This window comes from Dermacentor andersoni, chromosome 8 (assembly GCF_023375885.2).
Source record: "Dermacentor andersoni chromosome 8, qqDerAnde1_hic_scaffold, whole genome shotgun sequence".
In the NCBI taxonomy this organism is placed as follows: domain Eukaryota; kingdom Metazoa; phylum Arthropoda; class Arachnida; order Ixodida; family Ixodidae; genus Dermacentor; species Dermacentor andersoni.
In genome coordinates, this window is record NC_092821.1 from 75094960 (window position 1) to 75326941 (window position 231982).

Sequence of the window (231982 nt, forward strand, 5' to 3'; positions counted from 1 at the left end):
CGCCCTTTACTGCCATCGGTGAGTAAAGCGGCGCCCGGTAGACGGCGCTACGGTTTCCTGCGCAAAACGCAAGCGCGCGGCCATAGAGATACCGAGCCAAGACAGAGCGTTGGATTCACTGCTGCACCGGCTCTTGGTCAAGTCGCGTGGAGCGTCCAGAAATCCTGCGACATGACATCAACGCGGCATTCCCTGCTACTTGCAATTTTTCTCTGTTTCGCGAGCCAACAAAAGCAGCGCAGCGCTGCGGGATAACGATACTGAAACGCGAAAGCGCTGTTCGCGATAATATTGACGCCTTACACGTTCTCGAGCACTAATGTATCACTTTAGCTTGACTTAATATTTGCCTTTAGCGCGCTTTTAAAGGGACAAACACTAGACAAACATAAAAAAGACTTCCCACTTAATTATTTCGGCGGCGTCGACGTCGTCGCCGACATCACCACCGGCGGTTTGCCGAGCAGATGCAAAAAAAAAAAAAGAAAACCTGTACCACGCATTGGGTGCACCTTAAAGGGACACTAAAGCGAAAGAATAAATCAGTTTAGACTAATGAAGCATTGTTTGAGAACCCTGCAGGCAGTCATTTCAAAAAAATAATTTGATTATTTGATGAGAAAATGAAGGTCCATTTGAATTTCGCGCCGAAACCCCAGCGCCGGTACGTCAGCGTGACGACAGGGATTCCAAAGTATGTTTTCGCATTTCGACCGCGTTGGCTGAATAAAGGTTTCCGAAACTTGCCATGCTTAATATTTGGTTCCGTTAGAACACAATGTAGTCCTCGTTTTGTTATTTGTCCTTGTTTTGTTTGTGTTTTGTTAGTCCTCGTTAGAACACAAAGGTCCTCGTTTTGTTACAGGCAGCCTTTATCACCGCTTCGATGATGCAATGATCGCTGTCGAGGTCCATGGCTGTGTTGGTCCACTTGACGTTTTCCAGGTTCTTGACAAAAGTAAGATCCGGAGTCGTATCTCGGCACACCGAGTTCCCTCTCCTGGTTGGGAAGTCTTTATTGGTTATCAGCGTAAGATCTTCCTCCGTTGCCGCGTCCCATATGTCTCTACCCTTCTTGGTATTGGTACAATAGCCCCACGCCTGATGCTGAGCATTAAAATCCCCCATGACGACTAGAGGCTGACAGCCGGCCAAATGCACGGCCTTCTTGAGAATACCACCAGGCCTGGCTCTGTGAACGCTGGGTCTGCAGTAAACATTCAGTATGAAGATACTGTTTCTTCTTAAGCGCTGCGTAGGGGGGTCGACAAGGAGTTCGGCCATAAAGTACTCGATCCCATTGTCCGCAGGACCAAGGTCTCGCTGAAGGCACGTGAACTTTTTACAGACCAGGATAGCGACCCCCCTTCCTCCTTCAGTGGAAGCCACCGTAAGGAAACCGGGGAGCTTGATAGGTGATGATGTGAGCGTTTCTTGCAAGGCGATTACTTGGGGTTTCTCTTTTACGCTTTTTAGGTATTGTCGCAGGGTCGCCCGTTTGCTGACGAACCCTGCGCAATTCCACTGCCACATTGTTATGACGTTAGTTCTGTTATCCATGTTTGGGCTTGGGAATGGATTGCGAAAGTGCCGCATTCATAATGGCACCCTCCGGGGGTGAGGCAATGACGCTGTGCAACTTTGGGACTTGTGCTGTAGATGTGCTTGGCAAAGATGCGTGGCTGGTCCCCTCCAGCCTAAGTATTCTAGCGCTGAGGGCGACCAGGCCCAGCTGAGGGTGCGCGATCATTTCTTGTACGTGAGAGAGACCTGTCTGTATGTTGGAGATGGCGTTCTTGAGATCAGACAGGAGTTCTACCATTTCGTCTCCCCTTGAGTCATCCAGGGCACGCCGCTTCACTGCAACCGTCTTGGGAGGGGCCTCCACTGTGTCCATGGCCGAAGAACGTGCGGCAGGCTGAGAAGCTGGCTGTGTGAGCGCCAATCTTCGTATTTCCGCCATCTCGGCGGCTAGCCGACTGATTTCCTGCTTGAACAGAGCGTTTTCCTTCCTGAGACTATCATTGGCACGCCTAAGTTCTTCGAGCTCATTCGTGAGACGCAGGTCGTGCGAGTCTTGAGAGTTGAACGCCTGCGTTTGGTTGCCACGGGCCCTATCGGCCCACGTTAGAGAGGACTTGCCTTTACCGCCGTTGGGGGTCTTCGGACGGGAGCTGTTGGATGAGTCGCTCTCAGTACGGGACTTGGAGCAGCTTCTGGAGCTGGAGCGCGCTGGAGAAGGCGATGTGAGTCGCGATCTCGAGGTAGAGCGACTTCTGGAGCCCCGTCGGCTTGTAGAGCGGCTTCTCGAGCGCAAGCGTCTTCTGCCCCTAAGGTTGGTGCTGGATGAGGCTTGGGGATCGGAGGATCGAACGATCGACGGCGTGGGGAGCTGCTCTTGCTGCCTGGCACGCTCGAAGCGTCGTCGGCGAACAATGTATGGCGTCTTGAATCTATGCGCACACTCTTTGCCGGCTGTAAGGTGCGGACCGCCGCATATCTTGCATTTTGGTGTGCATTGATGCTGCTGATCTGGATTTGGCAGGCTGCATCCCCGACAGATGACGTCGCTCGGTGTTGGACATACATCGGCGCGATGCCCGAGTCTTCCGCAGACGTGGCATACGTCCACTTGCTTTCGATATAGGGAACATTTCATCAGGAGCGTTCCGTACCTGACAAAATTCGGTACCCGCTGCCCGTCAAAGGCGATGATGATGGTCCCAGTCTGAGCGATTCTCTTGGCTGCTAGTGCAAGAGGATTGTTCTGGTTAACAATCTTGCCATCCACCGTCGCTGGGTCGTCTTGTAACGGTATGCCACGAATGACCCCCTTGCACGTGGAGTGCGGGGCTGTCTCGTACGCGCAGAGTTCGTAGACCTTGCCTGTGATTCGGATTTGCTTGATGCGGGCATATCGATCGGCATTCTCTCGTCTGGGAGTGCTGGCCACCATGATGTTTTGCTGTAAGTTCGGGCACAGAGTGTCTTGCGTGAGCTCGTGCTGGCTGATGCCGGAGGCTGCAAGTATTGCGTCAGCCACCGTGGCCGCTCCAATTTTGGAAATATTCAGCCCACCTCTTGGTCTAATAACGATCTTCGTATCTTCTTTGGGAAGAACAGGCATTCGGCTTGCCCTAATAATCTTGGTCTTCAGCGCTGCGCCGCTAGACTTGTAGCTGTGGGGAGCCAAAGGCGTCGCCATGGCGTTCGGGTTAGCTTCCCGCGATTTGGCGCCAGCTCTTCTAACACCTGCTGTTTGCCATCCCTGCTCTTGAGTGACTTCCTCCGGGAGAATATTTTCTCCCTCTACTTGATATTCCATGATGGTAGCGGACGAGTGGCACTGAGCCGCCCCGGAGGCCAAGGCGTGGTCTCCGAAGTGCTCGTTTGACGCCGCCAACGGATGCACAGGAATGTCCGTAAAATGGTGAAAAGTCACTCACTGTGGCAAAAAGGGTATCCACGTGGTCCTTACAACTTTACGGAAAAGATATGCACAAATAAACATTGGCTCGCGACGATGAAATACAAGAAAAGCTGGGGAAATGCGGGAACCGAAGAACGCGTCTAGACTCGCCGCCTTCTTCTTCTTCCTCTTCGTGACGTCAATGACGGAACACCTGTTCAGTCTGCGCGCGCCGCATGTTCCCCTCTCCACCCGCCGTTCACTGTGGACAAGGTCACGTGGGTATTTTTGTGCCACTCGACTAGACGCCGCATTTTTTTCAAGACCAAAGCGCAACGAGCCACTTTAGGCTTTCGCCTTAATGGTTCACCACGTGTAATTTATAATCCGGCCTATAATATGTTCATTATAAAAAAATGCCGCAGAAATCTCACGATGAGTGCCGACTATAATCAATATAGCTGAACACCATATTACCACCGTTGAAACGTTTATCAGGCATGTACTGTAGCGGGGCTCTTCTGCTCAAGAACGGATATCTTCTCTGCCGCTTCTTTGTCGACACGCTGCGCCGATGAGTGGCACTGCCGAGATGTCTGCTACTTGCCTTCGACACGTGAAACGTGGCATGCCGGTTACTGCGAATGCTCATAGATAGAATAAACTTTATTGTCCAATGGATAAGGTGATCTTCACAACCCCCGACACGCAGGTCAGGGGGCGAGTGCCGCCTGCTCAGATGCAGGCTGGGAGGTCTTGGGTCCCAGCAGCCTCTTCAGCCAGTTGGACGAGCCGGAGCTGGGCAGCTCGGAGTCCGAGCTGCCCAGCAGGGTCTCCCAGGTGTCTCTACTGCCTATTTTGTGCGTTCCCCCGGGAGAGTACGGACATTCTCATATTATGTGGTCGAGGGTCTGCGAATGCTGAGAATTATTTCCTCGCTTGCCGCACGCTCAGTGGCCCATACTCAGTCACTCAAGTTGACGAGACGTTCATTGGAGACCAGCACATACCCAGCGCATTCATGGCACAGCTTGCTAAAGCGTTGGCCTGAAAGGCGTTCCTAGAAAAGGGCACATGCCTAGTGCATTTGTGGCGCAGCCTGCTAATGCGTCGGGTTGCTGTCCTTGAGGAAACCTTATGACGTGGGATCGATTCCTCTCGTGATCATAGAAATGAAGGGACATTTTCGTCATTCCAGCACGGTACATTCCCAGTGGCGCATACTCAGTTACCTAAGTTGACGTCAAAGACGTTCATTGAAGAACGGCACACACCTACTAGCACATGCGCAGTGACCAAGTTGCCATCAAGTAGGTTCATCGGAGGCCAGCACAGATTCAGTGGCACAAACCCCAGTGCTCGAAGTCGGCATAAAAGAGTTTCTTCAAACAGCGGCATCTACGCAGTCCCGTATCTTACAGTGACCCACTCCGGAGTGAAAGAGGTTTGTAGAAGGACGGCACGTATGTACACATTGCCATATATTCAGTGGCCCAAGTTGGTTGGCTTCAAACCCTCTTACTTCAGCACGGCAACCCAATGTGCCAACCATTCGATTATCTCCTACCCAGTGACCCATGTAGGCGGGATAACGCTTAGACCCACATACATACATACATACGTACATACATACATACATACATACATACATACATACATACATATCCCCCGGAAAGTGCGCGAAGTGCCCAAAGACTGCGAGGACATTAAAACTGTCACTGAAGCATTTTCAGCCTTTTTCTCTTAATGCAATAGTAGCTATATATAGTAAAAGTGATTTTCACAACTTCGCGGTAATCCATGCTTTATTGTTGAAAGTTTCGAGCTGAATCATTACCTGGATACCACGATCCGACCTCTGAGTAATCCAAATCGTGTTGTCCGCGTAGATAGCGTGACGACAATCCGGTACACTATCGAGCTGTGGGGAGAGTCCTGAGAGCGTGATGTCAGAGCTAGAATACCGGACCTTCGAGGATATCGCGACACGTTAAGCGCATTCTATTTTTGTAGTGAGGACATACCCAATCCTGGCGGCACGACCGCATGGGAAGGCGCTGACGTAGTCGCACACCCATGTCCCGTAACGCAAAAGGCAAGATTGCTGAACATTGCTGTCAAACGCCTCCTTCAGGCCTAAGTCGAGCACTGCTGCCGCTTAGTTGCAAGATGGAGGGCCACTAACATCCTCCTTTAGCTGAAGTGCCACCTACTGCATGGGTAAATCAGTGCGAAAGTTGAATTGCGCGTCCGCAAAGAACGACTGGTGTTCGAGGAACGGCTACTGTAGGCGGCGGAGGATGCCAGACTCGATCAGTTTCGCGATGCGCAAGGTTCTCGATTTTCCTCTTTATTGGCTTTAGAATCAGGGAAATTTCGGAAGGGACGACGCTTGTAGTAACGTCCCCTGCCGCCGATGCTCTTTAAAAATGTTCATTTTGTGAGCGAATTTCGATCCTTTGAGGTTGCGCATGCAAGGTGCTGAATCGCATACGATCAGCACCCGCTGTCGTATCATGGAATGGGTGCTGAGGACCGACCTAAGCTCGCGGTAGTGCGAATCGTCGGCATAGGATACTCCGGATACTAAGGTGGGGGTCCGTCGGGTTGAAGCACGCCTCGCGCACTCCCAGGTGTTGGGCGTAGCTACTCCCTACAGAATACACACGACAAGACACCCTTCTGCACTATATAGGACAGTGAGGCTTTGTCTTCGGTAGGTGCACGGCCATGAGCAGCACCTGTCGCCGTGGTAATGACATTACTGCCTGAACCGGCAAAGTGCAAGCACTAGAAAGCTTGTTTACTCACTTTACGTCGCTAGCGGCTTCCGCAACAAGACGCGCTGCGCATACTCGAACTCCAGGGGAAGGAGGGAAAACAAGAGGTGAAGGGCAGAGAGCTTAACCAGAGTAAGTGTCCGGTTGTCTACTCTGCTCAGGGGGGCTGGGTAAGGAAGGAAGGAAAAAGTGGAGAAGGAAGGCAGGGAGGTTAACCAGTTTAGCCTAACCGGTTTGCTACCCTACACATGGGAGCGGGATGGGGGGGGGGGATGAAAGATGGGTAGAAGAGATAGAGAGCACATAACACGGCACACACATCGTTGGTTACAGTCTGTCGCTCTTGCGCGGTACGTGACATCACTGTCACAGCCGCTTGTCCAAGCCCGTCTCCTTCATAAACCGAAGTAGTCCCTTCGTCGCCTTCAGCTGCGATGTCTTCTGTCGGCGATATGTGAAAATGGTTGCAACTGACAATGGTCTATTGTCGAGGTGCGCTAGAACGGACGCCATGGACTATCTCTGAACGTTATATTCAGGACAGTCGCACAGAATGTGTTCCAACGTTTCCTCGCAAAGACAGGCATTGCAGAGAGCGTTGTCGGCCATTCCAATGCGAAACGAGGAAGATTTCGTGAAGGCCACCCCTAGCCATAAGCGATAAAGCAGGGTGGCCTCACTTCGGCGGAGTCCAGTTGGCATACAGAGGTGTATCAAGGAGGGCAGGTCGTGTTGACGATTGCTCTGGTTGGTCTGGCTGCTTGGTGTGCACCATAGAGAGCGCGTGATCTCCCGCGCAAGTACTTGAAGTCTGCTGGCTGCTTCGGACCGTGAAAGTGGTATGGCCTCTTCCTGTGTGTCTTCAAGAGCTGTCCGAGCGGCTTTATCGACGTCTTCATTTCCTATGACGCCGCAGTGGCTTGCCAGGCACTGAAAAGTCACGTTATCTCCTTTCTCATGTGATGTATGGAGTAGGCATCTCATATCGAGCACGAGCTGTTCGAATGGCCCGCGACGCAGAGCTGATAGCACAGATTGTAGGGCAGCCTTTGAGTCACTGAAAATTGACCATTGTCGAGGTGGTTCCCGACTGACGAAACAAAGTGCAGTGCGAAGACCAGCTAGTTCCGCAGATGTAGATGTCGTTGGGTGGTCAGTCCTAAAGCTGGTGGTAATACCTCTTGCTGGGACGACCACAGCACCGGACGGACACTGGATGTTTGTCGAACCATCAGTATAAATATGTGCGCTGTCCGCTTACCTCTCGTGCAGAAGAAGCAGAGACAGTTGTTTCAGCACACGCAACGACAGCTCAGACTTTTTCCCGATTCCTGGTAGGCTGAGATGGACTGTGGGGCTGACAAGGCATCCAGGGGGTATCGATGGTTTAGATGCAGCGGTGAAGCCCGAGGGAAGTTTGTCGTTGTACTTGACTATAGTTTTAGAGAAGGACGCTTGGTGCCTGTCTGAAGGTAGTGTTGCAAGGTGGTGATAGGGGGCACGGGCAAAATGTCTGATACGCGTTCTCAGGGCTTCTACCGTGATGTGAGTTTGCATTGGATGGTCCCGAGCAATCGCAACAGTTGCCTCAGTTGACGTGCATCTGGGCAAACGAAGACAAACTCTGAGTGCTTGAGCTTGTGCTGCCTGCAGAACACGAATATTTGTCTTTTAGGTGTAGTTCAGTACAGGCAGACTGTATCTTAAAAAACCGAGAAAGAGAGCTCTGTAGAGTCTCAGCATTGCGTCTACTGACATCCCCCACGTCTTTCCTGTCAAGTATTTAAACAACTGGGAACTTACTGTCAGGCGCCGTTTCATGTAGGTCACGTGCGGGCTCCAACAGAGGTCTCCGTCGATAATTACGCCAAGAAATCTGTGGGTTCTGTCATAGGAACTGGTCCACCCATTGATTGAGATGACATAAGGCGTCATGGGTGGGGTAAGAATCTTGCTGGAGCCATATGGGGAAAACGAAGCAGCTAGTGCGTACAGCGAACTTACTTGGCTGCGATGAAGTGCGTTTGCTCGGATGCGATGATGTCTCGCCTTGGCTCATGACGATTGCACCCAGCTTGCACCACGTGGGTTGCACGTCGTCACGGCGTAGGAGCGTCCATTCTGTCGGCTAGAGAGAAGGCCGCTGGGCATACGGCGTGCCGTGTACCCTTCTGCATTTCATTAGGCTTTTGGCTTCTAAACCGCTTCTAAAGCTTAAAATGCTGTCAATAATATCAAGCTCTACCAATGGCTGTACAATTTTAAATGGCCATTGTCATCAACCCGAATTACACTTCGTTTTGCCGCTTAGCACCACGCCGCCATAACGCCGTTGCAGTGGTACTCGGCGAGGCAATGTGAACTAGGTCCAAGTGCCACTAAATCTGCCCGTCTGACTTGGGTATTAGTCACAATAGTGCTTATAAAAGCTAGTCACAGGAAAACCTACATATTTGTTTGGCCTTCGTCGCTTAAGACTAGGCTATAATCTTGGGATGAGAGAGAGAGAGAGGAATATAAGAAGGCAGGGATGTTAACTATAGTCAAGGGTCTGGTTGGTTACACCACGCTGGGGGAAGGGAGAAGGGGAAGAGAGAAAAGGGAGAGAGAAGGTGTAACTACAAGAAAATAGGCGCAATACCCGCGGCGTTGGGACAAGCACGATTGTGCAGAATTCAAGGATCTCCTAGTAGTTAAACCGGACACGTAGCCAGAGGGGGGGGGGCGCCCCCCCCTCCCCGAAATTAAGCGGCATACCCCCTCCCCGCCTACGCCACCACTCCTCACACACATTCCTAAAGCGCCGCCAAATCAATATTGAGACTTCACAACTATTTGGAGGTCAACGTTTTGCTGCCTTTTTCACGCCTTTTCGATGGCTGTAGTTATCGGCATCTCCTGGGGTGTTAAGGCCAGTTTTCTCATAGATTCGGTGGCCGCGCGATTAACTCGATATGCGTTCAGTTGTCACCACCTATTCTACGCTCTCGCACATTGCTGTTGCTTTGTTAGTTCAACCTTCTTTGTTTAGACTGATCGAGGGACCAGGAAAGGGATTCGGTTCGTAGTCAGTTGGTCTGTATGCACGAGAAACGAGTTGCGGCCGGACAAAACGCCAGTTGCGTTTTTCTCCTTTTGCTTCATTATTTCCTCGAGTGACGGCTCGCCGCGGTGGTGGCAGATCCTCGGAACCATATACCCGCGATATCGATTAGATAACTCGAAAATAAAATAATGCGAAATAGCGTCCATCATCAAACCCTGCAATAACCCTTAAGAGGAAGCTTTAGCTCGGGCCCAACTCCAACGCTGCCTATTCAAATACATGTAACACGTAAAAACGCTTCTTTGACACAACCCCTGGACCGATTTTAATTAAATTTGTTGCATTTGAGAGAGAAAGTTAAATTCTAGTGACTGCTGCAAGGTAAATCTCGATTTACGGCCTGAATTTTCTGAAAGAGATTTCCAGAAATTCGGAAGTTCGTAAAAAGAATAGACTCACGAAGTTTATAAATGAATAGCTCTGCATGAAAACCAGATACCGCGGTTCTGTAAACGGCGTGCATTAGATTATTCAACGCGGACAAATTAGATACGTCAATTTATTTCTTACGTGAATTCGTTGCGTTGTGTACAAGAGTTCAGGAAAAGCTTTATCTCAATATTTCAAAATCTTTCTAGCTTCATGTGTTACATGTAAGTGTTGTCGCCTTTAGATGTAACATCAGATGCGACTCACAGAATTGCAAGATTATTTTTCCTTGCTGAGTTAGAGAGTTCTAAACCTGATAATCTCGTTTACTGAAATTTTTTTATTTTTTGCCAATTATTTAATAAAAAATTGACGACATCAATAAAAAAATTGGAAACCAACAGTCACTATATTTTAAGTTTCTCTTTTAAATGAAACAACCCTCGTCTAATTTGGTGCCGTGGTTGCCGAGAAAAATGAATTCTCCTTTTACATGTGTTTAGATAGGAGCACCCGAGATAAAGCTTCCTAAAACTGTCACCCCTTACCTCGTCTGGTTTTTCCCTAATTGTACAGAACTTTTCGTGCAAAATTGGCAACAGAAAACAAGAGTACTAAGGAGTTAAGAAATTAAGCGATCTATTAAGGGAGATACAAACCAACAGCCAGAGACAACCGCCAAACAAGAAGAAAAAGCGAATATTAACAAATTTAACCGTTGTTTATGAAAATATTCATCGATCAACATCTGTTTATTTAAAAAGGAAGTAGAGGAAGCGCCGCCGGAAGTGGAGAAGAATTTCGTGTGTTTTGAATGACGCTTCTGCAGTTATCAGTCGAGCGGCCTGACGTAGCCACTTCTCTTCTGTGCTCATGTATACGTGTTTTCGCAACCTTCCGCGGTGGGCGCAGTACGTCAATAACTGCAGCGTCCTGTGCTATGCCGGCTTATACGGGACTGGAGGTCACGCAAGGTTACGCGACTTCCCAAATGACAATACGAGTTGGTTGTAGCGCTTAACTTGCTAGAGCAGTAAACGAGGGATCCAAAAGAATTGTTATTGTTCCGCAAGTCCATATTCCTCTATAATTCTTCCAGAGCTAATTCAAAAAAACGTTGCTATAGTCGGATACAATTCAAGTCTACAGTGAAGCCCCCCCCGCACACGCTCTCATAACCGCCAGCCACTGTTCCTCCGCGAGGCTGCAAATAATTCATACTTCAAACTTTTCCCCTTACCAAATCAAGCGGTAACCACAATAATAATAATAATAATATTTGGGGTTTTACGTGCCACTTTCTCATTATGAGGCACGCCGTAGTGGAGGACTCCGGAAATTTTGACCACCTGGGGTTCTTTAACGTGCACCTAAATCTAAGCACACGGGTGTTTTCGCATTTCGCCCCCATCGAAATGCGGCCGCCGTGGCCGGGATTCGATCCCGCGACCTCGTGCTCAGCAGCCCAACACCATAGCCACTGAGCAACCACGGCGGGTCGGTAACCACAACAATAACATTACTAGCGCGTAAATTTATACGTTTTCCCTCGCCTAATATAGTGGAATGGCGAATGCTTAATTCTTTATTGAACTGAAATAAAATGCTTGCTTCGCTGCAACTGTGCAGTATATTGTCACGTTGCACTTCAGGTGGCAGTGACGTTTCATGACTAAAATGGGCTCAGCAGTGAAATGAATTGTACCGCAGACTTTTGAAGCTTCAAATAATTGATTATGGAGTTTTGCGTGCCCGAACCATGAGGCATGCCGTAGTGGGGGAATCCGGACCACCTGGCGTTCTCTAACGTGCATCTAAGTGCATGGATGTTTTCGCATTTCGGCTCAATCGAAAATGCGGCCGCCGTGGCCGGGATTCGAACCCGCGACCTCGCGCTTCGCAGCCCAACATCATAGCCACTAAGCAACGATGGCAGGTAGACTTTCGAAGAGTGAAATGCTCAGGCTCAACACACTTTGTCCATGTCTGTTGCGCACCTCATTGCTTCCGTAGATTAAAAGACTTCAAGAACAGCAGAGGCTCCGGAGGTAACAAGTATGATGCCATATTGAAAAGACCGCATGACGATGATCTTGTTTGCTTCTGTGATTGGCGGGCGTAGTAACACAACCCCGTGTGGCCCGTATGCCTTGGTTGTTAACTGCTGTTGCTTTTTTTTAAATTGTATGCTACCATATAAATCTTTATTTTACACATTCGCTTTTTTAAATGTTCTTGGCAGTGTTCTTCCTACGGCACTTTCCTGCGCAAGTCCATTTGATGTGGTTCCTTGTTTGACTAGTAAAGGAGAGGTGTACCTCACAGGCGTACCAGTGGAATACACCTTATTTCATGTGCCTGTTGCACGAAGACGAGTTTTTATGGCGAATGGTAGGTGTTATTCATATTTATAATAGCGAAGGTAGACCCCCCCCCCCCCCCCCCGCTATTTGCATAGAAAAGTTACCTTGGGTTGCCACCCCCCCCCCCCCCCCGGCTGAAAAAAATATCCTAGGTACGTGCATGAGTAGAACTACCGTTATCCAAATTAACGAATTCCCTTAAGTTGCCGTCATTGAAAGAAAAAAAAAATTTTTTTCTGCAGTGGGATGCCACCCCGCCCACCAGTTCCTATTATCTCGCGGACACCCAACTTCCGGTCGCTGGTTTTGGTTGCAACCATCCGGCACTCCCAGCTGGGGGAGACCGGTCTGGCTTGAGACGGCACACTTAGAAGCCAGTCATAGCCCAGCCATAGTATATAGTGCGCCGTCACCCCACCGGCTGGTGGACTCGAACTCTGGGGAGAACCTTGAGAATGTGATCAGTACACCTCCTCCAGGTTCCGGCAAATCTCGTCAGGGTTCGAGCCCACTGCCTACCAGGGTGCGATCGAGCGCCTCGAGTCGCTAGGCCACAGCCCTGGCTGTGCGTTCATGACTCAATGTGGTCTATATGTGTGGACTATCTACGTAAATGACTTGGTAGGAATGGTTAGTGAACCACGAGGTGTGCATGCCAGTCTCTCTCATTCATGTGAGCTTCCGTTTTGTGGGTACTTTTCAGTGTGCAGCGGTGTTGCATACAGTGTTGTGAGCACAACATCGTGAGACCGACTGGTTCGCTACCTGTCCGTCCTTGAGCCCCTTTAGCCCTACGTGGGCATGTTTAATGTATTTATTTCTGACTTTAAAAACGGTAACTTTCTTCCTTCAGCCAGGTGAACGGCCTATGGGTCTCTGTGTTCGTCGCCGCATAAATTCAGGAGCAAGCTCGCGAAGAACTCACCTTGGATTTCTGCGTCAGGTGGAGGATGCAGTCCCAATCTGAGTTCTGTGGTTCTCGGAGTCACTGGCAGCGTGCTCAGAGCGTGGTATCGTGAGCGACGCTGTGACAGCAGAGATTTCAAGCCAGTTTTCATCGACTATAATTGCTCATCGAACCACTTTCGCCGTAGTTGTGTCAGCTTCACCAGGGCTGATTTTCACGCAAGGCTAGAAGAGCACGTGTCACCATTCAATCAATCGGGATCACAGAGAGTACACCTAAATCAATATATGTGAATGGCAGTTTGACTTCAGAGAGCAAACGACTGCTCCTCAAGGCACTTGCGCCGAAGAAAAAATAGGCTGGACTTTCCTGTGAGGACTGAAAGCTGTACAATCAGGTTAAGAAAAATTGACAGCAGTTGCGTTTTCTGGATGTTTCGCATGAATAATGAGACGGTTTTCATGTAGCGCTTTCCTTTCCTTTTTTAATCATTTAGCCATCAGCACGTTTTCTTTTTAATAGGCTTTACTATGTATAACGTCATCATTACTATTACTGATTCATATTACCATATGCAGCCTTCGCAAGCGTCGCGATGACCTTGTTTTGTTTTCTAGGTTATTCACTCGTTTTCATTTATCTGTTTATCAGAACTTTGGCTTTCGCACAGTGGTGAAAACTTGCATGGGCCATTAGGTTGCACTTCGTAATACTGCAATCGAGATGGGGAACGCAGTGGTGGATTTGCACTTTTCGCTAGGTCGTTACTCATTTATAAGCGCCGCAGGGATCTTTCATATTGAAATCTACTAATTCGAATCTGTTTGGTTGGAATTTCATCACAAAGTATTTTCGGCTAAACATTCGTAATACAATAGTACCTTTTATTTATCGTTCTCCATCATAATCTCATTCAGATTTTTGTTCGCAGTTAATTATAAGCGAGAAACATTCACAGTGACTTAAGCTTAGGCTAAAGAAGGCGAAAGCCTCCACGCTCGTGGAACATTCATTATATTATTTCACATTGGCTTTCGAACTCGTTGTAACTTGATATTACTTGTTTTCTCCTATACGAAATGTCGCGGGTTCGATTACCTTAATTAACTTTACTTTAACTCCACCCTCATTAACACCAAAGGTCGTGGCTTCGACTCCCCCCAATGTTCGAGCGTGCGAGTGCCTTACTTACATATACATTAACTCCACCCTAAATAACACCTAAGGTCGAGGGTTCGACCTCCACTTAAAGTCGAGCGTTCGGCTTCCATCAGAGGTCGTGGTTTCGAGTGCCTTCATTAACTATTTCCTAATTAACTGAGTTTTATTTACCTCCACCCTAAATAACACCGAAGGTCGCGGGTTTGATTCCCACCGAAGGTCGAGGGTTCGAGTGCCTTGATGAACAATTTACTAATTAAGTGTATATTAATTAACTCCACCATAATGAACACCAGAGGTCCAGGCTAGAGCTCCCACCAAAGGTCGTGGGTTAGATTGCCTCAACAATAAGATCCACTTCCCGACTTAAAGCCGATTATCTGTAGTGTGGCTTGATCCGGAATTCCTCTATTTTCCCTCTTACCGATTACTCATTGATCGGCTTCTTCTGTACCATTTTCTTCCGTTCCCTGCTCAACTCTAGGCTAATTCGAGTTCTTACCATCCTATGGTCACTGCAGCTCACCTTCCCGAGCACTTCCACATTTTGTATGATGCCATGGTTAGCGCAGAGTATGAGGTCTATTTCATTTCTAGTATCGCCATTCGGGCTCCTCCACGTCAACTTTCGTTTATCCCGCTTGCGGTAAAAGGTATTCGTTATCCGCACATTATTCTGTTCTGCAAACTCTACTAATAACTCTCCCCTGCTATTCGTAGAGCTTATGCCCTATTCCTTCATTGACTTGTCTCCAGCCTGCTTCTTGCTTACCTTGGCATTGAAGTCGCCGATCAGTATAGTGTATTTTTACTTTACCCATCGCCGATTCCACGTCCTCATCGAAGCTTTCGACTTCCTGGTCATCATGACTGGATGTAAGGGCGTAGACCTGTGCGACCAGCTACATCCTTATTAATCAGGAATCCGACTCCTAGATCTCGTCTGTCCGCTTAGCCCCGGTAGCGCAGGACGTGCCCGCTTTTTAGTACTGTATATGCTTCTTCTTTCCTCGTAACCTCACTGAGCCCTATTATATCCCATTTACTGTCCGCTAATTCCTCGAACAACACTGCTAGACTCGCCTCACAAGATAACGTGCTAGCGTTAAAGGTTGCCAGGTTCAGATGCCAATGGTGGCCTGTCCGGACCCAGAGATTCGTAACGCCTTCTCCTGCGTCACAGGTGTGATCACCGCCGTGGTCAGTTGCTTCGCGGCTGCTGGGGACTGAGGGCCGGGGTTCGATTGTTGTATTCATATAGGAGGTCGTGGCCAAGTACTGCACCAGGGTGGCCAATCCTGCTCTGGTGAGGGAGTGCATTACCTGTTCTGGTCACCGAGATCAGGCCGCACTCCAGCCCTCTTTATGCAATTTAATCAACGCTCGAATTTTTTTAAAATCCGGCGGAAAATTACGCGGCACCGGGATTCGAACAATGGTCCTCTTGCATGCGAGGCATCGCATGCATCGCTTGCACGCCAGGCATCGGATTTTTCGACCCATGAGCCATCTAATTCTTTCACGTCAATAAGAGCCTAATCATTGCAGTGCTCTTACTATTGCAAACATTCTTGTCTTTATTAAACGTTCATGCTCTGGCTACATTATCTGCTTAGTTATGTCTTCTTCATTAATTATAACCCTCAATATGTGCGACTCAACCGGCACAAAAGATATAATTTAATACAATTTTTTTCTTCTATTACAACTCATCATACAGTGGGTGTAATTGATGTCACGTTCACTGACTATCACCAAATATTCATTTGTGTAGACTGTATCAGAATACAACGTTCCACGATGCGTACGAAACCTTTATTCAAGGTAGTTACTGATTCTACTAACGAGGGTATATTTCACACAGAGGCAACTCAGTGGTGTGCACGGTCCCGCGTCGGGCCATAAACAACGGGTATTCGCGAGATGACGGCATATATGTACAGTGAGCTGACGAATTCAATCATGCGCAGATTATGCAGGAGCGAGTGACATCATGCTGACTCAGCACTGCTACATCTTCCCCTTTATGGAAAAAACAGAGTTTAGCGTCGCTTGGGTGGGGGTACCGACAGGGCTGGCGTCGTTGCCTTGTGCTTCGGCGTAGTTTTTGGGCGGGCTCCTTGCAAGGGCCTTCTCGAGGGGCGGGACTGGTCTCAGGTCGCGGACCGGTCAGTCACAGGTGTTCTCGAATGCGTCGAATACCGCTGCCGCCTTCAGTTTTGACGATCGCCGAGTTTTGACGTTCGTTGTAGCTGGCCTGAGAAAGACCGCTTGAGACCAGGTCCGCTTGATTGTATCATACACGCTCACCTCCTGGCCTGGTGTCGCAGGTGGCCAGTACCTGCTGCCATGGTTGTAGTAGGTCCTTTGGCGTAGGTGTATCTCCCGAGGACGGCTTCGGACCACGTTGCTGGTTATCGCCTGTGGCTCCAAGTGGCTGGTAGGCACTGGGAGAGGAGTTAGAACGCGGGTTAGAACGCGGGTGGTAGGAGCTCGACGCGGCGTGGGCGATTCCTTAGGCGTTGAGAAAGTCCTTAAACTTCCGTCTGTTAATGGGTGGTCCATTATCACTGCACTACTTCACAGGGAAGCCATGAACAGAAAAGATTTCGACACACCAGGCGTTCAGCGAGGCTGCTGTGGCGGTGCGAAGTTCCCGAATCTCGAAAAAGAACGAGCAAAATTCGACGATGATGGCCAATTCGCGACCTTCGTAAAAGAACAAGTCAATGCCAACCACTTGCCTGGGTAGGATGGGAACATCGTGGCTTAAGGGGAAGCTTTAGCTCGGTCCCAACTCCGACGCGGGCTATTCAAATACCTGTAAAAAGCAGAAACGTTCTTCTGAGATAAGCCCTGCACCGATTTTAATGACATTTGCTGTATTTAAGGGAGAAAGTTAAATTTTAGTGACTGTGGGAAGCGGAAATTTGAATTAGGTTCCGAATATTTTTAAAAAGATTTTCAAATATTCGTAAGTTTGAAAAATATAGAAAAACGAAGTTTATGTATTCATAGCTCTACATCAAGAACAGATATCGCGGTTCTGTAATTGGCCCCCATTAGAACATTTAAGGCGGACAAATTACGTGAATCTTACGTGAATTTGTTACGTTGTGTACAAGGGTTCTCAAAAGCTGTATTTTCATATTACTATTCCTTTTAGATTCATTTGTAACATATCAATTTTGTCAGCTTTAGATGTGCCATTATATGCACTTCACAGAATTGTGATTTCGTTTTTCATTGACGAGTTACAGTTGTAAACTCTATAGTTTCGTTTTCTGAAAATGTTTGATCTTTGCCAAGTTATTATAAAATATTGACGACCTAAATCGAAAATTCGAAACCAACAGTCACTAGATTTTGTGTTTTTCTTTTAAATGCAACAAACCTCGCCAAATTTGGTGCCGTGGTTGCCGAGAAAACGAATTCTCCCTTTACATGTATTTAGATAGAAGCACCCGAGCTAAAGCTTCCTCTTATGAGGTGCATTTTGGCGTTTCGCGGCCCGAGTCTTTAGGCACACCTTGGAGCGTTTGCAGAACTGCTGAATGTCACCTGTTACACCTGTTACAGCATGCGCCGCGTGAAGGAGGCCAGTCATTTCGCATGTTTTTGACTCGGGTGTGATTACCTTGTTGCTGCGAAATACGAGGCCATGGTGCGCGCGTATCTGCTCTCGGTACGCCCAGCAGGTCCGAAGTTGCTCTGGGAATTCGAGCCTGTGAAGAGGCCATGCTCTCTCTGCGCATTCACGCAGCTTTGTCAGGTTGCTGCCATCACTGGTTGCTGCACGCAGGTCTTTCAGGCAGCGCTTTCAGGCTGAAACAAAATCAAGAACATTAACTTGAAATTGCTCAAGTTCTTCCAGGTGTGCTTTACCGGAGAAAACGAGACAAAGCATCTGCGAGGAGCAGTTCTTTGCCGGGTTTACGCGTCACAATGATGGGATAACGTTGCAGGGTGAGTCGCATGTGTTGCAAGCGTAGCTGGCACTGGTGAAGTGGTTTATTGAATATGGCCTCCAATGGCCGATGATCTGTCTCAACTGTTACTGCATACTGTGCAAATATATAGTCATGAAATTTGGTGCAGTCGCGCACCATCGCTAGAGTTTCCTTTTCTATCTGAGCATATCTTTGCTGCGCATCTTTGAGTGACCGCGACGAAAACGCAATGTGGTGCGCACTCTGCATCAGAACGGCGCCTACCCCGAACTGACATGCGTCAACTTATAACGTAACTGTTTTCTTGGAGCCAAAATAAGAGAGAATGGGGGTTGTTATTAGAGCGTCGCGAGACTTTTCTCAGCTTTCTTGCTGCTTTTCTGTCCATACCCATGCATTTCTTTGCGCAACAAAGATCGAAGAGGGGCGGTCACCTCCGACATGTTAGGGATGAGACGTTGCAGAAAGTTTAACGTGCCCAGAAAAACTTGCAGCTCCTTACTATTCTTAGATGCTGACAATAGAAGAGTATGTTGCCCGCGTTGTGGGTCAACTCGCACGCCTTCTACAGTGAGCACGTGTCCCATGGTAGATTGCTTCGGGCTGGAAAAACGAACATTTATTCAGGTTTCGTTTCAGGTTGTAGTCACGACAGCGTGTTAAAAGAAGCTGCAAGTGGTAGTCGTGCTCTTCTTTAGTCTTGCGCCATAAGAGGATGTCATCCATTACTACTGCGACATTTGGCGAACCTTGTAACACGCGATGCATTGCTGCCTGAAACGCTTCCGAGGCTGAGGCAATGCGGAAAGGCATGCGCAAGAACCGATAGCGTCTGCACGGTGTGCTAATTGTGCAGAGGTTCGAGCTCGTGTCAGCTAGTTTTATTTGCCAGAATTCTGATGCTGCCTTTAGAGTTCTAAAAAAAAATCTAGGCTCCGGCAAGTCTAGTCACTACATATTCCAGAGTCGGCGTGGGCTAATTCTCCCGTATCGAAGCTTTGTTTAGTGCTGTGGGGTCTAGGCAGATACGTATTTTTCTTTCTTAACTACAGTGACCATGTGACTGGAGCATTCTGTTGGCTCATTTAACTTGGATGTGACGCCTTGGTCTTCCATGCGCTGGAGTTCCTCCAAGTTTTCTCGAAGGGCCAACGGAACACTCCTCGCCGGCACGACAACTTCCACGGCTTCGGGCTTTAGCTTCATGGTGTAGTCGACGCCTTTTAACTGTCCCTGTCCACTGAAAACATCTGCACACGATTGTGCTGCTGGGTACAGCTGGTCGACTTGGATATAAAACCTAGGCGTTCATCTACTAATCCAGTGAGATTTACGGGCACGTTTTGATCAACGACAAAAAAAAAATGTCTTCATTCACTTTGTTGTTTGCAAACAAATACAGTCGAATTTTTGTTTTGGTCACAGTTCTGTGGCCGAAGGACGCCGTTAAAGTTACACGACAATCTTGCTGAGGCTTGCTCGGAAGCTTGCCGACATCCTGGCTCGAAACTACTCGGCAGTTAGCTCTTGCGTCCAGCTTACATGCGAATGGGCTTCAATGTCAACTGTTGCGCTCCAGTGGTCTGAGGCTAGCGCACCGACGGTTAAAGTTTGCAAAGAGTAATCACCGTCGTCCTCGCTTTGCAGACCGCGCACTTCTTTTTCCAAGCTTCTGTTCTGATGGTGCGCCGATGCTTTCCATGCTCGTGCGAAGTGATTGCGCCCACCGCACTTTGTGCACACCTTCCCTAGAGCCGGGCACGTTTCGCCACAGTGGGCGAAATAACCGCAACGAGTACAAGGTCGCGTTTGCTGGGCGACTGCATGGACTACTGTGTTGCCTGCTGCTACGGTGCCTTCGATGATTTCCTTAAATTGCTCCTTGCCTTGTTCGTGGCCTCGGCATATTGCGACTGTCTTCTGATGCGACGGGTTTTCGGCTATAAGCTTTTGCTGTAAACATTTGTACTGCATTCCCAGGATAATGCGGCTGCGGAGCAAGCGGTCTTCCAAGTCTCCGAACTCGCAGTTCTTCGCTAGGAGCCTTAGGTCTGTGAACCAGTCGTTAAAAGTTTCCCGTTGTTTTCGGTCTCTTGATCCGAAGCGGAACTCATGAAATGTCAAATTCGTCGATGGCTTGTAGAATTCTTCCTACTTTGCAAGCAAAACGTCGACGTTGTTCTTGTCCTCGTCATTCTCGAATTTGAAAGTGCTATAATTTTTCCTGCAGTCTTCTCCAATTGTTACAAGTAACGTTGCTGCTTGCACTTCTTTAGGCTGTTTACTTAACTCAGTGGCCGTAGAAAACAGCAAGAACTCACTTTTCCACATTTTCCACGCAATCCATGCGTGTTTAGAGGCATCCAATGGTTTCGGACTCGGGAACAGCGAAGACGGGGTGGACATAGTGAACGGGCACCGCTGCCACTATGTGCACGGTCCCGCGTCGGGCAATGAACGTTTATTCCCGATACGACGCCATATATACACAGTGCGCTGACGTATTGGGTCATGCGCAGATTATGCGGAACTGAAGTGACATCAGACTGACTCAGCTCTGCTTCAACTGGTTCCACAAACCAAGAAATCCTCGGATTACTACTGCCCCGAAGAGGTATACTGAGAAGAAAAATCGACTCCACAAGAAGTTCAAGAGTCAGCCATCTAACGTTGAATTTAAGTATTAGTTTTTAAAAAATCAATGTGCTTTCTCATATCTTTAAGCGTGCCAAATGCGATTTCTACGAACGCCAAACCGAGAAAAAAATTTGGCTGGAAGAACCGAAAGAAATTCATAGTTTCTTAATAATAGCACGTCTGTACCATGCTTGCGTGAAGTCATTCAAAGTGGTAACTGTTGTAATAATTCAACTGATGTTAGCCAATGCTTTTAGTGACTATTTTAGTGCTTTAATGGATGTTCGAGCCGTACCCAACTTGCCTAGTCTTGCACTTTGCTTTCGCTCATTTCACCATTTTCCAACGTCAGCCAACGAGGTCCATCAAGGAATATCCTCCGTAAAGACAACCGGACCGAGCTTTTACGTGATACGCCCCGCGACGGTGAAACTTGTGTCAAGTCAGTTGTCACCGGTCCTGTCAGATATCATAAATAAGTGATGGAGTCCGGTATTTTTCTAAAGTGCTTCGGAATCGGAAAGCAATTCACGCACAAAAAAATAGGTGACGAAGGTCCTGTTAACCATTGCTGTCTGATCAGCCTACTTGCTTTCTTTTGTAATGTCACCAAAAAAGAACACTCGGTGCCATCCAGTGTCGCCGCCGCGAAGCCTGCGCGTGGCCTACAAAATGCATGACGCGCCGGTGCGTGCGAGCGCTTAGGAACGCGGCAAGCGCCAACCGGGCTCCTCTCTCACGATTCTTTCTGGACATGTTGCGCCATCTAGTGCCGCCGCCGAGAAGTCCACGCGTGGCCTCCGAGACGACAAGCTATTTCTATAAATTTTGCCACTTGTTCCTTTCTGTTCTCGTTTCAGTTCTAGAAGAAAAAAAGTCACTGCGATTACCCGTACTTATTCTTTATTCAACAATCAACGAACATCACCATCAACAGACAATATCCAACAAACCCTTTGCAATCGCTTCCTTGCTAGATCATTTGTACCAGAGTTACAACCGCACCAAAGCTAGCTCGGCAGTTGCCACGTGCACATAACCGAGACGCCATTGTGCACACGTCAATGCAAGTGCGCACAGCTGTATGCTCGGAGTGCGCTCGGACGAAACTATACAGTCTTGCTTGCAAGTTACAAATGACAATAGCGCGTTCGGCCGATATCAAATATCTGCTGCGGTTATCACTCGTTTGAACATCTTTCGAGGCCGATAGGAAACGCCCGAACGGAATGCCAAATCTCGGAAACGTTGAACGCAAGACTGTTTAGTTTGGTTCTGCAACACAGCCGTACAACCTTTCGCTCTCCAACAACCTCGATCGATAGATCGCTCGCACTCCACGACGAAATTTCCTGGCAACGTTTCAACAAACAAGATTCATGGCTGAAAGAAATTTACACGTGGACGACGAACTTTCCCATCAACGAGGCACATGTACTTGATCCAGAAGTACCACAAAAAGTAATTTGGTAGTAATTGAAAAAAAAGTACCTACAGTAGAGCATAACGCTGGTTTAAGAGAAATGCGTAGGAAGGCATGCGACTTTCTTCTAGTAACAAAAAGTCTTATTGCCAGGATAGTTACAACTGCCACCCACAACTGGCCCTTCAGTTGCGCGATTACCTTGCAGCACGCATTTTGTACAGTCGCTGAATCGACGGGCAATAAGTCATCCCCTTTGAAATTGGGCGGCCGCCGATCCTGCCACGCTATTTATTTTTGCTTTCGCGTTTGTCGGCTCTTAGGACGCGTAGTTTCTGGTAACAAACAATTAAAGTTCGTATAACTTTATTGCCTCAAATATATTCACGTTTCCGGGTCATCGATGTCAACTATCGATGTGAAAATGTTTAGCAATTATATTGTCACCTGTTTGGCTACTTATTGTTATAATCGTCCTTCTGTTATATATGTGTATGCTTGTACACTTGGCCTACTGAAGTCAGCACGTTTGCGGGGAAGTGTCCACGCAAACGTAGAAGTGGCGAGAAGTGTCTATAGCAAACCGGATTCACCGCACCTCAATCACTGTCTTCATGCAAATCGTCGGTGTTGCTATTCTGCATTTTGTGCGTACAGTGCGTCTGTCCGAATGACGCGTGACAGACGGGCGCTGGCTGGTCCTCAAGCTGCGGAAAGCAGGTTTTTGCGCAGGCTCCGCTCTTTGTGATTTCAAACTCTGTAGCATGAACAGAAATAAATCTGTAATGTATTGTAATGTTCCAGCCGTCTCTCAGTATTTTCCGCAGCAGATTCATTACCTCCCCCTCCCCTTTTCTGTATAATCTCTAAACTACGAGGCATCGCGTGGAGTTATTGCGTTCTGATTTAGACTTGCGTGGATACTGAAAACATGCAAACGCAATAAGCCCGATAATTTCAGCTTTAATTCTGGACTTTATTTACGCATGTACAGTCGTCATCGGCGTATTTTCTCGCATAACACCATTATCTCGCTTCAAACGGCAGTACCCTGTTAGCCTTGAATTATCGTGAAATATTTGTTTTGTAGCACTGTCAACTTGTGATAAGTGTAGTAACGATTCTGGCATTGGTTCTTTCAACGTTCCCACGCAATTCTGTGCATCTTTTAGTCAATAGCATCCTACAAGTGTCTATATCTTTGGTTAGTGATGTTTTTCATTTTTTGGTATACTTCAGGCCACACTTTGGACGAAGAAACAATTATGTACATCGACATTTTAACAAAGTTAGCCCAGTATGGCTCGTGCGGTTAGACAGAATTCTAAGAACAGTTCGCCGCTTACTTGTCATGCAGGATGGAGGAGCGAGTTAGCCCATGCGCACGTTTTCTTTAAAAAAAACATGCGTAGTCCGTATAACTTCTTGCGTGACATCGCTGATCGCTGCTATTCTTTTCGAGCGATTCTTGTGCCTCCATCGCAGGGTGACAGCATTTCACCTCCTTACTTGTACTGCGCAGTCAAACGACACGTTAATTATTCTCGTATGAAAAAAAAATGATGCCACCAAAATTAATCTATCTCTACAAATGACTAAGAGGTGACCCTAAAACAGCGAGAAACTTGGGGATGTAAACTGGCAATCTAAAACCGTTTAACGAAATACATTAGCCTAAAATCTATTTGATCATGGATCTATTTGACTGAGTCTGTGTTTGTTTGTTTCTTGCTTGTTTCTTTCAGGATCACACGTATGCTTTGTACACAGATGCGCTATGGTCTATGCTGCTTATAGAATGTCCATCGGAAAACATCCTGTTGTACTGAATATCGCATTTGCCAGAGAGGGACAAAAGAACAAGGGAGCACGGCTTCGTGTCGTCGATAGCGGTTACCTTTGATGTAACCAGGTCTAGCTCCACAAGAAGCTGGCATAAAACACAAAGCATTTCACAGACAAACCACACGGATAAAGCTTTGGTCCTTTCATACAAGTATACATGCAGATTTAGTGGCAACAAGTAAAGGTAAGAGAGATCAATTCACAGCCACAATCACAGGCAGGTCGTCCTACAGACACGAGCTGTGGCACCGACCCCTGTATGCTCAACGTGCAGGCCCGGCTGCAGTATTTTATTTTTACAATACCCCACCGTAGATCTATGTATATATGTTTGCTCAACCATGCGTAATACATTGTGCAAAAAAAGTCTTTCCTATTAATTCCTTTATCGATTTTTATCTGCTCTACACAGTTATGCCCGAAAATACGCCATAAGACGCGCAGCATTTTGCAAACAGTTATTTTTAAAGTTAGAAGAACTTTAATACGCTATCTCGCCTGCATGTGCCACTCTTCAGCTCAGCAATATTTCAACAGCTGCGCAGCTGTAAGCGTGAACAAGAAAAGTTTATGCCGCACCATAGTCGCTTCTCCACAACGCCGTGTTAGTGCTATGTAAGCATCCTTACAAGGCAATTCTCGGTGTGCGGTTTCTACTGGATGGGCAGAACACAAAACATAACAATAAAATAAATAGAAGCTTACCCGTACATTTGGAAAGCATATTTAGAGCCAGCGAGCAAGGACAGGAAGGTTAGAGCATTGTGGTGTCGTCTCTCTTGTGTCCTTGTTCGCTGCTGCTAAATATGCTTTCCAAGTCAGTTTACCAACACGCCCAACAAATGACAATTACCCGTACAGTCGCGGTTACCGTGGTAGTATTCTATAGGCGCTGCCAAGCGGGCAATAGTTTGGCCAAGGCTGTCCGCAAATAGTTTTACAATTACGGTACTGTCAGACGCTCTAAAAAATACACTAAGGTCAATTCGCATAAAGATTCGAGTGAAAAGACTTGCGACACCCGGGTCTCTTGCACACTATGTCGCTAACGCAACCGCCCATGAATATCAGTTCAAACCATTTTAGCAGCACGTTTACAAACAAATATAACAAGAAGAAATGCCCAAAGGTGTACCAAACAATCCCCTTGCCGAGGTTCTGTTATCTGCGATGCGGTTTTTTGGCGCCATCTAGCATGCAGTCGGTGAATTACACATGTTCTACGATGTTTTTATGGACACATTTGTGCACTTATTCCTATTATGTCGTGTATTTTTTTTCGGTACTAAGCACAAATAAAGCGTCATACAATATGACAAAAACCAAAGCATGCAAGTAAAATTTTGCCTGGTCACGCATCTCAAAGGTACATATGACGCGATGAGGCTTCATACAAGACGCTTCGCAAACTGCCCCAACAGTAAGCATAACCTGCTATCTAACTCGAGAAAGAAGAACAATATACAGACACTCTCTCAGAGTTGCTCGCACTACCTTGTTTTTAGAGAGTGCGCCAAAGGTGCAATGAGTTGTTAGCGGGCGTGTTGTCAAAATGTGTGTCATGTCGTTACTCTTGCGTAGCGCGAATCCCGATAAGTCGCTCGCGAACAGTGTTGGCCAACGTGTTGCCCTGCAGGCACGGCCTCCGTCACAGGCTTGCAAAGAGTATAACATGTATGACGGGCCACATCAACACATGCTGCTCAAAATTGGCAGGGTCCTGAGCATGAACCATTATTGGTAGGTCTAATCAACTGATGCAAGAAGAATATTGCGCAAACAACAGCTGACGTTTCCGCAGTCAACGTCAGCAGGCTTACACGGATTGTATACGTTGCATTCGTCTGCTGACAGACATCGTCAGCTTCGCAATGGGCGTCAAAAGCGTACACTTATGCTTAGAGGCACTTGGAAGAGTGGAGAGGTTCTTAGCAGGAAGGAAGGCAAACAGGTCACGACGTGAATACCAGAGTAAGTGAACATTCGCTTGTAATTAAAATCAGCCCTTCGTATCTCCCCTAGCACTAAGAACAAACGCGAATATCGCACACAACAGACGTAAACAGATGCGTGACAAGGAAGGTAGGCATGGTTGATTTCGGAATGTTCTCGTGGAACCGAGTAAGACTTGAAGCGAGGCGCGTGCGTACACATACACAATCTACGCCACCCGTACAAAATATAAGCGGTTTACGACGTCAACAGTTGAGGATTCTCGTAAGTTACTGTTCGGGCGAGCATTTTGCCAAGCACGGCCGGTGTCGCTATACATGAAACATAAATGTACACAAGTACTTTTACACACTAAGAGGCTTCAGCTCATGCGTCCGCGCTGCCCTACTAGGAGCCCTAGGCTGGTTCTGCGCAACGAGGAAATCTCGCGAGACACCACGAGACGCGAAAATTACCACCTGGGGGCTTGCCGAACGCCGGTGAACTCTCCGTTCGTTGGAGATGAGGAAGGGCGCGCTAAGCGCGACACGGTCATCTGCGCGCCGCGGCAGTGACGGAAAGGCGTGCGGCAACGCCGGCTTGTAGTCGAGACGGTTAACGCAGTGGGCCGAGCCACTCGCCTCCCGTCTTTCCGCCTCACTCCTTCTTCTTCTTGGGTCCGTCCTCGAGGCCGTCCTCGGTGCCGTCCTCGAAGGGCGGCAGTCCGAACTGCTCGGGCTTGAAGTCGAGGAGCGAGGCGATGCATAGCGTTGCGCGACGCCGGTTCTCTTCGTCCATGCGAGCGTCGGGTATCATGATGACCTGCATACCGGCGGCGAGGGCGGCGGTGACGCCCTTCGGCGCGTCTTCGAACACCAGAACCTGCGACCAAGAGAAGTCATATACATTTACAATAAGGGGGGAAAAAAGGCTAAGAGGCCGGCCTGCACTACTCGGTTCGAACGAGAATGAGCCACGAGGGAAGCCGGGATAATTTATTTGTTATTGCCACACCAATTATATGGACATTGCGTAGGCATGCTTGCCGCCGCCGTCACCATTGCCATGATGTTCGGTACAAAGACCAAGGGCGATAAGACCGTCGCCGCGCGTCGTATGCTTTTGGCGGCGAGGTCTTACGGAGTCACTGCCTCCCGGAAGCGCCTCGCTTGAGTAGTACGAGGGATAACGCGGCGCGCTCCTCATCGGTTTTGTTGTGGTCGCTCAATAAAAACACCACGCGGAAGCCCTGCTGGTCACTTCTGTAAGTGCTGTCGAAACGACAGAAGTTTTTTAATTGTAGAAACAATAACCTTGGGCAAACGGAAAGCACAGGATGCGCACAGTGAATGCCCACTGCGCGCGGTCGCCGCGATGGAGTACCCCGAACCGGTTGCTTGCGCGTGAAAGGTAAGGAGTCGCTTAGACCAAGCTATGTGAAATATGTTCTTATAGTGGGCTGTCCGTATAACTAAATAGAGCAGAATAGAATGAAGCCTCAGTGGAGCGATCGCGCGGGTTCGCGGTAACCGCGAGTGCGCGCCTGCATCCATGTCCGCGCACAACATTTCGCGTTCGCTGCGACCATGTTTTGGCACCGTGCCGTGCGCTTCAGGCCGCAGCATATGAGTATTTGACCGTGCACAAGCAACAATACACATAGCAACTAAAAAAATTTTTTTTCTATGTTCTTGGAGATTTCAATATCATTATTTCTCAGGTTGCATCGCACTAACTTTATCGGTCTTCCCAACAAGCAATTTCCCGCTGCTTTTTTTGTTGATTCATTGTTTAGTGCTAACAGAAATATGACCCTATGCCATGCCTTCCTTTAATGTGCTTCTTGCGGCTCCCTTTCCATTCCAGTGATCTCGCCAGTATCTAGCATCAACAAGATCCCAGACCAAAGCGTCATGACATTATCCGGGCACCGCAAGCGGACGAACCTCTCATTGCGCGCTTTACATCGCAACCCCGACGCCGTAGGACAAATCTTCCCCGCGGAAGTGCTTGCTGCACACCCGATCTGTAGCCGGCGGCTGCTTGTCGGTTCTAGGTTTCGCGAGCCATGCTTCTTGCCCTGTCCATGGGTACGTGTGAAGGTTGACACCGGGCTCCGCTGCGTACCTCCGACACTGCGGCACCGAGCAGTAGCCTACCATGTTGGACACCTTCAAAGGCAGCCAATACCTATTATAGTGCTTTTCAGTGTTCTCAAGAAGACACCCGAAGCGGGAAACCCCCCCCCCCCCCCCACTTAACCAGAACGGCAGCGCAGGGGGACCTTTAAAGTTTCGTTTTTATCTTGCTTTTGAGCGTCTGAAGCAACCGACGCGGCCGCTGTGCCCACTAGTATCCACGTGATCCCTCATGCCACGTCACGGCGACGGCAGCGCCAGCTTTTCCACTGGTGGAGCTCGCCCCCAATATGTGCGAGCAAAATCACGCGAGGCAAGCAGACGATCACGGCTCAATCTGGCGCGTGCGAAGGAAGAAAGCGGAGAGCAAACGCGCCGTCTTCTGTCGCGCGAAAGGCAGGGGGGGGGGGATTGGTGGGACAGAGGGAGGGGTGGGTGGCGCCATGCTGCGGCAGCAATTGCGCATTTCGCGACCGGGCGTAAGGGGAGCTTGCGACTCAATCTCGCGTGCGGGGAGGCAGGAAAGCGGGAAGGCAGCGCGGTAGAGAGGGGATGGGGTGGTTTCTACTCCGCAACAAGTGCGTACTTTGCACGGCCGCGCGCGGTTGCACGCGCCATATCTTGAAAGTGATCAGCAGACGGCTCATATCTTTGTGCGCGCGGTTTCCTCGCCGCTTTTGCGTTGAAGGGATAGATCGCGCGAAGGTTACTTCGCTCGCTGCTGCTGCCGCACTTGCTCACACCGGCGTTTTCACAGCGAGTGTCCGCGCTCATCGAGTGTGATGTGTTCATATATGCTTGTGCACGCTCACACCATGCTTAGCGAATGTTTAGTTAGCGATTGTTTACAAGTTTATACGGCCAATAAAACTATCCTTAGTTCGTGTATGTCTCCTAATTTGCTATCGCAATCGATGCTTCGCCTTTCGGCGAAACTGCAGCGGACGGTAACTGTTCTTTTTTTTTTTTTCCTATGTAGAAATAATAAGGAAATGGAGCGATCAACGTTGGAATAAGGAGGAATGGGAACGAAGGGAGAGGGCCAAAGTGAAGACGGTGACAATAAAGGGAGAAACTTATGTGGCCGAAAAAAAGGCGCTTCACACAGGTAATTAGTAAAGATGAATATGTGGATTTTGAAGCTCAGCTAATCTCTGCGGAGAACCGCGCTGAAATCGCATTTTAAGGCGAAAGCCTTAGATCTCTATGTTTCAAGGTCACGTTGTGAGGTACAGAAAATCGGAGCGGTCATGTCTTTGCTCGCGCGTTCGTCGTCGTCTTTCACATCGATGCCGCTAATCATGCCAAAACAAGGCACAGTTAAATAATATAGAGTTAATTAAGGCACTCGAACCCACAACCTTTAGTGGGATTAGAACCCACGACCTTTAATAGGAGAAAACAATAAGAAGTAACAGCGCATTCGAATGATAATATCAAGAAATTTATAATATAAAGTTAAATAATTTTGAGCGCGGAGGCTTTCGCCTTCACCCACTTTGGCGTATGCTAAGGTGACCGTCAATTTTTTTTTTTTTTTTTTAGACAACCGCATTGCGATGACGCCAGCCACAAGCGTTCACCATGACTGCAAGATAAATAAAGTGGACACACCATCACGTCAAGTTCCACGTTTGTATGCCGAACCGAGGCACGTACAAGGGGTGAGGGGGGAGGGTCCGGGGGGTCACACCAGGGCCCTCGATTCTCCATTAACTCGGCTCGTCGCGGTCGCCGCGCGGCCACCGCTCCTGCCGTTGGGGGAAGCCACTAAGTGCGAAACCACTAAGTTTAATAACATGTCTAACTACAAGCGAAGCCTAAGAGCAGCCGGGGGTCTGTAGCGATCGCTACTCGACTAGGTTTACCCAGAGCTAAACCACAGCCAATCTTCTTTTAAATTGTATTCTACTATAGAAATCTTTATTTTAAACTTTCGCTTGTTTACTTCTTGGCAGTGTTCTTCCTGCGCGAGTCCATTTGATGTGGTTCCTTGTTTGCCAAGTAAAGGAGAGGTGTATCTCGCAGGCCTACCTGTAAGATACACCTTATTTGATTTCTCTTTTGCGGGTTTACGCGTCTTTATGGCGAATGGTGGACGTTATTCTTATTTGTACTAGTAAAGGTACTCATTTGCATAGAAAATTTAGCCTGGCTTGGGTCCCCCCCCCCCCCCCGCCGTCCCGAAAAGATATCATGGGTACGTGCCTGTCCGAACCAATTATGGTGCACCCTCCCATGTTCACCGTTTGCCCATTGGCTGCTCTCTCCGCCCCATTCTCACAAATTTGGCACACTGCCACTTTGTGACGTTGCAGCAACCGAACAGAACGCGTATCGAACAAAGATCTCCGATCGCGCCCCAGAATACTGCCAAATAAAGTAACAATTCATTTAAGGTAATTCTGGCTTATTAAAAACAGAAAATCTAATATCATCTTCTATTTTACAATGTCATAGTTGAATCTAGTTGATCCTTACCGAGTAGCGCTTCTGGCGCAACAAATAGCCGGCCTGTTCAGGCCTCTATGACGTGCGGAATGGCGTTGCTCATTTTATAAAATAAGAAAAGAGCGCCAACGTGACCGAGAAACGTATCGACGCTGTGGTTTTGGCGCGAAATTAAACAAAAATTGTCGTAATATACCAATTACTGTTACTTACGCGGAAATAATCAGGCATATATTTTTTTCCTTTTCTGTACTACTAACATAATATTCCGAGAGGGATTAAGCAGGGTTATATTTTTTTTTCCTTTTCTGTGTTGCTAACATAATTTTCCAAGAGGGAATAAGCAGGGTTTTTTTTTTCCTTTTCTGTATTGCTAACATAATCTTCCAATATCACCCGTGGCATCTACTGAATTCTGCTTCTTGATCTAGGTTAGTTCTCAGAGGCAGGCATTATTTGCAGAAGAAATCAAAGCGAATGGGTAGCAGATTAACAAAAGTTTAGCTAATAACCTTTTAGACAAGTTACGGTGCTTATTGCAAATTGTAGCCGATAAATTCGAAGGTCATAGCCACTTGGAAGGAAGCCCGAACATGACACCGGTTACGAGATACGCGTTCCCAAAGTTTGCGACGAAATGGGTGAATTCCAGTAATTCTTGGGCTTCATTGCAGGAAAAAGCGGTTTGCCAAAGGCGCAAGCGGAACAACGGTGTATTTTAAGGCAATTTTCACAGCGCTTATCGCAAAACTGGTGCTAGTTTCGAAAGCCTAAGTAGGTGTGCCTTGTAAAACCACTGCATTCAGTTTGCGCATTGTAACATGTGCGCCAAAAGTAATTAGTTAAAAAAACTTGATTAGTGAAACTTCGTTCATTAGTCAATTACGCATTTTGATTTCTAGTGTAAGTAACGTCAGCCTCTTCGAATAAGGCAGCTCAATGATTTGCGTTATAATGCACAGGTGCGTGCGTGTGTGCGTGCGTGCGTGTGTGTGTGCGTGCGTGCGTGCGTGCGTGCGTGCGTGTGTGCGTGCGTGCGTGCGTGCGTGTGTGTGTGTGTGCGCGTGTGCGCGTGTGTGCGTGTGTGCGTGTGTGCGTGTGTGTGTGTGTGTGTGTGTGTGTGTGTGTGTGTGTGTGTGTGTGTGTGTGTGTGTGTGTGTGTGTGTGTGTGTGTGTGCGCGCGCGCGTGTGTGCGTGCGTGCGTGTGTTCCATTAAAGTTAATAAAAACGACCGGTACAGTTTTGTAAGAGTACTTATCCAATTCATACTAATTTAGCATTTCTCTCTAGTGTCCCCCTTAATTCCTTAGAAATTCGGTCACTACTAGGCTCCTTTAGCTTTCTATTAAGGGCAGTACACTCGATGACGAACTGCACCTTCTCGGGGGGCGGCTTCTCGTCGAACTTCGAGGCGGCGACCAGGAAGACGTCCGGGTGCGGCTTTCCGTGCTTCACTTCAGGGTTGCTGCCCGACATGACGACGTGGTGGAAGAGGGAGACCAGTTCGCGGTGCTTCGTCGTCTTCAGCTCGAACGAGGTCGGCTTCGAGCTGGTGGCGATCGCCATGGGCACGCCGTGCTTGCGCAGGTGGCGCACCAGTCGCTCCACACCTGCGCGCAGCAAAACGTGGTGGTCGGGATTGGAATTGGTTCATTGGTTCGGTTATTTAAAACATGCTGGAATACAGGTCAAAGACGTGTGTGTGAAGCTTAGAGTCCCCTTGCAGGGTAGCGTTCAGGGAAACCTCCTCTGTTAAACAAGGTAGGCAGCTAAGGTTAAAAATGACACTAAAGGCAAATATTAAGTCGGCATGGGCTGTTAAAATACCATTCCCGAAACCTCGCAGCGCTTGTTTCGTGCGAAGAAAAGAAAGTTTAAGAGGAAATTGCTTCCGAAGAGTCCGCATACCATTAGCCTTATTCAAGTCCGCCGCCCCTGAGAGCGGGAGTTGTGACGTCGGACACGCGCCCTTTACTGCCATCGGTGAGTAAAGCGGCGCCCGGTAGACGGCGCTACGGTTTCCTGCGCAAAACGCAAGCGCGCGGCCATAGAGATACCGAGCCAAGACAGAGCGTTGGATTCACTGCTGCACCGGCTCTTGGTCAAGTCGCGTGGAGCGTCCAGAAATCCTGCGACATGACATCAACGCGGCATTCCCTGCTACTTGCAATTTTTCTCTGTTTCGCGAGCCAACAAAAGCAGCGCAGCGCTGCGGGATAACGATACTGAAACGCGAAAGCGCTGTTCGCGATAATATTGACGCCTTACACGTTCTCGAGCACTAATGTATGACTTCAGCTTGACTTAATATTTGCCTTTAGCGCGCTTTTAAAGGGACAAACACTAGACAAACATAAAAAAGACTTCCCACTTAATTATTCCGGCGGCGTCGACGTCGTCGCCGACATCACCACCGGCGGTTTGCCGAGCAGATGCAAAAAAAAAAAAAAGAAAACCTGTACCACGCATTGGGTGCACCTTAAAGGGACACTAAAGCGAAAGAATAAATCAGTTTAGACTAATGAAGCATTGTTTGAGAACCCTGCAGGCAGTCATTTCAAAAAAATAATTTGATTATTTGATGAGAAAATGAAGGTCCATTTGAATTTCGCGCCGAAACCCCAGCGCCGGTACGTCAGCGTGACGACAGGGATTCCAAAGTATGTTTTCGCATTTCGACCGCGTTGGCTGAATAAAGGTTTCCGAAACTTGCCATGCTTAATATTTGGTTCCGTTAGAACACAATGTAGTCAATCTGTACCGCTATATATAATTAGTAGGCCCTAGAAGATGCCATCAAAATCCAAGACGCCACCCGTATTTCGTTCTTGCGCTTTTTCTGGCTTACCAAAGGTCTTATCGTTGTAAGAGTGGTGTTTTTGGTGTTGTAGAACGGTAATTTACTGATGCAGAAGAAATCATTTTTCACTTTAGTGCCCCTTTAAGGAACCCCAAGTGGTCAAAATTGATCTGGAGTCACCCACTATGGCGTGCCTTATAATCAGATCGCGGTTCTGGCGCGTAAAATCGCAGAATTTTATTTAAATTCCAAGCAGAATACAGCTGCTGTGAAGGCTATGTCCACATTCACTGTACTCAATTCCTACCCCTACAGTGCCGCACGCAAAACGCCGTCTGTAACACGTCGATCGTGACTGATGCGTCTACGCATTGGAAAGAGTACATGTAGTGCAGCTCAATGCGTTTCAATGAACTTGTTCGTAGCGCTCGTGAGGTGTTGTGCGTGTCTGTTTTTTGTGGCTGTGCCCTTACACTAGATGATGTCATTCAGTAAGCACCAACCAGCCCAGCAACATGTCCTTCTGCAGTACAATCATTTCGTGCGTAGGAGATCCAAAAGTAGCCTCGCCGATTGTCAGCACAGAGGATCGTGTGATTCCTTCGGACAACTACCCGTGCGAAGGACTACATAATTCAGCCTGTTTTATTATTTTTTTTCACGCATGTGTTGTGCTCTACCTGATGGTCTTGCACTCTTTCTTTCCCTTCGTTTATCTTTTATCCTGCATTTTAATTGCGATAGCAACTACATGGACACTCAAGCGAATTTCTGCCCTCGCCGTCACCGTGACGTTCCCTATATAGTTCGGTATATGCATGCTATATGACATGCGATGATACATGACACGCGGTATATGTGGGTTATATTGCCACACCATTCTATCGCTAAGGTAGCTCATACCATGTTTTTGCATTCTCGACACAATTATTCCTGACAATTCCGAGAATGGCAGCCCACAAACAAACGTCACGAAACAAAACACCGACAGCGCACGCCTTTTATTTTCAATCTTCTCAAGACTTATAACCGCTGTCACACGAGCACGCAAAATCACTTTTACGCAAGCGATTTTTTACAGAGTTGAAAGACTCTTTATTGAAGAGGTGTTGCGCAGCGTACCCACGGTACCGGCGATCTCTTTTCAGCGTTTCCTTCTGGACACGCTACCGAAAGCGTGGTGCTAGCGTTCGAAACAAAATCGGCCAACTGATAAAGTGAAAACTTATTGTATTGCATGTTTTTCAAATAAATTTAACTACGCTAGACGAGACCCGTTCGACCTGTTTACGAGGGTACAGAAGAAAGCTAGCATTACTGGGGTTTATACCTTCTGCGAGACATTTTTTTTTTCTTTTTTTACGGTGAGCCTAGGTGAGAGGAAAATACGCATTTGCTTAGTTTCGTTTTTAACTTATGACGATTGCTGGCGCCCGCTGGTTCCGAGTCTACTCCTTTTCGGCGGTAAAAGAGATCGACGAACTCCGCTTCCTGGAAAGACCACTTCTGAAAAAGAGATCGCTCCCTGTCCTTTGTCTGCGAGCACACGCGTTTTCGGTAGAGGTCTTTTTCGCTCCGAAGTCTTTCGAGTGCCCGTGTGACAGGGGTACTGAAGATTAAAAGTGCGAAACAACAACAGAGCTCGAACCTGAAAATGATGCAGTTTCATTGGCGCAGCAGTGGACTACCTCCATGATCGATCCAGGAAAGAGGTTTCAAACATGCCCGATACGGTAAAGTGGTGGTAAAGTGGCTAAGAAGGACGTTGGCTTTAAGTAGTAAAGATATAAATGAAGTGGTCCGATGGCAGGATTAAAAAAGAGCACCCCTACAGCACAGCAGGGGCGCGATCGGAGATATTTTGTTCGATACGCGTTCTGTTCAGTTTCTGCAACGTCACAAAGTTGCAGTATGCAAAATTTGTGACAGCGGGGCGGAGAGAGCAGCCAATCAGGAAGCGGTGACCTCCCCGGAAGTTTACTTCCGTCGTTTGTCGTCTGCTTGCAGACAATATACTACAAAACGAAAATTTTCTCGTCTTCCAAATGAATGAAATCTTTATCTAAAAAAAATGTATTTCTTTTCTCGAGCCCAAACACGTTTTCAAATAGTAGTACGTGGGACTACTGCAATTTATAAATATTAGTTTCTTTGCGTCGTCCCTAGGTGGTGTCGCGCACAGCAAGAAGATAAAAGAAAAAAAAAAACGACGGGAAGAGTGGCGCACTTTTCAAGAGGCAGCTACAACATTCCAGTGGCTCGCTGGCACCGATGATGGCGTCGATTTCTCTGTACAACCAACGAATTATTTGTTTCGAGAAACAAAAGAGACGCCGGCATTCACTTTCTGCCATTTCTTCAAACGCGTTTCGCACCGCCACCCGCTCTCCTCCTTCCTCTAGAAACGCCAGCGCAACAACCAAAGTTCCCAACGGAAGCGCCATTGCCGCAGCCCTGTTGGATCCAATCCAATCCACCAAACGCGCCATGCGAAGCCGTATGATCGCTCCAAACTTCCCAGCTCCCGTCGGTTTCGGCGCCTAGCAGACGAAATGCTCGGTGGGAGGATGATTGACAGGAGCGTGTGGTCATTTTGACGTCACCAAAAACGTGGCCGCGCCCCGTGGCTGGCGACGTCGGCGCGGAGTTGGCCAATCGCGCGCGCCGGTAACCGAACGAACGCGCCGAACAACCATCTCCGATCGCACCCCAGCTCGTTTTTACTACTTACGTTTACTTCATTTCATAGTGCCACTACAGCTACGAGTCTTGCACTTCGTATAATATTCCAACACGTTGCTATCGTATTCATTGCTACGCCCTTATGGCGAAAGGGTGATAATTTTCCCTTCACCAGCGCGATCGGATATTGCGTTCCCACATACTGCAATTGGTTAATTTTTCTGTGTTTGCCTTTATTCCTCTCTTTACAAAACATTTTGAACTGATTATTTCCGAAATCTGTTTTCGTTAGCATCGCGGTAAGATAAATTATAACTAGATGAGAAAATGACCGCCAATATTTTTTTTTTAATTTTACCCTTTGAATTTCATTTCAGTTAATTTTTTTCCGACTGCTACTGCAACCAAATTTCCGTTGGCTAAATTGGTATTAAACGAATAGCACTAACTGCCGAAGCAATCTGGGCAGAGCTTATTATTAAGCCTTGACATAGCACCAAAGCGAACGACGTGTATACCTGGCGATTAGCGGATATGATGTAACTCCCAGCAAGTCGCCTCCGAGATTTTGCAGCGTGCCGCGGACGGCGCCCAATCTTGGAGTCGAGGTCATGCCGAGGGGTTATAGAGGCAGGAAAGCTATGGAAGCTGGAAAGGGCTATAGAGTCTGGAAAGCAGTTCTAGCCTGTCTAGAGGGGCGGTTCCGAGTCAGCTGTTACTTGCGACGTGCGCTAATGGCGGCGTTTCTTTCTTTCTTTTTTTCTCAGAGTCCGTATCGAAAACGTCCACTTTTACGAGCCTTTCGTGAGGCGTCCGCTCGTATTTCAAACGTAACATTTTGCCCGAAGGCTGCTCCGTATTTACAGTTTGTGAAACTATATGTCTCTTATGCGGCATACATGCATACGGTTTGAATAATGACATGACTTCACGCATACATGAGAGTCATGTATGCATGATTTCACGCATGCACGCACATTCCGCGGCGGTCCCCCTTCCCGCTTACCGGGCATGAGTTCGGCGCTGGGGAACATTTCGGCGTAGAGGCGATCCATCTCCTCGAGGTACTCCTCGGTGGCCAGCGGCAGGCCGAGGCCGTCGATGACCAGGCGCGCCGCATCCTTTCCCGGGATGCCCATGGCCCGCTGCTTGAGCTCCCACGTGTACTGCTTGCCATACCGGGCGGCCACGGTCTGCACCGCCTTCGTGTACAACTTCTCCGTGTCTGCGCGAGAGGTGTACACGAGGTGAACAAAGTACGACAACGACGCTCGGTTGCGCACAACAGACGGCGGTATATATGATTTCTTGTTTGTCTATTTGTTCGCCCACGAAGTTGGTTGCTGTTGCATATTACTGTTACATCATACTACGCTGCTGTAGCAAAAAGTGCATTTCAGTTATGTTATATACCGCTACAATAGTGTTTCAAAAAAGCAGATGTCAACTACGCTACCGTTACCTTACATTACTGTAACAGAAAGTGCATTACAATTATATTAGCATCCCGTACAAGTAAGAGCTCTGCGCGCGATTTAGCTAATCCATACCGGCCCTATAGCTGCCAGGTGATCGAGTAGGCGTGCACACAAGGTAGTAAGTAATAAGTGGTGTGTCACGGCACTAGAACACACTAGCCGTATTTTAGCGCTGCCGTTAAACATTTTGTGCTGCCGGCTAGTTACCCGAGTGCAATCGAGTGAGCTATTGGTGATTTTTGCAGCGTGTGCGCGAGTTAAGGCGCGGTAACGGTAACGGCTGGCTGCGGGGACGCTACAATCAACCTTCCTGTTATAACTGTGAACAGGCAGGCAGGTTCGTGAGAAAACATGCGGCGGTCCTTAGTCAGAACTGAGAGGTGGGAATTAAAATACGCTCCTCTCCCTCTTTCCTAAAAAAAAGAGAATTAAAAATCCGCGTTGACTCAAAAAATTGATGCACGGGACCTTGGAAGTCGACCTATCAAGAATTTCAAAATAAAAAGGGCACGCTAAAGCTACAGAAATGCTGCTTTCACAGTTGGCTTATGGGCTAAGGCGGACAGGTAGAGTCTGCAAATACATACATATAAAAAAAATACACATAATCCACTTTTATGTAATTTCGACAGTATCACGTACATTAAATATCCTATTCGGGGACAACTTGTTTGCCTATGTTTGGCACTTTGATTTGTACTTGTTTCTGTCGTCTGTCACTCTGTTCTATGTCTGCACGTGCAGCCGAAGAGCGCCGATTCCCGACACGCCGAAATTGGTGACGTCTTCAAACAAGAGCGCCAACGTGGTGTCTGGTGCTGACGTACGGCCAGTCCACGCGTCTTCTGGAAAAGTACGCGGCGAGGAGGCGAGAACGCCTGTGAGAAGGGCAGCGAGGGCGAGTGGGAAAGCGCCCGCTCGCCTTTAAAGAATCGCGCGCTTTTAAAGAATCGACAGCAAAGCTAAAGACATAGAACGGAAAGCAAGAGGTCAAAGACTGAAAAGGTAGAATAAAATTGACATGACCTAAACGACAACATAAATAAGAATCAAGGAAAGTAATGAAATGGGTGAGAGAGAGAGAGAGAGAGAGAGAGAGAGAGGGAGAGAGAGAGAGGGAGAGGGAGAGGGGAAGAGAGAAAACGAAGATAAACAAACAGTCGTTAACGAGGCTGGACGTCGAAGAACGAGGACAGCTATGAGGATATCGATCTCGCCGCTTAAATGCACGGCGCGCTTCGGGATTCGGTCTTTTCCGATGTTTGCGCACAGTAGACACGCATCGAGCACAAAATAAGAAGCAGAAAAAAACGTAAAACGTAGCGTCCCCCTGGGCACGCTCCGAATAACGACGTTTCGCGCGCGGACCGAAGCGATGGCCCGGGTTCTTCGCGCTCTGCTATACGAGGATGCGCATGCTTTCTATCTTTCGGAAATCTTGCGCGACGCACGCCAGGCCTCAGCGGAGCAGCTCGACTTTCCGCGGCGTTGTGATCCCCGTAGGAATACGCATAACCTCGACGGTATACCGCGCGTTGGGACAAGACTGGCCGCATTTTTTGCGCGCTGTAGACTTGCGCTCGTTTCAGTTACTCGGGCGTATACGCGGGTCCTCGTATAGGAACGTAAAATGAAAAAAAAAAAGAAAGAAGGAACGTAGCCGACTTAAGGTACGCGAGCGATCTGCTCTAGTTGCAGGCGTACGCACCAGAAGACAGGTCGAGCTTCGCTCTTCATTGGCAATATTGCACAGAATGCGTGAAACGTGGCATTCAAGGCGCGACCGGCAAGTACGCGCGTTATTAAGAGTCATCTCGGTTCGCAATTAAACTGTCACTTAGCGGAAGTAGGCCATCGGAAAAAAAAATGGAATAAGCTTAACAAAATGCGAGTGCTTCGCAAACTGCCCGCCTTAATTTGCCTTCGCATGCATGATCGTGCTTTGCGTTCGTGTCATTATAAGATAGGAAAGGCGATACTGCCCTGATTTTTGTAGTATTCTTGTTCAGACTTTTTAAATAATTAAATTACGGAGTTCTGCGTGCCAGAACAACGATATGATTATGAGGCACGCCGTAAGTCGGGGTCGTGTACGCGGAGAGCGAGATCTTCCGTGAGAACTCGCGGCGTGCGCGAATGCGGGTTGGAGTAAGAAGGGCCTGCTGTCTGTGCCCATGCATGTGACGGTGTCGTTCTGTTGGAGTGTGTTGTACGGGTGTGTAGGACAGGAAAGAGGCGGCCCGATCGTCCGTTATACCTCGAGAGAAGGTCAGGCTGGTCTGGACAGATCCGGGGATGACAGGAAGCCGCGCGGAAGAGTGTCTCGGGCGAGAAGGTTAGCCCCTTAATTAGCCAGCGTACTCATCACGGTGACATGGATCCAGAGGATTTGACGCAGGTAGGGGAAACGCGCACACAGCTGATAAGGGACAGTATAGTTGAGGCTGGGACGAAGATGCAGACTTGTGCAGGACCTGAAATGCGAACGACAGGTAACCGACAGACTTCCAAAGTAACACAACATAAAGGTGGACGCAGTCGAAGCGGGCGGCAGAGTGCTGGTATTAGCAAATTTTCGCGCGTACGTATACGACGCAGTCGGCTGGCTTGCGACTGGAAAACTGGAGGTCGTTGGAGGAAGCCTTTATTCGGCAGTCGTATATAAACAAAAACTTATTATTAGTAATACTATTAGTACCAGTACTCACCTACGGGGCAGAAACCTGGAGGCTTGCGCAAAGGGTTCTACTTAAATTGAGGACGGCGCAACCAGCCATGGGAAGAAGAACGATGGGTGTAACCTTAAGGGGGATAAGAAGAGAGCACATTGGGTGAGGGAGCAAACGCGAGTTAATGACATCTTAGTTGAAACCAAGAAAAAGAAATGGGCATGGGCAGGACATGTAATGAGGAGGGACGATAACCAATGGTCATTAAGGGTTACGGATTGGATTCCAAGGGAAGCGTAGCAGGGGGCGGCGGAAAGTTAGGTGGGCGCATGAGATAAGAAGTTTGCACGGACAACATGGCCACAATTAGCACATGCGCGGGGTAGTTGGAGAAGTATGGGAGAGGCCTTTACCCTGCAGTGGGCGTAACCAGGCTGCTGCTGATGATGATGATTATTATTAATAGTAGTAGTAGTAGTATTAGACCCGATATTTCAATGTACAAGCTCAAGATGGCAATAAAATGATTGTTGCTGTTGTTGTTGAATATCGCGAACCACCCGCGAGGGTGTGGCGTCCTGCTGCTCAACTCCATGGTATCTCGCGGTTGCCATTCCCGCGCCGTCCAGCAGTCAAAATATAAATCCCGAACCCTTCGGTAATAGGCGTGCTTGCAGCCCTAACATCGCCTTGAGACGCCGAACACGCGAATGAAACAAATACTATCGCCGTCAGTTAGACAGCAGTCCCCACGAATCAGCAACCGCGCACGCCTTGAATCTGTTATCCGTGCAAACACGGCCCCTTTCCGGTTAACGCGAATACACTACTTTCGTGTAAACTTTCACGCTCTCTCTCTCTCTCTCTCGTTCCTTTGCTTAGTCTCGCGCTATCTTTAACACAGTTGACTCGCAGGGCGTACGCGATCGCCAGCACGCATCGACTATCTGCCGAGGCGGGCGTCACCATGCCTCGACCTTCTTCCTCGTTTTCGAGCAGGCGGAGTCCCACCTAGATAATAAATAAAACGGCGCCTTTCATTTACTCCTCTCACATTTTCGAGCCTCTGCGCTTCTTGAGATGAAAATTAAATTCTGGGAGGCTTTACGTGCCAAAGCCACGACATGATTACGATGCACGCCGTAGTGGGTGAGTCCGGATTAATTTCGACCGCCTGGGGTTCTTTAACGTGCACCCATCCAATGCACGGTACATGGGCACTTCTGCATTTTGCCCCCTTCCATCGTCGAAATGCGGCCGGTATTCGATGCTTGCTGCGCCTCCGGGCTTAGCAGCGCAACTCCAAAGCCACTCCACGGCGGGTCCTTCCTCCTACAGCACACAAGCGGCCACGCGGAAGCTTGAGGAAGGAACAGCAGATTATTGCGACACGATGTTCGAGTTTGTGTTCCGCGAGCGGGCATGCATATGCTGCACCGAAACGACGACGCCGGGTTGCCTATTCTGTGTTTGACGCTTATACAATAGCATCTCCACACGACGTTCGCTAATCAGCTTGGAACACACGCAGTACAAAAAACAAAAAGAAAACGCCCTTTCCGTTGCATTCGTGTCGTCCATTTACCTCTCCTTGTGTCCGTGAAAGGGGGTTAACCGAGGGGCCCGATTTTTATTAGCCATATGATGAGAAGCCAACAAACACTGACACCAAGGACAACATAGGGGAAATTACTTGTTCTTAATAAATCAAAATAAAGAAACGATAAACTAATGGAAATTAAAGTGGATGAAAAAACAGGTTGACGCAGGTGGGAACCGAACCCACAACCTTCGCATTTCGCGTGCGATGCTCTACCAATTAAGCTACCGCGTCGCCGTTTCCCCATGTGTTCGTGTGTGTGCGCGCGCTTATGTATGTATGTGTGATAGAGAGCGAGAGGGAGAGCTCGTGCGTGTAGGTGAGTGCGTGGCTGCATGTTCGTGTTTGTTTGATTGCGTAAAATGAAGATCCGAGCCTTCTAAAACCTAGAAAAAGATATTGACAAGCCATCATAGTAGCCTGAATAATTTGCTAATGTACAGTCGAACCCGGATAAATCGAATCTGAAAGAGATTACAAGAAAGTTCGATATATAGGTAATTCGATATATGAAATCTTCATACAAAATTTTCATGACGATTTTAGAGCCGTTCGATGTACACAATAATTCGTTATATGTGGTTTCTTTATGCACTAATTCGACTGTACTTCTTCTTGCGAATCAGTTTCGGTTTCTGTACCCAGGAGAGCTGAATGCGCCTGCGCATTGGCATGCGCACTGGCGTGAAAGGACGCGCATGCGCAAAGCCATGTCCCGACACTGCAGGCGCTTGCTTCGTCCAAGAGCGCAAGAATGGAGTTTGCCACGCTCGAAGGTCGCGCAAAAGTTTGCTCCCACCAGTACGTTAAGCACCAGTGTGCTCAGTGATACACATATACGGGGGCCATAGGCAATCTCACGAGTTGACTCACTCAAACTGACTCGCGAGCCTGCGTCTGAGTCCGGCTGAGTAGGATACTGATGAGCCCGATAGCAAGTGATCCCCAAGCAAAAAAAAAAAAAAAGGAACTATATTTTGTGAGTGAGACTGAGTGCGTTCGGTTCATTTTGCCTATCTATGGACGTCAGACTCTGGAGTTTTGCAAGACACATAGCGCCACCTGCCGGTGCAAAGAGAGAGTAATTGAGTAGTGCGAAGCCCGACTCCCTTGCTAAGTTGCCTATGCCGCTAGCGACTGCGAAACAACGATTTAACTAGATTTTGGTCCATATGACGAGTGTTTTGCGCATTTGACAACCAGACAGAGAGCTATGAATTTCTACTCTAGTCGGACGCGCCGCCGAACTGCCATAAAGCGCTTGCTCGCTCACTCATCAGACTGATGACGGCAACCGCGATAGCTCCGCGCGCTACGAAGAAACGCCGCAATCGACGCTACTGTTGTGTTGTAAATTGCCATGAACGTGAAGGACGGAATAACAACGTTCAGTTTTACCGATTGCCACCGCGATCGCAGGAAGGGGAAAGGCGAGAGCGCTGGATACGGGCCGTTCAACCTGTTGGGTAATCGGATTATTTGCATTCCCCACAACACATCGGCTCGCATGAGAAAGTGCGACAATTTTGTTCTTCTGTAATTGTGTTGCGTAGCCCTGACGGACGACTGTGGTAACCAAGCGAAAACTCAAGAATCTGCAGCCGCCACTTCGTTGGTAACAGAAAACAGCGCCTTTTAACAGACGTCCGCCTCCGCTTGACTCAACAAGTGGGACGGAGAGATTTGGCAGGTCAGCTTAACCAAACATTTTGGTTCGTTTATGAATTCAAAATCCTGTTCTGGAGCATCGTTGTATCGCGAGCTCATTTCTACTTTCGGTATTTTGTAGGTCCTGTGCCGATACAACAAGCACGCTTCGCAATGTGCTGAGCCTGCTCGACTGCGTTTTTCAAATGTGAGCAATAAAGTTGCTGTAGGAGCACTGGATGAGTAATTGCGAAATAACGCACGTGTGTAAAGAAAAAAATTTAGCGTTTATTTATATTTATGTGTGCGCGCTTGCTGCTCGAAGCGTCTGCAAAAAGTTCAAATTAAGGCACTGAGTGATGCTGTAGCTCCTGCGAGAAAGAAAGATGCAGCGCGTAGGCACTGTAGGAAGCTTACTTTCGTTATGATCGCACGCTATTTGCTGCCTTGGAAAACGTTTTCTGTTTGCTGCCCTGGAAAAGGCTATGAAAGGATTTACTCTCTGTTAATAATTACGAGACAAAACATTACGATAAAATACATAAAAATATAGGAGATACTTAATAAGTCTTGTATTCAGGACATATTCAATTGAACCAATTTGAAATGCTTAGATTTTTATGCTGATATGCCTATAGATAAACCTGATACTCTCTGTACTTGCGAGTTGCAGCACGCCGAAATAACACTTGAGACTTTATTTTATATTGTACACGTACTTCGCCCTGGTGAGCTTCCTTTCCGAAGCGTGGATGGGCGGAAGAAGCTTTCCAGGTCCTTGATTTTTAGGAAACCGCGCCACAACACAAACGAAAGAGAAGGGTCCATTGTGGTCTATGCACCTTCGCTTGCGGACAGCTCTCCTTGCACTACTCAGTTCGCGCCAAGGCTCCGATGGGGGCGCTGGTGACGGGTTTTTTCGCAGCGCCGCCTGGGCAGAGCCTGAGGTCTATGCTCGGGGCACCGACAGATTTCGAAACTATAGGCTCAGAATTCCTTCTGAGCGACCGCGATCGTCTTCGATCGTGGGATCAACAAAATTAAAGAACAAACAACACCAGATGCAGCACTGCATGGCAAACGAACATGTTTCGTGTAGAAAGAAATTAATGCCCTAGCAAAACGAGGCAGCTAAGAACAACGCCAAAAGCGTGTTGGTCCACTTTCGTTCTCTGTAGGTGACATTGCAGCATTGTTCAGTTGTGGGCTCTAGGCAGCTGCCCTTGTCCGAGAAACACAAAAGGTAACACACAAAGCCATTATTTCGCATTCGCCGCGTGGTATTCAATGTCGCGATATGCCCTTGTCTATAGCGACTCTATGCGCACGCGTGTGCAACGGAGAAATTGTCCGCCATATGTAAGCACCCGAAATGTGAATGTTTTGCGCGTAACCTTCGTCAAAAAAAAAAAGATTAATATACACAAATATTATTTTTCTTCTTAACCCTAACATTCCGATAAACTCTCTTGCAAGGCCGAAATTTTGCAAGACGAGAACGGGAACAAAAGTTGCCGATAACACGCACGCTGGCTTTGATATAACTTTTCAGGGGAAAAAAACACGATAGGGAAAAGCTGCGTCAACAATATCTTTCGCAGTGCAGAGGCTTCTGTGTGGAAGATCCGTTGACAGTGTCACGTACGCAAGGTCGCCCAGGAGGGTGCGACGGCCGTCGAGACGGCACGTTGGCTCGCACGCGCGCTGTGACCCGCACGATTGACCTAGATGCAGACTTCGTCATTCCAGCTGACGCCAACGACAGAACGAACGAACAAAGGAAACGTGATTACGGCGACTTCGACGCGTAAGGGCTGCGCGCATAATCGGAAGACATTACGCGGCTTCCCACAAACCGGCTGGGCTTGCTATATGGTCCCTTCCCGCAAACCTCTGTTATACACGGCGTTGCCGCTTGCCACGCGCTTTTTGGAAACGTCCTCGGAAACATATGTGTTACTACTTGTGAGCGCGTCTTCTCTCGTATACGAACACAGTAAATTATACAGGGTGTCCCAACTGTCGTGCACCGAGACTTAAAAAAATATGCAAATGCCACGTGGCTGGACAGAACCGAGGTAACGCTTGCCGCCACTTGGAGGTATACTCGGATGATTTCTTGCGTTCCGCCTAATTACAGAGTCAGACAGAATTAGAATTATTCAGATTCTCAAAGAGAAGTTCCAGTGAGAAAATTGTAGAGCAATGTGAAAAAACCCTCGGTACAGCTTTCTGTTGCTCAGTACGTGCTACATAAAAGTGTTTTTCCGAACGTGAAAGCAGCCCCCGAATACACGCAAAATACACGCAAACACGGCGGCAATCTTCCGTGAATTCGCGGGCTTCTTTCACGCTGGGTAAGACACCTTTATGTAGCACGCATTGAGCAACAGAATGAGGATTTTTCATGTTGCTGTACAATATTCTCATTGAAATATTTAATCTAATTATACCATTTTAGACGTTGATCAACTAATTAAGACTAATTACGTAATAAGGCGGAATGCAAGAAATAATCTGAGTGTCTCCAACCGACGGCAAACAACATGAACTCGGTTCTGTCGAGCTACGTTGCATTTGCATATTTCTAAACCTTGGTGCATGATAGTTGGGACACCCTGCATACTTAGGATAAACGAAAACGCTTCATGTACAGTAAGCAATTCTACAGTCCGAACTCGGCGGTTCTAATTTATTTCCGACAGTGTGTTATGCGAGTAATGCATCGTAATTAGCGATGCAACATGTTATCGCGCATCAGCAATTTCAAAGTACATATATATATATATATATATAGATGATGTCAGCTCAATTCCAACGTTAATTCAACACCTTTCAATCATTTTTACTTTTAATCTGAATCGTACACGCACCGATTTTTTGCTATGAAATGATTCTGCATCATGTTCAGTAGCGGACTTCATTCGACATACGAAAATAGCAACCCGCAGAATGTTTACCCAAGAGCAGGTTAAGACCTAGCTAGCATTATTAACGATTCCAATTAGATACCCCCCCCTTCAGAACATCGTTCGTGCGCCACCGACGAAACGGCGTTATTTACGAAACAACGACGCTGCTTGTGCGCAGCGCAACTGTTGACGAGTTGAGTGAACGCACCAGCTGTGTCGAAATAGCGACTCTCGTGTGGAAACAGCCTCAAGCTAGAGGCCGCGAGAGACAGCCAGTTGTGCAAGCCGCATCCGCTAGTTTTCGTCTTCTGGCCGTCTGCTCCAGCCCGTTTGCTGCCATGATCGAAAGACACCGAACAGATGGGTACCAAAGTATTAGACCGTCAGCTAGCTCAGCTTTGAGCAAAACAGCAACAGGAGCTTCGAATCGAAATCACCGTCTGCGTAGCCACTAGCAGCCTCTAACCACTGTCTCATCTCTCCTACTAGTGCCTGTAAAATTGCCGCAGGAGCAGTGACCACTTGGAAACAGCCCCGACCGCTAGTGTACCTGAACGAAACCGCGGTGATACAACGCTAGGAGTAGGAAGCTATGTCCGCATCGCGATCCGAATCCGATAGCCTCCGCTTCGGAACGTGCGCTTGCGTTCGTCAGTGACAGTTCAGAAACGGCCACTGGCTACAACCACTAAACACGCACCGCGCTCGACAGTCGGCAGCATTTGACGCGCCCAAAACTCCCGCAAGTTCTGGTTTCGAGTGAAACAGTCCACCGGCGCTCCCATAAAGTCGGAGCAGCTTCACCCCCTCCCGCCGATCGGCTGCATCGGGCGTCGTCTGCTAGAGCAGAGACGCATCGTAGACGTTGCCTAAGGTTACGGTTACGTTAGAGGCTGTAGGGGGTAGAGAGTGAAAGCTGACTCACCCAAAATCACGCCGTCCAAGTCGAAAAGCACGTGTGTTACCGGCTTGAAGGTCGCTGCCATGGCCCCCACCCCGAGCGCACCCTGCCGACTTCGCGTCTTCCTCGTCAACAGACGAGTGGCAGACGACGCTCCGCCGCGGAGGTGGGTTTCACTTTCGATAAGTGACGTGTAAGCGACGCATAATTGTTTCGTCATGATGATTTATCTTTGTATCCAAACTTCCCGTTATTTTGTAGGCACACTTTATTAGTGTAAAGTAAAATTCAGTTTATCATAAGAACGAGGGGATGGTTACGAAGTACATTATAACTAGTATCCATAAAGAAGCACTACATAAGGAAGTAAATATAGCGTTCATTGCAATAAAAATTATTTTCTAAATAATGATTTCTGTAGTTTGTTAGAAAAAATAATGGGAAGAGTTTTGAAGTTGTGATTGCCCACGAGAGGGAAAAAACAAGGGGGTGGGGGGGCAGTGGTTGTGGCGGAAGAAGGTTTTGTTGGCCACAACAATCTTTGGGTTTTCAGAAATACCTCATAGATGGCGCCACCTAATCGCTCTTTTTCGAAAAGGATTGTTTAAGTGGTGCAGGTATTTTTATGCCATGAGAAAACAAATGTGAATCTCTCGCATCTTATTCCATATGCCCGTATGCCTCTCTGGTAATTTTGATGTATCCAGTTATTTCCCAATAGTCCTACCTCTTCACCGAGTGTTTACAGCCGCAACGGGATGTGTCAGTGCGAAGAGTGCAAGCTATGACAGACGTTGTGACTTGCGTTGCATGGCCTGTGCAGGTGCTCCGAAGGTTCCGAATCGGGGCGTCAGTGAAGCTGAACATTGTTAAAGGAATGTATTATTGCGAAAAGAAAAAGAAAACAAAATCAGGGTCAAAATATTGGCACTACAGACTGGCTTGCTTAGCGCACGCCACGCTAAGTCGGGAGCATCCTCTCTGCCGTAGTATAAACTGCGAAATCCTCTTTTTGATTAGAATAAAAGTGATTAGAAGATGCGATTCGAATATTAGTGCAGAAGGTTTGTAATAAGTATATCTGAAAAAAAATTAAACGTGTAAAGACATTTGCTAAAGAAAAAGATGCGCAGTCGACAGGATTCGAACCTGTGCGGGGAGACCCCAATGGATTTCTAGTCCATCGCCTTAACCACTCGGCCACGACTGCGAGACATTTGAAGAATACCAAAATATCCTGGTATTACGTGAACTAAAATTTTACTTTTTGCGCTTTTTGTTTTTGTATTTGACTCAGGTAATGGGGGATTTCGCTCTAAATCAGGGCTTCCCAACTGATAACCAACGAAGTCTATAACTGACCTCACTGGCAATCACACGGGCCGCACTTTCGGGTGAATATACAGGGCTGGGCAAAGATACTATGCAATTGTATCGAGATACGATACAAGATACTCGGACAAGTATTTGAGATACAGAGGTCTTGGGCTCCTAAGCACGAGGTCGCAGAATCGAATCCCGGCCACGGCGGCCGCATTTCGATGGGGGCGAAATGCGAAAACACCCGTGTGCTTAGATTTAGGTGCACGTTAAAGAAACCCAGGTGGTCGAAATTTCCGGAGTCCTCCACTACGGCGTGCCTCATAATCAGAAAGTGGTTTTGGCACGTAGATACAACATACTACCGCAATTATTGTATGCGATACGATACTTTCCATTTGCATCTCAATTAAGATACCTGGATACATTCGCAAATTTCGTATTATAGATCTACATAATGCAGCAGCAAATGCGTATGCACAAAAATGTTTGCTTGGAAATTTCTTAGCCCCGAGTAATTGTTTATGTCTTTCAGTCTGTTATGAACGAGAAGCAAGGGGGTTAACCGAGGGGCCCGTTTTTTGTTAATTATATCATAAGAAGCCAACAAACAAAGACACCAAGGACAACACAGGGAAAATTACTTGTACTGACTAACTGAAATAAACAAATTGAGCACGTAGGATCGTTCCCCACCTGCGGCAAGTTAATTGTTTCTTCCTCAACTTTCAATTCCATTAATTTAACATTTCTTTATTTCAATTAGTCGGTACAAGTAATTTCCCCTGTGTTGTCCTCGGTGTCATTGTTTGTTGGCTTCTTATGATATGTCAGTCTGTTAGTATTTCAAAATGTTTGTCTTTTTTGCTGAAAGTATAATATTTTCATTCCGAAACAAATTATTGGGATTGCTCTGGCTGCTTAACATGAAAGCTCTTCACACGCTGCATTGTCGGAGGTTCTTGCTCGTCGCTTTTGTAACTGATGGGAGTCACTGTCTTTCCGACCAGCTAGCGAATCCCCAGTCAATTACAAAAAACGTCAATAAGAAGCCCCTGCACGATGGCGCAAATACCGCTGTGGAGTTTTACCTTGACTGTAAACGTACTAGCGACATTTCCTCTTTTTTTTTTTTTTTTTCGCGACGCATCGTGCGTACAGAGAGCACATAAAGCTGCAATGATCTTTCATATCCTACTCATCTGCTGGCGTAAGGTTAGCGACATATTCGCGCGGCACGCATTGACGTACGCAGCGCAGTACGGCTGCTACGAGCAAGTGTCATGGCAACAAGGCAACTAAAAGCAAGAGAACAAAAGGTCGGCTGCGCGCGACGTTCGCGCTTGTTTTTTTGTCGAGACAGCGCGCCACCACGTGACTCTGCTCCACCAACCGGGACGCGCAGACCTCATCGCCTGCCCTCGCTGGAGGGTTCTGGCGGAAAGATAAAAGAATGGCGCTGCCTTTAGCTTGATTCAGGTTAGCGGCAGCGGTTTCAGCTTGAGAAGCGGAGTTCAGTCAACGTTTATAGTTTCGCAGGGTGTCGTTGCGATAGCAGTGTCTTGTATCTTAAGATACAAGACACTGCTGTATCTGAAAGTATCTGGTATCTTAATCTACACGGTACATTCTTTCATGTATACACTACTCATACAGAAACACAGATATTGATACACGTCTTGCCAAGGGCATCATGGTGCAGATACAAGATGCCCAAAGAGTGTCTAAGATACATGTATCTTCGATACTGTAGCCCAGCAATGGTGAGAAACGTTGCAGCTCTAAGCGGTCATTGTGGTGTCGTCGAAGAAAACGTATCTTTTTTTTTCTGTGTGTGTGTGTGTATGTGGACACTGCAGAGTTGGACGCTCTTGCTATGTGCCCTTTAAAAGTTTGGCTCCAGCTAGCGCTGCACGCTCACAAGCCTTGTTGCAGTCTTCCGGCAGTACCGACAAATGTTCGCGAAATTGGTGGTCGATCAGTTCGACATCTTCGAATTAGGCATGGTCGATTATTATCTTTTTTTCACCTAAAAATCATTCATCTTTATAGCCACCATTAATCTATTAATCGCTTTCGATGCAGGTTCTTTTTCATCAATTATTTGATTAATCGAAGCTGTTGCAGGGTACCTTAAGAGTATTTAAATACTGTGGGCATTTATAAGCTATTCTTTGTCATCTGTACATGATCATCATCATGTGGGGTTCACATGGGGTTCTTCTTCATCATCGCTTGTGTGGCTTTCTCTGGACTGTGATCCGTGCTGTGGGCGTGGTCGGTTCGCCGCATCTTCGACGCGTAATACACGTCGTGATAACCGCTTCGTCACAAGTGGTGGAGGTGCGGGGTATCGATCCCCGTACCTCTCGCTTTTGTAGAGCTTTACACTTTTGCAGAACCCTATTCTAATGTTTGAGAGGTGGGACCAAGTTTGAAACACAAGTGCATAAACGTTTGCTAAAGGATAATATTTAACCCCTTAAAGACTAAATACACCTGGCACTACTGGCTTTTGAAAAGATAAACAACATATATTAGATATCATAAGAAGCCAACAAACCAGAAGGCAAAAATTGAGCCCCTCGGTTAACCCCCTTTCTTCTCGTTTATATCGTATAAAATGGCACTTAGTGGAGAATTGAATAAGGTGCATGGCACTAGTTAATCCCTGTATAGTACAGTTAAATAAGAAATAAGAAAAATGGCAAAAGTGAAAGCTGAAGAGCAACTGAAATGCTCAAGAAATTGCAATATATACACAGAGGACACGAATACTACTGGTTTAAGATATTAAAGCACATGCTCTTTTCTGCAGAGCGAAATAATGTCAATTGGCTGGGATGTTTGGGTGAAACGGAAATCTTCTTTGAATGGCCACACGACGAGCACGCGAGAATAAACGATCGGACGCTATAGGTTTGCTGGAATCGACATGAACTCCACCGCTTTGTCGAACACATACACCAAACCGGCGCGCACGCTGCGCCACGTCTTTAGTGCACTGGAACTGGCACGACGATCAAGGACTGCGTTGCTATTATAGTGTGCCTTGAATTGCGAGGGCATTTCAAGCCTCCGGTCGTGTGGCGTGGTGGAAGATAGGGGAAGTGCTCGGCTCGGCATCATACGGGACTCGGGAAAAGCAGTCGACAGACGCTCTACCAGAGCCGCACAGTCACTGCTCGCGCGCCGCCATTCCAGTACGATTTCAAAATTTTCGCGCCACTCTTGTAGAAACCTCGAAAACAATTAATCGAACAGTCCTAATCGATTAGGTCGATTAAATGAAAGGTGGGTGAGTCGAACTTCTGCTGACGGGTCGCTGGTTTTAGACACGAGCAAGTAGTGGGGTACGGCTTAGGAGGTGAGGAAGAGGAGTTATAGAAGATGGAGTACATCAAGTTCCCATGTTTTGAGGCAGCAACAACAACAGATCATGTTAAGGGACGTACAAATAAACCCCCTGTGCTCTTAACTGTGTTTGGTGGTTCCACAGTTACTGGTGACCCGGACTACGAACGCAACCTTCAATGTATCAAACCAAGATTCCAGACGGCCTCAACTCCGCTCCTGTACTACCTCTGCAACCGGCCAGGTACCTTCTACGAGTGTTATAGGAGCTACAGCGACCATTACGCCACCACAGCTATGGCTCGCCGATCCCACGTTATGGTTCATACAAGCTGAGAACAAGTGCCGCAGTCGTCGCGGCGCGTCGAAGTTTCGCAAATATGAACTGCTTGAAGCTTTGCCGCTACAGGCCATGGCCGAGATACGCGACATCCTCGTCCAACCACATCAAGAAACGCCATATATACATAAATCTAAGAGTCTCTTCTTCGCCGCCTCGTCCCGCCTGCGCATCTGCGTATTAAACAGCCCCCGAACAACGAAGAGCTCGGTGACCGACGGCCGACTCAACTTCCACGTCACCTGCAACACCTCTCATTGGGTACCAGCTTGACTCCTTGAACTCGGCCATATTACCTGAGTTGTTTCTACAACGTCTTCCAGCCAATGTACGCATGGCTCTCGTCACAGCTAAGCACAAGCCCTTGTCGGAACTCGCCAAACTGGCCTACGATGTGATGGGCGTCGCTCCGGCAGTCATAAATGCTGTCCGTAGCTCTCCATTTCCTCAGGTAGATTCCCTTCGGGAAACAGCAAAGAGTTCGCATCTGAAGTCGCCGATTTGCGTCAGCAATTGCGCAACCCGCGTCGCTTTAATGACCGACCCTATCCAACTCATCAGCCTCTCAAGCCACTTTATGTACAACGGTCGTTTCAACAACCTGAGCGCAGTTTTTCATCACAGGGCCTGTGCTACTACCGCCGACGTTCTCGCACCGCGGCTCGTCGATGTGTGTCACCCTGTTCGTGGCACACGGGAAACGCTCAGGCCGGTCGTCGATAACAGCGGTGGGCGATCATGGCCATACGTCAAGCCGCCTTTTCCGTATAACCTACTGAACCACAGGGCTCCGTTTGTTGGCAGATAGTGGTGCGGAAGTCGGTATAATTCCTGCGTCCAAAGCTGACCGGCGTCCCCGCGCCAGATCAACTCCCTCCCCCCCTTACAACCTATCAACTCCTCCGTCATTGCAACTTACGGATATAAGTCTTCTACCCACGATCTCAGTCTTAAGAGTAGGTATCCGTGGCTATTTAGCATAGCAGCTAGACGTCCGCTATGCCTTCTTAGGGGCTGATTTCCTGAGCCATGTTCATCTTCTCGTGAACATGAGCCGCATCTACCGGTGGATAAAATCACGGATCTTTTAGTCAACTGTTTTCTGTTGCACGCTACTTCTCTCAACCATACATTCATCAAACTGCATACGTCACCGTATGCAGCTCTTTTTAACGACTTTCCGGAGATTATTACACAGTCTCCGATGGATAAAACCCCTGAACACACTGTGATGCATTGATTTGTTATCACAGGCCCGCCCGTCCACTGCCACCCCCGCCGACTCGGTCCTGATGAACTTCGATTTGCTCGCAATGAATTCGAGCATATGTTACGACTAAAAATCATTCATCCGCCATCAAGCTCGTGTCCGTCAGCACTACACATGGCGACTAAGAAGGACAATGAATGGCGGCCCTGTGGTGATTATCGCGCACTGAATGCGCGCACTGTTCCCGACCGATACCCGCTGCACAATATTCAGGGTTGGACTGCATTTTTAACCGGCACGACAATATATGCCAAAATCGATCTTGTGAAAGCTTATCACCAGATCTCCGTTGAACCAGCCGTCATTTCAATAACTGCTATAACTACCCCATTTGACATTTTTCAGCATTTAAGCATGCCCTTCTGTTTGCGCAACGCAACTCAAACCGTTCAGCGTTTTATAGACGAAGCCACCAGAGGCTTACCGTTTTGTTTAGTCGTCGCCAGCAGCGATACTGAAACCCACAAAGCACATCTACGTCAACTTTTCCCTCGACTTCATGATTACGTTCTCGTCATCAATGTTAACAAATGTCAGTTTGGGGTTCTGGAGATCGATTTTCTCGGACATCACATCACCAATCGTGGCATCACTCTGTTGTTTGACGAGGTTCAGGCCGTCATCGACTACCCGCCACCAAAGTCCACACGTAGCGTGCGACGCTTTCCCGGACTCCTCAATTTTTTATCGCCGTTTCTTCCCTGCATACTCTATGTTGGTGCAGCGTCTTGAAGCATTGCTTTCCATTTCGAAACCTGAGTGTACCGCAATTCCTTGGGACGTGGTCGTTGATCAAGGTTTCGCCGCCGTTAAGACCGCACTTTCACAAGCCGCCCTCTTACACCACCCTTCCCAGACCGCTCCCACTAGCCTTATGGCGGACGCTCCTTCGGAAGCCGTGGGAGTCACTCTTCATCGGTGGATTAATGGTTCATGGGCCCCCATCTCCTTTTTCCTTTCGGACGACAGCTCCTCGCGGCCTACCTCGCAGTGAAGCATTTCAGGTAAGTACTTCCTTGAAGGGCTACGATTTATAATTCGCTACCATAAACCACTTGTTTCGGCTTTACGTTCCTGCAGTGCCATCCGTACTCCTAGAGAGCTCCGGCATCTTGCTTTTACAGCCTCAGCAGGGCAGCGGATACGCTCAGTCGTATTACCATCAACGCCACGACAAGTTCTGTCCACCTCTCCTTGTTTTCACTCGCGGCGGCTCAAGCATCCGACAATGAACTTCTACGGTTCCAGTCTTCGACATACCTCCGCTTGGAGCAAGTCAACTTTCACGACCACGACGACACACTCTGCTCCGACGTTTCACTTCGCAATACCCGCATGTATGTTCCTGCTCTTCTTCGTCGTGCTGTTTTTGATAAACGGAACTTAATCTGCCATCCAGGCGTACGTGCCACGCAACACCTTATCACCGAACGTTACGTTTGGCCGCGCATACGCGCTGATATACGAGGCTGGGTCCGCACTTGTACAGCGTGTCAACGTACAAGGTTCAACGACACACCAAGCCTCCATTGGGCAAATTCTCTCTCCCCGATGCACGTCTCGACACCATTCATTTGGACATCCTTAGACCTTTGCCACCACGCCAAGGTTATACGTATTTGCTTGCGCGTATTGACAGGTGCACACGATGGCGTGAAGCAGCTCCAATGCCTAACATAACGGCAAAGACAGTTGCTCATACTATGCTGTCTATCTGGATTAGCCGTTTTGGTGTAGCATCAACGGTGACCACTGATCGAGGCAGACAGTTTCAGTCGAAATTTTTCACGTCTATAACAACCCTTCCGGGTTGTGCGCCCATGCGCACAGCTGCTTACCATCCTCCATATTCAACGGAATCGTCGAGAGGCTGCATCGACACTTGAAAGCTGCACTCGCCACTCAGCCTCATGAGTACAGAAAACGCCATACCCAATCCTACGCGTGCACGCGGAGGATTGGGTATCGCGCTTTCCAATCGTGCTGTTCGGCCTTCGGTCAACACTCCTTTACTAAAGCGTTTCATAGTTTGCGTGTTGGCACATGCGCAATTTTGACGTCGTCGTACCTGCGCATGATAAGGACGATGGTCTCGTTTGTGCCAGGGACATACGGAATGGCAGCTCGCTTTTTCGGAGACGACGTAGAACGCTGTCTTGCTGGGAGCGACGCTTTTTTCCATACCGAAGACAAAAAGGACCGGGCCGTTGACCGCAGGTTTTCAAATCTTCACAGATTCTCTCAATATCACGCGCGTAATCTCCCTGTCTACAAAACAGTGTTTGCCATACAGGACGGCATACCTGCATTTTTTTTTTTAAGTTCAGTTCAGTTTATTTCCAACAAAATGTTGGGGGTCCTCCAGGCAAAAAGTTGTCATAGACAACTTGAGGGCGCCTGGGGACCGTACAGACAGCAGGCAAAGTGATACATTTACAAAAGAACAGTTTGAAAGACTTTACATCACAGGGTATTTTCAAATAGTGAAAACAATATACAATCAAGAAAAAAAGATCAAATACAGATATGTCTACTACGAACATACAATGAAAACATAAAAACATGAAAAAATAAATATGCACTTGTGGTAAAGGGTTCTTCACTCATACAACAAAAAACGTCTTATTTGAGACTTGAATTTGTAGAGTTTCATGCTGAAATTTATTTGGGAATTCACACACTTTATTAATGCAGGTATTTGATAAGCGAGCACAGCCCTTCCAAAATTTGTACTCGGTACATCCGCATTCACACAAAAGGTCTGCTCCTGCTGCGCTGTTCCAGCGAGCAAAATACTGTTTGCACAAGACAGGAGGATTGCGCTCGTGGTATTGAGAGCATCTGTAAAGATATAACAATCTGTGAAACAATTAATCGAACAGGTCTAATCGTTTAAGTCGATTAAATGAAAGGTGGACATCAATGAAGAGTAATCGTTTTGCGGAATACGTTTAATCGATTGATCATTTTTCGATATTACCAGCCCTACCTCGAATGACTCAATACTGGACATGTACGTTCTGAAAAAATAATGGTTCTGTGTTTTCTTCTCCTCGTGAATGAATCGTACTTCTTTGAATAGAAAAACATAATCTAATATAAATTATTGGTGGAGAAGCAGTACCCATCAGCATCGTTAGGTCAGGTATAGCAGCCATGTGACGAGGCCGGACTCCTCGAGGAAGTCAAGTGGGCCTCATTTATCTATCACGCCCATGCGCGTGGTAGCAGCGCAGGAAGTGGATATGACTGCAATCACATACCGATATTGTGAGCCGATCGAGCCAACAGCGTATCAGGAAATCGACCTGTCACGCTATAGGTCACTTTATCATCAGATTTTCTTTAAATGTTAGGAAATAACTGTAATGCGCAAAATCCAACACAAAGGCGTAGTAAAAGACACGGACCAGCGTTGGTTCGTGTTTTTTACTACGTCCTTCTGTTGAATTTTGCGCATGACATTTATTTCCTCACAGTATGAACCAACTGGCCCAACAACAAGTTTTATTGAACCACATTTCAAAGAATGTCTACAAACTGAAGCAGAGTACTACGTCATGTGTTCTAGCGTAACTATAGGGTCAAATAATCTTGATTGGCACGTACTGAAGTCTCATGATGTGTGGATATGCGGGGAACTATTTGGGAAGAGGAAACACGCCAAAGAATAAAAAAGAAACAGATTCGCAGGTTCTGCTGCCTGCTACGATCACTTAGTCGAAACATGGTGGGAAAGTGCGCGGTCGCTTCAATTAAGGACGTTGCGCCAGTAAGGCGATGTTTCTCTATATGGGTATATCTTTACAGTGCTATTAATGCATCACTTAGCTCAGAAATTAATATATGTTGATGAAGTTTTTTTTCATTAGAATGAGAATGATATCTGTTATACCGAGTGCGCAAAGGTATTTCACGACACAAAGATCGAATCACCATAGACATTAACACTGTTATTTGGTCTAAGCGCTTAACCTCGCCTTCACAAACTTCCTTTGTCGCCTATTAGGTATGGTGACACCTAACTATAGCATGGTTTACCGAATACGTTCAGTGTCGCGTGCCTTCTTTATCCATTCTGAACAAAATTAAAGATCCTACATACCTCCTACACTTTTTTTCGTTTAATTAATTTATTTTATTTTCGCAATACTTACATCGCCAAAAAGGCGTACGCAGGGGGGACAAGGAAAAAGTGTAGTTGCAGTGAATACATGTTTTTTTTTCAAGCTTACATGTTTAAAGCATATACATCACATATCCAGACACCACCACAATGGTCTGTCAAAAAGTACATATACATAAGGTAAATACTCAATATATACTCAAGAGATACAGCATACAAAATTATTCAAGAGATACTCGAGAGATACAGCATACACAAGCACAGGAAAAAAGGGGGGGGGTTAACCGAGGAGCCCGGTTTTTATTAATCATATAGCATCGCCCGCGTAATGTGATGACGTGGGATCGTTCCCCACCTGCGGCAAGTTCATCCACTTTCACTTCATACACTTTCATTGCCATTAATTTATCATTTCTTTAATTCAACTAGTAAGTAGAAGTAATTTCCCCTATATTGTCCTCGGTGTTTTTGTTTGTTGGCTTCTTATGATAGCATACACAATCAGTAATTCAAGAGTAAGTTCACGGCTCAGAAAAAAATAATTATTTGATATATTTGCGCAACCATTTGAAAGCGGTTTCTTTCTCTTATTGTTTTCGTGAAGGAGAAGTAGTGGAAAGAGTTTGTTCTGCAAATTTGTATTCTGAAAATTTCTATTGTTATCACAGCGAGTCTATGTGTACACTGGTTGTGAAATATAATTATTACGATTAATACCATGCAACCGCAGTGCGACGCGTGAATTAAACGTTTGTGCGTGCTGCAGATGGTGTATTGTCACTTAGTGTACAGAAATGACGTAACCAAATTCACACAAGTTACATTTATTCACACATTAGAAAGGTTACATCTCAAACTTGTAATACCGCTAATGGGAGTCTCACTGTTTAACTATGCAGACGTGCTCACTCCCATTTCGAATGGGTCCCTCTTCTTTTCCAGAGAGTGTTCGGGCTCAAGGGTAAAGAAGGGGTCCCGCTGGCCCTTATACTGTGGTTGACGCCCGAGGTAGATTCGAGCCTCTCGAGCCCGCCGTATTGGTAGATAGTTGGCACTCCTGCGTGTGCCTCAATTCTCCTGCGCATGCGCTCCCTATATGGAGGCGGACACGTCCCGCCGTGGACATTAGGGTTGGATATCCCTCTGTCTTGCTGCCAGAGATCCCTAAGGCCACTTCTGAACGATATGTGTCGCACGCAGAGGTGCCATAGCCGAGCAAGCGTGAAATTTCTCCAACAAATTGCACCACTCTTAGGCCTTACATAAATCTTGACGAGCACAGGCTTGAGTTTGATGGACCATACCTTCTATGGCTGAGTGAGCTCTCTCGGACGCGACCACTCCCTCTCCGATGGACTAACGTACTGTCGAGCTTTGCCTCTGAATGCCGAGCGATGGGCAAAATTTAGCTTCGATTGCGTCATGCGCGGCGCGACAATAGCGCCATCTGCGCACGTGACACATGCATGGTCAACTAAACGCTTCTTGCTTCTCCGCAACAGTATCGAAGTAAGACGCGTAGGTAGTACAGCTGCAAAGATGTAAGCGATAACGCTATAACATGTTTTCGTCACACACGGTCTGCAAGCGCGACCCCCTTTGACTGATTTCCAAGACGTTTCACGTCAAAGTAATTTGTTCATTATGAGATTTCATGCAGATCCAGACACATATGCCTTCGCAAGTCTTGCCGAAGAAAGAGCTCTATAGCTAACCTACGCTGGGCTATGGATGCGTTTAATAATCCACCATCACTTCCTTCCCCGCTTCTGGAACTGCCATAACCTCCTTGCGCTGTGTACGTGTATATATTACACATGCGTGTGTGTGCTCGCGACGCACATGTGTTTCATCTTTTTCCCACTCCCTCCTGACGATGCTTCACGCTTTTATAATCAAGAAATAAATAGCTTCTGTTCCTTCAAAGATGTATATACGTCATGCAGTACATTCACGGGGCGTGTCTTGGATGCGCGTTTCTGAAAAGGACAGCCCGAACACGTAATTGCCCAGCCGTATATGCCGCATATACTCGAGCCTACCGGGGTCGTACACACTGCGATAGATTCCTCCACACCTTGAGCTCAGTGCGTCCCCCTCTGGGCGCCATTATTAGTTCATTACCCGCGCCTACTCCACGGACGGCGCTTTCATTTCACACGGTGTGCGTATAGTTCACCGTCGACCGTTGTCCCGTGCCGGAGGTCGAGATGAGAGTTTCTGCGCGTAGCTCGCCGAAGATATATGTGGGAGTGTCAGTATAGGGCGCGGAAGGGAAGGAAGGCTGAACCATTTATACAGCTGTAAATGGCAAGCGTACAAGAACGCGAGCTGATAAACAAATGTAAGTGGACTTAAATAAAATAATGTAGCTTAACAACATATAAACTAACACATTCTATACCTAACTATATTATAGCGCCTTTTTTTTTGCGTACTGCCCTCTGTTTAACCTCTCGTCATCGGAATGCGGCCACTGGGGCCCAGCAAAGTTGGCCCTTCCACTAGCTTTCCGTGACTTTTTTATCTTCACTCTGTCTGTCTGTCTGTCTGTCTGTCTGTCTGTCTGTCTGTCTGTCTGTCTGTCTGTCTGTCTGTCTGTCTGTCTGTCTGTCTGTCTGTCTGTCTGTCTGTCTGTCTGTCTGTCTGTCTGTGTCTGTCTGTGTCTGTCTGTCTGTCTGTGTCTGTCTGTCTGTCTGTCTGTCTGTCTGTCTGTCTGTCTGTCTGTCTGTCTGTCTGTCTGTCTGTCCGTGTCTGTCTGTCTGTCTGTCTGTCTGTCTGTCTGTCTGTCTGTCTGTCTGTCTGTCTGTCTGTCTGTCTGTCTGTCTCTCTCTCTCTCTCTCTCTTTTCTACGTGAGCGATGGACAGGCAGACAAAATAGTTACGAATCACGTGAGCCTGGACAAATCCATACGTGAAGTTGCTTACCAGAAAATAACAAATAAAGATAAATTGTTGGTCGCATTCAGTCCCTTTCAGTTATGCCTAATACTGCATATACAGGTGAATGTTATAGCGTCCTAAAGCAACACCGGGCCTGTGAAAGACTTCGTACGGTGAGGGGTACGGATAATTGTGGCCAGCTGCGTCCACGCAAAAGCACGGTCGGCACACGAAAACTATTGCAAGCCGTCCCCGCCGGAATGCGGCCGCCCCGCAGCTGGACACAGAGGGGATATTTCATGCTTCAGTCATAGATATAAACAGAACGTCCAAGTAAACTTACCGTGGAAGTTAGTTAGCGGCTTCGTAGAAAATTACTACGCGCCTCTAACAGACGGGGACGAGACGGGGAAACGCGCCCGCAGCTGTCATGATAGGCTGAGGCCCGATCGATGTCTGTGTGCTGAATATAGCTGGCATCCGCTCCTTCGTGTTCCAGCGTGTCAGCCTTCCAGTTACACAACGAAGTACAATCAAGAAGAAAAAAAACGTGTGCTAGTTTACCACCTCTTATGCAGAACCAGCCTATATATAATAAATTAGCAGACAACGTCAAAAATGGCGCATGCACATCGAAAAATATCGTCAGTGTTGTAGTGGTGCGCATGTCTAAAAAACCGTTAGATACGTAGATAAATGCTCGGTCTCAGAAAAGTGCTTGAAGTACCCTAAGAACGACAACACGTTAAACTTGCGGCCGAAATCATATCACGACGAATGTCGAGGTTAATGCGATTAGCAATGTCGCAAAGTGGCGACACATCGTATTACCAAAGCAGAAACGCGTCATGTTTGAGGCACATATATGCAGCCGGGCTCCGCTCTCGCGCTTCCGCCTGGACACGCTGGGTAATTCAGTGGGGCACCCAATTCGTCGCTCTTACATATAATCTATCCGGTTACTTACACCAATGCTACCTGCCGCGATTGTGGAGAAATAGCCACGTTAGACCACATGCTCTGGCGGTGTGCCCGGTGACGGTCTATCATCGATAACAGCTCGGCCAGATGGGAGGTGGTTCTCCGCAGCCCTCTTCTGGCTGACCAACTCTGGGCTGTCCAGCAGGCCCATGATGCGGCCTTCCGGTTCCCACGTGGGAGCGGCCCACTTCGTGAATACTCACGATCTGCAGGACTTCAATAAAGTTTGCCATACCATACCATACCGCGAATCCCGCGCTTGGCACTTGTGTGGTTATACATTCAGAGAAGTTTGTGTGAATATATAAATGGCGTGGGTTCGCTTCCATTCAAGCAGTAGAGAAATCTTAAGTGAATCAATTTTTCGCCCTTGAAGAGGAGCACATACTAGGTGGCACATAGTTGCCCAATTGGGCGCCAAAGAGGTTCCAACGAAGAGTGGCGCATGCTCAATGAATCAAGTTGGCATCAACAGGGGTCATTGAATGGCGGTGCATAACCAGTGGCACTTACCGAGTGACCCAAGTTGGCATCAAAGAGTTTCATTGACGAGTGGCTACCCAATTTCATGTGAAAGAGGTTCCTTGAAGAACGGCACATATTCAGTGTTACATATTGACACGGGTACCTGTTTATCTTTCTCCGGTTATCGCTTTTCGCCGCATGACAGATGTTAAACGTTATCGCTCGGCGCAGGACGCGCCTCCATCTATCGGAAGTTTCTCAAAGCTTATCGAAGGTTCTATCCGTTTTCTGTTGTCACCTAACCTCGCGTAATCTGATCGCATGCGTGACGCGATCTGTGCAGTACTTTCTGGAATGGATGTGGGCAGCAGCGATTACGCTGGAACCTTCAACGAATCAGTAAAATCTTTATGGAAAATAAATAAAAGAAGGAGCGATGGTTGGGGCCTCTATTCCAGGGCCCCAGTGGCACGAGCCGCTCGCTGGGCTTGGTCCAGAGGCTCTCCCGACCCTCGTCCGCAAGCCATGCCTCCCACTGCCTATTCCTCATTAGTGGATGTTGGTGTACTATGGGGCTGTGTATGAGCGGAGGCCTCTTGGGGCAGTCCCACATGATGTGCTTTAGTATGGGTGCGCCTGTGCACTACGGGCACTCGTCAGTGAAGCTCGTGGGGTGTCTTCTGTGTAGTTTGGGGTATACATTCGTCTGAATACGACGCCAGTCCCTCTCCTGTTGACTGTTTAAATCGGAGTGAGGATGTCCAAACCGTCTCCGCTCCTCTCTTTGCTATAAGAGGATGTCACGAGAATTCGGTGGAAGCTCGTCGCTTGGCCATGCCGTCGCTCGAATGTTTAAACCTCGAGAAATACTGTCTGCCCTCCCGTTTCTTGCCAGTCCCTCGCGTGCCGGACACCATATGATAGTGTGTTGCCCTTCTGGTTGATCGCCTAAAATTTTGATTATTTATGTGGGTGCCGTTCCATTTAAAAACAGGTGACAAGCCGCTTGTGAGTCGGATAATATGGCAGCCAAAATGTTTTGGCGCTCGGCGTCCTGAATGGCCAAGGCGATGGCTGCAGCCTCTGCCCCGCATGCAGAGGTGGTTTTGAAAGATGCTATTATTGTGTTGTTCTGACACGCGGATACTATGGTGAAAGTGTCTGAGCTGGTTCCACTAGCATCCATGTGATACACTCCCGGTCCCGTGCCAAAACGCTTGTGAAGAGTCTTTACCTTTGCTCTTCGACGAGTCATGTATATAAGGCGACCCTCTTGACCCGCTGATCAGATTTCGACGATCGCCGACTGTGCTCGCCGCTATCGTGCTTCGAGTGTCACTTGCCTTTGTGGGCACATGTAGGTTCGCCCAATAAATAGTTTGCTTCGTGATTTACAGTTTTTCTACTGTGTTTAAGCTTCACCGTCACTGCAACTTGACAATATCCGATGACCAAAGATGGTCCGATGGTTGATTTCTAACCCGGTTCCCTTCGCACGACAGTCTGATAACCCATTAGACCGTCGACTACCCAGTGACCCAAGTTGGCGTAAAACGGTTAGGCACTGCAAAACGGCCAAACAGACAGACAGACATACCTCAACGTGGGTAAGGTTCCCAAAGGAAACTAATCGCGTTAATATTGTGTTCTTGCGTGTGTGTGTGCACATGCACGCGCGAAATCCGTAGCGGATGGTTTCAGCACCATTTACTAACCCACTGAAACAACCAGAGGGCCTCCTGGCCACCGCTGGTTCTCTGTACTAACATTTGACTTTGTACTTCGTGCTCATTGTGTGACGTATTCCCCTTCAGCCACGCATTCGGCTGGACTGTCGAAAAATGCGCCAACATCACATAATGGTCCATAACAAGAGACTCATGGGGGTAGGATAATGCTTTGTGCATTTTCTTGGGAGGTCTGGTACTTACGCAGTAATTAATTATATATATTTAATGTGAAGCCCGTCCGTTGTTTTTTCCTTAAAGACGAAATGAATCAATGGCTCGAGGCACGTACGCATGTTAATAATTAGCAGCAAGCATTACTAAAAGAAAATTTGTTTAAACAATGCTGCTAGAACGGGACACATGATACTTCCCGTCAAATATGTCAGTGCCTTCAGCAACGTGGTCGCCTGTAGGAATACCCAGTACGCGCTACAATTGGAATGGAGACACATTTCATGGGCAGGTGGTTCCATTGACCAGCCCCTCAATGTCCATGCCTTTTTTATAGCTTTTCTTTGTCACCGGTGGGCAGAACGAGAAAAGGAAGTAGCGTACACAATTTAGAATACCGTGACTGGCGGGCGAGGGAGGGGGGGGATATACGTATTTCCAGCGAGACCGAAAATCTACTGTGAGAAAAGCGTGTTCCAATGCCTTATATGGCAGTCATTGCGTCAAACGTCTTTTTTTTTTTTTTTAACGACTAGAAGCGGCGCCGCGAACATTGAACTTCCTGCTTTTTCGACGTCCGGTTCTTCGCATAGCCAAGCAAACAGACGAATGCGAATAAGCAAAATAACACTCAGCGCGGTATTCTTGAAGTCACGCTATACGTTCCTTCGCTGCTTCCTCAGGTCTGGTGGTTCCCGAATCTGCCGGCATGCGTGGTACCAAGCAAGGTCGGGAATGAGACAACAATGGTCGGCCCCTAGCAGTCGCTGCCAATTCTGTTCCTGCCGCACAAGGCCGTCGCATTGTCTCACTCTCGCGCGAATACAACGGCAGGACGGCATCCAATCGTCGCGATTGTTTGTCGCCTGCTACTTCGCCTGGCTGCAACCCGTGCTCGAAGAGCGCGCGTTCCGTTTCGGCTCGAACTGGGCACCGGCCGTTGACCCCTGCACACTCTCTAGGAAAATTTGCATCGCCTCTTGATGATGTGTTTCCCCATGGCCGTGCCGTGCAAAATGGAAGCGCGTTGCAGATTTATCGGCATCGTCATCGCTCTTTGATGCACTGAACATCGTGTCGCTTGTTTCTGTTCGTGACGTTAAAATTTACCATTATAGCGCACAGAAGTACACAACGCAAACATACCTTTTAACTGATCATATTACGTTGCACACCAACCGAGCACAAGAAAGCTCAACCGAAGAAACTCAGTTTCCCAATAGTTAATAATAACTATGGTCGCCGAATAGTCTCTCGCACTGGTGTCAAAATATGAAGTGAACATGAAGACACCTAGAAAGACTGTAGTTCGCTTGAGAAAGTACCTTATAGGTGAAATTTACACGTTGTAACATTAAGTACCAGGCGTATGCGTACTTAACAGTGTGCTTGTACAAACATACCTATATTTTTCAGTGGATCATATCGTATAAAGTATCTATTCTATGGATCCGCAACAACGTCCAATGGCTATAAATTCAGATGCGTCTGTCATCACTTAATACTGGTTTTTCATCATTAATTATCAGTTTTATAATAAATATTCTTGCGTGATTGAAAGCTCGACAAGCTATATGAAGGATTCTCCCAACTTGATGTGCCGGCTTAACCGCCCAGTTGTTCGGTGAACAGGCTGGGCTCCGGGTACACCATTGTCAGATGAGAAGGGGACGCAGCACTAGAGGTGCCGTGTCCCAAAACATAGACATCTTATCAATGTATCAACCAGTACTTTTCCCTCTTCCCATGGTCACTGGCTGAGGGACTATGTTTTGGAGCAACAGTCCTACCAGGACAAGGTGCCCGTCGCTCTGAGCGGCGAGACATAAGTTTCTGTCGTCAGGGCTAGCTGAGAGCCCACGAGTCCTTCGCGTTGCCCGAAAACAATGAGGATTAAGACAAGCAGCAGTAGAGACCACAGAAACCGTCTCCGTGGTTCCACGACCGAAGTCGAGCGCACATCGCTCAGTTCTGGCTCTTGGTTCCACTAAAGCAAACACAGAAACAAACAGAAACGCGTGAATCGACTGGTGCGTACGGCCGAGTCGGAGTGCCTCGATTGCGTGCATCGTAGCTGAATAGAAAGCTCCCCTTCTGGCTCCCTGAAAGTCACAGCAGGGCGACTCCGCACTTCGAGGAACTTCTGCTCGCCTAAGCAGTGCCGCTTCCGAGGAGATGAGACCACAGCTCCTTCCGCACTTTCTCAAGCACTTCGCGAAGGTTCGAACGCCCGGCCTGCGGAAACTGTACCACAGCGCGCTAACCAAATTGGGTTACTCGACGAGGAGAAGCGCGAACTGCTTGGTCGCATGCGAAGGCAACGGGTGCAGAAAGCGAACTGAGGGATAAGGGACGCGTGGTAACCCAACAAGCTAGCTATCCGTTGCAGAAGCGCTGCTGGTTGAAGGCACTGAAAGAAAGTGTGGACCGCATACTCGTTGCTGTTGCAGAAAGGACACAGCCGTCGAATTTGAATAGGCTAGAGACGCGCACGCCGAATGGGGAAAACACTGTGCCAAACGATACATAAAAGTAGTGCGTCTACAGCGTCCACAAAGCTGGCAGTGATACGGTGTCACCTTGGCCTGTGGAAAAAAAGAAAAAGGTCGTACCTGTTACAGCATGGCGCGAAGCTCCGCGTTAGAAAGTAGACTATAGCTCTGTGATTGTAGCAGAAATTACGCCGATTTCTGGATGGACTTCGCGAAGATGTGCCAGTGAACGGAAGCTTCGGTCCGCATAGGTTAAAAAGTGCGTTACATCTGCATAACTTTTTATGATCTTGTTATTCGCTATTTTCATCTTGTTTCCTCGTTCCTTTTTTCTTCCGAGTTGTGTACCCTTGGAAAAGCCAGTTCTAGAGAGGCCTACCGTCACATTTATTTTCAATTAATACATAATAAATCGTAATGATTTCAAAGAAAGATCCTTATGCATCATATTTGCTACCTGCTTCTTTATTCCGAGGAGATGTTAGGAAAATCGCCTCTGGAGCTCAACGCAATAGACCCTATATATACTCAAGTAGATAACTGGATAAGGGGGACATTAATAGAACGAATGGCAATAATTTTCACTTAGCTACGCGTAATAAAAAAATCAGTTCCTGCATAAAGCCCGAACGTAGAATGTTGGCTCATAGGTTTTTCTTCAGCACGTCGACCTCTTAACAGAACAGCGCATATTATTCTATGTATTCCTTGGTTTAAATTTTCGTTAATTTAACCGTTCTCTGTGTGCGAGTATGTGTGAACCCATTCTTAAGCGATTCTCAAGTATGGAAATCTGCTGCAGTGACACAAAAGGTACATAATCCTTATGTGTAGGAAGACATCTGCCATATTTCTCAGCGTATGCGCCTGTCATCGCCATTCTTATCTCAACAGGTGTCATACATACATCACCTTTGTCCTCTTGACATCGCTGCGTGCAAGTCTCACACTTTGCATGGGCCTGATTTGGTGTTTGGATCTCGCCACACCCTATACAGCCGGATGACGAAGGAATGACGGCCATGACGTCACGACGAAAGCGAGTTTCTCACACGTGCGCTTCCTTAGATTATCTTCCGCTCCGGGCCACCTCGCTTTGCACCTACACTGTAAAATAATTTACACCCTAAAAAGTGAAAAAGGGTGTAAATGTATCTATAAATCACACCCTTAGGGTGCTATCTATATAATGGACACCCTAAGGGTGTGAGTTATAGACACATTTACACCGTTTTTTCACTTTTTAGGATGTACATTATTTTACAGTGTATTTCTGGTACCACTCTGCAGTGGAGCCGAGTCAGATATCATGCCGGGAGAGCAGCCGCAAGCCAGCAGCGCTGAGCCGCCTCTCTTTGCGCTATATCCGGTACTGGTTTGCACTATACCCGGAAGATGAAGGAATGACGGTGACGGCGTGACTATACCCGCGGGACAGGAATCACGCAAAATAGAGGCCAGCAGCGAGACGTTAGCAGCGTGACGACATGACGATGACAGTGCCTTCGTGTTGTAGCTCACGTCTGCGATTTTGTAGATCACGTGCCTCCCTTGGCCACCTCGCTCCGCACCAAATATAGCGCAGTTTGGCACTATAGCCGAGACGGCAATCGCGCAATAGAACAGTCAGCACACAGCACCCGACAAATGGCCCATACGCAGTGACTCAGGTTGCATAATCTACAAGTCAGGAGCAGCCAGCGATCAGAAAATTGGGAGGAAATGGCTAAGAGAGTTTCGCTTTGTAATAATAAAGTCTAGGCTCAACAGGACAGCATATATTTGCCCATGTCCACGAAGTTATTAGCCAGAACTATGATCGAATTCTTCGACTGGGGTGGTAGGTGGGAGAAAAGAAATACGAGCCTTACTTGTGAAGAAGGGCGATGTGGCAAATCAAAAACATTTGTTTACCCCTGTGACGATAGCTGCTTCATCCACGGCTCACGCATCCAGCCGTTTGTGAGGTAGTTAAACCCTTCTAATGAATTCACAACTTCAGCTGATTGATCGCCACGAAGCTTGCCCTCAGAACAAGTAATCTGTAAGGCGTCGACGCCGCACCATTTGTTCGTAGCGCAGTCGCCTGCGCGCAGCACGAGAAGGTCGGCACCGCATAACATTATTTGCTCCTCATATAACGCCATGTCACTGTCACTGAGCGTCGTCATGTAGTCGGAAGGACCTGTAGTTGTAGCAGCATTCTTTGCCACCAGCGCCGGACTCCATGTGTTGAATGAGTAACGAGCAAGGCGCAATAGACCAGGACAGAAGAAGAACACGAACGACAGGACAGGCGCCACTCACAACTTTGTTTCCGCATCAAGCCTGCCTTATGCAGGTCAACCAAGCCGAATCCTGGTCTATTGCGCTTTGCACTTTACTCATTCAAGCATGAACAAACTAGCCCAAGCAAGAAGGGTGTGATTCGGCTTGGTTGACCTACATAAGGGGAGCTTGACGCGGAAATAAACTTAGTTGTGGGTGCCGCCGGTCCTGTCGTTTGTGTTCTTCTGTCCTGGTCCATTGCGCCTTGCTCTTTCCTCATTCAAGCATGAACCACCAACTAGCCAAAGCAAGAGTTTTACTTGTCCATGTGTTGCGAAGGAGCTCAGTCGGGATTGCAGTCAGCGAAAAGTTCCGACGCGCTGCCTACAACAGAAAAAGCTTAAATTTGAGGGTTTTACCTGCCAGAACAACGATATGAATGAGTCAAGCGGTACAGGGGAACTCCGGGTTAATTTTCACCATCTGGGGTTCTTTAACACGCACACAATGCATGGTACACAAGTGTTCCTGCTCTTCGCCCCCGGCCACCGCGGCCGGGATTTGATCCCACGACCTCGGCCTTAGCAACGCAGCACCAAAGCCACTACGCCACCATGGCTTGTGGCCTAATGCTACAGAAATTCTGAGAATTGTCTACAAATACATAAGCATTCCTTGGTTCGGCTGCTACTTCGCTTTTGCTTACTTGCCTTTCCTAGATTATGTATGTCTACACATCGCTTTTCCGGTGCCAAAGAATGCTTAAAGCAATAGCAGACAATTCTCAGAACTTCTGCAACATTTTCGTTCTGTGGCATGTCTATCCTGCTTAGATCGTATAACGTTCCAAATACAATTCCATTCGCTATATTCACGGGATTAGTCTTCTTTTATTGCTGCGTTCAGTGCAACTTTTTATATGTGTTTGAGTGTTTGTTTGAATCAGACAACCTGCATGTCTTCTGTGGAGGCTGGAAACCTTCTCCTCCTCCGCTTTTGAATGTCTCGCTGTTCCTGTGTCGCCGTAGCTGCTTGTTCTTCGTCTCCGTCGTCTTCCTCATTTGTCTTCTATGCTGGTTCGAGTACACAGAGCACTGGTCGCCGCTTGTCCGTTTGACCAACCTTACATCTTCTTGGTGGTATTGAAAGGGCACATTCGCTTCCATTGAATGAGCCAATCGTGTCAACTAGCCGCAACGCAGTCACACCGGTTTTCTTTTTGCCGCACCACAGCAATGAATATTCTTTTGTTTTATTTTTGTTTTACAATGTGAGCGCGGTGACTTCATGATTTCTTTTCCTTTTTTAAGTCTACCACTCACCTACTATTAGACTATTATAACGTCTACCAATCAGCTATTCTATAATTTTTTATATATACTCCGCCGTTGCAAAGCAGGCTTCTTTGCACGCTAACCAGTAACGCGGAAAAGTAAGCTTTCAGGCGTGCATGACAAGAACGGTTCTCTTTTAAATTTCTTTTTTCACTTTCCATTCTTTTCTTATCGATTATAAAGCGACCAATTATCTACATTTACGCTATTATAGCTATTAAATGTGTTAACTTTCCCAAATATGCATTTATTTTGCAGACAAAAGGCGTGGCACTTTTCACGTTACGGACAGATATTGCTGAGTCACTCGCCAAAGCATGCTTACACATAAAAAACGTAGGAAAGTGGAGCCTCGCTTACATGCCCCGTTTCCAAATTAATGACTGTGCAGCAGCATACGCAAGCTAAAGGTCATACTCGCGCTAACTTCACGTCCGCACAAACTGCCCCACCTCGGAAACCATACGGAAAAGTGCGCATGACCATGATCCGGCACGTTTCCACGCGACAAGTAGGCACAGTAAAATATCTGATGGTTCACTTACCCGATGCTGAGAACGCATTCTGTACTTGTAAGGATTCACAGCTAGTCTATGCACGTTGGTAGGACAGATCCATCGCGTCGTCACCTTTGGGAGAGTTCCTTGGTCTTATCGCACACGTGTGTGCTCCATCTTGGGAATTCTAATGAAAAAAAGAAAGCATATTCACCGATCTGTCTTTAGCTGATCTTGTTTTACTGCGGAACGGCTGCATCAACATACGACAGCGCATGACAGCATTTATTCGACGTGCAACTGGGGTGTGCAGTGCATCAGCGTGACACGCTGCCCACATCTGCAGACCACGTGACTAATTCCAGTTTCATATTAGGCAAATATCACTTTTTGCACACCACAATGATGAACACAACTGTCAGCTATGTTCTGCTACATCGATGGCTTTTACAGTACAGTTGATCGACGCTTTTTATGCGTTGCATATTGCAATCACTCAGTTCAGCCCTTGGGCGCGGCCGGGCAGCCACCATTGACCTTTAGCGCAACCACGTGAAGTGACGTCACGACAGCCGGAGGAAAAGCTGGGCCCCAACTCGCGCGGTCGCGCGCGGCCGCAGCCACCACCTGACTCCATGGGTGCCAAGAACGCCGTTGTAGCCGGTGCTGGAGCTGCGTTTGTACATTCTGCATTAGCTTCACCGGCAACCACGTATATAGCCGCTACAGCACTTCTCGCCTCACTACTGGTACTTGCACACAGAATGACCAAGAATTCAAATAGCTAAACCAAGTATTACCGAGTAAATCCAAGTATAACCAAGTATTGCCGAGAAAATCGAGTGCCGCCAAGCAATACCTCGCCCTCAAAAAAAAAAAAAGACCGCGCAATATGCAACGCATTCTTGGTTTAACCAAGCTAAGCCTGGCCATTTTTAATCACCTACGCAGCGAAGGCACCAGAAATCCTAATTACGAAGAGAGAGAGAGGGGGGTGGGGGTGGGGGTGAGAATTGCTTGAAGGCAGAGTCTCACACTATCTCACACTAGAAGGAAAAAGAGTGTTGGTTGTTGCAGTCAGGCTTTGATCTGGCCAGACGTAACCCTGGAACAAGCAAGACGAAGTGAAGTTTTCACTCTCTTCCCTGGCTTTTCCTTCTCGTCGTGCTTCCGAAGCTCCTCGCCTGAGTAAGGCATTTGACAGGGAAAGAAAGAAAGAAAGAAAGAGAAAAAGAAAGAAATAAGGAAAGGAAGAAAGAAAGGAAAAGAAAGAAAGAAAGAAAGAAAGAAAGAAAGAAAGAAAGAAAGAAAGAAAGAAAGAAAGAAAGAAAGAAAGAAAGAAAGCGTTACAATGTATGACAGCTGGTCGCTTGGGAACTTGGGATGCACCCGCGCTCCTGTTGTCCGCTGTGACGGTTGGGGAGCGGACGATTCCGGCCTCATAGCTCCGCGGTATAGTTCAGTGCAGGTAACTAATCGTTGGGAACGCGGATTGAAGCAGGCACGAACACCAACCCTATAGCACCTGGTAATAGGTGCTGTTATTTTTTTCTTTTGCGTCGCTATGAGAAGGAGTAATATAATTAGAGAAATGTTTCGTTTCACTCGGGATGTCCCCGATAAACGCACACATTGCGTCGCACTTGGCATAGAGTTTGTCACAAAAATTACAAGAGGCAACTATGTCGCCCTAGCCTCCATGGGACTTGCAAGAAGGGCAGTTCAGACAGCATGGGAATGATTTGTAGTGACATGAATTTCGCCCAAACTTCGTTCTTCTGGCTTTCAAACGGCTTTCTGACTTCGCAAATTTGTCACTTTTGAAAAAGTATGAAGTTATAAATGCAATAATGCACAATGATTACGCATGCGCTGAGAAACTTGTAGAAAAAATACGACTGCATGAAAATTTAGAAGGATAAAGCGTAATACGTCCCACCGCAAAAAAAAAATCGAACAAATAAAATTAGAATAATACATGTATTATATATATCCATCAAGTTTTCGTGGTAGCGCCAGAATTTCTTCTAAGAGTTATTGTTATAGGTGATTGAATAATGTATCGGTGTCACGCGCACGGTTATCACTTCCTCACTTTGAACTCGGAAATGGGTCATCTCGGTGCACCCACGAAGACAGCTAACGGATTCTTTCGCACTTAGACACCATGCAATGCTTCAAACCGCAGATCTTCATTAGTGCGTAACTTACTGAAATTTACCCAGTCATAAGCAAACGGTCTCTTCTGCAACATCGTGAACTCCGTATATGTATATGCCGTGTACTGAAAAACAAAGTGTTTAATATTTAGTACAATAAACTTTTGAAGTCTGAGCCTCGTGAAGTCTCCGTCCAGCACACGTTAATTTCCTGATGGGATCGACCCGGGATTCGCGACTATCCCTATAACGCTGCGGACGTTTCCGCAAAATCTGCCATTCGGATCGCTTTACCATAAGCGGTACAACGGAGCCCACACATAGTGGACTTGCCTCGCGGCGCGCATGCATGCAGGATCGGCTGCACATAACGCGCATCACCTTCTTCACTGCACACAACTAACGACCGCCGACGCAGAGATGAGGGACGGGGATGTGCGGGAGAGGCGGCTCGTTTCCAATGGGACAAAAAGCGGAGCGCCACGATAGCGAGTTCGTTGCGGATGACACTGCTGAAAGCGGCGCGACCCATTCGCCGTGCCGAGCGCAGGCACGCGGCTGACACGACGTTCGTAGTGAAAGCGTTGCGTGAACACGACCGCCGCGCTCTTCACCAGATGGCAGCAGCTGGCGCGCCTTCTCACGCTGCCTTTCGTCCGCCATTGCCCTTTGTTGTTCGTTTGTGTGTTGTCGCTCTGCTTGTTAAGTATAGGTCCAGATGATGGGACGCTGCGCTGCATGAAAGAACGCCATGTATACTCGCCCGGCTTGCATTGTACAGTCTTCGTCAATTGCACGCGGGCCGGAGCGCGTGATTTTTAGCGTAGTAACTACAATGCAGCTGCGCACTTTTTCACGTTTTAAGCTAACATTCGGCGTAGGGTAAATAATGGTTACCGGCGGCAGCAGCAGCGACGCACCTCGGTGGTTATGACAAGCTGCCGTTGAGGTCGCGGGTTTGTTGACTTGTAATTACAGCGCGAAGAAAGCAATAGCGCGCACGGAAGTAGCAGAGACTCTAGTATTGTGCCTATACTTCCATTCCAATTTCGATCAGAGCATTCAATAAGGTGCCCAACGGCAAAAGCTTGCACTATGTGTGTGCCAGCGGGGTGTGATTACGCAATAATTCACCGGTCGGCTTGAAAGCGAAATTTTCTCTCCCAGTTTTCTTTTCCTAAATAAAGTTTACCCCAGGGTTTAGTGTTCGTCGTCAATTTCTTCGCCGGATAGATAGATAGATAGATAGATAGATAGATAGATAGATAGATAGATAGATAACCTCCGTCTCTGGTTATATGTGCTGGCTGCTATCTCACCCAGCAGGCAACTTGATCACGGAGTTGTTCGACCGGATATGCGCCGACTTTCACGGCCAATTTCTCAGAATAAATGTGTCACTGTGGCACAACGAATACGAAGCCTTAAATGTATTTAGATATGCGTCGTGCTTCTCTGGGTGCATGTACCTCCCGTCAACATTGTTCCCTCGTCAAACATGCACCATACATCGCCTTCGTGTTTGTTATGCCGACTGCTATCAGCAGGCTGTTCCTGTTGTTCGCAACTGCTACCTCGCAAACAAGCTTTGCTTCCGAATTTAGATCTCAACTTTGCTCCCCAAGCTCTTCGCATCCTCTGCCAGGCACCACACTCTAAAGACAGCATAATCTCCCTAACATGGATCCCGGCCCATGCCGGCCCTGTCCACCCACACCTCCCCAATCTCAACGAGGTCACCCACTCCATTGCGCGAGGCCTAGTCAACCGCGCCGGAGTCACTGGAGATGAGTTGGGCACCAGGGACAGTATGACAACTTATAACGATCTCGTGAAGGCATTTTACCTCAGTCGCCGAATCTTCCCCCCGCCTCACCCAAAGTTCAGCCGGGCGCAGGCTACCACCCTGCGTCTATTACAAACAAACACGTACCCTTCACCCGCCCGCCTCAACCTTATATTTCCGGACGTCTACACTACCCCCAACTGCCGGTGCTGTGGAACTCACCCGGCTACACTTGCGCATATGCTATGGGAGTGCCCAGCACAGTACACCCAGACTAACACCACGACTCTCTCGTCGAGGTTGCATGAGGCTCTGCGGAGCTCCGCCCTCGACGACCAAACCTGGGCTACCCAGCACGCCCGCGAGGCGGCGGCGAGGCAAGCCCTCGACGTCCCTTCGTGGGAGGCTTAGGCCCGGCCATCATAAAGTGCTGGTTCTACAATAAAAGTTTATTCCTCCTCCTCCTTGCTCCGCATCTCCGTGTTTTATATTAGCCACTTAACGAAGGCTACGCTTAGCACTGATTATAACAATTAGATTGGATCTGCAGAGCTTTTTTTGTTGTTGTTTAGATAGCGTGATGGGTAGAAACAAACAAACGGGCAATTTTCGCACACGAAAAAAAAAAAAAAAAGAAACTAGCTGCCCATTTCTTGAAATTACAGAAGAAAAGAACACGACGCGTTGAAGTGCCGGTTCAGTTCCCGGAAAAGATAGTAAGGCAAAACTAAAGCAGATGAAAAGATGCCCTGCCGCAGGTGGGCACCAGATCAAGATATCCGCAATATACGCTTGCGGTTTTGTACGTGTTAAGCTACTGCGGCCCGCCATCCATCAGGCCACTTTCTTGGGCGATGGCGCACGAGATTAGCCCTGGGAGTATTAGCCAGCGCCATTCGCGGCCCAGGCGGGGGCCGTGGAAGGCCCTTTCTCGGACCACGGCCTCCGAGATCCACCGTGGCGGAGGCCATGCTCGGGCTTCCATTGCCCGTAGCCGAGAGGCTGTTCCTTTGCTGACGCGACGTCGGGGTTGCAGTCAGCCGACTGTGACCGCCTTCTGAACGCAACAGTACCGCGGCCATCCGATTCGCCGGGAACCAGTCTGCGGCACTATACTATACGAGGTGCTTCAGCTAAGTAGGGCCAAACTTTTAAAAAAATCCGCGTGCGAGTTGCGCGAATGCAACTGACTTTGTATTTGTTCGCTGTCCTTGTTCGCTGTCCTTGTTCGCCGAGGTGGCTTAAAGGCTGTTGTTGCGCTGCTAAGCACGAGGTCGCGGGATCGAATACCGGCCGCGGCGGCCGCATTTATATGGGCTCGAAATGCATAAGCTCCCGTGTGCCGTGCATTGGGAGCACGATAAAGATGCCCTGGTGGTCAAAATCAATCCCGAGTCCCCCACTACGGCCTGCATCATAATGAACTCGTGTTTTTTTACACCTAAAATCCCAAAATTCAATTCCTCTTGACCAACTCAAAATATTTTTGCTAGGAGCTTAATTAGGTAACTAGTTAACAATAAATATTTAAGCAACTTTGAAAGTACTAATTTAAGCGTAAGATCTTCAACGTAGAAGTTGTGAGCATACTGAGAAATGTTCAAATAATTCCTTTTTCGTGATGAAAACTGCTGCGCTTTTAATTTTTCCCGGCTGTAAATAAAGCGAGCGAGATTTCAGAACGTGCCCCATGAATAGGCACTTACGGGCAGCGACGTTAGCGCGCTCAAATATGCTACGAAATAAATGATCGATCCTGCACGCATACCCAAGGCTCGAACAGGCCTTGTGCAACTGAGATGGATCGAATACAATGGCCTTAGCTTACACTTTTGCCAAGAGATGTTGTCGGTTGAAGCAATGGGATGTGCGATGAACATCACACGACAGATTTCGAATCTCTGCCAGTGTTTTCGCTGTTGCCATCGAAAAGGGTGAGGAGGTTTTCGCGGCGGATGGCGATGTATCGGAGACGACGGGTGTGGCCGCCGCCTATCATTCTTTAGAGCGCAGCCTTCAGGCGCCCGTTCCTACATTGAGCATCAGAGTCCCTCGAAACCGAGCGAACGAGCACAGCGAAGAATCAAAGAGCGAACGTGGAGCGCAGCGGGAGGGGTGAAAGACGGCAATGGCGAAGAGAGCGCGAAGAAGAAAGCGGAAGAGGAAGGTATGGCGAAAGCGTGAGAAGAAAAGTATAGTGCCACGCAAGACGTGTTCTGCGGTTACCCTCGCTACGAGTTGGTGCCACAGGAGCCCGCGTCGTCTGCTCAGCGATGACGCTATATATAAGGCATGCTGTGAGCGCGTCCACCGATATCGTATATGGAAACAAAGCGCTGCATGAGCGGAGGTCTGTTTGCGGCGGCCGCTGTGAATCGCGCCCACACACGACTCACGCGCTGACTCTCGCGATATCCCGATTAGCCAGGCAGTCGCGCCAAACTTCGCTCTGTTTGCGATGTGCCGCACGAGACGGATTGTCCGCGCCAGTCAATATATCGCGAAAATGAAAACATGTATAGAGCGGCGCTCTAATTTCGCATTAGGGAGTACCGTAATCGTCTGTGAATATTTTTTTTCCTGTGGCCTATCCATGCCTCCGATGTGCGCGTAGCGTCAATCCTTCGCAGGCAGAATATTTGAGGGCACTAAGGTCGCTGCGCGTAAGCGTGTAGTCACGTGGTCCGTTTTTAAATATGACGCGCTCTCTTTACAGTACTATGATAAAAACGACAGCAGCTATCAGCACGGAAATAAATTATTTGGATATTTCTCAATAGCCTCTACAACTTCTACATTAAATATTTTGCGTTTAAATTAATGCATTCATGGTTTGTTAATTAATCATTCTTAATTAATTACCAACGGTCATAGTAAAGAAGTACTTTGAGTTGCTCAAGAGGACAGCGAACAGTACTAGCCTGGTTGCATCCAGGTAACTCACACGTGCATTATTTTTTAATTTGGCCCGACTTAGCTAAAACACCCTGTAGAACATGTTAATGTGACGAGCTTACACCGTGTATCTGTCTCAGATTTCGTCAAGCCCGTCTTCGACACCTCAGTGCGAGAGGAACCGACCTCAAATGCGGCATCAATGAACCCCACTAACGTTCGCTATACTAATTTCCTGCGCGAAACAAATCTATTCGCCTACTCGCAAAACTATATTTGTATACTACGCCTATAGACAGCCTTCCAAAGTAAAAAATAAAGTCTTTGCAAATGTATGCCAATCCGAGCAACTCGTACATCAATGAAAGCAAAGTTGTATTATGGAGTTATCGTAACCTTCGAATGTAAAAGAGTGCTTTTTGGGGGCGGAAGAATCGGCGCCATCTCTGCAGCTCACCCGGGAGGGCCACAGGGGGGCCCCCAGAAAGGGTCATGGACGCTGATGAGGAGCTGGTTGCCCGGGAGCACGGGCGATCAGATACTTCGTATGCCGCCCAAACTGACAGTTTACTGCGCATGGCGCTAATTTTGTGTATACGCAATGTCAGGGACAGAAATGGAACACTGCCCTTTTTTGCCTGCTTTTTTTGGTTTAGAAAAAGTTTATTTCAACAAAAGTCACAATCACGGCACTATCGCACCAGGACGATAACATATACAAAGTACGAATCATTGTAGGCATGGCGCGTTTTGAAAAAAGTGTCCGAGTCCACACTCACTAGCACATAACCATATCGACCCACGGAAACGCACAGTTACGCATAAACTAATTGTCACATTACACAAAATGATGTTCAATATATACAGCGTACACAATTGTTATGTACATTGATGATGCAACTTTACGTAGCTTTATAGCGATGCTATGAGATTGTATATACAAAGATGATCATACATACGAGAGCACACAGAAATCACGGGCATCTACATACACGTATATTCAGCGAATACTTTTGATGGCCTGGGTACGAACCAGGCTGGTCGAAAATTAAGCCATACGCGTCCATCAGCCACCGACAGGAAACGGCATGACCATTGTCGAAAAAACTCTTCTTCCCCAAGAAAGAACAACTCATCTGACAGAAACGACAGCAGCTCTGAGTGGAGCCTCTCCAGAAGTAGAAACAGAGCGCGGCGAAGATGTCCCGCGGCAACTGCCTCGCACCGGTTACGCCAGAGACAAAAGGCCCCCGCAGCAATTCGATGTCACGCAACGCGGCCACGTGAGCAGCGAGCACGTGTAATACAGCGGTTAACTCCAGGGCAACGTGAACCAGCATGCACGGCCCTCTAAAATACCTTAGCAACGACGCATTGCAGCAGCGCACGCTTGTCGGATTCTTGAAGGGGGCAGTTGGGACACAGTGAAGATGAGACTATGCCCGGCCGCTCTAGTCTGTCACGCGTTGGGAGCATTTGCAACCTTAGATGACACACGAAGTCGCGTGTAGGTGGCCAGGCACGACACGGCACATTATCGGAGGAAGCGCGGCGAGAGGAGAACTACAGGAATCAGTAACGCTGACGTTGTATCCACAACACAGCTTTCGAGAACGTCTGCATCAGTACATACCTGTTGAACGTGGCGACAGAACGCTACTTGGACACATTTTACGGGCACAACAGCACGTAAGCGCATGCAGATTTTGAGCCCATCCTGTATACAGCTGACCTCGAAAGAAAAGCCGGTTAAATGCGACTTGAGAACAAGAATTACATATTACTCGCTAAAACCAACATGCAAGAAACTTGTGTTTCACTATACTAATGCATACAAAATGTAACCTTTATTATAAATGTTGCTAATTGCGTCTAAAAACTCATTTGTGGCTCCAATATGCAGGCTGCGTCGGTGTCCCCTATAGACTGACACGCCGAGCGCCGTCGCGCGAAGACGACCGTGCAAGCTCCTAAATAGCCTCGCTCTAGAATTGTCGGTTACGCATACCTAGGTTTCGATCGAAGGCAAAGCTGAAGGCGCCTGCAGCCAGTGGTATTGAAAGGTTCGCCCATGGTCGTCGCTTTCATGGTGCACCACAGCGAGCCTTAAAGGGATACTGAACAAATCTTCTGCCGCCGAGATTTTTAGCCCAAATGAAGGATTGAGTGCTGAAAGTTGTTGACACAACCTTGTTTTCAAGCAGAAGCTATCGGAAAATAATGAATTTAATGCATTTTTTCACAACACACCGCGTCTAGCGGCCGCGCGCCATGAACTATAGAGGAAGTGACGTTCCTGTGACGTTGTGTATAACGGATACTGGTGTGCCAGCCATCGTTCGCGTCTCTCCACCCGCATAGACGGGGCCGGACGGCAGCGAACGGCATCTGAACTGCGCAGCTGCTCGCGGCCGCAAACTTGTTTTCGTACGCGGAGTTTGTGCCCGTCTTCAAAGTCGCCGTTTGCGTCATGTGACGCATTTGGAACAACGCAGGAGAATGCCTCGATGCTGCAGCGCGCAAGGGTGTGAGAAAAGTATCGTCGGGCGAGAGAAGCCGTGTAATACCTTTCCGACAGAGCCGAAGCTTCGAAGGATATGGATTCGCGCTGCGCGCCCATCGCAGCCAACATGGTCATCGTCAAAGCGTGGCTTTCTGTGCTCCGAACACTTCGAAGGCAGTGACTATCAGACCAGCTCTGTCTGTATCTCCTTACCCCTTTCCCCGTGCAGGGTAGCAAACTGGATATTTGTCTTCCAGTTATCCTCCCTGCCTTTCGCACTTCATTATATATATATATATATATATATATATATATATATATATATATATATATATATATATATATATATATATATATATATATCTCCGTGGCATTAAACGAAATGCGGTTTTCGTCATCGTCATGGAATCGAAGTCGTCATACCGCCGTCAAAGTCATTGTGCCGTCGTCATTCCCTCGTCATCGTTGCCATCATTGTTGTGCCTTGACATCATGATTGCGCACAGTTTGCCCTGGTTTGCAGGAGCTTTGCACAAAGTTGGGTGATGTTGGGAGGCAGAGCTGTGGCATGTCGCCTAAAGGGCGCTGTGGAATCGTAGTAGCACGGCCCTTCAATACTTTTCATCTGGTCAGTTAGATAGTTCTCTAAAGAAGGAAAAGAAGCTTGATTCTGAAACCCCTGAGGGAGCGCGGCCGTATAATCACGAAGCTTCCGCGTAACACTATGGGAGAGCTTTATATAGCGTCCGCAGTGGACGCACCACAGCGCTGGCGCAAATGGAAGGTGCAATGGGGCAGACGACGAACAGACGCCACAGGTGTGCTATGCGTACGCTCGCTATTGCCCAACGATCGACTGCCTGTATCGGCGTGTGAATATTGTCGACGCACAACGTGCAACTCGCCACCCTCTTTCTGTACGGTGTTCAGAAGCTTAAGCGCGAACGATTTCGAAACGACTTCAACTGTTTATTGCAACGGCGCCTGCTGCTGCTGCTCAAAGCCGACACACATGACGTCACGGCGGTTGTCGCGCATCCCCGCGCATAACGACGTGCAGACGCCGGGCGCCCACAATCCTCCAAAAATACAGCCATCCGCTGCAAAATATGTGAAATACGCACTGCGTATCGTAGCAGTCGCGTCTTCCGAGTCGAATTTCGGTGTTTCCCTCATTGCTTCAGATTTTTGTTCAGCATCCCTTAAATTCCTACCGCCAGACTGTATACGTTCCATATAACACGATATGAGTCCGAAGGAAAAACCGTTGGCCGTTTCGCGGCGTTCGAAACACAGGATTATACGTAAACTTAGCTTGACGTTCATTGCACGTTTCGCTCGGACGAGTGCACGCATCACAGCAAGTCTGTGGCATGTGGCGTGCTTCTCGTCCAAGCCTTGGGGTGTCGCCACCACCTAAACGACCACAGCGCACCGCCGGCAGCGGTAAACGAAGCGGCAGCCAAGCCTTGTGTTGCTTTATTGCTAAGCTTTATTTGTAACGCTTCAAGTCTACAGTAAAACGTGGCACATTTAATCTTTAAAGCTTTCGAAGCAAATTTGGCTTGAACGCTGAAAAGTGGTGTGTCATGACACACTTGAATGGGCAACGGCGAGAGATACAGGAGGCAGTCTGGACAGCATGTACCAGAAGACGAACTGTCGTGACAGAATTCTCGGTTGTGAAACTTACGAAGTTATGCTCAAATTGAGCTGCAGTTTGCTGCATATTGTAAGCGAAGTGGTGTGAGATCTTCAGCTACAAAAGTGCAGGCACTTTAGCACCATACCATGCCTGCGACGACTCTATGCTGTTGGATGTATCTCTTCGTTCAGCAGCGGACAGCTTGTGTTCACCGACATGTGTGGTGGGACTGTACGTAGTATCTTTTTGCATATAAAGACTTATGCATGTTATGCACCGCTATATCTTCTGAAACGCCAGCTCGTAGTAGTGCATGAAACTGACACAAAAAATGTCATATGCTTGATTTACGTCGCTTTGCATCATTATCGGTTCCCAGTTTGTCTTCTCGATAAGAGAGCGGAAAATTAAGTGCTAAACAATTTGGGCTGAAATCCCGATATGAACTTCTACCCATTTTTATACTTTTATCTTTAATAATCGGTAAGAAACAAAACGTAGGTAGTGGATCACCTAAGTCCAGTGTTGGCAACATCTAACAACGTCGCACTATCCACCGTAATAAGAGTGGCTAAATTGATAGGATTTTCACAGGCATAAGTATTTATTAGGTTTTTAAGTTCTCGAGCATTATTTCCTTACATGTTAATGTTCAGGTCACCTATTACAAGAAACATTGAACCAGTGTTATTTAAGTAATTTAGTTGTTCATCTATGAATTCGAAAAATGAAGTCTTATTACCACAAGGAGGCCTCTATTCTACAAATACGTAAAACGACTTCAAAGATACAGTAAGGCTTTGTACATGCTCATTAGTAATGATAAGATTTGAAATGACCTCGTACAGGCGATGTTTTCGAAGATAGATAGCGACGCCACCACCACGCCCACTAATTCGTGTTGTGCCTTGGTATATGTACTCATCAAATTAGGGTGGATTTTCACACTGCGTTAGCGATATGCCTCAGTAAAAAGCAACATATCGAATTTAGACTTCAATATTCCAAGCAATTCATGTAGTTCATCGTGTCTGTTTTTAATATTGCGTATGGTTAAATGCATAATTAACAGAAGGTTATTAAAATTGAAATTAGTAACGGAATAATTAAACGAATCATAATCGTGATATGCACGAGAGCTGTACCCGGGGCTAGCCATGCGTGGTGGTTTTCGTACACGCACTTGTGTTCATGAAGGAACGAGGCATTCGTTCGACCATTTAATCAACATCGCCTGGTATGCGTGAACGACCTTACCATGGCCGCACGTACAGGCCCAGTTCAACGCGCTAGGCCCACGCATACGCGCTATATACTGTTCGGCACCGCGCGGAGTAAGAAATTAAAATAAATTGCGGGGTTTTACGTGCCACAAACGTGATCTGATTCTAAGGCACGCCGTAGCGGGGGGACTACGGAAATTTTGACCACCTGGGGTTCTTTAAAGCACACCTACATCTAAGTACACAGGTGTTTTCGCATTTCGCCCCGTCAACGTGCGGCCGCCGTGGCCGGGATTCGATCCCGCGACCTCGTGCTTGGCAGCCCAACATCATAGCCCCTGAGTGACCACGGCGAGTACCGCGCGGAGTATACCGCACAACTTTGTTTCCGTGAAGCTTCACTTGCCGCGAGAACAACATATATACCGCGGCCGCCATGACTGCGGCCGTGTTTCGCTGTATCGGAAGACTAGCGTATAAGGTATCGTTCACACTAGCGATTGCGGAACGCGAAATCGCGCGAAGCAGTCGTAAGCGATGATGAGAGAGGGAGAGAGAAAGTCAATACCGCAGGCCGCAGTCGCTGTATTTAAACGCGTAACGACGTTCCCCTCTGCTGGCCTGTTCGCCGGCGCGCCTGTGGCTCGTCCCGTCTTCGCGGTGCGCCCGCCCGCCGGAAACTTGTTCGATAAAGCAAATCAATTCGCACAAATCCACCGACCAGCACGCGTGTCTCTTCTCACAAACTGCGGACGGGCTAGCCACGTAGGTCGTGATGCGCGTAATATGTGTGCTGCCGGTCATCGCATGCGCATTCTTGCATGTGCAGTGAGAATGCGCGGATGTATCTTCAGAAAAGCCGCCAGAAGTAGCGGCGAACCGGCATCAAAGTCCAACTTGCGGAGTTCATTACGAACTACTTTCTAACCTAGAGCTCAATACTCGGACGAAATGACTTGGGCAAACGGTATATCGCGATTCCATATACACCGCGACTGGATCCGTTTGTCGGGTCCCTGCGGCGCGTGGCACGTCCGAGCAGCCCGGTGTCCTTGCACGCCGAAGGCAAAAAATGCAAACGAGAGAGGAGAATCTGCCCGACAAGATGGCGGAGTAAAGCCGAATTCCGGCGTTACTATATTACGGAATAAAGCGTCCAGAAAAGAGTGAGGAGGCAGGCTTCTGTTGGAAAGAGAGCGTTTGAAAGATATATGCGTGACTTCGCGCTCCGCTGGCGAGCTTCCACACGCAGCGCAGGACTGCCAAATTTGGCTCAGATGTTCGCAGCAGCGTGTGCTATCGGCGTACTGTGTCCTTTCACCAAGCCCGAGAGGTGGTTCAGGACCACTTTAACCATCCACGCGTACGCTTTCGATAGCAGGACAGCACAACGGTGCCGACAGTGACGCCAACTGCGCCTCGAGCGTCCGTATAATTGCTGTCGCAATAAAGTAGCATCCGCCAACAACTGTGTCTTTCCGTTAGCTAAGTCGGTGACAACTTACGAATTGAGCACAAGCTCCAACAACAAAGAAATCTGCCGTGGCGGCGTAGTGACTAAAACATTGCGCTTAATAAGCCGACAGGGCGCGGGATCGATTTCCGGCAGCGGCGGCCGCATTTCGATGAAGGTGAAATGCAAAAAAAAAAAAAAAAAAGGAGATATGCCGGCAGATCCCACGCCCTGTGGGAATCGGTGTTATGCGGAGCAGTGTGCGGCGAGCCTACCAATTTAACCAAACGATTATGATAGCACCAAGCCGCAAGCGGCTCTTTCATGACCTATGCATGACACGCATGTCATGACCTATCACTTATGTTCGTCATACACCCTTGCCATAATATGTCAATTTTTGTACATACCAATATGCAGGCGGCTGTTTCATGACCTACATGGCACGCATGTCGTGACATTCATGTCATGACCGATCGTTTACGTTCGTCATACACTCTTGTCATAATGTGCCGATTTTGGTACATACAAATATTAACGAAACCACCGTGAGAGCACCAAGACGTACGTAGCTAGATACTGGCAAAGTGGCAAATGTTCGCCAAGAAATGCATCGCATTTAAAACGCCCGTGTACTGTGCATTGGGTGCACGTTAAAGCAGCACAGGCGGTCAAAACTAATTCTGAATCCCTCACTATGGCGCACTTCATAATCAGATCGTTGTTTGGCACGTAAAACCCCAGACTATATTTTTTTACACTCGCAAAAACGCAGTGCTCCTGCGTTTCACCTTTGCAGGAGAGCCCAGCCAGCTGGAATCCGTTCACAGTTTAATGATCTTGCTCTGCTAATACGCGTATCAATGCTAGGCTAATTGAAAAATAGAAGCTTGTTGTTTCAAATACCAACTTTGGATGGGCACAAATGCCAAGATTAGCCACAAAATTTGCCAGGACGCTCACGCTTCATCCTAACACCAGCGACACAAAGGCAGATCTATCTGTACGAAGAAAACGTCCCGGAATGACATCAACGCCTTGTTCCACAAGGCCATCGAAACCTCTGTAGCGCGACATTGGGACAACCCCGAACATCGGCAAGAGCGCCTCCATATAGACTTGACGCCGGTTTGCGATTCCGGCTTCCACTTCGGTTACGGAGAAGCCAGGAAACACTCATGCATCTATTACTGCTTGGTGTGGCGTACACTCACCGATACCTTCACAAGATTGGACAAGAACGGGACCCTGACTGTAGCTCCCGAGACAATAGCTCACGTAATTTGTGTGTGCCCTCAATATGCGGCCGTGCGAAGAACACTTCAGCCCTAGTGTTGACTGTCTTGGACTCCCGCCCCTTGTCAGAAGATTTTAGGTGCGTGGAGAAGAGTTGACTATGCCCAACGTACCGTAAAGTCGCTCTTGAACTTTCTACGTGAAGCTGGCTTAGGCGACCACCTCTAATACCTGTGAGACGTGCAGACAGTGCGAATGTGTTAGATCGATGACTTTTTCTCTGGGCCAGACTGCTCCTGCGTACGTGTATTGTGTCTACAGCGCGCATCTGCGTATTGGACAACGTGCATATAGCAGCTCATCGTACCATAACATAATCGCCTGCCACCTACATTTGCGTGTATCTCCCACTTGCCTTTACCCCAGTGAGGAGTAGCAGGCTAGAGACACGCTCTCCAGGCCGCCCCTCCTCCTTTCGCGTCATTAAGATCTAATTCTCCCGTCTCCTCTCCTCCATTTCGAAACATGCAAGAGCCTGATTGGCTGGCACATGCTTTTGTTTGAGTCGGACAGCGTACGTATTACCTCGTTGTTCTCGGGCTGTCACCGACCTTCATCATCATCATCATCATCATCATCATCATCATCAGCCTGGTTAAGCCCACTGCAGGGCAAAGGCCTCTCCCATACTTCTCCAACTACCCCGGTCCTGTACTAATTGTGGCCCTGTTGTCTCTGCAAACTTCTTAATCTCATCCGCCCACCTAACTTCTGCCGCCCTCTACTACGCTTTCCTTCCCTTGGAATCCATTCCGTAACTCTTAATGACCATCGGTTATCTTCCCTCCTCATTACGTGTCCTGCCCATGCCCATTTCTTTTTCTTGATTTCAACTAAGATATCATTAACTCGCGTTTGTTCCCTCACCCAATCTGTTCCCTCACCCAAGTTGTGCACTCACCGACCTTGTGAGTGCACAACTCACGGTCTGATCGAAGTCGGTTCCCTCGATACGGCAATGCAAAGTTCGCGTGTACGGCGAATCGGATAGACAGAAAAAAAAAGAAAAGAAACGCGCTTAGAAAATCGCTTCGCGTGCAGCGTTCGCACACCAGCAGCTGGCGCGCTCACTGGTTTGCCGTCCACGGTTGCGTCTATTCGGCGATTTTTATTGGTGCGCCGCGGCAGCCGGATGAGTCAGCTGCGGCCGTGTGCGGGACAGCCGACGCGTGCGGCCGGGGGCGGTGGGCCACCCGTGGCGGTTTAAACACCGCACTCGCCCGCGTGTAGCCTTGTGCTGCACGCGTCGTACACTGCTATAAACTGAGCAGAGTGGAGCGGTTGGGAAGAGGTTGCGTACAGCGCGGCGGCGCATGTCATATGCGTGGGTCGAGTGCGCGTCAAATCGGTCGACGCGCCGGAGAAACGCGTCTGCGGGCATCGTGTACCGCTGCGGACGCTGTATACGGAGGATCGGTTTAAAAAAAGAACATAAATTTAAACGCGAACAGGTCTGAAAGTACTGACCCACCCCCTGTCTTCTATTTGTAATGGTTTCTGTTGCGGGATTTGTTTTCAGGAGGGCATGGGAGGGGAGGGGCGCCACGACGTTGAGCGATGGAGTATACGAAGAGGTACAACAGGCGTACATTCGAGTTATAACCGCGTGAGGCGTTTTCTGGTCTGCGTTCGTTTCCTCTTCGCGTTTCAATTTATGGTGACGACACGATGGCGCACACGCGCTGAAGTGCACGTACGCGCGTCGCACCTGCTCCAGTGTATGCGCTCGATCCACTCCTTTCGGGGTACACTTTTCTGTGACGTGACGTCAACCGTGACGTCCCTTCAGAGCGGCGGGAGTTTATCCTGTGGCTTAAACTAACGCGCACTTAAAGTGACATCGCCGGAATTTATACGCGGAACAGAGATACATACATACATACATACATACATACATACATACATACATACATACATACATACATACATACATACATACATGTCGTCGTCGTCGTCTGCCTATCCTATGTCGAGCGCAATACGAAGGCTTCTTCTCATCGATCTTCAATATTGTCTGGCCTGTCAAGCTCTGGTAACAAGAATCGAGCAAACAATTAGATCTTCTAGTAGCATTGCCAATCACGAGTTCTTGTCGTCTTGCCAGGCTATTAAACATCACGTTGGTCGTCTGCTTGTTGTAGTTCAAACATATACTCTTAACCTTTGTCGGATAATGCTCTCAACCATTAGTCAAAGATCATCTCCAGGAGGACAATGTTATTCGCTAACCGCAGCTGAGAAGATATTATCAACTAATCTTATGAATTTGGTGCCAGAGATAAACGCCGGCTTCCCTGAAATTTCGCAGATGTTCACTGTGTCGCAGCACGCCGAGGTTCTACTTATTCGCGATACATTTGGAACATAAAGCACATCACTTCCCTTTCGTGGCACAAAAGTGGCATTCAAATATTTCGTGGCCATTCTTTCCAGTGGTAAGACAAAGAGTTATGACGTTCCAAGTACCATACTGGGCATTCGGCAACGTCTTTTGTTAACATTTCGTGAGAAAAACCTTTAAAATATGCTGCCAAAAACTGCATTGAGAATTCTTGCCTTTATTTCTGCCGGTATTCTTTCATTCAGAAACACGAAATACGCATTTTTTTTCAGTTCAGTAATAAAATTTGGACCAGAAAGGCCTAAAGGTTAAGCAAACCCCCGAGTGAGTCGTCAAGGAACCAGTTTCCAAGCAGCTTTAAGAACTTGCACCTCGCTGACGGTGTCATCGCTGAACAATATATCTGACTATAATATAGTCCTTGGTTGTTGTTTCCGAATGAACTCAATGCTGGATAGTATATCTGGCCAACCTTTGGTTGCTTACGAATGAACTGGTCGGTAGACTTCAGCCCCACAAATGCTAAGTGGATGCAAAATGAAATGATTGATGCCAAAATATACCGGCAGAACATGGTGCCTCGTTCGCCTTCCATGACTTGTGCGTTGCGTGTCGGCGTCTCTGTTAGTGCAAGGGCCACCGCTGTAAACTTGCTCTTTCAATATTTTTTTTTTATATTTCCATCAATTCTTGCTAAATAGGTGTTTGATTGGCATCATGCTGGCCCCTAGCAGTGACCTTTCTACATTTTTTAAAGCACGACTGACGTTATTCATATCGTTTTATTGTGTGCCTAATTACAATATATCTGCATTTCGCTCCCATTCGAATAAGTAAAACGACGTTACTTCGTCCTGAACTTAACTAAATAAACAGCAGCCGCGAGAATAACTTTAAAATAATTATGGGGTTTTGAGTGCCAAAACCACTACGCCGTAGTGGGGGACTTGAGAAATTTGGACCACCTGGGGTTCTTTAACTTGCACCTAAATCTAAGTAACACGTGTGTTTTTGCATTTCGCCCCCACCGAAATGCGGCCGTAGTTGCCGGGATTCGATCCCGCGACCTCGTGCTTCGCAGCCCTATACACCACAGCCACTAAGCAACCGCGGCGGGTGAGAATAATTCAGTGCTACATCGGCGTATATAACACATGTTAAAAGCTATATACAACGCCAATTTGGCATTTAAATTGACCCATCGCCCGAGATGGCAACACCGCTGGCCTCCGTCGCTTAGCGTGCACGCATGCGGCATCTTGGAGTTTCTCGTTTATTGAGCTGCATCGCTGCATCTTCCTACAAATATCACTTTCCGCCCGCGCCACAGCGTGGGCGATTGCAGAGATGGCCGGCCGTGTTCCTGCATAACAATGAGTGGCCGTACGACTTTATCAACCGCCAGGCAGGCGACGCAACGTCTGGCTGAGAAATTGCTTCTACGGCAAGTTTGAATCTGACCCCCGGCGAACGTGGTCGGTCGGGCGAGTATCCGGGCGCAGTATGTTTGACCGTGACGCCATTAGCGGCCGGAGCGTTGTGCAAAAGACACAACGCGCCGTATGTCCGGACGCCCACGACCGGAAAAAAGGCTTGTCTGCGACGAACGGAATGTGCCTGACCTGTGGCCTCCAAGAGCCACGCGCTTATCTCAGACGCGCCGCCCCGTCTCGGAGGCTACGCCTGATCGCGCCGCTCGTCCAGAGCTATCGCACTGCGTATCGCGCCTTGTTCGATTTGCAATACTTGTCCGACAGCCACGGGTAAAAAAAATACAATAATAAGAAAATTTAAATCACAGTTTCACACAAAGTTTAGATCACTGACAGCGACTCTGGAGACACGAAACTTGAGAGTAGCGAGTCCTCCTTTAGCAGAGAGAGAAAGAAAGAGATAAACGGGTTGGGAAAGGCAATAAGGTTAACCGGAGAAGAGTCTGGTATGCTATACTCTGCACTGGGGGAAGGGCAAGGGGAACTGAAAGAGGGAAATAATAGCGGGGGAAAAGCAAAGGTAAGAAAAATAAATAGAGGAGGTCGGTAACGTCCGTGAGAACTGCGTATCTCTAATAGGCCACTCGAACGAAAAAATTTCAAGAGTGCCTTGACTCTCTTGTGGTGTGACGACTGTATTGTTCGGCATTCTAGGAATGTCTGCTCCGAAAGCTGCCGCTCATAAAGACGCGCAAGCACGGTCGCGAGGGACTGCCTGTGTGCGCTGTGTCGGGGACAGTGGCAGAGAAAGTGTTCGACATTTCCCTCGTTACCGCAGTTGTCACGCGCAGCACTATCTACCCTTTTGATGCGGAAAGCAAAGGATTTTGTAATAGCGACACCAGGCCACATTCGGTAAAGAGTCGTTGCCTCGGGTCGAGATAGTCCAGATGGAGGACGAAGTTGGACAGCGGTCCAGTCGATGAACACGTGTGTGCTGGAAACTAGGTGTGTTCCACAGCGATTGTGCGGCGTCATTTGCAAGCACTCGAAGTTTCGCTGCAGCATCTGCTCTTGACAGCGGGATTGGTTCCTGCACGCCGTCTTCGTGAGCACATTGAGCAGCTTCATCGGCACGTTCGTTGCTCATTACGCCCCAGTGACTAGGGAGCCACTGAAATTTGTCGTCGTGTCCTTGCTCGACGAGTCGGTGAAGGAGCTCTCGGATTTATAGAACTAGTTGTTCGTAAGGTCCGCGGCGTAAGGCAGAAAGCAAGCAATGAAGAGCTGCCTTGGAGTCGCTGAAGACGCTCCATTTTTGAGGTAGTTCCTGTCGAATTTTGCGAAGTGCACTACGAGGAGCAGCAAGCTCCGCGGCTGTCGATGTCGTCTGGTGTGATGTCTTGAACTTCAAGCTGGTGGCTTTCGCAGGAAAAATCACTGATGCTGCAGGAGCGTCCACGGTGGTTGAACCATCATGTGTATAGATGGGTATGATTGCTGTATTTTCGTGCAGAAAGAGCAGCGAAAGTTGCTTGAGAGCTGGTGGAGAGTTGCGCTTTCGTTCGAATTCCTGGTACTGTGAGTTGAACCTGTCGCTGAACCAAGTACCAAGGGGAAAACAGAACTCTAGCTACAGCTGTATCTGATGGAAGGTGTACACAGTAAGTAAGGCAGTATCATCTGACAAAAAGAGGCGCGTGGTCAGTCTTCTGGCAGTGAGGCGAGATAGGGGAAGGGGGCGCGAGCAAGGTGCCTGGCATGTGCTCTGAGTGCTTCCATAACAATGTGAATCTTGGCTGGGTATTCATGCGCGATTTCAATGGTTTCTGATGTTGACGTACATCATGACAAACCTAGACAAACTCTAAGCGCCTGGGCTTGAGCACTTTCGAGTGTACGGATGTTAGTCCTGCACGTGTTGGTCAGCACTGCCACGCTGTACGTCAGATGCCCGAGAAACAGCGTCCTGTACAGTTGCATCACCATGTGTACGGAAGTACCCCAGGTCTTTTCCTCCAAGAAACTTGAAAAAGTGAGAGAGGGCTGTCAGACGCTCTTTAGGTAGGCCACATGAGGACTCCAGAAGAGGTGACGGTCAATGATTACCCATAAAAACATGTACGTCCTGGCAAAAAATACATTTTGTCCACCGATGGATATGGCGTATGAAGTCATTTGTTTCTGGCTAAACGCGACTAATGCCCATTTTCCTGAGGAAATATTGAGGCCTCGTTCGCTGAGGCACGTCGTTGTCAACGTCGCAGATTTTTGGAGCCTTGCACGCACTTGAGGGCGCGTCACACCAGATGCCCAGACGCGGATGTCATCGTCATAGATTGACATGTGAAGTTACAACTTCACCGTATTCGGTAGGCATTCTACGAGACCAATGATAACAAGGTTGAAGAGTGTGGGGCTCAAGACACCACACTGCGGAACTCCATGGTGGGTGCAGTGTGGAGAAGTTGGGCCGTCTATGTATATGTAAATAATATGTCCGGCATATGTAAATAACTGCGCGTCCAGCGATAGAGTCGGCTCGCGACATCAACCATTTCCAGAGCCTCAGGCAGAACAATGTCATATGCTCCTTTGATAACGAGGAACATGGCGACAGATAATCGCTTACACGTCTTTTGATGTTGAACGTATGTAACCAAATTCGATGACGCTGTCAATGGAGCATCGATGACGTCGAAAGCCAGCCATCGCGTCTGAGTAAACTTCGTAGCCTTCCAGGTACCACTCAAGTCTGGCGAAGATCATTCGTTCCATCACCTTCCCTGTGCAACTAGCCAGCGCGATTGGACGGCATGAAGCAATCTGTAGAGGAGACTTGCCAATTTTGATAAGCGGTACCAGACGACTGATCGTCCATTATTGAGAAACGTTTCCATCCTGCCAGGACTCATTGAAGATGTGAAGCAGTGCACTTCGCGCCTGTTCACCGAGGCGGCAGAATATTCGGTAAGATACCATCTGTGCCAGGTGATGCCGACTGATTACATAAGGCAAGTGCCGCATCGAGCCCTAAAGTGGTTAAAGGCAGATCCAGGCGTAAATCACGTGTCCGGAACGTAGTAAAAGGTAAGTGAACTTGTGCCGGTTGACCGGCCTGTAATCATAGCACAGAAATCTTATGCGTTCCGTCGACGCTATTATATTTTAATTTTCCACTTTTGTGCCTAACCTTGCCCAGTCTTGTTTATCCCCAACGCCCAGTTCTTGAGCTATTGAGTACGTAAGTAGGTACATGGCATGATTTAGGGCACTTAGATTACAGGTCTTCTTGCGGAATACAAGATACTGGGACCGCAGCCTTTTGCGTCTGTGATGCGTAAAATCACAACAGCGCTACTGGTTTTCTTGAAGTGCCCCAGCCTGTTTGGCCGTACGAACTGAACAATGAGCGCTTTATTGCGTGCGTACTGCTCATCTTTCAGTCGCAGTTACCCCTTTTCGATGCAGAGCAGGGTAGCCAATCGCGTTCAGCCTGGTTCACCTCCCTACCCTTTTTTTTTTTCCTTGTCACTTCTCTCTTTCACACAAACAGGTGCCATATTTAAAGCTCGATAATTTCGTTTGTGTCATCTTCGATTAAGTTATCGTTCATTATCGAAAGTGTCGTTAACGCGCGCTACATTTTTACAACACCGGGCTGTCCTTGAGTGTAACTATTCACTTGGATAAAGAAAAAAAAGGAACTCCATTACACTGCGAAGCTGTTCATGCATCAAGTATCAACACTTTTGTCATAACGAACAAAAATCAACCAGAGGGGACACTCGGCGAAAACTGGCAGCAGAAACACGTCACGGCTAGTGTTAATCCCATCCGTTAGTTGAGGCGAGCATCGAAAAAAAAGGATGAAATGAATTTACAGACATTTTATTTCTTTTTATTGTTTCGATCCCGCTAAAACTAAAAAGTTTTGGGTGTGAATTAATTTATGCTTTGCGACTGATTTTTCTTGCGTCACCTAGCAACAAGGTAACGGCACGCCGGCGCGCCAGATGCATGCGTCATGCGCCAGACCCGCCACCGAAGCATATATATATATATATATATATCGAAGCCAGTGAGGCCGGTTGCTCATAGAAGTTCGCCTGTTCGACGGCCCGTCTCTTTTGGATGTAGCGTGTTTGTTGGGCTCCCGGCGTATTCTTGCGTTCCTTCTGCACTTCGACAAGGCACCACTGGACTATTGGACTACGGAAAGGTGAGAAATTTTGTATGAAAGTCTGCGACGCATTTCAAACAACTTTGGCTTTTACGGCACGGAACCAAAACTTGTGGCGCAGTTAGCGAAAAACAGCTCGGTCGTGCTGGCGTAGTTAAGTTGAGTTAATGACTGCTACTGGGAGATGTTTGCGACGCTTTCTACGATCCCCAACATTGTTATAACTTATTTCGGTGGTTTTGGGGCACGCTCGCCGCAGCCGGCTTTCTGACGCAGTTAGCGAAAAGCACTTCGGCCGTGTGACGCCGTCTCGCGTGTACTGAATCTCACCGGGACAAGTTTTGGCGCTTCCTCTGAGCCACAGCATTATTGCGACTAATTTCGTTACTTTTTGGGGTACTTTTCATGCACAGTGGCCGCGCCCGGCGTTGTGACGCAGTTAGCGAAAAGCAACCCGTCCGTGTGCTGCAGTTTCGTGTGTACTGAATCTTACTGGTACGAGTTCATCACGCATTCTATGACTCCCCAAAGTATTGTAATTTTGTTACATTGGGGATACTTTTGGGGCGCACTCTCCACGCCTGGGGTGGTGAAGCAGCAGAGATTACAGGGTCTCTTAAGATCTCTCTTAAGAGGTGAACGGTGAAAGCCTACTCTTCCTTCTCTTATAATTCGCCTCTTTCTCATTGCCTATTGCTCTTCTTTCTTTTAGTTTAGTAATTACTGTTCTCTGCTAAGCATTTTTAGTCATCTGTAATCAATTGTGGTCATTATAAGCCGTCGTTAGACATGTTGCTCATTTCGTAGTCATTAGTAATCATTACAAGTCATTAGTAGTCATTATTAGTCGTTATACTAGTCATTGTTAACCTCTACCAATTTCTATTATAACGTTATCGTTCACTAACTGTCACTATCAATCATTTTTCATTCTTTAATCTGCCTTCATATGGCGTGATGACGCTGATCGGCGGATACTCTGGCGGTCAAGTCTGCTGACACAAACTTCACCATGAGCCTAGAAATGCTTTCGCCTTAATTAAAAACCAAGAACTCGGAAATTATGCCTTCTGAACTACTGAAAACAGGCTTTGCACCCGTGCTAGTAGAAGGCATTCTGCGAGCGTCTAGCATGGTCTCGCTGCGACCCTGTGTTGTGGCCACCTCTGTGTATATGTAGCGTGCTATCGCGTCCCCATAGGCCAAGTTGTTTTGGAAACGCGCAGTCGCCCGTGCATTTGTGCTTTTAAAGAGCAGGAAAGCATGGCCGGGAAACGGGAATAGGGGAATGCTTGGAAATCGGATGTTTTCTTCATAACTTATAGTACGGCTTGGGCTGAGTCGGGTATTTTCGATCACATGTATGTAAAAGCGAATTGCTTTTGTTTGTAATGCAGCCCATCCACCCCACTTTCGCACGTTTCCCCTCTACACGCAGTATTCCTAAAGGTCTAAATACCAAAATGACACATGCTTGTAATTTACTTTTTTTCAGCTGATGCCGTCCGGTGGAGCTTCGTACGGGAACTACTGCTGCTTACCTGGTGCCACGACGTTGGATGAACGCACAAAAAGCCCGGAACGAGCATTTACGTGGAGCGAAATAAACATTTCCTCATTTACAAAGCGTTTTGTGTCTACTTCATGAAATTGTACGTGTCACATATTCTATGGAGGATTGTAAAGATCGTTCGCAATTGTTTCAATTAAGTAAACGATTGCGCACTAAGACCGCGCGTGATTGAGCAGCAGAATAAAATAATAATAATAATAATAATAATAATAAAGGCGCCGAGTAGCGCAGCCGGCGTAGCGCGTGCTAGCTAGCGTTCAAAACGTGCGCGCCCGAAACCGAAACCGGAAGGAGTTAATCCCATTCGCTTGTTGCGCTGCACTCAATTCGGCCGCTAGGCTATAGAGAAAGAAAAAAAAGTTAAGAGCGGCTCCCATACACCTCCAGCGGCCCAATCGACCCTAGCGCGCCTGGCGGTTGGTGAGAGCAACTGGCCTGCACTTCCTGTTTCGGTTTGGCTGGCGCGAAATTTGGATCACCCCCGCGTAACTGACGTTACGCTGTAGCGGAAGCTCGTCATTTCAGACCACTTTTCGTCACCCAATTGGCAACGCTTTTATTTGTCGTTTTGGTTTAGCGATTCCATATTTTGTCGAGTTCAATATTTGGTGTGAATTGAGGTCATGACGCAATTTTTATTTCGATGAGGTTATAACAGATGGAGATAGAGGTTATCGTAATTCACTACGGCTTTATCCATCGCGCTTGTCTTCCGTGGTTTGGTGCAAGCGGTCATATATATCAAAGAGGCAGAGTTTCTGCAATGTCTTTATTCCAAGGCAAGATAGGCTTCTTCTGGGTTCTGCCGTTGTTAAAGCACCACGACACACAGCAGTAGCTGCCGTAGCTTGGATCGCCGGACAGCATGGCATCAGCACGGTCTGAAAATGTCAATAAGTGCACGCTTCGTTAATTACCCAAAACATATGTACACGTCGCAACTGAACCAAGAAACCGCTTTGAATGAATAGCGAACCGATGCACAATATAAAACCACTGACACATTCTGACCTCTGACCCATAAAACTCGGACTTACAACGATAAAGGTTAAGACCCCGTACAGGGGTGTTTAAATGTTCCCAGGCCGCCATCCTATTTAAACCCATGGCATCGCGACCTGTGAACTTTTGGACACCCCTGTACGTACTCAGTATAAGGGGCACATTGGTAGGCAAAATAGCAGTTCACATAGGCGTAGTAAAGATAAATTCGAAACGTCCAAATACGAGGCCTTTGTTCAAATGTGCGCCACTCCACGCCTACGCGACAATACGTTGAGCAATGTATTGCGCCACGAAAAAATGGTAAGCAACCGAAAGTTACTAGAATGCGCAGTACTTCCCAACACGGCCGCCGCAATAAGTACATGCAGTAGTCATTGGGGACTTTTCCCCACCGCTACCTTTCTGTGTAAACAAACCGCACGGACGTATGCACCACCGTCCGTCCGTGCGCCGTAGATACACACCTCGCTGCAGTACAAAACGCAATAAGCTACGCTCGCTGTTTATGTCACACGCCATTGTTTGCAAGCAATATTATTAAAATATTCCGGAGCCCTTAGTCTATAGGGGAGACGCGCAAGCAAAGCTTGGCTATATCGTGCCTAACGTCCTGCTCTTCTCTATTTAGGTAGCGCCCGTCCCCGGAACGCCGCTTTCGGTCTGAATCGGCGTGGCGTCTTTTACGTTCTTTCCAGCGTTCGTCAGCCTCTAGAACGGCCCAATGAAAGGACCGTCATTCATCACGCGATCATGTAAACGCGGGTTAGGAATTCAATTTTCTCGAAACCGGAATTTTCCTGAAATGTGCAATTCCTGATATTGACCTTAAGCGTTGTCCAGCAGATCGTTTTTAGTTCCCCAACACGAACTATTTCAATGAAACGCCGATACCGTGGTTATCGCAAACAGCGCTGGACAAGAACGGTTTACCCTCTCAAACCGAGACGCAGCGTCTCGATGGCGTCTGACAAGCTGCGAGTCGCAGCGCAGTGCACAGCTGTGAACCGGTGCAAGTTAATGGCAGTTTCGCGTTGCTTCCCGATTTTCTTGGAACGCAACCAACAAATATTATTCCGTTCTCGGTGGGGCTAGCAAGAAAGTACATGGTACAGCCCTCTCATTACGCGTTCCTTGAGTGGGCATGCTTTTCGCATTGTTCGCGTCTAGCCGCCTCATATAGAGCCGCGAACTGTTTTTTTTTAGCGAACCTCGTCGCACTCACAAGCCAGTTACTCGAAGCTTCGCTTGAAAACGTGACTCACCTGTCTCACACACGAAAACACCGCCGCAGCCGACTTCACGAAAGCTTCCCGCTGACACGCCGCTGGTACACGAATCGTTGATTTCTTCTCAATGGACGAATGTAGATTGGTGTTGATGGCAGTACGGATGAAGAACAAAAATCACGGAAGTTGTCTTGGATAAATTCTGTTTTTATGTATAAGAAACGCGCCAAATTGGGGCGTATAATTATTATTTTGTAGAACGATTGAGCAGAACTCATTAAAACTTTTTTTTTTTTTTTTGCGCCTGCGTCCTCTGGCGTTTGGTGAGAGCACTAGTTCGTTACGTAACCGTGACGTAGTTCCTGAGGCCAGATTTCTCGGAGTGTCCGCTCTTAGTCTTTTTCTTTCTCTATGGCTAGGCTCTATGGGAGTGTCCGCTCTTGTTGAATATCTCTATGGTTAGGCTCTATGGGAGTGCCCGCTCTTGTCGAATGCCATTCTTTATGTTATTTATTGTACACAGTATCTAACAGCGCGACGAGGTGTAACGTTGCGAGGCACCAAATAGGAAAACCTCGACAGTTGTTCTGGTTAACAGCTTTGCTCTCTACCGAATTATGTAATCTAAGAAGATAGCTGCCTCATTTTCTTCTCAGTGACAAACACATATCGCCAAGCGCGTTATTTCTTTAATGAAGCGAACAGCTTCCTATAAGCGTTCGTCTATTGCTTCACACTGACAATCATCGTAAGTGGTTTCTTCTGAACAATCTTTTCTGCACATTTTCGACGATTTCTTTAAAGCATGAGTTGAACAAAGTTTTGCCATACCATCGCTTTCCACAGTGTGTAGAATTAAGCTTTCTGTCCTAAGAGAAAGCCTTAGCCCGTGCGCTCCTATGTAAATGCGTGGGAAAGGAGAAATCTGGTGACTTAGAATCTTAAAATCTGGTGACTCTGGATAGGGAATTATTTATATTGGGCCGTCAACTTCTTAATAAAAGATTGTTAAAATCGCAAATTTTCAGGAAATGAAATTATCAAGTTTACAACTGTGCAACTCTGCAATGAAAAACGATATCAAATCTGTAAATTGTATTTGGTAGTGCACCTAAAGCGGATGAAATTGATGTTTTATAAATTGCTATGAACTATACCACTAATATGTAAATAGGACTTTTTCAAAACCATTCAACAATGTAACGCATTGACGTAGGATATAAATTGATATACTAGATTTGTCCGCTTTTGGTGCTCTAATGAAGTGCGGTTTACACAACTGTGATAAATGTTCTTGGTGCAGAGCTACGAATTTGTAAACATCGTGCTTATGTTTCTTTTAACTTATAAATTCTTGCAAATTTCGTTAAAAAATGCATGCCCTGAATTCAAATTCCTCTTCCAACGGTCACTAGAATTTAACTTTCTTTCTCAAATGCAACACATTTTATTAACATTGACCCAATGGTTATCTCAGGGAAGCGTTTCTGCGTTTTACACTTATTCGAATAGGTGGCATCGGAGTTGGGTCCTAACTAAAGCTTCCTCTTAACACTTACGCGTGCTGCTACTTCCAAAGAACAATTAAGTAATGGAATAAACTGCCAACGCCAGTTTAATAAAGCACTAGCGCAGAACTGTCTGAACACATGATGAAAGTACTGTGAAACCTATGCATATGAGTATGTATGTGGTACAGCATGATATTTTAACGCGCTGTATTTATTCATTTTGCATATGTAATGGATTACCTTGTGTATACACCTTGCTTTCTCTTGTGCTGTTATGCCTTAAGTTGGCGTTCTTGCTATCTTATGTTGTAAACTTCATGTAATGTCGTATTGATGCAGAACTGCTACGTCTGACCCACCCCTTAACAGCCGACATGGGCCAACGGTATTTACTTATTCACAATCTTCACAGGCGCTGACGTTGGAGTATTACGTCAAGCAGGGGAGGTATATATATATTGTACGATTGTGGACGAGCTCTCAAAATTGGTGCTATAAGCAAAGTATTTCTGTTAAGTGAACGTGGCTGTATTACTCCGCGGGGTCGGGTCCACTTTAATGGGACTTGCGCCCCTTCGTAGTTTGCTCCTTTCCTATTACGATCTCGTTGCGTGCATGACAACTTGCCGGAGAAGGAGTTGAACACAGCATTACCAGAGATGTCTATAGTTGGGCAACCCGTGATGATATGTGATGCAGAAACGGAACAAGAAATGTTCTAGATAATTCGAATGCATACGCTGGGGGCACCTAGGTTGCGGGTACGAGAAATAGCTTCGGAATTTACGGCGCAAACGTGGAACCCACGGACATCCGCTTGCACCAAGAATATCGTCCGTTAACCTCCGGACCACTATTTCTAAAGCTTCTGCCAGACGACGCTTCGAGAAAAATCTCCGCCGTGTGTTTCACGGCGACTTGTGTTCTCACATATCTTGGCCGTACGCTGAACCAGATCAAGATAGCACGCGACGATTCATCGCCCTGCAAGCACCGGAACGCGCTTTCCCGTTCTTGTAGCTCAACTCGACTCAATGTTATCATTTTTGATGTGCCTCTTCCTCTCCGCCCCGGGAGCTGAACGCAACACGGACGGTCCGAAGCAAGCACCCGTAAGCCGATCCTTGGTCTCCGCGTCTCTGTGCCGCTGTCAAAGAGCATAGCCAAGCCACTTGTCCAGTCGCCCGCCGAGTGCCGTCTGCGACGAATTTAGCAGACGACGGCGAGCTTTCGAGACTGACGGCCCGGCATGCATCGTTCCAACCGTGCCGGCTTCGCTTTCCTCCGGGTGCACGGTTTGTTCTTCCCAGAAATGCCGCTCGTTTTCCCGTCAGCTGTGCCGCCTTCCGCCCAGCGACCCCTTCCTTCCTTTGCTCAACCCCCTCCCACGCATTCTCCCCTCTCAGAGACTCTGAACACGGCCGCGTGCCAAAGAGAATTCGTGGGCGGCCCTAAGAATGCTCGCCGTGCAATTGTCTCTGCCAGCTGCGAGAGAAAAAAAGGCAAGTTCGACGGCCCTCTCGGCGGGTGGCTATGGCGCCCGCTTGTGTACTGTCATCGCCAACGGTGCTTATTTTGAGGTTGGTCCACACCGTCACCGTGCATTGTGCTAACGCGAGCCTGTGCTGGAACTCCACCGAAAAACGATTAAACGAACCGCGACGCTCGCGGGTACAGATGGCTCGTTTCCCGCATAACGTCTCCTACATGACTCTGTCCTAAGAGCGATAGCACGTCGCACTCAGACTTAAGTTATAGGAGCGCTTTAAAGCGAAACGCTAAATTAGCTCATTGATAAAGCAGGCCTTCAATACTCTTGCTTTTTTTTTAATTTCGAGGTGTGTTTGACTATATGAAAAAAAAGAAACCTTACGTATTCTTGCTTTTCTTTTCTTTTTTTAATTTCACGCGGTTACTCCGGTGCCCGTACGTCAATTTGACGTCACGGATTTCAAAGAAATTTTCCGTGTTCGGGTGCGCTAAGTGCAAGTGTGAAGAGACCATCAGTCACCTTCTGTGCCACTGTTCTCGCTTCGATAATCAACGTGAGACTCTCCAGTGTGCCTTGAATAGACTGGATGGCAGGCCATTTACGGAAGCGAAGATCTTGGGAGCCTGGCCTCACAGTTCATTAGCGCAGAAAGCAGTTCGAGCGCTTTTTCACTACCTGAGGGCAACAGACTTGAGTGCCCGACTATAGACATCCTACACGTAAGTTTTCTCTCTCTCTCTTTTACTCCCCATTCCCCTCCCCACGTGTAGGGTAGCAAACTGGACTCAGTCTGGTTACCCTCCCTGCCTTTACTTCTTCCCTTTTCTCTCTCTCTCTCTATCTCTACGTGTTCGGGTAAAGGTTCCAGAAATTTGCAAAGTTGAGTGTATATGGCTCTTCTCGAATGCAATTTAGTCCATTTCTAGCAATAAACAATTAAATTTACCCATTCGCAGACGCCGTCAAAATCCACTACCTCACGAGTATTGCTGGGTCGTCTTGTTGGGGCGTCTTGCACTTCAAGGCGGTCGCCACCCGTCTATTTTTTTTTTTTTTTGCCCTTTCTTGCTTACCAAGCATTTTGCGGCTTTTTTCAGTATTGTAGAACGGTGTGAATTGCTAGCAGAAGTAAATATAGTTTTTTCCTTAGTGTCGCTTTATGTTTTGAGGTTGAGCGTTCTGAAGCAACTCACGGGCGTTCGGCGTATACGCCGTAACTTAAAGGAGCCGGATTAATTTCAAACAACCTGAGGTTGTTTAACGAGCGCTTTCTTTTTCTTCTTTCTTTCTTTTTTTGCGTTCCGCCCCCGTCGCAAAAGCGACCGTACGAGGCCGGACATCGAACCCGCGACCGGTTGCCGAGCGGCCACGTAGCCCCTTAGCTATACCACGCCGGTTCACTCCGTCCTTAACCAACGCGACGGTCAGATATGGTAATCCACGTGTAACCGCGTGTCTGGGAATTTCCGCGAGGCGCCACGACTGTTTAGGGGTGCGATTGCGGAAATGTCTCGCTGCCTGTCGCTTCAACGGTATCTCTGGGCGAAGCAATATATTTCCCCGAGGGACAGTGGCGTAGCAACGGGGGGTGCCGGGGGGCCGTGGGCCCCGGGTGCAAGGGGCCAGTGGGAGGGGGGGGGGGGTGTCATATACGTCTGAAGACACCCGGAAATTGTCGATATCCTCGCCTTCCTCGACTACACCCGGTGGGGGGGGGGGGGGGGAGGGGAGGTGACAGAAGGCCTATGGGCCCCGGGTGCCAGATGACCTAGCTACGCCACTGCCGAGGGAACTCGAACGCGCGCAACGTTCGAGCTCAGACGCCCAAAACGCGTGCGCTGTGGTTTGTCTTCACGGGCAGGTGAGTAGAGGTTACGCAGATGACGGTCATAGGGCGCCACGCGAGAGAAATTGTTGAGCGGTGCCAAATTACGGACGGATCCTACGCGTCTGCAGACTACAAGCTGGTAAATCTAGACGTGCTCCCCCATCAGCTTGGGCAGCTGCGTTTCACGAGAAGAAAGTCCTGCTCGCATTTATTGAACTACTATAACGTGTACTGTGCAACCTTGAAAGAGATTGGAAGAGCTGGAGATTGTGAGACCTGCAAAATTTCAACTTCATGCGATGAGTTATCGGAAAAAATATGTATGGCTGTCTGTAACGTTACGCCGAAGTGTAGCCGCCTGAGTTCCCCATTTAAATCGTTCCTGCGGATACAGTGAAAGACATCCGGCGACCCTAAGATCGGATTTACAAAACGTCCACGTCGTGAATTAAGAAGCGTGGCCATAATCTGCCTGTACAAATGAGCTAATTCACGAGTGAAGGGACGGCGGGAAGCAGATGGCGAGGTGGAACGCCCGCAGGCAGGTGACTGTAGATCTAACAAAATACGTACGTTGCGGAGATAGTTGGTGATGCAATATTTTTCTTTCTTACGAAAGTAATCCAGCGCTACTTTTTTAAGACAAGGACACAGAAAATAATTGACGGGGACGGGCGCCAGTCCGGTCAAGTCTTTCTGTCTCCTCGTGTTAAAAAAGTAGCGCTGGATCACGTTCGTAAGAAAGCCGAAAAATAATGACACGAGAACGGAGATATAGTTTTGCTCGGGATATTCTCCTCTGTATTTGATGAATATTAGCTATAGTCGGTGACAACTGACTATAACAAATCTATACATATAGACCTCTATTACGTGTCCGGCATCGTACACATGTGTACACTTCTTTTTTTTTTTTTCACTTTGGCACTCCTGAGGCTAGAAAACAATGCAACAAATAAATATGATAAACAGCGACACAACGAGCAAAAATGCAGCAATAACACACAATTGAGAAAAAGACGAAGCACATGTACGGAAGGAGAGATAAACTGTGAGAAGATGGCAGAGGTTTGCAGCTAGTAACAAGGCTCATGAGATAGGGCGAAGCTCGAAACTCAAAGAAACAACAACACGTTTTGGAACATATCAAGATGGAGAAAATGACGATTGTAAAGACTTTGCATTCTGTGGAGAGGTGAATGCCTGCTGAAAGTGGCAGGGACGTGGAAGAGCGAGCCTGTGTTCCTTGGTAGTCTTCTGTGGAACCCGCTGTAAGACATAAGCTAACAACAACAATAATAATAATAATAATAATAATTTAATTGTAACTTCATTTCCATCCGGAAAGTAATGAGGGAACGAGAGTCATTGACCTAAACCGTCAATTTCTTTTTAATTCTTGAGAATTGCAAAATGGAAAATAATTACATTAAATCGTGGGGTATTACGTGCCAAAACCGAGATTTATTATCAGGCACGCCGTAGTGCGGGACTCCGAATTAATTTTGACCACCTGGGGTTCTTTAGAGCGCACCTAAGCCTAAGTACACGGGTGTTCTTGCATTTCGCCCCCATCGAAATGCGACCCCGCGGCCTCGTCCTTACCAGCAAACACCACGGCAACTAAGCAACCACGGCGGTCATAACATTGAAAATAAAAACTAAAAGAATAAAGTTTACTACTCTGTAACACAGCAATAAAAAGAGGTTTAACACTTTTGTAAACTGCACCTAAGAATGCATCTAAAGCGAACAAAATTGATGTACGGTTATACACCGCTCTGAACACCTACCTATTTGTGAGCAAGTCCTATCTAAAACCCTCGTAAACACTAACAAATGCGTGACAGCTGGAAGAGCATATATCAAGTTTGTCCGCTTTACATGCTCCAACGGATGCAGAACTTCGATATCGGTCTTGGCGCCGAGTTTCGGATCTGTACGGATTTGTGAACTTGGTCGCACATTTTTTTTTTTTTTTTTTTTTAGAAAACTGTCCTGCTTTCAAGAAGTCTTGTAAAAATACCTACGCCCTAAATCAAAATTGCGCTTGCTGCAGTCTCTATAATGTAACCTTTTTTCTCAAATATAACAAACTCCATTAAAATCAGCCAAACGGCGAACCTGTCAAGAGTGCTCCACTTGCATCTGGCCTCAAACAACCTCCGTGGTTGCAAGGGATATAACTCATATATCTACCAGAACATATACGTTTGTCTGTATATGTCTGTCAAATATAATAATAAGCAGTTCAAAGCGGTAATTACGTTTCATGTGCCAACTGCACCACTTTGTACCCTCTTTTTTTCTCTTCTTGCTTTTTCTGTTTTCCTGCTTTCTCTCTCTCTTTCTTTTATATTTTATTTGTACTGCACATGATAGAACAGTACAACCCGTGACATGAGGGCGGGAGTACAGTGGGATTAATGGTTGCGGTGAGGAGCCCTAGAAGACGTCTCGACTTGGTGCCTAACAACTACTTGTATCCGTGCCGAAATAGCTCAGTTGGGAGAGCGTTAGACTGAAGATCTAAAGGTCCCTGGTTCGATCCCGGGTTTCGGCAGTGACTTTTTTTATTTTCTTTTTTTCTTTTTTCACCTTACGCTGATTTTTCAGAGCTGAAATTCAACTACAGTTTTATTGACATCATCCGCTTACAAGTCAAGTAGAGATGCACCATCCCTACGAACCTACATTGTTCATGTCGCCGATGCGATAACATTACGTTGTAGCTCGCCTTAATGTGTACCGCTGCTGAAATATCTAGTTCTTTGTCGAGTTGCGCCTGCGTTGGCTCAAAGCAAAGGTCACGGTGTCTGAATGTGCCGCTTTCCACCTATCGCAAGACTTTTCCGAAGTATACCTGACCCACGAGCACAGGGAATGCTCATTTCCTCCAGTTCCCGTGCTTGTTACACTCATTACAAGGCAGTAAGAAGCAATCTGTCGTTTATCAACAAGGAAATGCTAAAAGTTCTCATAATGGAACTCGCGAAATACTTCCAACGGCATCCACCATCGGGGCTTGCGACGCGAGTTGCTCCAGAGAAGTGCAGCTTGCGCCGAGAAAGACGCCGTGGAGGTCGCCAAATTGCCAGTTAGCTGGCACTCAATAGAATAAGACCACCGATACGGGTCGGCCGAGCTAGCTTTCGGCGTGACAACTCGGCAGAACATCGCCGAACAACGCAAACTAAAACACTGGAGAGCCGCACTTTTGCGGCCTCCAAAGCCTAGACATTCAGTCATAACGACAGCGAGACCGCCCGGTCGGGTAGCCGTGATCGTATAGTGGTTAGTACCTTGCGTTGTGGCCGCAATAACCCAGGTTCGAATCCTGGTCACGGCACTTTTCTTTTTTCTTCGGCTATTTTTTTTTAACAAGGGCGTTTATAGTATGCATAAGCAACAGCACCGCAACATCAGTCCTTTTTTTATTTCTTTTTCAAATAAAAACACTATCGTCACACCTGCTTCCGACGCGCGTTTTACGCTGCGTTCAGCACCAACTTCTTGTCTTTACAGGTGTTTGCTGTGTACTTATGCACATTACGTCGTTGCATTCTGTGAACTGTGCTACAAAAAAAAAAAAAAAAAAAAGATAGATAATGACGGTGGCCGTTGACGTTGATCGGAGTATTCAAAATGAAGTTGTCTGCCGTGCATCTGCATGATGAGCTTTTAAAGTGAGGTCGCTTTCATACTTTAAACTGGTATTGAACGCGTCTTTACATGGTCTGAGTTAAATCGAACATTTTTTTTTTTAGCAAAACGTAAACAATTAAATCTACTTTGCTTCCACAGTACACGCGACAGAATGAAATGTTTAGTTGCCCGTATCAGTCACTTAATTTGCCAGCTACTGTGAAAATTACTCTCGCACTCCTGTGACATAACTAAAGTGTCAAATAAATGTCCTGGAACTTTGAGAGACAAAGCCCTGAGGTAATGTCCTGTGGCAATGTCCTAGAAAACCGTCAGTGCATACTTACTTACGTTGCAATCTTCGTATAGGAGCAGTGCTTGTTCATTAAATAAATAAATAAATAAATAAATAAATAAATAAATAAATAAATAAATAAATAAATAAATAAATAAATAAATAAATAAATAAATAAATAAATTGTATATGCGTCTACGGTGTATCCAAGCTAACATTAGTCATGCTGTTGGAATGCTAGAAAGGAAAATTATTTCACCTGTGCGGCATGCCCGAAAACCGCAAAATCGAAATTCCGGTGGCGACGCGGCCTTGAAGTTCCCGCACCAGCTCTGTGTGACGTCATAGATTGTGACGGCGTCTTTATTGGGTCTAGTTAATTATTTATCGGTAAGCACTGTCTTTTAAAAGAGCATAAGACTGAACATTACAAGTTCCGGGAAGTTTTACTAAGCCAAGGAAACCCAAACAGACAAACACACGCACACACACACACACACACAATATTTTGAAATCCATGACGTCACGTTGAAGTAACGGTGCCGAAGTACCGGCGCGAAATTCGAAAAATTGACCTTCAACCTTCATTTTCCCCTTTAATAATCACCTGTTATCGGGAAATTAACGAAAATTTTGAAAATTCGTTATCAGTCTAAAGTTATTCAGTACGTCAGTGATTAACACTTTACAGTCCCTCGAAAAAAGGCAGCCGCAAGATACAATTATCCCACCTACGGTGTTGCGTCATCACGTAGATACTGGCTACGCTTACATGAACTCGATCAGTAGGAGTGCGTCGAGTCAAAATAGCCTGACTCGACAGCGTTTATATACACTCGTATTTGACGGGTCGAGATTGCAGCGACAGCCTGCGTCGTGACCAGAGATAAGACAGCGTCTCGTTAATCACTGCTGGCTGGTAACCATCGACCTGACCTGTCCGCATTTGCATGTGCGCTCCAAATGGGTCGGACTGGGCTGGCTGGGTAACCTAGGGTGCCTCAATGCGCACTTCGTCCCGACGCGAGGAGGTTATCGAGGCACCCTAAGTCAACCTATCCCGTGCAGTCGGGCTGGTTCAGCCAACCGCTAGCTGACAGCTCAGACGCTACTCAAACCCCTTCTCCATCGCTCGTCGGCCCGCAAGGCAGTGAAAGCCCTGCTTCTTGAGGTCGAGTGGACTGTGTAAAGTGCCTTCGACTGCGTGGTGCAGTGCGAGCGCCCAACGCCTCTCTCTCGTCCTTCCATACCCCTTTTCCCTTCCCCCAGCGTAGGGTAGCTGACCAGTGCCTTCACACTTTCTTTTCATCTCCTCTAAGAAGACGGAAACATACAATACGCATTCTCCAAGGGACTGATTGGATTTTCATCTTCTCATATTTATTTCATTTTCTTTTTTACATTTTTGTAATAGCGCGACCTGCGATGACATTTTTTACAGCGAAGCTGCATGTCACTGGCATCCCGGGATATCTTGGTCTCCGTCGACAGACAGTTCCACCAATCACAGAGGAAGGTGCGCGCCGCGTGCGCCCCTGGGTTCCTTGCAGGGTCACCAGATGGCGCTGGCATCCGCGTCAGCGACAGTACCGGCCGTGCGGGGGGCAAGAAAAAAAGGAACCAGAAAGCTCACCTTCGCGCATAGCGTTCGCCGCAAGCGCTTCCCGGTAAAGATCACTGTTGCGTAAGTTGCAGTTGCCGGGAAGCGGCAACTGTAGCACACGAAGCAGGGAGTGACGTCAGTACACTTTCATATGTAAAAGGAGAACCCGCCTAGCAATTGATTTCATTTGTGTTGTGATAGCGCTATGGAAAGGCCACGAATAGTTAGGACTCTCGAAGAGCAGTATGAACACGATGAGCGAGGAAAGCAAGAGCAACGTCAATATGCACAACGGCGTCGGGCTCAGGCTCGGCAGGACCCAGTTCATGGCTACGTCACATTGCTCTATCGGACCAGGTAATAATACCGCTTCGCTGGCCAATCGCCTACACAGTGTGGACTGGAGCTCAATTTTTTCTGGTGCTACTGCCGTAATCTCTTTTTGCCATTGCTCTTTCTTTTTGAGATCTTTTGATTTCTTTTTTTTATTCTTGTTTCCATTCTACAGATCTTCCGTTTTTATGTTTCTGCCCCCTCCTCCCTGAAGAGTAGGCAGGCGTGCCGTTTCCAGTCTCGGTTTGCTAGCTTGCTCCTTGCTTTCTTTGCCTCTCCTTCACTTGTATATATGTTTTCAACCTATATAATAAAGATATCAATAATTGATCGGTCGACCTCTCATATGAAGGAAGTTACGGTAATTAAGGAAAGTGCGCAGATGACGCGTCTGAGATGCAAAACATTTTTTTTTCAGGGACGCAAAATTGCGGCGGGGGAGGGGTGAAGGGAGTGGAGACGGTAAAGTATTTAGGTGCCCTTAGAAGTGGAATGACATGCGAGTCAGACTGAAGGCTATGGCGTTCTGGTGCAAAGCGCGAGGTCGTGGGTTGAATTCCTGACCGTGGCGGAATGCAAGAAACTCATCCAGAGTCCTCCATTCCGGTGTTCCTCACAGCCCATGTACTGTGCAGCTTGAGGAGGTTAAACAGTTTTTTTTTTCTTGGAACACCCTTGATGCACAGCTAACCTGGAAGTTTACTTTCTTTCATTATTATTATATGGTTGTTATTGTTGAGCTCATAGTCCGACGCAACCTTGCTTCGGACATTTCCTCCTATTTCCACCCACAAGTCGGTTATCCGGCGTCGGCGCCGCGCGTCTTGCGTCGGACGTCGCCAAAATTAGTCAACCAAATTCCGAACCCCGCATAACCAACCACTCTTCTACCACTAAAGTTGGTCATACCTTGTATTTTATTATTTACAAAGTTATTCCTCCGGATTGTGAAGACGGCATCCCACGAACAAATGTAATGGGAAAATAAAACACCGACAGAGCATATATCCTTTGTTAGCTCTTCTCAGACTGAAATATTAAAATTGCAAAACAATAAGAGGACATCGACTCATGCAAGAGGCCACGTTTCTACCAGAAAGCTTGCCTTCATGCACATCGCTTCGCGTTAAACATTTCGGTTACACAAGCTGCAGTTGCCGGGAAGCATGAAAATCAGTAAGGGGTATATGAATTCTATAGCGTTCCACTCTTAAAGGCGAAGCTTAAGCGTTCTCGAATTCTTTTTTCTCGGGGTTTCGATTCTGTCATCATCGTTCGGAAAATAGTCACCGCTAGTAACTGCAAAGGCGCCAATTGCAATGTGCGCGCCGCAGAGACGTAGCCGACAGTAAAGCGAGGAGTTGCAACGGCAGCCGAATGAGTGTCCCGCGCGGGGATGGACAAATTAGGATGCGACAAACGTGGGAGCAGTGAAAACGAACGAAAAAGGAAACATTAAAAAAAAGGACAAAGAGGCAGACGAAGACAGACACGCTTTCCGGGAAGAACCGGCCCGTCAAAGCTCGACCTGAACGATGTTGCTAACAAATTATCCCAGCATTCAGCGGAACAGAAGGGCGCCGCTAAACCACGTTCTGGTCCTACGCGCGCTGTAAAGGAATAAAATCACATGGAAGACGCGAACGAGGAACAAGATGGTAGAAATTTACGACGCCTGCCGGACGCACGCAGTTCGCACTCTTATCAGAAAGCTTAAACGGCGCCTTCGTCGAGAAGAAGAAGCCGCGTTTTGTCCCTCTCCCGTTCAGCATCTTTCTTTCTTGCCGCAGGCCTCGGCTATTCTGGAAGTCTCGAGGGCCGCGTTGATCACAAAAACATTTTCCAGCCGTGGCTGTTCGCTCGCGACCACGTTAAAGCCCACGGCTAAACACGTGACGGTAAAAGAGATAGCGCAGCTAAAGAATCGTAAGTGAAGCAAAACAAAAATTAGGTGCCGGAACGGAGGAGGGCTGCTTGGAAGCAAAGCGAGGCACGAGGAGATCCCGTGCTGTCGGCAGATCCTCAAAGGCCGTGCAGCAGACGACAAAGATGCCGCCGCGGCAAAGCAGACGATCAGCCTTTTGCCCTTCTGCTGCTACTTCTGCCACTCCCCTCACCCTCCCGCGCAGTGCGCCGTCTTTACAACAGCACCACGCACAACAATCTCGGCTTGGGAGAATTAGAAAGAAGGAGGGCGGCGAGGAAAAAGAATATACAAGAAAGATCGCGCTCAACAAAACCGCAAGACAAGGCCGCCGCGTGCGAGATCCGTGCCCGCGGCATCCCTCTTTCTGTTTCGTTCTTTTGTGATTTCGCAGCGACGACTGCGCCCGCTTCACTCGCCCGCCATCTGAAGAACTACGGAGGCGGAGCCATATTTTTTTTTCCCCGATAATTAAAGCAGACGTATCCAGATGGCGCCTCTACCGCTCCGAGGAGGCGTCGTCTGCTAGCCGTCTGCGAGCAGACAACGTGCGTGCCCCATTAGCAGTAGGCCGTAGTTTACTCTTCGAGGCTCTTCTAAATTGCAGCGAGCACGTCGACAGCGGCGACAACAGATAAAGGCGCTCAAGCATTTTGTTGGCAGCGGCCGCGATAACGCGAGCCTCGTCGGTTCCACGTATGCCGCAAACGACGGCGTTACATCACACCGAGATAAAGAGCTGCGCTCCACTTATTTAGGCTCGAGTGCCGTGGCCGAGTTTCATTGTGCTAAGCGGGGTTAGATAAGAACTATCGGTGGGATGGGCCAGCTGCCTGCGTGCGCTACGGGATCTCTCCGGTTGTATACATGGAGGCCTCTAGCGGCAGGCGTTCTCTTATCGTCATTTAGAACCGTACCAGTAGGGAGGGCCTATAGCGAGTTCACTGTAACAGCAGACGATAAAAAAGCGCTAGATATGCTGTCTACAAGAGAGCTGACGCTGATGTGTGCTACATTGCCCAGCTGTACCCAGAACATAGTGCGTCAACAGGGTGCAGAGCTGCTGAAGACGCAAACAAAAAAGAAATGTAATGAATGTATTTTTGTTGTTGACGGTCACTGAATACATTGATTCATTCGGATGTCAGTATTCTTAAAATGCGCGCGTTTCGAATTCGGAAATATATTTATACAGAAAGAACGGTGTTGACTTCTAAGCAGATGACTCCACCATGGAGATTGTCGCTTCTGCACTTGCAAATGGTATTTGTACTACCTGTGTTTTGCCGGTGTGGTTTGGTCATGTACGGCGCCATTTGCACTGATTATAATATAATGGTAATAAGCGCCAGTTAGGTAGCGCAGTTCTCAAGTATCGCAACCGTGTAAGACGCAGGAAGATGTACCTCTGTTCTTCCCCGAGCAGTGGATAAACACGACACATAAGCCTGCCATTTTTGAAGCTTTTGCTGTTGCAATCGCAAGTTCATATCAACAATTATTTTTAAGGAGACTGACGTACTTCCTCTTAAGCCTCATGCATTAGTGTAGAAGCCTTAATTTTCTGATATTTAAAGAAATAGTGAAAAAGGAAAGAAAAGGAGAGAAAAAAATCCGACATGATGCCTTCTCAATCTCCGGTAACCTGCAGCGAGTTAATGGAAGCTGCAGCAATAGGAAGTAACGCCTAGTAGTAACAAACGCCGACCTTGCGCCGCTAACAACTGCAAGCGCGGAAGCAGAAGCACAATGTACAGGCAGAGATTCCTCGCTTTAATTTATTAATTGTGTCGCAGCTACCTTGGGTCGCAACAGCTTGCGAGCCGCAGGGCTTAACCAGAGACTAACTTTGTTCAAGAATACCAGATGGCGCCACACGTGGTGCGAGTGGCTCCGCCCTCTCTCGCCTCGCACCGCACGCGGACGTCCCACGCGCGACGTTCGAAAGCGGACCGGACCCGCAACCGGTAGCAGACGGCTTTCGCGGGCCACCGGAGCAGACGGCGCGTAGGATCGCCGCAACCTCTCGCGGTCACGGTCACGTGTCTCGAACGATGATACGGCACCTCTCTCGCTAGGGTCACAGGAGAGAGGTCATTCCTAGCGGAACGACCAACGGACAATCTGGCTGCCGCTTGATGACGAAGAAGCTTCAGGACAAGCAAAGGCTGCGAGTGACAGTGTCGGTCGATCCACAGTTTTTCACTTCTGAGAGTTCTACAGAGGAACGCAGATGACGCTGACAACAAAAGCTGGCTTAAATCACGTCAAGAAGGCGTCGATATCCGAAGGTAGTAGATGTCTTCGACTATCGACAGGACGTACTTCGGCTGTCCCTGTTGGCGATGGGAGATACAGTTAAACTGCGTTGAAATGGCCAACTGTGCGTGTTACTGCAACAATTCTCTGGAGTTGGAAAGTGTAACTCTGCCGCAGTGTTGCGTGAATCCAAATGCAAATTAAGTTTACGAAGATCGTCGCACTTATTGCTGACCGCAGGGAACTTCAGATCCTCAACTACACCCCCCCTCCCCCCCCTTTTTTTTGCTCTTAAAGATCATCCATGTGCACCTCTAACCGACCACGCGTGTGCGCTACCCAATGACTCCTGCTTGAGCGCTACGTAGGTTAAGAACCAACTCAAAGGAACTCCTTCAATGTCGTCGTACCATTCCTGCCAGGGTCCAAGACGTACATCGCTTCTAGAAGCCAACGGCTCCAAACAAACCAGAGGTCCAAGAGTGTCGGCCTAGCTGGCTTCGCTTCAGATGACGGACAGTTTGAAGTTGAACTTGGCAGACTTTATAGAGGAGCCATTCTCAGCGGGCTGTAAATAAAAGACCCCGCACGCCAGCGTCCGGTCATAGGCAGTCCTGGAGCCACACCTGGCGCGACCTCGGCTTTTTGGATAGGTGACATGATGTCTGCATTTCCGTAGTGTGTGCTTGTTGTTTCGCCGAGAAGCGTGGACTGTGCGACGTAGTCCAAGGTCGTCGGAAGTGCTCGTCGTGGACCGCGATAAACCTTCGAGGATTAAAGTCAAGCTCAAGATCGACACAACAGCCAGTGGTGATTCCTTTGTCATCAGAGTGGATTTCTAATCGCCCCGGCCAGTTCGGCAGACATGTTCTTCTATCGCCAACGCTTCGCAGGTAAGTTTATGTGAAGAATCTGCAACGGTAATCCCATTTGGCCCGTGGCGTAGCCCGAAGTTGTTTTCGGGGGAGGGGAATGGAGAGGGTAGCAGGGCAGGATGCATATTAACACAAAAATTTCGGAGGAGGGGGAGCGGATTGGCACGTGCCCGGTGCGCGAACCCCTGGCTATGCAACTGCATTTGGAGGAAGTTGAGCGTATCGAAAGACGCACGAGAATGGTTTTCGATTTCTGAGTTGGACGCAGAAGTGTTTGCTTGCTGTTGAGCGAATGTAAAGGTACGTATATGGACGATATCACTTGCACACGGTTAAACTAGGGCGAAGGATGTCGGAAGATAAACAAAACTCTGCTTGAGAATGTATGTGTCTAAGAAGCGTACAAATTGTTCCAACATTTTCACAGTGACCTTCGTGAACAAGCTTCTTGCCGATAAATCTTGCATTTTCTTTTCTTTTTCTTCTACTTCTTTTTATTTCGTATGTCGTTTCCTCTAAGTTCTCGTTCCTTACATGGCCAGTGCAAACCAGCATGTAGAAAAGAATTACGCGCGGGCATATATATATATATATATATATATATATATATATATATATATATATATATATATATATATATATATATATATATATATATATATATATATATGCATGAACGAAGAACTGCAGGCGCAACTATCCAGTGCCTAAAAGGCATTGATTAAATAAAGTGGCAACATTAGACAGGTGTCGATAATTTTGTCTGTCTCAGTAACTACGTCCACGATTGGTTCCAGTATATGTACCGCACTGATTTCCTACACATATGAATTGACGCACCGACTAACTTATTCGACTATTTATTCGGTGTACTCGAGTGAAGCGACATTTCTAAATTCGATCGAATGCAAATATTCCAGAAGAAACGAGAAAAAAAAACGACATCCAATTATTCACTCGAATATCGAATATTTACTCATTTCTAAACAAAGCGAAATATTAAAGTTGTGTTGAGTTCGCTTGGTAAAAAATAAATAAATAAGAGGAGTAGCCGCCACCGTTATAAAGTGACTACATCTCTTTCTATTATTTTCATTTCAATAAGGAAAAAAATATAAGGCTTATCTCCTTAATGTTATACATTCGGTTAAAGATGTACGAGCCAAAACCACGATCTGATCATGAGACACGCCGTAATGGGCAAATCCGTGTAACTTATGACCACCTGGCGTTCTTCAACGTTCACCAAATGCACGACATGCACGAGAGTTTTTTCGCATTCTGACCCCGTCGGGACTGCTCGGCCGGTACTGAACCTGTGACCTCAACATCGCAATGCCATTAGCCACTGGGGATATATACGAGTATATATATATAACGGCGCTCAGAACAGGACAGGGGAAAAACTAATGCTACATCGGCGCCGCATTGCCGAAAAAAAAAAAAAAAGATGAAGACGTGGAAAATTGCTTTGCGTAAATCGAGTAAACAAATTTGTAAGCCGCGTTAAGGGGGAGCGCATCCTTATTGAACGACTGGAAATTATTGAACATGAAGTCAGCCACACGCCGTGCGCTTGATCGGAAATTGCAGTGCTCAGCAACCGCGGCTGGACTGCAACACAATCATTCGGAACATGCCGGCATTCGAACCTTAATTGGTCTCGCCCTCTGTATAGACACCGGCGGGTGTTCTTATCCCTTGTACGTATATCAGAACAGATGTGATCAAACATATTGAATTGCGGATTCTCGAATCAAGTACGAATGGAATAAAGAAAAGACTATTCGATCCGCAACCGAAATTTCTAATATTCCCCAGGCCCCTACACTGTCTCTCAGATGCACTTAGTTGCGTGTCGCATAAAACTGTATGTACAAGGACAAGCGGTGTTTCCGGGGGACTAAATATCGCATCTAAATTTTGCATGGATAGGAAATGAGAAATCGTTTTTCCTCGCGGTCAGCCCTGCCTATATAGTTTGATGAATTTTGATGATGACCTAAAAGGAGGGAGACGCAGTCGCGTATGGTGACCACCTCACGAAACTCCCTCGTGCAAGCTATAGCAGTTTGTGAGACGCCTGGCACATTAACCACGTCTCATATAGAAGCAATTATAAAAAGCCAGCGTGCGCATCTTCTAGCTGACGATGAAGGTATAAAAAAAGAATTGGAGGACGCTTAAGATTCGCCTTTAAGAGGGAAACGCGATACTATAGCATTCAAAGATCCCTGACTGCTCCTTACGCTTCCCGGCAACTGCAGGTTATGTAACCGTAATGATTACCGGGAAACGCTGGGGGCGAACGCTGTGCACGGAGGCGAGGTATACGGCGCTCCAAATAAGACAGACCTCAAACGGCCGCTGGAATATACGGGTTTGTGTCATGGGTTTCCGCGTAACAGAATCATGTTTTCTCGTATATTCAAATTACAGTCCGACGCTATCGTGTCTGCAGGATGTGTGCAAGTCGTACTCTATGAATTTTCCGCCGAATTTTACTTTGAGGAATTCGATTATTTCAGTAACGCCTCTGCGCCATGCGAAGGACCTGCATGCGTGGATCGGGATGATTTTTCTGTAACGGATAACGCCGACGCCGTCGCCTGGTATTCCGCGACATGGCTATCGCGTTAAAGCAATATCACTCTAAAACAAGATTACACCCTTTGGGTTGTATCTTACCTCGCAACGATAAACGTCCCCTGTCTTGTCCGCGTTTCCTTTCTTTAACGCCGCGAGCCCGGTACTTCCCAGTAACGAACGGCATGCGTGTTATCAGCATGACATAGCGTTCCCGGCAGGAAAGTATAGCGGGCGCGGCGTTTTCAAGAAAGGAAACGCTAGCAAGGCAGATGGCGACTACTGCTGTGTGGCAGATACACACCGCAAAAGGTGTAAACTTTACCTAAGAGTGCGGGCACGTCGTTTTGTGCGGTTATTTCGGCCCGTTTCAGTGCCGAATAAAACTTCCGCTTGCACTGCATTTACATGTTGGTTCGGGTACAATTCGCTGCGCGTCAGCTGCGGCGCAGCCGTATACTGTACAAATCTGTAAATAAAAAAGACGGCGCACATTGTATATATACAATGTGTTGTGTTTCGATGCGCCGCGTTCTCGAAAACTAGGGAAGTTTCGCTAGCATGGACAGACATCGGGGATGTGGTCTACACGATTTTTGTTTTACACACGACAGATTCAACGTGTATTTAGAAAAAAAAAAGGTATGTTACTAAATGAACGATTAAAATCCAATAACAGTTCAATTCACTCTATACACCACGCTCACGAAAGCGTCTCCCGTGCACCTTCCACAACAGTCGCAAAACGGTTGTTAAATTTGACTCGCGTAGTCAATACCATTGATAAAACACGTAGTGCATAACGGGCAATAACTACAATTCCATTGCATTTACTTTCAGACGAGCAAGCGCAGCGTTATGTGTATGCCACTTCAGGTGACCTTATAGTTGTGGTTCGGGCATTGCATCTTGACAGCGCTACTATAACTTTCTGGAGCTCTGGGAAAATTACCCCATGAAAGAGCGACCGCACACAAGCTCGCTTGTAGCGTACGCATTCTAATTAAAGCCTTCAACGTGTGCCCGCTACCAAATTCTAAACGCCACTTCCTTGCTCCTAATCGACAGCCTAACCATTGTGGCAACCTCTCTCATGCATACCTCTTTCATTTCGTTGTATTTGTGGATTTAAAGGATGAGCTATTACAAATTACGCTTAGTTTTCGCGATACATACGCGGAAATAGGCGATGAATCAACGCATTGAAACAACATCACGGCGTATAACAATATACACACTGTGACAAAATGGATACTCTACTAGTTTCAAGAGGAGATTTACGGAAGCCTGTATATTCCAAATAAGGGCAACATGTTCATAGCTCAGCAACGTAACTCATAATTCAGGAAATAACGATGAGTCTATTTAGCATGAAGAATACAAAAAGAGAAATTTGTGTTTTCCGAAATGGATATTTCAGAATGGCGTTCTGACGATAATATTGAATTCGTGCAAGAACGAGTACCAGCCCAAGGCTACCGGCTTTTGCAACGAAAATGTTTTTGCATTCGCCCGCAGCAGAAACGAGCGAGTTAAGTACCTCCGTTTTATGCTGGAAATAACTTAGCTGCGTATATATTGGAGTGCATCCCGCAAACAACGGCACAGAAGCGCGCTAAAAACGCGCCTATAAAGCAAGACTTCCGGCACCTGCTCCCCTCCACTCCCGACATAGCTTCAAGGCATAGAACTTGTTCCCTGCGTTGTGTTCGGGTTGCAAAAATTCCAGCTCGCACAGGCTCCAACTATATATACGGCGTAATCCAGTTTAAGTTGTCCGGTAATTTTAAAGATTGCCTGTTGCAGCTAACATAACTCTCGTCCTTGAGCCGGATTATATTCAGAGAGGCGGACATTACTGGCACGAGAAATCGAAACACACATTCGTCAAGGTAAAGAAAATTCAATAATTAACTTCTTAATGAATTACATTACGGCCCATACTGCAATTAACAAATTGTAGCCGGTGAGTTTGCAAGGCGTATCCACTTGGAAATGAATTCCCAAAATGACACCAGTTTGGAGATATCCGCCGCCAAACTTGCCGTAAATATGCACCCTTGTTCCACTTACTTATTTAACAGAACGCTCTTTTATGCATTGAAGCACGAAAGTAAATGCAACGCCCATGTACTTCGTCCCACGCTTTGACAAATAATACCTCGAAACTGGTCTCATCCTGGAAATTCATTCCTAGTGGATACATCTTGCAATCTCACCGGCTACAATTCGTAAATTGCAATATGTGCCATGAAGTAATTAATTAAGAAATTAATTAGCGTATTTTCCATTAAGTACTCCTATATGTGTTTCAATTTTTCGTGCTCGTGATGCCCGCGTCTTCGAATAATCCAGCTCACGGACGACAATTACGCTATCAGCCACAGACGAGTTTTAAAAATTCCGTAAAACTTAAAAATGCTTACCCCGTATGCATCATCGCCGTGACCCCTCTGTCGCTTGTGACAGTGGACTCCGTGATCGCGTGCACCATCGAAGTACACCTCCTAGCTTACGAATCTCTGAGGACAAAGGGATCTTAATACGTCTCCCGGAGAGCTTGCGTACACTGAGGCCTGGTAAACAGGATCTAGCCTTTGTGTCGGGCCTGGAGCGTTCTTCGACTGCTTCTGTTCGCCAGGTGAAATTTCGTGTGCCACAGCGCGGTTCCATGAGGCTGGACTCCCACTGTCAGCACAAGATCTGCAGGTATGAGCTATGGTTTGGCAAAGAATAAAGAAGTTGACCTCTAACTACAGATGAATCGCAGCTTTTCCTTTCAAGGGGACAAGGTAACCGAAGGAGGGAGGAGGAAGGAAAACAAGTGTGATAGGCAGAGAGGTTAACCAGATTAAGTGACCGGTTGGCTTCTCTGCACTGGGGGAGGGGGTAAGGGCAGGAAAGATAAGAAAACGAGAGAAGAATTAAACAATAAGGAACGCCTCAGATCGTACATTTTATAGTTTTTAATTGAGTCCCGTTTTTTTTTTAAGCACACTAGCGCGTTTAAAGCACTTCGGGCCGACGTCGGCTGGGACCAGGGTACAAGAATTCTGGTTCCCGTAAGGGGACGGTTGTCACTCTTGTCGAACGTGGGGCTGAGGACTTTTCTACAGTCACACAGAAGGTGCGCTATCGTCTCTTTGCACCTACAAACTTCACCATCTGGACTTGCGGCCATTCCGATTAGGTAGGAATACGCGTTAGTGGAAGGCAGAGCTTCAGATGAGGAGCCAGGCAACAGAGGCGCTGGTTTTTAGAGTCTGCCGAATTTCATTGAGCCAATGTAAGCTCGCGAGCAAGCGTACAGAGCTTTCCTGCTGCGTCTGTTCTTGGCAGCGGGATAGCGACGCAATCACCCCTGTCATGTGATGATCGAATGGCTGTGTCTGCTTGCTCGTATTCAAGGATATCACAATGACATGGCAACCATTGGAATGCGATGTCATCTCCTCTCTCAACTGCCCGATGCTAAATTTCTCGTGTTGTGCTCGTGATTGTCAATGCTCACGAAGTAGTTGACTCGGCTTTTGACTCACTAAAGTTGTTTTATCTCTTTCATCTTGCTTTACCAAGACTGTCTGTAACATATATATACCTTCGTAATCATCGATTTGAGATATGTGTCCTTACGATGCACTCTATAGCGATAGCTCAATGTGTCACTGTACCAAACATACAATTATATTATCCGTTCTGGACGAATGCACTGGACGAGCAGTCACAACGGCGCTTTTAGTTCAGAGAATCACAAGATAAGCACGGAATACGACAAACTGACATCGTTCGCTCTTCTCAGTGAGCTCACGATGCGTCATCTGACGTTGAAACATTCAAGTATTTCTTTCGTTGAATTAATTACACCTCCAAAACCGACTGCCTTTTAATTTAGGTGCTTTTTTTTTTCTTTCGCTTACAGGTACAGCGGTTCCTGCGAACCGACAGCCGAAATATGCCCACGTCCACGCCGGCACGTGTCGGTGACGTCAGCGCAGTTGGCCAGGCTGCGATGAGCCAATGGGACAGCCGCGATGAGTCCCGCCTACAGGACATCCGTGCGGCGCCTGGTGGTCTACACGGCCGCTCTCTGCATCCTCATCGGGTACGCCTTCTTCGCGCCAGACCTGACGCTAGTGTCGGGACCCCATTACGAACAATCCCTGCCCCGCCAAGTCATTCTCAACGAGCAAAACCGCGCGGCGAGCGAACCGATCGCCGTAGGAGCTTTGGCAGAAGAGGACGTCGTCGGAGCCAGCGCCACGTCTGGAGATATCCGGAAGGGACGCGGCAAGGAACGTCGTGATGTTGACGTCGTGCTTCCGGGCGGACACGTCGATCTGGAAACGAGCTTCGGTAGGCGGCAAGGCAGCGGCAGTGCCGAAAAGGTTCGACTACTGCGTCGAAGAGCTTCGAGCCCTCCTGGCCGACTTACCCTGGCTCTGAAGACGACGCCGTCCCCGAAGATAGCGAAGATATCCCGCGTACCGGAAGCCATTAATGGCAGTAGAAGGCGGGACACTGGGGTAACTCGGAATAGTAAGCCGAAGATTCGTCCGGAGTGGACAAGCCAGGCGTTCGGCGCAGCTGACGATATCGACGCGTTTAACGAAGTACTCGATGGCGAGAAGAATACTTCCGATGAACAGGCATCAAAGTTCGCCAAAGGTGAAGTGATCAGTGATTACGTGTACTCGGTGACCACGGATTCTGTGAATGGTGTGAACAGCCTCGAATCTGGGCGTGGAGGGAACGTCACCAGGTCCAATAAGCCTCGCGCACATCTCGGTGTGCGGGCCGCCGCAGCGTCCGACGTGGATGTGGCGGAGCGTCCCGAACGGCGCCTTCCGCAGGCAATCATCATCGGAGTGAAGAAGGGTGGCACCAGGGCTGTGCTGGAGTACCTGAGACTGCACCCGCAGGTGAGGGCCGCGGGACCCGAGCCACACTTCTTCGACAAGCACTACCACCGCGGATTCGACTGGTACCGGTGAGTGCGTCAGCACTGTTCTATTCGGCTCTTGCATCTATCTGCACAGCTCACAGCGTGTCACCACGTGACCAACTGGCCAGGGCAGGGCGGGCCAGTTCTGCATTCATAAGCAGATAGTGGCTCTCTCTTTTGTGGCTGTATAGAATCGGGGGCCCAATTCACGGAGCGTTTCGTTCGTGAGGGCTCTTTGCCACTGGTCGGTCATCTTCGCTAATATTATGTACAGCATCGGGACCCTTATTGACAATAGGTTGATCTTACACGCCAGTGAAGTTCGTAAGGAAGAAGACCCGCCCAACAGTGACGCCGAGGATATTATTAGCGAAGGCCCGGACGAATCAGAAGAAAGTATATTGCAAACAAGAACCTTTGTGAATTCGGCCCCAGCTATTGCCGGGGCATTTGCTGTTATGAACAGTGCTAGCGCAAGAGCATTTTTGTGAATACAAGCCCACAACCCTTATTCAGAAAGCTGGAACAGAATAAGTTAGAACAACTTGTTTGAATCCGCATTTCTCATAACTGGAGTATCCTATAGTATGCAACTGGTCCGCGAGTTGTCACAGTGGCACGTTGTGCGGCGCATTAGAGTTCGACAAGATGTCGAATTCCGCGAGCGAGTGGTCGACCGACTATACCGCGTAGAGCGACGTCTCCAAATCCTATAGATTGGAACACAAGTCCTGGCGCCAGAGCAAGGATGCGCTCGCGCGCACCGTGCAACCGGGTACATAGCTGCCCAGCATGCCTTGCGTGTTGTTTCGTGTGCATCTCCGCCCGCCAGCAACGACCTCTCCGTTGTGCATCGTGTAGCGCACACGACAGTACAGAGACGTAGAGACAGGCGGCAATAGAAGCACCGACCAACAATGGAAGATGTAATTCTTAACAGGCAGGGCACAAGCAAACGAACAAACAAAACGTACCCAGAAAATAAATAAGAGCCATTCCACTCTGAGAAGGCGGATGACCAGCGAAGGTGATTAGCACACGAAACGCAGGTAACACAGGAGGAGGAGGAGGAGGAGGAGGAGGAGGAGGAAATAAAGAGAGAAGGCAGGGATGTTAACCAGAAACGCGTCCGGTTGGCTACCCTACTCTGGGGGACGGGAAAGAGGGAACAGAAAGATGGGGTAGAGGGAGGGGAATTTTGAACATAGGTACGGACTCATTTACCGTGATCTTTATGTACATTCGCGTGGACGACGGGACCGCCGCCACGAGAGAACGGAAGGAAAGGAAAGTAGACACGCAAGTGCTTGGAACGCCGACAAAGAGAGGGCGGTGCAAACGCAGACATGGCTGACGCAGGTCAACGTGTATATTATCGGTTCTTATTAGCTTGATATCTGATACGGGTTCTATTTGGACCCATAACATTAAAGTTATTTTTACAAGTTGACGGAGTACCTGAAGCCTGCTTCACCTCCGCCGAGGGTCAGCCCGGTATTGCACTATCTCCGAGATCGGCCCACGATTTTTGCACACGAAGAACAAAAGTGTACACAACTCTAGCCATAAATAGCTTCGCTTTAAGAATTCTGGGGACACCTAAGCACTTCGTATATGAGTCAATTGTGAATGCTGAAGCATTAATGTCAAATTTTACGCCGCTGAGCGGTCCTTCCAAGTTTGCGCTACGAGTAATGTTTGCCTTAATGCTTGTTCCGCCCGCCGTCTGTTGGAAGAGCTGACGACGACGGTGGATTTCGCTGCCTTTCTCTTCGCTCGTTTTGCTGCGTTCTTGCGCTCCCTTACTTCGTCTACGGTGCACTGGCGTGGACGGCCACGTTTCGCTACTGCCGAGGTTGCAGTCGCCGACGACGTAGATGCTTCAGACTCCATAGCGGTTTGTGCTGCCCGAGCCAGCAAGCGCGAGCAAGTGTCACGAGTATAGTGTACTAGAATACTTGTGACGTGGTGTCGCAGCCAATGAGTAATTAGGTGCCGTTCTTTCGCTGGCATACAGATACCGCCTGCGCTTTCGCTCAGTGGGCCATTTTTTGACGCTTTCGCATCAAGATCTTTTACAAATTGCGGACTTCTGCCTTGTGGCTTCGTTATATACGGTTGTCGGCGGCCGTGGAGAAAATGAAACACTCTCGAAGATATCGTGTAGATGGACAATTCTAGCCACGAAGTATACGTAAAGCCTCATGAGATACACAAGGGGACGGGGCAAAAGAAATACACCCAGAGGTGAACGGGAGACAAAGCTAATGCGACACGTATGGTGACGACACCGTTGTGCACAGTGTCGAGTGCCCGAATTCTAAAAAGCTACAGGGCACTGTCGAACTCGAACATCGGTACGAGGCGAATCCTCCCTCTCTCTGTAGCAGAAAGCACGGCTCTCACGCAGCAGACACGACTTTGCAGTAGAGGCGCGCGGAGAGATGCGGCAGACTTCTTCCCAGTCACTTATCGTCATGACTACGCTTCAGCCATTATAACTAGGATATGGTTTTAGTATTTGTAGCCTACTAGACTGTATCGCAACAATGTTCGTTTCCACGACCGCCCTGCAGATGGATCAACAATTAGCCTTGTAATAACGTTAATGGTGAGCGGGTCCAGTTAACACCGGTCGCGGTGAGCAATGTTTGGTTCTCGTATGCGTACTATTATTCCGACATCACGGCGAGTACCTTGCGTGATAGCCTCTTAGGATGATGTGCTATACTTATAGTCCGCTGTCCTCAAGCCAATATATCCTTACAAGTCACGCGCAGCCGCTCGGCAAGTAGCAGCAAATGACGTGCTCGACGTAGTCGACTACTGTTGGTCTTCTTGGCAGAAAGGCTAAACATGACTTGGAAAGCTTGCTCCAAAGCGGTCACTTCAGCGTCGCGGTCAGGTGCATCCCAACGCTATTCGAACTTAAACTGTCACATTCAGAGCTGCGGCCCTCAATCAGCGTGAGAAAAAGCGCACGACGCGATATAGCGGCGTCCATCGCACGCCGTAGATATTTGCATAAGCACAGGCTGAGAAGCATGTTTCGAAGAAACGGAAAATAAATATACAGCAGCCAAGATTTGCGGTTCGCTCCGCCGATTATAGAAGAGCAGTTTGCGGTTGGCTCTGCGCGGAGTGATCTCGCCTGCGCGAGTGCTCTCAATCTGCCATTGGAACAACCTTGCTCCAGAAAAGAGGAGAGACTGTTGCTCCACACACCGGAAGTGCTCCGAATCTTCGCTGTTGCTGCAGCGCCTGCAACAGCACAGCAGCAACTATACACCAACGCCTCAGAGCCCATACTTTACGCCGAACCCTCCCCCGGCGCATTGTCGTCGTTCCTCCGAACAGCTTTTTTTTTTTTTTTTTTTTCTTTTTTTAACGCGGAGACCGAGCATCTCCCGTTCGACTCGTGCTCGCGCCGGCGCTGTCGGGCCCCGCCCCTTTGCTTTGCAGCCACCGCCTCCTCGCATCACGTGCATTCAAACGCGTCGGTCGCGCGCGCTTCAAACGGACGACCCTCTCTGTTTTCTTTGCGTGCCGCCCACAAGAAGGGAGAGAGATCCCCGAGCACAACGAGGTGCTTGCTCAGTGCGCGATGCGTGGGGCGCGCAGTTGTCTCTAATTTGGGAACAACTCCGCGAGTTAAACCGACAGCGGAGAAGCCATGCGGTCGTAATTTTCGTGCGATCTTGGAGCCGAAAGCGACTGCGGTGCCGCTCCACGAAGCGAACGAACGAGGCTTCAAGGCACACCAAAGGCGAACATAGGATAGAAAAACCTTGCTGCTCGTAGGTGCTGCTTGCCATTGGCCAACCGTCTTACTTGATAGCGCTTTCACAAAAACTTTCACATGTTTTTTTTTCATTCGAAGGTCAGGCGTCCCCCAGGGCCTTCGCGCAATCGAAAATTCCGAACCCCCGTTGGCGTTCCTTTGCACAACCGGCCCTCAACGTCCATATGCAGCTCCCACATTTCGATATCTCCGTATTCAATCATTATTCTGGCATGTTATAGAACACCGGACCACACCTATAGGCTTGTTGCTCACCAGGGGCGGAATTCGCAAAACTTCACATTAAGTTTCACCTTATAGCTATAGCGCAGGGTCTTTGTGGACAAACGAAAGGTGTGACTGCAGACTGTTCGCCATCGTGCATCTGGACGCTGCCGCATTTGACGTGCTGTGTCCCACCGGTTGAAAAAAAAAAAAAGAAGAAGGCGAATAAAAAAGTAGGGTGGCGACAGCCGTAGGAGGGGTCCCTTCACTGGCGTGACACGGAACCAAGGAGGAGCAAGAGCTATCGCCATTCGTGTATCTTCATTTAAGTTAATGAATGTTTTATCCTCCTTCCACGCGGTAAAATAATTTATGCCTAAAATGCTGCAAGGGTGTGAGTTATAGACTGATTTACACCCTTGTTCACTTTTAAGAGGTGAATTCTTTTACGGTGTACGCGAACAAACGCTGCTCGCGATTTGTTCACTCTCCTGGGCGCAATTTCTGAGCACAGCACAGGCAGCAAAACTGATAAGTCAAAATGCTTTCAAGTCGACATTATATGGTGTGAGGCTGTATTGTTCCCTGACAGATGCTGTAATGAGTATGTTATGGCAGCCAATAATTTTGAGTGTTTCGTAATTACGCAAATTAAGTGTGGCGTACGCATTGTTATATTGTGAGCTGTGTTACTGCCATGCTACTAGCTTTCCATCTACTGAAACATAAACATTTTGTTCTGTGGTCTCTGCTGAGTGTATAGTATATGTAGGAGCATAAAACTGCTTAAACAGGCCTGGCGAAACCCTGAGGGCACCATTGTATGACCCCACCATATTCCACAGTTCACGGGAACGTACGCGTAAAGGGGGCTTAAAGACACGCTCGCTTGTACAAGCAAGCTGTACAAGGCGAACTGCAAGTTTATATAGAGAAAGAAAAAAATAACGCTTCCCGAAAGGGGCCGAAATATCGAGCGCTCTAAAGAAATTGAGAAATTTGCGACGCGGAGCAAGAAATTTCGATGTCCTCGTAGTGGTGGACAGAGGTCCCCACGACGTATACAGTATGTGGCAACTGTGAGAACACGCCGCCATTCTTAAAGCCAATATCATTATTTGTCTGTTTTCGCCCGTGTTGCTGGTCGGAGGCCGCACTTTCTCAGCCGATGCAAAGGGCGCAAGCCCTCGCGTATAACAGATCGAGTTGCAGGGGCCGTTGGCCGCCGAGCGACAAATGTGCACAGCCGGTGATCGACACCTTGAGAATTGAGAACGAGCTCCGCCCACAAAGCCGTAGGGCACTCGCTTTTAATTCACCTCTGTAAGAGAGTCGATTCAGGTAGAGTTCGCTCACAACTTAACGAGTTTGCTCTGCTGATGCAAAGTGCTAATTGGAAAATGAAAGTTGGTTGTTTCGAGCTAATATGTTACGTCCGGCTGAAAAGAGACGCCATGATCACCCATAAAACGGAACCTGAACGTTAGGGTTCCGTCCTGGAAGCAGTGACACAAAGGCTGATCTGCATAGAAAAAAGTAATTGTTTTAAACACTCGAAACCGTTTCACGTCTGGTAGGATTATTAATCGCAAATAAGCGAACCTTGTTGACTCTTCAACGCTGGTCTATACGCGGTGCTTAACCGGCTCTCGAGGCGAGGTTTTCGTGCAGCCAGAATGTCGTCGTCGCCCGCACTGTCACGCTGTCTGTCAAAACGTGTAGACCATACATAATGACGCAATCATCAAAAGCCGTTATCTATACGTCAGCCGTATACTTAAAAAGTATAGTGCTGTAGTATACTGTCCATTTCTGACGGTTGGCATAAGATATATTTGGTTGTTTCCACAATAATCTTGGACGATTTCTGTAACAATCTTTTTGTCCAACTGAATCATTAATTTCTCCATCGCATATATGTTGTAACGTGGAGAACATGGCCTGTGCAATGATGCCTTGCACAGTGTGATTTCGTCTACCTTATTTGTGCACACATATTTCCCTTCCCACTAGCTGCATTTCGCAGTTCACTGAAGCATCGATATTACCCGCCGTGACAATCGAGGTTTAGAAACATTTAGTAGCAAAGGGTGCTCCATGGTCATTTCAGTTTGGAAGCACTTGATCGCGTGGACATTTTTTTTCAAAGGCACACTAAAGACATAAATAATTTCAGTTGTGTTTAGTAAATTAGGTTGCTACGAGATACCAGGAAAGTCACTATTTACCGCGTGCAAGAGGCTTAATAACATAGAAGTTCTCAGAATGTCACCTACAGAGTGAATGACTGGCCCTGCGACGCTGTTGTATGCGTGGGCATGGTGCTATAGAATGCCTGGATGTGGTGGTTTCGGGTTGGAATCATTCTCGCAGACACCTTGAAGGCGCGACTTGCTATAGCACCATCCCGGCTGCCACATCGCTTTGTCTATATCAAAACAGCATGTAAAAAGTATTTTTACGTATAATACTACATAAAAACTTATTTTATTCAATTATGAGGACATGCGCTTGTGTGTACGATTATTTGAAGCGTAAGAAAGTATAGGTGGGCCGCTAAATTTGGAGGCCAGAGGACAAGGTCCAGCTTTGCGACAGTTTGTCGTCTGTTCTTGCTTTTCCTCGCTTGATTACGCACTGCAGGTGAGTAAACTGCATTGAAAGATGCAGTAACGGTGAATGAAAACCCGTTATTAAGATTTTATCTCAGGAACGCACTATCCGTGCAGCCATATCCAAGTTTTAGGCCATGCCTCGCTCAACACAAGCCTCGATAGCACACCGATATACCGTCATTCCTATGGCAGCACAATGCCCGTTAGGCAACTCCCATAGACGGTGGTGCCAGACTTTTCTGCAGGTAATATTTTGAGATACTCTATGCTATGTACATGACATCCGAGATGTGGAGGCGAGCACCTGCCGCCAGGTCTCGGAGGTAATGCTTGGTAAGCCAGGAAAAGCTCAAGAACCAAAGCTGCCGCACCAGCTTGGCTTGACGTCGCGGATTCGGACAGCCTTCTCTGGCTACAGTTAAATTCTTTCTTTTTCTTGAACATAAGTGTTTAATTTATTTGGTCATCGGTAAGTACGAACTGCATTATGTTCAAAAAGCCCCAGAGACTGAACTTCACAAGTTTCAAGCATGTTTACTGAGCCCGCAGCAACCCATCGAGGAGAAATGTTTTGAAATTCGTGGCGTCACATTGACGTCCTTTCCTGAGTTCTAGCGCGATATTTAAAAAGAAAATGAAACATTGATCCTATTTTTCAATTGCATTATCGGCCTCTCAGGACTAGATTTACAAAAATACAGTGCTGCATAACTTGAGGCAAAGGCGCAAAAAAAGAAGGAAAACGTGAGGACAAGACAAAATGCAGTCCTTAATCGATACTTTATGAGCCTTTAGGCTGACTTACTGTTTCCCTTTATCGATCTCTTTAAGGGTGGCCACATCGACGCTTCCTCCAAACCGCACAGAGCGACGATGACGTAAAGGGCAGCTTGTACCGAAGTTACACACTGAGGAATGGAAGCGAAACGAAGGCACGACAGGCATGGCCGCTCTGTCGATGAGGTCCTCCGCCGTATCGTGTTTCGCCATAATTACCTCCCCCCCTCCCCGTCCACCACCATACCCCCCGTAAACATCCCCACGGGCTGGGTCAAAGAGGGTGGACGGCGACCGGGGAAGGGCGAGCCGGTTCAGCCATTTGATCCCGCCGCCAGGGGGTCAAAAATGTTCGAAGACTCAAACGTCGGAGAGGCGACGCAAGGGGGCGCGCAGGAGCCACGATACATATATATATATATATATATATACGAACTCGTAACGAAAAAGTAAGAAGCTCGATCACGCGCGAAACAGCGAGGCGTGAAAGTGATGAGCCGTTTGGGCAGCAGCTTCAGTACAGGAAAGTGAGGAGCGCGCACAGAAGCAATCATCATCACGTAGGCGCGCAGATAACAGATAAATGAAAACGAGAGATCAAAAAAAAAAGGCAGGAAGAAAGAAGCGCGGCGATTGGCTCGTATTACGTAGCCGTGGGAAGCGCGAGGCGTCGTCCATTAGCTGCCACGCTTGGACGTGTTGGCCGGTGCGCGTCGATAATTTTATAACGCCGCCGCCGAAACTGCGCGGGTATATATGTGCCCCCCCGCACGCAGCTCCCCCCAAATTGGCCCCGCGGCTAAGTGTCCGAGTTAGGAGTGGTCCGCCCCTTTTTGGCGCCCTCCGAAGGGGGCAGCGAGCGACCGAGGTCGCGACCTCCCGCTTGGCTATCCACGCATCTATCTAAACGTTTCGTGAAGGAAGCCACCTCGTTCGGTTCGGGCGGCTGGCCGAGATACATCCACCTCGGGCGTGCTTTTTTTTTTTTTTTTTTTTATTGGAAAGTGGCGGGGGGGAGAGAGGGGAATCCCCTCTCAGTAATGGGCAGCCAGCGCTGAAACTTCGCGTGCCGACAGCAGTACTGACGCAGCGCAAAACTATACATATACATACCGGGCGGAGGGAACAGTGCTCAGTAGCACATGCTGCGGTTTTATGCGTCCGCAAATTCACCTTTTCGTCTTCAAGCATACGTGTGACAAGCTCCTGACATCAGTGAGCAGCTGGGGTTCCTTAATTTTGACGACGTACCTGCGTTTTCCTATACGTAGGCCTAAATATGGGCGCACTATATAATCGATAATGTCATCCTTCAATGCGACCAACTGAAACGCATGTTAGGTGCAGCGCGGATTCGGGGTATCTTTTCTGATGACTACACACGCCATCTGTGTGACACAACTCAAGATATACATGCGCTAGCGTTACTCAAGATGTAAGAGCAGTCGAAACACAGTAGCTCGTTCGCCGAAAGAGTTATCACAGCACATGCTTGGGTGCGGCGCATGGGGATGTGCTTTCGGTCGGGGATTAGGGGCCCTATAACGTAGAACTATTCCAATATGTTTTTATTTCAATCTCCTGACCTCAAATTTACGTAATCACCGACGCAAGAATCGGGCGGTAACCCGCAGCGTCGTTTGAAAAGCCTACGCGCTCCTCATTTGTAGAGGGTCACTTTTTTTGCTTTCAAAGCGAGTGGCATTGCCTACATTGAGCAGGTTTTCTTATCGATTTGGCGGACAAGAGGCGAGGAGCACGCTCAAATGGAGAGGGCTTCAATAGGGTCAAGCCAGCGCAGTGAAAGTAGATAACCGGATTAGGAGGTTGGTGCCGGCGTTTGCGATTGGTCCGCTTCCCCTTACTTAGCTTGCGGTGGCTGGTCGAAAGTCGCGGCGGCATGGAACGGGACGTTAAGAATGCCACAAGAACGGATCCTCAACAAAGAATAGTGGGCAAAGCGATGTCGCACACGTGCCGAAAAAGCTCGATAACGCTATACTACCACGTAAGAATGTTTATTATACACAAATAAATCAACGCACCCCAGCCGCTCCAAGTAGCTATCAGAGCAATCCGACGGCAGCCGTCTTCTATTTCATTCAAAATGGTGCAGCCTCCGGCTATTCAGAAAAAAAAATCTGTTTTGTTCGGCATATTAATGCGTCTTACCGCGTACACGTCACTATGACGTGGTGAGTTTTCGCAGTTCGAAAAGGTTTGATCAATGGCAGAGTATTATGGGGATAAAGGTGTGGAATCAAAAATAATAGTTTTTCGTTCGGTCGAATCACGCATAATCAGAGTGCACACATCATATCAGATGGGGCATTTTCACCGTTTTCGTGACATAGCGTGAGAGACAGGCAAAGTGGGAGTGGCGCGAAAATTTTTTTACCAATCATGGAGAGCTTATTGCAAGAATGGAAAAGAAAAGTTTGGAATAGCCTTACGTTATAGCGCCCCAGCGCTGTAGCATTCACGAACGCTTCGTTAATTGTACAAAAAAAAAAAAAGGCCGCGTATTTGAACTTTTAAACGACCGTGACGTAGCGCCAGGGGCACAACCAAGCTCAAAAAGACACAGCATCATTTGTGGTGAAGAAATAAGAACTGAAAAAAAATGAAGGAATAATCAAAGAAAGAAAGGTCGGAATGTTATTCAACCTTTCAGGTGGAATCGATCAGGGACAACACCTACCCGAGCCAGTTGAGGGTGAGAATACCGTGAACACGCTATCGCGTCACCCCCCGCGTGAGTGGAGTGTAAAAAAAAAAACGGCGCGGACTGCTTCAATATTTTGACGGCACACTCTTCGGGATCGGACCGCATTTCCATACTGTACTATCCTCGGTATCGGCTCGCATTTTGACGAGTATTGTTATGTTCAATATCTTTCAAGATTTCTGGGGTTTTGCATGGCGAAAACTACAATTTGATTATGAGTAACGCCGTAGTCGGGGAAAAGCGTCGGCGGTGTAAATGTCACAGTATAAGGCTTCTGTGCTAGAAGTTCTCTGTTCGAAGATCTATATATATATATATATATATGATGCATCACTCATGGCGACAGGCGGCCCCAGGGGGACATACCCAGTAGCACTTACCGGCCTACATTTTTACATGGCACTATGTTCGGGATCGGTTCACTAAAAAAGGCGAGAAACATATCCGATGCGGAAATACGTGGGTAACTCGCAAACAAAGACATTGCCTTAAAAAATAATGTTATACCCGCGCACGTAGGCAGTCCGGATTGCCGAGAGAGAGAGAAAAAAAAAGATTGGCTATAGTTTCGTTTTCGTCGTTCCTTCCCGCTATGGTGAGCTCGTTGCAGCAAGTCGGTCATGCACGAGGAAAACGCGCCCGCTCACCATGCAGTGCTCGCACAAATTCAACCACACTTGTTTTCCACCGCTGCTGTGCACAGTTAAAGGGAAGCGAAATAAAAACTATGGACTTAGGACGAAAAAACTGGCTCACCTTCCTAACGATCGGGTTGACGCGTGAATGAGCCCGCCGCAAACAATGCGCGAACTATTCTGTTTGCGTTATGTCGTTAATAATATTACATATGGACACGCGTGAATGAAAAGCAGTAAGAAAGAGGAATGGAACAAGGCAGACAACATGCTGTCGGGACTCATGCGAACGTCCTTTGTCTTGTAGTTATTTGTTTCAGGAGCACTCGCTTCTGTGGAAACCTGCTATTGACGTCGATTTAAGCTCGCGTCATGCATCCGTGCATGTAGTATACCAAATGTGGCCCTGGGAATGTTAGCCGGCGCCGAACTCAGCAGCGAAGCCACGGCCTCCGAGATCCTGCCCAATCTCGGAGGCTATGGTATAGCGCAAATGTTGTTTCGGCTCCCAACCTTTTTTTCCTCCACTTCCATCTACCTTTTCGTTAATATTTCGACAGTCGAACGCCCCCCCCCCCCCCCTCCCACACAAAGAAAGAAGAAAGAACAGTTAGGTTTCCGCCCACGCTCTCCCTGGCTTCATTCTGTGTTTTCGTTCACACGATAAAAACACGTACACCCCCACGGAAGCACAAAATATTGTGCGCAAAGCATCGTTCGCGGCATCCTGCGCGGTTGAGTGGACGGTTCGTCGGGTCGCACGCAGCCGCGCCGCCGGCGATCGGCTATAGCTGGACCCAGGGCTGCATGCCAAACTGCGCACGCTCGAATCATTCGCTGCGCAGCGTTCCCGAACCGGGGTTTGAGTGAGGAAGCGTGGCCTGACGCGCGACGTCGGTGCAGAACGGGCCGTCCCGAACGGGTGTCGTATGTGCATACTACGCCAACGGGGTTACACAGCCGTCAGCGGCGAACGGCAGCCGCGCCCCCGCTGCCTTTCCCGTCGACCGAGTTCACCTGCTTGCAACGCGCTTGTTGCGCGAGTTTTGCGACAAACGTTGGCGCGCTTCGTTTCACCGCCACGGCAGCCGACGGAAAAGGATTGCTAACGAAGGGAGTTTGGGAAAGTATACAACGTTGCTAGATGCAGCCCTCATCCTCGCACCTCCCCCCCCCTTTACCCCCCAACACCACTGCCTCGCAGCAGCTGGCGACGTGAGAGAGAAACATAGTTGTATCGAATTGAATTGTTTATTACTGCGCCCCGAAAACAGCGTACTTTCCTTCTAACTTGGGTACATCGATAAAGAAAGAAAACGAGAAGCGTGCACGAGAAATAGAGCAAGGAAAAGCGCACATAAGTCTTAGGAGTAATTACTTTCAGAAAACGAATCTACCGAATGCTAAAGTGTCAACATCGACATCATCACTCACAGTGTTAAACAGTGCGATCGAATTACGGGAGCTATAGCAAATTTTATTAAATATCAACGCACGATTACGCTGAAATCGCATTTTGTGGAAACGAAAACAAATAGATTGAAGCAAATTTCGAGATTGAACAGAATTCTGAATACACCTATGCAAAAAAATGACAGAGAATGGAAGGAACGCAGCCCGGTTTGCTTTTAGACTTGGGTAAGCGGAAAGGAGTAAAAAATAAAAGAATTAAGTAAGACAGAGTCAGTGAGCGCACAGCCACGGAGGAATGTTCACTGACACAGTCAGAGGCGGTTATGCGTTCCGCGTCCCATAAAACAAGCGCAAAAGGGCTTTATTGGCCTTGCGAAAGCCAGCGTATGGGCTTAGGACAAGGTCTACCAGGAATTAAGTGCAGTGGAACAGAGGTTTCGTCAAATTTGCAAGAATTGCACTGCGACAATCTATTCCGGGGACGCGCTAGCAAACGTCTAATACATGATGCCAGCATCAGTTAAAGGGACACCAAAGTGAAAAATGATTTCTTCTGCATCAGTAAATTACCGTTCTACAACACCAAAAACACCACTCTTACAACGATAAGACGTTTGGTAAGCCAGAAAACGCGCAAGAACGAAATACGGGTGGCGACGCCTACTTAAGTTCCCGCACCTGGGGGCTGTGACGTCTTGGATTTTGATGGCATCTTCTAGGGCCTACTAATTATATATAGCGGTGCAGATTGACTACATTGTGTTCTAAAGGAACCAAATATTAAACATGGCAAGTTTCGGGAACTTTTATTCAGCCAACGCAGCCCAAATGCTAAAAGATACTTTGGAATCCCCGACGTCACGCTGACGTACCGGGGCTGGGGTTTCGGCGCGAAATTCAAATACTAATACTTGGACCTTCAGTTTCTTATCTAATAATCAAACTATTTTTTTTTTTGAAATGACTGCCCGCAGGGTCCTCAAACAATGCTTCATTAGTCTAAACTGATTTATTGTTTCGCTTTAGTGCCTCTTTAGGCATGAAGGAGCTTTAGATGTTGTGTACACGCAAACGGTTGTGGGTACCCGAAAGAGCCTTTGCGCGTACCCCAAGCGCCACAGCCTGCTTGCCTTCTTTTGTAAAGCTTCGGGGTTCTTTTGAGCGCCGTTTCGCGTTCTTCAATACGCCCGGCGGTTTGCGACCCTTAACATTGGGTATGCGTGAAATCTCAAACTCCTCAAGAGAGAGAACAGAATACAGAGAAAGAAAGGGAGGTTAACCAGAGGCAGTACCGGTTGGCTACCCTGCATGGGGGGAAGGGTTAAGAGGGATAAAAAGAGAAAGAGAATGCAAGGGGAAGATAGAGAGAAAGCGACACGAGCACTAACAAAGAGCGTACACTACAGAGCAGTAGGCGGCGGCGTTATTAAAGTCTATCGTGAAGCCCCGTAGACCGCAGGAACCTTAATAACGCGAGTAAGGTCTTCAACGCGGATGAAACTAATCAAAATCTAACGTATAGTTTCAAGCTGCTATGCGGAACTGCCAGCTGCTATAATGACTGGCAACGTTTACGCTATTTCTTGCAGTTCTTAGTCTGTTTGTGTTTTAATTATGCGTGTTTGCTTCTCGGACTGTATTACGACTAGTACGCCGCCGTCACGCTTTACTTAGGGGACAAAAGAAGATAACAGATATATGGACTCCACAGTGGTGCGGATTTCCCCAGAAAGCCAGGTTAATAGACAGGGTACAAATAGTCAAAGGTTACTTGGCAGACATTGTCGATCGGAGCGGTGAAGAGCAATGGGGAAAGAAGTGCCTTCATAGTCGTTCACTCCTTTCGCGTACACTCTTCTCATTAGTTTTTCTAACACGGAACTCGTCTACAGTCCTACTTCAGGGTGTATTTCTCCTGCCTAATGGCGTGTGCGCGTTGCCACCGTTCGATCGCTACGCTTGCTCCAGTTTATCCCTATACCGCGTGTCCGCACGGGGGCGCTGCCTGCACCCTAGCGCGGGGCTTTAGTGCGGCTTTAGAGCGGCAGCGGAGGTCACGACGCCACGCGGCAGGTTTCTCCGGTACGGGGGTGTGCACGGGGCGAGGTTGGTGGGGGTGCCGGGCGACTGTTGGGGGTACGTACGGCTGGTGGGGGCACCCCGCTGTTCTGGCGTAATTGGCGGCTCTCGTTACAGGGCGACCCCCCCCCCCCCCGCACTCTAGGAAGCGTCACCCCACGGTGGTGCCCGCCGCCAATTACACGCCCGTGAAACTGAGAACGGCCGAAATGAACTCTGCAGCGCAGCATTCGGGTGGCGGAGGGTCGCGCGCGCGTGGGCCAAGACGCCGCTAAAACAAAAATAAGAGAGAGAGAGAGAGAGAGAGAGAGAGAGGGAGAGAGAGAGAGAGAGCGGGGGGAGAGAGAGGGGGAGAGAGAGAGACCCTAATGCTAGCGGCGTGACGATGGGTATCGAGCTCATTCTCGCGGGCTCTTCTGCCAGAAGAGGTTGGGCGGGGTGGCTGCGTGACGGCCGGAGTGTATACGGTCTCGAAATTAGACGCCCGCTCGGCGTCCCCCTGTCGCCTCTCCCCTAATTTCTCTTTAAAAAAAAAGGAAAACTGTACGTTCTCCTCGTGCCTTTGCGTTTTCTTTAATTTTCCCACTTTGTCCCTCTTCGACGTTGCTCGACAGAAAGCACGCGATACGCTGGCGACCTAATTCGGGGTCAAACACGTTGAACGGTAATTTGCAGCTCCCGCTTTCGTGCTATAAACCGTTTCGGTTTCGTCATGTATAGGTATACACACGCACGAACTCTGCTACGTTGAAAATTCTAGGGTGTTTCCTTACGCTGAAGTATCGTTTTACTCGCTCGCTTTCTTCAACGTCAACTACGAATTCTACACGACCTCTGAAAACAATTTAGACAGACTGTACAGACAGAAATAGATTGGGTCATTTACGACAGCCTGGCAAGCAGGAAAGAAAAAAAAAACAATGAGTCGCTTCAGCGTATGAAAGCTCGGCACAAGCAAATTTATCTATATGCCAAGCAGCCGTAGAACATCCGTATCGCGAGAAGGAAATCTCCAGGCGTTTAGAGAAAGAAAACCGGGTGAAAGCCTTTATGCTACGCACTCTAAAGTAGTGGAAGGCTGTTGAAAGAAAAAATAATACAGAATTGGTGTATTTCTACTTGTACTTGTATGTGGGGCTGTTATTCGGAAGGTATAGCATAGAAGCCAGATAAGTTAAGGACCGCGCAACGAGAGACAGAACGAAAAGTGATAGACGTGATTAACGTTAGAGAGACCATAAAGAGCAAACTAATTTGACCCGTAATAATGAGTTACCCTTCTGCGATACAAACGAGTCACTGTTTTGTGTGAAAAAAGCTCGATAAGACAGAAAAGCCGCAAATACTAGTGGAGGCGCCTCGACGCCGTCAAAATCCACGTAAGGTCGTGGAATTTTCACGGCATCTTCTAGAGCCGCGTTAATTTTTTCTACAGCTAAACATTGACTACGCTGATTTTCGTAAAGGAGCTCGAGACTTTGCAACTTTCAGTAACATTCAGTGAGCCACAACGGCCCGAATACGATGAAGATAGTTTGGAATTGGTGACGCCACACTGACGTAACGGCGTTGTATAGTTCCGAAATTAGAAAAAAGCAAGCAAGAAAGAAAGAAGCAGATTGACGTTTGGACTTTATTTGGTCCTCTGGTAATCTACTTGTAGCCACGAAGTTAACGGAAATGGAGTTTTGAAGGAATGCTATAATCAAACTGATGTAGTGTTCCTTTATATAGCATCCCTCCGAGAGACAGGAATATAGAGGTCTCGACTGGAGAGCAGACGAATGGGGCATGGTTATTGCTCATATTCTTGTCAACATCGGAAGGTAGCCGTTCAATTGGGCACGTCATCTATAGTGTATAGAACAGATAACCGGTGGTGTAGTAATACCAGAAAATGAGTGCTGTTACGTTTCGCCTACAACACGCGGTAATGCCGGCGCGGGTGCAACGGACGCCGGGGCTTTGTTCAAAGCGGCGGACATTTTGGCCCGTCCGACGCCGTCGCGACGCCTACCCGCCAAGCGTGCCCAGGCGTGTTTCAGTGCCACGTGTCTTCGTGTGTGCGTGTGTGTGTGTGTGCCCTCGCTTGTCAAAGCGCGGCAGCTGGGGAGCGGAGTTCCCCGAATGAGGAGCCTGGAGGTCTCTCGGCTCAACAGTTCGCGCCGTCGTGGGCTCCTGCTGCGCCGTCCCGTGACCTTCATCCCGTGACCTTCCCTCCTTCCCTTTTGGACCGCGACGCCGAGGGTATAAGAGCAGCTGCCCCCGGACGCCAGAGAGAGGCTCCGATTTGTACTGTTGAGTTACGTGCTCTCCCGTCTCTCCACTTCGGTCGACCTGACCGGCCGCTCTTTTGCTATGTTAGAATAAACAAGTTGTTCTGTTACCAGTCTTCTCATGCTTTGCCGGGACCTTCGGATGCTTCCAGTGCCCCAGGCCGCCAGGCCAACGCTACCCTTGGGGCTTGCGACCCATTGGCAATAACGGGCGTCAGCACCGAGACCCCAACAACTCGGGCCAGCGGTGCGATTACAACATCTGGTTGCCAGCGGTGAGATCGCGACAACGGAGGCCAGCAGCAAAGAGATGCGGTTGACTGTATGCTGAGCAGCTCAACGACCATCCGGGAGCAGTGCAACGAGCCCTGTGTGATGACTGGTTGCCTGCAGCGGAACGACTGCGCTGAAGTCTTGGCTGCGAGGTTTGGTGAGTGCGGGACTTTCTTCTTCTGAGTTTTGCCAGGCTTTTGTTAGTGTTAGAAACTGAGCTGGTAATTGTGGTTGTCGTTGCTGCCGGGTTAGTTTGCGGCAAGACAATAGTAGGCAGTAGAGAAAGCAGCATTCAGAGCAGCCATGGATTTGAAGTCGTTGCGCAAACCGAAATTGCTGGAGCTTGCAAGAGAGTTGGGTCTGGATGTCTCAGACAAACTCAGAAAACCAGAACTGCTAAGGGCTATTCTTGAGTTAGAAGCTGAGGATGACGAGCTGTCGGAATGCCTTGAGACCATTGAGGAGAGGGAGACGGTAAAAAGACAGGAGCGTGAAATTAAAGAACAGAAAGAGAAAAATGAGCGTGAACGAAAAGAACAGAAAGAAAAAGAAGAGCGCGAACACGCTTTGGAAATGAAGCGTCTCGAGTTAGAGATGGAACGCGCTCGTAATGGAAGTCAGGCACACGGTGCAGGAGAACGAGTATTGTTCAAAATGACTGACCTGATGCGGCCGTTTAAGCTTGGAGAGGACATTGGTTTGTTCCTGGTTAACTTTGAGCGAACGTGCGAGAAGCAGGGGTTCTCTCGGGAAACGTGGCCACAGCGCTTGCTCACTTTGCTACCCGGCGAGGCGGCCGACGTAGTCGCTCGCTTGGAGAGAGAGGAGGCAGAGGATTTCGACAAAGTGAAATCGAGTCTGCTAAAAAAGTACCGGCTGTCAGCGGAGGCGTTCCGTCGGAAGTTTCGGGAAAATGAGAAAGGCAGAAGTGAGTCATATACAGAGTTTGCGTACAGGCTTATGTCAAACATGCAGGAGTGGCTCAAAGAAGAGAAAGCGTTTGGTGACCACGAGAAAGTTCTGCAGTGTTTCGGGCTAGAACAGTTTTATAGTCGGTTACCTGAGAACGTGCGGTACTGGGTCTTGGATAGGCCAGACGTTAGTACGGTGGCTAGAGCCGCTGAGTTAGCCGAGGAGTTTGTGACGCGTCGGGCTCGTGGAGCTAAGGACGGTCAAAAGGGTGAATTTGGCTCCAAGTTTGAGAGGCCGAAGTTCACGCCCATGAGAGCAAAGGGGGACACACGTAGTTCGGATGCGAGTGAAAGCAGTCCGACCGAACGTAAGGAGACGGCGGCAACCGAAGCCGAACGCAGAAAGCGGTTCGAGACGAGGCAAGCGCGCGTTTGTTATACGTGCCAGAAGCCGGGTCACTTTTCGGCGCAGTGTCCAGAAACAAAAACACAAGTCGTGTTTTTGTCTATATGCAGCACTGACGAGAACATGAAGCTTCTCGAGCCTTACATGCGAGACCTCCTCGTGAACGGGAAAGAGTGCCGAGTGCTTCGCGATTCCGCAGCTACAATGGATGTAGTTCACCCCTCTTACGTAGAACCCGAAATGTTCACGGGCGAGTGCGCATGGATCAAGCAAGCAGTGGAAGCTCATAGCGTGTGTCTGCCGGTAGCAAAAGTGCTTATTGAAGGACCTTTCGGAGCACTTGAGACGGAGGCCGCAGTGTCATCTATGCTGCCCCCCCAGTACCCGTACTTATTTTCGAACAGGTCCGATCACCTCCTGCGCGAGAAGGGGCTTTTGTTTGGTGAGGCTAGCGTTCAGGCCTTAACCAGATCGAAGGTTCGGGAGCTCGCTGCAAAGGCGGCAGTTGCGGGGCCGACGTTGTTGAATGATGAGAAAGGGTCAGAGGCGCAGCAAGCTGGTATTCAGGGCACGCCCGAACGGGATAAAATTGAGCCTGTAGCGTTAAAGGCACCAGATACTGGAGAGGAAATTCCCGACACGGGAAAGTTAGAAGAGCTTCCGGTCGAGCTTCCGGGACTAGGCTCAGTGACAAACAGGAAAGACGCCGATCAAGTCATTAGTGACTTAATAAGTAAAGCATCGCTGTCGCCTGAGCAGAAAACCGAACTACACCAGCTCTTACAAGAGTTTCAAGGTCTGTTCTCTGAGAGGCCTGGTAGGACTTCTGTCCTTACTCATGACATAGAACTTACCTCCCCAGAGCCAGTACGATCCAAGGCGTACCGGGTGTCACCCCGCCAGAGCGATATTATGGAGGCTGAGGTAAAGAAAATGCTACAGCTCGGTGTTATTGAAGCGGGTGAGAGTGATTATACCTCCCCTTTGATTTTAGTTGAGGTACCGGGCAAGGAACCTCGTCCTTGCGTCGACTACCGCAGGCTTAATTCCATCACTAAGGATCAAATTTATCCGATCCCTAACATCGAGGAGCGCCTTGAGAGAGTGAGTAGCGCTCAGTTTTTTTCCACCCTAGATCTTGTCAGGGGTTATTGGCAGGTTCCACTTACAGAAGAGGCTAGTAGGTATGCGGCGTTCATTTCACCAATGGGGACATTCCGTCCTAAAGTTTTGAGTTTTGGTTTGAAGAACGCGCCATACTGCTTTTCAAGCCTCATGGATAAAGTGTTGCGGGGACAGCAAGAATTCGCTTTACCGTATCTAGACGACGTAGCGATATTCTCCGCATCCTGGCCTGAACATATGGCGCACTTGCGGGCAGTGCTAACCCGCCTGCGCGATGCGGGCTTGACAGTCAAGGCTCCCAAGTGCCAGTTAGCACAGGCCGAGGTTGTCTACCTCGGACACGTGATTGGTCGGGGTCGTCGCCGCCCCTCTGAAATAAAGGTGGCCGCTGTGCGAGACTTCCCGCAACCGCGCACGAAGACCGATATTCGGTCGTTCTTAGGTGTCGCCGGCTACTATCAGAGGTACATCCCCAGGTACTCTGATATCGCGGCTCCCTTGACGGATGCTCTAAGAAAGACAGAGCCGCAAACAGTCGTCTGGGATGAGACGAAGGAAAGAGCTTTTAGCGCCCTAAAGAGCGCCCTAACAAGCCAGCCTGTGCTACGATCGCCCGACTACACAAAAGGGTTCGTTGTTCAGTGTGATGCTAGTGAGCGAGGCATGGGCGTTGTACTGTGCCAACGGGAAAATGGAGAAGTAGAACACCCCGTCCTGTATGCTAGTCGTAAGCTGACGAGTCGTGAGCAGGCGTATAGCGCCACCGAGAAAGAGTGTGCGTGTATCGTGTGGGCCGTTCAGAAATTGTCATGTTACCTAGCCGGCTCGAGGTTTATCATTGAAACGGATCACTGCCCTCTCCAATGGCTGCAGACCATCTCTCCCAAAAATGGCCGCCTCCTGCGCTGGAGCCTCGCTTTGCAACAATATTCCTTTGAGGTGCGTTACAAAAAGGGGAGTCTCAACGGTAACGCCGATGGCTTAAGTCGAAGCCCCTAACGTGGGAATCAGCCTCAAAATTGCTTGTTACTGATGTTTTTCTTCCTGAGGCAGGATTTTTTTTTAACTTATTGCTTTTGTGTAGTGTTTCAAAGTGATGATGTGCTTTTTAGTGCAATTTTTCCGATTTATGGACGCGTTCTGAGTGCTGCTAAACTACTGTAAGGAACTAGGCAGCAGTATAAAAGGGGAAAGAGCCTGGCAGGGCTTAGTGAGGGTTGTGCCGTGCTTGCTGACTGAGCGGTTGACTTTCAGGCGTGGTTCTAACGCTTGCCGGAAACGAGAACAAAAATGTCAACTCTCCCGAAGTCACTTTGCAGTGTCCTGTGTGCACCTGAACGTGAGAACGAGGCCTTCTCTGTGCACTGCGCTCAAGAAACGCCAAAGGACGCCCGACTTCGGTTATGGGCATCATCGAGCGACATCCCTCCGGACAGCGGATGCAGTCCCCTGACCATCGGGATCTCCTTCCCCCGGCGGGGCGGTCTGTTACGTTTCGCCTACAACACGCGGTAATGCCGGCGCGGATGCAACGGACGCCGGGGCTTTGTTCAAAGCGGCGGACATTTTGGCCCGTCCGACGCCGTCGCGACGCCTACCCGCCAAGCGTGCCCAGGCGTGTTTCAGTGCCACGTGTCTTCGTGTGTGCGTGTGTGTGTGTGTGCCCTCGCTTGTCAAAGCGCGGCAGCCGGGGAGCGGAGTTCCCCGAATGAGGAGCCTGGAGGTCTCTCGGCTCAACAGTTCGCGCCGTCGTGGGCTCCTGCTGCGCCGTCCCGTGACCTTCATCCCGTGACCTTCCCTCCTTCCCTTTTGGACCGCGACGCCGAGGGTATAAGAGCAGCTGCCCCCGGACGCCAGAGAGAGGCTCCGATTTGTACTGTTGAGTTACGTGCTCTCCCGTCTCTCCACTTCGGTCGACCTGACCGGCCGCTCTTTTGCTATGTTAGAATAAACAAGTTGTTCTGTTACCAGTCTTCTCATGCTTTGCCGGGACCTTCGGATGCTTCCAGTGCCCCAGGCCGCCAGGCCAACGCTACCCTTGGGGCTTGCGACCCATTGGCAATAACGGGCGTCAGCACCGAGACCCCAACAACTCGGGCCAGCGGTGCGATTACAACAGTGCCCAGTAAAAGAGACAGAGATTAACTGTATTTTCCTTTCCCACCTTCTTCGTCGCGGCCATTTTATTTATTTATTTATTTATTTATTTATTTATTTATTTATTTATTTATACTCCTGGCGCACCCTTCCCCACTTAGGCAAATGAGTCATCTTTCAATGTAATGACCCATTCATTCATTGTCCAAACGGCTCTCTGCCCGAGCCGTCGTCACTGGTGAAACGTCAGGTGTCGCTTTAAGATATATGGATAGACAAACGCAGTCGAGGATGGCAGATGATGATTAGCTGGTGCGATCAAATCCAGGAAGTTTGCTGGCGTATAAGGATGGAGTCAGATGGAGGTCGCCGGAAGAGACCTTAATGCCTCAGTGGTTGTAAAAGGTGATGCTGATGTACGGGGAGCCCTGCGTGCTTGCGAATTGGTGGCAGCGGCTTCGTGGCGACAAATATGTGCTGACACCTGCGGTCACACCTGTAGGCACACCACAACCAAAACTGTCAGACCATTCTTTTCTAATAAAGTTTATCGTCTTCGAATATTTCGAAGCGGGGCGAGTGCCACGCATTACTCGTTCGGAGAGTGCAGGTGAAATGCGTTCGTATTCATAAGTTTGTTTAGTGCCCGCAGTATGCCATGTGCGAACAAAATCGACGCGATAATTAAAGAGAACAATAATAATACATAGTAACCAGAAAGATTAACGTCAGAAAAAGAAAGAAAGCGACTGCCGAAACCCGGGATCGAACCAGGGACCTTTAGATCTTCAGTCTAACGCTCTCCCAACTGAGCTATTTTGGCACGACCAGCGACGCGCTCGTCTGTGTGTTCCGTGCCTTCGCACAGCGAACGCGACGTTGTACTATTTGCTTGCTTTTCTTTGCAGCGCGACAAAGAATAAGAAGACGAAGAAAACCCAAGACCTGCAAAATAGCGCGCTAGACACGCGTGGAAACCTGACAGCCGTCAAAACTATAAACGACGAGCAGTGCGTCTATACCCAATGCATGCGGCTCGAACTGAACATGGCTTTATCCATGTTTTATTACTTTTCTGTTCTTGTTCCCTGCGGACAACGTACTAAACGATGTTGTACTCCTGCTTGTTCCACATCCTAGCCTGCAGTATCTTTCAAATAAAGAAAAAGAAAGACACTTTGACTGCTGCTCGAATCGAACTGTTAAAGAAAGGTCTTCTAGCGTTATAGACTTACAATGCTAACTGACACGCATATTTATAGACGAATATTGATGTACGGGTTCGTTAAGTTACCTGAATTAACCTGGTCCTCGGAATGGAAAGCGCAGCGCAGTGTGCAAGCAAATTACACAATCGGTATGAAATGAGAGTGAAAGGAATTAAATTCAAACGGGTGGTTCTAAAATGCCGTTCCTTGGAACACCGAGTAGTCATCACCTTCACCTGCATGAATTTATTTTCCTCCTCTTTTTCTTTATTTTTTCGTTTCCTTTTTCCTTTTTTTGTCACGGTCGTTTGACAGACGCAGCGGCTAACTGCGGAGTCAGCTCCGGAACCAAGACATGCCAGCTTGAGCCTAGCATGACAAACCCTGTCTACGAGGCCCCACTCCGTTCGGTGCGTTCAGTGAAACAAAAGTGCGTGAGCGATTGTGTGAACCCTGGCCCTCAAAGGCGGGTCCTTCGACGACTTTGAACGCTCCGATTGGACGAAGGTTGGACGGCATGGAGGACAGATGGGGTCCGTTTTCCGCTGCCGCGTGGGCTTCGTTTTCAGTCATGCTAGACGTGCTAGACCTTCTCCACCCTTCGTGTGGATGTTGTAAATAAATCCCGTATTCCTCGTTCTCGGTGAGAACAAGTTCCTCTTTTCAACGACGTCCTTAGCGTGGACGAGTCGGACGACGGCATGGGCCAGCTACTCCGTATTACATGCCCTACCCCAACTCTTACGGACAACGTTTGTACACTTGGTAAAACTATGTTTGAATAGTATATAAGCACTATACATACTATTTCGTTTCCTAATATTTTCTTTTTCGTTCAGACTGTAAAAAAAGAAAAATGGTGGGAAGGGGGGAGTAAAGGGAAGGTATAGCTGACTAGATTTTTCAGTAAAGGACACTATCTTCTATCTTTTTTCTTCGTTTTTTCATGGCGAATCGACCGACCCAAGAAGAATGCTTGTCAAGTATTGAAACATTGGCAAAATCAAGGAGGACTGCGTAATTATATTTAACTTTTGATGGCATTGTGACAGTGACCCGCTTTGCGCATAAGTACAAATCCGGCCTGCGAGCTGTAAAAAAAATGACAGGGTCTCTTAAGTTTTCTCTTAGGAGGTGAACGGCGATAGCCTACTCTTCCTCCTCTTATCATTCGCCTCTTTCTCTTCGCCCCTTCTTTCTATCAGTCATTACTGCTCACTACTAAGCATTTTTAGTCATTTGTAATCAATTGTGGCCCTTACAAGCCGTCGTAAGACCTGTTGGTCATATCGTAGTCATTAGCAGTCATTACAAGTCATTTCAGTCAATACCGGTCATTACTAGGCATTTTTAGTTATTTCTTATGAATTGTAGTCGTTACAAGTTGTCGCTAGACATATTGGTCATTTCGTAGTCATTACTAATCATTTCACTCACTATTAGTCATTACTGCTCACTACAAAGCATTTTTAGCCATTTGTAATCTATTGTGGTCATTACAAGCCGTCGTTAGACATGTTGGTCATACATAGTCATAAGTAGTTATTACAAGTCATTTCAGTCATTATTAGTCATTACTGGTTATTACTAAGCATTTTTAGTCATTTCCAATCAGTTGTAGTCGTTACAAGTTGTCGTTAGACATATTGGTCATTTCACAGTCATTACTACTCATTTCTAACCCTTTCTGACCAATTGTGGTCATTACAAGCCGTCGTCAGACATATTGGTCATTTCGGAGTCATTAGTAGTCATTAGTCAACACTAGTCATTGTTAACCTCTACCAATCTCTATTATAACGTTATCATTGACTAACTCTCACTATCAATCATTTTTCATTCTTTAATCTGTCTTCATATAGCATGATGACGCTTCGGTGAACACTCCAGCAGTCAGGTCTGCATGCTGACAGAAAACTTCACCGTGAGCCTAGAAAGGCTTTCGTCTTCAAATACGCGAGAGCGAAAGGTTGGTGCAGTGGCAATCTTTAAACTTCCCGCGCCATTTTTTGCGTGACGTAATGGATTCTGATAGCGCCGCCTGTTCTCTAGTGATTTTTTTTTTTTCGGGAAGGAAGGAATACATCGCATTCCAAGTGAACTAGACTGGACGTAGGAGGTTTGAATAACTTGCTGCGCCAGAATACGAGAAAATAAAGATTAGTATCATTACTGACGTTAAACTGACGCACCGATGCTGCGGTTCGGGCGCGAAATTCAAAGATGTGGAAGGTTGGCCTTTTCTTCTTTCTTTGTTATTGGTATTTACAAACGCCGATGCCTCAGGTTAGAGACATGGCAGGAGTGAATAAGCATAAACTAATACAACATACAATCAACATCTCACACGTATAAAGGCAAGTTTCCTTAAAGAACCCTCATGTCGCGATTCTCGTAGACGAGTATATGTAGGTTGTTCCACAATTCAATGGTAAAAATGGTAAAAAAGACAATTTTGAAGTATCTAAGTAATATCTAAAGAAAACAATATACGTAGTATAAGTTCGATCGTGTACTATCCGCTGAAGAGCACAAATGTCAGAGGTACATGAACGGAAACGTAAGAATGCGCAATTGTGTGCAAAATTACAGTGCTTTCACACATGCGTCTACGTGCCAAAGACTCAAGTGACGAAAGGCCAGTATGCAGGGAAAGGGATAAATTGCGACCAAGTCGATTAAAATTCGATTTGATATCCTCTACTAATCAATGTTCTTCTGCGCCAAACAAATGAACATTCCAGAGAATATCTCACCAGACAACAGTAGTTTAGAGTTTAAAAGACGTGGTCAGAATGGTAACACCCTTCGGCACAATGTGGACATACGTCGGGGCATGTGTGGTTTTGTTCTTGCGTACGCGTTTAATCCCCCATTACCCGCATCACACCTTTCACAACGAGGCTAGGGTCATTGTAGCAAAGCAGTCAAGTTCACCGAGTATACTTGCACGATTCATTTCACTCTGAAAGACCCTTTGTGTCTGCGCGAGCAACACATTATTTATGCGTCGTGCCCAAAGCCCCGGTCCGCACGCCGACCGACATCCACGGTCGCGCCGGTGGTCAACTCCTCAAGGGCATTGTGACGTCACGAACGACGCGACGAAAAAACACGTGTTCGCTCGACTCCGTTCTGTGCCGGCATGGCTACAGCGCTTACAAGGCCTCCCTCCCGCTCGGCCGAAATAGCTCAGTTGGGAGAGCGTTAGACTGAAGATCTAAAGGTCCCTGGTTCGATCCCGGGTTTCGGCACGGCTTCTTTTTTCTATGGCTATATATATATATATATATATATTTGCGATTCATAGACCGTACTTTGCAATAACTCAATCTTCCGTTACCCGACGTGGTTGCTCAGTGGCTATGGTGTTGGGCTGCTGAGCACGAGGTCGCGGGATCGAATCCCGGCCACGGCAGCCGCATTTCGATGGGGGCGAAATGCGCCACTACGGCGTGCCTCATAATCAGAAAGTGGTTTTGGCACGTAAAACCCCATAATTTAATCTTCCGTTCTTGTTGGCCGCGCCGACCGGCTGATATGGGCGATAAATGCGTTTGGATCAGGAAATTTCAAGTTGCAATATCCTGATCGCGACTTGTAATAGACTGCACACATTTCAGGACCACCCGGCCGGCACCAGTATTGCTAAGCAGTTAGAACGTTCTTTGGTAAGTGAATTTTGCTCCCAAGTGTGTGAGAAAGTGGCGCAAGAAATATCATCGCATGTGGCGTATTTCTTGCATCTGAACGCACCAACAACTTTTGTCAACAGTCAAACACGAGAAAGAAGAAATGCTTTTTTTTTTTTTGTTCCTCCTTGACAGCTTTTAGAGGCGGGGTGATTGGAAGTTTGCTCGCATCATCAACACGGTGCTGCCACAGCGCTTATAAAAGGGCGTGCATAATTGTGTGTGGTTTACACATCTTTACCATAACTCTCTTGTTGTTTATCCTCACACCTACAGAGCGACAGCTGGAATGCCTAGCATGTCTGCGCGAAGGTGTTATGGTAATGTGCTGCATGTAATACAGGTTTCTTCATAGTTACAAGTTTACAATACAAGTTTCTTCCTGTTTTATTCCTACAATAATATATCGAACGCGCTTCTCGTGCATTTTATTTGTGTACCAAACGCTTTCAGTGGTTTCATAATGCACTTTTACGCGATATGACGAAAAGTCAGTTGCTCGGTCGCATTTTGTGCGCGGATAAAGTATTTCAAGCACTTCGAGAGTGAGCCCTGGCTGCTTTACGCTTGAACTCATAACCATGTTGAAGTTTTGTAAGCTATACACAAATATGACGTCTTACAAAAGAAAGAAAAAAAAAATGAAGGAAAAATAGAACGCAAAAGATAAAGCCTCCGAAATCATGTGCCAATTGCACTGTGCATCATGCACACGGGCTTCAAACAACATCGCAAAAATAACTCGCCCGAGTTGTCTTGAAGTACGCGCGAATAGATTAACAAAACGTTCGCCGTTTTTTCTACGATTCATTTTCTTTCCTCCTTTCTTTTGTTCTTTTTTATTTAATTTTTTTTTTCGTTAGGCGCAGATTTCCTCGTTTCGCCAATCCTCTCACCTTTCAGAAACGACTTCCGCACGCGGCCTCGCAATATTAGTGGAAAGATTGCACCGGGTCCCAAGTGACCTGCAGGATTTGCCAGCCGCCTCGAACGGGAAGGAACGGGGATCTTTGCGACTGGAGGACAGGTTTCTCAAACTATGAATGAGAGAGAGAGAGAGAGAGAGAGAGGAGCCGATGCAATGTCCGTGTTTGATGTCCTTCCGGGTGTCGGCTCTGGGTTGTTTTAGGTTGGAGTCGGCGTCGGTTGGGTTGGGTCGTGCGGAAGTGATCATCTCGTCACGACTGCGCGACCGCGACATTGGCTGCATGCCTGTCAATCACCTCTGTCTCGCGCGACCTCTCTACTCCTGAAACCCTCCCCCTCCGTACGTGTATACGTAGGCGTCGCATTGTTCTGTTCTTGCGTCCTCTGTCTTCGGCCTGTTGTTCCTTGCCACCCATTTAGCTTCTCGATCATCCGCGGCCGCTGTTCCGCTGCGACGGGACGCAATTCGTTGTCGCTTGAATAGGTGGCTTTAATGGAGGTGCCGATTGCTTTTTGCGACTCCCGCCATCCTCCGGCGATACTTTTTAAGTGTTCTCAAGCTTTTCTCTTTTTTTCTTTTCTTCAAAGAATCTATTGTTAACACATGACACTGCGCGATGCTGTGCCAGCATCAACTACGGCGCCCATGGGCAAGAAGGGTGGGGAGCGGCAAAAGTAGCAAGAGTAGTTTTGCATATAGTGGCACGAGCATCAAGTGACACTCGTGTTCTTTTCTTCTTTCTTTTTTTTTTTTTGCGCAGCACTTCCGGTTCACCTCCTGCGACGACCGGGGAGGAAATTCAAGATAAATCAGAAAAAAAAATGGCAAAAAAATAGTACACTACAGAATTCATGGGTTTGCTTATAGATATGATATCAGATCATGTTTAGTTACAAGTTGAGTTACTGAAGTGTCTGGAATAATTACAATTAATTAGAAGTCACTGATTACCGCACACCAAAGCATAGGATCGTAGACCTTAGAGACCCAGCACGTGAGCACGACTTTGGCGAAATTACTGGAAACCCGGAAGTACAAAGCGGAAGTAATGACGTCACACACAAAAAGGTGTCATTATATTTAACCGCCTAATTAATGGAAAACTGTTGCCTCCGAGTTCGGTTCGTATGTTGCGTTCACCTAAAGTAAACAGAAAGAACACCAACAGTAAGGTGCGAGTGCCACTAAGAGACACCTAAGTAAAGGGTCGCTCACCATTTTTTTTTTAATTCGCGTATTTCGTCGCACATTCCAATGCACTATGCACTTTTCATGTTTACTTCCTCTGGGACGCAATGTGCTTAATTCTCCCGCCATTTCATCCACTGGTGGTTCTTTACCACTTAAAAATTAAATAGGCCCCACGCCAGAACCGCCTGTATCGCACAAGACCCGTGCACCCTGCTTTATGACTTCATGCAACTAAGCCCGAAATTTCCATTGCCAAGCCCGGCGTGACGAATGAGCTGACGACAGAATCACCGCCGCTTACTAGGGAACATCCCCATTATACCCCTGACACACGGGCACTCTAAAGTCCTTTAGGTAAGGGGACATCTACCGGAAAGGCGTTCAAGTGCAGTGACACACGACAAAGGAGTATCTCCTTTACAGCAAAGTTCCTTTTCGGGAAAGGAGATCGCGCAACTACTTTTCGAGCGGAAAAGGAGTTACTCTCGCACACAGTGTGCACAACTCGTCAATAGAAGGAAACCTGCCACACAACTGCGGTGCCCATAGGTATTTTTTTACCTTGCGAAAATGTTTTAATTGTTAGCGGTAATACAATTTGTCGAATAGTGAAGATTTCCTCTAGCTATACCCTCAAACGTTCGCATAACGTCGCTAGTGCCGCCATGTTGAATTCCGGCAGTGTCGTCGTTGTTTGCTGCGCGCATGTGGTGTGTTCACGTCGCGAGATGGAGACTGCGCAATCAGCGCCCGCAGGAAATACCCAGAAGAAACCACAGTTGTTGGAATAACATATTGAATAAAACGCGTTACGCCTGCGCGCACAAAGGAAGGGACCACAAAGACGTGAAAAAGGACGACAGAAACGTGGGCATCACCAGAATAAACAGCACGCACAGCAAAACACCGGCTGCACATAGTTGCTGGACCAAGTTAAATGGCTGCTAGCAATGCAAAATCGCGATTAAAATAAACGACCATAAGCATTATTAGCCATCAGCAATGAAAGAAATATATTTTTAGGTTCTACAGTAGCTAAGTGTAATTAAATACCCAGCTTTTTGAGAATGTTTTCTCTCTTGTGGCTTTAACAGCCAGCGCTATTTTTCTTGCGGCGTTCATCTGAGGAACTACCTAAAGAAGTTCAGTGCGGTGCCGTGTGTCATCGGCGCAACTCCTTTCTGCAAAGGGTCCTTCAGAGTAGCAAAAGGGGTTTACTGGAAAGGACTTTAGTTTTGCCCGTGTGTCAGGGGTAAGATTCCATGGCAGTGGGGGCAGGCAAAATGACGTCATGGATCGTCAGGAAGGCGTTGCCCGAGCGGATGCCGTCGAAATCTGTGACGTCACGACGAGCTTCAAGGCGGCGTCGCCACCAGTCTTTCGTTTCTGCGTTCCCTTCTGGCTTACCGACCGACCCGCTTCTCACGCCGTAACGGATGGATTTTCGGTGCTATACAAGAATAATTTACTAACACACATCAAATAAATTTGTCCGCTTACCGTCCCGCTTAGTTCTCGTTTCACCTTAGGCGATAAGATGTCGTGGGGGGACGAAGTTACGTGGGTGTACAAAGGGTGAGGCAAATTAAGACGGCGTTGTCTCTTTTTTTTTTTTTTTGTCGAGAAGTGCGGCACGCTCAGTGGTGCACATGTCGTTCGCCTGAGTTCCGAAGATTGGGACGCTTTATTCCAGCTATACATCGCGCGACCGCTTGACCACCTAACGTAAAAAGAAAAGGAAATGCTGACTGACTGCCTGATCTTCTATTCTCTATTTCTTCTCTATTACTTTCTATTTTCTTCGCAGCCAGTCTCTTCGTGATCATCTTATTATTCACGATGCCACTTCCTTAGCCTTCGGGCTCAATGCGATTTCAGTGCGGCGGCTTTCGCTCCCACTCCGCTGCCACCCGTCGCAGCGCGACAACAGCCGGGACTCTTCTACTGGGCTCCAGCGGTCCACCGCGACGACTTCGCCGAAGAGCCGCTGAGGCGCCGACAGCGGGCCTCTTCAGGGAACGGCGGCGGCGGGGCACAAAAGCGAGCAAGCAGCCCTGCGCAGCGGCGGCGGCCCTGCACCTCTCCCCGAAAAAGAGCGCGTCTCCGAGGTGTCACGCGTGTGGCCGTTGATGCGGAATGCGTTCAGCGAGACGAATTTCGATTAGCGCGGCCTGGGGGCGCGGCCATACTGAGGCACCTAAATACGGCAGTTAATGGAGAGCTTTAGATAAGGAGACGCAAGCGCCTTGCGTACGCCAGAACCCTAGTTCGCAAGGCGCTTTGCGGTACTGCGCATGCGCAGCTTCCTGCGTCTAAGTGCGCGCATGCGCAGTACCGTCGCCCCTATAGTTCTTGCGTGCGCAAGCCGCTTTTGTCCCCGAACCTAAAGCTCTCTAAGAAGTCGCCAGAAATTACTTGTCGCGTAAATGGCCCGGAAGGCCCCGCCCCGTATTCACGAAATTAGGTAAGAGATTGCATCGATGAAACAATAAGTGGCGCCTCAAGAAATAACGATGTCAGAAGTGTATAAAGTGCACCAACCAAGACATCTAAAGCGGACTCATGCGCTGGGCACGTGAAAGCGCTTTGATGCCGTTTGATGTATAGTTAAGAGGAAGCTTTAGCTCGGGTGCTCCTATCTAACTACATGTAAAAAGAGAATTCGTCTTTCTCGGTAACCACTGCACCAAATTTGACGAGGTTTGTTGCATTTAAAAGAAAAACTTAAAATCTAGTGATTGTTGGTTTCGAATTTTTCAGTTAGGTCAATTCCTTGTTAAAAATTGGCGAAAATCCAAAATTTTCAAAAAACAAAACTATCAAGTTTACGACTCCGCAACTCCTAAACAAAAAACAATAATACAATTCTGTGAAATGCATCTAATAGTGCATCCAAAGCGGACAAAATTGATATATTACACAGGAATCTCAAAAAATTTAGTAACATGTAAATACAGCTTTTGCAGAACCCTTGTAAACAACGTAACGAATTCACGTAAGATGTAAAATGACACATCGAATTTGTCCCATAATGGATGCCATTCACAGAACCGCGATATCTGTTCTTGATGCAGAGCTATGCATACTTAAAAATCGTGCTTCTATTTTTTTCAAAAATTCAAGCCCTAAATCGAAATTTCGCTTCCAACGGTCACTAGAATTTAATTTTCTCTCGCAAATGCAACAAATTTCGTTATAGTCGGTCCAGGGGTTATCTCAGAAAAATGTTTTTGCGTTTTACATGTATTTGAATAGGCCGCGTCGGAGTTGAGCCCAAGCTAAAGCTTCCTCTTAATGTGATTGTAGGTCATGATTAACCGTGCGTACTTATATTCGGACACTTTTTACTGGAAATAATTATCGAATGAAAAAGACAGAGCGGCGGTCTTGCTGTACCTACATGTGTTGAAGTACACGTCCACAGTGTTGTGGATATTTTTTTTTTTTTCACTTATCAAGTAGCTCAATAAAACGGTTGCATCTGTGAGCGTATACTACTTGTGCTTTGGAAACGCATATTCTTGTTTCTGCGCCTTCCCGCTGTTCCGAGTTTTGCGTTTCTTATCTCTGACTCATGAGATACATCCTTGAGGTACATGAAAATACTTCGGAACACTGAGAATTCTCGCCTACGGCGACAACACTTTTACAGCGAAACTGTTTTGCGGACCTGGTGCCGTCGTTGTCGGACTTCGCTAAAAAGTGGCCACGTGACCTAGCGGGACAGGAAAAGAACACAGGGAAAAGGGTTAGAGTGACCCCTTTCCCCCTGTGAGAGTGCTACCTTATGCGTAAATCTTATACGGTTGTCACACGGTGCATTTTCGGCGATCGAACCAGAACGGCATCGAATTTATCCACGATCGGTTCCACTTTGCCGCGAAAGAAACAAAGGTTATGCTGGCGGTTTGAGGCCAACAAAGAGTGCCCAGCGATTGAAACGCGATCTGCCGGCACTCCTTACACCAGCAAGATGGGCCGGCAGCCACGTCAATCGTCAAACCAATTTGGTTTTATTAGTTTTGATACTTGTCAACTGCTATTTATGCTGCTCCAGCGAGGTAGAGGCCTTATCAGGAGATTTACGCCCTGCTTTTGCCTTACCTTGCTGGCAAACCTTGTATTTGTTTTGCCTAAACAAAGAAGTAAAGAAAAGAAAAAGAAAGGCTCACCAATCATCAAAACGATCGCAGCGCCCGCATCTTCAGTGGTGGGCCTTGCACCCCATATATACGGAGCTTTGGATTAGTGGATTTGCACGTTTCATCCCAGCTACCTCTATGGGAAGACCGCGAGTATATAGTGCGTACTCCTGAGGAAGAAGCTGCCTCGAGAAGTTGGCTCGTGAACGGGCTCGTCGTCGTAGGGCATGCTCACTACGCGAAAGAGAAAATGACGTGAAAGAATGGTGAAACATACATATAGACTGCTTGCGAAGTTGGACTTGCATGATTTAAAACTCGGTGTAACTAACACAGCTTTCGCTGTTCGACCATCCTCACGGGGTGGAGATGGCGGTGGTCTCTGAGGATGCTGAAATTAAGCTGTACCTGACGTAATAGTTCTGCGGAAACCCGCAAGGTGGAGAGAAGCAATTAATTAAGGGAAAATGAGACGTCCATCCAATCGTAGCAATTGCCACAAAGGAAACCCATACGGGCTCCTCGAAAGAAAAGCCTCGCAATTGAAGAAAAATTCGTCCTGGTCCGGTACTCGAACCAGGGACCACCGCCTTTCCGGGGCAGCCGCTTAACCATCTGAGCTAACCAGGCGGCTAGCAGATAACCGGGCGAAGTCGAATTTGTCAACAGCTCGAAGCAAAGGAAAAAGTTTCACCTAATAGTTCTGCGGAAATAGTTCTGTAGTTTCCCCAGAACTATTACATCAATCAAAAGGCCAGTATGCAGCGAAGGGGATAAATTGCGATCAGGTCGATTAAAATTCGATATGATATCCTCTACTAATCAATGTTCTTTTGCGCCAAACAAATGAACATTCCCGAGAATATCTCACCAGACAACAGTAGTTTAGAACAGTGGGCACGGCGGGAGCGCTGCGGGCAAGGTGCTCAAAATGCTACGTCTTTTCCTGGTACAGGTCCTGCTGTTGTCAAGTGCGCATGCATCTTCGCAGACTATCACCGAGCTTCATCAAGTTTCAACAGAAGAATTCGTCACCAAAGATAGCACATCTGGCAGCGCCGTCACCGTGGGGACGCCACAGGTACATGGATATCGGACGTCATCGACCGTGACGTCATCAGCCCTTGGCCCTATAAATTCGGCACCACACCCGTGCGTCTTCAGTGGGCACGGCGGGAGCGCTGCGGGCAAGGTGCTCAAAATGCTACGTCTTTTCCTGGTACAGGTCCTGCTGTTGTCAAGTGCGCATGCATCTTCGCAGACTATCACCGAGCTTCATCAAGTTTCAACAGAAGAATTCGTCACCAAAGATAGCACATCTGGCAGCGCCGTCACCGTGGGGACGCCACAGGTACATGGATATCGGACGTCATCGACCGTGACGTCATCAGCCCTTGGCCCTATAAATTCGGCACCACACCCGTGCGTCTTCAGTGGGCACGGCGGGAGCGCTGCGGGCAAGGTGCTCAAAATGCTACGTCTTTTCCTGGTACAGGTCCTGCTGTTGTCAAGTGCGCATGCATCTTCGCAGACTATCACCGAGCTTCATCAAGTTTCAACAGAAGAATTCGTCACCAAAGATAGCACATCTGGCAGCGCCGTCACCGTGGGGACGCCACAGGTACATGGATATCGGACGTCATCGACCGTGACGTCATCAGCCCTTGGCCCTATAAATTCGGCACCACACCCGTGCGTCTTCAGTGGGCACGGCGGGAGCGCTGCGGGCAAGGTGCTCAAAATGCTACGTCTTTTCCTGGTACAGGTTAGTTATGTGTGCACCATACGATCTGACGATAGGTTTCTTGTTCTCCTGCCGTGCCCACGCACATGTCTAGGCTGTGCCTATAGCTGCTATTGTTCATGTATGCTGCTTGTTTGTGGAGATATAGAAATGAATCCAGGCCCAACAGTTGACGAAATGTTTCAGAGACTCATTGAGGGGCAGAAAGACATTAGGTCTCGTTTAGAGGCAACGGAAAGGGCACTGGGGAACTTTGGTGATCGCTTGAATAAGATAGAGGCAAACATAAAAGATCTACAGATGAAAACAGATGGGATTGACCACATAAGCAAAGCTTTAAATGGTGTGCAGGATGCACTTACACGGCATCAAGACAGACTCGATGATTTGGAAGATAGAAGTCGGAGGTCAAATTTAATTGTTTTTGGCGTAAAGGAAGATCCTATTGAATCAGAGTCAGACTTGCGCAGAAAAGTTATCGATGATCTCTTTTCTGCTAAATTGGGAGTGCAGTGTTCATCTGTAGCTCGAATCCATAGACTGGGGAAAAGTTCTTCTAATCGCCCTGTCATAATGTACTTTCAGGACTATAGAGAAAAGCAAGCGGTCTGGAGCAATGTATCCAAACTAAAGGGAAAAAACATTAGAATCGATAATGACTACTGCGCGGAAACGTTGTGCAAACGAAAGCATCTTTGGCAAAGTGCAAAACTTGAAAAAAAGGCTGGAAGTAAGATTTCCTTGGTTTATGACAAGTTGAAGATCGATGGGCGGTACTATAAATGGGATGCTGCTCTAAACTCTAGAACATTGATAGAGCGCAACACCAGATCCTTATTTGAAAGCTAACGGCCAGATACGTCCGATGTGCGGTTAGTTTCTTTCAATGCAAGAAGCATTGTGAACAAAAAAGATAAACTGGAAGATTGTTTGCACTCTTTGGATCCGCACGTGTGTGTCATAACTGAAACCTGGCTACACGACCAAATAAGTGACGATGACATAGTCTCACCAGGTTATCGGTTATATCGGCGGGACCGAGGATCTAGAGGGGGTGGTGTTGCTGTGGTTGTTAAATCCTTTGTCGATGTTGACGTAGAAAGCCAGATTGCTGAGCATGAAAGCCTTTTTTTGAAAATCAAAGTGAAGGAAACGGCGTTTTATTTGTGTGCAGTTTATCGTGCTCCAGACACTGATGACAGCTTTTTGAGTAAATTGTATGACCGTTTGTTGTTGTTACGAAATAAGAATGTTATTGTAACGGGTGACTTTAATTTGCCTTTAATAAATTGGAACAATTTGTCTTTTGGATTATCGCATACGAGCGATAGAATCCTTGATGTTATGCTTGCTCTTGGTCTTGACCAAATAGTTACTGAATGTACTCGCGGAACATCAATTCTTGACCTGCTGTTCATTAGTGAAGGATTTAGACAAGGAACTGTTACAATTGAACCTGGCATATCTGACCATAAGTTAATTTCTTTTTCCTGGAAGGTCGAAAAATCAAAAACACGTGCGCTTGATGTCGCTACAGTTAAGGAATTTAGTAGAGCTGACGATGTGGCGATTATTGACTACATTGAAGAAAATGTTGGGATTACATGTGATGATGTGGAAAGCTCTTGGCAAAGGTTCGCTAATGTGCTTAGGCATTGCATTAAAAAATACGTTCCAAACAGAAAAATACTTCAAAAGCGGAAACATCCATGGATTACTCGTGAAATTATACACATTAAGCGTAGACTTAAGAGATATCGTAAGAAGCAGGGGACGTCAACGCCACTGTTTATAGAAATCAAACGTGAGCTATTATCAAAGGTGAGCTGCGCCAGGACTAAATATTTTACACACACATTAGCAGAGTTTCTAAAGACTGATCCGCAGAAATTTTGGCAGCATTTGAGTAAACCCAAAGATGCACTTACTAAAATAAAAGTTAGGGACAAGATTATCACTGATGCTGCCGAAATAGCTGAGAATTTTAATCGGTATTTCTACGAGGTGTTTTCAGAATTAGATGAATATGAAATAAAAGCAGTGGCTGCACCAGAGGATGGCATTGAGATAACTCGTGAGGGTGTTCTGGCGATGCTCTTGAAACTGGACACTAAAAAATCCGTTGGACCCGATGGTCTTCCAAATGTATTTTTGAGGCGTTACGCAGAACAAATATCAGGCTGCCTCACAGACATCTTTAAACTCTCATTAGCAAACGGAAAAATTCCTTCACAATGGAAAATAGCACGGGTGGTTCCCGTATATAAGAAAAGTGATCGATTGTCTGTTTCAAATTATCGGCCTGTTTCCATAACATCCAGTTGCTGTAAGATGTTGGAGCATATTGTAGCCGGTTACCTGCTCAAGTTCCTGAGCGATCATAATCTTTTGTCGGATAATCAGCACGGGTTTCGGCAGGGGTTATCCACAGTTACTCAGACTGTTTTGTCTGTACATGAATTTGCGCGGGTGCTTGATATGTCCGGGCAAACGGACGTGGTTTTCTTTGATTTTAGCAAGGCCTTCGATAAGGTGCCACATGGCAAACTTCTCTATAAGATGGAATGTATGGGTATACCATTTTTTATTATTCGATGGATTCAAGACTACCTTACAGACAGACGGCAATATGTGGAAATTAATAAGACCGCTTCTAGTGTTGTTAATGTTCATTCAGGAGTTCCTCAGGGAAGTGTGCTAGGACCTTTGTTATTTTTAATATATGTAAATGATTTAGTTGCGGTTGTTCCTAAAGATGTCTCTGTTAAGTTGTTTGCAGACGACTGTGTTGTGTTTAAACAAATTTCATCTGAACATGACCACATCTCTGTTCAAAAAGCAGTTTTTGCTATTGAAGAATGGTGTCTGAAATGGGCTATGGAACTTAATAGTGAAAAAACTGTTCTCTTACGTATAACTAGAAAGAAGTCTCCCATTTTGCTTCCTTACTTTCTTCGCGGCAACCTGATTTTGGAAGTTGACAAATATAAATATTTAGGCATAACACTCGACAATAAGTTAAAATGGTCGGCTCACATTACTAATATTTCTACATCTGCATTTCGAAAGCTATGGGTTTTACGAAGAAAGCTAAAAACTGCCCCTGCACACATAAAAAAATTGGCTTACGAAACTTGTGTGCGGTCTTTACTTGAATATGCTTCAGTAGTGTGGGACCCATACACAAAAAAAGATATAATGACCCTTGAAAAAGTCAATAGGAAAGCGGTTAGGTTTATATACGGAAAATACAAAAGGGAAGACTCTCCTTCGCAGTTAATGATCTCAAATAACATTCATACACTAGAAACCCGCAGAAAGATTAATAGATTGGTATTCTTGAACAATAGTTTAACAGGAAAAAATAAGCTCCAGCTTCCAGAGTGCATTAAGCGTCCTCTAGTGAGAAGGACTCGGAGCGTTCATGAGCATTCACTTGCTCCCATCTTCGCCAAAACTAACAGCTTTAAGTACAGTTTTTTCCCAAGAACAGTAGAAGATTGGAATTCGTTACCGGCATCTGTTTTTTCCTCACAAAATTTTTCTGATGCGTTACATCGTCTCCTTACCTGATATGTATGTTTTGTATCCTTGTGCTGCTAATATTGTATAATTTTATTCTTTTGGTATCCGTATGCTGCTAATATTGTACAATTTTATTCTTTTGGTTTATTCTTTTGATATATGTGTGCTGCTAACATTGTATAAATTTTATTCTTTTGGTTATGTAACAATGTAAATTCATTCCTGCTTGGGCCAAGCAATGGCCTGCAGTATTCTGAAATAAATAAATAAATAAATAAAAAGACGTGGTCAGAATGTAACACCCTTCGGCACAATGTGGACATACGTCGGGGTACGTGTAATTTTGTTCTTGCGTAGGCGTTTAATTATTCACCGCATGACACCTCTCACAACGAGGCGAGGGTCATTGTAGCAAAGCAGTCAAGTTCACCGAGCATACTTGCACGATTCATTTCACTCTGAAGGAACCCTAGTGTCTGCACGAGCAACACATTACTTATGCGTCGTGCCCAAAGCCACGCTCTTCCCGCCGACCGACATACGCGGTCGCGCCGGTGGTCAACTCCTCAAGGGCATTGTGACGTCACGAACGACGCGACGAGGAAACACGTGTTCGCTCGACTCCGTTCTGTGCCGACGCCTTGCAATTCCATGGTTAGCGTGCTTACAGAGACTCCCTCCCGTTCGGCCGAAATAGCTCAGTTGGGAGAGCGTTAGACTGAAGATCTAAAGGTCCCTGGTTCGATCCCGGTTTTCGGCACGTGTTTTTTGTTTCTATGCCTATATTATTATTATTTTTTTGCGATTCATAGACCGTACATTGCAATGACTCGCTTAATTTTCCATTCTTATTGGTCACACCGACAGGCTGATATGGACAGTAAGTCGTAATATCCCGATCGCGAGTTGTAATAGAGGACCACACATTTCAGGACCATCCAGGACCAAACATTTCAGGACCATCCGGCCGGCACCAATATTGCTAGGCAGTTAGAACCCTCTTTGGTAAGTGAATTTTGCTGCTAAGTGCGTGAGAAAGTTCCGTACGATATATCATCACATGTGGCGTCTTTCTTGCATCTGAACGCACCAATAACTTGTGTCAACAGTCAAACAGGAGAAAGAAAAAAAGATTTTTCTTTCCCCCTTGGCATCTTTCAGTGCCATAGACGGGGTGACCGGAAGTTTGCTGGCGTCATCAACACAGTGCTGCCACAGCACTCATAAAAGGCCGTACATAATTGTGTGTGTGGTTTACACATCTTAAGCATAATTCTCTTGTCGTTTATCCTCACACCTACAGTGCGACAGCTGGAATGCCTACCACGGAAGCGCGAAGGTGTAATGGTAATGTGCTGCATGTAACACAAGTTTCTTCATATTTTATTCCTATAATAATATATTGAACGTGTTTCTCGTGTACCTTACTTGTGTGCCCCTTTCCGGGGCAGCCGCTCTGCCATCTGAGCGAACCATGGAACCATGGAAATAATTATGCAGTTTCCGCAGAACTATTACGTCAAACTCTTTCCTTTTTTGCTTCGAGTTGTTGACAAATTCGACTTCACCCTGCCATCTGCTAGCCGCCTGGTTAGCTCAGATGGTAGAGCGGCTGCCCCGGAAAGGCGGTGTCCCGGGTTCGAGACCTGGGTTCGAGTCGCGGACCAGGATGAATTTTTCTTCAACTGCGAGGCTTTTCTTTCGACGAAGGCGTATGGGTTTCCCTTGTAGCAAGAGCTACGATTGCCATGGATGTCTCACTTTCCCTTAATTCAGCTGTACCGATATACACTGCCCGCGGCTGCAGCTCCGGTCACTTGAGCGACGGTCTACAAGATTCCGCAAGGAACTGTAAAAGAAAGGAGTACTCGAAGGCCAACCTGTCCTTCACCCTTTCTGGCCACATCCCCCTTTTCACAGGTCTGCGCGTATAGGCAACCGCGTGACACCTTGAATGGCATCCCTCGCACGCACTCGTCAAAGCCACACGCATCTACCCCGGCCTCCTCGTTCACGCCTCACGGAAAGCCCGCGACGTCGGTGTTACAGGTCTTCGTGTCACTCCGTGTAAGCACGTCGCGTGGAAAACACTCTGAGACGACGTGGGCAACGTTGGAGAGTCCGACTCGCCGCCTACCTGTAAACACGCGTTCGCTAGGGACAGGGACCATGCTTGTGTACACACACGGCGGAAGACGTCGCGTATGCTAAAAACAGCGGTGTCACCCCCCGTGCACCGGCTGTCAAGAAGGAAAGGAACGACTTGTTTTTTTTTTCTTCTTCTTCCGAGGCGTCGCAGAACTTCGTGCCTGCTAGTGAGACACACGGGACGAAACTACCGTACGTGTGTGTGTGTGCTTTTTTTGGGGGGGGGGAGGGGGGGAGGCGGCAAGCGATGACACCTCGAGCGCCGAATGAGTCACGGCTGCCTGGTTTTGGGCCAGTTGGCAAGGCGCGGCCGAGCTGGCGGAACGTCGAGGAAGTGGCAGTTGGAAGACGCGGCGCCGGCGGCTGCCGGTTGATGTCGGAGACTCTGAGGCGATGCACCCGGAACAGTGCACGCGCACGTCAACGTTCGCATCTGCACCGCGTGACGTGTACATCAGCAATCTGGCTGAGGAGCCCGGTCTTGGCGCTTTATGACCCAAAGCAAAAATCTCCTATAAGAGAGAGAGCGGTTTATTTTTAAAGGAAATTGCGGAGAGGTCGGCCTGAGGCTGACTCCTCCTGCAGCCAGCTACGTACACTTTGCGTCGGCATAAAATTGGAAGGGAAGAGAAATTGTGCGACGAATGGCCGACGACGTGGACAGAAAGGTGTGAATAAATAGCCTTTCGTAAGTATCGCTCACAGCAGCGAGTCAAGGCAGGCGTGCTTTGCAAAAATGCGAGTCGTATACAGGAATTGCTCTGCAAAAAAGGGCTTGTGATCTGGCTCCAGGGTCTCAATAGTATTTCTTCACTAAGTGGTCGATTACCGATTTTGGATAGAGAACGAGCGAGCGTTCAGCCAGCGAGCCAGCCAGATAGAGTTCAGGGCTGCTGTGGAACGCTTGTTTTATTTTTTATTCCCTCACGAACGCCAGAATCTTAACACGGAGGTGTTCCTCCATTCTTGTGTTCCTCCATGCGAGCAAAATAAACAAGGCTTGCATGTAGGCGCACTATCCTCCATGATCAGAATGCGGCTACCAGAACCGAGGACTGAACCCACGGCCATGTGCTCAAGAGCACAGCGCCGTAGTCACCGGACCACAGTGAACGGGTATTGATGCCGATGTACAGTCGCGTTAAATATTACCTGCGCCACCGATGCCCGTCCGCGGTCGAAGGGACTACAGGATTGAATGGCGGCTCTCACGCATAATAAATGTTTGTTCAATAAATAGTAGTCATTGGAACTGTGTTTGCAAGTTATTGTGTGTCGGTGCCACCATCAAGTCTCGGAGGCCTTTCAATCATGTCCCGATCGGTGTTGCAGCTCACACTGAACTCGACTAGCTGCACGCCGTGGTCAGTGTCGCCTGCAGACCATGAAGTATTCCTTCTTTTCTTTCTTTCTCTTTCTTTTCTTTTTTTTCTTTCTTGCGTCGCTGGTTGTTGAGGGTACGTAGCAATGATTCGTCGACGAAAAGAGTAATAAAATAAAACTTCATTTCGCCCCACAAAACGAAAACCGATTCGAAATCCGTTTATAATAAAGCCTCGTGAACATCATTTGTGCTTACCTATTCTGCTGAGTTCCTGGTCCATGAGAATATCCCCTTCTGGTTAACCTTCCTCACTTTCCCCTATCTTATGCCTCTCTCTAAGTCTGGTGCGTGAACTGCCAAGGCGCCATTGCGATCGTTATCTTCCTCGTGGACCCTCGACTGACACCTCCGTGCATCTTCCTATCACCTCCCATACCACAACCTGACGCTCTCTCAGACCAACCGTATAAACACAATTATTAAAAGAGCCGTTCAACAAGCACTCGGAATTCCTGTATATGCTTCCACTGAACGACTACTTGCTCTCGGGGTACACAATACCATCGAGGAACACATCGAAGCACACAGAATGGCACAACTCGAGCGATTGAGACTGACCCCTACAGGCAGGCATTTGCTCTCACGGCTGGGCTACCCACAGCATTCACCCTCCACGCGAGAGCATGTCCCAGTCCCATGAAACATCCGAACCTTACTCACCATAGCGCCCATACCGTGCAATATGCATCCAGAGCATCATAATGGTCGCCGGGATGCACGTGTTAGATACCTTCCGAAAACTCCTCAACGCCCAGCCGGAGGGCACCGTCTATTATACCGACGCTGCCCACTATGCTCTTGCGATCAGAAACAAAGAAAGACAAGTGTCGGTGGTGGCGGACGATCAGGGTAATATCATCACCTCGTGTAACGTCCAAACCGAGGCTACGCTCACAGGAGAGACGTTGGCCATAGCACTCGCCTTCAACCAGATCGTCGGTCACATGAAAAGATCACCAAAACACGACCATATCATCATTACAGACTCACAAGACGCATGTCGAGCCTACCTCAGGGGTGAAATGGCGACTGTCCCTTGCTCGTCCGCCCCTTTCAGTTCATCCGCCGACGTGCTCAAAGCGCCCGAGCTTGTGGATGCGTAGAAAAAAAAAAAAAAAAATTCCAGGTTGAATGGCCTCACGCCTAACGTACAGAGGCAGGCGTAAACAGTCGCCACGTTAACGGGCAGCAGCAGTGGAAGTATAACCTAGCAAAGGGCACCGATTTCATGTCCAAAGATTTTACACATTAATTTCGCAATGGTGTCTGCTCAGAAATGTACGCAGGCGACGCATCAGCTTGCAGCGTGACAGTTCGACGAAGCCCGGCAAAGACAATCGATGCCATCGACGTCATGGTTCGAAGCTCAGGCCAGAGTTCATGTGACATGGAGGCACGCAGAAAACGTGAATGGCAGTCTACACGTCTGCGCACAATGTTCGGCAACCTGTCCAACTTTCGCATTCGTCTCAAGGAGCAGGTATACGTAAGTAGACGCACCTCGTACAGCTGCATTTCGCGGGATAAAACTAACCTCAAAAATACATATATATAAATAATTGCAAATGCGAGGTCATACGACACGGAATGCAAAGAGTAACAAGAAGGATATATACCTTGACTTTTTTTGTGTGTGCACAAGGAAGTATAAACAAGATACTTTTTGAAGCGGGATCAACGTAATCCACACAATTTGCAGTTACGCAGTGGCGCAGGCTACCCACACCACCTAATCAAGCTCTCCACTCTTGACAGCTGCGCAGGTGGTCCTTCTCTATAGCTCCCTAACGTGTTCCGACGGGGGCAGCCAGCCTATCTCCAGCCCGGGAAGCGCAGCGCTTTGAAAGCATTCGTGCGCACTTCCCTCTAGCGTAAGTAACTAAGCGTTTTAACCCCAGACAGACTGCCCTCCCGAAGACATCTGCCGCAATCTCAGCCCTCGGACTTCGGCTCAGCCTAAGGGTGGGCACCGCCTTCCACGGCAGCGCCAAACAACAAAGCCGACTACGTATACCGCTATTCCTTCCCTCCGCGAGTCGCGAGCAGGCCAATTGATGCTAACCAGACCGGACCGCGCTAAGATCACGACCCCGTCGTACACTCGGAACACGCCAACTCGCGAGCAAAAGAAGCGAGCCCTCTCCACGAGGAGCGACAACGGGAAGCATGTCGGCGCACAATGGGAGAGCTCCAAAGGAGTCTCGACCTGGTGTCGGCCCTCCCGCGGACCAACATTCGTTTTTTCTTCGTCGGCGAGACGCATGCCGCCTCCTTTTCGGCCGTTCCGCCATACAACACGCGGGGCGGGATCAGTCACACGCGGATGCGCTCAGCGCAGGACCCAGTGCGCGCCGTATCTCTGCCGGCCATCGGGAAAAAAAAATGGGGGACACCCCGAGTCTGCAGCATCTGCGGACAGCTGTGCGTTGCACGGGCTCGGACGCCCACAGTTGGTGACGGCGGGCGCTGGCCACCTGCCGTCTGCACGGTCTTGCACTGACTTTGTCTCCTTTAAAGGTAGTACCCCGACACTATATTCCAGACATCTTTTTTTTTTCCTTCTCTGTTTCCTTTTCGTCTTCGTCATCGTTTCTCCTTTTTCTTGTGTGTTATGTGAAGGTTTTGGACTTCGAAAACCGAAAACTTACCTGCAAGCCTCAGCGCGCCCTAAATAATTTACAACATAAAAGCTATTCTACGAGCCAGTTTCGGTTTCGTTTCCAGGCAGCTGTATGCGTGTTAATTATGTCGTCATGACGCATATGCTGGTTCACGTGGAAGCGGAACGTTTTGTTAACGAAAGCAAGCAAACATGCTTTTTGCCAATGTGAGCTCCTTATTTCTAAACGACGTGCATGACATAACTACATAAGATACTGGTTGAAATTTACATATATATATATATATATATATATATATATATATATATATATATATATATATATATATATATATATATATATATATATATATATATATATATATATATATATATACCGGGTAACTAGAAATTCTTCAGGCTACTTTTTAAGCGTAAAGAACTCGAGTGATGCTACACGGTAAACAGAACAAGTACCTCATTCCGGTCGAAACTGTTGAAATTAGGTGCTTATTCTGTTTAGCGTGTACATCGCTCTAGTCGTGTTCTTGCCTTGTTCTCAGCATCAGATCTCCATGGCCACTGCAGCAGCTAAAACCTCTCTTAACAATGAAATGAACAAAAAAAAAAAAGAAAACAGGACAAATACAGTATCTGGAGATTCGCACTCGGCGCGAAGCAAGCGACTGCCAAGTAAGCTTCTACTCGAGAATCCTTCCGACTCTTGCTCTTTGTTCTCAGAGTGCACAGATGAGCGCTCTCAGACAATGCATTTGTCGGTGGCTCTCTGCCCTCGCGCACAGGCCCGTTAACAGCTGTGTTTTACGAAGCCCGAGAAGTTGACTTGCGTAAAGGCACAAGCAGTGGAGAGCGTCGTCTACTTGTTCTTGCTACGGACAAACATAGCGATCGAGAAAAAAAAAAGAAGCGAGAGAGGTTGTAGTCACAAAAGACTTTAGCCTAGCAGCCGAGTGACAAACTATCTCAAGGAAGTCACTCCAGAAGTGAGCTGTGAATACGTGTTTACGCAGCCTATCTGTGGTGTATATGTAACTAGTTCTCTTCTTTACTCTGTCCTGTCTGATATCCTCTCTCCCTGTCCTTTTACTACCTTAACCTCCCTCCCCTCTCTGCTGACCGCTGTTCGGGTGTCAGCAGACTGCGCCAGGCAGTTGTCACGTCCTTCAATTCCTTTTTTTTTTTTTGCTCAAATAACTGTTTATGTAAACAACCAACTCATTACTACTGCTGGCAGCCGTTGCCGAAAGGGACGCGTTGCCTTCTTGAAAAGAAACGATGTAGCGTCGTAGCTCGCTGCCGAGTGATATCAGCTCGCTCGTCTGTTATCAGTTGGCGCTTTTTTTTTTTTTTTTTTTTGCAGGCGAACGAAAGCACTCTTCCGGAACTGCCCGCCCTCGTGTACTTTGATCCCCATGAAACGTCCGAGCAGTTTCTTCGAGCAGCCAACCTTTAATGCGCGAGTCAGCGAGCAAGCGAGCGACGAGTTAGTGGAACTGAGTGGAAGAGGGCTCGTTATAACCCAGCGATGCATGTTTCCCAATTCGATCCCTCTTTCGAAGAGTATTCTCTTCAGCAGAGCACTTCGCTGGACGAGCACCACATCACAGTCTTGAGGCTCAACAGTTCCGCGATGTTTTGCTCGGTGGGGCGCTACGAGCTTCTTTGCTCTGCATCAAGGCGGCTGTTCCAGCATTCGCCTGTGAGACCACCGCACGTTTGCCCCGTAATCTTCCCTTCCAAAAACAAACGCGCGATTACATCTGACCACGTTGCAAGAAGCAACGAGAGCACCGTTCTGAGCGATACAAGTCCTCGACGCACTCCTTGAAGTGTATATATAGCTAGGTAGGCTTCCGGTGAAAGTAGCCAGCCGACAGGACCCGTATTGTCCGCCGAAGAAGGCCTTCCCGCCAGCACGTCAAGGACTTTACACAGATTTCGTCGATCGCACAATAAACGAGGCTGCTGGGGCGTGAGAGCAGGTGGGGGTTGAACATTATTTTTTTTTTCATTCGCTCGTATTCCTTCACAATTTGAGGGAGTCACGTAAAGAAGAACGCAGCACTCAAATAATATGCGCGATATATTAGAATAAAAATTGAAAGGAAGAAGTGAACAAACGAACAGGCCGGAACACAGACGTGGCAGCTTCCTCTTGGGAGAGAGACCAGTGTTCCCGTGGAAGCCAAGTGGCCCTACATATATATAAGCCATTGGACAAGCCCACTTCACCCGCCTCGAGTGGTGGGGGAAAGGGGGAGCACACAGAGCACGTGCAACTCTGCCTCTCTCTCGTTTTCTTTATTTATTTTTTTCGCGTAGATAAGCTGGGAAGTACCTATATAAACGGGAAAGGAGGAATCTGGGAGCAGTTGAATGCCAAGAGGCTTCCCTCAACATCATTGTCACCCTCCTCTTCTCCTCTCCATGCCCTCCCGCAGTCCTTCTGTGGCCTGTCGTTTCTGCGAGTACCGTATCCAGGTGATACTATGGGCCCAGTGCCATTATTTCAGCATGCTTTAGTAACTTACCCGACCGAGAAAGTGAGGAAGTGTATCTCGGAGATTGATCACGACAAATACTAAGTAAGGTTTACGAGGAAACGAAAGTAGTAGTAGTTGGTCTACGTGTATAATTCAGCGCAGGAGTTTGTTTATACTGAGTAAGGATTAGATGGACAGAGCGAGTACCCGCCGAGCAGTTGTCTGCGACAACATAAGCACGGTTAAAGAGAAACTCCTGGCCAATAACGAAGTTATATAACCCTAACATTTATTCGAACTTTGTCGGAAATAGGTGGCTGATATAATCAACTGGGCGTTCACTTATGCTTCACGTAATTTCTCTGTTGGCCCTTGTGGCATATTTCAGCCGCTTATCAATGACAAAATCTTTAATGCGTGCTCCGTTTAATAGAGCACGGTGCTGTTCATCCATCCACTCGGTATGGCACCACTTAATTTTCGAACATCTGTCGCATTACGCTGTCATGCTCCGAAGTACCTTTCCCTCCATTCACTGCTCAGCCCCCAATCTTCGCCTTATCACTTTAGAAAGCCCACGACTGTAGGCTTCAAGAAGCTTTGGTTGTCAGACCGCGTTCAGCGTGTAAATCGAAAATGACCGCCTAGTTTTCTTTTTTTTTTTCTAACTATGCTCAAGCTCTTCACCGATTACAAAATTGGTCGTCGTCCTGGCGGACATTCTCCCCGGCCAACAGTCACTCGGCGCGTCCCACGCATTGCGTTGGCGGTCAGGCACGCCAAAGTGGCCAGGACAAAAGGCATGAGAGAAGGCCCCTTGGAATCGCGTAAACACGGTATGCGAGCCCCTGGATGCCAGGATTTCAATGCAAGCGCGCGCACCCCGCTCGGAACCCATCACAATGGCGCCCCGCTGGGTCGAGCCATATGGCCGCACTATAGATCCCCACTGAACCTGCGCGGCTTCGCGCGCTCGCTGACAGGGGCCGCTCGGCTCGTTTCCGGCATGCGCGCTTCCCCATTGGTTCGTTTCCTATTTCGCGGCGACGTTTCGGACAATCGCGTCGCTCTCCGTATAGTGTGCATTGCCGTCCGATGCATAGTGTCCCGCTGTCACGCTGAAGACCACGCGCACCTGGTCGTTATGTCGCGCGTTCTTCGCAGCCGTGTGTACTGCATGCTGTCGAGCATGTCACGTGTCTACTACGTGTTCTGCGTGCGAGGCCAAAAAAAAAAAAGTCTGTATGTACACACGACAATGAGGTCGTTTGTCAGGGAGAACGTGTAGAAACGACTGCTTCCTGAAAGCTCGTCAAATGCTTGCTTGTGGAAAAGTAGCCATCCCGCGCTTGCCCGGTTAGGCCTTTCAATCGATTCAGGCCTTCATTGAACTGATCTCTTATTTGATTGCGTTTTCGAAAAGATGATACGCTACTGCTATCGCTACTGCTAGTACTAATAATAGCAGCAGTATTACTGCTATTGTTGCTACTTGTATTCCCTACTACTGCTGCCGATGTTCTTCCTCTCTCTGCTACTCCAATTGCCACGTATACTATCCTACTCTTCCTACTTGTATTACTAGTACTATTGGAACAACCACCGCCCCACTACATTTTCACCAAAATAAAGGTCCCTGACACATTTGGTTCACAGCACGCAGTATTAGTGAATGATGCTGAAGCTGTGCTAGAGAGTCTTTGCTCGGCTTCGTGCAGTAGCTATTCAAACTAAGACACAAATATAGCCGGGTATGGTGCAGTTTGCGAGTGGTACTCGGTTTGGGAACCACGGCTCGGAAATTCGATTCCAGTGCACCTAAATGTCACTGGCGAAATACATCGCGCGCCCCATTTTCGAAATAAATGCTCTTTCGTCGGACGCGCCATCGCGTAAATCTGAGTGGTGTAATCGACGCCGTTCGTTTCTTTTCCACTGCACCAAGAGCAAAGAGATAGTAAGCTGGAAATGTCTGAGCTCACGCACATTACGCAAAGTGCGCGTGCCGATTCCCCCGTTTGTATATTATAGTTGCCGCGCAAGCCTTGAATATGCATATGTGTATGGAATCAGTAATGATAAAGACAAGCTTGACGTCACTGAGTGCAGTCATACAAGGCAATTAAAACATCGGTCTCTTCGACAGGATTTCAACTATAGGATTACTCCTCTCGGAAGGACGTTCGTAGCCAGCCACCCATTGACTATGACCGAGACACTCACTGCGTGCGTTGGCATCATCATCAGCCTTTTCTTTTTAAATGTCCCCTGCCAGGACGGAGGCCTCTCCCAGCCCTGTCTTGCGCTGGCTGGTTGCAAGTTGCGCCAGCAAAATTCACTAAATTCATCGCCTCACCTAATGCGTGCCTTGGGCCTATGCGGTCATAAACAAAGTTGTCATATAAACATCGCACAAAGCGGCTCTCTTTGCCCCCAGATAGGTGTGGTCATTTAACAGATTCACCCATCGAATGCCATTGGTTTCCACTGTGTACATTTTCTGTGTCGTTAATAATTTCTCGCCTGTTTTTTTTTTTTTTTCCGTCGCCTCGTACTCTTTCAACCGGAAACCATTATTCGCGAGTTTCTCCCGCATTTATTGATCTTCCTGAAGAATACAAAAGGGTTAGCCGCCACTTGAACGCACGACCACGACAATGTTTCGCCCGCTATTTATTTACACCCCCCACCCCCCAACCGGGATAAGTAAGCAAGCTAAACAACCCTCACAAAAAGGGGTGGAGGGAAGACGTGTAATCTCGCCGAATGAAAAAAAAAAAACCCGCACATCGATCAAAGTTATGAGCGTCTTCACGCACAAAACACACATAAAGGACGTGTGCCACCCTGCACCGTAGCCCATCACGCGGCATACGGGAACAGTGTCTGCCGTCTCACGCACACACACACACATGCAGGGCCACTTTATTCTATTGTGCGATGCGCGTCTATGGGTCGTTCGATTGTTGGCGCTTCCTCGGGTGCCGAGGCGTCGGACGACCGGCGGCGGGGGGCTGTTGCTTCGCATTGTGCGCGACCGAAGCTCGGCCCCAAGCGCTGTTGCTCTGCGGCCACAGCAGTCAATGACACGCGACTCCCCTCCGCAATCCCACCGACCCACACTCTCTCCTTTTGCAAGGACGGCCATAAATTTATGACCCTAATGGGACAGAGCGTTGAGCGGGGTGCCAGTGGGGACAGGGCCATGCGTTCACCCCGACCACAGAATATCAAACACATTCAATGCACTTTCGGGGGAGGTAAAAAAAGAAAAAGAAAGCAGGAAACGGTGGCAACTCCCAAGCTCCCGTTTGTGCCCTTCGTAGGGAGTGGGGAGAGTGTGGGAAGACGCCCTCTTCCGCAAAGGATAAGCAGTCCGTAGCGAACTCCCGTCGTCCAGTGTTTGTATGCGCGCCGAATGCCGTTCATGTATCATTACGTATGCTCTCGTTTCTGTTTGAGAGCCCCTTAGTTTTTCTTGCCCTTTAGTGGGGCCGTCGTCGTTTCCTTGGCAGCGGCGCAGCTCACGTGTCCATCGACAGGTCGCAGCCCCTTATATGTTGGACCGGTGAGGCAGTTACGGTGCTCGCGGGCTGTTCTCATCTATTCCTGCTCTTTGAACAACAAAATAAAACAAGAACAAATAAAGGTTTAGTGTTGACGCGCATGCACAACACTTCCCCCCTTGTCGGTCGCTCGCCCCCATTTGTGAGTGTTTGGAGTGTCCCTGAAAATTGTGTGGTTTTAGTGTCCCATGTGTTGGGGAACTTATACGCAGAGATATCACGTGGTTTATCCTGAAGAGACGATGAACCCAATGGTGAAAGTAACATTGCGCCTTTGTCTGTCTAAGCTAATCTCCTAATACAAGAGGATTACACATCATACAGTAGCAGCCAATGAAATATGCAAGCAAATAAAGATTTTGCTGACCTCGATGCTGTCGAAGTGCGGGTCTTCTGGATTCGGAATCCAATGTGTAGAAGGAGTAAGGACATGAAACGCGTTATTAGGAAACCGTGGACACCGTTAGCTGCCTAAAAAAAGTAAATAAAACAAATGAATAATCGCGACACGGTACATTGCTGTGTTCCGTGTAAGGTATATATCTATCGATTGCCTAATTACGGAGCCAACGACTACCTCATATAGCGCGGCTAAAGTCACCGCGCAGCAAAGTCCAAACGGCGCAGTTTTCTTTTATTTATCTATATTTAGAAGACTGAGGCTCGTCTTGAACCTTCTCGCCTAAACGAAGCCTCGGGCAGCTTTCTTTCTTGCTTTCCTTCCCTCTTTCTTCTCTTCTTCAAGAGAATAGCAATTCACGCAACAAGGAGCTACAGCGTGCTCCAGGAGCGCCGACGCCTCGAACCTACCGAAGCAAGACCTCCTATATGTCTATAGCAACAAAGACCTACGCAGAAGACCTAGCGAGTCACTGCACCCTCGTGGCATCGACTTTCGCGGACACCCCATAAACCCGCCGGCGCCGACTTGCCCCCTTTGCTATGCGCTCAGTTGCCCGCTCGGCGCGCTCCATTGCTCACGGCCCGCGGACCGACCCGCGGATGCCGCGCAATTCCCACGAAAAAAGCTACAAAGTTGACAAACGTCGCGGCCGGCAAATAAACAGTTGCGGGCACGACCACGTACACACACACGCGGCCTCTCCGCGGGCTCCAGAATTAATCGACTGCGGTTGTGCCGAACGCGCATACATAGAAGCCACGTCGGCTCCGCAACCAAACGCGCCGCGGCGTGCACGTGGCTGTTTACCTTGCGCCGAGTATGCGTGCAAGTATGTATTACATGCGGGTAGAAGCACTGCACCGATATGCACGCTGCGAAAGTGCTCCCGTCGCCGTGCGCCCGAAGGAGATTAGGCAACGACGCTCCTCGCGACTGCATAGTTGCGTGCAGAGCAAGGTGTAAGATCGTCCTAGATAATCGCCAGCGGGCACGACATGCTGCCTATAATGCGACCTTGTAACTGCGATAACATTGAATGCTATCGATTATTATCGCATTTAATGATGCGCATTCAGTCAATCGCATAATCGTCGACAGCGTTTAATGTGATATCATTGTTTTTAATAGTCGCACTCGCTTAATTTCTTTCTCGTTCCGAATAGCTTTTTTTGCCTCAGCAGTCAGACGAACACGATGGTATCGATATAGATGTGTGCAAATCTAGCACTCTACGCCTGCAACGCCGCTGCATCGACGCTTCTCACAGCGCCAGCGTTGTGAGACGCCTGGTAGCTGCCAGGGCGCTGTTCCTTCTGCACTGCGGGAGTCGTGTGCTGCGATGGCGCCATGTGGCACCGTCGAACACCGTCCGAGGAGTTATAGGCGCAACGCGAAACCTCGATGTCGCTGTCAATGCTTCGTCCGAAACTGCCAGTTGTTATATTTCAATGCGTTATAGCTGCACAACGTTAGCATACTTCGCTGCCTCATCACGTCGCGACAACCTCGCCGGCGCCATGTCCAGCAGTCGTCATCATCATCATTTATTTACCCTTAAGGACATTCTACAAGGCATAAACAAGGCGACGGGGTGAGGGGGACAGCATTGAAGTTACATGCAATGGAGCGAATGCTCTTTTCAACAAAGAACCAACTACGATACAAGTACACAGCGCACAAGACAAAACAAGAATATGTTCGCCAGTAACGGAATACGGTAACGGATATGTAGCGGAAAACACAAGGAAAGAAGGGTAAAACACAAGTATGGGAAGGAGCAAATAATTATGAAGAAGATAACGAACGAAGAGATACTTTATAATAAGAGGTTGACACTTAGCCGGACATAGAAACACGACGCAAAGTATAGTGTACAGAGCATAATTTAAAGCAATACGTTCTACTGGATACAACACCAAAATCATCAAAAAGGTGCAAGAAAAAAAAATGCGTTGTTCAAGTTATTTAACAAAGAGCGTAGTTAAAGACTGCCTGAATTTTTTTTGGATTTCATCAATAGCAACTGCTTCGGAAAGGCAATTCCAGTTTTCAGTGGCAGCGGGAACAAATGGTTTATTAAATGCAAGAGTCGGAACCTGAAGGCGTCGAACACTGCTGGTGTTGAACAGGCGGCGAGAAGTTCCTGCGGGTTGGAGTAAGAGTGTACCACGCAGGTGATAAAGGTTGCGATATAATTTAGTGAGGCATAGATTCAACGTCGAATTGAAAGATATGTTGTTCTACCTTCATTCCTGCTGCCATCCTTTTACGTGCGTGCTGCTATATAACTTTCTACGACTACATAGGCCATATGGCTACCAAGCTCAGCATCGGAATACGCGAAGTCAACGCAGCAAGTGAGAAACCGCGAGCGTAATGTCTCGGCATTGTTGGAGGCGTAACGAGGGGCGGCATTCGATAATACTGAGCGCAAATAAATTTTACCATGACATTTGTTTGCGTGCCTCAGAGCGACTAATTTAAAAGAAACACGCCGGCTCTTACATGCAGTAAAATCGCCTAATTATTTTTCAGATTATCAAAAGGCTAGAAGAATTGCTGTACCAATATAAACTCTCATATTTGGAGAACTTAATGAGGTTTATTCAGAATGAATTCTAACGGCTGGCTTTCAGCCACCCGTTTTACCGCAAAATTAACCTTGGATTATAGCGCTTGCATCCATAGCGCTCATTTCAATCGGATAAGACTGGCGTGCGATTAGCCACAGCAGCAATTACGCAGAATATTCCGGTCCACGATATAAAAGTCTGAGGCACGCGGAACTGTGTCAGAATGGTTCAGGCGCATTAATGCTGTCAGCTTTTGTGAAAATTCTCGCCAGTTCTGTCTAGACCGCAGTGTCGTTACAGACACCGAAATGCAGCCACGAAGTATAGTGCTTTCCGACTACGGTCATTTGACGCGAGAATAGAGTGTGTCCAATCAGCACGCCAACGCGCTACGCGATGTTAGATCTTCATCTCAATGCTTTGGCTAGTAAAAACGTTTCTTTTTTTTTTGTATGACGAAGTCATGAGGAGACGGTCACTTTTTCAATTTACACGGAGATGCCGTTTTCGGCATCTAACCGGGGCATTAAACCAAAAAATATTTTCCTTTAAAAGCCAAGTTCTTTCTCTGCGAACCTCGCCGGGTTTTGTGACCGTGGCTGCTTCCTGGCTGTTACCGAATAGGCCAGCCAATCAGAGCGGAGCAGGCTCGCCGCGCGCGGCGCTGGGTTCCTTGCAGCACCACCAGATGACGCTCGAATCCGCGGTAGCGGCGGCGCAGGCCGTGCGGGGGAAAGCACAATAAAGAACCAGAAAGCTCGCCTTCACACATCCGCGCCTGCACGGTAATGACGAAATAAAGGCTTCTTGCGATTAGAATGGATTCGAATTGCGCTACGTATACGTATGAGCATGCTGCCTCTGAAACCATGATGCGTTCAAGGCGTCCGTCGTATTCGCTAGTAGCCAGCAACTTAACAAAAGGCTCGGCATAATTTGTCTGCGCCCGCGCTTGTGTGTGCGCGTGCGCGTGTTGGTGTGTGCGTGAGTGTACTCGTGTTTCGATTGTTTGCGCACTCACACAAAGCTTCGCTGTATATAAATTCCAACGCGTTGGATCTGCAGCTTTTCTTTTTCCATGTTGGTAATATACCAATCGTCAATAAGAACCGGATTGAAAAGCAGTTAGGCCCCTGAATGTGCCACGGGTCTTAGGAGGTTAAGCGTTTGGAGCACAACCATGACAAGCGTAGTATACTGTTTCTTGTCAGACAGACCTTGTTAGAATACTATAAGTACAGCTTGTCAAATAATTTATCTAGAAAATTAGCATGAAGTCGTTACTAGTATGTATGTAACCGTATTCTGTTAACGTATTTTTATATAAATAAAGCTTCCACATTTATTATCAATTAAAAGGTGGCGTGCGCCCCTAGGTAGCCCTCAGGTGACTCAGTGCTGTGTGTCTGCCGGAAAAAGCAAAAAAATAAAAAAATTGGTGGTGCATTCTTTTTTGAGAGATACGAGTATTCCATAATGACTCCCCATTTCCTTCTGATTTCCTGTTTTTTTTTTTTTTATCCGTCTCTTGCTCTTTGGAGCAACAGGCCAGAGACACGCTCCTCTGGCCAACTTCTTTGATTTTGCTCTCAGTGAACCTTCTTTTCTCTCTCAGCTGGAAGTGGCATTTAGACGAAGTTACGTGTAGGTAATGTAACGTGCTAAGCCTTCAGACTGTGATATCTGAGTTTATGGAAGATCGCCAGAGTCTGACTGATGCTCTTGCGCCCGTCTCTTGCCCATTGTTAGAGGATGTTAAAGGATGTTGGAGGATGCTCGGCGTGGCTGCAGATCTAGTCTTGGGTCCATCCAGGCGTTACTTGACTTCGTTAAAAAGTACGACCCTGGAATCTACGCTTTGAGTATAGACTTGCCGGCCTATGTGTTTTGTCGCTTCCCTCTCTAGTCATTTTCACCCATCTTGTTCCTTTTCTTTCCCTCTTCCTCCCCCCCCCCCCCCACGAAGTTTAGCTAGCTATGGGAATGCAGCACAACCTCCTCAAAATTTCGTATCCTTAAGATTTTCTTTCTCTTTCATGAAAATGTTAGCTTTTTGCTGCAGATGACTTGTCTAAGAGTGGTTGTGTACAAGGCACTCGGCTATAATAGGAAACAAATTCATTATTATTAAAGTGCTCATGGCAGGTAACAGTTCGTGCGAAGGCCTCGATACTAATCACTTGTTAGTAAAAAGTACCGTTAGGCGTCATATTGGTAACATTTTTCATAGAATAGAAGCGTGCAATTTGTTATGCTACATTGAATGCTAATCATGTGTTTCGTTCAAGCGCGCACGTCGCCTGTGTATAAAAAGCATCGGAAAGATTAAACAAAGGCGACCAAACTGCAGCCGAGAGCTGCACTTTTCATAGCAGCTACGCCACTTTAAGAAATCATGCTATCGCTCAAATGCGCAAAATACATCCGCAAATAGCAGAAAAGCCGCGCCTGAAGGCGGGGTGATGCGTAACGAGGGCCGGTTTTCCCTCTCCCACCGCTAGGTCGATCAGGTGCTCAGGCTTCCAACGTATACAATGCACGCAACAGAAAGGGAGTTCACGCACCCCTGCTCTTCCTCGTCTCCGTCACTGATCGTCCATTACACATACACGCGTGGTTGGTGCTACGGCAGGCCGCCACTCTTAGCCGAGGTTTCGCTCATATGGCTGAAGTTGCGCTGTTTGCTCGGCACCGAGGCGCTTATCGCTCGCTACTCCGCAAGGGGTCTCCGCACTCTCTCCCCTCTCTCTCTCTCTCTCTCTCTCTCGGACGCACGCGTTCTATTTGCCCTCGGTGTGCGCATGGCAGCGCCGCCTGGCGTGAGAAATGAGCTGGCGCAGTCGACAGGACGCGCAACTTCGGTTCATTCGCGGTTCCGTCTTCATCGCCAGTATGCGGTGCATCGCCACTCGGCACGAACCGGTCATTGGTTGGCCTCAAGCTTGGGGAAGAAGCTTACGTCGGGATTCCGCATGCTCGGAAGGCACAAAGCGCAGAAATCCGTGGGAAGTCACAGTGTACCGAGGCCTCTTTTAGTTCGATCTCGATGCTTTTCGAAGCTTATGGGACCCACCGAGTTGCAGATCCATTCGATAACATCAGCACCATGCAGCCGCGGTGGTCAGTGGCCATGCCGTTCCGGTGCTGTGCACGACGGTCACAGATTCGATTCTCGATTGTAGCGGTCGAATTCAAACAAGGGTGGAATGTAAGACAGTTCCTTTCAAGGAAGCTGTGAATACGAGCTGAAGAATGTCCTGAGTTCAAAAATTTGAAGGACCCTTAAGCTTCGCCTTTAAGAGTGGAATCCGATAGGATTCAAAGATCCCTCACTGCTTCTCACGCTTCCCGGCAACTGCAGCTTATGTAACCGTAAAATTTGCCGGGAGACGCTGGCGGTGAACGCCATGCACGAAGGCGACGTTTCTGGTTGAAACGCGGCCTCACGCGTGGGCCGATACCAGAGGTAGTGCACCGCGGCGCGCCCAAAAAATTTCATCATTTTTAAGTTTCTGTTGTTTCGCACTTTCAATATTTAAGTCTGAGAAGATTTAACATAAAAGACATGCGCTGTCGGTGTTTTCTTTCATGACACGTATTTGTGGGCTGTCGTTCTCAAAATTCCGAGAAATAAATTCGTCAAGAAGGTAAGACAAGGTATGAGCAACTTTAGTGATAGAATGATGTGGCAATATAACCCGCATATGCCACACGCCACATAGCAAGGCGTGGCATATACCTCTACCTAAATATAAACAAAAGTTTTCGCTCACGGACAACTCCGCCGGCACCGCCACCAGGTTTTCTGCGACACGTGGCTCTTAACGCTGTCTCGTAAAAATCACTCCGAAGCGCGCCACCTTTCATAACTCGTACATTGCTTTGGGTCGTTAAGCACCATATATCGTACCATCACAATGGGGATTCAACGCGTGCCAGTCGATCACGAACGGGCAAATCAATGGAAGAAAAAAAGAAGATGTTTTCTTTATGTGGACACCGTACCACTAGCCCCGTCACTGGTGTCGCGAAAGCGCTCAGCTCAAAACGAATGCGCTTTCCAACTTTTGCCCGCGATCGCACTTAATACGTGACGGTATAACGAGGCACAACGAACGGGGCAGAAATTAATGTTCAATGATATTCGCATTAGCGGTATATACTGACAACATTTTTGGGGGGTGTAATGTTAATCACTATATACCGTGGTCGATGAGGCATATTAGTGGCGCCCTTTCCGCTGACAGCACCGTTTTTCGAAGCAGTATTTCAGACATTACCGCACGAGAAAAACGCATTTCAATGCGCGGAATACTTCAAGGGTGGCCGTGGACATATGGCGCTAAAAGGTGGGCCCAGTCGATCTGCCTGACACGCACTGGCTGAAATATGAAAATTTTCACTCATTCTAAATTTCCACTGTATGAGGCACGCGGTCGGAGCATCTCTTCTTTATGCTTCTCTCACTTTCTTTATAAGGTGCGCATACCAGGGCGCCAGACCCGTTGTTGTGGCTCAGCTGCAGGCATGCGGAGTTCTGCGCAGCGGAGACTGAGGTGGCGGGCTCTTTTCCAGGCCGCGGCAACCGCATTCCACTGTGGGTTCAACGCAAAGAAAGAAAGAAAGAAAGAAAGAAAGAAAGAAAGAAAGAAAGAAAGAAACTCTCGTGTGGCTTAGATTTAGGCGCGCGTTGAAGAACCCAGCTCTAAATCAATGCCTCCGCTATATAGGGCGTTTTGCATATAGTCCGGTCCAGGCGTTCCTTTACGCCGTAAAACGCAATAATTTCGGGTCATCGTAATTTACGAAGGTGCCCGGTATATGTGGCGGTATATACACGCTATCCCCTTTGAACTTGCGCAGCCTTCAGCGAAGAACCGAAAATTGAACGCTGCGCGCAAACATTTCGTCAGAGGTCGTGCTCCAGTGCTCGCCAGCTGAATAGACGGCCAAACACATAGCTGCCATCGAAGTATCGTTCCAGGTCTGACAAAGCCGGCAAAACAGACAGCTGTGCGAAAAACAACATCGAAGTAGAAAACCATGCAAGTAACGTGGCGGTTCAAACAAAATTTCTGCTGAGCAGAACGACTGGAAACTCCAATAGATACCGCCTGTGCTCAAGAAAGCGTAGTCACAATTTCTTGTGCGTTTGATGTAAGCTCTAGCATTCCTGGTAAGATTGCGCACGAAAAACGCTTGCAAATTACAGTAATATGTGCTTCTTCTTAGCTTTTTCTTGTCGACGCGAGGAGGCGTTAGGTCGCATAGACGTCTTCCAGACGCGTTCTACATTACTGGGGCTCGAACCCATCTTCTTATAGCACTCAACGTATACTTTTCTTCAATGCTGACCAGAATGGGAACATACCGAAAGTCCAGATGTCTTATACCAGAGTCCTTGTCATAGTAAGAGCCTCATGTTGTGTATACAGCTCTTAAAGTATGGCTCAGCTTTCTCTCGAAACGCATTACTCATCTCGCGTTCGCATACGGCGAAGTTATTTGTAACGTTGCCAGCGAGCGTCGTGACAACTATTCGACAATTTGCATACATGGGCTCGACATACGTGCACCACGTGTATGACTACGTCACACAAAGCCGGTGTCGCCACTCGAGAGCGATGTCCCACGGATGCTTTATTTTTTTTCTCTCCCTTCTGCGTCCCCGGCATTTACAACGTAGCATAGTTGCGGGCCAATCTTGCCCTCAGCATCACAACCCACGCATACATATGTAGGGAGAGTTTTGTAATAATATCACTAGTCAGAAATCTGGAGCTACGATCCTTAGGACACCGTGAAAACCTTGGGTAAGGATGTTTCTACACGATATATCACAGTCGTTGACGAAGTATACGTTACGGAGTTCTTTCGTGTTCTTCGTCATTCAAATCTATACACTGCGCTTCAGCTTCACAGCGTTCCCTTACAGCAGTTGTGTCTTAGACGTTTACAACTAATTCATTTTTTATTGCGTAATTGCCAGCGCATCGATAAATCACGACACTTTCGCATGCGTCTGTCGCTAAATGTTGATTATCATTCGGTAACGCCAAGCGTGATTATCGTACATATTTTATAAAGCTATCCTTTTTTCCAGATCTTTTGAAACATCGTGTAGTGGCAGAAATTACAGAATAAGTGAGTATAACTACTGGGGCACAACCATTCAGCAGGGGAAAATTGAGTTTGAGAAGGTATAGCACAAGAATACACGGGATGGTTGGAAGACAAAATGACGAAGTTTAGGCAAACATACTCGTATGTCTGTATATACGTTTAAACAATATTTCATGCTGGCTGCGCAGTCTTACTAGCGGCGCGCGGAGACACTATATATCGCCTAGTATTTCTCTTCAATAGTATTAGTACGAAATCTTACTATAAGCCTCCTTATAGACTCCGAGATTGGGCAGCGCGCGAGAACTCAGCGCGACGCTTCGTCTCGGAGTCCATTGTCACAACCTTCAGCCATAAGGCCTTATACAAAAATTACTAGAGGGAAATCATCTGGCGCTATAGCGGGAGCTGCATAAAAGACGGTTACCTCAGGCAGCACGGTAACGTTGGTTAGGCCATTTAAGGTTAAGCCTGAACTTCTGGCTTCGAACCACTTTGTGACTTTGAAAATGGATAATTTGCGACAGTGTATTCGGGTACTTTTGCGGTGTCGCGCATAGCTGAACGATCGCAGCACCAGGGCTTGCTCCAGTGATCTACGCAGGAAACTCTGTACGCCTTCGGCAGCTTTCAAGTCGCGACAGAATCGACTATGGCAGGCTTAATTTTTGATGTTTAATAACTGCGACAGCATGGGAAGTTAGGCAACTGCAAAAGCCCGCTATACGAAAACCACTGCTGAAATAGATACGCGCAAATATTCAACAGAGCTGTGGGTCGGGCACACACTAGCGGGGACAAAATTAACACTGCAGACTGGGACGTAAATTGACACACGCGTGTCAAGTCGTGTCTCCGCTCCCAGGAAGCGTTAATCTCGTCCCCGTTCGCGCGTGCCGTACGTAACGCACGGACAACGGACGTGCCCGTACACACGGACACGCACATACGCGCATGCAAACACATACACACGCACACACGCTCGTGTATACATCGACCTCCGCGTTCGCGCGCAATCTCGGAGGCCACAGTCGAAAGGACACGCTCGCATAAACATTGACCTAAACGCCCTTCGTCGCCGGCAATCGCTCTGAGCGTGCACGATTGCGGGTTCCCGGGTTCGCAGATATCGCTCGTGCAATCAGCTGGGCATATATCGCTCGTGCGCACTCGTTAACGGGGTCAGGCAGACAGGAAGCGGGCTGAGCGATACGCGCCTTTGACGTGGGAGGCGCGTGCATCTACACGCCCATGCAATCGGGGACGGGCGGCGCGTGTACAATCGTTGCCGCAGGTATACATGTATAAGTCGATGCCTATCGCGCACCGCGAGCGCGCCTTGTTCGCTTTGTTCTGCTATCGAGTGCCACGGCGCTCCGCGGCGGGCCGCAACGGTTATAGTGCGTAGGTGCCTGCTTTGAAGCCCCGTGAGTGCGGAGTCTGCGTCCAGACTTCGCTGAGAACCGATGAGGTATACGTGCAGGGAACGGCAAATATACCCACGTCATCCTTCCCCAAGCTGATGGCATCTCGGCTTTCAATGTAGTATATATATATATATATATGCTCTCCGACACAGTTGGAGAAGTATGGGAGAGGCCTTTGCCCTGCAGTGGGCATAACCAGGCTGATGATGATATATATATATATATATATATATATATATATATATATATATATATATATATATATATATATATATATATATATATATATATATATATATGTATATATATATATATATATAGCTTTGCGGCGGTGCATGGCGTTCTGCTTGGCACGAAGTCGCGGGTTCGGCATCCGCCATCGCCAGCCGCTTTCCCGTGGCGGCAGATCGGATGCGGAGGCACCTCTGCATTGACATTTTGTTATGGAAAACCACATGCAGGAGAGAAAATGAAAAGACAAGAATTAATCCATATATCTCTCTACAACGGTGTCCCTCGTCTGCCCGACGGACTGGCCGCGTGCTCCTCAACTGAGGTGCGACACAGTGCGCTCAAGAAAGACGCAGGACGGTCATGCTGTCTTTTTCTTTTTTTAATCTTTGATGTTCACCGCATTCAAGTCATTTTGCCAAGTGACCTCCGAAAATTTTTCTGCGTATAGAATTTCTCTATTTCCCGAGAACATCCTCGCCATCAGAGTTTGTCAACATTGCCTATCAGCCTGCACAGAATGTGACGGCAGCGCCTTTGTGGCGTCACCTTCAGCAGCTTGCCTGTACACCGCTTGGCCCCGTTTCTTGTCGACTTTCGCGATCGTTCTCGTCTTGCACTCGCAGTGTCCTTCACAGTCCAAGTATATATAGCCTCGGGGCGCTGTTGTCATTCTTTTTTCGTCTATGGGGGCATAGAGAGAAGGCTCCGAAGAGAGGGCAAAATTGGAAGGACGAGAAATACCGTCAGGCAACAAGCACGACCCACTCGATGCATGTTTCTTTCATTCGCCTATAGATGCTTCGTTCGCGAATGTTAAGCCTGGGTTTCAGAGTTCTAAATCACAATACGGGGACGGGTCCCGGAAATGGCACACTGTATTCTGCCCAGCCGACCCCTTTCCTTCCGTGTGATTTTGATTAGCCGCTCACTCCTAGAAAGATATAGCTCCTCCCTTGATATTCACAGCGCTGGAAGAAACGGACAAGAGCGACACGACAAGGACGAGCGCTCGTCCTTGTTGTCTCGCTCTCGTCCGTGCCTTCCCGCGCTATGACCCCCCATTGCTGCATCTATTACCAACTAGCCCAAACAACCATACTTCTAGACCAAATATAGGTATACCACACGCAGTCGAGAATTGGACGTTCACGATCGTTCGAGGCCCGGCCTACATATACTGCGAAATCAATTACATCGCACGACCGCTCGAACCCACAACGGAACCGCTAGCTCTGCGACTGGCATACTTAACACAGAAGCTCCGGTCACTTCGAGCTCTCGCTCGCTCGCTCGCACTGGTGGCTTGCTGCACAGAATCTCGGCGACATTGAGGCGAGTGTCTCAGAAGGGAATGGATGTACTACACCCGTGGCGCTATTAATGAATCGCTTGTCGCCGTAGCGAATATATATGTGCGCGTACGCGCTACCGGGCATCGATCGATCGCGCACCCGGCGCGGTGCTTTGCGCATAGCCGCAAATGTTTGCTCACGCCGGGAGCCATATCTGACCGCCGCTCGCGCAGCAACCCCCCGCTGTGTCTGTATAGCGTTTCGCTGTTACAGCGAAAGTCGCCCGGCAGGTTCGGGATCGCGCGCGCTCAGGATTGTTTACCATATGCGCCTCTCAACGGAAATAAGAGCCGCACTTAATCTTTGCTGCTTCCGTTGGTCGGTGCCATGCCGCTACCACGATAAAATGCTCTTCAAAGGGCACCGCGCGGTGGACGCTTCGGCATATAAACGATCCCGCGGCGTTTCGGCGACGATCGGCTGTCGCGAACGATTAAGCACGAGCCGGATTTCGGGTTATACGAGGTGAAAAATTTGTCGTGCCGTCAAGATTGATGGCGTTGCGGGCGAGAGTCAGGAATCGCGGAATAATATACAATGAGCTCTCCGTCTTATCTTAATTTGCACCGGCCCGCCTCCCCGAATTAGCTAATAAAGAACGTCGGTGGGCACGTTGCAGCTGCGAAAAAGAATCGAGGCACGCGAATTTGCGGGCATTTGCTTAAGTGTTTCGCAGGTATACACTTACACATCCGGAACGCTTATGGCCGCGATAACAACTTCCCTGCAAATCAAAGAAAGAAAGAGAGAGAGAGAATGCATTATGTTACGTTATGAACCTCAGACCGAGAAATCGAACTTGGGTCACGATCACGCGTCGCTAGCGAGATGTGCTAACATGAGTCTTTTTTTTTTTTTCAATTCCTATTACCCTTCAGCGTGATGAGTATCACCGAGTTACCTACAAAAGCTACTACAGGGATCACAGCGTAATTTGTAATGGTGCTGAGATCGTCCAGCTCCCGTGGGAGTGATCGGTACTAGAACATAATTTATCTAATCTTATACTATATATAGTGCTTGCTGCTTGAGGTGCTCTTCTGACGTTATTTCTTATGCTTTATCTTTCTAACTTTCCGGGCAAAAAAAAAAAATTTTTTTCTAACCACACGAAGGCAATATATAAGTGTCCGCACCCACCCACATATAGCCTTTGCAAATTGTTGCCTTTGTAACGCGATACTTGATTTTATCGAAAATGGTCGGTTTACAAAGCCACAAAGCCGTTTTAAAGCCACAAACACGAAGCTTAGGCAAATCCACGTCCTATACCCACAATCCCACGCTCCCGCAGACACGCACTCACCCGCCGTGGTTGCTTAGTGGCTATGGAGTTGGGCTGCTAAGCACGAGGTGGCGGGTTCGAATCCCGGCCACGGCGGCCGCATGTCGCTGGGACCCCAGGTGGTCTAAATTTCCGGAGCCCCCCACTATACGGCGTGCCTCATAATCGGAAAGTGGTTTTGGCACGTAAAACGCCATAATTTAATTCAACGCACTCGATCCAGAGTTCCCTGTAAGCAATTTTTTAAGGAGAAGGAAAGAGAGAGGAAGAAAGGTATCAGTCTGAGTGACCCAGCTGGCTTGCACTGACGTCATCCTATTGGCGCCATTATTGGTGAGCCAGCACGGTGAGACGCTGCGTCCGTTGGCGTCTCGCGCCGCTCCAACACAGCCGGTGTAGCAGGGAGGGGCCTTTCCTTCCTCCATGGAAGCAGGTTACCCGCGGCAGTGAATGTGATACGCTGACGTCATCCTAGGCGCTACGTCGGAGGACCATCGCGGTGAGAAGTGATGCACGTAACGTTACGTACAAGTCACCTGCAGTCAACGCTGGGGAAGAGGTCAAGCGAGAACTTCGGATATATAAGTTCATGTAGGTTGATTACGCTGGTTACGCTCGATGCAATCAAGGTGGTTCCAGAGATGATGACGATAATAATAATAATTTTAATAATAATAATAACCTTTATTACATGCACTCACATCACAGTCACGTATCCAGCCGGCATAAGCAACATTGTTTGGCGGCGAGGCTGGGCAGTCGGCAGTTATATAGTACTAATATGTGTACACACCGAGTTAATAAAACCATAAAAAGAATTAGAAAGCATAACAAAATAACAGTGCAACATTAAAGAAAGGATTGGTTATTGCGATATTGAATAGGCATGTACATACTGTGTCTACGTAAGGGAAGTGTTCAAGATTCAAGTTTATACTCGGCGCATTTACCAGCTAACTGGGCAAGAGGCTCTGGGGAACAACAGAGACGAGACGTGAAGAGGACGGAGCGTGGTAGTGCTGAGACCACGGTATGCGTCCCTGTAATCTGAGCAGACCGCGGTCCGACCCGAGAATGCCTCGTTCCTGAAAGCACACGGCCTAAATACGAGTCTCTTGGAGATTCTCGGCAACGATTAGTGCTGGCATCGTCGTATACAAACCTCGGGGATACGAGAACCGCGGGGGGTGGGGGTGGAGGGGGTGGATTAGCAGGACGCGACGCGAGAGGGTCTCGTTCTCGTCTGGTGGCTTCCAGCGAAAGCGAGCGCACAAGCTCGAAATACGGTGGCGCACAAAAAAAAAAAAAATGCACCGTCTCGTATCGCATCGTACACGCATCGAGCGTCACAACTGCGTCACGGTCCGCCATATATAGTCCGCCTATTATATGCGCAGTTGCGTGCAGCACGCGCACAGGCTGTCGGCTAGCCTGCGCGGTCCCTGCGCGCTGCGATGTGGTGCCCCCGCGGTCATGTCCATCCTTGCTTCTTCTTTAAAAGCAAAGCTTTACTGGCCGCGAACTTGCGATTTCGCCGTGGCGGTGCTCCGAGGAGGCACATGACGTCACACGAGTTCCTCGTCGTTGCACTCGCCTCCGCTCGCTTCGCCAGCTGCGTCGCATGCCTGAGAACGTGTCGGAGGATTGAAAGGGGGAGCTCGCGTGCGCCGCAACCACAGCTGAGGCGCACGGCGACAATTCTGATAAGCAGGAGGAGGCCTGGAATCGACATCGGAACGAAATGAATAGCCCAGGAAACAGACGAACAGCGCGCAGAACGACTGGCTAAACGCCGCAACATAGCTATGACAACCAGACTAACCTGGGCTTGCAATCAAGATTAATCAAGGCTAACCATGATATGCCTTAGCTTTCGCTACTTATACCCTGGCACAGCCGAGCTAAGCCACTGCCATTTTTTTTTGTACCTAAACAACTGTTATTTATATTGCAAACAGACCCGTATCACTGACTTCGAATGTCAAAAAGACGACGCCGGTTTGAGGCACGCCCTCCACAGTATGCAGACCAATAGCGTTGCGCTGCTGATCTCGAGGTCGCGGGTTCGATGCAGGTCGCGGCAGCCGCATTTCGATGCAAGCGAAATGCAAAAAAAAAGGAAAGAAAGAAATCTTCGATGTAGCTGAGCGTTAAAGAATCCCAGGTGGTCAAAATTAAGCCGGACTTCGCAGCTACGGCGTGCCTCATAGTTCAGACAGTAACAGCCGGACAGTAATCCAAGGTTACGTAGGGCGGTCTAAGAAACGCATCTCGCTTGTATCCGCAATGCTTTGGAAGTGTGACTCGTACAGTTGCGCTGCACTTCGTCACGATGAAATGTGCGCCTCTGCAGGCCCACGCACTGCACCATTCTCTATATTCTGCTAAAAAATTATGACTGCTCGAAAACGACCCATTATCGGCCACTTTGGTGTGCGAATTTGGCACAAGGCTGCACGAATCATTAGAAGGCTTTGGCATATATATACGACATTCAAAATAGGCTTAGAATCGAGGACCCACAGTGCGCATGCGCTCTATATCTCGTTCCTTAAGCAAGCCTTTTGCATATGTTGTGCCGAGACTGTTCTAATGAGCTTTCGTAAACTGCGAATGAGATCCAAGAATAGCGTCAAAAACTGCTACCGCCGCAGCCTGTATATGTAGTTCATTGAACACGTAAGTAGCCGTCTGTGTATTGCGGAACACTTCGTACGATGTTTCCTTGCGTCTTCCAAGACGGGACTCTGCAGACGGCAGAGCAAACATAATTTCGGGGCTCATAGATCCACACGAAGTGCAAAGGATCAATCGAATTCTTAATATGCTATGCTTAGATTGTTTGGGAGCGATGAAGGCAGGTAGAGTGTAAAATTCATTTGAAATCCTGTCTCATTTTTCTTGCAAAGTTTAGCGACTCCTAGTGGAGCCTGTAAATTCGACAGCTTACACAAGGATAACAGCCGATGATTGGACAAAGGCCACAGCTCCCCCCCCCCCCCCCCCCCCACCATCCCCTTCAAAGAACTGAGACCTGCGGGAATGTATTGCACCATCAAAACAATTTCCTTTGCGTTTGTCCTTTTGAGCGACCTTCAAGCGACGTTATTCTTTAAAGAAATAACGTCCTTAAAACTTTACAGGTGGCAACACTGGCGTTTAAATTGAAATGAAGAGTAGTCAACTATCAGTGCTAATAACACATCTCCTTTTGCTTTTGCTACCAATGTAGGAAAAGCTCAGGATAACTTATGATAAAAAGAAAACTGGGTACTACCCCCCCCCCCCCCCCCCCCCCCCCCCATAGCGGGCTTGTTACTACTCTACATGCGATGAACCTAAGAAAGCTCACCATCTTGCTTTAGGAAATGCCCAAAACACGTAAGTTCGTGCGCACCGCAAATTCGCCACAAATGCTCCATGTGTCCTCTATAAGTTCAGAGACGCGCGCGCGGTATGGGGGAAAAAAAAAGAAAGAAAGAAGATCTATTTTGATGTCTTATCGGAGGAGCAGCGGAATTAGAGTACACGCACAACTGCCAGGCGGAGCGGTGCAGCTTTCAGATCTGCAGGGACCGCCATTCTGGATGCAACGTCCAAAGTCTCAAGGGTCCGGTGGCGCTGCACCGAACTACGCGTACACCGCAGCTGCGCGACGCGCCAGCCGCGGGGGCCCGAGCTACATAGGCGTTGAAAACAACGCTGCCCCATTGTGCGAGGGAAGCGACGCTGCTGTGCTGGTGGCGGTGCTGCCACGTACATGATAGACTGCGTCGCTCGCGATCCTTCTCCCCCTCCTCGAAAAGGAGTGCGCGCAAGCGCAGGCGTCACGCGCTGTGTAAACGCGTCTTTAGCGGCCCGTCAACGACCGCGCTTGTTCAGGGGCAATGAGTCGTGTCGGCGAGCGGGACACAGTGGACCCCCCCTTGCCCCCCCCCCCCCCTCGCTCTTCCCTCCTTCCTTACAGCTCCTTTCTGCTTCCACTCCTTCCGACTATGCCGGAGCGGGCATTCAAGTACCCGAATTGCCTGCATATAATAGACTCTGGGCGAATACACGCGGGCATCACAGCACACGTCTGTCGCGCACCAGTTGTCCACATTATTCAGTCGAAACTACTGCTGAATCGGTTATCGACTTAGGTAGGGGTGTCGTAAGAAACAGCGAAGGAAGGGTTCCCGGGACATCGCGCAACCGTGATTTGTAAAACTTGTATCTATCCATACTACAGCTACCGTTGTGCTGGTCGGCGGCTTTGTTCATTACCGAACTATGTAACGTAGAGACGAAATCTACCTGACTGCCTTCACTGTGATAAATATACATCGTCAAGCACATCATTCCTTTAATGAAGCGAATAGCTTGCTATAAGTGTACGATTATTGGCTTACGTTGACAATCATCGTAAATGGTTTCTATTGTACATTTGCGGCTATTTTTCTGACACGAAAGCTCCGGACGGCTTCCGATTTTGCCCACTGACGTAGCCCGCTAAATTGAGCGAGCAAGAAAGAAAGGTAATGGCGGCAATTATCGAGCAGCAGGAGTTCGGTTAAACAGAAGCCCGCAGATTTTCAACACTCTTCCTCGGTACATATAACAATTTTACAAATCAAGGTTGCCGTAAGTTATACGAAAAATTGAGGCATTAGTCTTGAGGCTTAGAGGCAAATGTTTCGTTTTATACGAAAACATAAAAATAGACTTTCCGCACATCTTGACTCGAAAACACGCTTTGTGTCCCGGCGCAGTGGATGGATAAGGCACGTGACCGTAAGCTTCTTGGGGCCGCGCACGCTCGCTGCTGTCGTCACGCGCCCGTGAAACTCTATAAATCAAGCTATGCTTTCTACATTCGCTAGAATTTAGCTTTCTGTCCCAGGTGCAACAAATTGCAATTCAAATGGGCGCACAGTTAACGTTGCCCTTGAACTGCCCGAACAACGTTATGACTGCACCTGGGTGCCATATACGGAATTCGTGCGGCGCGCTGCAGCACGCAAGGAAACTATACCACTGGGCAGAAGAAACATCACCCCGGCAGCCATACCAAGCGTCTCAGAATGCTGGCGTCATGAGGAGCGCCGCCATTGGCGTTGCATGGCGTCGCGCGCCTCGACGGTGCGACGACGATGAGACAGACGGGGAACCGTCGGCGTTAATCCGCGTGCAGTGAAATATTAGAGAGTTTTAGCTTGAGCGTTTTTACGGCCAGCGGGGCGGAGCGGGCGAGCGGATACACCAGCGGAGAGGCGCGCGTGAAAATAGTTTTAGCCGGGCGGATCGCCCGTCTTCTCGAGCGGAGTAGAGTCACTTGCTCTGCTGCTCCACCTATTGGTCACAATTCGAGTTAGAGTGAAAAGAATATCAATTAAACCTGCTGATAATGCGCTGAAACTGTTTAGTAAAGGTAGGTTCTTTGTTTTTAGTTAGTTATTTGGTAGGTGTTATGTTTTAGATGTACAAAAGAGCAGTCTGTTAAACAGAATATGTTCGCCAGAGCTGGCCAAGTCAAGTCGAAACAAAAGAAGTAAGCTGTTTCCGCGCGCATTCGCGAATTGTCGGCTGCTACTGCTGTTTGCATCATGCCGAAGAGCATACTACAGGACCCGCTGCTGCTGTCGCAACTGACCTGGACCGAGATTGGAGATGTGCTGTGCCTGGAGGTATTTGGAGAGACACGACGTGAGCCACTTTCAGTGCACGGACTTTTGAACATTGATGCTATGGACGATGGCGTCTTTAGGACGTATTTTCGTTTCGAGAAGGAGCATATAGGCAGACTTCAGCGTGCCTTGCGCATACCCAATAAAGTCGTAACTGCGCAAAGGGTTGCGGTTCCCGGAGATGAAGCCCTCTGCATTACCCTACGACGGCTGGCATATCCCAACCGGCTGTGTGATCTTGAAGATCTTTTCGGGCGGCACAGTTCAACGTTGTCATCACTGACGAACGAAGTTTTGCGCCACATCGACGAGCGGTTTTTTCATTTGCTCGACGATGTAAATAACCATTCCTGGCTCAATCTCGACACGCTGGAGGAATTCTCGCAGGTAAGTTGCAATTACAGCAGAATCAATGTCAAGGTTGTCAAAATTTGCAATTACAAATTCCCACTCAAAATGGCACTTAAAATTTTCAGGCCGTTCACGCAAAAGGTGCCCCGCTGACAAACTGTTGGGGGTTCATCGACGGTACAGCAAGGGCAATATGCCGGCCAACAAGAAATCAGAAACTTTACTTTAGTGGGCACAAGCGGTTTCATGCCTTGAAATACCAATCCATAATGTGCCCCAATGGAATCATTTGCCAATTGGATGGATCATACCCGGGCAGCAAGCATGACGCTGGTGAGTAATAACGAACACTTGAAATCAAGGAAGAGTGTTAAGTGCAATAATGCGATGTCGCACATTGTTTTCTCCTCCCATACCAGCTGTTTCAAAACGGGTGCTGATCATTTATAATTTCCTTCTACTTTCAGGTAACTTCGGGATTAGCAACGTATATTCGAAGCTAGAAAGGCTCGTTCAAGGGCGTAACTTCTGCATTTATGGAGACCCCGCCTATCCACTGCGACCTCTTTTGCTGAAGCCATATGGTGGTGTGTCCATCACACCGGAACAGTGCGCGTTCAACAAAGCTATGAGCAGTGTAAGGCAAGCCGTGGAGTGGGGATTTGGAAAAATTGCTGGGCTGTTTGCCTTTGTTGACTTTAAGAAAAATCAAAAGCTGTACCGCCAGAACGTGCCGCGTATCTATAAAGCTAGTGCGCTTTTGGCAAACTGTCATACATGTCTGTATGGTGCCCAGGTTTCGCACTACTTCGGCCTCGATCCACCAGATCTTGAAACTTACCTTACTCCTCGGTAGTTTTGCCATTCACACATCTTTCTGAAATGTGTTTTATTCAAGCACAAGATGTACAACACCTTTGCAGGACAGTTTTCTGGCTATTCATGTCATGCGCGATTTGCGCTCAAGAAATCAAAAATCGCTTTAGTCTGTTCGCTTAACATCATCTCTACCTTCTCAAGCAGTTTCTCATGTTCTCTGTCATACCGTCTCACTTCAAGCTCATGTTTTTTCTCCTCTAAGTCCAATCTGCGCTCCTCTAGAGCGAGATGCCGCACTTCATTTTCAATTTTTTGTTTCTCAATTTCATGCGCTTTTATGCGTAACTCGTAGTCATGTTTTTCTCGCATAGTTAACAGCTGCAGGCCGATGCTCTGTAACCCTCGGGTTCCTGCAAAAACAGACAAGCAGTTTTTTATCAACCTTAAATTCAGTTGAGCTTCTCCACTGGAGCAAAATAGTCACACATGTTTCTACCAGACGTAGTCAGTTGACATGTGACATTCGCGGGTAACCGGGACTCTGTATACAGAACGGGTACCACAATATGTATACGTTGTATCAAAAATAAAAAGGACTGTTGCGAGGACAGTAAACAGTTTATAACCCCTGTGTTTCTGCTTGTGTGCCATTTTTGTTTTGTACGTCTAGCAGAGTTCCTCTTGCAATGTAGCCTGTGTACTAACTGGCAGAATAACAATGAATACATCATTTGGTTCGGTGGGTTTTTGGGGTCCTATACACACCAGATTGCAAAGTACATGCGGAAAGAGAAATTTCTTGACCGTGTGAAAAACAATGACGATTGCGTTTTTTTTTTATCCACAATTCATGTCAAGACCACAATGGGGCAGGAAAAAGACAAACGCGCGTTCGGCGATCGGTGGTATGTTAGAGTAATGTGACTTCTAAAAAAGTATAGTGAATATGTTCAATCTGAGCGACACAAAGATTTTTGTGCCGATGGCGCACTGAATAAAAAATTCACGGATGGTGTTTAATTATGATTAAATATATCCTGCGATACCATCATCAGACATGCTAGGTTGTAGCTGCCCTGGCAATACATAATTAGCCTTAATAGTCAATTCAATAGCCTATTTAGCCTACATAATTAATTATATCCTCACTAATTATATTATAACTAATTATATGGTATATTACAGATTAATGAAGCGCTGCATAGGAGTCATCATACAACTCCTGGTACAGTGGTACATTGCGACCAATAAATAATTCGGCCGCCACCTGCCAAGGTGATCTACACTTGTCAAGTTCTGGTACAACCGCACATCAAACTATCATACAACGGCGTTTCAACTCAGCGAATCCTTAGTCTTTGCACAGTTAAAATATTCCTTCAAATACTACCTCTAGTGGTGACGGGAAGAACTTGTCTCCTAGCTGCAGGCTGGCGCTCTCCTCCTTGGTCCGTTCCAATAGTGGGCTGGGGCTGTGTTCGCCCGGCGGGGATGGGTTGCTGCTCTGGACTGACATTTGCAGAGTGCTGGCTATGCACTTGTCTGTGCACATGTTGCTCAGAACGGTCGCCACTAGTAGCAGCAGCTCCAGCAGCCGAGGTCTCTGGAGAATCCGGCTCGTACATATCGAGGAGCAGCTGAGCAGCCGGGGATTCTGGTTCTTACGTGTAAAGAAAGGTAGACACAAAAATGTAGCAGCCTTCCTAGGAGCCGCTTTTCATGCGCACAGATAAGTAATGTATATCGTCTGTTAATTTTTACAAACCTCAGCATTTGCACAATTAAGTGAGCCCACATTAAAATCAGCGTTATTATGGTTGGCAATCGTCACGCTTCGCTTTGCGAACTCATGACGTTGTGGTTTACTTTCAGTTATTAAGCATGCTAAGTTCCCTTCAATGGAACCCACGGAACTAAATTTTTTATCGGGTTTAAGTCCTACGCTGAAGCCTGGCCCGGATCTAAGTGTTCAAGGCCAAGCCCGTCCCGGGCGCGTCTTCACAGTAAGGTATCAGGCAAATCGATCATATGACCAAATAGATCTCTTTCATGTCAATCAAGAACTCCCGCCAAAGAGCTCCAGCCGCAGTAACGCTTGGAGAATTTTAATGCAAAATGAGGTGATGAGGTGTGTTCACTGGGTCGAATTTTTGAACAGCTATCTAGCGGGCGCTCACACATAACCTATAATCGGTAAAATTTCCTTGCAGCCAGTGGTATACCTTTTTTTAATGAACACAATTTAACTGATCAAGTGCACAGCTGAACTCAGCGCCTTTCAATAGAGACTAAAAATAAAAAGGGAATCGACCTCGGCTGCATCAGCAAGGAGCAACACGTGAGTGCGGCTTTTCATTCCTGCTGCTGCATCACGAGAAATGTGTTTTTTTTTTTTATCACTCATCCGAGGCCGGCCGCGCGGCACTGACGGTGATCGACTCGGTTTAGAAAGACTGCATAAGCTTTCTCTCATTTAGCATCAATTGCATTTCGATGTGTGTGCTGTTTTATTTATGAGCCATTCTCGACAGTAAGCGAGCTGAAAAATTCAATGCAGTTTGATTTGCCAATTATTGCGCGGGTTATGTTCGGAGGCTAACAGCCAAAGCAACAAAACAATAAGAACATTCACAGTAATGATCACTGAAGTGAGCTCTAAAGACTTTGAATATGACAGGCTGAGGCACTCGACTGCTCTGACTCATCGGACTTATTTACAGTGCATAGAATACCCGCAACAATTACCACTCATAAGCGCTTTTATATTGCAGCAGAGAAAATCAAAAGCTACAACATGCAAGGTTAGAGGCACACATGGTAATACTTACCATGCCTTGATTCCGTTTCGCAACTTCGGTCGGCAGCCCCGCTCGGATTACTGCTGCAGCCGGTCGCTTCCTGCATCAACATCGCATCTTCCCGTGGATCCGTCAGGGACACGGAAGCTGAACACTCGGCTGTTGCGGGCCGTTTTCTCTTCATAATGCCCCCACTTCTTGGGGTTATCCTCGGCTCATAATTTATTGTCCGCACGTAGTCCGAGAGGTCTTGAAGAATTTGTTCCTTCTCCGCGTATTGCTCTTCTGTGCCAGACCTGATTAATGTGAAAAGAGCATGCACGTCAATTAACGGCTGCCTATCATGTGCCCGGTGCTTTAGTTGTGCAGAAATAAAACTCACCTTTTAAGGTTCTTGGCGTCCTGCTGTCGCCAGTATCCGATTAGCAAATCCACGCGGTCTTTTGCTCCGCGCAGCGTAAGTTGGCGGCCCACCGCGTGGTTCACGATGCGCACAACTTCAATCCATTTATGGTCATCCCCAAACGGTCTCGTCGCTGCCACCTCACGTAAAAGGCACAAGTCTTCCTCAGCTGTGAAACACCTCCGGGCTTTCTTGACTTCTAAACGGGCCTGAGCTGCGGTCGCCGTCGACAACGCAGCAGCGCCGGCGCTTGTGTTGACGGCTGCCATCTTGAATACCCATACACGCCCGCGCGCTTTTACGCACGCTCGCGCGCTGTCTATCGCTCCGCTGGAGAGGGCTTCCCAGCGGGCGTAAGCTGCGCTCCGTAAAAACGCTGGCCGGCTCAGCGACGTGCGCATGCGCAGTGGCGTCTCCGCTCGCCCGCTCCGCTCCGCTGGCCGTAAACCCGCTGGGCTAAAACTCTCTATTATATAGATAACGTTAGCTCGACATTCACTGCCCGTTCCACCTATAAAGACCATGCATACATGCAGCAGCTCGGCAACACTCTATTGTGTGCTTACAGTGTTCGTGCGCACAACGCGCCATGCCAGGAGCGGAACGCTGCCGCATGACTCCGCCACCGAGGCGATTGGGCGCATAGCGTTTCAACGCTGCGTTCACGTCGCCTCGTGTTTCTTTTTGGCAGCCAACCGCACTGCGCGTTTCTGGATCGAGACGCTCTAACCAACCGCGAGCGAGCGAGCTGCGCCTGCGCCGTCGATAGCGGGGCAACGGCGGCGGCGGCTTTGACTAGCGTCGACTAAAACCCCTTAAACTTCGTAAAGTAGTGACACGCTTTGAAGAATGCCGGCTCCTCCTCGCGCACTCTGGCCGAGGCCGACGCTGCATCGCTATTGGCCTAATAGCATCACGTGGGCCCTCGCGCCGTGCATCAGCGCCATTTTTGCTCGAGAAGCGACCACGGAGTGGCGAGGAGCGCATGTTGGCGCCGTTGCTACGCTCGAGCAGTGTAGGCGGCGCCACGGTCGAGGAGGGAGCGTTAAAGAGAGGAGAAACGAGGAGGAGTGAAGGCGGAGGAGGAGAGTGTCACTACTTTACGAAGTTTAAAGGGCTTTAGTTTATGCCGGTGCGATAAAGTTTCATAACATTGATAATGCCACCGGGCTAGCTGCGTGGAGATGAGCAAGTGGCACAGTACTTCCGCATACTTAGACAGCTCCAAGAAGAGCTTCTGCGTGAATTTTTTTCAGAAAGGAAGCATATGGGGAAGTTTATTGAATCCCGTAACATATTAACGACTACTTGCTTTGTAGTTCAGGAAGGTTTACAACTTCTCAGACCATTACAGTCGGGCTTTAGGACATAAATTGCACGGACACCAGACAAAGCCTTTCTTGCAATGCTAATTACGTGCTCTTAAAAAAAAAGATATATATATATATATAGACAGGATGGGAAAGACAGGTAGGCTAACCGGATGAGATTCTGGTTTGCTGCCCTGCACTGGGGGAAGGGTAAGGGGAAATGAAAGACGGAAAGAACAGGCGGAGAGAAAAAGCAAATTAACGGGGGAAAATGTAGGGAAGGTCGTGAACGTCCATGACAATTACAGTCTCTCCCATAGGCCACTCGAACGTAAAAATTTCAATAGTTCCTTCACTGCCTTCCGGTATGACGACTGTTTAGGTCGGCGTTCCAGGACTGTCTGCTCCGAAAACGGCCAGTCGTCAAAACGCGCCAGCGCGGTCGCGATTGACTTCCTGTGTGCACTGTGTCGGGGACAATGACAAAGAACGTGGTCGATAGTTTCCACGTCGCCGCAGTGGTCATACGCAGCACTATCCTTCCATCCGATGTGGAAAGCAGACGACTTCGTAAATGCGACGCCAAGCCACAATCGGTAAAGTACCGTTGTCTCGGGTCGGGATAGTCCAAGTGGAGGCTGAAGGTTCAGACGGTGTAGACGTCACTTTTCAGTGGCTCTCTAGCGACTGTGGCATAATGGGTAGCGAACAGGCCGATGAAGCTGCTCGATCTGCTCATGAAGGCGGCGGGCAGGAGCCAATCCCGCTTTCAAGAACAGATGCAGCAGGGCAACTTCGATTGCTTGCATATGGTGCCTTGCAATCGTTGTGGAACACACCTAGTTCCCTGCTCTTAATAACCATCTGTAGCGTCTCTGTCATGCAAATACCTTTTCTTCCTTACTATTTCACCGATATTTCTAATATACGGAAAACATCAAAGCCGGCAAGAAAGAATTCCACTCGTGGCGTGAATTAAATCTTTAACCTGACACCTGGATCGATAAAAAAAAGAAAAAAAATATAGCTCATTTCAGCTCAATCATATACGCTGTGCAAGCTCGAATCGATCAGTTCCTAACGAGACAACTGTCGCGTTCGCAGTAGCGGAGGTCGGCGAGTTTATTCCGTTCGACACACGACATCCGATATATATGATATTCTTTGTTTTGGCTCAGAGGGTAAAGAACGATCGACGTCGCTAAATATCTCAGCTTACTGTTACAAGTACTAGAAGACCGCCGCGTGACCGCGCCGCTTCTATTGCGGTGGCAATTACTCGCGCGCCCGCGGGGAGCGTTTTCGCCGTCGTCGCCGCCACGCGTGCTGTTACAGCATCGACGGCTGCAAGCGCGTACGTGGAGGTATGTCTGCAGGTATACCCTAGAGACGCGCAGTGCATTTGGCTGCAAAAACAACAAAGCCATTGGTGGTCGCACCCTTACGTTCCACCAAGTCAGCCGCGCAGCGAAGCCGGGGCCAGCGCTCTGCCATCCGTTACTACGAGACGTTCATTTGAGGGATCGTCAGTCGTTTGTGCGCAGGCGCGAGTAAGAGTGGGCGCGACAGAGAAAATCTGGGGGCTTTTGCTCCTTGGATATATGACTGGCCACCCTGTATACGCAATGCCTCATAACCTCGAGCGTACCGGAATCTTGGAAGAACGCTAACATAATCCTAATCCATAAGAAAGGGGACGCCAAAGACTTGAAAAATTATAGACCGATCAGCTTACTGTCCGTTGCCTACAAAGTATTTACTAAGGTAATCGCAAATAGAATCAGGAACACCTTAGACTTCTGTCAACCAAAGGACCAGGCAGGATTCCGTAAAGGCTACTCAACAATAGACCATATTCACACTATCAATCAAGTGATAGAGAAATGTGCAGAATATAACCAACCCTTATATATAGCTTTCATTGATTACGAGAAAGCGTTTGATTCAGTCGAAACCTCAGCAGTCATGGAGGCATTACGGAATCAGGGTGTAGATGAGCCATATGTAAAAATACTGGAAGATATCTATAGCGGCTCCACAGCCACCGTAGTCCTCCACAAAGAAAGCAACAAAATCCCTATAAAGAAAGGCGTCAGACAGCGAGATACGATATCTCCAATGCTATTCACAGCATGTTTACAGGAGGTATTCAGAGGCCTGGAGTGGGAAGAATTGGGGATAAAAGTTGATGGAGAATACCTTAGCAACTTGCGATTCGCTGATGATATTGCCTTGCTTAGTAACTCAGGAGACCAATTGCAATGCATGCTCACTGACCTGGAGAGGCAAAGCAGAAGGGTGGGTCTGAAAATTAATCTGCAGAAAACTAAAGTACTGTTTAACAGTCTCGGAAGAGAACAGCAGTTTACGATAGGTAGCGAAACACTGGAAGTGGTAAGGGAATACATCTACTTAGGGCAGGTAGTGACCACGGATCCGGATCATGAGACTGAAATAACCAGAAGAATACGAATGGGTTGGGGTGCGTTTGGCAGGCATTCTCAAATCATGAACAGTAGGTTGCCACTATCCCTCAAAAGGAAAGTGTACAACAGCTGTGTGTTACCAGTACTCACATATGGGGCAGAAACCTGGAGGCTTACGAAAAGGGTTCTGCTCAAATTGAGAACGACGCAACGAGCTATGGAAAGAAGAATGATGGGTGTAACGTTAAGGGATAAGAAAAGAGCAGATTGGGTGAGGCAACAAACGCGGGTAAACGACATCTTAGTTGAAATCAAGAAAAAGAAATGGGCATGGGCCGGACATGTAATGAGGAGGGAAGATAACCGATGGTCACTAAGAGCTACGGACTGGATTCCAAGAGAAGGGAAGCGTAGCAGGGGGCGGCAGAAAGTTAGGTGGGCAGATGACATTAAGACGTTTGCAGGGACAACATGGCCACAATTACTACATGACCGGGGTAGTTGGAGAAGTATGGGAGAGGCCTTTGCCCTGCAGTGGGCGTAACTAGGCTGATGATGATATGTACTACGGAGCATAGAGTTTCACACAATAATTCTACGGAGGAGGTTTCTTAGCGCGTGTTATCGGCGCACTGGCATTGGGAAGTGGGGTCGAGTTTGTATACGCTTGGACGCTGGCTGCCGGCGCGGTAAAGTAGGTGAAGCAGCGGGCACTGGGGCCCGATTTGGTGACTGCTGTGTCGGACAGACTGTCCCGCAACTGCGGCGCTCGTGCTAAGTCAGTCGTGCCGGATCATAGCTTGCGACTGTAGTAGTGCCCGGGGCCGCATATATTGAAAATCTAGCGCCTTAGAAACCGCGGTTGAACGCAAGTGGGTGAAAGGCCGCCGGTGACGATGACTGATTCAGCACCAGCGCCGCAGGCCCGAGAAAGTCTGTCCAACGTACGTTCAGAGGCAAAGTTCTGACTGGTGTTACAGAAGTCGCGGAGTGCGGTATATAGCGCTGAACTTATCGTCACATGTTGGCGCCTAGACGTAATTATATTTATTTGATCGTGTTTTTACTAATTGTAACAACGTGTCACTATTTCGCATTATTGGCGGCACCTTCAGGACACCAAAGCTAGAACCCGGACTGGTCCGTGGGTTGGGGCGCGCCGTGGCCTACGCGTTACAAGGATGTATAACATCGGCTGTCTGCTAACGCAGACAGCCAATTTTTTATGCGAACACCCCTGACACGATTCGGCCTATACGTGGCCCCAGCCCACGGGCCGCCCTGCTTCCAGCTTTTATCCCCCCGCTAGTAACTCAGGAGACCAATTGCAATGCATGCTCACTGACCTGGAGAGGCAAAGCAGAAGGGTGGGTCTGAAAATTAATCTACAGAAAACTAAAGTAATGTTTACCAGTCTCGGAAGAGAACAGCAGTTTACAATAGGTAGTGAGGCATTGGAAGTGGTAAGGGAATACATCTACTTAGGGCAGGTAGTGACCACGGATCCGGATCATGAGACTGAAATAACCAGAAGAATAAGAATGGGCTGGGGTGCGTTTGGCAGGCATTCTCAAATCATGAACAGCAGGTTGCCACTATCCCTCAAGAGGAAAGTGTATAACAGCTGTGTCTTGCCAGTACTCACGTATGGGGCAGAAACCTGGAGGCTTACGAAAAGGGTTCTGCTGAAATTGAGGACGACGCAACGAGCTATGGAAAGAAGAATGATAGGTGTAACGTTAAGGGATAAGAAAAGGGAAGATTGGGTGAGGGAACAAACGCGGGTAAATGACATCTTAGTTGAAATCAAGAAAAAGAAATGGGCATGGGCCGGACATGTAATGAGGAGGGAAGATAACCGATGGTCATTAAGGGTTACGGACTGGATTCCAAGGGAAGGGAAGCGTAGTAGGGGGCGGCAGAAAGTTAGGTGGGCGGATGACATTAAGACGTTTCATGGCCACAATTAGTACATGACCGGGGTAGTTGGAGAAGTATGGGAGAGGCCTTTGCCCTGCAGTGGGCGTAACTAGGCTGATGATGATGATACCTCTTGGGTGCCCTGGAGATGCTGCGCCGCCTGCTTTATTATAAACTCAGCTGCTCTCCTGAGGCCTCCTTTTGCCGGTTACATGTGCCTTCCTGGAGCAGTGCATGCAAAAAATGCAATCTATCGTGGCGACGAAAAAAGCGACCCGCGACTTATACAACGCCAGTCAGAACCTTGCCCCCTGTCAGACACAGTGACTACAAAATGGGGCGCCCGTGCCCCCAGCCCCACCGCGCGGGCAGCCAGCGGCAGAGCAACAAACTCGACCGCAATCCGCAATGCCGGCATGTCTAGGGGACAAACGCATACAACACCGGCTAAGAAACCTCCACCGTAGTGCCCAGGCAGAGTCACATATTCAGGGAGCAAAAGCGCCCAGATTTTTTCTTTCGCACCCACTCTTACTCGCGCCTGCGCACAAACGGCTGGCGATCCCTCAAATGAACGTCTCGTTCCGTTGCTTGCATCATAGCGTCCGTGTCAATCAAGTGAGCACGGCCTCCACCAATCACGGCTGTGAATTACAGTGCACGTCGGGAGAAGGACAGGAAAGCGTGCGCTGGAACTCACCGAACATGGAACTCATTCATACAATCCGTGGAACACCGACCACAGCCCGCGGTCTCGAACCTTGTTGCAGTCCACCCACAAAACCGCAGCGGCCCTCTGCCCTCCGTGAACCCGCTCTCGGAGAGAGGTGAAGCCATCACCTGTCGCGACTTCATCTCTGCAAGAGAGCCGGGCATGCTGTAGCTGGGGTTCGGTCACAGCTCTGGTGGTATATATACTCAGTGTAAACGCTATAGGCTGATGGGAAAAGAAAAGCGCGTCAATCGTTTCCAGCTAAACAAATTTATTGGCGGAGCCTTTGGTATATATCGCGATATCCTCAAACAAAACTTGCCAACACTCTCATGTTTCATCCTAAATAAAACTAGGGCCACAAAGTTATAGATTTGTATGGGCCAAATTAGCCGTCCTCAACACGCGCAGGAACAGAAAGCGTCTGACATCACGGAAATTGGCGAATGTGATTGGAAGGGGCATTTACACAAATTTTCTTTGAGTTTGGCACTGCGCTACATACTTGCCGTTGCATTCTTAAGTTGTCAGTGACTGTATAGTCTTCCTGCTGTGAAACTGGGGACCTCCATGATGCATACGGTGGTCAAACGCTGACGATTTCCCTTCGGTCTCATCTATAGTGCACCCCCGAGATGCGATGCCTGCAACGCCGGTGTCGAAGTTTCTCATGACGCCAGCGAGATGTCCCTGTATATGCTCCCCAATACAGCAACTATACACGCAAGCGTTATGAGACGCCTGGTTGCTGCCAGGGCACTGTTTCTGCTGCGCGGCACAATATGCGTCGCGTGTCGCGCCATTATTACAGTGAACTAGAGCATATAAAAGAAAAAGGTTCTAGTACACTCTACCAATATGTCGCCCCTGTATATTCTTAGAAAACCACCCAATGGAGGAGCTTCAGCGGAACGCTAAGCCTTGATATCGCTTTCCATGGTTCGCTTATAGCTTGAAATTACCCATTTTGTTTGCAAAGCACGATCACCGAATCGTACAAAACATGGCACGCGTCGTGTAATAGTAATTCGTCACAACGTGCGTAGTCGCAGCAAAGAGCCGCCATCGCAAGATCGCAACATTGCGGGATGGTGCAAGTGCCTGTCGCCTATACCAAGTATACCAATTGCAGGAGTGAGAGCACTTAAGTGCGATTGCATGCCTTAATTGTGCCGGTCTGTGACTCTTTCGCCACGACCATATTGTTAAGCTTTCCTCTTTCTCTCTCGTTCGTTACGTTTCTCCTCCTTTTCTGAAGGAAAAGAGTGGAGTAGCCGGAGACGTGCTTTCTCAACATATTTGTGGGAGGTGGCGCGAAGAGGTGAACGCCGCAGCCGCGGTTTATATTAGGCCGGCCAGCCATGGTGGAGCGGGATTCCGGGAGCGGACGACACCGCCGCCGCTCATGTCGAGCGCGCTGTCGCGCTCTGTCCTCGCGTTACCTGCACGTGAGCCCGTATTCTCCTTCGCCTGCTTAGATGTGATAGTCACGCCGCTACATATTCATTCAACATCCAGCATATTCAAACCTTATGTGCAGAATTTCGCAAGAATTGTCGGAGCATGAAATTCACCAAAAAAGTTACATTTACTCGCCTCTGGAGAGTCTTTGTTTGTTTGTTTGTTTTTGTTAAGGATACTAGAGGTAGTCGTTTTAAGAGGCGTAATTTGCACCTTTCGGTATACGAGTCGGATGCATTAATTGGCTGCGGCGAAATTTCGTTTCTCCCATAGAATGTAACATACTGCGATGGTGTCTCGCGCTTGGAGGCACACACACCTATTAAACTTGGATTTCCCCTGCATAAACAACGCCGTCAGGCGACGCCACGAACCCACCGCGGTATCCCAGATGTAATGGCGTCCCGCTATACTGAGAACGAGGTCGCTTGTTCGATCCCGGCTGCGGTGGCCGCATTTCTTTGGGGGCAAAAAAGCGCTAGTGTACTTAGATTTAGGTCAGAACTAATCCGTAGTCACCCACTACGGCGTACCTCAAATCACATCGTGGTTTTAGCACGTAAACTCCCAGAATTTAATAAGTTATAACAACGCCAAGGGCTCCTTATTCATGGCCCATTCGCACCTTCCACAGCACCCCAAGAAAAAATGTGCGTCCTTTGCGGCTTATCTTGTCATCAAACGATAATCGCGCCATTTATCTCTCCCGCCTCTGTTTTGTCTAAAGCTGTATGCCCATTACTTCGCGTCACTCACGGCATGCGCATATCAGCGTGACATGGTGTACCTGACAGGAAGTGCTGAACGCGCAGTGCTAAAGAAAGGAAGTGCGCGCAAGGTAGATGAAGGTTATTTCTTTGGGTTACCACGATAAGCGCAAAAGGGCGCAAATTTTTGTCAAACTGCTTGGCACTGGCTGTAAGCCGGAAAAGAGGGGTTCATATTGATGCGTGCCTTCTCGTTGCGCCACAATTCTCCAACATTCCGGCCCCGATGACGTCAGCACAAACCATCTATACAGTCTGACTACGTCCGTATACATGCCGGTAGCTGACTGTCGATGTCCAGATGGCAGCGATTCCGAGTCACCGGAACGAAGACATGCGTTCCTTGCATGCATATGGCACGTCCATTAGGCCATCGCCCTTCGTCCGGCAGCTGCATTTAAAAGCGAGTCTTTCTTCTAACCGAAGGTCGCGGAGTCCACGTGTACACAGCATGGCGAAAGCGCCGACTGTGGAAGCCCATGCAACCACATACCTTGTGCATTCTTGGCGCGGTTCCTTCCGCTGACGTGGTGTGGATGACGCTATATCTATACGCCGAAGGCAAAACAGCAAGAAAAACGTTCCCCGCCCTTTACCAGGTATTCGTGCAACGAGCAGTTAAGGCAGAAGAGACATGGCGGGCCGAATAAATGACTAGCACATTCCCATGCCGCGATAGTGAGCGGCAAGACAATGCGACTTCATTCACAAGCCGTGACGTGGTTTGCCTCGCGGTACGGCACGCGACTCGGGGGGACCGCGTGTCGTTGCTTTGCAGCGAGTCCGCGCCTTTCTGCGACATCTGCGCATTGCTGCGGCTCGAAGCGCCCGTGCACAAAGAACAAAGCTTGCCACGCGCCCGCGCTTACACTGTATACGTGGGCAAGGCCGGAAGTTGAGCTTCCCGTAAACGAGGTTGTGGTTGGTCGGTGCCCGCGGTGGTGTACGGCTGCGGCGATGCGGTTTTGCTGCCGCGAGCGTGGCACGCGACACAGCGGAAACGGAAGAGCTGACACCGCGCGCTTCCGGTGTGGGAGGCACGTGACCCGGGTTGGGGTGCCCTACCCGCGTTTCTCATCTAACGATGTCTCGTGGGGAGGGGGGGGTGCAGCTGGGGTGATGTGGAATACCAGCACACCTTTTGTTTTGTTTGTTTTTTCATTCCTATTCAATAATAGCCTTCTTGTTATGTACTGTGCAATGAATTGTCGATCACCACCGCAGCGTAAATTAGTGGACGAGGCAACGGGTGGCGGAGACTGGGACACCCCCCCCCCCCCCGCCCTCCCCCAACTGCCTTTCCGGACACCCCCCTTATATCGTTCGTGCCTGGATCCGCCAACGAAAAGAAGGTTCATGCAACGTGGATTCGTTTGTGAATCTGACATATATATAGTATGGCTTGAATATAACTTTCTTGGGCGATCGAAGTGGTGTTTACTGAAAGACATGTTTCTTGTAGCGCTAAAAAATTCAGAAAAGTAAAATCCAGTGAAAGAAAAGCGCCTCTCTTTATGTCTGCTGTTCCCGATCGCTGGTTCTTTCGTTTCGGAACTTTTTGCAATACAAAAATTCTCACAGTAAGACTTATTTCGTGTGCAACACTGCGTGAGAAATAAATCTCTTCTTGAAGATGCCATCAGCGGTAAATGAATGCTCTCTCTCTCTCTCTCTCTCTCTCTCTCTCGCTCTGCGTAATATCAATCGACCATATGAGTTCAAACAATGCAGCCGCGATCAAATATCTGCGAGGCTTAATTATCCGCGAAGGCTGCATATGCATCTGCCAGTATACGCTTGAGGAACGAAATCGAAGCAAACAGATTCCTTCCGTATGGCTTCATGCATGCTATGGTGGACGACAATTATTGGATGACGATTATGATGTGGTTGACAATTATTCTCTTTAATGAAACTCCCTCCACCTGGCGGATTTCCGCAGGACTGATCCAGTGACACAATACGGCTAGTGACGCATCCCGAAATCTCTTGCGGCCGGGGGAATCCCGAAGGGTCGAATTGATTTCGAAAGTTCCTACTTTGGCTTAGGCTTCTCTAATACTGACCAAATGAACGCTACTATGAATCGCACCACTCTTCCACGCTTTTCAGCTCCGCGAGAGCCCCACATAACATTCGCATCAATAGCGGCTTCTGCTTTCGTACTGCTAAAGTCTCTCACTCTTTCCTTGCTCCTCCTCCTCCTCATATACTGCTAAAGTGTGAGCGGGTAAGATATTAAAATAGTTGTTGCAGTATATAGCCTACGAGTCGGAGGGAATTGCCGGTCTTGCGGTGTTTTCAGTACGGCAGTTGTGCACGACCTACCGGTTTTACGTATCTTGCCTGCAACACATATAGCGAGCGCTCGTTGAATGGAACGAGGGAGCGGTATTTCGACGATGCGATTCAAACTCGATCATCCCAAGCATGTAGGACGTTCTTTTCTCTCACACTCACTCCATTCCCCATCCCCCCTGCGCACGCACAATCATACCGGATGAAACAAAATAACTAAAACGAACGAAAAACAAATTTACAGAGAGGACGGTCGTGGCACCTTCCGACGTCTCGTCTTTCCTGTTTACGCTGAGTCATTCGCGCTTTCAAGTGGCGCTGCGGCGGCGGCGCCGCCACGTACGTAGACGCCTCGTTTTATTACAATCGGCACGGCGCAGTTTGACGTCGTCAGCACGTTTCTCACGCGGGCATCCGCGCTACCGACCGCACGCCTCTCCCAGCGCTTACAGTCCACTTTCTCCTCGGGGCTTGTCCCTCCAGATCTTTGCGGGCGGCGCCCCAGTTCTGCCTACCGCGCGCAGACGTCACCGCAATAAGCCAATTTGCTCAATCACTTTAGCGTCCTGCTGCGCGCTCTCGACAGACCCTGCACGCAACCGCGTCTCGGGGGCCGGCGTGCGCAGCTCCGTGCGACCGAATCTGTCGGCGTCGTGTATTGATTCAATGACTCTTGTCTCCTCGAGCGCTCGCGAGCGCCGCAGAGATTAAAAGGTAATATGCGAGTCCGTACTGCGTAAGATCTGAAATGCGCTGACGGGGTCCTTTTGCTCCCGTCGAGTTTGCCGCGTAGCCGAGCTGTGATTTGATGGAATTATACCGCGTGTCGAACTCCCGCATGTATCGATTCTTTCTTTCTTTCTTTCTTTCTTTCTTTCTTTCTTTCTTTCTTTCAGCCACGTTTCGGAGGATGCCATTTTCCCGTGATTTTTTGCTCACACCGATGAAAAATCTGAGAGCGATTTGTTCGCTCGGCTTTCAATAGACGCGGTTCGGACGTCCCTCTATAACGCAGTTGTCTCTAAGTGCGTTCTCAGAACGCGATTATTCTGTGCCGGCATTACGCTAGCACCCGCAATCTCTTAATTCTGCGGATAACTGTTCGCATTTTAGGCGTTACATAGTCTTTCCTTTTTTTGATTTTGCTAACTCCAACGAAGTTCCGACGTCGACGTATACTCGATCGTCTTGAACGATGTGTATAGCCGGGTCACAGCTATAAACACGGCGAAGAACACCGTATACGCACGCACTATATGTAACATGACCGGGGTGGTCGGAGAAGTATGGGAGAGGCCTTTGCCCTGCAGTGGGCGTAACCAGGATGATGATGATATGTAACATCGATATGCAGTACTTATTTCACACCGATACTGACGGTGCACAGTGCAATCCTTGAGCATATGTGCTCAAGCGGTATTCTTAGTGAAGCTTTCGTTCTTTTTTTCTGCAGCGAAAGCTGTATATGTCTAACCGATTTGCCCGTCCCTCTGTCGCCTATACGCCGAAAACTACTCCGACACAACCCCGTGCGCATGCGCGAAAGGAAAAAAAGATATAAAGAGAAAGAGAGGCGCGCGATTGCTTCCGTCAGTAGTGACGTCGTTGCTCTCCGTCGCAGCCAAGCGCGCGCGCAGCAGTTTCTCTCCAGCTCCGAAATGGGTGGGCCACGCGTTAAACGTACTCCTGGGGAGCAGGCAGCTTTCGATCAGCAACGCCGCGAGCGTGGCAGAACCGGGAACGAGCCCGTCCAAGCCGTGCCGATGCTGCAACCCGGGCAGAACAGGCTCGTGCAGCCTAGCGCAAGCAGCAACTGCATACACAGGATTCGGCAGCCTACCAAGCCGCCGTTTAATGAATAATCGGGATTAACCCAGTGTTAAACAGCGGAGCCGCACGTTTCAGCTTCGCTGCTTAGCCGTCTGCAAGAGTGCTTCGGCGGTGGTATTTTTTTTTTACAATTTTAAGTATTGCCGCTTTGATAACTAACCGAATCGTTTCGTCCTTGCGCCTCGACATCGCAAATAATTTCTGTCGTTGTCCCTGGAATAACTCTCATCTTGAGTTTTCTTATGCGTTCGCATAGAAAGTGTGTGTCAGCGCGAAGCTTTAAGAAACTTGAAATGGGTGACGTTCCACCGTTGATGACGAAATATTTAGGCGCTTAAAGTTTGGCATACCGCCATGCCATCATCATGTATACATACATGTATGTAAGTGTAAGTTGCCAATTTAGCTTGTCTTTATTTCCTCTCTGATGTATCCGTAAAGGGACACTCAGAAATAATATATGGAGCCGAGCTAGACTGAAAGTACGAAACTTCTGTCATAAACGAATTCGTCATTCGTAGCGAGAAGTCAGTTTCTAAGCTAGAAATGGATGAAAATTAAGAAATATATATAAAACAGAGTGGCGACGCTTATTTTGGAATATGATCCCCTCACGTGATATAAGCTTCAGAAGAACTTCAGTTTGGCCTAGTTGGCATTGTTATTCGCGGTCAATATGATAGGCTATCCCGTGATGTCAGCATGTTCCCGCTGATTCACAGAGAAAGCGACTGAAAGTATAGGGTCACGTCGAGATTACGTCAACTCATCCGTTTTGGCGCGGGCGATTCAAATTGAGGGGCAACCACTCGAGCTTCGGTGGGGATTTTCTGCGCCACAAAGTCATGTACTGGCACACAGAAAACGATGCTAAACTTATGGACGAATAGACCATCGATATAACTCGGCTGAATATTTTGCTTAGCCCCTCTTTAAGTTAACACGTGGCAGCTGTCTGCAAAGATCCATTTAGAATAATATTACGATTAAAACAACTAGATTAGTTTCAGAGAGAAATGTCCCAATCATGAGACTTCGGCACGCCTCGATGCCCACGTGCAGGCCTCTGGCTGCACGGAGTCTTCAAGCTGCCGCTACGGGGCGTCCCTTCTATGTAGAAGTGCGTGACCGAACGACGAGCTCAGCGGCGATTGCCCCTCGCGGAGCACGCCGGAGGCGTCGAAGGAGCCTCGGCTCGTGATAGCGAGATGGGGTTTCACTCGACACGAGTTCTTTTTTTACAGCCTGCGGTATAATGTACCCGCCACCCGAACCGCCCGCAGCTGTGCTGAGTGACGCCACCACCAGGAGTCCGATAACGCGTGCGCGGTCCCACGCCCGGATGTGGACTCTAGCCAGCGCGCCGCAAAACGTCGTTGTCGCGGCAATGACTCGCAGCGCCATCTGCTGCAAACGGAGGCTGACGGTGGCATGCGTGTCAATAAACATTGCTCGTGCGCGGCCGTCGTCGACGTTGGGAGAAAAGACGCTGAAGATTTCCTATTTTCTTTCTTTCTTTCTTTCTTTCTTTCTTTCTTTTTCTTTATTATTTCGTGTCGCAAATGGACGGGGCGAATTGTTGACAGTGACGACGGACGAAGTGCGGCAACCCCTAGACCGCCGATGGACGTCGTAAGGAACGCAATGGCGGTATCTGCGCGCGATGCGTGCTTTTACCGTAAACGCGAATGGATCTGAGGCCTCGAGGTCTGCAGACCTCGACCCTAACTCTGTAGAGAATGGCAAAAACGCGATGCTTTGCGACACAGTGTGGGAGCTCGTCTTACGTTCGAAAGACTTCTCTTGGACATAAATGCCCGTATTCAGACAACGCTCTTATGCTGGCATTGTTTGTAATAGCAAATTTCAACCAATTCTGATGCTGTGCATGATATTAAAAAAGGCGGCTGGCCAACAGCAAGAATAACTTACGAATGGAAAAGCTTGGTAAACTTGGCTCAATATTTCTTGATCCCATATAGTTCCCTTTTTTTTTTTGTATTGGCGACAGGACTTCAGGCGACAAATATTTTGCTTTCGGTTATAAATGACAAAGAAAAATGGACGACGACGTAACCCCGACGGTGGAATGACGACAACTGTGTGACGATAATAACATGGCGACACTGGAATCACTACGACAAAATGACGACCATGGAACGATCACGGTGGCGTGGCGCCGACTGTATGACGTCGATGCGATGATGACATGGAGTAGCAGAACGGCGATGATGTTAAGACGATGACATGCATGGCGACCACGCGATGGCAACGCTGGAGTGACGACAAAGGCATGACGACGACGGCCTGACTGCAACGTGATGGCGATGGTAACGATGGCGACGCAGTGACTACAATGGCATGACAATGACGGAATGACGATGGCAGTATGACGACGACGGTTCGAAGATAGAGAGAGATGAATAGAGGACAGGAAAGGCAGGGAGCTTAGCCATCAGAAGCACGTCCGGTTTGCTACCCTGCACTGGGGGAAAGGGTATGAAGACGAATAGAGAGAGAGCGAGAGAGCGCAGTTTCGTGAACATCTGAAAGTTCGCACCGAGTCTACACACGGTCGCCAAGACCTGTCGAATTGAGCTACTTCAACAATGCTTTCGCGGCTTTCTGTGCCGTCGACCCGTACGGCCATGGTTCAAGGATCTTCATTGCCGAAAATGGTCTAGAGTCCAAGTGGTTCATTGCTATCCGGAGAGTTTCGCGCGCGACGTCTTACTGGGGACAGAGACATATATAGGATGTGTTAAATCGTTTCTATAGTTCCACAGGAGTCGCACATTGGCGTGTCCCCCACGGCGACGTGATAACGACACGACATGACAACACAGTGACAGCTACAGAGTGAAGATGGTGGAAGGATGGCGATGACATCACAACGAAGGAACGATGACAATGGCCCGAAAGTTGATGAAATGACGACGACGGAATGACGAGGACGACGTCACAGCGACGGCATGTTGGAGTTGCAGTTCACGTCCGCGTTTGCGTGCATCACCTGCCGCAGCGGGCCGCCTTGATTTATCCGGCGTTTGTTCACACTATATGTCCGGTGCCAGCCAATCGTGCAAGGCTGTAGCCAGCAGCCGGCAGGGATCACAACTGCATGATGACGACGGCGTGATGACCGCATTACTTTCAGTTTGACCCACGCATTCGTCAAGAGCTATTCGACAAGACAGCAGCCAACAGCAGAAGCAGCAGGAAATTCGAAGGAAGAGGCAAAGAAAGTTTCGATTTAAAAGGACTACGGCGTCACGGACAGGTATTTATTGACTACGTGTTCCTGCTGATCTCGTGAGCCACTGTAGACTGAGTGTTCACGAAAATGAAACTCAGAATAACCGCTTCTTTCCCAGTGGTCCTGCAACATCTTCAGTATACTATATGCACAGTCCCCGTAAATTACAAATATGTGGTCCCTGACTGCCGACGGTCTTGGGCTGGGATTCAGCGAGGCCCTTTTGTCGAACAGCGGGCAACCACGCAAGCGTGACCTTGTTTCCGCCATGACCGTTTCGGGGGCCGCAGCTAAGATGAGCAGCGCCCCGCGCTCTTAATGCGGGGGTCCGCCGCATGGTTACCTCCTCGCAGAAAGGGATGCCGCACCCTCTGTCTGGTAAGTAAGTGGCGCCGATCACGAAATCGGCACCCATTTAAATGCAGAGTGGCCCGGCGACGATCAGTATGCGCGCGCCATTACTTGTTGACATAAACGCGCTCCGGCACTTACGGCGCGCTCGGCCCCCCGTGTGCCGTATTCACGCGGCTAGAAGCCGCGCCCGCGGCTTTGCAGCTGTGTTGGTAGCGCGGCGCCGAACTTTGAAAATATTTGATACGATAGCACTGCGCAGGACACACTCACCGGCTTTCCTCGTTCACGGAAAGTAAGCCGGCCGGTCTTGCAGACGGTGTATATCGTAAGCTTGGGCGGGCCTTACCAGATGCACAGCGCACGATATGTGTTTACGCAAGGGTCTTCATGTGGTCTGTGTGTAACTAAATGTTACCTGTAGAAGGATCGACATTTGGGCGAGTTGGTGCTGGTTGAACATCTTGAAGGGGCAACGAAAGATGACGAAGACAGAAGGCAGGAACATACAGGACAGCGCTGTCCGTGTTTCCGCTGTTCAGTACTGTCCAGTGTGTTCCTCTCTTCGTCATCTTACGTTGCCCCTTCAAGATTAATGTTATCTGTTGCTTGTGGTTTCGGAGTGGCTTGATAACATAGAGTTTCATACGATTGCTAAAGGGAACTGCGGGGCTAGTATCTCCGGAGCTGCAAGCAGGGCGGTTCAGCCAGCATGGGCTATACCTGGAATAGGCTAAACTTCGTCCTTCTGGCTTTAAACGGCTTCGCGACTTTGCAAGGTGATCGTATTTAACAAAGTACTGCGTTAGAAATAGTTAAACAAACATCATCAAAATTGTCCGACCGCAGGATTCGAACACAGGATGCTTGAATTTGCATGAATTTACCGTTGATGAACATCTCGATTGAGGTGCAGTTTTCGTGGCCTCTAAGAAAATGGGGGTGCACTTAAATGTGACTGCCTTCCAATTCACCATTCAAGCTACTGCTCCTAAGGCATTATTAAAAAGGTTAATTAATAATTCTTAATTAGTCTACTGAAGCTCACGTTATTAGGGGCAAACTATGTCCGCCTCGCCTAGGAACCCATCTGCAAAAACGCCATGTTCGCTGTGCTTGCAATCTTTTTATATAAAAAAAAAATCTGTGTTGTCCAAAAAGAAGACCACGCTACACAGTTATACAGTCGAAATGGTGTAGTTAGCCCTACCCGCAATTCACGAGAACGCGACGCTCTTTCAACGGTTCAAACGCCGGATAGCCGCACATGGTTTCTGTTTCTCAAGCGCACGTTGACGAGTCGAGCTCCAGCAACAGTATTATCGATACAAACAACGGCGCAGGCGATCGTCAGTTTACCGGCGATGTGTTCCACCATTTGGTGATCCGCATCTTGACAAGTTCTTGTCTACCACCCTCTCACCAACTCCAAGATGTGCATCGTATAAGCTGCGGGTACTGTCGGCGAACCAAAGCGATCCGTCCCTATTGTGGCCATAGTTGAGGTACGTGACTAAGCAGATGGCTAAGTGGACAGCCGTCATCTTAAGTCTCGTTCCGATCCTCGCAATTAGCCGGCAAACAAGAGGACAGCTTTGCGAAGGCAGCATTGAAGTAAAGAACGATGCAGGCTACTTTGCCATCTACACAATATGGTGGCTTGGAAAGTTGACGGGAAGGTCGCCTGGCGCTCGTGAAAACGCAGTCACGCTTTTCTGTGCGCTTAATGTAAGTTACGAGTGTTCTTTTTTTATTTTTTCATGGATTCACAGGTCCACGGATGAAACAACAACAACAAACAAAAGCTTTAGAAAAATAGCGATATTATGTGCTTTCTTTTTTCAGCTCTATATTGTCGACGCGAGGTGGTGTCAAGTAGAGGAAACGGCTTTTAGCTGCGTTCCGCACCTGAAATCCGCACCTGAAAGCACCTGAAGCTCGAAGCTTTCTTTTTGGCTGTCAACGTAGACTGTCCCCAACGCTGGCCAGAATTGGAACACACCCTATAACAGGAACCCAGAAAGGACCGCTCCTTCATTGTCCGCCTCTGATGATCTTCCGCGCTGTACTCCCACTAAAAAATTTTTTTTTAATTATGGGGCTTTACGTGCCAAAACCACTTTCTGATTATGAGGCACGCCGTAGTGGAGGACTCCGGAAATTTCGACCACCTGAGGTTCTTTAACGTGCACCTAAATCTAAGTACACGGGTATTTTCGCATTTCGCCCCCATCGAAATGCGGCCGCCGTGGCCGGGATTCGATCCCGCGACATTGTGCTCAGCAGCCCGCCCGCTAACGGACGGTTAACGGAAACATCAATGACTGACAACGGGCGAGTCCCCCCTACACTTCTCTGGGCTATGCACAGCCACGGCTGTCATTTCTGATTGGCTGACAGCAGCCATAGCCCTTCGCTGCTTTGCATGGAGTTGGTGGAAAGAAGCATCTTCTCTCTGAAGTTCCTCTTCTTCAGCGAACAATTCGTGGCGGGAATGATCGGTCAGCTGACTGCCTGTTGTCCATTGGACAGTTGTATGCTGCTGCTTAAATTACTTCTCACCTCTCTCTTTTTCATTTCCCGTTGTATTGCCTAATTAGCCATTTTTTGTATTCAATCTCTCTTGATATATTGTGTATTTTTATTTATTTTCACTGACAAATAGTTTCAATGACGTAATATTTTATTGTTGCGTCGATTTTTGGCGCTTGCATGTAGCAATTAGTAATGTTGACTTCTGTTAGCATTATTATTATTTTCACTATTCCCGTTTATTGCTGTATCGTCCTTTGTATATCGCCCATCTCGCTTGGGTCATAAATTTCTATAAATAAATAAATAATAGGCGCGGAAAACTCTAAAACGCTAGAAATGCTAAATCAGGTGTTTTTTATTTTATTAATGAAGTATAGTTTTCAACACACTAGCTGTTTTTCGTTGACTTCGTGGTAAAAAGAATAATATTAGAAGAAAAAACGAAGGTTGAAGTTTCGTTTCATGAATTCTTGCGATATGCCAGTATGCGACGTCACGGTTTTGGAAGACCTCTCGTTCTTTACGTATTCGGGCCGCCGCGGCACCGCAGAATGCTTTTGCAACTTGTGAAGTTCTGTTTTCCGTTGGCTCACAACATTACGATGCATATAACCCACCGGTAAGGAGGTAACCATACTCCACAGAAGGCGCCGTACAAATCTGTGACGTCACGGCAAATGGGCGCAGAAACTTTAACGCGGCGTCGCCACGTGTCCTTCGTTTTTGTGTCTTTTCTAGAAAAACTTGTAGAGCCTCTCACCAGGATAGGCGCTGACTTTTATCATCCTATTGCGAAATAATAATTGACTAATTCTGCTCAAATTATTTTCATCCTTGGTGTCCATACATAACCTTGTACTGCCTGCCGTATAGCAACGTTAAGAGGCAGACGAAAAAATACAAAAGAAACAAAACACATACACTTACTTAAACGTTTGTGTTTGCGTCCATTGTTAGCTACATATGCGCGCGTATGCAAGCAACGCATGCGAATTATTACAAAGCACTCGCACTGCAGAATCAGTGACGTGGCGGATAAGAAAACGAAATGGACATCCGAACGCGTCGAATAGGGCCGGTATGCGGCGAAGCGGCTGCAGTTCCAGGGACAAGCTATACCGCAATTTTCGTACGCCGTTCTGTATACCTCGTCGGTGATATTGTGGCCCACCGATCGTTAGGAGTACACGGTGCGCAGATAACACGGACGTTGCAGCCGCCCACGTTACACGATCGCTCGACGCGGTCCCGTCGCAGTAATTGAAAGTCGGCGGAGGAGCCCTGCATTTGTTTGCGCGCGCGCTGCTTATACTGTGCGTTGCTCATTAGCATATACGTATATGCAAATGCGTGTGTAGAACGTTCCTCGATCGTGGCCGGAAAACAAAACACGATTGAACGCAGGAAATGCGTAGAGAGACACGTCGTTCTGCAAGGGATAACAATTTGGCCACCCATACACACGCGGCCGTCGACCCCTGTCATTGAAGGGTTATACAGTGACACTGGACCGGAATACATGTTAAATCAGTGCACTAAATATAATTAGGATAGCTTTTTTTTTTATCATTCGGCAACGCGTTATCTGCGCTAGCAGACATCATAAACTGCGTGTAATTACCGATCAAATGCTTAAAGGACTTTATACAAAGAGAAATATTAAGTTAAACTGTATTAACAATTTACGCTTTCGAGCAATAGCAAAGCTACCGCTCTTGCCGATGATATTAGGCTTGGCTCTCCGTGGAGCTTCCCGAGCGCGATCGAAGTGCAAAGCTTGAGTAAGCGTCGCAGGGTTGAAATCAAGCGTGCTTTAAATCGACATGTGCGCGCGCGCTCGATCTGCAGTCATTCAAGCACGTTTGTATAAGTGTCCGTGCACCAGGGACAGAACTGTCCTTGCCGATAGCGCTTTCGACACACTTATAGAATAATTAAAGGAAGAGAGATTTAAAAAAATGAATTAGCACTTTTTCCCCGCTCAGCCCCTCTTCGAAGAAATATACTCTCAGCATTGTGAAAATCCGATTAGCAGATATATGCTATACAGTCTATAGATTATACGGGTAGTTTCACGACATCCGCAAGGAATGTCTCTTTCTCGCCGATCGTGGTGGTTCAGTGTATTTGACACACCCCGCATACCGATCACGAGGTTGCGGGTTCGGTTGCTGGCCTCGACGGCAGCATTCTGCTAAATGCCAAATTAAAAAAAAAGACGTTGCTCGCGTAATACGCTTTAATACAGGGCCCACCACTATATGCGGCCTCTATTGTAGCCCTGGCTGCGTTGCTTCGGGACATTAGAGAAACCTCAATCAATCGTTTAGGGCCTGTTTACGCTCGAGCCGCCCATCGCCGCAAGCCGCACCACACACGTGCGGTCGCGCGAAAAATTGCACATATCGAACACTTGTGCACAAATTTCCGTTCACACTGTGTACGCAGTGTAAACCGTGCACATTGTGCACCGAAATTCATGCAGAAGTGTTCGGCATGTGCAATTTTCCGCGCGACCGCACGAGTGCGGTGCGGCTTGCGGCGATGGGCGGCTCGAGCGTAAACAGGCCCTTACATCGCCTTCTCTGTAAGAGTTCAACAGCAAAAGGATGCGACGACGAGCTGCTTGGTTCATCCGTAAGTGGAAGAGGCAAACTATGCAGCGCAAAATACCATGTGCCCGCAACCGCGAAAGCTTTAAAAGTAGGGCATCCGAAAGGGGGGGGGGGGGATGAAGGCAGGGAGGGAAGAGAGAGAGAGGAAAAGGACAAGGCGGGGCGGACAAGGCGGGGAGGTTAACCAGGACTGAGCCCGGTTCGCTACCCTGCACTAGGAGGAGGGGAAAAGCGTAGGAAGAGGTCAAGAGAAGAAGAGCAGCGGGCAAATAATTGTATTAACAGGCATACAGCTCGTTCGTTCAACCATTCACTGCTCACTTCCCTCCGTGACCGCTACCACTGCGCTCCTAAACTTGCGGCAAAGTGACGAAGCCACGGAGAAATTCTTTTACCGTTTCCATGCTCCGAAAACAGTTGCGGTCGAGAGCATGTACAAGACAGACAGAGAACAGAAAGGGAAAACTGACAGGGGGGCGGGGGGGGTGGGTTAAATGTTAAAGCGTCCTGTTCGCTATACCTATACGCTGGGTGAATGGAAAAGGGCAATAGAAAGAGTCGATGAATTCGTGTACGCGCGAATTGGCTGTACTACGCGGACGGCCTCACGTAGCCCAGTCGCCCTCGGGTGGACATCAAAGAGACACACTAAAATAGTTTACACGGACGTACCATTCGTTAAAACCTCTACTTTCGTTAATGTAGCGGTGACACGTTTATTGCAAGAGGAAATCAAGGTCAAAGTTCAATTTTACGAATTTTGCGCCGCAACATTTGAGCCTGAACGTCAGTGCGACGTCACGGATTTCCATGTATATTTTCGTATTCGATCCGTCACGGCTCCTTAAATGTTCTCGAAACTCGCAGAATTCATTCTTTAGCTCTTTTACAAAGCAACGTGGTCCACCTTTACCGATAAAAACGTTAACTATGCCCAAGCCGTCAAATATTTATTACGTCACGGCAAGGTGGTGCGGGAAACTCACGGTGGCATCACCACCTGTGTCTCGTTTTGCGTCTTTTGTGGCCTGCCGGGCATATTCTCTACGTGACATTTTTGGTATTGTGGAATGTTGATATACTAGCGCCACTGAAATTATGTTTTCTCTTTAGCGTTCCTAAAGCACTTAAATGCCTTCACAGCCTTTGTGGTATTTCAGTATTCCAATAGCGTCTGCACAAACAGTGGAAGATCGTAACCTAGCATGCAACAGCGTTGGAGGGATTGTGAATTTATGCCACGATCTTTCCACTTCGACGCTTCTTATGCTCGCTGTAAGCCGTGTCACTGTTCCCGAGGTTCAATTCATGTCAAACAAGCGCGATGACCTAATTATCTCCAACAGTGACATAATGCCTGTAGCATGTTGTGTACAAATGCTTCTAAAGCTAACTGTATAGTTATCCATTTCCTGAATGAAGAAGACAAGAAAAAAATAGACATCACGCAGACACGTAAACGTCGTGCCAATAGGATTATAACAACAATCATTATTTTTAGGCGTGATAGTCGACTCTCACCTAAATTTTCACGGTCACATTACATCAGTTTGAAGCAAAGTTTCTTTCGGGATAACAGCCTAGCTCAAAGCCAGGGCATACTTTCAATGTTTAGAGTACCACTGTGGTATAGAAAGTTGCACAGAGTACCCTTAATCTATTGCATTATATCCTGTATAAATTCATACACCATTCACACCTGACCCTTGTATATGGGCTATAAGAGTAAGCAGTTGCGACCCTCAATTTTCCTCGCCAAGGCTATTATAGTTTTTTCCTATTTTCTGTCAACATCTTGCCACGTCCCAGACTACATCTCTGGAGCATCAATGTATTATTTTTTTTAACTTTATTTCCGCCTAGTTACTTTAAACATGCATCTTGCTTATCTTTTTTTTTTAATTGCAGCAGAACTGTAGACGGTGTGCACTGAGCTGTTGTGATCGCCATCTTGGTGCAGTGGCACGTCGAGAAGCTGCGTAAACGACAATACAGATAATACGCAGCGACAAATCAACAACAGGGATAATCCTGCGAAAAAACGGTCACCGCCAAAAAGCAAAGCACTGTGTACGCGTGATAATATAGTGCACTGACGTCATCTTGGCCGCCATGTTCGAGTATACTGTAGTAGGATGCGAAGCTGTGTCCGCGACGTCAAGTGAGAGCTATAAACAGGCTTAACGTGAAATACAATCTCTCTTTTCTTCTCTTTCATTTTTTGCCAAGCATAAATACTAACTATGATACACAAACTGCACTATTTCTTTTTTCGTCGTATCATTTTGAAATTTCTTATATGCTGATATTGAACATGCTGCATCTATAGAGCTCTTTACAAGAAAATTTAAATCGTTTTTATTTGATGTATCTTTATATATATGTATATATCCGAACGTGGGGTGCACACGTCGACAGCAGTGCACTACCTGACGATATTGCTTTGGCTCCTTGGCCTGCGCAGACAACACGTCATTTATTACAAAGGCAGCTCTACAGCCTTTTAACAAGCCACTGGGCTCGACGCACGGCTTTAGAAATGTCGCAACGTTGTGGACTTCTGCATATACGCACGCCCTTCTCCTATCATCGTCATCACCATTTATTATTCCTTGCCCTCCCCGTCCTTTTTTACCCAAGTGCAGTGTAGCAGACCAGAACAGGCTACAGATCAGGCCGCTCTCTCCGGCTTTCTGTAACTAAACTCTCTCTCTCTCTCTCTCTGTCTCTCTCTGTGCAATCGCACTTTGATTACAGGATCGTTCCGCATACGGTTCTTGAACATTACCTCCTACTGTGCATTTCATTTGTGCCTTATGCTTCATGCAATCTTGCAAGGTGCCGCCATGGTAAATATACACACGGTGCGAGGAATCGGCATGACCGAAAGGCTCAGCGCTCTTGTTACATATGAGCGTGTCATTGGCTGCAATAGAGCGCGTCGAAATTTCACCCCTGTGGTCACCCCGCAATTTGTAATAATTTCTTTTTTTCGTTGTCACTGACCTACTGCCCTTCTGTTTACAGAGCTTATTTACAGCGCAGCCCAGTAAACGAAAGTAGTTGTTCCGCACGGCCTTCTACACGCCTTCCGCACGCGTGCGGGCGCATAGAAAACTGTGCAGGTGCGCAGATTTCGGTTTACACTGCCCGTGCGGACTCAGTGTGAACGGAAATTTGTGCACCTGTGTGCGCGACCTGTGCAGTTTTCCACACGTCCCGCAGGCGTGCGGGCGGCGTGCGGAAGGCCGTGCAGGTTGAGCGTAAGCCGGCTCTAAATCACGCATACGGGAGCCAAGGGCTACACACCCCTCAGGAGAAGATTTGTCTTCGACTCGGACTTCTCTCGCTCCACGATAGGATTCTTTGTCAAGAAGGGGACTTTTCGTCATCCTCTCGGTGAAATGAGTCTTTCAAGCATACTGTGACGTATACCTACCTACCTGGCAGCAGCTGCGTAAGGCTCTCTACATCACGTTTTTTTTTTCCCCCACGCAATGCAATATAGGCAACGTCTTGGGACACTACACGTTCACTACGCCGACGTAGATACGGTACATAAAGAGATACACGCTCTTTCCCACCCTCCCAGCATTCTTTTTTTTCTTTTTTTTTTTTACGTGTAGCACGTATATGGTGGCTATAGCTCTTGGGAGCGCGCGGTTATCAGCTACTGAACAGTATATACGCCGGGCGGGCCCCATTGCCGCACGTGCAAAACACCAGTCTGCGTGCAGCCTAGCACCGATGAGGGAGGGGATGGTGCACCGACTTTATTGCGCACGCACGTAGTACACTTGCATATGCGCTGGCCCTGTCTTTAGAGCCGGGGACCGGCGATCTTGCGTCTATAAATCTCGGCTCTGTTCGAGGGATCGGCCGGCTGCCGTGTGATCAAGCGCCGGCTCGACCGTTATTATACGCGCTCAAGATCTGCGCACTCTGGGCCGACAATTGCGTGCAACACTACGAAGGCTGTGGAAACTGCTGTCGTGCCTTATAACACAGGCGGAAAGAAGAAGCCTACAGAGTTTCGTCTGCAGGCGGGGTTGGCAGAAGTGCTTCCTGAATTCCGCACGTCTGCTTTTGGCTTGTTAATAGTGGTCACTATAGTTAGAATAACATGGTTGTATACTTAACTCGCTGAGTATAATGGATGATAGCAGATGACCGGTATCCTCTAGAGGTCAGCGTCGATATGGGTGGGATCCTGCTGATCCTTCGGCTGACCACGACACTTTAAACGTAAAATCAAAACTCGGTTGCGCGGATGCACATTCATTTCAGTTCGCCGTCGTCGCTCCGTGGACATAATAAATTGAAACCGAAGCGGCTGAGGTCGGTGATGAGTACCGCTACAGATCGCCGCTGGTTCAATTTGTTTACGCGTCGAGGAGTTCCACTCGGCGGTCATCGCGTGGAACTGTTTCGTGGCGCGCGTAGTACTGCAGTAGCGCCGGTTTGAGCGTGCGCTTGGTTGAGCTGCTGCACCGAACTTGAGAGCCGGAGCTCGGAGATAAACGCGCGTTAACCGGCTCGTAAGGAACCAACCCCCACTGAGCTACGTTCTCACCTCTCGAAGTGTGCGTAGGTCGGAAGGCTTTATGGGCGTTGCGGACGACGGTTTCGCTTCTCTCCGGCTCGCAGTAAACAGGCAGCCGCCGATGGTTTTCAATGACCCCTTCGATCGTCTGCTTCTGCTGCTGCAGGCGATCACGTATGGTACACTTCTGGAACGATGGGCGGTCCGGTTTGGCCGGCCGAGTTATGACGCGCACCCGTTTTAGCTATCCAGCCAGAATTGTTTGTTTTCGTTTGTACGTGGTGACGGGTGCTCGTTAAGTTTTCTTAGCAAACCAGTAGTTTTGACGACGAATCATTGCCCCTCTTGCTCAACACCGACACTGCTTCGGGTTCGCAGCAGACTTGCACACCCACCTAGAAGCAGACGACAAGGCGGCAACGCGTACTAATTACCGCCGCCCGCGGAATATGGGGCGGAGGCAATTAATTGCTGCGCCCTCGGCTGCCTGCTTTTCTACTTTTTGTTTTCTTTTCCTCGCATTCAGCATAACGTGGCGATGCAATCAAGCGGCATATCTATTGCCTATGCGAGGCGAATCGATTGGTCATGCCATGTGACTTATATATCGTGCCTTGTTCACGATATGCAGCTATAGACAACGTGCTAAGGCAATCTCCACGCCAAATGTGGAATCGGCTTCATAGACTGTTCCAACCGATCATAAGCACTGGTTCAGGGACTCTTTCCTCGCCGTCTCATGCATGCTAATGCACCGCATTCATGGTTGCAACGTTTACGTGACTTCAACTATACAAGATGCAAGACTGTAACAGATTCATATTGCTGGACTTGGAAATGACAGGCGATTAGTCATTCATAGCATCTGATAAATACTGCCGGCCCATTTAAAGAAAAAAAAAGATTATGAGAAAAAGCGACAGCCCCTGAACGAGTCGGAATCACTACTACACCTTGCCCCACCTCACCACCTAACTATTGCGCGCTGACGTTTAGCGTGGTACAGTGCAATATATAGTTAAGTGCGTATAGTGGAAGACGAGGAGTGTAGTTTCTTGGTCATAGCGGTAAGGGTACAGTCAGCCACCTCGTTTTCGTTTTACTCTAAACAGGTTTGTTTACAAGAAAAGAGAGAAACATCATTCGTAGATGTATGCCAGTCGCACCTTTCGGCAGCCCTGTAGAGGTATAATCTTGCCGCCGCCCGAAATTCACCCAAGACTTTGCAGTTTATCACACTATTGCACCCTCCGTGATATCCGACGCCATGCTTCTGCATATGACGCCGGCTCTACCGCCGCCGGCGTCAGGCTTATAACCTACCGGGGCTCCGTAGGCTGCGTTCTGGGTGCTGATATTTCTTTTTGGGTTGAGATTGTCTTCTTTCGTACACATATACTATTTCTATTTTATGTGATGCTGTGATTTACCTTGCGGCCATGAAATATGCTAAAGCTGTGTTATTTTACTTGCAGTCAATCTTGTGTTTTGTTCTCACGTTATTTTATTTTAATTTCTAGGTACTACTTTATCGACCTGCTTTGTACTTTTCCTTGTATTTTTTATCATAAGTGCTTTTGTACGGGAGGTCCCGATACCGTCATTGACTATGAGATTCTGTATATACTAAGTACCTGTAACATTACTGAACCTTTAATAATAAACATTCTGATACCAGCCACGCCACCGCACAAGAACCGTTGGCGGAACTACACTTAACAGCTTCGCTATATAAAATATATGTTGTTATAAATGGCACAATTCCACTTCTTGGTGTGCATATATATGGAGAGGACAATAATGGTGAGACGAATCGTAGCCGTCAGCTATAGTTAGTTAACAAATTATTAATCGAGAGTTTAGAGATATTCAGTCCCAAAGTGTGCGATAAAGGGCATTGGCTTTTCAGCCATTCTTGTGCTTAAAGAAATAACGCTTTGTTCAAAAAAGTGGGCGAAACAACGTTACATCTTCTTACCGGAGTTTGAAGGCACATACCTTGAGAGCGGCGCAATCCCCAGGATTTGTTCCTAATAGACGTGCCTACCGAATTTACGCGTCTACAATTAGTAAATTGCAATACGTAAGGTAAATAATTAAAAAGTGAATTGGTGAATTATTGTTAATTAGTGAATTAAGAATTTCGATTTCTCGTGCAGGTAATTTCCGCCTCTTCGAGTTACGCAGCTCAATGACTATATAGTTGTACTATCTGCTATAGGCAGGAGGAGGAGGAGGAATAAACTTTTATTTTCGGAACAGTATCCCGTGGTAAGCCCCGGTTATACTCTCGGTGGGAGGTCTCCTCATTCCGGGAACCCTCAGCCTTCGCTGCCTCCTTGGCCCTGGCGACAAGGCGTCGTTGTTGTTCCAGGTCTTCGGAGACGAGCTTGGCCTCTCACGTTTCAATGAGGTCTTCGCTTTCTCGTCTGGCATTACAACAGTTTCTCGGTGAAGGCAATGCGTCTTTGTCTATATGCCATGGACATTCAGGCTAGGCAACTTTTAAATATTCCGTAAGTTCAAAAAAAAAAGAAGAATAAAAAACATTTGGTACGTCAGCGATGTGCCTGATTAACACGCGAAAATAAATCAATATCTAAATCTTTCAAAATGGCCTTGATTATCTGCCGTACCCCCTAACCCCCCCCCCCCCCCCCCCTTCCTGCTCTTCCCCCCTAAAGATGTCTTACTACGGCCCTGTGACTGAGCATATAATGGGTCAGTGCGCCGATATATTGGTGACATATATAAAATAAATTGGTATGAGATATATTCGTCAAATAAATATTATATAAACAATCTAAAAAGCACTGAAATTTTCTAAATACGACAAAGTTTTATTTAAATAAATTGTAGCGTTTTACGTGCCAAACCACGATCTCATTATGAAGCACGCCGTGGTGTGGGATGAAGATTGACCAACTGGGCTTGTTTAACACGCACCCAGTGAACGGTACACGAGCTCTTTATTGCGATAGAAATTATATGGACACTGGAGGCGCATTTCTGCCGTCGCCGTGAGGTTCCGTATAAAGTCCAAGGGCGATAAGATCGTCGCTGCGCGCCGTATGCTGCATGTGCGCGTTGAAGGCGTACTTTTGAGCCCCTCGGATTGCAAAAATAACCTAAATAAAAATGAGGGAAACCCGCACCACCAAGGTATAGCAGGTTTAAGCCAATCAAAATTAAATGAAGAGGGGTAGAAGCCCAAAATGTAATTTGAGGAAAAGCCAATTGTTGAAAAAAAAAAACGAGGTAAGCCGACAGAAAATCGAGGCACGATCTCGCGCACGAAAGGGAGGAAAGCGGGGAAGAAAGCGCGCCGTCTACCGTCACGGGCAAGGCTCCGGGGCGAGGGTAGGCAGGGGGTGGGCGCGTTCTACTCGGGGCCGCTGTATGTTAAAAGCCATCTGCGACGTGTACAGACTAAAGTACAGGCTAGTCCGCCGCGCGCTGTGTTCTCGCGGCTTCGTTCGCGTTGTTGCGAGCGGCACCACGAAGGTCAACTCGCTCGCTGCTGCTGCCGGCGCGGTTACTCACTCCAGCGTTTTGACAGCGAGTTTCCGCGGTCATCGAGTGAGACGTGTTCATGTTTGCTTGTGAGCGCTGGACACCATGCTTGTTGATTTAGTTAGTACGCCAATGTTTACGACTCTATACGGCCGATAAAGCTACTATCCTTGCTTCGTATATAGGTGTTCACGAATTTGCTATCGCAATCGATGCTTCACCTTTCCGGCGGAACTGCGACTTTTTTCCCCTCAATCCGCACTCATAGGGATGTGGCCGCCACCGGGATCGAGCCCTCGACCTTGAGACTAGCAAGCGCACCGCCATAGCCACTGAGTTACCGAGGCCTGTATAATCTACACGACAGAATAGGATCTTGAAGGCGAACTTGAAAACGCCGCGCATGTTTCCGCGATGACGCTGCACCGCGAGCGTTATTTTAGCCGCAGCGTCCACGGAATGACGGAACCCGAGGTATACTATACGCGCGCGCAGAGAACGGCAGCGTGGGAGCCGGAGCCAGCGCGTATATACGTGTCACGAGGTCGTATACCGAAATAAAGCCGGGCCGTTCGCAGGCGTTCGTGCTGCCAGAATACTTCGCCAGCCGCGCAAGCGATACACGGCGCACGCCTGCCGCGTGCGCAACACTCGAAACCTGGAGGCCCGCCAGTCGCTCAACTGGCGCGTTCGATGGACGACTGCGATAAGACATCGCGACATGCAAAGAAAACGTCCGTGTCCCGGGCATTGGGGGCACCTCAAAGATCCCCAGGGGGTCAAAATTAATCCGCAGTCTCCCATATTGCACGGCGCGCCTCATAATCAGATCGTGGTTTTGGCAGGTAAAACACCAGAGTTCAATTCCATTCTGCGGGACCTGCGCGCATGCGCGGTATACCCCCCGCTACACTTCCCTATGGGCGCCCTCCGGGACACGGCACTGATCGACGCCCGGTGAGGTTATTAAATACAGGAGTGTTGTATGATGGTAGACAGATGAAATGCGAGAACAAGGATTTACAGAGTGTATGTAACAGGTGTTACAAGCGGTGAAACTCGAGAGCACGAGCTCGGAACTGGCATATATTCGGGTCGCCAAAGAGGGCGTACACGTATAGCCATAGGCCCCGCACTGAGCGCACAAACCGAAATCGTGCCGCTCTTGCATCGAATTGGCGAACGCGGAAATGAAAGATCGCGTTCTATAGTTAGCCTTAAATCTATTAGTTGACCACGACAGTTGCGGCAAAAACACGGTATGAGGACAGCAGCTGATGATGATGTGTTGGTAGGCACCATACCCGCCATCTCTCTTGGCTTTTTTTTTTTTTTTTGACGGAGGGTACTGTATACTGTACCTGTATACTGCATACTGTACTGTACTGTACTGTAAACTGAAACGTTCTATTTTCGTTACGCGCATTACATTCGATCACGATAGAACGACAGTGTAAGGAAACGGCATTCTCAATATCCTTCGCAGTTTCGCGCTGCTCTCGTGTGAACGGCTTTCTTTTCTTTTTCAGTAGTCATATATTTTATTCGCGGAAATTAATTTATCTATTCCCACGAGAAGCGAGCAGTATGGATCGATAAAGAGTGATGGGACTGGTTGAAACAACACTGGTGCTAATTTTGCTTTCTAATCCGGACAGATGTCACCAGTTATTAGCGACGAGTTAAAGGGACACTAACGAGAATGTCCCACGCTGCGTTATAGCGAGTTACGCCAACGGAATGTGGCAAAACTTATTCTTACCGTGAGTGGGACACGCTTGGTGGGTATACGCCGTAGAACACGGGAAAAAAGAAACAAAGCTTAAAGGCGCGTGGCTCACGGCCCCACTGAATTTCCCTCGCAACGGCTTCTCGTGACGTCACAGATTTCGGCAGGTGTTCCTTCGATTGTGTTCTACGATATATGGGTAAGCAGTGATCAACTGCCCCATTACCATTTTAAAGAAACCAAATACTAAAGCCTAGCGAGATTTGAGAACTTCGGCTGTGCCAGAGCAGCCACCCAAATACCAGTCCACACTTTCCAACCTTGTGGCATCACGCTGACGTGTCGGTGCTCAAGTTTGGGCACAAAGCTACAAGAAAAAAAATGAATAGTAAAGCAGCGCGAAAGACATGGACGAATGGGAAGACTCTAGACACACAGAGGCGCTGACTATAACTACGTCACTTTATTTGCTTAAACGTGCGTTTACCTATTCGTAATGTCCAGCCAACTATCCCCCCAACTGTGGCCTTCCTTTCCCCCTCTAAATGTATACGTCTTGAAGAAAAGGAATGAAAGGTAAAATAAAAAAAGAGAGAGAAAAGGTTTCGAAAGAGTACTTTACCACTTTAAAGTCATTTTGTATTTCTCTTTACTGTACCTTTAAGCATGCTTCACTTGAGTAGCAGTGCGCATGGCAGCATAAACTCGAAGCCGACCATGTTGTGCGTAAACGCGTTGGGCGCCGTTGGACTAGCCATCACAGAACGTGAGCGGAAACGGGCGGCTTCTCTCGAAGATATGGAGATACGTGTGCATTCTGCCATAAATTTCCAGCAAATAAATATGCGGACTTTGCAACGGATCACCGCTTCTTGCAAACCGCCCGGACGACACGCCGCGCGAAAAAGTGTTTCTCTCCGTAAACGCGCAGCGTCGCAATTTCCAGGGCACTGCGCAGAAAGCCACGAAGCCTTCCTGGGAGCTCACAGAGGAAGGCCTTCGCAAGGCAGCGCGCCCCCGTACCTTCAATGTAAGCTGTGAGCCGAAGAAGCAAGCCACAGGTCTGCGGCTTGTCGATCGTCACGCCCGGTGTTGTCGGCATCACCGAAGCCGCTGGCTACGCGGGCGAGCAAATGTTATTGTACACACGCACGTGCCCCACCGAGAGGCCCTCGGTGGCGAGGTATACCGCATCGACGCGGATTTAACCAGCCCGGGGCATACCGAGCACCGAGAAACGTATTACGACGTTCGTATTTGGCGCCGGCAAATAGAAGTGTCCAACGTGAGTGCTGACGAACCACTCCTCTTTGAAATATTTAATTGTGGGGTAGAAGACAAATCGCAGCGATATATATATATATATATATATATATATATATATATATATATATATATATATATATATATATATATATATTATTTAACCGCATTCACGAAACAGGGCCCGTCTATGAAAGGCACGAACGCGCACGATATACACGCGGAATACGAATTTCGTTATTACGCGAAAAAATATCCCAACGATCTCTATAGTTTTACCTCACGCTGTATTGCGTCAGCCGGCGCCACGCATCCTATAGCCTTGCAAATTAAATTAAATTTTAGGGTTTTACGTGCCAAAACCACGATCTCATTATAAGGAACGCCGTGGGACTCTTGACTATATGCACCTTGGGCTCTCTAATATTTAAAAAAAAGATACATATGTACGCAAGCGTTTTTTGCGTTTCGTCCCCATCGCCATGCGACCACCGCGGCCGGACTCGATCCCCTGACCCCGAACTCGGCAGCTGACGCCATATCCACTGAGCTATACCGTGGCGGGATCCTTGCAAATCGTATCGCATCATTTATGCCTCGGCGCTCTTCGGCTGGTTTTCCCTTCCCTCGGGACCCGCTCTGTAACAGACTCCACCGGTTATCCGTACTGTACGCATTAATGGCCCGCGCAGCTCCAGTTCTTCCTCCTCATCGCAGCTATATATCACGCATATTTGCTCTGTATACACCCATGCTCCTCTCTTGCCCCTGCCTTTCCTGTCCTTGCGCTCTCTCTCTCTCTCTCTCCTAACCTTACGGCCCTCATTCTATAGGTTACAGCGCTCGTTCTGTTGCTTCAGCTTCCTTTCGAGTTGCCTTGTTACCCGCCACGTTTTGGCCCTGTAGGCGTGGTGGTATAGCATACAAGCAGAACGCACTGATCACGTATGCCTTAATGATGGCGGCTAAATCCGCGCTGATACGGTACACAGAGAGGCGTGCGAGCGATATGCCGCTACACGTGGGGGGCGCGCCTGCGCGATCGGGGCGGGCGCCTTCGAGATGGATTCGCGCACTTCCGTCAGAAAGCGCCCGTCTATTGCGTCACTATATAGAGAGAGCACCACGGCCGCCTCCCCACTGCACGCGCCTGAGTTTTCTTGAGCTCACCCCTTAGCGATGTGTTCGCCTCAGCTCCTGCGCGTACATAAACACGCTGTTATCCTCAGTCCAACGGTCTCGGAGGCGCCGATATCTCGATCGAGGCCCGAGTTCCGTGAAGCATACCTGCGCCCTTGAGAACTATATACGTTGAGGAACGGCGCGATTAACAGAGATAGCGCAACAACGCCGGATGCTATGGTGAAGAATAGTTATATATGGTTTTATTTCTGGACATGGTTTCGGCCTTCTTGTCTGGGTGTTTGTGGTTGGACGGGAAGGGTCGGAGGAGTGTTCTGATATATATATATATATATATATATATATATATATATATATATATATATATATATATATATATATATATATATATATATATACATATAAATATATAGCAAACTACTCTGCACTGGGGGAAGGGGAAGACGAAGACGGAAAGGAACAAGAACCAGACGGGTGACGATGATAACCGAAGCGAGAGGCGAAACACATAGCGGGAAAGTCTGCTCACAGACCGTAGCAGCCCAGATCCGTACTTCATAAAAAAGCCCGGTACGTAAGGCCTGGAAGGCCTGAAATCTAGATAGGTATTCAGTCACACCAAGGACCCACCCTGTGTGACATTCTCTGACAAGGGCTGTATGTCGAAGCGGGCAAGAGCACCTGCAGATCAGCCTCTGTCGATTTTCATGCACGAACCGAGGGCTGTCACATATAGCACACTGTCTGGAGGCTCTCAGTGCGTACGTCGCATTCAGGGAAAATCCTCCATGGTGAGTAGTGCTCTAGTCTATGGTAAACAATTATTTTGGCAGCTGCATGGCTGCCGGAATACCGTGCACTATGACACTCTACTGCCAGCATAATCCCATAAAACATCGAGTTTGAAAAGCGCCGATTGCGCACTAGTCGTCACGTTCGCTCAGTAGCGAACCAGTAGTTCTTTATAGCAAAAATTGTTTCTAGTTCAGAGTTGGCAGACCAGCTCTGGGCCGTCCGGCAAGCCAAAGATGCCGCCCGAGTCCAAGGACTTGGAGCCGCCACCTGAGGCCACCACAACGAAACTGCCGGCCATTCATTAATAAAGTTTCTTCTCTCTCTCTCTCTCTCTAGTTTTTTTTGGTCGTGGGATGTTATGTTGCCAGTTTCCTTCGGTGCGGTAGAGAGATTAGCTCGCCTTATACTTAGCCTTGTGCCGTGTGTATACTTTGCGCCGTCATCAGCAAACGCAGCGCAAAGAGAAGCTTGTAGGAGGTTGGATTTATTTGTTATATAACGGAAGAGATTTATGGTTAGTTTACTAGCAGCAAAGAAGGCAGCGAGACAGTATATATAGCGCCTCTTTTCTTTTTTCGCTGGTTTTGCGCTACCATATATCATCATGTCTGCCCAGTAACTGACCCAGCAATGCGTTTTGATAGTGTGTACTTTCTCTGTGACGCTGGTGTAATGCTCCCTCGTTTTGCGCTGAGACTAAACGCACCGAAAGTCACGTAATTAAGAAGCTCTTGCCACGAGCCCAAGCTGCACACCGAGAAGACTGGCTGATTTATTGCTTGACAGGTCAGTCACTTGCTAGACTGACAGACTGATTGATTGGCGTGCTGGCCGCTAGACTGAACCAGATCAGTCGGTGACTCACACGAGCATTGTTGGCGAGACAAAAGTGATTGATTGATTGATTGATTGATTGATTGATTGATTGATTGATTGATTGATTGATTGATTGATTGATTGATTGATTGATTGATTGATTGATTGATTGATTGATTGATTGACGCGTTGGCGTAGTACCAAACCAGTCTGTGAACAGTTGCAATTGCTTTCCCGCAGCTCTCAGATGCCGGAGAGCGTCCGCGGCCAGCTGACGATGGAGAAGACGCCCAGCTACCTGGTGCGGGAGCGGGTGCCCGCCAGGGTGCGCGCCATGTCCCCGTCGGTGAAGCTGGTGCTGGTGCTGCGGGATCCGGTGACGCGCGCCGTCTCCGACTACACGCAGGCCTCGGCCAAGGGACGCGCCAGGCGTTCCTTCCTGCACTCGGTCACCGACAACCGCACCGGAACGGTATGGCCGGGTGCAACACGACACGTTCGTTGTGGCTTTTCTTTCTTCTTCGTCCAATTAATTCGTGCCAACCGCACTGCGGTGACGAAAAATGTGACACATGTAGTGCAAATACGCCGCAAGTTCGGCGCTCGTCGTTTTCTAACAACGTAGCTCGGCACGCATGTGTTGTGATTGCGACCTGACAGCTTCAACTGCAGAGTAACGGACGACGTTTGTCGCGCAGGTCGACCGCAGCAAGCCGCTGGTGCGCGTCGGCCTCTACGACGAGCACGTGTCCCGCTGGCTGGAGCACTTTCCCCTCTCCAGCTTCCACTTCGTCAGCGGCGAGAGGCTGGTGGCGCAGCCGGAGAGGGAGCTGGCCTCGCTGCAGCGCTTCCTGGGCCTGAGGCCGCCCTGGGTCGGGGCCCGGCAGCTGGTCTTCAACCGCACCAAGGGCTTCCCCTGCCTGCTCCGGGAGCCCGGCGCGACGCCCCACTGCCTGGACCCGTCCAAGGGCCGCCCCCACCCCAAGGTCGACCCCTCCCTGGAGAGGAGGCTGCGCGAGTTCTACGCGCCTCACAACCGGCGCCTTTACCGCGTCATCGGCAGGGATCTCGGATGGCCGCCTTGAAGTGCATTTGTGCGCATATGTTGAATGTGTGTCACGCGTGCTCGTAAAGAGGCAACTCTCTTAGAGTTGTTTGAAAGATGTGTAGTGCCTGGTAGTCCGTGGAACGACGACAGCGCTGGAGCCGCGATTGCTAAGTGCTCACTGACTCCTTGACTCGTTCGTGGTACCCCGAACCCAGAGTCGATGCCCGGTTTTACAGAGGCTCCCTCGAGAGCTCTGCGCACCTCACTACCGGTGCAGCTGTGCCGTATCGTCGGCAAGGATCGACTTCGGGTGGCCGCCTCGAAGTGCACTGCACCCGCGTCATGTGCGCTTATAAAGAAGCAACTCTTTTCAGATACTCAAGCTGTGTGTAGTGCCTCTTAGTACGCGGAACGAAATCAACGTTGGAACTGTGATCGTTCACCACAACTACCTCCGGTGGCTCCAGTTCTTGACCCATGCCAGAGTCGACCCTCGACATTAGGTGGACTCGACGTGCTCGACAGGCTCCCCCACGGGTCATGCGCATGCAGCTCTCAACCGGTGCCTGTAGCGGGCACCATCGGTAGGGACCTGGGATGACCGCCGTGAAGTGCGGTACGCGGCTATAGCTTATCCCACCGTGTTTCAGTGCGTCTCAACTGTGCTTGGTGCAGAATAACCAGTCCTCTTGAAATGTTATCGTGTTCTGTATAGATGCCTGGTTGTCCGCGGAAATACGTCTGCTCCGGAATCGTCGCTTTGACAGTGGCTTCCACTGGTCATGACTTTCGCAACACGGTGAAGGGAATCATCGACGCGCCTCCTGCATCTGCACGCGCAATTCACCAACGACGTCACCGACACAGACCCCGGCCGTAGCCGTCGTGAAATCTGCCGAAGCCAATCTCGCCATCCACAATACAGACAGTCACCTCGCTGCATGCCAGCGTGATGAACGCTGGACTACACGAGCGCGCGAGCGGGCGCGATATTTATATTTTAATTCAACAGCAACACTGGTGTCGCGTGTTCCGAGCATCATGAAGAAGCTGTCGGTTTAGCGAACGAAAGGTTTATCACAGGAAATCGCGGAGAGGCTACGTGTACGGACTGTGTTGCAGTGAAGTTCAAGTATGTTACCTTTCTTTCGATAAATATTACGGTTACGTGGGACGGCTGTACGAACTCTTTTGTGACACGTATGGCCCTGAACAGTGCGACGGAAATCTCTCCAGTACCGGTGATGGTCTCAAATAAGTAGCGACATATCTGCCTGAATTAATGTTGCAGCGTGTGTATGATACGTCACGTAAATCATATATTTTTGAGACGCCAGAATATCGCGTGTGCTTCTGTCAGCGTGCATGTGACAATAAAGCACCTTGAACGCAGCATTTCATTTGAGGGATTCTCGTGGTCCATTTCTGCTTTCCCTTTTCGTCCCCACTCTAAGAATCCATGCCGCGTAGCGCTAGAACTATGCAGCACGATCGGCAGCCTACCAAAGCAGTGGCTTCAGGGGCCAAATTTTAAAGTTAAGGTGTACATACGTTGTAAAAACTTCACCGACGGTTACGATACTCCCGATTGACTGCCACGGACAATCTCTCTCGTGTGGCGCGTTCTAAACGGAGCGAAGTGTGGCACGACTGCCTCGCTAATCGGGAGATTGCGAGAGACAGCGTGTGGGTGACGCGTGAATGCGATTCACAGCGGCCGCCGCAGACAGACCTGCGCTCACGCAGCACTTTGTCACCATACAGACGGCGCGTGCTACTCTGGCGCCATATCGTCGACATCGTCGCTGAACAGCCCGTCTTGCGCGGCACTACGCTTTTC

The 231982-nt window shown here is 48.1% G+C and overlaps 3 protein-coding genes, 1 long non-coding RNA gene, 6 other non-coding genes and 1 pseudogene across 10 annotated transcripts; 8 read left to right on the plus strand and 3 right to left on the minus strand.

Moving 5' to 3' along the window:
• Nucleotides 1-21568: 21568 nt before the first annotated feature.
• Nucleotides 21569-47280, minus strand: LOC126538838 (pseudouridine-5'-phosphatase-like). The gene is made up of 4 exons (XM_050185559.3): nt 47185-47280; nt 36960-37178; nt 31849-32081; nt 21569-26764 (listed from the first exon to the last, which is right to left on the minus strand). Exons 1-4 carry the CDS (start codon nt 47243-47245, stop codon nt 26540-26542), a joined length of 738 nt encoding a protein of 245 aa, XP_050041516.1. The 5' UTR covers nt 47246-47280; the 3' UTR covers nt 21569-26539.
• Nucleotides 47281-48288: 1008 nt separating this feature from the next.
• TRNAS-AGA (transfer RNA serine (anticodon AGA)) lies at nt 48289-48370 on the minus strand. Its single transcript has one exon. It is a non-coding gene; the product is annotated as a tRNA-Ser (tRNA).
• Nucleotides 48371-104433: 56063 nt separating this feature from the next.
• Nucleotides 104434-104506, plus strand: TRNAF-GAA (transfer RNA phenylalanine (anticodon GAA)). Its single transcript has one exon. It is a non-coding gene; the product is annotated as a tRNA-Phe (tRNA).
• A 714-nt stretch (nt 104507-105220) lies between these two features.
• TRNAH-GUG (transfer RNA histidin (anticodon GUG)) lies at nt 105221-105292 on the plus strand. Its single transcript has one exon. It is a non-coding gene; the product is annotated as a tRNA-His (tRNA).
• Nucleotides 105293-111691: 6399 nt separating this feature from the next.
• Nucleotides 111692-231537, plus strand: LOC126538836 (heparan sulfate glucosamine 3-O-sulfotransferase 6-like). Its single transcript, XM_050185555.2, has 4 exons — nt 111692-112895; nt 119383-120450; nt 229335-229566; nt 229793-231537. Exons 2-4 carry the CDS (start codon nt 119495-119497, stop codon nt 230177-230179), a joined length of 1575 nt encoding a protein of 524 aa, XP_050041512.1. The 5' UTR covers nt 111692-112895; nt 119383-119494; the 3' UTR covers nt 230180-231537.
• LOC126538894 (U2 spliceosomal RNA) lies at nt 121752-121933 on the plus strand (annotated as a pseudogene).
• TRNAF-GAA (transfer RNA phenylalanine (anticodon GAA)) lies at nt 142497-142569 on the minus strand. Its single transcript has one exon. It is a non-coding gene; the product is annotated as a tRNA-Phe (tRNA).
• Nucleotides 146136-146208, plus strand: TRNAF-GAA (transfer RNA phenylalanine (anticodon GAA)). Its single transcript has one exon. It is a non-coding gene; the product is annotated as a tRNA-Phe (tRNA).
• On the plus strand, nt 153818-158385 carry LOC129384532 (uncharacterized). The gene is made up of 2 exons (XR_011896046.1): nt 153818-154258; nt 154403-158385. It is a non-coding gene; the product is annotated as an uncharacterized lncRNA (long non-coding RNA).
• Nucleotides 158864-158936, plus strand: TRNAF-GAA (transfer RNA phenylalanine (anticodon GAA)). Its single transcript has one exon. It is a non-coding gene; the product is annotated as a tRNA-Phe (tRNA).
• Nucleotides 189360-190647, plus strand: LOC126548378 (uncharacterized). Its single transcript, XM_072290125.1, has 3 exons — nt 189360-189827; nt 189917-190124; nt 190259-190647. Exons 1-3 carry the CDS (start codon nt 189360-189362, stop codon nt 190645-190647), a joined length of 1065 nt encoding a protein of 354 aa, XP_072146226.1.
• Nucleotides 231538-231982: the final 445 nt, after the last annotated feature.

Excerpts from the sequence above, each read along its gene's own strand:
- LOC126538838 (XM_050185559.3), bottom strand. The coding sequence starts at position 47,245 with ATGGCAGCGACCTTCAAGCCGGTAACACACGTGCTTTTCGACTTGGAC. Across the intron at positions 37,179-47,184 it reads CTTGGACGGCGTGATTTTGG|ACACGGAGAAGTTGTACACG; the intron begins GTGAGTCAGCTT and ends CCTCTCGCGCAG. Across the intron at positions 32,082-36,959 it reads CAGCGCCGAACTCATGCCCG|GTGTGGAGCGACTGGTGCGC; the intron begins GTAAGCGGGAAG and ends TGCTGCGCGCAG.
- LOC126538836 (XM_050185555.2), top strand. The coding sequence starts at position 119,495 with ATGAGTCCCGCCTACAGGACATCCGTGCGGCGCCTGGTGGTCTACACG. Across the intron at positions 120,451-229,334 it reads CGCGGATTCGACTGGTACCG|CTCTCAGATGCCGGAGAGCG; the intron begins GTGAGTGCGTCA and ends GCTTTCCCGCAG. Across the intron at positions 229,567-229,792 it reads CCGACAACCGCACCGGAACG|GTCGACCGCAGCAAGCCGCT; the intron begins GTATGGCCGGGT and ends TTTGTCGCGCAG.
- LOC126548378 (XM_072290125.1), top strand. The coding sequence starts at position 189,360 with ATGCCGAAGAGCATACTACAGGACCCGCTGCTGCTGTCGCAACTGACC. Across the intron at positions 189,828-189,916 it reads CGCTGGAGGAATTCTCGCAG|GCCGTTCACGCAAAAGGTGC; the intron begins GTAAGTTGCAAT and ends TAAAATTTTCAG. Across the intron at positions 190,125-190,258 it reads GGGCAGCAAGCATGACGCTG|GTAACTTCGGGATTAGCAAC; the intron begins GTGAGTAATAAC and ends TTCTACTTTCAG.